Source organism: Anopheles nili, chromosome 2 (assembly GCF_943737925.1).
Source record: "Anopheles nili chromosome 2, idAnoNiliSN_F5_01, whole genome shotgun sequence".
Lineage (NCBI taxonomy): Eukaryota > Metazoa > Arthropoda > Insecta > Diptera > Culicidae > Anopheles > Anopheles nili.
In genome coordinates, this window is record NC_071291.1 from 15,828,586 (window position 1) to 16,050,724 (window position 222,139).

The window sequence follows — 222,139 nt, forward strand, 5'->3', positions numbered from 1 at the left end:
CCGGATGCACATTATCCTGCATACCTTCAGGCGCACTCGTACGCACCACATTTGTATCCTTCGCTGGCTCACCCGAACAACGGCATCCTGAATTACTTCGGTGTGCAGCAGCGGCCTCCAACAAGTCTGCTTGACTCGTACGTGCCTAGTGGGCTCCAGCTAGCCAAGACGCCACTCTACACCACGAAACTATTGCCCCACGGGTACGCACCGGCACCCCATCACCATCTTCACCAGCGACCGGCGCCAGTGTCCTCGGCAGCGCCCTTCTTCCAGCCAGCTTACCCCGTAACACCACTCCACACAACCGTCCTCCAGCCGGCAGCCCTACACGGTCCATCCGTGGCAGCGACGGCGCCAGGATACAACACGATCGCTTATTCCGTGCCGCTGGCTTTCACCAAAACATCCGCCCAGTACAAGCGATCGCCGGCGTTGTTCAGCGTAGCCGGATTCCCGCGGCCACTCGGTCCCATGGCCACAACCAAGCTGCAACCGGCGAAGCAGTTCCCGTGAGCCCGGCTCTTCAATAGTCGTTAATTTATTTAGCTGATACGCAATAAACCGTTGTGAGATTTGTTGAACAGCGTGCGTTACCGATTCGGCATGACGGGAAAGAAACTCGCTGGTGCGAACGCGAAACATAACGACATTGTGCAAACGTTTATCGGGGCCCGAAAAAAGAAAACCCAACTGCCACCCGGCGATGACGCGAATTGGACGTCGTAAAAGTACGCTCCACACGGGCGCCAGAGGGCGCGCGCTTTAACGGCAACGGTGTCTCGTGATCGTACGATATGCCCGCCATGCTCGAAGCCGCGTGCCGTGTGTAATTACTTTACGATAGCAACAAACCCAATGGGTCCTTGGTGCAATCTCGAGGCTCGATTTCACGTGCACGCGGTGTTTGGCGCTTTTTTGTCCACCGGCCAACATTTGCGCGTTTTGCGAAGAATAATCTCGTACCGTGGATCACCGCCATTCTTATGTAATGCGGCGCAATATCGCACGATGTAACGATGGGCGCGCGCCTGCCCCGGTCCGCGGCGATCAGAAGAACGATGACGAACGGATGGCACCGACGGGACGGGAACCGGGACCAGAGCTAATCTCGCCGATACATCTCATTGCTCGACCGCGACCGCCTAGGTTTTTCCTCCATTTCGCACACTTTTCCCCGGGATCAGGGCCGGCCGGTCGCGTTTATTACGACTTCGCCACAAAACCGTTTAATTGACCATTCGCGAGAGATGGGTGCATAATAGAAGGAAGGAGAGAAGTAGAGAAGAAAGAACAAAAAAACGCGCATCATCGTGAAGAAGCCACCCGTGGGAAGTGGCAACCTGCCGCGGATGCGTGGTGGCACGCCCGGCATCTATTCAATCATAAACCCGCCGAGGTATGCCCCCTTGAAAGAAATGGTGCCCTCTTCTCACAGTGGCCCGAAAGATACAAGATAAGCGCAAACCGACGACACCGACGGAGGTTGGGACAGAAATTGGTACGAATAATTTCGTTTTCGCTTTGCATTCCCACCCAAGACGTCCGTTGCGCGCCATGGTAACGGTTGGCGGAAGACGTGATGATGATAAAAAAACACGCACACACACACATTCACGAATACCCACAATCTCTGTCGAGAGGTACAGTGAGATCGGGTGTATCATAAAAATGCTTCGGAAGAGGGCGCAAACGAAAGAAATGGCATGCAAATGTACATTCAACCGGGGGAAGATACTCCCAGCGATAATTAATGGCTTGATTGTGGTGCTTTTTGCTATAATTCGGCAGAGAGAAGCAAAAAAGAGTGATACATAAAACTATGTAATCCCAAATTGAACACAGGTCGGCTTGGGTTGTGAATGTATCATCGGAACGTCGCCCAGACGTGTCCAAAAAGATGCGCGTTATTTTCGCTACAGCAAACTAGCATCCGTTTAGCCGATCAGCGATCGATCTAGATGCAAGCGGGTGCAGATGAGCTCGGTAGGCATTTTGAAATTTTCCCATACCCTGGCCGAATGAACGATGACTTAACGCTGACCCTAACGCAACGCGATGGCATATGGAAAAAGGAAAAACGTGCCCAGCTGGGCGCCGAAAATCAATTTGCTGACATAAACATTCACCATTTTCACATCGAACGCGCACCCTGTATTTAACAACCCTTGCGAGAAACAACCCCACGGTTTCCCAATGGCCGAAATCGGTTTGCGCAGCTTCGATCGCGATGATCGCGCGGGAAAAAGTGAGAAATGCCGCCAGTGGGAGGAGAGAAAACCCAACAACGAATGCCCATCTTCATCCCTTGTGGGTCTGGGGGTGACTTAAGGCCCGCGCCTTAAGCGCGTTGTGCGAGGTGTTAGTAAACATAACCTACAAAACAAGTGGCGAGCCGCGGAAAATGGCCCCCATCCTCCCTGGTTGGGGTGGCCAGCGCGGTTAAGAGAGGTGATTTGGGGGTAGTTTTTTTTATTACCTCCTCGATTGCGGTTTCGGTAGGGTATAGGCGCACCCTTGAACCACTTTGGGGGCCATCGCGTGCGTGAGCGAGTGCGAGCACCTTTAGCACCCGGGGGCAATCAAATTTTGCGGACGAAACAAACAAGCCGCAACAGCAACGAAAGAAAAAAAAAGCAGCCAGAGCCTGCGTTTGATATTTTATTCTGTCAATAATGAATTATTCAACGATGCACCAAGCGATGTGATCGGTTTTGTGCGACGCATAGATGGCGACATAACGACCTATGCCCGGCTGAGGTGGGCTGCCATTAGTGCTCCCAGACCGCGCATAATTACCAACCCAAGATGGCGGGGTTGAAACGTTTTTTTTCTCTTCCAATTCGATTCTTTTATTCGCAATCCAAATCAGCACGATTTGGAATGTGCGTGCCGATGGATAAAGTAGTTCGATTTGCTCAACGCGGACTCGTGACATCGTGCTCGAACACACGTTTTAATTTAAAATCGGTCACATCCGGCCGTTAGACGAGAACGACGCCATCTCGTCGGGTGGCCAGCGTGCAAACGAAGAGCGAACGCAAGCGGATGAGCATAAAATATGGACGCGAACCGGCTAGGTGATATGCCACGGTTAATTCCAACCCCGCGTGAAGGACATTGGGCATGAAATTTGCACTTTTCACCCGCGGGCAAAGTAGGCGCTTTTTTTTCGTCACCATGACTTGCAGCTCCATCTTGACGTCTTCATGCGACGCTCAAAGGCTAACGGGAACGAAATGGAAAATTACTTAAACAAGTGGGCCAATTTATGCAATCCAAGGGAGAGTACCGGCTGGCTGGCATGAATCTGTCACTTGACGGATCACCGATTACGATGAAAAAGAAAAAATAAAACCGAAACAGGAATCTAACCATTGTTCGTGGCAAATTGGGTTTGACCTCCTTTTCACATCCCGTTTGGCAATGGACTGCTCGAATGCTCGTATCATTCGATTGCGTGCGTGCTCGTGGGTGACTTTCCGAAACAAACCAATATGAGAAGCGAAAAAAAAACAACCATTGATCGTTCCAATCCACTGGAACCCGGCTCGGGAAAGCGGTAGATTATATCATAAATCCGAACAACAACAAAAAAAAGCCCAAAAGACCAAAGGCGCGGATGCGGCGATCGAATGTGGGCCACAGCACGAAAGCATTCACCCGGCTTGTCCGGTTCGATCAACCCGAACTGAACGAAACTCATCCACCTATCAACCGCTGATTGACCACTGATTGTTTTGCCTTTTTTCAACCCACTGCAGGAGGAGGCTCGGGTCCCACCAGAAGCCGTCTTAATTAACCGAGTTGCAGGTTCCCAAAAATGAGAGAAAAAAAACCCTTTAGAGCTTCCTGCAGCTCGATGCAACCCGATGCAGGCGCCATTAAATCGCCCGCTAGGGGTTGTAAAACGATTTTCCGCTGACGAGGAGTTCGAGGAGTTTTCTCGTGTCGTATGAATGCATTTTTTCCCCTTTCGTCACTCTCTCGAATGTGAATGCACCACCGAGAACTGGCGGATGAATGTTTTATTGAGTTGCATTCGAGCGCCGGACGGGGCACGGAGTGGAACAATTTGGGTCAACACCGAACCAGTAGCATACAAATTAAAGGTTATAAAGTTAACAAAGCCCAGCAAAGCACGTATCGTAACGGAGCTTGCATCGTACCAGCCATAATGCCTCGATAACGCGGAGCACTCCATTGCTCAAGGGTCTCCATTTCCTGCCCGGGAAAGTGCGCTCGGAGTGGCCCTTTCAACCGCTTCGTTTTCAACGAAAACAGCTGAATAAAGATGACGCTTGTTGGGCCCAGGTTGGGGTGTTTAAGTGAACGCCTTAACTCACGGGCCACGAACGAAACGAGCCTGCCGCTAAAAAGCCTGCCTGTCGTCGTTGGCTGAAATTGACGAGTCGGTGGATGGAAATTGCTATTTAAATTGTAAACAATCTCCTCTTCTCGCTAAGGAGCACCAGGACGAGCGCACCCGCGGAAACATGGAAAAGGCCACCACGGGCGGGTGGAAAATTGACAGCTACCGGTGGGCTGAGAGGTGGGTTTTTTTTTCTTTTGGCTTTTCACTTTCACCACCAGTCGGAGTGGTATTTATGTTTGCTCGTGCGCCGTTTCAAAAACCATCCCGGCGCATTCTTCCACCTGGAGGCTGATGCATCGATACCCGGTACGTTACGATTCGGCGCAGTATTGGCTGCAGGCTGCTGCAAGCTCGTGGCTGTAACCCGTCCAAAATGGCGGGATGATCGGTTGGGAGATTCGCAGCGGGGCGACGATGATGACCACTTGGCCGTTTGGCTTGTTCGCTGAATAAATTATTGCTCGCCAATGGGGTGCCACGATACGTGATTGCATTTGCTTCACCAGCTGGCGTTTACTTTCACTGTGAGCGCGCGCGTACCCGCGTTCGATCTGCTATTAGGCGAATTAGAACTAACAGCAACCCGGAGTTACGCAATGGAAGATCCAACGCTCGGTCGCTCAGATTGAGCCGTTGATTGAGCTGATCTTTTGAGTTGAAACCGGGGAGGGGTTTGTCGAAATCTTTGAGCCATTTTTCATACAAAAGTACCGTTCTGACACCGGTGGGTCGGGGATTTTCCCGTACACTCTACCCGCACTGGAGGTTTCAACTAATCTCGCATTTAGCACGCTTTTGCAGGTCCTCGGGCCAAGCTAATCGGCGATGATCACCATCAAGCGATAACCGTTGAACCGGTGTGGTATAAAAAGCTTTTCTTTTTCATCGGCGACCTCGAGAACCCGCTTCGTTGGGGGCACTTCAATTAAAGACCCAATAGCGCTCAACTACCGGGGCCAATCATCGCCCCGTAGCCTCGGTCTCGTCCGTGATGACGTAAGGGACGTGCGGTCTGAACGCCGACGGCAGCCACAAAACGCGCGAGAGTCATCGACGGTGACTTACTAATCTGGAAAATGGCGTACATAAAAATCTCCTATTTCTCGCCGAACCGCATCGCGATCGCCTCGACGGCAAATGGGGAGGGTACTTGGTTGATCGAGCACCCTCTCCAGGGTGGTTTGAAGGGTGGCAGAAACTGTTTTCATAACAGCATAACCTGCCGGTGCCGCTGGAAAACCGCTTAAAGCCAGCGACCTCACCGTGTGGCCATCGAGAAGGGTTGGGCACTTATCTTTAGTTAACGCAATTTCACACTAAACTCATCAATTTCTGCGGGAAGTTGTTGAAGTCGAGGACCGAGAGCTGGAGGAAGGAAAAAGCACTTCCACTTCCGGTGCACCTGAGCACCCTCTGAAAGGGGTTGATTAATTTACACCCCAAAAAAGTTCACCCACCGGCTGGTGACGTGCAGAGAAAATGCAAAAAAAAAATGGGAACAAATTTCCCAATCCGTGCGAAACTGGAAAGTGCAGGAAATTGAGCGCCTTGGGAGAGAACCTTCAGGGTTGGTGGATGCGTGATGTTTTCGCGCCCATGTGGGTTGCGCGCGCACGTTTGATTATTCTACGGCAGCGTTGTACAACGGCGAGTGGGCCACAAACTACAACCCAGCGAAAAAAAAAACATGACACGTCCCAAGCAAACATGGCCCCTTTCGGGGTGGAGTTTGGGTGTTTTGGGTCGTGATACGAAAACATATCTCTCCCGATGGCATAACAGCGAGGTGTTAATCCGGTCGGATCGGGATAATTACGGGGCAGGTGGTCGGCTACCGGTTCCGAGGCTGCAGCGAGGAGTCTTATCGCGATGTTATTAATGTCGTCACCGGCCTGTTTTGGGCAGGAAGTGTACGAAAACATACTTTTCCTTCGTTCGCTTACATACACCCATCGTCTCCAGCGTGCGGTGGGGTTTTTTTTTTGACTTGCGAGTTTCTTTTCTCGCCGGCTTTTTCGCTGGCTAGCGAAATGCATCATGGTGGAGGGATTTTCTGGCGTAATTTCCCATCGGACAGGCGGGCAGTTTTAAGGGCTGCGTACTCCATACAATTGCGCTCAATTCGTTCAGCCCGTTGACAGCTGACATCCGCATGCAAACGGAAGCCAAATTCGTCGGGAAATGCACGAAAAGCCGCCCCTAAATTGCGTTAAAAGCCGCTCGGCAAGGTGTCAGAAAGAATGCAGTTTCCTTCTGTTGCGGAAGCACGTCGCTTGGGCGGGAAAACAGAAATTTGCGAAAAGAAAAACAGGAAAAACGGAGGAGCAACAAAAAAAAAAGAAGCGAACACTAAATAAACACGTGCGTACATAAATAATTTCCACCCCACGGGCCGTGCGTGCCATCGCATCGTTTGATAAGTTGAATTAATGCGAATTCCTTGACGCCCGAAGTGCGCTTGTAACCGATGCCGACCAAACCGTGTTAAGAGCGCGCGTCGAAGTGGCCAAAACACACAAAAAAAAATATATCGCATGGAAACAGGTAGTGTTCGCAGTTGACTGGCGGAATCCATCGCTGGCAGCGCTATCAATAATTAAGACACCAACGTTATTAGATGTTATTATTAGCATAAATTTGAGCTTCGCTTGGGCGATTTGTTAGCCTCTTTTGGCCAGGTGCTTTATTGCGATCTTACGATCGCGCCGTACGCGGGATATACGCGTGCGGAAACGTGAACCCGCTCCCTGCGGGGTTTGGCAGTTTGAATTGATTTGAATGGCCGATCTCGTCGAGTGGCCCTCGGGAAGCGTCCGTGTGGCGTCGATGCGGGCGGTAGCTCCTTTCTAGCCCGCCGGTGATGAACCCGACCGTCGTGAAAGTTGGCACCCGGGACGCAGCCTTGCAGCACCTGTTGAGTGGCTGCGTGCGCGATTGCGTAACTTCCGTTCGCGTGGAGGCTTCCGTTTCGCACCGAGACGTGGCTTATTACTGTTTTCTTCGTACTGCGCTTGGGTACTTTTTTTCTGGCTTCTCTCCACCCAACCACTTTTTGGGGGTTTCGCTTTTCCATCGCCTCCTGCCTCCTCACGCAAAACCGCAAGCGTAACGCGACCTCTCGGCAATAGGTCACGCAAATGGCGCAAAAATGGCTACGGACGATTATTGCCCGCTTCGGTAGGGCCATCGTAGTAGGCTTGGGGAGAAGCATGAAAGCAAAAAAAAAAAAAAGAAATATAGAGCCCTCACAGAAATCGAAAACGTACGCTACGGTACGATGCAGTTCGACAACCGAATTAGGGCAACACGTGAAGAAAGCAGTGAAGGCGTTTGGGCACACACAGAAGAAGGAAAAAAGACAAGCTCAAAGCTCGCGTACTGTTGTTTCTGTGCACGTGAAGTGGCACTTAACCGTCAAATGTCCCACGAAATCGGAATCGAATCGTGCACACGCACGCGAGAAATCATCCCGGCACGCAGCCTGCGTGATTCCGGCGTTACGTGAGCGCGACCAGTGTGATGAATTTCGCACGAAGCCCAACGGTAGTCATCGCTCGGTCTTTAGCAACCGTGATGGAGCATCGTCAAAAAAAAAGTGAACTTCTTCCACGTGATGATTAAAGGTCATCAAAGGATTATCCTCGGATGTGCAACAGTCGCCTTGTTTGCGAGGGATATTATTAATGCAGAGTGTATTCCACTTTTGGCTTCTGTTTTGTGTTGTCTGTCAGCAAAACCAACCAACGATGATGTTAACAATATTCGTTTACTCATCTGCAAGCCAACAAAAAATGGCTAACATTGAAAATGTTATTCTGCACCACCGAAAAGACAACAACTTCAACGTCCAGCGCCTAAGTAGCAACTTAGTTTCGAGTAACAGTAGGAGCTTCAACGGAAACAAAATAGTCCACTACTCGTCACTCGATAGTCGTGCTTGTCTTACGCCACATTTGCCATTGACATTGCGTAGAAGGGAAGTTAGCACAAGGGAAAAACGAAAACGGTGTACTTCCCAAAGCTCTGCAGTACACCTTCTGGGAGGTGCATTTAGACGTAGAACAATTCTCAACCGGTAGCTTACGTAAACCGGCCGGGGTGAGCTATTCTGTGCTGATGTTTACCATATCCGGCAGGTTCAGCGTACCACAGAAGGCAATACGCAGAGTCGATGGCGCCGACACCACTCGGTCACTATGCGTTCTTGTTGGGTAAACTAACGGACGCACTCCGGACATGCCGTTCCGGGTGCAGTCGGGGGAAAACATCCAAACAGCCGTACGTGCCGGTTCGATGTAGCCCGGCACCGGAAAATGTCCCCAGCCCGTGGGTTCAGTATTTAAGTTTAAAGTGCGTCCATTGCCATTCCAAAACCCGTGCAGAGTGCGAGCTGGAAGAGTGTGTTGTGCCGGTTACTGAATTTAAGCAGAGGACGTGCTACGCCTAAGGTCGTCCATGATGAAGACCTGGCCGATCCTCCTGACGGCGGTTGTGTTGAGTGTGGTTTGGGGATGCATCACTGTGAACGCCCAGTTTGCTCTAAGGGGATCGCATGTGCTCAGTCTCGAAGATTACGATTCAGATGAGATGGTGCCTGTGATACGACGAGCTCGACTTCCAGATTCCGGTACCATGAAACGAAGCTACCCATCGTATGCTCCTAGCTCACCCTTGGCTTCTCCAGAGCATGTGCCCATTTCGGACGAATTAGTGAAACATTTGAGGTCCCTTTTGGGGATGGATTCACAGAAAAAGGCGACAACACAACGGTTGAAGCGATTGAATGTACCCGAACCAACGAAAAGGCACTTCACCACAGTGACAGCACGAACAACTCCCATGGTGACAACCAGAGCTCCTGACAACTCGCGAGAGATTGCGAAGAAGTGGTTCCCGGTGTTGCTGCAGGAAGCAATCGATAATGTGCTACGCAAGAATACTTCAGGCGACGAACTTGATGAGCTTGTGGATCAAATTGCAGCCGGTAGTGGAACCTACCGTTATCGAGCAAATCCAGAAGACCGACCAACGGTGACTCGCTCACTTCGAAACTCGTACGATCATGTCAGCACGATGGAGAATGGCGCTTTACGACAGGAACATCAAGAGTCCAAAGGAGGTTCCGTGTTGCTACCGAGTCTCACTCAATGGAACGCCCTGAATGAGTGTAAATCGGCCGTTCCGTACGTGGTGAACATCTTCAACAACACCAAGATAGGTTACATCGTGATGAAGGTGTCCAACGAGACGGAGATCCAGGTGGAGTCAGAAAATCAGAATGACGTAACGGGTCGTGTGAGTGTGACGACTATGAACGATGCTGGTCGAAAAACACGCAAGATTCCGACAACTTTGGTGGAAGGAAACGATCTAAAGTCTCACCAGAAGTACTCGTCCCCAAGAAGTCAGTCATTCCCAACAAGGGCTTCCTTCACCAGGAAACCGCCAAAGCTACCGTACTTCTTCAAAACGACTCCCTCCGTGCCGCAGACGATGGAACCGCCTTTTTTCAACGTGCTCAACACACCCGACAAGGAACCGATCAAGTATCGCGTCCTCCTCCGAAACTCGGACACTCTGCCAGAGAAGGTGAATGTGCGTCTGCCGCTTCCGGCACAACTGCCTAAACCCAATCAGCACCCTGTGCACGTTTTTGCGGCAGATCGTCGTGCGGTTGGATCTAAGAGAAAGCCCGTGTTTTACTCTGAAGAGCACCGAGCTAATGTACGAGGTCGTGATCCGTACGAAGAATTACTGGACGTCTCGTCGATGGAGTATGCCCCTGTATCACGATCATCCAGACCTCGACATCCCAATATTGGACGGATGGTGCGCAAGTACGAGTACGAAAGTCTCGAAGAAGATCTTCCCTCCGAGGAGTCCGACTTCACGTTTGGTGACACCAGTAGTGTTACTTTACGGACGGCGAAAATCTTGGCCAGCGGCAAACACAACCCCTTAGATTCTGGTGAGCGGCAGAAAAAGACTACGCTAGAGCCTTACACCGAAACTCGTCGGTACAACCTTCAACGGACGTTTGAATCTGCTGAACCGGATATGGCTTCTTCGGAGCAAAGTACCAGCTCTGTTCCGTTTAGCTTTAGCAGCACTACCACTCACGAGGGCTTGCTCGATAGCAGCGCAATGTTTCACCAGGCAACGACGAACGTGTTTGTGCGGACGAGAAAAGACGGCAAAGGACATCGCGAAGGGTGTTCGCGGAGGCAACAGAAGGAAGGCAGGACTCCCGGACCAATGAAAGTGACCTTCGATACCAGCGACGGTGCGTTGAACGACCTGTTTGAGCAGGAAGTGAGCAAGGCGAAGCGAACTTACAAAAAGACCACACAGAAATGGGAAACGAGCAATAGCTCCGATGACAAAAGCTCAAGCTCGTAAAGCTCGCAGGATATCCGGCGATCCTTGAGCGTTGTGTAAATATTGTTTTGCCATACACCAATATGTAGGATAATGTAGGTTTAATAATTTATTATTGTTTGAATTGTTATTTAATAAAAAAACGAGTTTAAAAAAAATGAAGGAGGAAAATTGTGGGTCAAGGAATGGTTTTATTCCTATAGACCCTTCTATGTTTCAAATATATCATGAAAGAGCGTTCATTTAAATATTTAGAGCGCATACAGCAAATAATTTGATGCCTGATAAAGTAATGCTCCCCTGGGACATTAATCTTGCGACAGTAAGTAAACTCCCTAATGTAAACGATGCGTTATATTGACGATTGTTGGAGAAAACAAAAGACCTCTTAACAGCAAACGTCCCTGCAGTGTCTGCATTCCATCAAGGAGGCATTACGGTTCAACATCGGCATCGTGTGTTGTAACATTGCACGTGGAAAGCCCGATGTCGCAACGTGTTGAAACGAATTCATTAATCTTACTTACCACTCGCTGATTACGGGCCGTCGATTCAAAACGATCGAGCAGCACCCTCGCATGGTTAGTGCATCCAAAAAGGACGATCATTCGCCGTGGAGTCGGAGGTTGCGCGACATTTTCCCGCTTGATGTGGGAGGCGACACCACCCTGTGACTAATGTCCGCCGAGGTGACGAACCGAAACGAAACGTACCGCGTCCGGGGATCTTCTGATCCCCGCTCAGAGACCCCTTAGAGGAGGGAGCAATCGTTTCATCTCACCCACCGGGTGGGTCGGGAAAAACGGCGAATGGTTTTCCCCTTCCGAGTCCCGGACCGCGAGCGAATCGAAACGAAACCGAACCCAAAGCGACAGCCTTACGACCCGAGCCACACCGGCGAAAGGCCTTAGCAACCCTTTCCACGTGGCTTCTCTGGGAAGGCTATGCGCGGGTCTCGCTTCTTTGGTGGCGTCGAACGCGCGAGAGCTATGAAAAACGTGCCAAACGGGGCGCAATTCGTTTAGACGCAAGCGAGCGTTCGAGGCGTAAGTGCGTGCGCATCGTTTGCTCCGGGCTTCAGCTGAACTGATCGCGCGCAATTTCGCGAAACCAACTGTTGGGTGTCGAATCGATTTTTTTTTCGTTACGTTTCCGTGCATATAAATATTTTTTTTTGTTTTCGTTCGAATTTTCTAAGAAAAACTCCGCGAGTGCGTTCCGCCTTCCGTGTGGCGCGTGTGCGTGAAATCCTTCCGCGTGGGTGGTGGTTCGTTTGGTGCGTTTTTTTAAAGCTTTCGGAGGCTCGTGGTTTTCCTGCCAGCCCATAGAACCGAAGTGGTTAGCAGTGAGATGAAGTGTTTTTTACGCTAGACACTAAGCGGTGTGATCTGTTGCGCATTGTGCTGGTAATAGAACGAGACTTAAGCTTCTGTGATTAATTCTCGTGGACGCTACAGACAGTTGGAGTTGTTTGGCGTATTGACCCCTGCTGAAAGGACGTTGGCTGGCTTGATTTTTTTAACACAAACGTGACACGAAATCCGTACAGCATGAGGTGGCAAATCGTGGTAGGTAAAACCGTGCGTGTTTATTTTCACTCTGCTTCACTCATCTAAAAGGGGTCTATAAAGTATCGAATTCATTGTCTAAGCCTAGCCAATGTATGCATTGCAGGAAGCCCTAGAACGTGTCTCATTTTTCGAGGCTAATTTTTTATTGATTGCCCTTCTAAATAAGCCCATTTTAATGGATCCTGCAATTAGCGCTAAGCATCGTTTGATACACTGGCGTTCGATAAATTGATGGTTTTGTTTTTCACTATTATTTTCATAAACACCCATGGATCGATGTTTCATTACTTTTGTGGTTTTGAATTCGTTTCGATCGTTTTTCATTTCCGTACGCGTAGATTCATCGCCTTGAGCTTTCAGCTCTCCCCTGGCGGAAGGTTTCTTTAATGTTGGGCATCACTCGGCACCCTTTAGTTTTGAGTGGTTTTCTCTCCATCAAGCGGCGAAGATGCGCCTGAAGGCAGCCAGCTTTGAGAACGAAGAACAAATTTCATTTCCCAAGCTGCGCTGCTGCACAAGCATTAATCCATGCATGCGAGGCGAATGGACGAATAAAGCCTTGCGGGGTGACAAGATGGGTAATAACGGCGTGAGAAAAGGAAGGTTCACATTTCCAAGTGGCGCAATTCACTGCGCATCTTCAGTGAATTTAAACGAGAAGTGACCATTTTCATTCCCTTTTCGGTGCGGCTAACGGACGGCTTCGAAGGTCTTAATTTAAAATTGGCAAATCTTCGCTACCGCTGCAAATATTCTGTGCTAATGAACGCCATGAGAAGCCCAGCTGTAGGAATGTAAATTTTCTGCAAGCTCATCTTTTAAAGATTTACCAACAGTTCAGGGTTGTTTACGAACTGGTGAACTGGTGTTTTAGATTTTATTTTTGGGAGGAGCCGTCAGACATAAAGAAACGAATAAAAGCTTAGTTTTATGTTCATTGCTAATTATCCTGTCATTTTGAGATGAGCTTGCGCGTAGATAGAGCCTTCACTCGGCAACATTGATAGCAAACGAAGGTTGCATAAAGCTTGACCCGCACCAAAAGCACAATTACATCGCAAAGACATCACGCCAACGGCTCTTATAAAATGGCCCCCGGGGCGCGATTAATCGATCGCCAGTATCGATCGTTTACATTTAAATAAAACGCACCTCAAAAAGGATTGAGTAACGCCACGTGAAAGCTTCACTTGAAGAGTGATTCTTTCTCGCGGCTGACGCGCCCATTGTCCGAGCTCATTTCAGATGCTTTTCTTCGTCGCCGCACACAACGTTCGACGAGCCACGTTTCTTTGTCCGCGACCGATCATGCTTCTGTGCGGAGAAGCCCCCAAATCTCAAGCCGGTTCATAACCGCCATCGTATGGCTACTACACCGCTCCGCTTTGCACGCTTTCCTTTAACGATATTTGGCCGATAAAATGGCGCTTCCCTCAGCGTCAGGTGGCGTATGCATAACGGAACCTCCGGCGGCTGTTTTTTTTTCATTTCATCCCCCTCTTCGACATGGGCACTCTCTCTCTCTCTCTCTTCGGCGAAGCAACATTGTGCGGTCGGTGGCTTGCGTAATTGCAATCAACCCGTGCAACAATACCGATCCTATCTGCCCCCTAGTGGCTGGGGAAAAACCGTGGTGCCATCTTCGGGCTCGTCTTGGCGTTGGTTCCGTGCCGGGTCTCAAATCGATCGATTACCGGTTTCGTGTGGCCAGAGCGAGGATGTAACGCCGGCAAACCATCTGGCACACTTCCTGGACACCGATTGCCATCGACGGTTGCAAATGACCGTCGCCGAGTGAGGTGACGCTAATGATTGTTGATTTGCCGATGATACCGATGGGCGGTTGGGGTGCCATTAAAGCGAGGATGCATGGTAGATGGGATCTAGGTTTTGCATAGACATTAGCCGAAAGAAAGTCCTGCTTGATCGTAGTGGGACGGCCTGGATCGTGCAGTGGATGGAAGTGATTTATGATTATATTTGCTTGTAGCTTTTGCAACCAAACGGGGGCTTATTACATGCATATATTACGCCTGTTAAATTCGTACGCTTGCAGCACTGCTGGGAGATGGCTTTTTTATTTTATTTCCCTCTGCCTCCGGAGACAGAGGCTCTAACAATGGCAAAAGAAATGCTTCTGGTTGACGAATCATTTTTCGTTTTTTTGGAGGGGATTTTATGCATACATTTCTCCAATGAGCCTCATTTGCCTGCCATTTGCCTCATCTCCTGGGAGAGGCCATGACCGCAGGGCACCCGTGGTGCATTTTTCCCGCCCATTACCACCCAATGATGCGCAACCACCGTCGCAGGGTTGAGCCACCCTCCTCGGGGGATGCTCCAAAACGCTACGCAACTCCGCAACCATTTATAGACCCGCGTGGTGACGCACCCACACACCTGAATGAGAAGCACACGAAACGAAACCTTGCCGGTCTGGAAAATGACAGCTTTTCCGAGGTGCGTCGCTGGGATGTGGCTTTGCAGACATTTTCGCCTACTTCGATGCGCGCGTGTGTGTGTGTGCGTGCTCGGATGATTATTTATTTGTTTCAGCATGTTTTTTTTTCTCCTTTCCTATTAATTTTCCTCCATTGCCCAAAGCAACACGCGGGTGCGGGTGCGAGTGCGGCTCGTTTCTGCAGATCGGTAGTAGCGAGGGTGCACAACGAGAGGATCGCTTCGAGCATGAAGCAAACAATTACACTGTAACGCCGTAAGCCGCGAATCCGTCTTGCGCGAGTCTGTTCACGCCACGCGGGCACGTTGCTGCGTAATTTCGCGGGTCAGTCAGTCACTCGTTCAGTGGAGGCGCATCGAATTGTTTTTTTTTCTCTTTTGGTTACCGACGGAGGGAAAAGAGATAAAAATGCGCCCAACCCCATGCGGCTCCTTTTTCGCGCCAGCGTGCGTGTGCGTTACGAGTTCGGTGCACACCTACGCAGCAGCATCTTCAGTCTGCGGCCAGCAAGTAGAGCTAATTAGAGGCTCAATTATATTTCTTAATCCAACCCCCGCTCCTTTCATCTCACCGGCCTCCTCCGACCGCGTGTCCGAGGTGGCGCTGAGAGGATGGGTGGAAAATTTCGATCGAATAAAATCGACGATTTTTTCCTCGAGCAAGCACGTACGTTTCAGGAAAGCTATCGCGAGGAAGCGAACAAAAAAACCCTTTTCGAGGTGTTGTAATTGTGCGCCAAGGCGGTGGTGTAGAAACATCACATGAATAAACCGAATTGTGAATTTGAGATCAAAGTTCAACGTATCAACCGTAACAAATTAGATCGTAAAGTTCCAAAGCCAAAGGTAAAAAAAATCAACGACTCAAAGATGGCAAGCGTTCACATATTGTTGGATAAATTAATTAACTGAAAACGTGTTCGACCATCTGCTCGGGACGGGGTTTTCGCGGAGAAGCGATAAACCACCAACCAAGGAGTCAATTAAACCGCCGGCAACCCTTTCACAGCTTTTGATGTCTAACGAGGGCTCGGTTCCATACCTCATCTGGCTGTACCTCATTAGAGCATCAGGTGTCTCCTGCTCCACTTGCTCGCCTTACACTGGCTTTCTTCGGGCCGTCGAGTACAAGTTGCGGTTGGCACCCGTCGTTGGCCTTGTCCCTAATTTTGGCTACCTTACCGCGAGACCTTCGCCTGCCGTCGGATTTGGCATCGAAATTGAAGTTCTAAGCAGACGGTGCGATCAGCTTGCGCGATTATTACACCTGCCAACAGCGGGTGGAGAGAAAAATAAGACGAGAAAAAAAAAGGAATCAGGTAACGTGCCGAAACCGCACGCGCATATCATCACCGTTTGCAAAAGCTGCCGAGAAATTGGCGGGTCTCGGTGAGTGCCAAACGACGGTCGTAAGGTCCTCGATTGCCATATTGGACGCGGTGCAAAAAAACCAGTTGCGATTGTGCAACACCAACCGGAGCGATGATCGACCTGTGGAGCAATTGAGCTGACTCCTCCAACAGGCAAAACCCAGCACAGGTGAAGCAGATGCTCCCAGGATTTCAGGTCGGGAATGGAACAACTTTCATCTTTAAGATCGATAAGATCGTGCCGCTTCGAAGCCAACCCGTGGCTCGTAAAAATGCAATTTAGAAATGTCCCTAACCACCCAAACGGCCTGCGGTGCGGCGTTTGTGGAAAACCGGCTTTTCCCGAGGCCAAACGGCCGAGATCCAGCGTGGTGTACATCACGCGATCGCGACCGCTTCCTGCTTGGCAACTTTTTCTACGACTTTTCGGTCACCCCTTTGGGTTGGCCGATTCCGTTTCGTTTCGTCGTGACCTAACCGTCGGTGAAGTTTTCACGCCTCCTGATGCCGAGCGTTTCTCGTGTGTAAATTCTCGCGCGCACGTTCCGAGCGGGTTGCCATTTCTCCTACGCCACGGACACTCGATTCCGGGGTCGGGTGCGTCAATTCGGACAGGCTTACACAACCTCGGAACGCGAGCTTGGTGCTGCTGATAGAATGCAACATTGCGAACGTTTGGGGGAAGCCCAAGAGAGCCGAAGAAAAAAAGGCTGGAAAAGCGTCAGCATATCACCCGGCAGTGGGTCGGATTCGGAGCCCAAGAAAAAGAGCTCAAATTTCTTCGTTCCAGCCACTGCAGTAGTTGGGATGAAAGTTGTTCTTCGCTAAAGCGAACCCAGCGGCCAGCTGGGCGTGGTGTGGTCTGCTAGGCCACCGTCAGTTTGTGGGCTCATTGAACGGCTTCGATTAAATAATCAGTTATCGGTATCACATCCAACGTGGGAAGGTCTCGGAGAAATACGCCGCCCCGTTAGAGCTGATTTACATAATGCGTGGTCAGCCTGGCGGTGGGAGGTTGGCTCTGGGGTAGAGACAACATCGTCGTAAAAGATTTCGCATAATCGCACTCTCCATTTCGCTCGAAATGGGTTCAACGAGAGCGCAGCGATGCGAAAGGAGTCGGCGATTTCGGCGAATTCGAAAATTGCTCTAGTTTGCAGGGTTGTTTTTTTGAAATTCGCCATGCGTTGCGCACCGACCGAATGCTGATCACGCACGTGCCCACCGAAAGTGCACCTTTTCCTGCAATTCGCGAGTCGAAAATCACGTGTTTGCGGTGTCTGGGCGCCATTATCGGTAATGCACGTCAACGCGGCGGTGGAGATCGTTTTTTTATTGTTTCGTTCGCGCTTTAACGACGTGGTTTAACACGCAGGAAGCGATCGAGTAGTTCGAAATCGATTTCCCCGACGATCAGCGTGGGGTTAATTTTTCCACCGCTAGTTTATCGCACAACTGCTAATCGCTGGTTGGAACATGACACAGGTGCATGATAGAAAATGGTTGGGAAAGTGAGACTAACTATTCAAATGAGTCCTGCTATCGGAATTTCGAAATGTGTTGTTTCTAGTTGGACAGACAAACGAATGAAAACATGGCAACTAAGTACTTATCAAGTGTGTATTCATCTTTTGGTTGTTTTATATTGGCTACGGTTTAAAATAACAAATAAATTTTGCAATGCATAACAGAGAAGATAATTACCGAAAATCCCGCGGTTGTACGATGCACGGTACATTTGAATCATTTTCACCATTTTCACCATGATACGCTGGTTGCATACTTTTAGGGGTAGTCATTAACCCTTATGCTCGTTCAGGCTACAAATGCATTTGAGCATTGCACATTTTTTATGATTTGTGTGCAATGTGCAGGAACTAAACAAACTTAATTATAGTTTGCCATAGTGGCGTGTGGTTTCGTTTTCAAATTGTAAATTTTAAATGAATGTTTCCAAAATTTTCCAAACGAATTTTATTTCAACACTATCGTCTTCTTATTTTCTTCCTTCTTCCGCAGTTGCTTCTAGTGTCGGTGGCACTGGCTGCCGGTGAGAAGAAACTCGAGAAACGGCCCACTAAGAAAGCTTACTCGCTGAAACCTACCAAATCGCCCAAATCAATCATCGAAGAATTCACCGCTCTACCGCCGGCCGACGTTGATTTCATTAAGGAGCTCGACCGCCAGTTCCGCGAGCATGGCAACAAAATTCGCATCAAAGTCGAGCGCAGCAACGCGACGGACGGCAAAAACATCAAGCGCACAATCGAGGGTGATCTGGGGTAAGTATCTACGACAGAGAATGGCCTCTCTCTGGCTGACAACAGCTCATTAATGGCGACGTACAATTCGTTTCTTTTTAGATACGGTCATTACAGCAATCAGCCCGATTCGGGGTATCATTTTTCCAAGCCGAAATATATGATCTACCCATACTCGCAACACGACATCCCGCCAGTCCGATCGACCCACAGCACGGTTCAAGAGACGGTGACCGACATCGAGATAACGCCTTCGCACAGTTACGAGCTTAAACCGATCGAGGAGGTGTATCAGGTCTACCCGACCCAGCAGTACGCACAAGAACAGCAACAGCAGCAGTACTACTATCACCACAGCAGTCCTGCTCAGGGTCACCAGCAAACGAGGCAGTTGTTCCACCAACAAGAGGATACACCTGTGATTGTGTTGAAGATTCCCGGACCATCCAAATATGCGGCCCATTTGCAGGCGCTGTTGCAGCAGTACCTCGAGATACGTGCCGCCCAACTATACAAGGAGCTGGAGGAGCATGAATATCAACAACAGCAACAGCTGCAGCTACAGCATCAGCAGCAACATCAGCAGCACTATGTGCAGGAACAAGACGTCCACCATCACCATCATCTGCAGCAGCAGCAACAACAGCAGCAACAGGAGCAGCAGGAACATGAGCAACATCACGGGCATCATACGAAGACGAAGTACAGCCAACCAGATCCTGTCTATCCTACCGAGATCGCTTATGTCCCGATGATCCGTACTAGCCAGAACACGTACGTTCCGTTGCCGGAGCAGTACTACGATACACCGAAGCCTGCATCACCACGACCGACTAAACACCGCAAGACGACGGTGACACCGACTCACGTGGCGTACCACAGCACAGTGCAACCAGAGCCAGCCTACCACTATCAGACGTACCATCCGGAGCATCAGCAACATGTTCAGGAGCCAGGTCACGCTCAGATCCAGTACCAGTACGTGTCCCAGCCAGCTCCAGCCCATGAGGAAGAGCACGAGCCGCAGTACGTCTACGAGAAGCCGGTAGTCAACTTCGTCACACCAGTGCCCGAAGAAGCTCATCATTCGCACCCGGATCCGTATCAGCAGCAACAGCAACATCACCACCAGCCTCCGAAGAAGTATCCGAACTTTGCCGAATACCATCACCATCATCGACCACAGCAGCAGCAGGAAGAAGAGTACCTGCCTGAGCCTAAGCTGGTTGAGAATTATCCAAGCCACAAGCATACGCGCGTGATCTACAAGAGCCCATCGTTGAAGGCGGAATTGCAGCAGGAAGTTGCTGAAGAGGAGCAACACGAGCAGCACTATCACCACCAGCAGCAGGAGGTGGTTCACGTTCCCCAGCAGCACCATGCACACCATCACCAGCAACAGCAGCAGCACCAGCAGCAGTACATCCTTCAAGAGGTGTATCCTTCGCAGGCGTCTTATTTCGAGGACAAGTCGTTCGTCGAGTCGGCAGGTGCACAGGTGACAACAGACCGTAGCGAGACGGTAACGCCTCACTACAACACTGAGCCTGTGGTGGCGATCACGCAGAAGCCCAAACGCCTCTACAACTACCACGCGCACTCATCTTCTGGCCATCACGGATCAGGTGGATCTCGAGGATCTCGCATGGCAGCTGGTGGAGGTCGAACAAGGACCGGAGCTTCTGGTGCGAAGGGTTCAAGCAAGCGGGACGCTGCGTCACCCTACACCGAGGAAGAGTTCCGTAAGGTGAACAAGATGGTGCAGCGTATGAAAAAGAAGAGCCGCACAACGCCGTCGGACGATCCTGGTGTGACCGTCAGAAGCTCCACTAGTCCGAGTCCACGAATGAGCGCGTAGGTGTCATCGTCCTTTAGCCTTTTAGCCTGTTATCGCTTTAGCCGATTAGTGTACTTTAGTGAATCCTGCTGAGATCGTTGCATACATTTCACCATGGCAAGACCCTTACGATCGTCAATCGGAATGATGTCTTGAGAACGTGCAGGATCAATGCGAAGGAGGTTGACATCGTTGGGTACCTGTTCACTGTTGCTGTGGCGCTTTTGACAGTGCCTTATCTGGTTTTGTATTTAAATTATTAGCAGTTACCAGTGTCCTCCGTAGACAGAGCGTTCCTTCCTAGTAAGCCCCAGTCACGGCTGGTGCACATTTGATGTAGTAGCGCTGGAGAAGTCGTCGAGGAAAAAATTGTTTATTAATGCATCAAGATGGAAGCGAAAGAAAGAGATTACGGAACAGACGACGTGAGCAGAGCAGCGTAAATGTAAACGAACCACTTACCAGTTATTGAATAAATTTGTAGATAATCGACCTATGACATGATGAGTCGTTTTTCCTGTGTTTTCCTTCACATTCGCAGATGCAGTGAACTGCATCGACTGCAAATGGTGCACAATTGAGTTGAATTATTGAATGCGCTTTAATTCCTCATTTCTCGCGGCGAAGGGACGCCACTGGTGATCGTTACAAATCGCTTCTTTTTTTTCAAACAGTAGCCACCTCCGGGTGAGTTTCACTTCACAACTAATTCCTCCAAAATGGCAGCGCTGGTCCAATGGCGCGGCACGCACGCACGAGCCAATCCACCTGGGCGGGACATGACGTGTGGCGTTCCGTTTTAAAAATATTGAAAATTCTTTCTCGAACCGTAAAGCACCACCGCAAAGTCCTGCCATTTTCCACGTGAAAGTGAAACAGCATAGCATGCGGCCGAGGGAGACGCGCCGGAAACCGCCACCGTTCAGTAACCTCCGTTGGTGAATGAAAACGAAGCGCATACCACGAACGGCAAACAGCCACCAGGCTTCGAGCTCGTTCCTGCGGTTGGAAATTGTTTGTGCGAGCTGAACATTATGCTTCGCCGTAGCATGCTGATTAGCTCATTGCGCGAGCGAACATGATTTAATTATTTATATTGTTCCGATAACCGGTCGGTGAGGGTTTTTTTTCTTTGTTTCAAAAGGGTGGCTTTATCAGGTGTGATGGTTTGATCGTTTGAAAATAATTGACGCAAATTAGAAAAGCTGTTTTCGAGCGTAGAGCAGCGGTTGAGTAAGTTGGTAGGTTGGTTATTTGAAACAACTATCTCAATTTATGCTTAGGTAGACGATGCAATTTCCTCGACATTCGTACTAATACGTACCGATCGTGTATTAATCAAACGAACCGATCGTTGTATGATTATCTTATTTGCTTCTATTATTTTGCTTTTCTTATAAGCGCACTAGAAGGAGCAAAGAGTTGTCATGACAGCAGAATTAAAAAAACAAATGCAAAAAAAAGGAAACGCGCTAACTGACTTCCATCTCACTGTGGGATCATCGCCTGAGCCACGAATGGAGTGGACTAAGTGGACTAAGCTTGCACGAACGCACACACGCAAGGACGCGTGCACGCAAATGGCGCCCAAATGATGCACTTTCTTCATCAAACCGGGCAGCTCCGAGAATAGGCTACCGTTTAACAGCCCGTTGGGCTCGAATCGAAACTCCAAGGAGCCCAGCTGCCGTGATGTGTGCGCGGCGCATAAAAGTAAAATTAGATGCTCTTTTTTTTGTTTGCTTCTCCTCGCAATCTGAAAATCGAACACCGAAAGCGCACTTTCGGGCTCATTCCGGACCGGAGGATCTTGCACCCTTTTTGTAGTGCAGCCGCAAGGGGATTGGCCTGTTCGAGCGATTGATTTTCGTATCGAACGGAACGGCAGCGGCGGCAAATTGCATGATCGTTTGGGGGTTTGCGCTAATCAAGAGATTGGCGGTTGGATTGATGACCATGCCCTGGTGCTAGGAAAGCGGAGTACCTCCTGACGGGCAATTGCGTAATTTATGAGCTGTAACTAAGCAAGCAAATTGGGCGGAAAAGGTTTAACAGAAAGCCAAGCGATCGGTGGTTGGGTTTCTGTTTAGTTGCTTGTGATAAAGAGCTGGCTAATCAATCTGTAGTACTTTTAGTACATCAAACTAGCTCAAACTGCTTCATTAGTACTTCACACTCGGTACTTTTGACAAATTGCACTAGACCACTGTAATTGATTGTTATCGATAAATGCCCGGAAAATTCATCCATCAACTTGTGATGACAAAATATTTTATCCTTTCAACGACCCCCTTCATCAAAACGTGGCTGGACACAAATCAGCAAGCATAAAATTGACTCCCTCGCTAGCAGCATCGCTCAAAATGAATCCTTCAAGCGTGGTGAGGATTCCGCCGCCTACTAACGCCAAAGGACAACCCAACCGCGGAGCTTCCAGGCGTCACAGAAACAATTCAACAACCTCAAAACACACGCCATCTACGACCAGCCGGTAGCATTGCCCTATTGCATGGGCGATAAATCCCTGCCCTTGCTCTCATGTCTGCATTCGCATGCACCGAGACTGTTAATCCTGACAGACTGAGGAACCCCAGGCGAGAGAGCGAGAGCGTACGATAAGAAAAAAAAAGAGATCCAATCCGCGGCTCTTCACATGAAAGGAAAATCTTCAGTTCGCAAAGCGCGCGGCGGAAAAATAAACACCTCCACACCGGGGCGAAGGAAAACCCCTCGTTCCTTTCCCGGAGCTAGGAAGGTGGAAAATGCACCGAGGGAGGGAAGGAGGGCGGCTGCTAACAAACGGTCGAGATGCCAAAGACTTTTCTTCTCGCGCTCAGTGTGGCGTTAAGGCTTTGCGCCGGTGTAAGGGGCGATTTCTTTTTCGCCTATTTTTCCACGCAAATTGGGTGCTCGCGTGTGCGCGCGACAGAGCACGAAAACCAGCGTAATCGCGAGAGATAGCGAGAGAGCGAGAAGGAGAGACGGCCACTGGCCCCGTGCGGATTTTGAACGGATCCTCCAGGGTGGGATGTACCGACCGGGTTTTTGGAGAGTTTATATAAAACGCACTCGGCCACGGTTGGCGCACAGTCAGTTCACTATCCGTAGTAACCGTGGCGCGCTACGATGAGGACCCATGCACGTGCGCTGCTGTTGATAAGCCTTGCCGTAAGTTTTCAGAGTGTGCTTGTGTGTGTGTCTGTGCGAATGAAAGACAGGATTGCTGGACATGGTTTAAGGACACGGTGGGATTTTATGATCTTATGAGATGAGTATCTTATGGTGCAAAGGAAAAGTTAACTCAAAAGTGACTTAAACGAGAGCAGCAGACATTAGTGAGAAGAAGAATCAGAGACGATTTTGTAAAAGTTGAAAAGTTCTTACTACTTCGAAAAGTTATCGTGCAGTTTTGTGATATGTTTATACACCACTAAGTTATTATATGTCCTTTTCTTTCCTTTTTCAATCACTGGTGTTGCTGGTGTACGAAATCCTCAAATGTGGTGATGGTCGTGTGGAACATAACCCCGAAATGTTCTACTAAAGGTGCTATTTTGTGCGGCCAGCGGTGAAGGTGGAAAGCACAAGAAGAAAAACCGACGACACGAGGAGGACCGATCAGAACAGGTTTACTATGTCGACCAAATAGCATCTGCTTCTGCAATTTCACCCTGGACATCGAATCGCATCATCGCCAAAACCACTGGTAAGCTGGGGGAAGAGGACACACCACGCGACCTTTCGCTGACGTTGAGTTCCAATTCCATTCATCCATTCCCGTCCCAACCGCAGAAAATGGTAAGGAGTCCCAGTACGTGATCAACGTCGCGCCAGAGGACGAAGTCATCATCCACGATGAGGCCGCCACCGATCGAGTGTCCGATCGCGGACCGACGGATGAGCAGAGCCCGCAGGATTTCGTTCACGAGGCGTTGCGGATGCGCCAGCAGTACATGCAGAGTGGTCCCAAGGGCACGACGGCGATGCCAGGGACTTCATTCGTCGAGTACACCACAGTCAAGTACGATCGGTTTGGCCCGAGTCAATCACCAGCCAGTCGAGATTTGGCAGAGCCGCACGTCATCTACCACACCAAACCTGTTCCCACAAAGCCATCATCGACACCTGCACCACCGGTTCCAACTGCACCTCCTGCACCGACCTATCGGCCGAAACACATCAAGCCAAAAACCACCAAACCGATGTTAGTCCACACTGTAACGCCGTACGTAGCGATCGATCTGGAGCAACCGGATCCGAGACCTACGGTTGGGTATCGGCCTAAGGAGATGAAGCAGGTCCCTTTGAAGAATGAGCCCGTATCGAAAACGGCGCATCTGCCTGCTGTCAATAAGGTCGTGCCAGTCAAACAGCAGGATACGGCGTCCTCGAACGTGTTCGTGCAGGCCGTGCGACCGGATGAACCTCAGACCTACGGAAGCAGCTATAACACGCATCACGACTCGGGAAGCAGTTACCAGGAGTTCCACAAGTTCTCACCAACGGGTGATTCTGAGGGCAGTAGTTCCATTTTGACCGTACACAAGGTACGACCGTCGAGTGTACCACACCATCCGTCACAGCATAGTTCTAAGCGGCCACGTGATGGCGAACAGCGCGAAACATACGTCCATAGTACGTCTTCAAAACCGAGCCGAACTCCCAGTCCCGTTGAGCTTGGTCGGTATCGGCCCACAAAGGGGTTCGAGGTGGAGGAAGACTACACACCCAAGTACCATCAGCAACATCAGCAAGAGAAGAAACACTTTGCGCCGGAGCTGCCAAATCCGCATGTCAAGTACGAGAAAGAGGTTGAGGAGAACTTCCTGAAGCAGCACCAGCAACAACAACAACAGCACCAGAAGCAGGTGCATCACCACCAACAACTAGAGCAGGAACATCAACACTATCATCACCATGGTTACGAGACGTCACGACCGGCGAAGAAGGAGAAACCACAGACTACCGAAGGGCCGCAGTATTATCCCGTGAAGACCTTCCATCCTATTGAGACGATCACGCAGGTCCAGATGGAACCGGAACCAATTCCGGCAGAAGAAGCATACCGTTACAAGCCCGTAAAGTCTCATCATGTCGATACGTTCAAGCCATCTGTGGTAAGCTTTGACCGGGAGCCGATTCCAGCGGTACAACACAAGGAAACGTACGTGTACCATCCACCTAAGTCTCACCATGTGGACCCACCGAAGAAGCACGTGGAAAGTAGTGGTGTTAGTAGTGTGTCGTACCACGGAATCAGCCATCAGGAGGAGCCTTCAAATAAACACGTGGTAGAGGTGTCACCGGATTTCTTAAAGCTCGCCACCGCACGACCAGCGAAGCACAAGTTTGCAGATCTTCCAAAACCTTCACCAGCACCGTCTTACTCGAAGGTGACGAGCTATCCGACGTTACAATCCTCAACACCACAGCGTGACAAGGTTACGTACGATCCGTACAAGTACCGGCCGAGTCCTACTCCTGAGGTATCCAGTGCCGGACAAGGATTCCAGAAAATCTCCTCCTCGCCGGCAAGCTACCCCAAGTACATCCCGGCGAAAATCCCCAGCGAGGTGCCATCGGAGGTAGGAGTATCGTACAGCTACAAACCGAGCCACGTAGCTGCCTCGGAATCCTTCCCTAGCTACATCCCGTCGTCCACTCCGGAGTCCTTTGGGGCGAGTGTGTCTCAGGACTTTCCCAAAATGTTCTCCGCCTCTCCAACACCGTACACGAAGTACAGCGGCGTAAGTCCGTCGTCGACTCCCGACACGCTGTACGAGTTCCCGCACATGAAGGAAACGCCGAAGTCGTTCTCCAAGTTCCAGGAGCCAAAGGCGTATGAAACGATCCATCCGTCGGAGCAGCCGTTCAAGACACTAAGTACTACGATCTTCATGAAGCCATCGACGTCGGAGACCAGCTACGCATCGCTTCCTGCGACTTCGGGTAAACCCATCCAGAATCTTACAACGTCGATCGCCGGGTTTAAGGCCTCGCCTAGTGACGCCACCAAGACGGAGTACTACACCGATCCCGAGGTCACGACGTACTACGTGCTGTCAAACGGCACCGAAATCAAGCTGGGTGACGATCCGTCTAAGATACCACAAGAGTTCCGCATCACCTCGGACGACTCGGCTTTCCTGAGCAGCAACTACTCCACCAAGCTGGCGGAGGATTTCGCGATGAAGTACAACTGGGACAGCCTGCACACGGTGGCGGACGGTGAGTTCTACATGGGATCGGCTACTGACGCCACGCTGAAGGCTCTTGGTGGCGCTAAAAGCGGCAGTAGTACTGCGGGAAAATACCACGAACCGATTGAGTACATCGTGCGTGACAAGAAGAAGCAGAAACCGCTCATCTTCTCCAAGGTGAAGCCCATCAAGACGGTCACGATCTACAAGTCTACTCACCGCTCGTCGGACGATATGGAGGGTGGATTCGAGCCGATGATCGGTGTGCAGCCGCAGATGGATAAGAAGAGCGAGCTGCCTGGAGGAGATGACGAGTTCTACTACACCAACGAGGCGTTGCCTGATCCGGAGGATGACCCAACAAAGGCTACGAAGAAGAATGCCGTGTTCATGCCGGGTCATGGGATGGGAGGACGTATGCCAGGTCAGGGCATGATGCTGAAGCTGCCCCAAGGAGCTGTTCCGGTGCGTGAACCTCACGGACAACAACCACAGGACATGGACATGAGTGCGGAACCATCGAAAAAGCATCAGTACTTTGTGCTGTACCACATCGAGGACAAGGAGAAGAAACCGGTGAGACCACACGTCCAGCAGGCGCCTCCACCACCTCCGAGTCCGCCAAAACAAGAGATCCACTACCACTACAACGAGAAGGAGTCGGAAGAACCCGAAGTGACACACGAGCACTACAACTACCACCACGAAGAGACGATTGAGGACTCGGATGATGACATCCAGCATCATTACGTCAACCCGAATTACGGCAAGTTCAACTACCGGCCTAACCTAGCGCACCCGTCATTCCAGCGGCCATTGCGTGATAGTATGGCTGCGGGTAGCGAGGCCACTCTGAAGGTGGTAGATCCTGATGTAAAGCACGCGAGACCACTCGAGATCACCAAGCAGGAGTACATGCGTCACGTGCAGAACGCTGTGATGCGGTACATGCGTCAGCTGCAGGAAGAGGGCCGTCTACCGGTGATCGCATCGAGAGATTCCGATGACACGCACAAGGCGTTTGAGGAGATCGACCTGTCGGCATTGCTCAACGGAGGGCCTAAGCAGAAGTTCCAGCTGAACACGCCGGTACGTACGAACGTGCCAACGAGTCCGAGCCACTACAAACCGATGAAGTCGGTCCCGAGTTCGTCGACGTACAAGCCGACAGGTTCGCCGCAGACCGTGAAGCTGGGCAAGAACACGTACACGGCCGGTAAGCCGTTGAAGGTGGCCATCGAGAGCATGCAGGACACTCTGAGTAGCAACGTGGATCTCACGGTGAAAGGTAACAAGCAGCCAATCAAGCCTGACCTCTCTGCGATCGATGTGGGGCAGTCGTACTTACACGGACCGACTTTCGACCATACGGGTCCAGCCACGAAAGGTAGTCACGGGTATGACAGTTCCAGTGTGACACCAGCCAAGGCGAAGTTGCACTTTAATCAACAATCGCACCATGACATCAACACGATGTTGAACGCCAAAGAAGGCAGCTCGCATGGGCTGCGGACGGCTTTGAAAGGATCGTATCTAGACCACGCGTCCAACAACTTCGGTTCGATCAAGGGTGGATCGGCAAACGTTGGAGCATCGATTAGCTTCGGTAATGGTGGGTTGCCGAAAGGAATGGCTCACAACAGCGAGGACGATAACAAGATCGCTCCCGAGGCGCTGGACGCACCGATCCAGATCATCAATGGCATTCCCATCACGAATCCGTACAACATTGACATCAACACGTTGAGGTAAGGACTCGAGCTGACGTTGGACTAGAAATAGGGGTTTGTAGGTAAATTTTTTTCCTCAAAACGCTACTTTTCACAGGTATATGCTGGGAGGTCTAGCACAGGCTCAAGCTGAACAGCAGCAGCAGCAACCACATCCACCAAAAGAACCGGCCTTGAAGCTGAAGGGTTCGAACTGGATGTCGCTTCCAACGATGGCCAGTTCGACGCAGGTGTTCTCCTCGCATATACCCACCTTCCAGCATCCTCCCTCGGAGGTGAACAACTACAAGTACAACTCTAACTTCGATGCGAGCAACTTCAAGATCAAGTTCCCTAAGAACCTCAAGCTCAAGACCTCGCCAACGAGTGCCGGAGATGCCGTAGCCAGTGGATCGATGAGCTACGCCTCCTGGGGAGAACCGCCAAGGACGCCTAACCAAGGTAACGCTAACCACTACAACCATGGCAACGGGAACAACAACCTCAACCATGGAAATGGCAACCAAAATGTCCAAGTAGCTGGCAACCGTCCGTCACTGACAGTTCAGAACCATCACCATCATCAGCAACAAATGCAACAGCAGGTTCAACAGCAGGTGCAGCAGCAGATGCAACAACAGGTGCAGCAACAGATCCAGCAGCAACTACAGCAACAACAGCAGCATCAGTTCTTGCGACCGACGCGAGAATTCAACCCGGAGCTGTTCCTCAATCCTAACGGGCAGCTGTTCCAGGGGTTGCTGAAGCAGAGCCCGATTATGAGCAAGAAGGCGGCGACAAGCGATTGGAAACCGACAACGGTGAAACCAACCACGGGACCGTCGAAGGCGATGAAGATCGACACAAGCCTGCGGCCACCGCCACCGGTTGTGAAGGGTTAATGAGCTTCTAGCAGATCTTCCAGCAACACGGGAACAAATCCAGAAAAACAAACACACATAGGTGAGGCGGTAAGTTAGAGTTCACCGCTCAACGAGCAACAGCCAAAGTCTGGTCGGTGGAGCGTTTTAGTCGTGAAATACGATGAAATGAAAGTATTTAAAGACAGGATTCCTTCAAGACTTTTAGAAAACGGGCGCTCTGCAGCAGCTGTCGCTTTCACTGTGCGCAGTTTTATAAAACCCCATCAAACGTCATTGTTTTTAGGTAGTGATATTATTTATTGCAAAATCTAATTTATATTCCTTTCCTTCCGGTTTTGCGTCAGCGCAAACTAGTGAAGGGTTTTGGGCGTTTTCGATCATTCCGAATGTCCTCACAAGCAACGCAGAAATACACTTTAGCGACCATCGGAACTGCCCTCCCCCAAAACATACTGTAATCGATAATAATTTTTAGTCAGTAGATAAATAAACAATACACTCCATACGATAAAGGTGAACAAATTGTGTGTCGTATTTTCGGTTTCGTTCCGTTGGGAGAAATTTGCAATACCTTCATCGAGCGACTTTTGACAGGTGGATCGTTTTCCTCGTGTTTTCCATCGATAGCAAAGGCGGTGATCATGAAAGCATGTAATGTTATGCTGTTAATCCGCTCTTTTCCAACTCAACTCGCTCGAAAGTCGGTGCGAGAGGAACATGAATATGAATATCTCCGCCGACGGTTCGCTCCGGTCTACAGACCACCGGGCTAAAGATCGCTGTGAACTTGACCGTTCGTCACCAGAAAACAGATGCTACAAGTTTGCTCGCTTGTTTGAAAGCGAGAGCACCCAAGGAAGCGGTCAGTAACGATGCTCACAGGGCCGCGGCGTGCACAATTAACGCCTCGAGTGTGCTTCATGGCATGGAAAATTCACGGTTAGCATGCGGAAAAAGTGATCACCCTTGCTCGACGGATGGCTTAGAGATTGCGTTTTGGGGTGGAGATACGAATGGAAATCCCTTCGCAATGCTGGTTTTATGCGAGGAAGCGAGCATTCAAAGTGAGCCACTGTACACTGGACGTCTTTAGCCCGTATTTGGTTAGCCCCGTGTAGGAATCATAGAAAATCGTGTGCAGTCTGTTGAGGCGTTCGTCCGCACGTGTTACTGGAGAGTCTGTTGCTTTTTTTGCTTATTAATTCGCAACAACACATTGTCTGCAGTGTGATCGTTTACTACGCTTTCTTCCTCTGGTGGAATCATTGTGGTTGGTTGGCACGAAGTGGCGAATTGATCGCTGGTTTATCTTCAATCGAACGGCAGTACCAAAGTGCATCAGTTTTTTTTAGCGTACATTGTAGTGGTTGTTGTTTTTCTCTATACACCCCCATACATTTATGGTGAGTGTTGTTTTTCTTCTGTTTCGCTTTCATGTATATTACAAGTTAATCATCTGCATCGTTGCATCGTTGTGCTAGTTCCGCTTCGACATAACTGACCATTTGCACTAATTAAATAGCCATAATTGGTTTCTCTGGGAACTTCACGTTCTCTCATGGGTAAAACATTTATGGTTCTGCTTGCTTGATATTCATGAAAGAAAATCTAGATAATAGCAAACATAAGCAACAGCAATGAACAAGTTGTACAATAATGCATCATGCATTTGTGCATTTCTGATGGAAAGTAGAGCTTCATTTAAATCTATGAAGTATGCAACCGGTGCAACACAACGTGCGTTTTAGTACATCACGCGAAAGCTCTATCTGCGATGAGGAACTTTTAGACCAAGCTAAATTTTCCTTGCTCTCTCTCTCTCTTTCTCTCTCTCACTTTGACCACATTTCCCGCAACACGCAAAGCGTCAGCCATAAACAAACGCTTCATCTTTCCCGCGCTCGTGAGCTGGTTTGCGAGCAAACTGCGAGGAGAAATGCATAAAGAGTGCACCAGAAAACACGAAATGAAAGTAACCCCACGCTGCATCAACCCCACCGAGGAGGGCAATCGCGCTAAGATACGCTAAAAACGCGTTTCCTGCGCGGCTACGTTATGTAATACGGCGAAAGAGGAAAAAAAATGCAAACCTTCCCCATCGCACCGGGACACCAGAGCTTAATTTTCAATCAACAAGTTTACAGACCACATTATGAAAGGTGGACAGGCGAGAACAGAGGGGTGCACGAACGCCCGAGTTGGTCGGGTTTTCCGTTTTAAGATTGGAAACGACCGGTGCCCGTTGGGTTGCAGCCCATAAGCGCACGCGCTCCATCCAGCGGTCCATCCAAAATTGGCAGATTTAGGCGGACCGGATGCGTCGGATAAAAGCCTCGAAACACGCGACACCGATTTCAGCCACCCAGCATCCTGCTCCCGATGGGGCTGGCCGATTGGCCCCAATTGATAGGTTACAACGGTGAATGCTTTCCATTTCGCGATTTGGATTCATGTTTCAGTTTCCCGCTCGTGTCGCGTTGTGTGTTGGACCGTTTGCCCTCGGGGAGGCGAGTGCGAACTTCTGTTTACGAGGGGGATGAAATTTTAATGCCCCCAGGATGCAGTGAACCTTTTTCAAAACAAAACAAAGCAAAAAACCTGACCCGCAACGCTTTATGTAAGCTAAGCGACGGTTGTGACGGCTATATTTTCAGCTAGCTCCGTTTTTTGCATCGATTATTGAGTTGCGAACGTTTGTGTTTGCTGTTAGAAAAAAAGGAAAACGACGAAATGGTAATTTTCCCATTCAAATTCCATTCCACGTGTGCATGCATCGCTCGAGGCGTATACGCACGCGCGATCCATGTGCAAGCAGCGAGCTGTTCCGCCGCATGGTGCTTCAGAAATTGGTTCCAGCGCGCGGGCGTGATGCTTTCCTTCCTCATAGTCCGCCGCGACTGAAGCCACTTCAACGCGACCAACATAATTGATGTCAATTCCTTTCGCTGCGCGCACTTCATTGAGATGCCTTCGCGGGTTCCACGCGCTGTCAGTGTGGATCTTTTCCCTGTCAATCTCGAATCTCCGCTGCACCTTGCTGACCTCCTGCGGAACGAACCACTCGATGCAAACCGGCGGTGCCAACGCAAGTGCAATCCTGATGCATGCGTCCACTTCCTGGAAAAGGCTCCGTTCGGACCTTTTTAGTAAGCGATAGACGCGCGCGAAATTGTGCTGCAGTTAGCTCCAGACGTCAGTTGATCGCGCATGCACTCAATACGCAACAAACTTGCGCGCTCGATCGAGAGATGTCAAATGCACGAATGGTGGCGTTTGGTGGACGAAACGATCGCTTCGGTGAAGCCTACACAACACCGGTAAACCTTCGCCCGAGTAACACACGCTTGGGCGCTTATTGAACTTGACATTTCGTTGCGTAACGCCACCCGCCATGATTCCACGTGGTAACACGTGGCCGGCGTCGTTGAACGGGTGGATAGATTTTTGAACGCGCGTGAGTTTTTTTCTTTCCACACCCAGGACCGTCCAGCCAACGGTTACGTTTCACTTCACAAGTCGGACCAATTCCGCGCCATCTTTGCACCCTTTCCGCGTGTGGTGGTGGCGCTGGCGATCGTTTAGCTTCCGACTTCCGGCTGAAGGATCGATAAATGCCGTTTTCCGCAAGGCGGGCGACGAATGCAATGTTTTGCGAAGCACGGCGGCATCGTGGCCCGGTTGCCATGGTTACCGCATTTGACGTTTGCGCGGGTCGGCATTTCGCTAATGAATCGCACCGGCATGTGCATGCGAAATGACAGCATGTGTTTTTTTTTCTTTTCAGCGGGGGTTAACTTTTAATTGGATGCGATACATTACACAACATCGCGATAAGCGCCGGCGTGTTAGCCCATGGGCGATGGTTTATCGGGAACGAAGTTTGGTTATGTTCTTGAGCTAATAAGGAACCCAACGTGGTGTTTATGGGGGGTGAATAAAATGTTTCAAAATATGCAGCACACATTCGTTAGCCCTCAGCACGCTCTAAGGCCATCGAAGCATGCGTGTTTGAGCTTCAACGTTTTGATGGCACATTTTTGAATCGTAAATTATGGAAACCCAAACAGAATCCCACTCGTGCGTTGGTGACTCATGAATTGAGCGTTTGTTCTTTCCTTCGAGCACGTGGCATGGCTCACGCGAGACAGGTATTAACCGTCCGTTGCGTGTGGAGAGCCATCGCTCCGGTTGGAAGGAGAAATGCAAAGCCCGAAACAATAAAATTGCGGTGCATAATTGATGGAATGAATTTCAATTTGACTGCAAAACACTGGAAAACAACAGCACGGGTTTGTGGCTGGGAGTCCCTTCGATAATTAAAAAAAAATGCTAGGAAAGGGCGCATTTTTCGCATACCTTTCGCTATGAACTTGAGGGCATTTTCATTTTTCACTTTTGGCCGGTTTCGATGGATTGCCTCAACTGCACGTGGGGATTGGGGAGGATTTAATCGTAGACGTTATAATTCACGATGGTTAGCTGAGAGTTATTGACTTCTAGTTCCCTTCTAGTTGGTAGATACACCAACACCGCATTCAAGCTCGTTTTGAAACGCCAGCTAACGATGGTCTAACCGGCGTTGGTCAACGGCACTTTCCGTCGGCAGCGTTTGCTCCGGTGATTATCCGATTTATCGCGTTTTGCTCGGAACTGCGCCGGGGCCTGAAATCGTCTCAAATGCTCACGAGCCCTCATAATAAAGCCTCGTGGGCGGTTCAACATTTATGCAACGAAGCCGGCGACCATAAAATTATAAAACCAAAGCTCTGGCTGTGAGCGCTCTGGAAAACGGCTCAACCTCTAGCGAAGTTGCAAATTGTGTGCTCCACACGAGCCTCGAGCGTTGGTTCGTGTTGGATTAGGAGATGTTTGTTACGGAAAGCAACCCTAAGCTCATAATATTAATGGATTTGACATCCCCCTGCACGACGAGCAGGTGTAAGTGCGCCGTTTTCCTTCGCGCGATCAATGCATCCGTAATGGATATTGTGCAGCATAGCATAGCCCATGTTGGCCAATAAAAAGTGGATGGATCATGCACCATCCTAGAGCAGGTGGCGCTGCATAACCGGGGCACTTTGCGCGGGCTATCAATTTCATCTCGAACGGTCGAACGGTCCTTTATTCTGTCAATACAGCAGGTCCATTGACACGTCCGATGTTGGCCCGATTAGAGCCTGGGTTGCCGCTAAGCGTCGTGTTTGATCGCTGGTTCATTTGTGCTTGCACTTCGGCATGCCCTGCGATCAAACAAATGAAAAAAGGTCCCTTCAACAGACCTCCAAAGCCACGGAGTTCTTCGGTTACGCAAATGAAGGTGTACGGTGGTGGCGTATGGGTTTTAGGAGCACTCGTTCCCTCTTTCACCTTTTGCCACGGCAAAATAAAATCCCCAGTGTTCTGCTGATGCTGTTGGCGGCTCTATTTATGGGTTTATTACCGAGCCGCTTCGGAATCTCCCATCGCCATTAGCAGCCCATGTGCAGCCCTAATTCGAGCCGACACATCACCCGATCGGGACCCATTACGTGATGCTTTTGTCTGGTGCGAGCATCGGTTCCCTTTCCCACCCTCCTCCACGTGGGACTCCCTTCCGCTCACAACCCCCGGACCCCAGCGCTCCCCATTAGAAGCTGGGAATGGGCCCTCGGGGGAAAATTGCGAATTGGGAAAAGTCGGCGTACCGAAGCCCCCGTTTCACACGTGTCATGATCGTCGCTGAAGAGAAAGAAAGAAGGAGCCGCGAAAAAAAAACGCGCACGAGCGCTTATTTCCATCGCTCGCAAATTGGCACATCGATTATGATATACCGCGGCCGGGATGGGGACGAAGAACACGTGGCGGCAATATTGTTAGCGGAATGTTGCATGGGCGCGCGCGGGTCGCTGGCACAACCGTATCAATTATATTGGTCCGTTGAGCCGTACCTGAGCGTGTTATGCACCATTTCGAATCATAATTGCGCTGCCTCTCGGATGCAGACTGGCCGAAATAATGCAGCAGCAGACATGTGTGTGTGTTTGTGCGCATCATGATCGGCGTAATTAAATAAAACATATCTCCTGAGCGATATCCCGGGGCGTTTCCGGTAAATTATCAACTTATCTTACTCGTCATGAAACCGCACACGAACCGCATTAAACGATCAATTTTGCGGACCCTCACACATTGAAGCGCTTGGCTGGCCAGGCTTGGCGGAAGGAAGAAGCCGATGGAAGATGGACCCGGTCAGGTTGCAGAAGCAGGAACTAGTCTGGGCCAGTTCCCATTCAGCAGCAATTCCTGACCGGTTTTGGGTTCAATTTGCTTACCACGCGCATGACACAGTCCGCCATGCGACGACGTTGGAACACTTTATATCGCGCCAGGACATTTCCTGTTGCGAGATGAAGCCGGAATGACGCCACTTTGCATTTACTGCACCATGCGCGCGCGCGTGTGTTTATTGCCAGCTGTACCCTGGCCCTGAACGGACCGTTACGTTGACGATTGCGCCAGCGCAGATGTTATGTTGCTACTCCCACTGGGCTGAGCTTTCCACACGCCCTTCCAAAGGAAGTGCGTGCTCATCGAGGTAACGGCCGAAATCACCACGCACCAATGCACGATGTTGTGGACGAGCCCAAGCCCGATGGGAAGATCACCCTTCGAGATCACTGAAGCTGTACTTGCCCGGCCCTTAGGTCGTGGAAAAACCTGTTGCAGCGAAGAAAGTGGCGCACAAATGCCACCAGCAGGTTATCAATCGATGCGACGGCCCGGTCTGATGACCTCTCCTCTTGTGGCTGCGACGGAAAGAGTGGATGGAACGGTGAGATGGTCCATTGACCGTGGCGTAAGGGTTTATCACCAGTCAACGGACCGCAGGGTGGCCCACGAAAAAGGCACCCCCCCAATCAGGTGAAATGGCTTTCGCCAGGCGGGAAAAGCCTTACCCCATGATCATGTGAAATCAATTTTCTGATCAAATCACCCATCCAACGGCTCGCTACCGTCACCAGTGGCGGGTTGTAATCGATAAACCGGCAAGCGGCACGATGAACGTCACGAAAGGTGGCTTTGCGTAAGCACGGGTCTTTGGGTCTTTCTGACCCGAAAATATGCCATCAAAATGCGATGGAAAAAGGTGGACAAAACCCGTCAAAACACAACGCATGCCGATGGCGTCGTTGTGTCACATTTGTAAGGGCTACCGAAAAGTGGTCCAATAATGAACACAAAAAAGGGAAAAGTGATACATCTAAAATGTGATCTCATTACGCGGGAACACGAGCACGGTTTGCCGGTTTGTACGACAATTAGACTCATTTGGTTTGTTTTGCGATGTAATGCGATCACAGGCAAGGGCGTTCATTTTTCCCTTCGTTTTTCCCACATTGGGTAACTCGGGTGCGCTTTCGGGTGCGAACATAATAAGCTCGTGAGGAACTAGGATATGTTAACTTCAAATTTACTCAAAATCTCTCCCGAAGTAGCGAAATGGATTGAAAAAATGAGCTTTTGTAATTCACTCTCAATGCTCAAAAACGATCTGCATTAACGGTTTTCCCGATTTTGTTCTGTAGCGTTCCCAAGCCCTTGTTTTTTTTCTGCCAGCGATCATTAGCCATTCGTCGGAGGGCACCCTCGTGTTCGTCATATGAGCCCAGTGTGGCCGCTGTGGTACGGGAGGGCCGCCGGTTTCCAGAGTGGCTCATTTCCATCGCGTTCACTTTCGCTTTCGCCCCGTTCGGAGCGGTTTTTCCATCACCACTCGGGAGGCGCGATCGTTAGGAGGGGCAACCTACTATAAATCCCCTTAACGGTAGCCACCAAAGACATCACAAGCCATCGCAACTCGTTCGTGAGCAGACGTTAGCGTTGCCAGCGCAGAGTGATCCTTCCCGCCGTCGTACTCGTCCTGTGTTTGCAAGCCTATTTGGCGTAGGTTATCCGTTGGTCCGAAAGAGTGTTCTGTTTTTGGTTGTGCTGATCGATACATCGTAGTTTGAAAAATGTTCAAGGCAATTGTGAGTAGTGAGCACGCGAGAGTTCTGAGGCGATTGTGCTGAAGCACTGAGTACGGCAATGTGAGTGAGTCGAGCATTAATGACGGTGTATCCTGGGTATTCGCAGATCTTCGCGACGCTGTTCGTTGGCGTGTGCTACGCTGGGTTGATCCATCACCACCAGGATGATGATGATGTGTCGGAGACGGAGCATCATCACAACATCGAGCACAAACATGCGACTTCGCACCAGAGCTTCAAGTTCCATCACTTCCACGCCGTTCCGGTGTACGTGAAGAAGGAGGATCAGCAGTTCCTGAAGCATCCGGTCGAAATTTCGGGTCTTAAGCATAACCTCAAGGTGAGAGAGGGAGGACAAAACGGCGTAGCTGATCATGTGTCGTATTTCGTTGGCTTTGGAATATGACTTTGTATGTTACTAGCAGTAATCTAATGGCCTTTCAACCCTGTTTTTACAGATTGTTCATCCAGAAACCGAACAGCATCACGGTCACGGACTCACTCTGGAGAACCACAGCGAGTTTGAGAGCAAAATCCACGGAGGACACGGATACGATCTGGGCCATGCCGGTTCGGAGCATATTGGCCAGGAGCACTACGGTGGACACGAGTACGAGGCGCATCAGTTCGGTCATGAACTGGACGAGCACGAGGAATAGAAAGGTGCATTGTGACCGATTGAATAGGCCGCTTGGGGCCTGCCCGTGACTACTCCTAATGTTACGCGGTCGTTACGCATCGCATGTGTAAAATGTGATATAGTCATTTAATGTTTAATCATCCCCATCCGTTCCATAATGGCTCAAGATCATAAGTATTAATCCATATTTCGTCATTCATTCGGTATTCGTTGTTTGTACACGTTGTTGCAAAAAAATTTTCACAGAACAATATTCGTTTCGGAATTTTACGGTAAATCAGACGCTAAACACACGGTTCGTCCATTTGTTTCTGTTACTAGTACGAATCGATTTGTGTTTGGTGTTGATTATTGCCAATTTTTTATGATACAATCCAAATGTAGTTTTCAGTTTAACGCATTAAGGCGTAGTTTTCAATTTAATTTAATTTCCAAGCAATTCCTGGCGTAAAGCAGACAGATAACGACTGAAGAATGTGAAAGATTACACCATCAGTAATAAAATTATATAAAAATATCAAACGAGATGTTAAAGAAATCATGTGAAAGAAACAGTAGTAAGCGATACTTTTAGCTGGCATTTTAAAGCAGTTTAATTTTCAAACAATACGATTAGATGAGTGAATGGACTAATGGATTAATAAATTTATTTGAATGACGCTCATGTCATCGATTACACCCTTTAACGAGCTAAAGTCAGCTTCTACACATCAACTGCCAACTGTATGCTCAGATATCTTTATCCTGCTTTTTCTTTTGCGCTAGGCGCTCTTCCAGCTGATCCAATCGGTCGGTCATGGCTTTGAGGGAATCCTTGATACCAGTTTGGATTTCACTGTAGCGCTGCATCGCGATCACAAGACTTTCTTCAAGCAGTTCATTGGCCTGCTTTTGCTCTCCTGCTGTCGTAGTCATGTTTTTTAACTGGTCGCTAACGTCGGGCAAGTTTCGGAAGTACTCCGCACCTAGCGTCGGTTCCAGGGCTTTGATTTTTTGTAGAGTCTCGAACGTACCTGCCAGATCATTCGCTATCGTGTTGATGTACATTTCCTTGGCTTTTATGTCCTGCTTCTCCTCGAGATATGCTGGATCCAGATAAGCTTCTAGCTCGTCTTTTCGCTTGAACGTCTCCAGGATTGCACCGCGAGCTGCTCCGTCGGCTAGATGACCGGTGCTTGCTGACGGCAGAAACGACGAAGCCGACAGTATCGCATCTGTTAGGTTTTCCGACTGACTTTCATCCGTTGGCAGAGGCCCTAACAATTGGTTTAAGTTTTCAATGCGTTTTTCAATCACACCCAATGCATCCATGTTAGGGATGGTACAATAAATCTAGCGAGAAGAAAAATTGTATACCGTTAGCATGAGAAAACAAGAATGATGTCATCGTAAAACTGGCTTAAAATCCGCAATTGAACTTAGATAACAATACAGCATCATAATAAGAAACTTACATGAAAAACTATGAATAATACTGTAACGACTACACCACTTAAACTAAATTTTTACTGGGAATCAATAAAATTGCGTGGAGTTAAGATATTGTTATTCATGGACTGATAATGTAAACAAACTTTCTTGATCAGTGGTTGTCAAAGTGCTCGATAGGAACTGCTCGAAAACTGCAAGAAACGAAAAAAAAACCTAATAACAACAAATAGTACACTGCTGAACTTGTATTTGAAATGTAAATACTACACTTTGAAAGTAAATACTACATTCAAACGTTCTGGTTTCAAAAGTTTCTTTCGAAAACAGCTGAAGGTTGTAAAACTGAATAAATAATTCAAAAATTCGGTACATGCGAGAATATGCAGAACACCTGAGTCTTGTAAAATAAACATAAACTTGTGACTACATGTGTCAAAATGGAAATAAAAATGGCGATCGGAACTGACGAGCCCACCTCGATGTCTATTGGTGATATGATACAATTTATAGTTTATACGGGTCAAAAGCTTTGCTACACAAAATACCATTGCACAGATAATAGGATAGAACATAGTACAAAACTTATTTCATAATCACAGGGGGCTTGTAATAACTCTGAATAATGATTGGTTCTGCTGATGTAGAAAGCAAAAACATGCAAAATTTGTGTTGCTCTCATTTCCGTGTAGACGTTTGCTCCATTAAGCCGTAGCCGAATGGTGTATAGGATCGTTCGGTAAGTGGTAAACACGCGTAATCTGTCAAAAATATGTCATTACGATTTTAACTGTCACGGGCGTCGGATGTTGTTTGTTTTCGCTCGCGCTATTAGGAGTTTTCCAGTGACCGTTTTCCTCACCGACGGGAAAAACGGACTCCTCCGTGATTAGTGCAACGAGATGCATCCATTGTCGATACTAAATTGAATAGAACGAGTGTAAGGGAAGCAGAAACCACGCACTAACAGATTCCGCACCGTTCTGTAGCGTTCCGCAGGAATCGAGGCACGAACGGTTGTGTTGTGTTTTTGTGAAGTGTCGCATTTGTGTTGTGTGCGTGCAATTGTGAACTATGCGTGGAGCAGCTGAGTGCGCCCTGTAAATCCCAGCACTAAAGTCCCAACAACAGCATAAGTGAACGGACAACGGAAGCTGCTGGGCGACAGTCGAAGAAAAAATAAACGCAAAAGATGTTTGCGATTGTTGCCGTCTTGCCGTACTCGCTGGTGCCTCGGTACGACGTGCCATATGCCGTGCGCGTGTGTTCGTGAAACCGACCCGACGACACGGGAATCCGGCGCCGCAGTGTGCGTGTGTACGAAATTTTTGCGCGTGAATGCACCACACGCAGCTTTTCGGGTATTACGCGCTTTTGCTCGCGAAAAACGGCCCTAATCGTGCGACGATGCAAGCAAGCATGCAATCTGGTGCAAGCACAACGACAAACGTGTCAGCTCGGTTCGGTGAAGCAAAGTTCGCCACGCGTTAACCAATCCGCCCACGTACGCGAGGCTCGGACGGTCGCGTAGATAATCCCGCCTGCGGGTGACAGATATTGTTCGCGCCCGTGTGTGTCCTGTTCCATTGTTCCAATCGTGGGCTCCACCGCCTTTTGTGGGTCAACGTCATCTCGGATCGCCCAACCTCGGACCGCGCGCGCTCGTCGAAGAGCAACAGCAGCAACAGCATCAGCGCAGCAGCAGCAGCAGCAGCAGCAGCAGCTGAAAGGTGTGCGTCCGCGTGAGAGCAAGAGCGAGCGAGAGGCAGCGGTGCCGAGCGAAAACGTCAATCTCGCGCGCGCACCGGTAGTGCGAGAGAGAAGGCGCGCGAGTGTGCATGCTTTGGAGCTAGAGCGATGTGCAGCAGTGTTGTATGGAGCGATCGGAAGCAGCAACAGCAACAACAGCAGGCCGAAGAGAGCGAAGATTTCACAAAGTGTGCCGTGCGCTCGGCGGGTGTCATCTGTCCCGTTGTCGACGTCGCCGTCGCCGTCGCCGTCGTTGTTCCGCAATCTCGTTCTTCTGCGTAAGATAAGCAGTATCGCTTCGACCCGTGCGAGTGTGCAAAAATTCGCAAAAAAAAAGAAAAACAACTGCCACCCATCGAGGTCGAGGGTGGAGAAGAGTGCATGCTCTCGTGGAGCGTTTGCGTGTGCGCGCGCGTGTGTATTTGTGTGTGTGCGCGAGTGTATGTGAGCAAATGATGGCCAGAACGGCAGGTTCGCCGTGCGAAATGGTGCAGCCATATTAAAAATAAACCCGCGTCATCGCGCCCGTGGGTTTGTTGTGTGTAATTTGTGCGTGTACGTGCGCGAGTTTCGTGTTTCCGTTCGCGTGTGTTTGTGCGTGTTTTGTGTGCAGCCCGCGTGGTGAGCCATTTCGCCCCGTGGGTGGTGGGTTGAGCAGGCGAGAAAAGGGTTCTTGCGGTGTGGTGTGGTGCGGTGTGGTGGTATTAGTACCCCCTCCCCCTCCAAGCCCCCCCACAGGTCCGTTTCCGGTTGCACATTCCGGTTGGGTTTCGGGTGGTGACGTCGTATGCAACGCCACCGCTGCATCAGTGCGTAGGGTTTTCCCGACCGCACCCCCGGCTCGGTCCTCCACCACCCTTCGCCCTTGGTCCGCCCTTCCCGGCGGAGGTTGGTTGCGGAGAGGAATGTGCAGCAAATTCGCGCCACGCAGCCGCCCAGTCCGACCATGGGAAAGTCCAAGTTTCCCGGCAAACCGTCGCGTTTGGTGAACAAAAAGCGCGTCTCGGTCCTGTCGCCAGCCGGACTCACGTTGAGCGATGAGGACAATCAGGAGAACGGGCAAGGACAGCAGCAGCAGCAGCAGCAGCAACAACAGCAACAGCAAGTACTCAGCGCATCAGCTGCTGCGGCCGCTTCGGTGCCACCTTCCTCACCATCGTCGTCCGCCTCCGCGGTGGCCCTTCGAGCGAGTGAAAAAGGCTCCTTTGCCCAACGCAAAGAGCAGCTCGCATCGACGGGCACGAAGGCACCGAAGGGATCACCGGCCAATGGGTGCTCCACCGCATCCACCGGCACATTGCCTGCCGTCTCGCTAGACAGCACGAATGGAGCTGCAAGACGGAACGGAGGCGATCGAAGCGCTGATAAACACGAAGCAGCAGTATCAAAGGTTTGTTAGCTCATTTTAGCTTTTTCTCTTCATCCTCTCGCTTAACCTAACCGCCCTGTTTCAATAATCGCTTGTCATACAAAATAAGAAACACGAGAAAAAAATATGACTGTCACTGATGCTGATGAGGGAAGAGAGACGGAAAAAATCTAACAACTCACAACTCCTCCCCCGAAACTGCTCGACTCTCGTTGTGATGTTCTCATCATCATCTCAACCGCAGATCGGAAGAAGCATTTAGGTGATTATTTACCTCCACGGGTCCGCCCAAACCCCTCCCCCACACCCGAAACCCTCCACCGATCGGAGGCGCCGAGTGCGGTGTAATCAAATACCCATTTCGGTCAATTATTAGGCCTCAAATTATCTCAAATTCAATTTTACTGCGTCGGCCTTTTTTTCGGCTGCTGCTTCTCCTGACCTGCTGGGAATCCGCGCACCAGAGGCGAATGAATGGGCGAATGGAGGCAATCAGCTGCTGGAATTTTTCCCTCGCCGAGAAGCCGGTGGCGATCGCTGCTCGAATTTTCGTTTCCCGTCCGCGGTCTCGGGCTCACCGGAAGTGGAACACAACCACGCAGGAAGGAAAACGGAACAGATAATAACACACTTCTGCCACTTTCCGGGTTCCGTCCTCACCGTCGCTGCCGGCGTCGTTTTGCACCGCGTCCGTTCTTGTTGTGATCGGTCTGCGATCGAAGGCAGCCAAGGGAGACTGTGTGCGTGCGTGTGTGTGTGTGCATCTCATTTCTCCTCCCCCTGCGGCGAGAAAGGTCGAGTTAAATTGGTACATGCCTCCTTTACCTTTTGCCCTTCACGCAAACGTTACGTTTTTGGGCTCGTTTTTCTTCCTCCCTCCTCGGTTGATGCCGCCGTCTCGGACGGACGAAGACGTCGCTTTCCTGCGCGCCTCGCACCATCATTCCCTACCTGTAAAAGGCCCTATTTGGCAGTGCCGTCGATGCAGCGCCGTTTGCAACACATGCCGCGTTGCTGCTTTGCCGCATTAAGGGCGCACCAAAGCGTTTAGCAGCGCGCGTGTGTGTGCGATCTCCCTGTCGGTGGAAGTCGGCGGGAAGCCCAGCCAGCCGTTGCTGCTTCCAGACACCCCACGGAAGCGAACCCGGAAAACCGGCTTCGAAGGCATGTCCACCAAGGGCAAGAAGAGGTTGAGAGACGAGAAGAGCCCAATCCAAAGGAGGGAAGAAAAAAAACACCGCCGTAAACGAAGGGCGGCGTGTGTGTGTGTCGTTGTGCGGCGTGATCACTAAAGGAAGGAAGGAAAACACCAAGAAAGGCACGGAGCAACGGTTGATGGAAAATGCATCCCATAAGCAACAGCAGGAGAGAGAGAGAGAGCGCCCATATGCTGCAGCGTGGTTTCGATTGCACGCGCCGCGGAGTTGCAGCGCGGAGCAGAGGGGGTCGTTTAGTAAAAGAGGGCTGCATTTTTTAAAAACGGTCCACGATCGAACCCCGAACAGCTGAGACACGGATCGAGGGGAATAAAAAAAAAAGAAATTCCCCCAGACCGCGGAGGATTAATACAGTTTCGTTAAGCGTCCGTCGAGAGCGCACACACAAACACTCACACACTCAATAGTTGACCCCCCTCTCGTGCTTCGGCGCTTCGGTATGAAAGGGTTTTTCTCGCGGCAGTAGTTTTCCCTACGTTCGAAAGAAGGAAAGAGGGTTCATTGCGAAACATCGATTGCATCGCAGCCGCACAATGTATAGCATTTCCCCGGTCCTGGGACCGTAATGGGCGCACATAATCGATATTATATTCAATCGCACTTACTACTTCAAGCGGCGGTACAGCATAATTGCGGCTCGCGGCACTAAGGACCGCGTCAAGAGGGCCCAGGCTAAGTGATAAAACGCCAACAGCAGCAGCGTGCTTGCCTGGTGTGAAAGGGAGTCGTGCTACGGTCATTAAACTAATTTTATCAAGAACAACCACCCCACCGGCCACCGGTGGTGTCTTCGTCGACTTCACACACGTCGCGTCGGCATCGGTGGAATGAAGTGTCACGCTTTCTTCACGTTGCCTTTCCTTGAATAGCTCACGAGAAGGACGGTATGAAGGCGACAGGACGGAAGGTCCGGCTTTTCCGAGGGGACCAGAGTCCTGGTGGTGGGCCCTGTTGTTGCTGCTGATGTAAATGTAATCCATTATTAAGTACACCGGTCCGTTGCTCAAGAAGTGGAAAACCTCCTCCTCCTCCTCCTCTGGTATTCATTGGCCTCTTCCGCTGGTGTGGCCCATCGGCATTATACTTCTGCTTTGTCTCCTTGTTTGTTCTCTCGCGCTCTCTCTCTCTCTCTCCCCGTTATCGGTACGTCTGTTTGTGCAGAACACACCGTACGGCCCTCGTGCTCCTGTGGTAGCTTCTTGTGCGAGGATCGCAAAAAGGACGATGACAGCGCCGAAACACCGGCAAGTCCCTAGGGGGGAAAGGTGGGTTCTCGGTACACGCGGGAGGGAGGGCCAAATAAAAATTGGTTCCAGGTGCAAACGTAACCAAAACGTCCCCATTGCCGCCATCACCACCGTCTTCGTTCTCGACGTCGTCATTGTCGTTTATGTTTTTAGTCCCTTAGTGAGTTTTCCCGCCCCGTCGCGCTCGATGGGTGGGGGGGGAGGAGGGTGCGTGATGGAAAGACCCGGGGGAGAACTGGTTACCGCGTGTCTTTCTCCCAGCCCCTTCGCCAGTGTGTCACCTCCAACGGCTTGCAACGCCACGGACGAACGAACGAACGAACTAAAAGCCATTTATTAATCGATGCCGATGCGGTCCTTTCGCAGGACGATGGTGTGTGTGTGCCCCCTTAATTTGTGCGTGCTCGTACGCGCCTGTGTGTGTGTGTGTGTGTGCTGAGGTGTGAGCGTACGCAAATCATCACATCAGCCGTGCCAGAGGAATTTGGGTGGGAAAAATTGGGCCGGCTAAGAAACGGAAACAAAACCGTGCGCTTTTTATGTATTTTTCAACGTCTCGCTTTCTCTCACGGAATCGCACCACCAGAGGAATCTCGCCAAAAAGAAGGGTGTCCCCGGACGGAGAAATGATGAATTGACTTTTGGTTGGTGTTGTTCTCGCGCGACGACCCATTCAAGGAGGCGAAATCCGTTTGTAAAAGCTGTCAAAAGAAAAAGGGACACGCAAGCTAAAAAAGGGCGATAAATAGCAACCCGGTAGGGAGGTGACGGGGTGGTGCGGTGGGGGGTAGTGCGTGTGCTGGCGAGGAAAATGGTGTTTCGGGGAAGGAAAAAAATCGTCAATAAATTAACAATATCAATTAGATAGAACGGCAAAACGTGGGACCGATAAATAAATTATCCGCATCACGACGATATGTGAAACATGTGCGTGCCCCCAGTGGTGTGCTGGTGGGCGTGTATGTGTGTGTGTGTGTGTGTATGGAAGTCAGTGAAATCAATTCCTCACTAAGAATTTGAAAGTGGGAGGGGGTGGCGACTTGCTTAGGGGTGAAAATTTCGCTCACCCCAAACAACAAAAACACACAAAGCAAAACGCGCGAGCTCTCACTCATTCACATACACACACACACGCACACCGCAATGACCAGGTGCGAGTTCGTTGTGGCCGTCGCCCCGGGCATCCTTCCGCCCTTCTCAACCCCCCTCCCGCCGGTCCAGTACCTTTACATCGTCGCGTTTTCTGCATCGTCGCCCAACTCTCGGTGGTGCGCGTTTTGGATCAATTTTTACATCCCTTGGCTCACGAGAGAGAGAGAGAATGAGAGAGCGAGTGAAAACTGTGGGCCCGGGAGGGGTGGTGTGGAGCTCGGCAACCCAAACAAGCGAAGAACCACACGGGAATGCCGGTAGGCAAAACAATGAGAAGGGCAACCCTAAAGGGGGTGGTGGGTGGGTTTCGATTCCCTTCATTGGTATGACGCAGAGAGTGAGAGAAAGAGGGAGAGAGAAGTCACTCACGCACTCACAACAACTCGGGTTGATTCTCTCAGCAACGATCCGGTGGATGATATCATCATCATTACGATTGCCGTCATCATCATCATCATCGCGCCCATCTCTCCCACGCCCACCCACATACACACACACAGCCACAGATCCCTTGTTGGGCGGTGTGTAAATACGAGCATACCTTTCCTCGCGATGTAACATTGGGGTTGCTGCTGCTGCTGCTGCTGCCTGTTTCAGTGTAGTCGTGTAACAAGGTACAGGGAAACCTCCCCCCGGCGTTGCCCTTTTCTTCCCCTTTCCCTCCTCCTCCTCCCGCCTCCCCCTCCCCCGCAGGACTCCTTCACGCTTCACCGACGCTGACGTCTCACGGTAAACTCCCTGAAAAGAAAGCCCAAAGAAAGAGCGTGCAAATACCGCCGATGGGGGTGAGAGCGAATGCGAGAGCGAGAGGCCTTCTCGCATGGGCCGGTGCGCGATTAAGCGAGAGAAGAAAGCCAAAATGTCTGCGAGTGCGCAGTGGCCAGCGCGCGTGGTTGTTGCTTTTATTTCACAACAACACTACACCACCACCCCCTTCAGTTGGGGTGCGTTTTCCCTTCGAGCCGCCGCCCTCTTCCCCACCAAACCGTGGCTTCTTGAGCATGTGTTTTTCGCTGTTGCGAACGCCAACGCCGTCCTGGGAGAGAGAGAGAGAGAGTGAGCGCGCGAGAAAGTACTACACACGCGGTTAGCAAAAACGAAAAGAAAAAACAAAAACAAGCAACTAGCGTAGGTTGCTGGGAGAATGGGGAGGGCAAAAAAAAAATAGAAAAACAGAACGCGATTAAATCAGCACAAGAGAGCACATGATAAGAGCAGCAGCAGGAGGTCGTTCCTGTGCAAGGATGAGTTTTCGCACGGCACATTCCGGAGAGGATTCCGAATGCAATCCTCCTCGAATCGTGCAGTGGGTGGATGAGATTGGTTTTCCCATTTTTTGTTGTTGCTATTCTTTCGGTTGTTCTAATGAAGAGCGAGAGAGCGAGAGAGACCACCAGAGGGATTATTGCAGGCGATAAAAATTACCATCCTGTGAACTCCTGCTGCGGTGGTCGCGTGCAAAAACGCTGGAGCTGAAGCACACCCCATAAAGAAGAAAGCTTAATAAGGATGAAGGAAATTAAATTCTACTGCTCCAGGGTTACGGGACGGTGCACGGGAGGCGGCCTCCAGGACGAGAATCCTGCCAACACAAGGGCGTGTATTGGGTTGTGGGATTCAATTTTTGGTGGTCCCCCCCCCCCCCCCCCGCTCTCCTGCGTTTCCTGTGAGTGTAAGCTGCGGTGGTGAACTCTCGCGGTAATTCTTACCTCGCTGGGGTGGGTCACACACCAATAAAGATGATATCCTTTTTCCGACCTGCGCCCGGATCGGGTTCCAGCTCTCGAGCGCGCCAAACGAAACCGCAGGAATGTCGCTGCCTTGTTTTTTTGCCTCTCTCTCTCTCTCTCTCTCTCGCTCTACACGCCTTTGTGTTTTCGGTGGGTTTTTTGGCTTTTCCACCCTTCGGGTGCTTTCTTTTGTTTCTTCACCAGGGCCCACCCTTGATCTGGCTTGCTCTGTGTATGTGTGTGTTTGTCCTCGTTGCGAGTAACCTTTTGACCGAACCGCGGACGAACGCGAATACCAAGGTGAAAGAGCTCCTGTCAGAGAGTGAGAGCGATGATGCAGAGCAGCCCAGCCTTTGATGATGGATTGCGGGCGGGGGGAAGGAGCCGCGGGCGGAAAAAGGGTGTAGATGGGAGAAATTTGATATGAAAATTTGGGTTTTCTGTTGGGTTTTCGATGCGGGTAGCACCGCGCAAGGTGGTCGACGAGGAAAATGAAACCGTCGAAGATGAAGACACTCAAAAAAGGGGGCGGAAAGGAAGAGCAAGGAGGGAAGGAAGAAACAAAAAACAGGCGTAACCGATCAGGCCACCTAAACGGAGGGAAATGAATATTTTATTGTCGTTTAATCGCGGCCGGCGGCGGTGTCGGCGACGACGGCGTGTTTGGATCGCAGAAGCAATAGAATGGATTTGTTTGGACCTTGTGAGATATACGGCCACGATGGACGAGCGTTTGTCGCTTCTTTTATCTGTCCTTAACTTCCCACACCCAACCACGCCAACCCCCACCCACCAAAATGATAAATGGGATGCGCGCGTGTGCTGCGTGGAAGGGCTCAGCCGCGGAAGGGCCGATAACGATAAAAATAGCGTCGTAAAGTCTGCGGCTCGCGCTCGAATGACGCCTCACTCTACGCGTTCGCTCTTTCTCTCTCTCACTTTCTTGGTTGTGAACCGTGTCGCTTGGTATTGGATTTTAATTCGAATCGTAATTGGGTGGTGGTGAGAAAAAAAAGGGAAGGAAAAAAATAAAAACACGCATAGCATCACCTGGTACTCCCGGGGGGGTTTTAGGGGGTGGGTTTGGAAAATCGACCAACCGACCGCCCTAGTGAGCTAGTGTATCGAATCCCCCCTGGGAACCGGTCGCTTCCGGTCGCGGCGCAGCATGATGGCGCCGAGAAGCTCATCCCATGAAATGGGGGAAAAAATTGGAAGAAGAACATTTCAACGTCAGCCCTTGGGCGCGGCGGTAGGGGTGTGAGGATGATGAGCTCGCTCTCGAAGAGGGGGGGGGGGGTGGGCCCTCGAGAATGTTGCCCTTTTCGATGTCGTTGTCGTCGTCGTCCTCATGCTTTGGATTGTGTGTGTGTTTTGTGCCTTCCCTAGTTTTGCCCTTTTTCCCTCCCCCCAAACTTGAGCGAATCACACACACCTTGCGTGAACTCGCCGTTCAGCAGCGCCGTGAGAGCCGCCCGGTGTGTGTGATTGTGTGATTGTGTGCGGGAGAAGCGTCCATTTTCCACGGTCCTCGGGTTGTTGAAGCGCCGTGTCGATAAAATCCGCAACCCAAGCGCGCGCGCCTAAGAGAGCCTGAAACCGGGGAGAGTTAATTTACGCACATACAACCACCCACCCACACACACACACACACACACGCGCGCGCGCGACGCCCATCGCAAGAGAAAGAGAAAACCCAGCAACAACGCGGCGGGCTGTTGCGCTCCGTCACCACTGAACCCGAGCCATGTGATGTGAGTGATGAAAAATCCAACCACCCAGAACCGCCCGGCAAGCTACTAGATTTCGCTTTTCGCCATCCACCACCTACCATCGTTGGTAGGAAAGAAAAATCGAGCATTATTCACACGCCACTCCGGCTCCGGGGGAATTTTTTGGATGCGCAATAAACGCCCGCAGCAGCAGGCAGCGCAAAGGGAGAGGTTGCGTATTGATTACCTTTCCGGTTTGGGCGGTGGGTGGGCGAAGGTCGCAGGGAGTGTTTGTAATGGCGGGGATTTTCTTTTAAAGCCCCCCGGGAAAACGCTAGCGAGAGAGAGCGAGAGAGAGAGAGAGAGAGAGAGAAAGACAACGCATATTCAATTCGCCGCCGTTTGGCGCGGGAAAGCTGCTGTTTGTTTGTTTGCCAGCCTCACTTTGTTTGGCGGCTGTGTTGTTCGATGAAGTGTAAATAATCATTTCGATTTCTCGTGCGCACCAACAGGACGTCCTGTTCTAACTCTTTTATTTCGCGCTTCGCAACATCGCTAACAGCATGATGAGCTCGCCGCGCGTTTTGATGTGCGTTTGAGTGCGGGTATTTTTCCGCGCGCACCGCGGGATACATCGAAAGCCGCGAAAAGCAATGAAATGAAAAGTCAGGGAAAACGGATGATAACCAAACAAAAAAATCAAAAATCCCTCCCGTTCATCCCTTAACGCGTTGACCGCTGGCCGAGAGGACAAACGATGAGCTCGATGATATAGCGCCGGGATTGGATTGATTTTTCCGGCACATCACCACCGAGAATCCTTGGCAGCGGAAAATTGCTCGCTTTTGTGACGCGTTTGCGATAACACACAAACTCCACGCGGAGGGGGTTCGTTTTTCGTGGCGCTTTTCCGCCCGATTCGGTCGCACGACACGTGCCATCTCCGGTGCCGGTGCTATTAAATTGTTGCACAAAAACGGCTCAATTCACGGAGGACTGTATCTGATGCAGCACGGGCCCGCTAAATCGGGTGCATTTAGCGAAAACAAATACCTGGACAGGGGAATCGCGACATGGCGAATGAATCACGCACGGGAATAAAAACTATTCCCCGTTGCCAATGACATTAGCGAAGGCAAACAAACTTCCGTTCCGTCCGTTGTCTGTCGTTCTCGAGGGTAGGTTATTTTTCGCAGCAATTTTGAACCGAACAGGTTCCGGGGAGTGAGCAAAAAAAAAAGACCCGACACGAAAGCGGTCGCGAATGCAGTACAGGCACACGTGAACAAGGACATGACTTTGACGTGACGTTTGTGCGATTGAGTGGTTGGGTGAAAAGTGGACAAAAAACCAGCTCCCCAAATCCGGCCCACCCTCAGGTGTGCAACGTTTGCGATGGAAATTCGTTTCTTTGCCGGCTTTTGTTCTTGCCGATCCGTCGCAGTGGAATGTGGCTTCATTAGTCGCCGTGATGTGTAGCGCTTTGTAACAAAGGCACGGGTGAGCTAAAGAATCGCCTAGACATTGACATCCATCCCTTCCGGCAAGTGGGATTCGATCGAAAAACAATTCAATCCACCCGAGAACCGTCGCCGAACACCTTGTCACACGCTGCAGAAGCGGCAGCGGATCGATCCTTGCAGTGGACGTACACCGCTGCAACAAGGACACACGCTCGGTTTCGAGGGACGTCCACCAAAACTCTCTCTCTCTCTCTCTTGCCCTGTTGCCGATGCCCGGCAGGGATGGGCCGAAACGATGAGGGCACGGGCACATTTTTGGCTTTGTGGTTGATTGCATGCAAATGCCAAATTGAAAACCGTACGGTCCGGGCTTCATCACTCCGAAACATCGGTCCTGCAGTTTCCCCATTTCGGTCCGTTCGGCTTCGTTCGAGTTGCAAAAATGCATCCAAACCCGGGAATGGCATTCGGCGAATAATTGCTAATTGCTTTGTGGAAGCGAAACGGCAGTGGCAACGAAAAGCCGGGAGTGGCCAATCCGACACAAGCATGTCTCTCGCTTTTTGTACGGCGAACTTTCTCGCATATTGATTGCATGATCAAATTTCGTTTCTAATGAATGAAACGACCGGTACGAGGGTGTGGGCAACGAGAGATGAAACAAAAGGGAAGACCGGGCGGCAGAAAAAAAAATAATGGAAAGTCGGGAAAACCCAACCAGGAGCGTGTTACAGCTTTTCCAGTGCCCTGAAGCGACTAAACCATGCCCAAGACTGGTACCGGAGACGGATTCGTGATCGAAATGCGATTTCCCGTTGTACGTTAGCGTTTGTGCCTGTTGTTTTTCCCGCGCCGAGCATGTTTATTAATAAAAATGAATGTTTGCCTATCCCAGGCCCCTACTCATACTCCTGGCCTTTTATCAGGATATGCCGCAATGGTTTCATTTTCCAGCCCCACACCGGGTAGATGGGGGTTTTCCACGGCAGGTGGATCTCGTCGGTTGATTGTAAAATCGATAGACATCGCTCGGGTTGCGGTTTTTATTCCCTCCCTGTTAGGTTACGTTCACGCCCGCCCACTCCCGGTGTCGTTCCCGGCGTTTCCCAGGTTTTGTGGTTATCGAATTAGAAGACGACATTATTATAATCCATTCGTCGTCGCCGTTGTCGCGCTTGTGCGCCAGGTGGAGCCCGAGCCCGACAGGGGAATGTCACCTCGCTCTGCATCCCTAATTGCTTTTCGGAGCAAATTGAAAGAATAACATTTTTACGAGACACGAGAGCACAGTTTGCAATTTGCCCAACGGCCCTGGGCCGTGGCGTAATCGGTTGTGCCAACGATGGTGGTGGCAGCGACGGCGTACAAACGCCGGGAAGGATCTAATTGCATTTACTACATTGGGTTGGTAACAATGGTGCTGGAAATTGTGTGTGTTGGATCATTTCTCCGGCTGTGTTTCTTGGGCAAAAATCTCGCCCTCCTGCCGGTGGGCGAAAATGTTGTCACCCTTCTTCTGCGGGTTTTTGGGCATTTTTTCTCCATCGACTTACATCCTTCTTGTCGATTTTCCACCACACCGTGTGTGCGAGTGAGCAAGCACGTTTTGTGTCGAGAAGAAAGGCGAACCGAGTGAATCGAATCCTTCCGCGGCGCCTGGGCGTATGGTGGGGGTGGAAATGCGCACGGAAAGCGAATTCGTGGGACGCAATTCAATTATTCTCATAAACCGGCTCGCCACCGCCGGTAGGCGAAATAATGGCCACCTCCCACTACCGGGAGCGAGTGGAGGGAAACGATTTAATCAAATGCTACATTTCCTTGCCGGTTTCCGACCGCAGGATCCGGCTCCGGCGGTTTCGGTCCTTTTCGGTCCTTTGGAGTTGCGGCCAGGGACCGGGTTTATCGTAGTAATTGCATGTCGAATCGACATGAACGATGGAGATTCACATTGAGGCGCATCATCGACCGAGAGTACGAGTGATGAACATTTTTGGCGAAGGCATGAAGGGGTGTTTCCGGCGTTCGAAGAGAGCACCCACCAAGCGCCTTTCCAGTGCGTTGTAAGTGAACCAAAACGATCCTTTTCCGGCGCGAACCGAACCGATGAGCATGAAAATTAGCCATTCGAAAGTTGCGACCAAAAACAACCACCCCCCCAACCGGGGGTGGTGATGATTTAGCGCGCAGCCCCCGCGCACTGTAAAAAGCGAAGCCCTATCTCGGGCACGTTGATCTGATCATGTTTTGGTCGATGTCGTCGCTCTCCGGATGGTGCGAATTATTTCGCTCCTTCAACACCACCCCCTTAAAACCCAGGCTCACGCAGTTTGACAATTTTCACCACGCCACGGCATGGCATGAAAGCGTAATGAAAGAGTGGCGACTCCCCAAACCACGCGCCGGGAAAGTTCCTCCATTCGTTTGTTGGCCCGTTGGTGTGGCATCTGCTGGTGGCGCAGGACTATTTCAGACCTAGCCTTCCTGGGTGGCCTGGGTTTGGGTTGTTTGTGTGGCGATGTCCTAGCAAAAACGATAATGTTCTGCCACCGCGAAAGAGGGGAGAGAGTCCTTCGAACTTCGGAATGCTATCGCTCTCGCACTCCCTCACTCTCTCTCTCTCGCTCGCTCGCTCTTTCTCTCTGTGCCAACTGCATCCTGTGCGCAGTGGGTTCCCCACACCAGCCGTGCATAATGTTTGCCATCGCGATTATTTATTCGCAAAACGGGATTTCGATCAACACTTCGGGCTGCTGGGAGGACTGGCGCCGAGGCGGGAATTTTGCTTTCTCTCCCGCTCGTTGTGGCGTCGTCGTCGACGGGGCTTATCGGGCTGGGAAAACATATTTTCCGGTTGTGCGCGCGTGAATCGAACTAATTGAACGCGCACTCTATCGGATCGAATGTGCACTTCGGGCCTCGTAGTGTCCTTTCAGCGTGCGAGCGACCGTTTCTCGTGCGGGTAATAAATTAGGAAAAAATTTCCTTCCACGGTTCGCCAGCTTTACTACTTCATTGTTGGTTTAGTCGCACGGGATTGTGTGTGTGTGTGTTTTTTTTTTTCATCCTCATCCTACTCGCCATCCCCAAGTGCCATTGACAAAGTTTTCCCGTACATCTCAGCGCCACTCGACGGGCATCGGTTCGATCGATCCGCTTGGATTTTGCGAACGCAACCAGAAGGGCCACACGACGCACACAAAGGCGGCACCGAAGGGTCCTCTTTTTCGACCCCCCGTCGGTTCACGCTCGACCGCACGAAGGCGACAATAAATGATGTGAATATTTAGATGGTCGCAGCGGAACGATGTAATTGATTTTCCCCGCTAGCAATAATAACAATTACCGGCTCGTGAAGTAGCAGCCAGCCGGAAGCCAGAAAGTAAATCTCCCTCTTCACCACGACCCTGAGAGGGGGGAGGTTGAGTTGCAAAAAGGATATTGTCTCGCTTGATGGACGGTTCGAGAAGCGGTGTGCAGTAAGAGGATAATTTGTTTCGCGGCTCGGACTTGTGCTCTCGTTCCCGCTCGATCGGAAACCGGAACTAACCGTAACAATGGAAAACAGCGAATAAATAGCTTCCCCCTTCGCTGCCCGCGCCAGCTCGCGACGCGTCCTTTCAGAGGTCGCGTTTTTGTTCAATTGTCGAGTGGCAATTTTTCATTGCCCCTTCTTTTGGCTGCTTGACGTGCGGGCAAGCGCACAAATCGATGCTTCATTAACTTTTGCCATTCCACAAATGCAACGCTTGCCGCTGTTCACGTACAAATCGGTCTTCTCTTCAGCATGAGAATGGTTTCGTTCGGTCAAACGACCAAACCGGGTGCGCTTTGATTTCCAATTTGCCAATTTCTCGAATGCATCCGCGCGCGAGAGTGGCTGTGCGCGTCTGCGAGGAAGCCATTTCTCGGCCCTTTGGCGCGCGCGGTCGACGAATATCGAATTTGCGTTGCCTAAGTTCATCAAACGTGTCCTGTTTTCCTGAGCGCTCGGATTCTGGCACCAGAACCGCAAGTGCGTTTGATTCCGATTTTGGGCTTGGTTTGCGTTAAAAGCAAACCACGTCACGCGAGCCTGTGCCGTCGCGAGCTTTCCATGCGAGCCTTGTCCGTGTCATCACCGTGGGGTGCGATTTTCCACGGATCAATCGTGTGGTGCGCATCGATTTTCCACCCCTCCCAAGGGGGGGTGGGGGTTTCTCCACCCTGGCGTTCATCGTTTTCCACCGGCAAAGTCCGACAGCTGTGACGGTGCAATGCGAGCAACACTACGTGGTATGTGTGGCACGGGAAAAAAGCTCTCATCACTTCCGCTCCCGGTGGGGGTTTAGCTCTTTTGCTCTCCGTTTCGAGCTGTGAAAAGCTCTCACCGTCGCGTTGGGGGTGGGAAATGCACATAACACCGAATGATCGATTCCTCTCTGGCTACTAGTGAGTGCTTAAAAGGTGATGTGCCTTTGACGCGTGGAAACGCTGCCCCAACGAGCCGACGGGTGGAAAGATGATACCCCGTAGGAAAAATGAAAAACCAACCCCTTTGTGTGGTTTTGCGCTAGAACCACCGCGAAGGAAGGTAATTATTGCCTTCGGTTTCAGGCGCGCATCCGCTTTTTCCGGCCATTCCGTCGGTGATGGTGGCGGCTTTTCATTGTCTCTCGCTCTCTCACTCTCTCGCTCGTTGCGCTCGTTGTTCGTCCATCGAGCACCGGTTGGAAAATGCTGCACGCATCGGGCATCAATCAGGCGTTCACAGACTGCTGGAGCACAGCATCCGAGAGGTGCGCTCGATCGGGGAAAAAGGCCGATTGGCGCCATTGTGCCCAGTGGTCTCTAATTGGATGATGCTCGAACGAGGGGCAAAAACACAAAAAACCCCCCTCCCAACCGGCGAGGAGATGATCTTGTTAACGGGTGGTGTGTCGGCCTTTTTACTCGTCCGTTTCTTTCGCAAAACACCACCGGGAGTCGATTTAATTTGCTGTGTTGATTTCAACTTTTGCTTCAATCGCACGAAGTTTCGGATTGTTAGGGGGCTGTTTTTCTATAACCCGGTGTGGCACCGCGCGGTTTTGTGCTTTTTCTCTCCCCTGCTCGAACTCTCGAGCCACGCAATGCGCTGGAAAAGCGTACCAGTTTGAGCGGAAAATTGGGCTCCATTTCGATAATCCCCGAGCGGCGCCTGTGACAGGGGGATGATTTTTGGTGGTAGTTAAATTACAACACCAACACCGCCCGCTGGTCGGGCGAATAATTTACACCGATTCGCTAAGCGAACAGAGCGCCTGCTCATGATGCGCGCAATTCACTCGCTAATGCTCCCGGACGCTTTTGGCCCGAAACACCGAATGTGCAATAGGTTAAGTAAACAGAACGTAAAAATAAATCCCATCGCACGCGCGCGATTACCTCGCGGTTTTTTTCTTCTTCTTTCGCCTCGCTTCGTTTGCGGCGTCTGCCCGAATTTTCATGCGCCTGGTTTTATGCTGGTGTGTGTGTTTTTTTTCTTCTCGCTCTCATGCTGAAAAGTGCCGAAAATTTCTATTTACCTGCGGCGCAACAAGCGCGCAAATAAATGAGATCATCGTGCAGCACACGGCACGGCGTCCTCCGTCGTCCGTTTGTTGCGGTTACGTTTATTTTCATTTTTGAATCTCACCGAACGCGCGAACGTTGGTCATTTTATTTGATGTTTTGTTGGCAACGTTTGGGCAATGACTGCTTTCTTTGCCTCTCGCCATCGTTTTTGGGGGAGTTTTTATCCGTGCGTTTATTTGCTTCTTCCCCAGGTCTTTTCTCTCTTCGTCCTGTTCGAGCGTTTTACCGGGTTTTTTTTTGCCTCCAAATGTGTCTGGCTTCATCTTTTTTCCGGCACAAACACGCGCGCGGGGTCATTTCGCTGGCGCTTAAAATCTGCTCAAACCCAAAACCGAAATCCAAACCCCGCGTCGTCGTCCACACGCGTAATCGCGCTCCTGCAATTACCGCCACTGCGTCGTTGTCGTTTCGATTTTTCTCCCCACTCGTCTGACCCCAACCAACGTGTGTGTGTGTGTGTGTGGGTGGGTTGTTTGGGAAAAGAAAAATCGGAATCGCAACGCCACGCCGTCCGCCAGACGACCGACACTTAATCCATTCCTTTCCGATTGCTTAGGGGCGTGTTTGGGTGTTTGTAGCCTTTTTTTCGTCGTTTTTCTTCACTCTCCAGGGAGAATGCGTCTTATGGTCGGTATCGAAATTGTGTCGGCTTACCGTGGTGGAGGGTGAAAATCGTGTATCGATTCGTTTTTCGCTTTGTTTTGCGCGACGGTGAGCTGGGAGAAAAATCAACCCTTCACCGGCCAGCGAAAAGGGCGAAAACCCGATCGATCGATCCCTCCGCCTGTGTGTTGGTTCATCGATCGCGAGCTCGATTGCACGATTTTGACGCTTTGGTTAAGGTTTGCCTCGATATGCACACGAATATGTGTGTGCGCCATCTCGAGACAATCTCATGTATGGTTATAATTTATTAGATGTGCCGCCGATTATCACCTCCCTGCCGCACACACACACATACCCACACACACAAACAGTCCCATCGGAAGATTGAGCACATCCGCTCGGAACGGCTCCAGAGCCACCGTGGTGTGTAGCGCATTCCGTGCCTTTTCCATGTCGTAGCGAAACGGGTTTTAGGGGATGGAAAGCGAGAAGAAAACTACACAACACACAACCCAACCACCCCATGCGAGCGCGAGATCAAGCTCTTCTGTGTTCGCTCGACGTTTCGCGGGCTCCATCGACGGCACACCACATCACCTTGGGCTTGGAAACGAACCAATTTCCAATTCTCCACCAACCACACCAGGCTCTCCCATTCGGCCACCGGGGGAGCAGGAGGAGCAAATCCCGTTTCGAATTCCGATCGCCGCCGCCGCCCGTGAGTTGAATGGCTTTTCCGCACATGCACAACTCGGGGCTCTCGCGTTGCACCCTTGCAGCTTCCAAGCGGTGGCTTCTCGTGTCGTTCATCGCCGCCCTTTTTCACTGAACTCCCCATGCCGGGAGGCGGTAGATTGTGCACTAAACTCCCGTTCGTTTTGCTCCCTTTTTTGCTGGCCAACGCCACGAACGCGGACGCCCGCGCGCCAGATGGAGCTGGCTGGCGAACGAGGGCAAACTCCCACGCGCTCGCTCACGGGCGCACACACACAGATGGAAGTGATCCCGTGTGACTGGATCGGACCGCCGGCTGGTTGTGTTCACCCTTTTTTGCTTTTATGGGCATACCGAGCAACAACGACCGCGACCGTCGTGCTGATTATCGTAAAGTTCACGTGATTTATACCGATGTTAAATAGGGCTATCTGATGACGATTTACTGCGTTTCTATTGAGACGCGCTTGAGTTCTTCGAGCTGTGTATGTGTGTGTGTGTGTGTATGTGCACACCGTGTCGCTCCCGAGTTGCTCTAGAATGTGGTGAATTTATTGTGCCTTTTAACACGCAAACGTGCCCTTTCTTGTGTGTGGTGCGAGTTTCCTCGCGCTTCGTTTCATTTTACGCCAGCTGTGACCTTGCCTGGGTTCGGGAGTTTTTCCTTTCACACACGCACGTAACCACACACACACACGGGTGCTGTCCGTGCGATTGTTTATCCATCGATCACGGGCAGGAATCGACCCCACCGGAAGCCATCGAGCGACAGCTGACAGCCGAATTATAATCCGTTTTGGAACGGCAAATAACACCGCACCGGGGCTAGCGAGGGCTTTTTTTCGGGGGGGGGGTTTTTTTCCCCGAGATTGACGCGTGTGAGCGGAATATTAAAGCGGGATCAGCTTTCAAGGATCGAAGCTAACTTTCTAGCTTCCTTCCTTCCCGTTTCCCTTGTCGATTTATTTTATTTTATTTGATTCCCTTTTTTGTTTCGCTAAGATGACATTATGCTCCCCGGGAAATCCCCGATTATATGCGTGATTGAGCTGCGAAGGGATGATCCCCAAATTTGTATGGCGGCGCGGTGCGGGGTCACTTGAGGAAGGGAAGAAAAGAAAAACAAATCTCTCTCCGCAAACCGTGCCTTACCCTCGCACCGGTTCATGGCTCATCGATGGTGAGGAAAAACGAGCTGCGTCGAGTTAGCGCGGAGTGGGATTAGCGCACGGAGTAGCTTTGTCGTTTTTGTTAGGGCGGAAAATTGGGTCCAAAATGAGCTCCTCGGCGCCGGGGTGGTGGAAATCCAAATGGAGGTGTGTTTTCTTCGCCGCTCGTCTACGCACAAGTAGCACTTTTTCGCCTCGAGAGGGCGTTAAGGATGCTGAACAAGAGGCTAGATAGAGCTCGGTATTTCTCAACAACTAACGGCATGAAGCTCAGCTCAATCGATTGGGGTCTGGTTTCGTTTTTTCTTCGCCGAAGCGAGAATCGGAGAGAGTGTGAAAGAGAGACAGAGAGAAAGGCAAAAAATAAACTAATGCAAATTGGGCAAGACAAGGCCAGTAAATTGCGAATCGAAATTTTGACATGTTTTGACGCGTCGTAATCACCCCAGCGTTCGCCGCCCAGGGGTTCTTCGTGCCCTTTTCTTCGAAGGGATTTGGTGAACAAAGGAAAAAAAGGTCACGCCGACACCGATTCCGGGCAGAGCATTGGCCGCCGCCTCGTTTATTCGCTTTTGGCGCCATCTTAGCCCATTAGCCCGCGGGTAATCGGGCTGATTCTATCCGGTCCCGGGTCTTGCCTGTCCGTGGCCGTGTATGTGTGTGTGGTCCGCGTGAAGATGGTAGATGCTAATAGACAACGAAAACGGATGGCAATTTCTTGCAAGAATGGCGTAAAATAATTGCCCTTTTCCGGTGGTGTCCCTTTTTGGTTGCAATTAGAGAATGGCGGTGGGCGCACAAAAGGGCGCACCGGTGAACGGTGCCATTCACACACACACAGACACATACACACACAAAACTGCCTCGCCCAACAATCGCAGCCTCCACGGTTTCGGCGAAACCGGCAGTAAAACCGCCTTCCTAGTGCTCTTCCCGTGGCCGGTGGCGCCATCGTGTTGATCGGATTAATTTGATTTAGAGCTCTCGTTGGGTGATGAAGGGGGTTGCGGGCGACGATGGGCGAGAGGCGAGAGGGTTTTCCACGCTAGCAGAAGACAATCGGCCGCGCTGGCGGTGTTTGCAAATTAATTAAAGCTTTTAGCCTCCGGTACCGCTAAAAGCCCTCTTCGCTTCGACTCATCGACGACCCTTGCCTCTAAAGGACGCTGACCGGCTGGAAGGCAAGGGAACCGCCCATCCCTAGCGGGTTGGGTGGGGCCCGATACCCGGTCTGTTCCTGCCCTCCCCCCATCTGGAGCCAAACGTACGGTTCAATGACATCTTTATGTAATTTTGCCCGCCCTTATCTATGCGGCGTCATCTCTCTTTTCCACCTGTCAGGGCGATGACGGAGGGCAGCAGGATTTGAACCGAATCCTAGCGAAACGGGCGCGGAGGTGGAGGGGGAGGGTGAACTTGGGAGGAGAGGGGATGCTGGAAAAGGTTTCTAGCAATTTCACAATCGAAACGGAACGATGACGGGACGTGGGTTGGCTCGAACGAGAGCGAGATTTCCTTTCAACCGACCGAGAAATGTCATCGCGCTTCGAACGCAAGAGCGATCGTTTTTCGCCGCTTTGGGATCCGTGTTTTTCTTCTGCTTCTTCTTACTTCGCTTGCTCGCTCGCGTCGGAAGGTTGCGAAATTTCATTAACATGCTCCGTGTGCTGTGCATAATTAACGAATTTAGCTACGAAACGCACGCAACTGGGCGGCCTGGCCTGGCTGGTGGCGTGAAACTCGCGTTCGGAAAAGCCTGCTTTGGTCCACCGGGGGGGGTGTCGTTGCCGTGGTTGCGGCTATAGCTGTGGCGTGGACGTGGCAAGAGATAGAAAATTAAGGCAACAGCAGCGTACTTCGACTCAGTGAAAAAAAAAGGGCACAAAATCGAGCGCTGGCGGCCTTTTCTCCTTGCCATTTGCGCGAGCGCTCGTTCGTCCTTTTGCGAAACGAACACTAATGCCATTAACGGGTGACGATGGAGTGGAACCTCCCACCCACCTGGCCTAAGCTGTGTCTTCACCCACACACATACACACACACACACACACACCGTTTCGGCGCATGATCGATGTTTGAGCAGCGAGCGAGCAGATGCTGGCAGGCTGGCAGCGATAAGGTGCATCCGCGTCAGACGTTAACAGACGTTAAATGACAACTTAACACACTCGATTATTCACTATCGAGCACCGCAACCATTATTCGGCAGCTTCCAACCGTGTCCGGAAGGGGGACCACATCTTCCCGGACACCTTCCGTCGGTGGCGAGTAATTAAACACCCCTGAACAGTGTAGTACTGTACAGTGCTCGCGAGGGGAAAGCAATTTGCGTGAAATGATTCGAGGTTTTGGTGCGAGTTTTCGGATGCCACATCACCCACCCCCCCCCAGAAACACACAGACACACACCCACGCACACACATTTTGGCTGGGGTTTCTTCGATGGGGGTGAGTGGGTGGTGGGTGGGATTAATTCAGCTTCACTCGCACACAACCCCCCCCACCCGACGGATCATCATTAAAGATTTGTTTGCGTAGAATATCGTAGCGCGCGCGTACACAACAGAAGCGTCTTCGTCGTCGTCGTCGTCGTCGTCTCTGCTGGTCCTTGGAAGCAGTGTCCTTCACGCGACTTCATCGACTCTTCTCCCTGTGCTACCGTTGCCTTTCTGTGTTGCGGATTAAATTAATGAGAATTTGCCGAACCACTGCACACGCTGTGCCACCGCACGGTGGTTCGTTCGCCATTTTCTCCCTCAGTGGAGAGACACTCGAGAGGCGACTTGACTTGCACTGGCTGCTGCTGGTGGCCGCAAAACTTTGGCAATGTTTGGCAGCGACGTAGCGAGGATTCTTCGCCCGACCCCCGGGCGCCAAATTGGGGTATTGATCTATTTTCCTGCGAGCATTGACTTTGCCTCGTCTGCTCGCGCGCCTCGCTCGCGTTCGTATGGTTTATTTATCGTCCCGGTAGCCTTGGAAGGGGAGCGCTGGTTTTACTCGGCCGTGGGCACTACTACCATTTGCCATTTGCCCGCCAAAAAGGACCCGAACCGGTAGCGTTTCGTCCTCTGCGCCAGCGGTGGGAGATACACACCATCCCGTGCGAAGAAAGTTTTTCGTTTTCCGGGCTTTGGGCGGGTTCTCGGGCGTGTCACATTCTCGCCGTGATAAAACTCGTGTCCCTTCTCGGTTTTATGGCAAAAAGGTTCTTGCATAAATTATTGCCTCCCACCACTCTCTCTCTCTCTCCCTCTCCCACCCCATGAGCCACACTCACACTCACTCTCGCCCGCTCTCGACAGTCGGGTTAATCCGGCCTCGAAAGGGAGTTAATTAAAAAGTGACACCGACCGCGGAAGGGAACACAACCGGTGCAGTGGTGGCGGGGCAGGACGAGAAGGTTTGTCCTATAGAACGCGGCCCCAAGATGGTAGAGGCAAATTTATTTAGCAAAATAGCAAATCTCTCCCTTACCGCCGTGGGGGCTTTTCTCGGGATCAAACGGGTTTTGTGGTGCGTTTCCCTTTTATGCTGCCGTTATCGTAAGTGATGGCGTGATTTCGAAGGAAAACAGGGCTATTAACCCCCTAGGGGTCGCTCCCGACCCTTTGGGGTTCTTCCTTCACTCCGCTACCGGATGCATCCGGAAAGCGATGGCCGACTTCCTTTCGGGAGCAGAAATCGGTACAGGAGTTTTGTGCAGGACGTCCTCAAAGCGGGAAGCAAAGTGGCCGTACTACGGCTTGAAAGTTTATAATTTCATAAAGAAAATCCAACCCTGCACTCAAGTTTTTTAAGGGTGTATGTGTGTGTGGTGGGTTTGCTTTTTAAAATTCAATCATGATTATTATTTGCTGTACTTTGGTGCATTCGTGACCGCAGCGAGCCATTCCGCCATGTTTCCGGGTGCGTTCGCAAGGAAAACCAACCCCCCCACCGAAGTAAGTATGCGCGTGTGTGGTTTGACCGAAGAAAGTTAGCCGGTACTTACCCCTCCGGACGGGAAAGTGGTCGAGTTTGTTAAGGGGTGCATAATTAAAGCCTATTTCAGCAGCTCCGTGGGAGCGAAGGACCCCCTGGTTGGTTGGTGGGAGGTCGGAAAGAAATTAAACGGTACCTGAAAATTACGGGTGTCGTGATCGCAAGGCCGACCGCTCTGTGCCGGGCTTAATTGAGGTCTTTTATTTACTCAAACATTTACCCTGCGCCACATTTTCCGCCTCGCACCGGAAACGGTTCCGCGGTGGAGGGAAAAACGGATGCAGTTTGGGCTTTTCCTGCCCGGTGCTACTTGCCTGCTTCCGTGCTTGATTTTCCCGTCAAGGACTCGACTGACTAATGGCCCTTGAGGTGCATGATTTTCCTCCCCACAGGCGCTCGCGGCAATACCATTTCGGCTTATCGAAACGTGGTTTGATTCAGTGAGTGGAAAATGCAACCAGAAACTGCGGCCAACCGGTGATGAATGATTTCTTTTTTTTTTTGTTGTTATTGCGTTTCCCCTTCGCTATTTTTCGCTCATACAACGTGAGTGCAATTTTTCATTCCGTATTCGAGATGGGAAGGGCAAAATGCAACCCGACCGTTCGAGTCCGTCCGTTCCCAGCTCGGGTCACAGGATGCCCTTTTATTACCCTGTCGATTGTCGACCCGGAAGCGAGAAAGAGTGAGAGAGAGAGCGCCTGTTAGGTCGTTGGTCCTGTCTGCCTAGTTGCATGCCGCCTGCCGGCAAGAAAGGCTGCAAAGTTTAACGATTCGGAAACGCAAAAGTGTCCTTCCATCGGTCGCATGTTGTGTCCTTCCACCACCGGTGTTTTTGTTGCCAGCACACACACACACGCGGCGGAAGTCCATCTCGCCACACGATAGCGCGGTTTGGCGATAAAACCCTACGGGCGGTCATAATTGGGCAGCGCGCCTCCATTGACCCTGATGCCTTTCACGATCACCGAGCACACCCAACCGGTCAGCGTTCGCGCGGACACAAAAAGGACACGACACGTTCGCCGGAAGTCCTTGCGGAGTGAAAAATGCCTCAGCACACACGCGTCACGCTTCATTAGAGCGCACTTCGCATCGATTGTGCTGCCACGTGGACTATCGATGACGGTTTTGTTCACGTTGCCGTCCAGCAGCCTAGCGCGTGCGATCGTTTCGAACTTTCGCGGAAAAGTTTACATGTGCGGTTCGTGTGGAGTTTGCGGTTAGCTAATAAACGGTTACCGTCCGTGTGTGTGCGCGCGCGCACGCGGTCAAACAATTTCTCGACCATTTGCAGTGGCGCCCTACCGCAGCGGCATGAGACGGTTACGATTGACTCACCCGTACGGTCTTGATGCGGTTCTGTGCCCACGCCGTCCGCACCAGAAGGTGCTAATCCATGGTTAAATATGTTGCGTTATTTAACTCACAATGGCGCAGATAAACGGCCCGACAGGAAATAAAGAACGAAGGGAGCGAAAGAGAGGGAAAGAAGACGAAAAAGAAAAAAAAAGACCAGGCATCCGGTAATAAAACATTTACGCCTGCAAAACGCACCAACCACATTTCCTTCCTTCTATTCATCAATTACCACCAGCTTCTGGCTCCGGTTTTACCGGTGTGTGTGCGCGGGGGTGCGAAGGTTGTGGCCGCGGACGGGTTGTGGCCATAAAACAAAAGCTAAACTCCCCGTCAATTTTCCACCGGTCGTTTCGCTAATTTAACAGAAACACTCTCGTGTCCCGGCGCGTAGGGTCAGTTCGTTCATTTTCTTCTCTCGTTTTCTTTTAATTTACGACACCGTGTGTATGTGTGTGTGTATGTGCACGGGTGGTCCTGGGGAGGTGAACCGAGATGTGTTCGAGTAAAACCCCTCCAAGAAAACGCCGGCCGGTGTTGTTGACTGTAATAGTAGCAGTAGTTGGATCGCGGGGATCCGTGCGGAACGATGGAAGGGCATTTTAAAAAGGTAGATGAAATCGTTGAAAACAAAAAAAAATATGTGGAAAACCTTCAAAGCGCAACCACCGCCCTCTCCCCACCACCATCCCGTGCGTATGAATGCGGAACAACGGTGGACCGTTTTTCAGGTGTTTGGGTTTTGTCTGGCAATTTTGTATCGCCATTTATATGAGTGAAGTTGGCTTTTTTTTTCTCTCCTCTGTATCGCTTCCTGCGTCCGTGCGGGCGAGCGTTGTTTTAACGCTACCGAAAGGTTTTGTCCCTTCCGTCCGCACCTCCACCAGTTGCACCCCCCTTGATACGGCTCTCCCCTCTGCGAGGGAAATTTCATTTCCCCGTGCTCGGGGATGCTGCCCTTTTTTTTCGGGAATTTCATTCCGCTTCTCGACCGTTTGATCTTTTGAGCAGGCATTTTAGGTGGATGGTTTTTTTCCCCCGGTGGAATCTTGCTGTTTTCGCTCCCCATCTCGCTCTGTCGCTCTCCATTTCATCCGTTTTAACGGTGCGTATACATTTCACCCACTAAAAGTCAACCGTGCGAGGAGAGCGTTTGCTGTGTGTGTCGTACGCGGGTTAAAGAACGAAGTTAAAAAAAAAATCAGAAAAGAAAGTAGCAGGAAAACAAGCCCCGTATAACAACACACCGTCACCGTCAAGTTGTCGGTGAGGCGAAAAAAAAAAACCGCGCCCCGGTTGCAGTCGTTCTGGAATTATTCCCGGTTATTTCTGTCCTCCCTCGCACGGCTTCCAGGCTGACTGTGCGCTGCAACGGCTCCTTTTCCCTCCTACCATAGTGTCGGGGCTTCTGCAGCAATAATGAAAAATCCCGTGCTTCTGTGGCGCGCAAAGCGGAAGAGGAATTCGCTCGTCTTTGATTGTTTGTCTTGCTCGGGACGCCGCGAGCCGGAACCGAAACGAATGATGGCTGCTAAAAGGGTGGCATTGCGGTCGCATTGTGGGGGCCGCGGAGTTGCTGCTTGATTTTTACCTTTTTTAATCACCCGAATGTGCGGCCTGCCTCCCACCCCATCGAGGCAGACGGAGGAATGGTCGTATGAGTGGTAGAGCTGCCGTGGAAAAACCGTGCGGCTGGTGAAAAGCGCGTGTGTGTTGGGCCAATCTCCGCTCGAACCGTGGAAATGCTCATGTCGAAGCCGTATCGGTGGCTGGAAAAGAGGGGGCGAGGGGGGGGCTGGCACAAGGGAAGAGGGACACAAACGCAAGAGCGTACGAAACAATATCATCCGGAAAGCGCGCGCGTGTGTGTGTGTGTGTATTCTGCAAGTGGAAAGCCGCCACATTCTTCTTTGTGTCTGAGGCTTTTGGGTTGGGAAACGAACGGTGGGGACAGTGGGGGGGGGGGATGCAACAAGAAGGGCAAGAAGCAGTCAGCAGTCTAGGACCCTCTCTTGCCCTTCACCCGAGATGAGTGCTGTCACTTCAGATCTCTGGAGAGTCGTTTCAGCGCTTCTCAGGTGCACGTCGTTGAGGTTTGTAATTAAAATTGTCCGCATTCACCGCACTCACACCCCCGCCCATTGGGTGGGGGTGGGGGGGGGATGGTTGGTGTGGGGATGAGCTCATAAAATAGCATGAGACAAGCAAAATCCATTCACGCGCGAGGATGGTCGTAAAAAGATGAATAAAAACAAATAAATAACAACCGTTCCGCAGGACGGCGGCACCGAATGGTTGGTTGCAAATTTTGGCAAACGTCTTACGAGCGTCGAAGCGCAACCATTACATTGCCTAATGATGCTTCTTCGTTCCGGGACGGTGTAAATCGAGAGCAAGATTATCCCGGATTACATTTCATCTTCTCACCGGGCGCTTCCGGTGGGGGCCCAGATCCTAGCGCAGGCGCCCTTTTCTTACGCCCGCAAGCCGAGCAGAAGAAAGGTTTTTCCAACCCAACCCACCGCCGAGTGACGTTGACGTGTTGCGGTGTTACAGCCCTCCCTTCCACGCCCCAACGGGCGTGGGTTGGTGTCCTCTTTGGCCCCGTGAATCCCCCGATCGATGATTATGTAAATTTTACCTGCCAACCGCGTTTTGCGCCTTTTTGTGCCCACGCGCAACTAATTGACACCTGAAACGCGGCGCTTTTTCCGAACCGCGTATACGGACGGTTGCGGTTGGAGTTCATCCTTCCCCCCCCCCCCCCCTGGGGCGTGGAAAGCGAACGGAAACCGCGCGCGTTTCAGTAAAAAGAGGATGTCTTCCGTGCACAGTTTGCTTCCTGCGCTGGGATTGTGGTTTTCTTGCTTTCCCCGACTCGAGGGAAAATCGGGTGATGCGCGCTGTTGAGTGCTTTTCCACGAACGCGCGCTGGGTTTTTCCCGCTCCGAGCGAGAACGGGTGCGCAACATCGGTGAGTGAGAGGGAAGAAAATTAAAAAATCTCGTCCATTACTCACTCTCCCGGTGGCAGCACCACCCACAGCCACCATCCAACCCACGACCCACCCACAAGCATCCTGGCTCCGCTCAGGCTGCGCTAATAAATAAACCAACAATTCGTCCATTTAACCGAGCTTGATTCCCTCCCGGGAATGGAACCGCGTACACACGGGAAGGAGGTGCGTTTCGCTTGGCGTGTATTTATGTATCTTTCTTTCTCTCCCCCCCCCCCCCCCTTCGGGCGAAAGGATTGGTCGTAAGGATAACAGCACTCTCCCCGGTCGGCGTTCCGGCTGGGTGAGTTTCCTTTCCGTTTCAATTACTTTTCCGGGTACTTTTCGGGTGCGCATTTCCCGGGCTTTTTTTTCTCGCTCTCTCGACGTTGCTTTTTTTTCTTCTTCGTCCCCTCAGCGAGGATGAACCGAGTGGGCAATTTGTTTTGGGGCATTTTTTTTTCCTACGCCCGGATGAATCCCGGATTGGGCTAGTTTGTCAAAAAGACCGTTTCGAAAAACAAGACAGCGAGTGAAGCAAACCAAAAAAAAAAGACACACAAAACACTGATTCCGCAGCCCGGAGGCAATCGGATTTGAGGTTCTTCTGCCGGCTAAGAAAGCACACGCAAAGAAACGCCCATCCTCGTACGAAGGTAAGGGCTGTGTTTATTTCTCTGGTTTGCGTTTTTTTTCCCTTCACGCTACGCAATGTCCAATCCCGAGGTAAGACACCGTAAGCTTACCTCATCGTTTCGTCATCCAAAAACCGGCACGGCAGCATGATCCTTTCGCACGGTACGGGTGCCATAAAAAAAAAGGATTTCTCATGATCCTCGCGCAGGACCGGTTCGACACGTCTCCATCGCCCAAAATGATTCCCGAAAGTGGTGTCCGTGGGAAATCGGACGTCTCGTTGGACCGGTAATTCATAACAAACGACGCCCGTTGGTGTCCCGGGTGGGGGAGCTTAAGCGGCCACTGGCCTTCCATTCCGACACGAATTCTCCTTCTTCAGAAGGGTCCCGCAATCCTTGCGCCAAACACACACACACACACAATGACTTACCAAAGAGTTATCGACTTCGAGATGTCCGGAACGCGGCCAGTGAAAGCACTCCAACCGTGAGTTGGAAGCTAGCACAATTGCGCTGCATTAAGTCTGTTGTCCGCCCTCTCTCTCTCTCTCACTCTCTCTCTCTCTCGTGACCCCGCAGCACGGGTACGTGCTTCCGGCGCCACAGGAAGTATGTCCGGCAGTACTGGACCAACTTGTTTCGCTTGGCCCTTCTTTTTTATGACTTCTTCGGCTTTGAACCGCGCGATGCAACCGATGCCGCCGCCGCCGCCGCCGCTGCTGCTGGCAAAGGTCCTTACAGTCAATTTCTTCACCGGCTCGACCGGAACGGGAGTGTTCGGCAAATGGATTTTCCACCTCGTGCGGTTTTGACCGGGGCACGAGGAAGCGAAGGATTTGTACTTTTGTGTCCTTTTTTGCTCCTCGTGAGGTTGGAGGTTTTATCCATTATTTCGATCGTACACTTCTCCGTCCGGTGGTGGTGGTGGCTTTTGTGAAGAAGAAAAGGGTTAGCAGTGGTTACGGAGGCGGCCCGGTGTCGGGGGAAATAGTATTCAGAAAGTCCTGCCGCCGGCCGAGATTGTTCTGCAATTTTGACCGCGCCACAAAGGTCGGTCGATTTGAGTTCGGTTGCTCCGGTCGGCGTTTCTTCATTGCGGGCGAAGTGTTTTGCAGACATGGCGCGAGTGGGGGGGAAGGAGTGTGGGAGGGAACGAGGGAAAAACGGATCAACATTTTGCAATATGTTTGTGTGTTGTGTGTAGAGGCGTTAAATTTCCACCACACTGAATATGGATGGAGTGAGGTGCGCTTTTCCACTCTCAACCTCGAGTGTTGCCATTTTGGAAAATCCTAATCCCGCAACGCATTTCACCTTTCTGCTGTCTCTCTCTTTCTCTCTCTCTCTCTCTCTCTCTCTCTCAGATCGTAATCCGATTCATACAGCACAACTTCATGATCTTCTTTCTGCTTGTTTTCTTTCTCTTAACAGGTAAGGAACACATACAGAGTCACACAGGTCCTCGGTTTCGTCCTTGGTCTGGCGAAAGACGAACAATAAACACACAGCGACAGACTGTGGCCTTTTCCCACCACCCCAACGGGTGGTGGCCGTGTTTCTGCGAGGTGTGAGTATAATCCATATTTCAAGGGTTTTCTCCCGCCCCTCCCTTCGAGCCACCCGTATTCCCGGGAATGTCGATGACCAACACCGAACGGTCGAGGGAAACTTCAAAAACGTGTTTGTCACGGCTACCTGCAGCATCCGACACACAGCCAGCCGTCAATGAGGGGGAAAACGGCTGCCAACATCACTAACGCACACACGCACCCTTCGAAAAAAAAGGGTCAACAAACGGGGCGCCAGGACATTCGGTCCCGGCAACTCGGCAAAACCCGACCACAAAATGGAGCGAAAAGTGACGACATTCTTTCCGGGAGTCCCTTTTTCTTTTGCTCTCTCGTCCCGGGCCATCCCGTTCCGCCGCATAATGGGCATATTTTTTGGTCACTCTATGATGCGGGCCCCCGTCATGATGGGCTGTATCCTTTTTCCCCGTTGGTGATTTTTTCTCAATCACACTCCACCTCCGCCAGCGGAAAAAAGGACGCGCGGCTTTGAGACAGGATCATCGCCAAAAACCCCATCGTGACCGAAGGGGGCTGGGCTGGGTTTTTCACTAGTGTTGTGTATCGCCTTCCGCTCGATGTATGTTTGAAGCCAAGATTTTTCCTTCATTTCCATCTCGTTGCGGGCGATCGATTCCGTCAGGAGGGCTGGCTGGTGGAAGAGCCCCCCCCCCGTCCTTCTCCCACCTCCTTTAGAGACAATTTGTTGCCGAGAACTCTTTCTTCATCCTTGCGTGTGCTTGCTCGGGCTTGCGCATGAAAGTCACGTACGCCGCCGGCATTTGGAGTGCTTTTGGGCTGCTTAATCAAAGCGCAAAAGTGTCGGGTCCCCTTTCATCCTCCCCCACCCTTCTCCCCTGCGACGTTAGACAGTCCGGTCACGCAATATCATCACGAAAATTGACAGTCTTTAGGGTAATGGGACTTTGGGCCCGATGGTGGTACAAATAATACGTAGTTTGGTTGTAAATAAGGCTCCGACAGAATCGGAAGCCTTCGGCTTCGGCAGCCCTTTCGAATTTTCGCATCATTAAGCGGTTTAAATGGCGCTCATGCCTCCGTGACACCGCTACCTTCCACCGGCCGGCCGGGGGTCTCTTCTTCCCGGGTGCCCGGTCGCTTCCTATTAGTCGAAATTATTCAATTATCACTCACAAAGCCACATCCTGGCTACGTGTAAAACGTTTAATGAACCTCCGCCAAAAAAGCCCCGGCTGTCGGGAATGGAAATCCATCATCCTATTTCATCCTGTTTCCCCCTGCTTCTTTCCCTCTCCCCGTTCCGGCGTCCTTCTCCCCCCCCCTCCCCCTGGCCAATCGTGTGTCGTTCGTACGTTGGCTTTTCGCCGGGAAGAAACACTCAACGCGAGCTATCGTGCTGAAGGGTATATAATCCCTACCCCGTACCCCGTTTTGTTCGTACCCCGTTTTTATTTTAATTTGTTTTTTTTTTTCTGTGCCCTTCCTTACTTTCGAAAAGCGAAATGAGTCCCATTTGTTGCCGTGCCGACAGTGGCCCTTGCTTTCGGGTCCTTGTTGACGGAGCCGGGTAGGGTAATGAGCTGGCAGATTGTCGGCGCGCATGGATTCTAACCCTCCTCCACAGTCATCGACGCGCTACCACACCCAGGGACTCTGGGTTGTTGAAAATAATTTTCGCATGACATGGAGCGAATCTATGGGGAGAGAGGGGGAGTATAGAGGCTATAGGGGGGGGGGGGGAGAAAGCGAGAAAGTTGTGCGCTTTGTTTCGAGGCAAGCACTTTCCTCTCGAGGATTCATAAGCTTTCAATTATCTTGCCTTCGTTTTCGATTGCCTTGTTAGCGCCGGATTACGGGCCTGGGGATATAAATCCATCTGTGCGTCGACGGATCCTTAATGCGAGCGAAACGGGAAAATGGAGTCAGCGAAACATAAAAAAAAAATAAGCGAAAGTGAAAGAAAACACAACACCACTCCCTCGTGGTGTGGAAAATTCAGTTTCATTTCACGGCGGATCGTCGATCGGCGTCGAGTGTTGGTTGAGTGTTTTCAAAACATTTTCCCTCGACTCCATCACAGAGAGAGAGAGAGAGAGAGAGAGTCCTTGCGCGCTCTGTTGTTCGCTTCACCTCGCCGCAGACTCGTAGTCTCGGTAAATCTAATTTGGCAAAATCTGGTCTCCAGCACGTTTGAAATCCATAATAAATGTGGCAAATAAATAATGCAATCACGATGTTGCCACCATCTTGCTATGAATCGATTATGTTGCAAAGCGGAAGATGAGGAAAACGGGAAAAGGAAACGAAGGTGGTGGTGCGCCGAAAAAGGTGGACCCGTTCCGTTTCGCAGCCGCAAAATTATGCATGCAAACGCAAATAAGCATATCGTCCTGTGGGTCGTCCTTTCTTCGAGCCGAGCGACGTTTCGTCGGTAAAACGGGCTTCGTCCGAGGAATTTCCAACGTGGGAAGGAAACATCGCTGTCGGGGCGGGGGGGGGGTCGCCCGTCAACCCGCACACCACCCGTCGGATGGTTTCAGTGTAATTTATGTCACCGGAAATAAATGATTCCATTCCACCGGCACACCACCGGGCTACGGGCCAGCGGAAGAGACCAGCATCATCGTGGGGGTCTCTCGATCGGCGAGTAAAAGACCACTTATTCGATTCTAACGACTGCTACGTGGCCGAGATGATGGGTTTAATGTGGATGTTTTAAATGAAATCTGCATGAAATTACTGCCTCCTTGGGTCGGCCATCCCCGGCGACCTCGCGCTCGGTTGCGATTTTCATCGAACAAATAGGAAAGAAAAACGGATCGAAGCCACAGCGAGCGCACACAACCGGAACGAATTTGGATCGATTTTCCCGGAAAGATGCTTTCTTCCTTCTTCTTCTTCTTTGTGTGTGTGTGTGTGTTTTCGCCGCCGGCCGGTGAGCTGTGATTGTGCACAGCTCATGTCCCGGAAGAGGACACCACACCGAGTGTCGCGTGGAGAGAAAATAAAACTTCATGAAATTATTCATCAGCTCTATCGCCCATCATCTGGCCCGGCTCGTCGTTTCGCTCTAGCTTGCCCTTTTCTCCTTTTCGACTCCGCAAACGACACGAAAGAGTCCCCGTAATTCAAACACTGTCGATCAAAATTCAGCCCGTTTTGCCGAGCGGCGGGAACGTGACCGGGCGCATAATAATAATTTACAACGCAACCGTGCCGCGCCTTTTTTTTACCTTCGCTTTGCTTGATGATGCTTCCTTTTTGCCATCGCAACGGCTGGTGCGTTCCTTGCGCCCTTGCCCTCGAAAGGTGGAAAATGAAGGCACTGCGCGACATCCTGCTGCGTTCTATTCTTTGCGAATAAATTTTCTACGATCACCCCACCAGGGGGGGGGGGGCTAAGAGTGGGTGGGTTGGGAAACGCATTAAACTTAGCCATTAGCAGCAAACTTGATAGGGTCGTCCCTTTTGCCCAGCTGCTTTCGGTGGCGCTGTTTTGTGTCCCAACGCGTAAATCAGTTGCCGCGAATCCCCAGAGTCGAAGTGGAGTGTTTATGCAAAGTTGACAGACGCTCCTTTTCGCCGGGCTTGAATGTCTTTTTTTATCCTTCTCTCGTTCGGTCTCTCGCTCTCTCTCGCTTCGGGTGCGTATTGAACTTCGTTTGTGAGGCGTTTTTCGCTGGTTGCTCATCTGATCTGGCTTTTCTTCCGTTTGCGGAATGAGCCTCAGTTTTGGTGCAACAATTTTGCCCTTTTCACCGGCCAGGGAAGGGGGGAGGAAATCGATGGTTGCTAGGATGAGATCCTGCCTGAGACGGGGGCCATTGAGCAGGTGTGATGCTCGTTCACCGCTAATGGGGTGCTTTCGAGTGCGCGCGCGTTCCACTCGTCAGAGTACTTTTGCTCGGAAAAACAAAAAAAAAAGAAAAGGATGGCATCGCACTCGGGAGTTTTATGCTCATTATTTGCATATCATCGAACAGAAGTAATTAATATTCCATTTTATGGGATGCTTCCCTACTTTTTACGGATGTTTTATGTTTGTTTTATATCCGAGGAGCCCATCAGCACGACGAGGAGGCTCTCGAGGGCGCCGTGATTGTGCGCCTGTTGTGTGCCGGATTTTCGCATCCTTTGCGGTGACTTAATTTTTGCTTCTTCTCTCTTTTGTTTTTGTTGGGCCGGCTTTGAAGTGCCTTTCAAAGCCGGAACAAAAACACTCGCTCGGTGCGGTGTGCAACCTTGCGCGACCGGCGAGGGAGTCAATCCGTCGAGGACTAACCTCAAGATTAACCCCCTGCCGGGGGGACAATGGACCGGAAGGGAATGGTGGTGAGTCATCGCTCGGTAAACTTTTGCACGGTTTTACGCGTCAGCGTTAATATGTCGGGTATGTCGGGGTGAGGAGTCTGATGCGTATGCGAATTTACACGCATCCGTACACACATCGCGCTACCGTGTGCTTAAGACGATGACGATGACGACAACGACGACGACGACGACGCAGCAATGGGTGACAGCAAAGACGGGAAGCACATAAAAATATAATCTTAATCTTAAACCCACCCTTATTGAACACAGGCAGCTTCCGCCAGCGAGAAAACCTTGGACCTACACGCACCGAAGGCCGTACGCAAAGATACTTTTACGAGCATCGGCCTCTTGCGTTTTGCTCACACCCGGCGACACCGGGACTGCTCTGTGATGGCTTTGTGCTGTCTCACACCCCATTCCCCTTCGCGCACGACACACACACACACACATACGGGGAGAGCTAAGAGAAGGGATTTCATTTTACTCCGTTTGCCCGCCGGTTATGGCTGAACGATCGAAGAAGTGGCTGGCGAATGGACTACTTCCCCGTGCAAGAGATATTCTCCTCGTTGACTCGTTCTCATTCCCTGGCCCCCTGGTAGAAGAGGCCGTTCCGGTGCCGAACCAGATGTAGAGAGCCCCTCCGATGGCCGCTCGACACCGTCACCATTCACCCGATTCACCGGCCTTTCTTTATGCGGTCCCGTGTGTGTGTGTGTATTTGTGCGCGCATCCTTGAACTGTCTGTCGCCGGTTCCGCTTCCGAACCACTGTTGGTCCCTCATATTTCGGGGCCATTCCTGTCCCTGTCCCCGTGTGATTGTGATGAAAAAAGAGGGCTACCACGAGAGGGGAGAAGAAGCCACATCGGCCCTTCATGTGGCAGATTTATCCTTCGGTAACGAGCGCGCGCCGCACGGGGGCGCTATTTCGGAGCCATCCTTCCATCCCTTTTCGGAACCGCGACCTTATCCCCCAAAATGGTGGATGCGAAACATCGAAATAAACCGTACCGCAAGACACCGTTCGCTTTTAATGTGCCGCCCTAATGCGTGTGTATGTGCCTCTGGTTTTAATTCCGTTGTGTGTGCTATCCTTCTCCCTCGGGCGGTATTTACGCGCAGTATTCATTTCCGTGCCTTCCCGCTCTATTATTAGTCATGCGTAATTTTCGTCACCCCATTTTCCGGACGTGTGACGAGTGGAAAGCCACTTCTCCACCGCACGCTCATCGGAATGGAAATGGAAAATGGAAATCGAAGGTCATTCCATTGTGTGCGCGCGGTTTGGGTCCCCATCTGTGGCATCGTGGTGGTAATATGGGAATTATCGGTGGTCGGCACCAACAGGACAGCTCACAAAAAACACAGGAAGGGGCCCACTCCTGCACGGGGCTAACTATTATAGGAATAATATTTTAATCCCTAACCCCCCCCCCCCTGCTTCCGGACAGAGGCGTCGTATTATTCTCAAGACGACTTGTGGGCTGTTTGCTTTCGAAAACTTTTGTCCAACTCACCTCAAGCGAGAGAGAGAGGGATTATTGTGTGTATATTTTCGGGGGCACACGGGCATGGGCAAGGGATGACATCCATTTTGTTCGGAGTCGTCCTGTCATTGCGTGTGTGTGTGTGCGCTTCGTCGTCGAGCTGGAAAAACACCTCACACCCAGGCCGGAATCCCGGGCAAAATAAAACACTCCAACAAACTGGCTTTGGAATCCGATTGAATCTTCCTTTTTTCGTTCTTTCCTTCCTTGCATTGTCTCGTACACCACCGTAGCTGGGGATGATTGGCGTGGAAAGGAAGGAAGCACACTTCCTGCGCACATTTGCACGCACCGAAAAGGGTTGTTGGGAGGCTCGTAAACAAAAAAAAATCGTCCCTGTTTTTCGCCCGCTTGTACAAACGCTCATGATTGACGTGCACGCAATGGGTGCCGAAAGAATCGGATCCCCGTTTCGCTGAATAAATAAAGGAACATAATCTAAAAAGGGCGGCGGGAAAACTCACCCCGGCCTTCTCCCCCCGGTCCGCGCGGCCGGATGCTAATTTGTTTTTCAAATTTCGTGCTTTTTTTACCGTCCTTTAATCGAATCATCATATCGCTGTTCCGGCGGGAACGGTGGCGCATAAAAAATGGATCAAATTTATTATTAATAAAATCGCGTTCGATAACTTCGTGCAAAGTTTGTTTTGTGCGGAAAACCGGCAGGGAGGGAAAGGAGGTGGTGGGTGGCCGCTCAACGTTACCCCCGGTACGGTTGCAAGTGCAAACCGGCCATTTCCACCGGGGCATTGCTTCCGGGTGGGAGGGCTTTTCTCTAACCAATTGCAGGAAAAAAGTCGCCGTCCGTTGTTGGTCGTTTTTCACACATTTTCCTCGCGATTCAAGCGGCTGGTGAAAAGGAAGAAACAAAACGTAGGAAAAAAACGCACACACACACTCGCCCGATAAAGTTGTTAGTGGTAACCACTTTCCAAAGCCGTCAACATCAGCCGTGGCCGTGAAGAGACGGAAGGTTCGAAATGTTTTGTTCCTTCCTTTAACCGTGGTATGTGCGAGCGTGTGTGTGTGTGTGGAGTTCCGATGGCGCCCGAGTGAGACGTTAGAATTGCTGTTGATCGATCCTTTCCCGGTTCGATGGCAGTCCTCGGGCTCGGGCCTGCCTTCCGTGCACTAGGGAAGATTCACTTCAGCGAATCTTGACGCCGGCCAGGCGAACGACGACGCCGTACGGTATAAATCCATTTCCCAAAAAACGCAACCCCCAAAACCGGCTACATTGCTGGCGGGGCCGTCCTAGGGAGATGGGGTAGATTGATGGGGTGTAGCGGCGGGCATCAAAACGCGATAAAAAAGCACTCATCCGCCGTGAAGAACACAGCGAATTGAGTGGATTGGCTTCGACGTCTGGCGAGGGATTCATCGCACAACCCTCTTTTCTTTCGAAGGTCCTTTCGGTGAAGGGATGAAAAACCGATTTCGGATCGAAATCAATTCCAGGTGCAATCCTCCCGCACTGCCCGAGAATCCTTTCTTGCGGCGGAGGTTTTGTTTTGGCTGTCGCGCTTTTATCCATTGTCGTTTGGAAAATCGCGCAAAAACGTGAAATGCGTTGACGTTGACGCACGGAACTGGGCCACTCCCAGGAAGAAGGTTACCGGTCTAGGTTCCGGTCGGAAAAACTACTTCAAACGCAAGATCAACGGAACGCGGAAACAAGCAGAGCTCTCACCCTTTACGCGGAAGTGTCAATTTTTGTGAGTGTATCATCGCCGACTACATCGGACCTGATCGCTCTTATACGCGGCTCGTGTCGATGGGAATGGGTCGGGAAAATCCGCCACCTGGCAACGGAAAGAGCCGCGTGTAAGGACGTCCCGGACACCCGAGATGGGGTTAAAAGCTATAGCCCCGCAATCCTACCGCGACGGCGATATGATACGGCTCTACATTTAATACACACCTCCCGGAACGCGTTCCACCTCTCGAATGGATTGGATTTGAGCGGGCTTCGAAACGGGCCATCAAAACTCATCATTCGCTGTCGGTGCGATTGGCGGAAACGTGCGGGTTCGCGCACCGTTGTTTGCCAAACCGTCCACCGGGGGTGGGCTTGCGGAACCGATAAAGGGAATATTTGAGGAGCAATCACGTGAAAAAGTTTTCTCCCCTTTTCTGGAGAGCGAGCGAGAAACATCAACACACACACACAGACACAAAAAAGCGCCACCTCGGAAAAAAGGGATCCGGACAAACATTCCCCCATCGGATTTTCCCCGGAGGCTGCGCGGCCAGGCTTCGCCCAAAAGGCCTTGCTTCCTGTTCAATTGAACCTCGGCCGGGTCGCACTGGTGTGGGTGGGTTTTTTGTTCTCTTTCTCGGATTTCGGCGCTCGGATACCGGTCTAAAATTGGGTTTCCATAAAATTTTCCCGGCAGTTGAAGAAGGAAGCGAGCAAAAAAGCCAACCAGCGCAATGGAAATGAAAAAAGAACCGAACCGGGGCTCGATTTATTCCAGACGATGATTCTCTGATTTCGATTCCTGGCGCGCCTGGCGTTAGGGTGGGGAGTTTGGAGCGTTGGGAATATTTACCAAATTTCTCCCGAAGGAAAAACCACCCGGGCAGAAGGGAGAAGGAAAAGGGGAGAGAGAGAGAGAGAGAGAGAGAGAAAGAGAGAACAAAAAACGGACGGAAGAAAATTCAAACAGTTGTGTGTCGGTCAAGCGCGCGGTCGGAAGCGGTCGGGAAAGCGGAAATGTTCCAGCAAAGTGACCGAAACGAGAGGGTCGGCCAGCAATTCACAATTTTCTTTTGGGTTTATTGATCAAATAGAAGGTTAGATGAAATTAAATCAGAACCATCTGCTGGGTACTCGTATTTTTTTCTACTTTTGCTACATCATCTCTCTCTCTCTTTTTCCCGTGATGGACTCTCGTGATAGCTTTCCCGCTGTGTGTAGCCATTTGAACGAGCGCTACTTGAGCCACCCTGCCACTGTTATCCACCCGAAATGGGCTACGGTGGGGCCTGGTGGGTTGGGGGATTTTCCTCCCACCCTCCGGTTGTTGTTGTTGCTATTTTTGCCCGCCCTCTACCACGATGAAGCTATTCAGCCGGCGCCTGATGATGCCAGCCAGCGATAGTCGATTGATGTCGATATTGACAGAACTTGACAGCGAGGGCTGCGAAGGACATCGCATTTTTTTTTTCGCTTCCTCTTTGCGCCACCAATAAGCTTCGGAATTCAATTTGGTCGATTTACATTTCCCGGCACGGCCCGGGTCGGTTGCAAACATCAAAATGGAAAAATATCATATCCATCAGCAATCGAACGATGTGCTGGCGGTTTCCGGGAAAGATTTTCCCCGTTCCCGTTCCGGGTTTTGGCGCGGCTTGCAGAAGCAGCCAGGGATGGAGATGCTAAATAAGACCTTAATTTAGTTTGGCTTCTGGTTTGAACGTGTTCATCTTTTTTTTTCTCTCCTCTCTCTCTCTCTATTGCCAGTACCTTCTTGCGTTATTTTTCACCCAAAGTAAGGAATGCTGCTTGCCATTCCGTAAATTTCGTCCTTTCGTCCTTCGACCGGGTCCTAGTAACTTTCCCAGTATCCAGTAACCGGTGCATTCCCGGTACGCAAATACTCCTGCTGCATTCTGAATGGGAAATGTCGAAAGGAATCTACGTAAAGCGGCTACCGTGGGGGTGAACCGCTGCTATTGGTACTTTGAATATTGAAGAAGGCACTCAAAGCTAACAAAAGTGAAGAAGGTATGTTTGGTTTGTATTTCGCAACCCACCGATCGGACTCCTCGCGATTGAACTCTCTCGTGATCAAACGAAGCACGAGGCTAATGCAGCTACTTTACCATCCCCGACCGGCATCGATAAGGCAGCGTAATTTCTCCGATTGCCATTTCTTGGGATATGCTACTCGTTTCGTTGAATCGATTTCAAAGCGGTTGAGCTTTTCTCCGGCGGTGCTGAAATGCTGAAACCCCACAGCAGCGCGAGGTTTGTGTTTATACAGCACTTGAAATTTGCTGCGCCACATAACGATAATTACGCACTTTCGCGGGGTTGGACGGCGGTCTCTCCACGTAAGCTGATGATTTAAATGCAATTAAACGGCGGCTCGAGCGCGCACCGGTGGCAAAATGATGCCGAAAATCCGACACTCGCCGACGGTTGCATTATCGCAGGATTATCACGTTGCATTAATGTTTTACTTCAGGCACATTCACACGTGGTGTGGTGGCGGTGGGGGCCTCCCTATCCGCTGCAAAATGCCCCAAAACCGCACTGTTGCGGGTTGGATCCGAAGCACCGGTTTTCCCCCCGTGCGCCCGGTGCGCGTAAAAGCACAATCGAAAATCACACAATCCCCCGGGCGCGCATTATTTATGTCATCGCAGCAGGCGTGAGGTTGCGCGCGTTCACAACACACCATCCATTCCACCGAACGGCGGGGGCCATTTTGTGCCGGTGTCCTTGTTTTTAACACGCGCACTCTTTCCCCCGTGCGTGCGGGTCCGGAATAATTGAAAGCGCACCCCCTCCCCCGCGAAAAAGGGGTGCGTGCTCGCACGATCTGAAATCGCCTTTCAAAACAGAAAGTCACCAACCGCCACCGGACCGATCTGTCGCAGAGGTGTGAAGTGATTGTAATCCACGAAATGTGTATGTGCTGCCCTGTTGCGGTTCTCAGTGGACGTACACACACACACACACACACACACACGCACACAATTCCAAAGCTCGATGAGGCACGGTTTTGCTGATAATGATTTGGGTTGTTTCTTTTTTCTTTATATGACGACCTCTCTTTGTGCCAGCTAACCCCCAGGGAGGGAGCTTAAATGCCCCGGAATGGTCGGGTGTGAACGTGAATAAGGGATGATAACCACCACCACCACCACCACCACCTCCCATCCGAGCGAAGGTGTCATGGATGGGGGAAAAGTTAAATAAACAGCATCATTATTGAAGGCTTTTGTCATCGGGTGAATCCACCGTCCACCGTCTGCTGCGTCGTCTCGCTAGCCGTGCTTCGTTGCTATGGTTGCTAATTTTCTCCCTCCGTTTGCGTGTGTTGCGCTCACCGGCCCGTGGAAAACCTGTGGCCCAAGCGTACGCTCGCACACACTCGCAGGGGACTTGAACGAAATGTCAAATTGGCATCGGGCATCATCATCGTACGGGGGGTTGCATTAACCCCCGTTTAAGGGTGGCAAAGGGCCACTTGGTGAGGGAAGAGGGTTAAAGATCGATCTCGGAATGTGCGATGGTGTTGAGGGGCAATGGATAAGCGGAAGGGTAAGTGATGGTTGCGCAATCAAAACACATGCACACACACACACGCATACATTCGTGCTGCACGGCGCCATGTTTATTTTGTACTGACGAATGTGTGCCAATTACGTCGGGGCGGTGTGTTTTGCCTTTTCGCGCTGGCTTTCGGTTGCGGCGGGTAATTTCAAATGAAAATTTTCGGGTTTTCCACGCCTCACTCGAAGCCGCGTGTGAGTGTGGAAGGTAATCGGGGAAGGTAATTTAGCGCGCTTGATAAGTGTGAGTGATTGGTGCTCCATCGAGCCGAATCGATGTTCAGCTGTCTTCCTTCGCGTTATTCGATCAGTCTGTCTGTGGATGCTGCGTTGTAGAAGTTCTAGAAACTTTTCCCACCACCTTCACCACCAGCGAAGGTTGAATCCCCGGCCCACAGTACAGACACACCAGCATCATCATTCGATGTAAAGTAATAGTGCCCCCCTGCTTCTGCCCTGCGTTTAACAGCTTCTTCCTGCTCACCACACGTAGAGTATGAAGTGTTTTTGCATAAATTGTACCTCGCGCAATTAGCCCATTTGCCCTCTCTCGTGTCGGTGGGGCAGCGAGAGGGTGGGTTGGGGTTGAAGTTTTTCGTGCCGCGATAATTGCGGGCTACACAATTGAATCAAATCCTTCCATCTCGTTCTCTGTATCGCTCCTCACCCGACGATACCAGTGCTCTTCTTTCTGCTTCACGAGACAACCACGTCAGTGAACCGGCTCGAGATCAATCCACCAGCTTCGTTTTCCATCTCGCCGGGCAAAAAGTCGATACCGCCCTGGCCGCTAGTTGCCCTGTTTGATTGGCTTGCTCGTGGTTTGGCTTGCTGGTGTTTGTGGGCCGGCTTTCCCAGCGCGTTGTTTGTTTGTTTGTTCGCTTATTAGCTCGTTATTTGCTCGTTTAGCAATCGCGTAGATTCGCGCTGATCGTTAAAATCGCCGGCTTGGCTTTTCCACTTTTGTGCTTCTCTTCGTTTGCATTCGTGCTCGTTTCCGTGGCACTTTTCCCGGTCTCTTGGGGTCGGGCTAAGGTTGTGGTTTTTCCTTCCGTCGCTTTGGCTGAGATTAAGATGCATTAAATTGCATCGCGCGGTCGTTGTCGGACGGCAACGAGCTCACAAGAGAGGCCTTTTTCCTGCTTTCAACGCCGATTAAGTGCGCCCTTTGGGCTCACCCGATTCTTACAACGTACGGCCGCAAGGAAAAAGGAGAGCATACAAGGAGTTTACCGCCTGGCTAACGTAAGGTGAGCACGAGACGGCCTTAGCTGGTAGCATTATACGTGTCGGGTGCCTCTGCGTCATAAAAGCGTCAATATTTATGGTTTCTTCGGCCCTTCGTACGCCCGCAGGCGGCACATTTCACGTTCTCGGGTCCCTTGGGGGTGGAGTATCATCGCCATCGTTATTTACGGCCCGGGCCCGGTTTGCAAGGCACACAAGACGAAAAGGATTCCTTCACGGATAACGGCAATTAGCGGTGCGTATACGAGCTGCTAAGAATGCGCGGAATGACGCCCACCCAACCAACCAACCCCTCCGGGCAGAGCGGTACATTTTCCTGCGTTTCTTTTTTTTTATGGCGCTCGTATTTGTGTATCGTGTTTAATGGATTTATGGTACCGGTTTTGCGCGCCCCCTCGGTAACTTCTCTTTCGCCAAACCTTGCACCTCTAATGTGCGCCTTGTCTTCGCCGATCGGTTTTTATGTCGGCTCATCCCCCCTGCAATGGTTTTAGTGGGTGGAGGGTGCAAAACATGGTGGGGCCACATTAATGGTTAAAATGTTTCGCCCCATTTCGAACGCGATCGTACGTGAAAACCCTTGCGATGCCGACGCCACCTTGAGCCGTACTTACGCGGGTTATTATTTGCGCCGGCTAATCTGTCATTAGTTGGCTTACTTGCCTTGGATCATCGTGCGCCTTCACTCGATGAGCCAAATTCACACAACAACCTCCTCGGCGTCCTTGCTAATGTGAAGTGATGCACGGACGATGGTTTTTTCATGGTTTAGCTGCCCGCCCAGCCTACCGTCGATTCGCATGAGTTTGCAATTTTCACTGCAACAGGCAGGGTTCGATTCGATACGTGTCAGAGAGCGGTTCGTTTTTTTTATTGGATCCTCTCACTCTCTCTCTCTCGATGTGTGTTTTGCTTTATATCTGACCGCCGGCTATGGAGTGGAAGCGGAATTAAGTGCGGATTAACAGGAAACGAATTTGGTACGGTTGTTGAAGGCACATTAATTCAAGCAATTGGGTGAATAACGTGAATTTAGAAGGGTTCATTTTATCTGCCCCATGGTGGTGGAATTTATCTCTGAGAGCATGTACGCGATGGCGCGCAGTACGTGAGCAAGATTGATCGGGGTGGGGTGTGTGCCTTCTTTTTTGTTCCTCCGTTGGTTAAGGGCAATTTTCGAGCGGATGAAAATATTGGCCGCAATCCAATCGCTCGGAAAATCGGCGCATTTTTTCTGCTGCCAAAACCACATGGCTGTGGTGTGGAGGCGATTGCGCGCGATCCTTTCGATGCATTTAAACGAGCTGGTTTATCGCATTTTTCGAGCAAAGAATTAATAAATCACAAATGTTCTGTTTTGTCGGTTGTCGGTCGTTTATAAATAGTTTCCGTCACGGGTGGGTTTTCCCATAAAAGGCTACCCCCTTCTAACCGGAATTGGCGTCGCACGAAATTGATTTCGAATAGTTTCCTCGCAAATGATGATGAAGCACTAATGCCTCGGGTTTGATTTGAGCGATTAAATCCCCCAGCTTCACACTGGTGCACAGTGCGCGAATGCGTGTGTATGTGAGTTTGTTGAAATTAGCGAGATTATTGTCGCAGATAAATAGGCACATCATTCGCTCAAATTTGCCACTGCACGTCGCTGTCATCACGTCCGCCCAGAGCGGCATGGTTTCGCAAGGCACTCGCTGGTGGGGCCTTTATGGTGTTTTCGTGCTCGTAATAATGCGCAGATTTATGAGGAACGAGCTAATTACTAATAGCGGCAGTGGCACCCGGCTAACGTTTGCATCATCAACCGTCGAACGGAAGAGATATTCAAGCTGTCGGTGTCGATTTGAGTGTTCGTGTGCGGTTGGTAACGATTGGCTGAGAACGAACTAAAATTATTATCTTAATTCGCCCCAAAACCATCCCCCTGTACCGGTGTGATGCGGGGGGGGGGATGGGAGTACGTTCACCTTCCACCCTTGCACCTGTGTCCGTACCCTGTCGCGAGCCCATTTGGTTTCGTTTTATTTGCGAAAACTGAAGTGTGTGCTCAAGCAAAAGCGCACACGGGCAAGTGCCGTTCGCGGCCGTTTTACGATTATTGCACGCCACTTAATGGACAAAGTTTCAAAACGACTTTCGAGCGCGATACTGGCGCGATTTCCTCCGCCCAGAACCGTACCGGATGTTTGCAGTGGGTCGGGTTTTTTTGTATCTCCCGATTTCGAACCCATTTAAATGAACCTCACCCAGGGTTAGAGAGGTGTGGTTGGTATGCATGCATCCGTTGCGATTGCCGCGGGTGAAACAAAAAGGGGGGGGGGGGGGGGAGAGTGCGCAAAAGGGGGTTTGAAATGAAGCACCATTTTACACGCTAGTAAAAAACAAAAGCAAAGCACCTATTTTGCCCGAGAATGCCCAATGACGGCATGATGATGTTTTGACGCAACGAACAAGATGGCTGAGTTAAAGCCCTAACTGCGATTGTATCGTTTGTATTGAGCGAAATGATCTAGTTCAGCGATCGCGGTGGCCGTATGTCGTGTAAACTGGGAGTTTGGATGGTCATATTTTTATTTCCCCCATATTAAATGGCCAGTGATGATTATTATTGTTGTAGTACCGTTTTTATGATCGATGCCGACGTGAGCGGGATGATCCAACGCTACCGTCACCACCGGCGCGCTTGTATCGGACAAGCAATAAAAACCATCATAACTATTACTTACATTTCCCGTTCCCAGCCGTTTTCTCGTGCGAAACATCTTCTCGTCACGTACGCTGCAATCGCTCCATCATTCCTATCATACCCGTCATCATCATCAACACCCGGGGGTCTGATGATTTTCCAGCAGGACGATAGTATCGCTCGTAAATTTATCTACCTTCGAGCGGAGCCGGAAAAGCGGGATCGGCAGGACGGGGGACCGCGGCACCAGGTGGCGGTGTTCCGGGATTAGCAGAAGCTGCCCTTCCACAAATCAAGATACTGATGATGATTTAATGCCGATAACGTCATCGCTCGAACGTGAAACGTAATTGCGACGGTTTCGTTGGAACGAGAAGCTAGGCTCGTGTTGCCATTTTGCTGTTCTTTTTTTCTTCTTCTTCTCGTTATCCTTCCCTCACTCTATCACCAAGCCTCACTCTCTCTCGCTATCTCTCTTTCTCACGATGTTTGCGCGTTGTTATACAAAACGGCATTCACAAAACCGCAAAGCGAAACGAGGACACTTCGTTCGTTGCGTGATTTTATCCGATTTGGCTCCGTTGTTGGGTTGTTGCTATTTTTTTTCTCTCCTCTCTCTCTCCCCGAGAAACCAACACTGCGGAAGGGGAAGATGGGAAAGTGTGGCGGATGAACGTGAAATCGGCACTATCCAGTAGGTATTTATTTGTGCCTCTCACGTACATACACACACACACATGCCGAGCAAACCACAAGCAACTTTTAATCGACGATGTTGTCGATGGTGACAAAACAGCAGGCAGCCCCACTATTGAAATCGATCGATCCACCGATCCGGGGGCTTCTTGATGCTGAACGAAAAAGTGCGCACCGTTCAAGGATACACCGTGGCCCGAAGGACACGTGCATACGTAATCGGTCTCTCTTTTTCGCCCCCCCAAAAAAAAAACCTGTTCGATTGTCACAATCCTTCCAATGCGACGAACACCGCGGGCGAGAACATGTGACCAATGCCATTTGGGTTCTGTTTTCCGCGCTGTGTCACACGAACGAAAACCCATCCACACACACGCGCGCGCAAGATCCGCGGTCTCGCCTCACCACCCACACCACCTGGTTGCGCGATGGAGGGATGATAATAATTGACGCACGGTTTCTTGGTTGACATTTATGGACGTTGCTGACGTGTGTCTGAGTGTGTGTGTGTGTGTAAGTGAGCTGTGGAGGTGAAAAAAAATTAACAACATCGCCTTCCCCTTGTGAGGTGGGGATCTTTTGTTTCGCATGAGAAAAATAAATTATGCGCTTAAACACACCGTCGCGCTACTGAACGATCCATCCTCTCAAACAGCCTTCTTGCCTCCGGACGCGCTACTGGTTCAAGGACAACCCCCGGTTCGCGAGACCGAGTTCTTGGCGTTAAGCGTCAGCGTCACCAGCATCACCTCTACCCTCCACGATTCAACCACCAAAACAACCCAAACCGGTGGCCCATTGTGTGCGCGAATCGAGTGTCCGGAAGCGCCATTCACAGGGTGAGAAGCCGGTTACATTATTGGCCATCTAATACTCCCAAACCAAACAACCCCCGTTGCCGCCGATGGGGTGATTATGATGACACACGGAGTAAGCCGTGAAAACCGACTCCGGGTGTCTGATGGTGTGGCATGATTTGCTTGGGTGTAGGTTTTAGCGTCGTTACCCGAAACAAGCCAGATCGACAGATACAGATCGGTTGAGGCCAAAGTGAACACCGGGCCGCCGCGACCAGTGAAGGGTATTTTGGATTCGACCACTCGGCGGTGGGTTGGATCGCTTAAGTCTCAGCTCAAGGGAACCGGTGCGCATCCGTCAAAGCGGATTAGCAGTGAATTCCCGAAACGTTTAGCAGATACGGATCTCGGCGCGGCCGAGAAGAATGGCGGGCAGATGCTGTTAAAATGATTGACTCATTTGGTCGGGCAAATGAACACGGCCGCCAGGACGACGGGGCAGCTCACTATCACTGCCATCGACGGGGCTTACACGATCGACCTTTTTATTCCGGCGTTGCTGTCACCGTTGATTAATCCACAGCTCGATGTGCGGTTCGTTCCCCCTTTTTTTTCTTCTGTGACCGTTTGAAAATTTCGTTCAACTATCAGCATGATCACACACCGTTGGGCATATGGCGTCCGAGATCCCTATCTCTCGGCCAACACACACACACACACGAGCACTAATCGAGAATTAGCGCGATTTTTATGACGCGAGGGGTTTTTTTTTCTTTCTTTTTTTGTTGTAACTTTATCTCGCCCATTGAAGTTTATTTTATCTTCTTTAAACATCAAAGTGGCCTTTTAGCGATAAATGATGTTTTTTTGCTTCTTCTTCTTTGTCGCTTCCCTCCTGTTAGTGGTGCGTGTGTTCTGCTTCGCTCTGGAAAGCTGTAATTTGCATGCGATTATGGCGTGCGTTTATCCGCGCTTGAGTAATGTCATTCGATAACATTGTCCTGGGGGAGATTTTTTTTTATTTATTCAGACAGCATTCTTCTCTGTCGGAAAACTGCTGAATCCTTTGAATTATTCCCGTGCGTTGCTTTGATCTTGTATTGGCAGAATTTCACAATTTGCATGCATTCCACGAAATCAGGCAAATGCTGTGCAAAGTTGGGAAACTCTCATAAACTCCCGAAACCCGCATATGTTTGTTACGCTTGCTTCGTACGTGTGGCTGCAGCATTTCACCAAACAGTGGAAGGGATCGTACCCGTTCCCAAACGGTGTTCAATAAAAAGCTGCGCCCCGCAGACTTTTATCGTCTCTCTGCTGTAATCGTTTTGCTAACCTTGAGGTAAGCGATAGTTTTACTGCGAAAATGAAGCCTTTAAACGCCTCAAAATGAAACTGATCCCAAGGAAGGCGGTGTTCGTATCATCGATGGAATTAGGCTACGGTCGAGGACCCCCCGTATCGATGGCTCGAACAAGTGGTTGGTGCAGTAAAATATATTGGATGCCATAAAATGGTTGTCTTCAGAGTGAAATAAAATTAACCCATCACTTGCAAGGATGGTGTGCAACTACGTACGTCGTGTACACTTTTCCTTTTGCTTGTGCTGTGTTTGTGGCTTTGTGACGGCAGTTTTAATCCGTTACGAACGAGCATGTTTGTGTTAAACTTTAAGTTTTTGACTCTGGTTTTAACTGTGGCTTTAGCTCTTTAAAATGGAGACGATGAAAATGTTTAGGTCCATAAAAATAATTGCGTACATTTCTGCCGCCTACCGTCTGGCTTCTGACTCCGAGAGAATGAGGGAAAGTGGATGAGAAAATTCTTCTGTTAATTTTTAGAATATCCAAATAAAACCCCTTTGCACATCCCCATGCCATGTGGGCTGTCGTTGGCAGACAGGATATGAACGAGACTGGACCTTCCACCCGTCGCTTTCATTTCTCTCTCCCCCCCCCCCCCTCCCTTACTGACGGTTGAGTGACATTTGCTACAATCCAGAGGACCGCTACGCCCCCGCTCACAAGTGCGCAATTTTAATGCCATTTCTTGGCTAAACAGAGACTGAGAATGTTGTCCCATGGGGGTGAAACGGTCGGGATTGAAACGTGAGGGTTATTCCGTCCCCTCGCCCAGGCTCGTCTCCTTCAATCAGTGAATCTTACGCCATCCTCCCTCCCTGCCAAAACCCATTCCTTCCCGAGGCCGGTCCATAGCCTCTCCTCGCTCGATGGTTCGCATCCGTCAGAATAATGCGCAATATGCACATCATGTTCTCGAACCGCCCACTCAATCGTCGAACCGCGAAGGCCGACGCCACCGGAGGGATGTGCGCCAAACGACGGCGGTGTGCTCATCACTCAATTCAAGTCATCCGTCACCTGGTGGTACAGATGCTCTAATCATCCACTAACTGCAGCTGTCAAGTGGTTCGCTGTTTTTTTTTCCGCCGCTTGGCGCGCTCGCTCGTTTCAGCCTTCTCGTCAGCGCCTTTCAATTGGAAACCCCTTCTCCGTTCTTAGGTCGCTATAGGAAAACGACGGTTACATTGATAAGTTCCTAGAGTTGCTGTGCGATGACAACCGCACCAGCACCGTGCGTCTAGTGACGTTTCTTCCATTTACGACGTGACGAAATGATTAATTTGCATACGGGGTTTGGATGTCGCTTGAAAGTGGTCATCATAAATCAAAAAGCCCTTTTGCGCCTTCGAGCCACAGCTTTCGATCAACGAAAACGGGTTCCGATACCACCGGGGAAGGCGATAGGCCGGAGAGATAGTTTAAAAAGAGTCGTGTTCTTCTAAACCGATGAATCTTTGATCGGGTTTATTGTTACCAGATTGTTTATTGCTTCATATGGCGTCGTCTCCCGGGCCGTTTTACTGTCGGGTTTTACTGCCACCTTTTGCCACGGTACGGAGAGATTAATATCCGTGTGCTGCTCGGTAGCTGTGATGGGAATTAAAATTAATAATTTGAAGTTCATTCTCATTCCTGCAGTTGATTTATGGAACGCGCGGGAGAACCTATAAGAGAGAAGCAATAAAAGAAGAGACCCTACCGAAGCAGCAATTGACGATCGTTCGCGTCGTTTGTGATGCGTATATTGATTTAATTGATATTGACAAATACCAGCGCGCGCATCCCGCGTATGCAAATGTGCGCACGGAATTGATCGTCTTGAAAATCGGCTCGACTGTTTGCGATATCTCGCGAAACTCGCCCGCAAACGGCGAGCAACGGAGACGGAGCAATAAAGACGCTCCAAGCGAGGCTCGGATTATGATCGTAAGACACTGATTCGCTTTGGCACCTTTTTGTATTACGATACGCGCGGTGATCAGACGCAGAAGCGCGTCAGGGTGAGATGTTCCGAAAGGGGTGGCAACACCGGTTTGGGGTGGAACGCACGAGTTGTTTGTGTGTGTGCGTATTGGGACGCGTGAAAAGCAAAACCAAACGCCACAGCAATGATCTGAAACAAATGAACGGCACGCAAACGAACGACGCCGTCAAGGTTGCACGATTAGTTTGTTTCGTTGGAGAGAAGCAGAAAAAAAATCTTACCCCCAATGCGAGGAGTTGGTGGGGTGGGAGGAGCACTTGGGGAGAAGGGATGAAGTCTCACAAACGCGCACGCACACACCGCCAGCGCTTAGGGGATGGTTTGCTTTGCGTATGCACGGCTTATGAACACGATATTCTACCGCTAATGAGCAAAAACACCAAGGTGGAATATATAATAGCGAACAACAAAGCATAACGAAGCGGGACATCAGCCATTTAGCTGCAGATCAGATTCACCCGGGGGTGTGTAGGGGGCTTTTTGGGGGGGTGGGTGCGTGCGGTGGCTCGTCGTTCCTCAATTGTGTTGCATGTAATTAGATATATTACGGACGCGCGGGCCATTTTAAGGCGCCCACAAACACACATTTAATGGAGCCCAATTATTAAAGTAATCCGGGGCTCGTATTATGTTGCGGCATCTCGAATTTCGAGGCCTTTTTTCCCACCAGGCGGTCCGCCTGGACAGCGTGTGTGCGGTTTTGGGGGTCTCTCTCTCTCTCGGTTGCTCATGCGTCAAAAGCCCCAAGCTGCAATTTGCATATTTCTGTATGCATATCGCACAAAAACACATACACACGAATGTCCAGAGATAGAGCTGGGCGCGTATGAGTAGTGTGGGGTGGTTTGAAAAATGTCGTGGATGACATGAAAAGCAAAAAAAAAAGAAAAACAATGAAAAAAGCGATATCCACACGCAATGGAGGCGCGCGCGCGCGCGATCGACACTACGCAAACGATCGCGCGTTGGAGCGTCGTCAAGAAGCTGTGAAGCTGGTTTGTTGGGTCGATTGGAGCGCCTTTTTATTTTCGCCTTCTTTCCATCGCTTCGCACCTCCAACCGAAACCCCTCTTCCGAACCGCGCGGTGATTAACCTTGAGATGGAACGATTATTATTAATTCAAAATGGCGACCCATGGCGGACATCGATGAAAGGGGAGAGTGAGAGAGAGATCAAGTAAAAATTGAAACAGACAGACGACGCACACGGGAGAACGACAGAAACGTGGCATATGTAAACGATCGGTGAATTATAGGAAGCAACTGAATGGCAAAATCCGTCGTTTGGACGCTTGGACGCTTGGGCGAATGGGCCGGCGAGACGACGATGATCATACCTTTTCGCCCGGATGTTGCGGGTTGGTGGAGCATCGGAGAGGGTCAAATGACACGCCATTATCTCCCCCAAGACGGCTCGCTTGTGGCGTCGAAGGCGAAACCAAGTCGTCCGGGGTGGGTGTGACGAAGAAGTTGGAAGTCGGAGGCAGATAAGCAGAGCCCCAGGAACGCCACCCTAAAAGCCACCCCTCGACTAAGGGAGGGGGCGATCGCATTGGGGGAGATGTGACGAGATGAGCCCGAGCGCGTTGTTCGAAGGTTTCCGGTGAAGGTCGCCCGTTCGCTTCCCATGTCCGGCAAGGATGGGGTAGCCTCTTTTGCCTTTTTTTTGTGCCTTCTCCACGACAATCGCGCAGGAAATAATATCCTTAATCAATAAACCCCTGCGCTCGATTCATTCGCAATGATTAATGTGGTTCCACTTGGCATCGATTTAATAGGATCATGCGCGCCGAATGATGATGGGGTGGGCCCTCTTGAAAGGGTTGTTCGCACACAAAAACCGACACTTAACTCCGGTTTCTTTTCAAAGCACCCCCTGCTGCCTGCTGCCTTTGGTCGATCAATTGTCGACGCACTCGCTTTTCGGCTCGGCTGCTGCTGAGATGGACGAGTTTGTAATGATCCTCGCCACTTATTTCGTGGTTTTTCTGTCATTTGTCGGCCATTCGCCCTCGGGGCTACTGCGAATGAGGGGGTGAAAAATAAAGTGAGAGAGAGAGAGAAAGGAGAGCGAGAGAGAGAGCGAGAGAGCAGAAGAAAAACGCGCCATGCGTGCGGTAATTCCCCTCAGTGTGTGCGTGATGGTTTTGTTCGAAGGTGAGAAAAGATTTCGTTGATCCTTCGTGGAGCCAGGGGGTAAAATAAAAACCCAAAAGCGGCTCGCCAACAATGTGATCAATGCTGCGCCGTTTCCGGCCCTCGGGGTTGAAGTGTGTAGGATATTAGGGCATGAGTTTATTAAATGAGCTGTTTGCTTCTGTTGATGACTTGCACGAATCCATTTTTCATCAGCTCAATGGTTAATCGCTCATTTCCTTCGGCATCAATCATTTGCTGCGCGCCGGGCCGCCGCCAGCTGGTGGCCGCCACCGTGCTCTCCGACGGGTTTGCAATTATTAACGATCCGGTAGGATTTCGAATCGTCTTTGGAAAATTAAGCGCTTCTCCAGATTGTGCCCCTCCATCAATTGGTTATGATCGTTTATTCCCCGCCGCCATTGCCGGGCACACAATAGAACTCCGCCCGGTTTGTGTGATGTGTGAAGGAAGCGCGCGTTTTTTTTTGTTATCTCCATTCATGTGCATATAAACCCTAAAAAATCCACTTCAAAAAGAGACTGATTGAGAAAAGGCAGCGGTTAACGACGTTTAATCGCTCGTTCGCTTTGGGCTGCTCATTTTATAGCTTACGTTTAGTACATATATATATATCCCATTTTTTTGATGTGCAATCACAACAAAGCTCACTTCCTGTGGGTAGCAACAACTCCTCTTACTATTTTACACCCGTTTGTGTGCGGAACGGAACGTGCGCAACCATGCCACACACCCGCTGCTCGCTTGCCGTGTCTTTCGTCTTTTCCACATCCCTTAAACGTGCCCACGGGTCCCAGAAAAATGACATAAAGTAAGAGGCCAAAACTCGTAAAAGCGAAGATTTGTGCGTCGTAAAAATGCACCTTGTTGCTTTGGGCTCGGATTATTATCGATGCCATTTTATTGCCGTTCGATTTATGTGCGCACACACATACAAAAAAGAGCATGCTTTAAGGATGGAACATGGAGCCGGTGAACAGAGGAAGCCTTTTTCATAAACCATTAATCATGCGCAACTATGTTCGCGTTTGAATATTATTCAGCAAAGTTTTTTGGTTATGCCATTTTGCAGCGAAGCATTGATTGTTTTCCCGGTTTAAATGACGCTCTCTGCGTCTGACGTTTCGCCGCCTCCTTCGCAGCGTCGACACATGAAGCTATGAAAATGCAGACCCCGGAACCAAAAGGGACGAAAAATACGAAAACCAATAAAGGCGCTGTGAACAGCCGGAGAAAAGTGAAGGAATATCATAAAACAATCGAAAGCGCAAGTAAGGAAGCGTGAATGCGGCTCAAATGGAAGCTTATTTGTTGTAGCTTCCTTATTTAAAGTCTTCCTTTTCCCCGTTCATTGTGGTCCGAGGGTTTTTTTTGTTGTTGCCAGGAAAAAACATTTTCAACCGTCCCTTGGGCTGTTTTTTTATTACGCGCCAGGTATGTTTATTCATGCCACCACCGGGCTGCTCCGAAGCTGCTAATGATTTGCACGTTTTATGGAGCGTTTTATGACGATATATACGATGCGGTCGTTCTACGCGCCTCACCAGCAGCTCGAAGTGTGGCTTGCGGGACTTATTTGGGGCGAGTAAATAATGTACAAGTCAAACTAAATACGCGCAGATGTTTGGCGAAGCCTAAGCTAAACGGCCGTCAAACTCCTCTTCGTTACGATAAAAAGTCATCTCCGGAAAATTTTTGGACGGGATTTTTCCGCGCTACCACCACACCGGTTGTTCTAAATTCGAAGTAATTTATGAAACGAGCTCGACAAACATGCTGCATTAATAAGCTCCGGTACGGACGGCCACGGTTGTTCAATTATCCACTGTGCGCTGTATTCACCGGGACGCTAAGCAGCATTTAACATGGTTCCAGTTGGCCCGAAATATTCCCCGCAACGTGTCGCCCGCCTTAAACATCCGCGAGGGGAGTTCTAGTAAACCTCTTATCGCCGTTTACGCACAGGAGTAGCGTTCACGTTGAATGTAAACAAAACACCGGCAGTTTGAGATTGGGGGAGAAAAATATGCTCTACTCTCGAGTCCTGCGCGCTACCGGAAAATGTTCCTTATTGACGGCATCCCGTACCACCGGAGGGATGACTATACGCATTCTCTAGCACGTTCCCTATTTTCCACGCCCTTATGCTCGATAGAGAGAGAGAGAGAGAGAGAGAGAGTGTGTGTGTTTTTGCTAGATTTTTCCCACCCCCACGTTCGAACGTCGAAGCCAACAAGATTGAGGTTCGTTTTTTCCTAAGCAACCACCGGTTAGTAGCGCTTGTCTCTGGTGTGGACAGTTTTACCGAGCCATACCTCCACTCGTCACTGGAAGCTGTAATGGCAGCATAGTGCCAAAACCGCACTACCCACAAGGGAGCACACACACACACGCCGTCACAACTACGTAATCACGAGTAAAAACCCCCGGAAAACTCCGACCAAAATGCGGACGAGAGAAGATCCCAACCCAAAAGGGGATGCCAATTTGCATCCAAATTTCACAAACATACAATTTTCGTATTACCTACTCTTTGAACTTGTTCCCTTCATTACGGGGGTCCACCGTTTGAAGCGAACTGCTGTTCGGGGGTTGGGGGCTCTTTCCAGTCATTAACCAAGCTTTTCAAGGGGCTGCTTTTTCTTCGCATGCCCGAATCAGAAACCTGCCTCTTATTTAGTTAGCGGTAATTGACGCGGTAAGCGAAGCGCTTGAGAAGAAGCAAAAACATAATCCTCGAAGATTTCCCTTTATTGAACGCCTTCAGAGGTTCTTGTGCTCTTGCGGGTAAATCGAAGCAAAAATCACTGAAACCAACCCCTCCCGGTGGATGGCGGGTCAGCTCTCATTTCTTCGTACCAGAGGCGGTGCCAATTGCCAATCAGCGCACGGTAGCGGCATTAGTGGCTTATTTTATGCGCTCGCCAGCGCCAACATACGCAGCACGGGGTTTCGTTTCGCATTTGACCCACATTCGTCCCCCATCATCTTCTCGATGTCGCCGCTCGCCGGGCAGAAACTCGACGCGATCGATTCGGTTGCGCGCTCATACGCAGCACGCCAATACCGCACACGGTGCTACGCGAACCGGCCACGTGTGTACGCGTCGTTATTTGAGCCACGTGTTGCGTAAACGCTGCACCTTGACTCTGGCCGGTTTGCGGGGTCGATCCAACTGCACTCGGTATTCGTTCGCCCTCTCGTGCGTTCGTGGGTGTAATTTTAATTGTTTTTGGTATCTGCAAAACCACTTGGCTTGGTTTGCCATAATCATTATCTTTTTCGCGCGCTCTCGAGCGCACCTTTCTCTGCGCGTATGCCACCCGGGCGTTGTGTGAAGACATTAAACCAACAGGCAGTAATTAGCACTCCGGCCGCAATGCATTTTCCGCCATATTGTGTGTAGGTGTTAATTATGGTAATTGCCTCCAACTGTGCCGGAATGGCGCGTGTGTGTGTGTGTGGGGGGGGGGGGGCTCGCCAGATTGAAAGCGAAAGGAATTCATCCGTCGGTCGTATTCGTCACCACGACGGTAGACGGAGGAAAATAAACGTCACATTTGACGGTTGGAATCTCCCGGGTTTTGACCATTTACCAATTTGACAGTGAAAATGTGTCATCGGTTGGTGCGCCGCGGGTCAGATTTCGCAGCCAGCGCATCTCTCGCACTCTCTCTCTCTCTCTGGGGGTGAAACCGTGGGCAATCCTAAAACATGATGGCGTCTTTGACGACAGTGGCCTGTCGACGGTGGCGTTTTCTCGTGTCCGATTTATTATGGGGCGGACTTATCACGATGGCGGCTGATGCCATCACAACCGCCCAGGGTTAACCATTCGGCACTCCCAAAACACACACACACGGGCGTACATCAACCGTGCTCGCTAAGTGGGGCTCGTTTTTCTTTTGTCGAAAACGCTCACCTTTCTCTTGAACCCGCAGCGCAACCGTGAAAGTTGGCAGTCAAACATCCGCCCGACGTTGGGATGGATGCTCGGAAAGGGTTAGCTAAATTTCCCAAGCTCGCGCACACCTAGACATACACATACACTTACACAAGAGCCGCCATTCGATCGATCCACGTTGAACCATGAACCACACACCGAAGCCGTCGTGTCGGTTCTGATCGTGAAATGAGTGTTTTCACACGATTCGTTGGCGGTGGTTTTCTTTTCAATTTTCGTTTTAACCCCCCCCCCCCCTCCCCACCCTCCCCCGGCACCACCCTACATCCGTCCATTCGAGAGCGTTCGAGATGGGCCAGTTTTTGGGGTTGGTGGCCGTTAAGGGTCGTGATCAAAGCTCCGGTTTGTCTACAACACGCCGCGCAGCATCTTCTTCTCGCTGCCCTCAATCGAGCCCTCGGGCAGAGGTGGTGGTGGTGGGGAGGGGGGGGGGGGGGTAGGTGGAAAGGGGTTGAAAAAAAAGCGCCGCGGGACATTAATGTCGAATCCGGCCGCGTGCTACAGCTAATGCGGCTAATCTGTAAAGCACCGCTCGAATTGCTCTCGCTCGCAACCTGCAAGGTGGATGCTAATGTGGGGCTTGTGGGGCTTGTGGGGCGTCGTCTCTCTTGGCCAGCATCTCCCCCTCCCCCCTTGATAACCACCCCACCTTGGGGGGGTTGATGATGCCGCGCTTGATTCACGTTTGGGGTGGAGAAAAAATGGGGCCAGCCAAAGGGAAGAAAACAAAATAACCCTGATACTATAAACAACGCGTCCCTCTACCAACACACACACACGGCCGCTTTCGGAGCCCTTTCGAGGCCCTATCGCGCCTGCTATCATCGCCACCGATCGATCGGTCGTGTGTAGGCATGCTGGCGATGAATTTCGCATCCGCTTTGCTGTCGTGTGGTGGCAGTGGTGCGTGCCGCAGGAATAGCTGTTGCGCGTCCTTGACGAACTGAACTCTGCGGTTGGCTAATAATGGCGTCGATGGGGCGCCGCCGGCCAAGAACGGCATGTGGAATGTCGGAGCACAAGCGAGAAAGCGAGACAGCACGCGTGTGTGCTTGTGTGTGCTGGGTTGCCCTCGAAACCACCAGGCCCGTTGGGTTGGGAGGTGAGCAAGTAGCGAGAATACTAATTTTCATCGTGGGTGACACGCGAACGTTTCGCGTTCGCACACACACACACCCTCCCTCCCACAACCCAGACGTCTGACCAGTTTGTGGCGATGGCCAGACACTGGCTGCTTTGCATAAGTGTTACCAAACGGAGCGATTTCGGAGCTTATTTTTTGCTTCAATCTCGCATTATCGCGCTTTATCGTGGCCCGGTCAGGATACACGCAGAGGTGGCGGCCCGCCGCCTGCGTGTGTGACAAATAGAGTGAAACCATTATTGAACGTGGCACGATCAATCATATCGTGTGGTGGAAAGGTGGGAGAAAAAAAAACCGCGCAATAATCCAGAGTTGGAGCACAGAGGTGTGATGAACCTTCGGGATTGACCTATCGTCACCACAAACTGCCGACTGCCGGTTTGCGTCCGTCTGGTGGACAATTTGTTCAAATTCTAATGCAAATTAATTCCACGCCACCTCGGTCTCCGTCAAACACACACACGCACGCACGCGGGAATGATTAATATCGGCATTAATAATCGTGTGTAAACCCATTCGTTTATCGATGCGAAGCGTCACCTCGGTTGAGCGGGTCGAAGGATTAAAAAGACGCCGGGAGCGGGGGGGGGGACATTAAGCAAAATTATAAAACAACCTCCGATCGGCTTCACAAGATGTAAATGCAATTTTAATGACTTGATAATATTCTATTTTCCCCCGTGAGCGTGACGCGGGGAATGTGAAATCAATAAAACGTTCTAACTTTTAATTTTTCATTTCTTCTCTTCTTGTTTTTTGTTCTCGTTCTAGGTGAGTTTGCCGCACTCGCATATTCCATTGACGGCTTTGCCGAAGGTCGCAGAGGGTCAGAAGCCTATTCTTTCCATGAGCATGCCGAATCGCAGACCGTATCCGGCCCGAAGGGATACAATTTCAGTAATTAACTGTGCATGATTGTGAAAAACTGCCCGCGGTGGTGACGCTGGTTTTCTAGCATTATTCCGTGCCGTATATATGAATACATTTCCCCAGGCGCAACATTTCTTTTTGCCTCGCGCACAATGCGTAATAGACCGGGGAAGCGAGCGCACATTCGCAAAAATGTAAAAAAAAAAAATTGCCGAAAAAGAAACAGGTTTCCAATTTATGGTTCGTAACAACTTTATGAAAGTTCAACAATAACGAAAAAGCCACCCCACAAAACGCTGCTGCCCGCCGCGGATTGCGGAGTCTGTCGAGTGCAAAGGAAGCAGGACGAGCCGAATAAAAAAAAGAACCGTAGCGAAACTCCAACATATTCTTCGCCATTTGCCCGGATGCGGATGCAGTATGAAGAGCCAAAGCAACAAAAAAAATCGGCCGTCTCTCCCTTGGGGAGAGAAGGGGCAAATGTTTTGTAAATGAGAAAGCAAAATCCAGAATAATATTCTCCGGCACGACCAGGCCAAATGGCAACCGTTTGGCACCAGTGTGGGGTCGGGACGAATAAAGCGCTGCTGTCGTTTCCGCAACGTACACTGCCACCTCGGTTTCAGCTGTTTTTTTTGCATTCTCGCTCTCTCTCTCTCTCTCTCTCTCTGGAGGGTTGGGAGGTTTTGCTAATGCCACCGGCGGATGCTGATGAAGTTTTGAATTCCAATTTCGCATTTGTGACGAGAGATATGAGGTTCAATTTCGGTTGTCAAACGGTTTGGGAATCGTCAGCGGGCACGCGTACCATTTGTCGCCCTCTTTTTGGGTCCGCGTGTGTGTGTGGGTGTGTGTTTGCCTCAGGCAGCAATCTCGCGGAAATAGAAGCAAAGAAAAAAGCGAATGGTCTCCACATTTCGGACGTTCCAACATCCGGAAGTTTTGACGCGACCACGTCCAATGATCCCTTTGCCAGGCGGCGCCTAATAAAAGCCTACCGTCGCAGGAACGGATTTGCCTTTTTACCATTTTATTTTCTTCTTTCCGCTTCGCTCGGTGCGCGCAATCGTTTTTCGAGCAAATTTTCATCTCGTTTCGATCGCAACAAAGCGCGCGATTCGTGGGGCAACCCCGAAAAGGGCATCGAGTGCATTTCCAATGCAGCGCGCGCCTGCAGTCAGTCCGTTAGGAAATGGAACGTGGATAGTAAAGAGAGAGAAAAACAGCCTCAACCCGTCGACTCTCCTCTCCATTATCTGTCACTAGCGTCGCGTCGGTGGCTCACCCCCACTCACAGAGTCCACCAAAAGGGGGGTGGGTTTTGAACGTTCGTTTCGAAACTGACACTTTTCGAAAGGAGGAAATCATACTTCGACAGCAGCGGGGGGGGCCACACCAGCTCGAGCTCGATTAGGTGTTGGCACGCAGACGATCGAACCCCACGGTCTCGCTAGTGTGCTAGTGGATGCTGCTTTTCCGTCTATTTCACAACCCAGCAGAGCTGAAGCTTGGCGGCCTTTTACGCCCTACCCTCGGTGTCGATATCGCCCGTCGATTGGGCCACGCTAGTAAGCTAGCATTTTACACCCTTTTACTTGCCCCACCAGCTCGCGGAGGAGAGTGGATTGGGTGGGGCGGGGTGGTGCGATGCATCAAAAACCCCCTTCGTGTGCGCCAGGACGGGTGAAGTTATCGAATCGCGCGGATCTCGTGCGATTGAATCGAATCAAGGCACTCCCGCGGGTGTCTATCTCGTGTGGTTGCGAGTGCTTTGAGTGCGAGTGAGCCGGAAAATGGGAAGCTTATAAAGTTTTCCCCGGTCTTTGGTCGCTTGCTTGTGCGCTCGGTGAAGCCACGTGGAGTGGTTGTTCGCAACTTTCTTCGCAAGCAAAAATTGCACAGCGCCGCGCGCACGGAGGATGCTGGCTAATAAAGATATGGCTAGATAGTGGTCCCTTTCCGAGTGGTGTGGAAATTGAGTTTATTATTCAATTATATTTGCTTGCCAATAATCCGCCCGGAGTGTGCGCTCGGATATTGGGTTCCGATCGATCCGCTCAAGTGCCCGGACATTGCCGTAACGCGCAGTTAATCATTTATTTGACCGCTGAAAGCATCCACACACACACACACACACACACACACACACGCACGTTATGCTCCACACTCTCAAGAGGTGGAAGCTGTCCAAGCCGAGCGAATTAATTGATCTTCAACGGAGAGTAACGAGTTCCGACGTGTGTTACTCCATCTGCTCCCTTACGCGGTCCTCAAGGGATGCTGCCGCTGCCGTAGTCCATAGATGACTCATTCATTACGCATGTGTGTTCAACAAATGGGAAAACAGTAGTCCCCTCCCCCCCCCTCTCCCCCCCGCCTTCTTCCTCTATCCCCTTTCCACCCATGACCACTTTGCCACTTGGCCAAATGAGTGCACCGTCACCCCGACTTGGTTGGTTCGGTGGAAAGTGGAACACGGATGGGGTGCTGGTGATCCAGGGGGGTGAGCGGAGGTCCTAGGGAGGTCGGGTGAGGAACATGTGTGCGGCAAATGTGTGTTTCCATCGAGCAAAACGCGAACCCACCGGGGGTGTCGGGGTGGCCTCAAAGAGGCTTTGCTCACTCACTCACCGGTCGAGCGCAGACCAATTCGCACACGGGTGTGTGACAAGTGTGTTTAGGCTTAGAGCGAAGACCTGTCAAACGCCATCAACCTCCCCTCTCCCCATCCCCCCACCCGTGCTGGGCCTGGGCCGCCCTTCCCTTCGGGTGTGAGAGGTTTTGACGTTTACCGTGGCGGATTTGTTGGTTGCTTTTTCTGCGTTCTCTGGTTCGTTGGAGGCTGTTGGGGTTTAGTTGGGGTCGCAGATGGGGGAAGGGGGGATGGGGAAAGGACGGTCACGGTGGGCCGACTGTGTATGTGTGTGTGTGTGCACACCTAGTGTGCCGCAAGATGCAGCAGAGTGGGCAAATGGTAACAGTTATTGACGATCGGCGATTATTACTTGCCGCGTCGTTGGTCGCTTTGCTCCGCTTTTGTGCGAGCTCGCGAGCTCCCCAACACCCCCTGCGGCGTATAAGCTGTGTGTATGTGTGTGTGTGCCTGGTGAAGGGATGTGGCCAGAGGGGGGGGGGGGGGGGGATTGCGCTTAGAAGTTCATTGACCGCTGCCAATGTCTTATGCTGTCCGGTGGAAAGCGAAAAGCCAGCGACAGAAAAGGCGACACGTTTGTGTCTCACTCTCGGTCGCTCGGTGACGGTGGGAATGGATTTTAACACACCCAGCATCCATCATGATCACGGCGAAGGGGATGATGTTTGTCGGTGGAAAAGGCACAGCAGTAGCATTAATGCTCACCGACCGCTCACCGAATGCTCACCAAAGAACCAACCGGCGGGAAGGCCAACAAACGAGGCGACGTAAATTCTTGTCAACACCAGAGCGATTGTGTGTGTGTGTGTATGGCGCTGTTTGCGGATTCCACGTCAAACCTGTGGCAGGTTTCGAAAAGCTGCAACTCTTCCTTGCGCCACGCTAGACCTTCCGTAGGGAAACTCCAATACAATGTTTGTTTGACCACCGTGTTTAAAACCGCGTGTGTCAATAGCTTCTCTAAGCAGCGACAACAGCGAACGATGATTAGTTCCATGTTGCGCTTCCTTTGCTAGGGCGATACCGTCGCGCGTTCCACGCCCTTGTTTGGTCGTAAAAAAAGACATCGCAAACTTGTTTCGTTTTTTTTCTGGCATGCTTTGTTGAGCCAATCTCGCGCGCCGTAAAGCCCGCATTTTTCGTAAGCGCAAATTCGCGCTTGGGACTTAGCAAACGTTTTCATGGACAGCTTTGGGTGGAGAGGTTCGTCATCGCTCCGACTCACCGCTCTAATGCCTTTTCGGTCTAGGTTGGAATTGAGAAGCTCAGAAACGCGCCAAAAAACATAATAAAAATGGCGCGGTGACGAGAAGAGCGTTTCCGCGCGTCCCAGAAACGTATATCTCATGATCACGAATCCGATCGTTGACCTCAGAGGGGGCTCTGTGTGTGTGTGGGCTACCTTTAGAGCTGCTCGTTATGATGCATGAGCGCAAACTGGATCTATCTAACGTTTTGTTACCATTTTGCGTTTCGCCTCTCAGGGGTGGCATTCACCACGCGGGTAGGGTGGTATTATTTGCGCGTTTATGTTGTGTTTTTTATGCTGTGCTTTTCCCACGTTCACACGACCAACGGACAACGGTGGGGAGAACATGTAACGCAAAACCGCCACCCTTCACCGGCACATAATGGCGTCTCTCGCACGGAAAAGCGCACCCCCGGAAAATGCGGCAAACGGAAGCTTAACGATATATTATTTGCAACTAATCTTCTGGTGTGCTGTTGGCAGACGTTGTACCAAACGACCAGAGATAAGCCGGCATCCAGTGGCGTCGGAGAGCTCACAACAACGTCACCCCAGACGCGCAACAAATAAAACAGATCGAAAGATCAAAAACCCGCAGAAAAGCATCGGGCACCGGAGCTCGGGCAAAGCTTCTCATCTTCGCGAAAAATGACGCTTTTTGCTTAGTTTTCCTCGGGCTTGGGCGAGACCGGGTGGGACAAAGCACAACAAAAGGGCGGCGTCGGAGGCGGCGGCATTAGCGTTTGTGATATAAAGTTTTAATGCTGCCGCGGCAATCCCGTCGAGCAATTCCGTTGGGGAAAAGCGAGCGAAAGGACGGTGGAGCTTTTTGCTCCCCGAACCCGAGGTAAAGTTCGTAAACCTTCCGAACAATGCTCGTTGTCGAAGGTTAGGGCAAAGGAATTTCCCCAGTGTGCTACCGCCGGAAAGGCGGTTAGTGCTTTTTCTCGTTTGGGTTTTTCTCTCCCTTGCATCTCTCGCTGCGTATCACCCGGGGCAGCAATGCGATGTGTTATGGCCGTGCAGCAGAGCAGACTCCAAACAAGGCAGCTAATTGTCACCGAGATGATGTAATGCACCGATGGAAGTGCCTTCCCATTGCGCTCGAGTAGGTGATGGCAAGCGAATTAAAAATAGCAAAACAGCCACCAGCGAGATGCATATTGTGCGATGGTGGGTGCCCTTCATATGCAATGGCGAGAAATGGCAGAACAGCGACCGTTTGTTTGTTCAGCACGCGTTTGCTTGGGATCGTTAATCAACGCTGATTGGATGCGATGACGCGTAAAATGTAATAGCTCTCCATACGCACACTAGCGCGCTTCCGAAAGAGGTCGGGGACGGTCGTAAATTACCGCTTCCGATAGAACGCAGTCTGACAGCCTGCATGTGATGCATTTTTTCGATAGTGCATCTTGCAACAGTCACACTAGGGCCCTTTGCTACCGACAGCATCTGATTCGGTGAGCGTTAATTGATATTTTTCCAAACCATTATTGCCGTCAATTCCGTTGAACACGCTGTTTCAAAGCACGTGGCTTTAGTTGTCAGCTCAGACCTCTGATAGGTTTAGGCGACTTTCGAACCATCCGTCTGCCCGATCTAAAAAGAACGTTTACCCTAACAAAATTGATTGATCCGCTTTCGTCACTTCGCTTTCCAGTCGAAACTCGAATAAATCTAACCTCACGAAGCAACTTTTTCTTTATCGGATTATTTTTCTTTTCCATGGCTTAAGTAGAACTGTGCGGTAAAAGGCTAGCCACGTATTTAAAACGCATTAGCATATAGCGGCTCCGCTGCTTCGGTGGAGGATTTAGATAAAAAAAAAAGAAACGAATGGAAACAAGTTTAATTGAAACCCCGTCCAACAGCTACAGGTATAATTAGCGAGCAAATCGTGAGGAGATCATATCGCCGGTAAAAGCTGCAGCGATTTGTTTTCCTTTTTCTCTTTCTCGCCCACTGACTGCGGTGGAAGGCGGCGCTTCCACGATGCCGGTGGGAAAAGTCGTGATTGTGAGGATTTGCAAGCGCTTGTGCTGACGTGATAGCTCGCTTCATAAATTGTGATGAGTGCATGATTTGCTGCTCCCACGAGAGCGGGCGATTATTAACCCGCCAGCCAGCCAGCCAGCGCTTCGTTTGGTTCTGTGTAAGCTCATTTGTTGAGAACCAGAACCGAGAATAGAACAGCACACATAATAAGCTACGGCTGGCGGAACAGATTGTATCTAAAACAAACACTAATGCTGGGAAAGCGACGCCCGAGCTCGGAAGCAAAAGCGGGGAAAGCAACAGATCGGCAACGGCGGAAGAAACGCGTCGACGGTACAAAAGAATCCACTTTACAAGCGGACGGTTCAAACGACCGTCAAACTATCGCTTCAGGACGAGACAGCATTTACATAGCACCCCCACATGGAGGGAAAAACATCAAACAAATAAAAAAAAAACAACGAACCGTGTACCGATATGCAAATCGCATGCATTAAGCAACTAGCGCGTTAGCTTCTCGACAAGCGGGGAATTAAATTTATAATTTCATCACACAAGAAAACATTCTGTTTTGTTTTCGTTTTGGTCGCCTCCCAAACCCTCCTCGATTTAAACCCATTCCACAGTTTAAAAGGCGAGAGAAAAGATGCTATCAATCCCACACTCAGATCCCGCCCGTGCGTGTGGCTATCGACCAAATCGGGGCCTGAGAATGGGACATTTTTGTTTCCAAATGTTCCCAAATGTCTTTAAGATAACATTGATTGATCGTTGTTTATCTCTATCTCTCTACCGGCCGAACAACGACCCGTGCCTAACCGGGCCGGACCAGTTTCCAGCATTAACGATTCGGCGTCACCCTTTCATCCCCGAGACATTTCTGTTACGAGGACCGGTTTGTTGCGCTCGCCTTCCCCAAAAAAGTTTCCAAAAGATAATAGAACAAAACACCGGAAATGTCATACTCTCGAAACTATGCTCGAGAGTCCGTGGGCGGTTGCGCCGCCCGAGACCCGGCGAAGGGTTTGCGAGGGCCGTGCACGGAAATGGACACGGATGCTGCTCCGTATGTTACGTGGATTACATTTTTTTCTTCCTTCACTGCTTGCTTCTTCCCTCTGCCTTTGTTGAAAAAGTAATTGCAAACGAGAAAGTTGTGCTTGTTGTAAGGTAAGCTGCACCCGGAACGACGCACTCTTCGGGCAGACAACAAAGAACAGGAAGGCAGGCTCTCTCGCAGGTGCCGAGGCGAGGGAACCGAAAGTTGCTAAAACTAACTGAAAAACTTCCAGAAAAGTGAGCACCACACCGAAAAGCAGCTGGGAAAACAATCTCGCCCGGTCCCCACGGGGTGGACCGGCGGCGAAAAACAATCGACTGATGGGACGTACGGGACGAACCACATTTATCTGCTATTAGTCCGTAAGGTGGCAATGGGTGGCCGATTTCCACATTTTCGCACTCTTTTTTTTCCGGTGCTCTCGGTAGCGCTTCTCCCCAACTATCAGGAGGAGTGACTCGTGGTGACTGCAAATAAATGGCCACCACCCATCGGCCGGAGAAACACCCAAAGCGGTGGATCCTGAGACACCCAAATCCGGGTGCCGGAGATCGTTCCGGGTGGTACCGCTGGGTTACAAAAAATTAAATTAAATCCCTCGAAATGCAATACCATTACGGGGTGAGCCCTGCGTTTCGGGACCCGGTCTCGACATTTTCCGGCCACACTACCGGCACGCCGGCAGCTCGGCGCTATGTGGCACGTCGTTATGTATTATGCTGCTCGTTTCTAGTTCGTTGACAGTTTTGTCCGTAGTTACGACGCCCTCGCCGTGGTCGCTACCGGGCTCCAGTGTCTCGTCATGGAGCGCTGAAAATTCAGCTCGCAACCGAGCGAGTGTCCTTCGACTCGCCAAACGACCCACCCTCCTGGTGGTGGAGTGAGTGTACAAATACGGGGTTGTGTGCTCGTCCATTGTAGGGGTGATTTGGGTAGGGTTTGGGTGGCGTGAGTGAGAGAAAAAACCCTCCGGTGGGAGTAAAGTGAATTTCAAAAGTGCAACTTTTGCATGAAATGAAACCGTGGTGTGTCCCACCTGGCGGAAAAGGCTAGCCAGTGCCGGCGAAAACACGTTCCTTCTGCTGGCTGTGGCTCGCTGCAATCGCCTCGGTTGGCAAATGTTTGGTCCATTTTTTTCATCCTTTCCTTTCGGTTCCGCACGTACGTAGACGGGCGTAACGTTTGCTGCCGTGGCGTACGAATCCTTGAACGCCAGGCGGCTGTGGCTGGCTTGTGCCGAGGGATATATATATATATTTTTTGAATAAAACCCTTAACTGCTTGGCAGCGAAATCGGCACGCTAGATGCAATCAACTTGCAATTTTTCATCCACAACCATTCCGTTCACCATCTCTCTCGCTCTCTCTCTCTCTCAAGCTCTGGATCGTGTGTGGCATAAAGGAAAATTAAATAAAAGCATCGATGTGAAAGCATAAAACTATTTCTCATCGGTCTGCGCGCGAGCGAGTGTGAGATTAGGACGCTATATGCTGCTTTCGCAAATCCACCCGGCAAATGTCAAGCTCGCTGTCCTGGGCGCAGGTATACGGGAGGGTTTCCATTTAATGCTGCGCTCGATGTTTTCACATTCCTTATCCGTTTAAGCCCGCAATGCTCTCGACCCTCTCGATGTATGGAGAATTTTCTATCGGAAGCACAGGGTGACCGAAAAGTCGCGCCACGTGCTGCTCTCGAGAGTGGCAACAGAATGCTCGAGATCCGGGCAGTGTTTGGGGGTGAATTGATTGCATCAATGCTTCGCGCAAAAGTTTCCACATTTTTATCTAGCCCACCCCTTGCTCACCCCCGGTAAGGGGTGGAATAAAAAAAAACCCCAGCGTAAAATATGCAAACCCGCACAACCCGCTTGGAGATGTAGATAAAAAGTTTGTCTACGGCATGTGGAGACCTACGGCTAACCCTCGCATGTGTGCGATCATCTTTTAACACTCAGCCAAGGCTCCCATTTCGATCACATAAATTATTCGCCAGACGCGCGCGCGCGCGTGAGCGCTTAAGCTATCGCAGCTTATCTTCGAAGTTCGCGCTCCGAACTAAACTGTTCACTTAAGAGTTAATGAAGCGTATATGTTTCTGTGTCGCGTCTTGGCGCTTTGGTGCTTCGCGTCCTCGTTTCCGTTGTATAGCTTCGCGTTTTTTCGCTCCACCCCAGGCGTCCTTGATGGTGTTCGCCGTCCGATGGCCGCGCGTTCCTCGAGGCTTTGGTCACAACTGCGAAAAATGCCTCCAATCGCTGCGCAACCATTCGACCGTCCGACCGGTCCGGTGAATCGGCGAAATTAATCGAACATTATCGTGCTCTTTGTTTTAAATGCCAATCAACTGCTCCGCACAGCAGTAGTCACTGGTCCTGGGCGCGTGTGTACTTGCGCAAGATTGCCTCACTGGCGTGGCGTGGTGTGGTGGTTGCTTTCGCGTCGGGTGACTTTTCCACGATCCCTTACGCCCTTTTCGTATTCCCGAGCTTCCAGTGAAACAAACCACCCTCTGCCCAGGTTCGGACCGTGAAGCATTATTTTATGAGCTCTCAGCTCGAACCCCCACCCCCAGCAGACAGCTATCTCCGGCAGTGGCTACTCTCCGAACCACGTTTGATCTTTTTGCGCCATCCCGGCGAGGGTTGCCATGGTAACGCCGGAAAGCTGCCAGGCTCAATTTATGCGCCCCAGCTTCTCGTAGCCTGCTTTTATCCCTTCGCAAGTAATGTTGCAATTGCAGCCGTTCGAATAGTTCCACCAACTATCTTTATCGACGGCAACCACCCGTCCGTGTTTTCTCCAAGGGCAGCGTGGCGTCGCCTTGCCAAGGATTTTCCCCATGCCGTGTTACCATACCAACCCCGACCCACGCTCGTCGAAGTAGCTCGTTAGCGAACCCATGATGGAATATGAGCTTTCGATATCCATCCCCGGCTCTCTTCGTCGAGGATGACTTTTTTGCTCATGTCTCTCATCACCGGATGCTCGCCCGAAGCAACGAAGGTTGGCAATTTTAATAAATTTTATGCACACCACTTGACCGACGTCGCTGACGATGCCCGGGTGTATCCACTTTTCCAATAACTTTCTCGAGTGTGCAGAGCTCCCACAGCAAAGCAAATCCCCCGAGTGGGGGGAAACCGTGCACCCACCCGCGCCATCCTTTCCACCCACGCCAGGCATCTCAAGGATTTCGCGCACTCATCCCTTCTTTTTTCCGTCTCGAAAATTAGTCCGCATCCGTCTCGTCTAGTCTCCTCGTTTCTAGTGTTTGCGAAAAACCCTCTCGTCGCTACTAGGGCTGGTGGGTTCATTGGATTTTGCCCCTTCGAGAAACCTGCGAGCGTCTACTTTCGGGCGTCTAATTTTCATCATAATTGCCAAACGGATCCCTTTACGACGGTGGTAGTGCTGTGGTGGGTGGTTGTGGTGGTTGCAAATGTACACACACTCGAGCTCATCGATTTTCCCTCAAACACTGGCTGGAGCCTTGAATCGAAGCTCCAGCATTCGACCAACGTCGACGTTTCCAGGTGGGAAGAACCGTGCGGGCAAAAATCAATTTGCAAAAGCAATCCTTTATGCTGCTCTCGGTGAGGTCACATGCGCGGGTGACCCAGGGGTCGGCGGGGGGTTAAATTGTCAAGGAGTGGAAAATATATGACGACCCCACCCGTTGCCGGTGCGGTCGGTGTCCTTTTCGGTTTTTGGCTTGGGTTTTTGTTTTGGGATTTTATGTATCTTTTGCCCTCCTTCACACGATCCTGCCCTTCAATTAACCCCTAACGGTCGAACGGTAGGGGGGGTGAAGTGAAATGTCCGGACGGTGGAACAAGGATACACAACAACAACGGCAACAAAAAATGCTCCCATCTCGTCGCCCCCTTTTGCCCTCTCGCGCTGGCCATTCGCTCTTAATGGCCCTTAAAATGCGGTCCCCCTCCCGCTCTCTCTCGGTCTGTACCGCGCCATCGTCCCTCGAACGGGCGCATAGAACCGTGACGTGAAAAGTGCCGATTTTTTGTGTAAAATAATTCATTTCCCTACAACATAACCACATTCTTGGTTGTGGGCGCACCCGTCGCTAAGTGTGTGCGAACTCGCCGGCATAATAGGGCCACCGGAGGGGATGCTGGAAAATGCTGAAACAGAAGCAAAACGAGCGATAAAGGTCAACCAAAATGTCACACTAACGCTCGCGTGGACGAACCCACGACAACATCGACGTCAGATGCGGGACATGCGATGATGGCCACCAACGGCAGCGCACAGAATCCTCGCCACGGGAAGGGTTGCGTGTGCTAAGCTCATAAATGTGGTGCGGAAAAGCGCTTTCCCAGCTGGCTCGTGAATGAAAGTTTTTTTTCCCTCCATCCATCCGCTCCCAATCACCCACTGGGTTGCCGGGGTGAGAATTTTCTAGACATTCTCGAAACTTCGAGCGCGAGACAAACGAAAAAAAAAAATCCGTTCACCTTCAGGAGTTATTGGACACAAATGATTCGGCAGGTTGTTTCTCCCACACACAAACACACGTGTGTCATTTTCATGTTTGTTTTTTGTTCGTCCCAACCCCCGGCCGTCCCGTTTCCACGGAGGTGGAAAACTCGAGCAAGAGAATATGAATTTTCAACCCCTCACTCTAGATGCCGACATTTTCCATCCTTGTAACGGTTTGCCTCGTACCGTCGTTTTGGGGCCGGAGTCCGTGACCGAGAAGAAGGAGCATGAGGAGAACGTCTATTTACTTCACATGGCGCACAGACACACCTAAGCCGCGCTCCCTCCAGCCGCGTCGTGGAAACTCTCGAGACGCTGAAGCATCATAGGGATGTGTCCACTTGGTTGCGGGTTGAGTGTGCGGTTGAATATGCGCAAAATTGCTTGTTTAACAAATTATTTAACCACTCGCGAAAGCGCTACCATATGGAAGGGATGCCGGTCGGTGTACGAGTCAAAGGTACCGAGGCCAAGGGCAGAAAGCGGTCGCGCGGCGGTTGCTTCGGACAGACTAATTAGGGCGTAATGCTCACGGTCCCGGTCGTCGTCGTCGTCGTCGTCATCATCGCCGTTGTGCGTCGTGGTCGTGGAGAGTTGCCAAATAAGCGATTTCATTTAATTATGTACAACTTAATAAGTTTATTAATTTGGCCCGGTATTATTCGCTCAAACATGCTGGGTAACGCAATTTTTCAACCAAAGAACAGGCAATTATCGATCGACGGCGCGTGTTGGCCTAACAATGCGTAAGGGTTTGATCATTACTCATCGTTTCTAGATTATCCCCTTTTGTGCCTGTTCCCACTCTCCTCATGGGCCGGGAACGATGCTACTCCAACAGCTGGCCCGGGGCGGAACCTTAATTTCCGAACACTCACATCCGGTTACAACAATCGCCGGCTAAAGGGGTTCTTGAGTAGCCCAGCTTCCAGAAGGTTGGTTGCACTTCTCCGCATCGTCATCGTCGCCGTCGTTGTCGGACGGTTCGAGAACAAAGCGCGGCGGTAACGCCAGCGAGTTAATTCTCGAAAGCCAAACATCGTAAAATAAGAGCTAAATGCAGCTGCGGAAAAACGCTGATGATGCTTCATTAAGCACGATTCTTCTGTTTACCCACAGCCTGCCGGTGGCTGCTGTGTTTCTGTTGCAAGCGCTCGCGTTTTCCTCGATCTCACGCCGGGAAGCATGAGAGCATGAGACAGCGAAGCGAAGAGCTTTATTGTCCAATTTATCCAAACAGCCCTCGTCCGGCAGGGTGAGCTTTAGCTTGGGCCACTCTCGAACGAAGGACCTTAAACGACCGAAAATAATCCTTCGTTTGGCTTCGCTACTCCCGCTTTCGCTGCCTTACCACGGCCAATTTGTTATCTCCGCCCGGTGAGTGCACGCGGCGACACTAACACCACCGCACACTAAAGAAGGTGAAAATTGCTCCCCTATTGTTTCCGTCGAGCGTAATCTAGCTGCCCCATTACGCCCGACCACGGGGACGCGCCGGTGTAACGATGAAAAACGATCGCTTGGGGTGGCGCAGCGCGCGAACTCTCCTCTCGATGATGCGGTGCCTTATCGGGCGTGGCAGAAGAAACCTGTACCACCCACCGTCGACCCTCTAGGGAGTAAGTCCGCTACCCACAAAAACCGAATGGTGTGGAGATTTTTCAGAAAACTTTTCCCCCAAACCACACGCTCTCGGAGGAGAGTCCGGTGCGGCTCTAACGCCGCGTAACGACGACCCCACGAGAAAGATTGCGTCATTTGGCGTAATCGTGTGCGCGCGCGTTCCTCCAGGGAGATTTTTCCAGGTTGGTGTGTTGCTGCTGCTGCTTTACTGCTACTGCTACTGCTGTTGGGCTGCCTACCAGCGGACCAGCGACCACCAAAACCCCAACAGTGGTTAAAGGTTTGCCGAGGCGAATAAACCGATTTATCGGTGTCGTTTCGGGGCTCCGGTGCGAGAAAATGAACGAGCGTAATTGAGAGGATGAGTTTTATTCATGAAACCAGCAGCACCACACACATACACACACACACCCGCTGGCGGTCGCGTGAAAATGAAAAAGAAAATGAACAAAAAAATGTTGCTGCATTCCCACAAACCACCTCCCGTTTTCCAATTGGAAACGGGAAAACAAAGCGAAAGAGCAACATCATAAAAGCGATCAATTCGCCACGCTCACGCTTCGCTCGATCTGGTGTGAGGGAAAAACATCTTTTTTTTTTTGGTTCTTCTTTCTTCGCACATCGCACCGATCGGCGGCTGATGCTGCTGCGTTTCGGACTAGCACCAGCGCAAAGAGCCCGAGGGATGTTCCGCGGGAAGGACGCGCGAGACACATTCATCGGTGAAATATTTTCATCATTTTTCATCGCCATTGTTGGTGTGCGCTGCTGTTTTGTTTCGGATTTTCTCTGCGAAATTATTTAAATGCCAACCAAACGGTGCAACAATAGAACGGAGCAAAAAAAACCGTCGTGGAACGTTAAAAATCTGCACAAAGAAAATCCCACCCCCAGCCAGCGGCACTGGTAGATGATATTGTATCGGAAAGTCGATTTTTTTTGTGGCCATTCGCTGAGTCCTTCCAGCAGAGCAGAGATGCAAAATTTATATGCTCGTCGCATTTTGGATGCTGTTTCGAAATTCACCCCAAGCTGACCTTGCGGGGCTGTCTGTTTTTTTTACCTATAATAGTTTTTTGTGCACTCTTTTCGATAGCAGAAAATATTATTTGCGCGCGTTGCTGACACCGACCTGAGTTATCCGTATTCATAAACCATCGTCACGTGTCCCCCCGACTGCGTTTGTGTGGCCACCACAAAATCCCTCACGTGCGTGTAGTTTCGTAGTTCTGCATCGTTCCAAACCAACTAACCGGTCGGCTCGACGGCCAAACCCCTACCAGGAGGGTAATCCGTGCCACCCACACTAATCCTTCGGGGTCGGGGTCCGGAAAACGAATCCGACAGGCGGCCGGGTTCCCTCACACACCGGATCGAATCGTTTAATCCGCTCGGAGTGGTTCCGTTTATGCTTCGTTTTTGTCCTTCTGCCCTCGCGTTCCGGCGGCCACACGTTTTAAGCGGCGTACAAACCACACCGGTGCGGTTTGGAACGGCTTAAAAAGTGTGGTGTGCCTAGGCGGCGCTTGCTTATATAATAATTGCGCGTGGGGGTGGAGAAAAAAAGCCCACCCTCTCGGTATGCCGCCGTCGACCGCAAAGCTCAAAAATCCTTGCAGCTACACTCTCGCAAGGATTTTCCGCCCCATTGGGTTGCCCGGTGGGGTGGAAGGTGGTCTCGAGAAAGTGCTCTGCCCTTCGTGACCGGTCACCTAAGCTGCGTACGGGCGAAGGATTTCAACCCCCAGCTCTTGAGGTGGTGCCAAATTTTCGCCCAAAACCCCTCCCCCGATTGGTGTTGCTTCTCGAGATGAAGCGCAGCAACTTTTGTTACAAATATTATGCCGCCTTATCCTCCGAGCGGTTCACCCGGCTACCTGAACGTTAGTTGGCATGGAAAATTCCACATTTCCACCGTCTGCGGGTGGCTCCGCTTGGGGCGCTTCGGGGGGGGCTCGGGCTTTTTCCTTCGTAATTTAGCTGCATACATAACGACGGTGACATAATCCCGTGACCATGTACTGTCGTGTGTGCGTTTAAGCTACGCGCTTTTGCCAAGGCGTTTGGGTCGATTGCTTGCAAATCGACTCGGGGGTGCATTTGGGTGGACTAGAGGGTTGCTAGTGCCCCAGACAGCGGTGTCCTGCATACAAACGGCCGATAAACATCGCCGATGACATGATATTAACATGTCGTTAAGTAGCACCAACGGTGAGCCCTCGTTTCGAACTCCCACCCTTCATTCCATCCGACCCAGTCGCATTTTTTATGATTCCACCACCCCCCATGGGGGTGGAACGGGAACGGGTCGTTAAAGCTGCAAAATTACGACGTCCCACCGTTACTCATCCATATACATGTTTTTTTTTTCGCACTTTCACATTTGCGTACGTGATTAGACTAAGGCCTTCTTGGGGAGAAAGGTGCTCGAGTAGGAGCTAGACTGGTGGAGCCTCCACAAATGGGGTGCGATTTGTATTCGACAATAGCCAATTGGCGAAGGAAACAAATCATAACATCCCGTTTTCCCGTTTTGTTTCCCCCCCGGGGGAGCTTCCGGGCCAGAGCTGCAGAAAGTCAATCGGATTAACTCTTATCGTTCGTATTCATCAATGAAATGCACAGTCGTGTGTGTCATTCGATTTTCATTAGGTGCTGTCTCTTTTTGGCTCTCTCTCTCTCGCTTCCTCTTTGGTGGTTGGTTTTCCTTTTCCGCTGTTTCGCAGCGGCCTGCCGTTTCGATTTCCATAACGAGTGTTTGACGTGTTTACGATCGCTCGCATTTCAAGCCGATTTATATATGCCTTCGGTTTCAGTTTTCTTGTGGCCTTTTTTCCGGCCCCCAGCCCGGTGACTATAAACATATTATAGCGCCATCGTTAACACGTAGCCACCGGAATGAGCGAGCCCTGGGCTGTTTATTTATTCCAGTTTTTTTTGTTGTTGTTTGAAAAATTCATCGCCGTCTGCGCTTGCGACCGGGTTAAAGATTTACTGTCCCATCGATAATTTTCCTTCCTGGCAGCGGGCGATGATAGCAGCCGTTTTGTCATCAATAAATGGCCCACCCTCGCCGCGATGGGACCCTAATCAGATAGAAAGATACAAACGCTTTGTTTGGAGAATGGACGCCATTGGGGAAAAAAAGCACTCGCGATGGATTTAAAGTGACGGTTTTTCGTTCGCTACGCTGCCTATTCCTCGGGGGAAGGACGACTTTTCGATCAACTTTGAGTAAGGTTCAATAGAAGTAGTTTATGCGATACACAACATGGTAGTTAGGAAAAGTTTTCCCCATTTAGTTTTCAATCTTTTCACCTCGATCCCCCCACCCGGCGAATGGAACTGTGGTGGGATTTATTTTTCCACAGTTTCCAGCTGACGCGCCGGAAAACGTTTTGTGGCGTAGTTCTCGAAACTCCCCGCTCGGAAAAGTCTCGCCCTCGCGCGCACCGGGAAACGGAAAACAGGAACTTCCGTTTTGTTTCCCCTGCGTTCGCTAAATAATTGGAGTTTCGGGCTTTCCGGTGGGTGGCCTTGGGTGGAGTCCATTTGTGGGGATGCATAAAAAGAGTTTTATTTTTTCCTCCCGCCAGCGCTGGGGAAGCAAATATTCGGCTTCCGGTTTTTCCGGGGGTCGCAAACGGTGTCACATGGCATGTTGGCGTGGCTCTCGGCCTTTCGGCCATGGATCGTTGCATGTGGGTGTGTGTGTGGGGTGTTTTATTTGTCCTATCTGCCCGGAGTCTGCCATTTGTTTGACTTTTCCATTCCGGTGCGGAGGAACCGTTTCACTTTGTATTCGTGTACCGTAGCATTTTCCGTGCTGATACCCTCGGATACTTCGGGCGGAAAACTGCTAAAAAGGACGATATGTAAATGTGCGCTTTTTTTTTTTGCGCTCCAGCCTATCTTAAAACCGTACCAAAACAACCCTCTGCCTCAATGTTTTCGCGTCCGTTTCGCAGTGTAGCAACACACCAAACGCCAAAAAGGAAAAAGATTGCAAAAGGGTCAATAAAAAGTCACATCAAACGGCACGTGTCGTAAATAAATAAAACACGTTCATCTGTAATGCATACGGCATTTTGCTTCCTTTCAATAGTTTCGGCCCGTAAACTAGTTCCGCTATCACCATTATTGGTGCCATCTTCCGGCGGTGGACCCATCGCTAATTCCGGTATTCTATCGAGTTAGGCGCCGTGCTCCAGCGCACACGAGGGATGTCCTTTTTTATTATTTGCTTAACGGCAACACACGCATCCCTGCACTTCCTTCCCGGACAATCGTGACTGATTATGTTAAACTCTGTTTCCGGGCGGAGAAAGCATATAAATAACGTTTTATGCCACTGTAACGGGATGCGGAAGCAGAAATCGATATCAATTGTGCCGGAGATGGCACATCCCTGGAACCAAAAAAAAAAGGATGTTTTTTTCTCCTCTTTTCTTCCTCCGTGTTGCCATTTATTTGTCCCCGACAACTGTTACTACAGTCCCCGGCTGAAGAGGCTAAGCGCTCAACGCAATTAGGCTTCACTTATTTGTCCGTCATGTTAAGGTCCTTATTAACTCAAGCCGCCGGGACGGTTCGTGTGAAACACATTAGACGTTTTTCCCCCTTTTTAAATCACATTAACGGTCCTTTATGCCGGTAGCCGCCTCGGGGCTAATGCGTGTTATAATGCTTCAAAAATAGATGTTAAGCTAATGTAATGTGCGTCCTTTCGCGTGCGTCATCACATCCCTCATCGGGGTGCAGCCACCCGGAACAGCGCGACAAAACGGTCACCCATCGTGGTCACGGGGAAAATGGATTCGAACCGGATTGGCTGAATTGATGAGGAAATGCATTTTCCTACCCTTCGAGCCCAAGCTCGAGAGGGCTGGCTGAGAACAAACAACAAAACAAAAAAAGGTTTCACCCCGCTGAGCCTCGGCCATTGAAATTCGTACGTGCGTGTGTGTGTGTGTGTGTGTGCGTTCCCTCGGGCAGGAAGCTGGTTCGCGTTAAAATAAATCAATATTTCAATTTTGATACTTTTCTCGGTGCCACCGCACACGTATTCATACCCCTCAGGAGGCATGGCTGAACGCCAGCGTTGCGGAGCCTCTCGAACCTCTTTTCCCCGGGCCTTTTCCTTCCCTCGCCAACTCGCAAATCCTTTTACGATCCGTTTGACGCACGGGGAGGTGGCCAATATGGTTTCACCGTCGGGTTGCGATGCGTATAAAATTGCCGCTTTGTCCCGCAAAAACCCAAACGGCACGTGGACGGATCGAACGGGCCAGCACTTACTTCACGCTCGTCATCATCATTCATAACCGCAACCGCAGTGTTTGAACGCACAAATGGACCCGGGGAGAGTGGGCAGAGAGAGAGGGAGAGAGAGTGAGAGCGAGGGTGGGGTTAATTGGAGGAGTATCAGTCATCCGAAACGATGACTTCCATCTCGCCTGGGAGAGGGAGAGAACCGGCTTTGCTGTTTGCTTTGGGACGTGAATAATTTCCACTAATAAACTGATTTCATGTTTGCCTGCCCGCCCGCCCTCCCGCCGTGGTCTCATCCACTTTCCCACCCCCCCCCCCTCTCCCGGTGTTGTGGTCTTTATTGATCACACGCACGCGCGCGTGTGTGTGTGTTTTTGCAATACCAATCACATACCCATCGGTCACCACCCATCAGTCGGAAAGCTTTGAATGGCGTATGTTTGAACTGCGAGCGTGTGGAACGCGTCACTTTCCACTTCCACAACACGGGATCGGTGGTGAAAAATGTGCTCGAATATATTTCCCAACCAAGGCTCAACCCGCGGTCTGCCGTTGCCCCAAAGGCGACATGGCGTGTGGCCACACAATCGTACATATTTCATAATTTTTCGGCGTGGGGTGTGGCGGTGCTTTCGGTTTGGATTAAAATTAATAGCTCCGAAATGTGATGGCTTTTCGGTGGGGTTTTTTTTTTACCGGGACCGGGTGACACCCGATCAAAACCCCGAGGCGGACACTTTTGATGATCGGAATTGATACGGGACATCGAAAGAACGCCCGGAAAGATCGGTTCCATCCGGTCCGGCGTGTCCACCCGAGAAGCGCGTGGTTAAGCACCACCTAATGGAGTTGGCCCGTAATCCTGTTAGGTCGCGTTGTTGTCCCTCATCAACTTGTGGTAATAAATTGAGCGGTAAAAATGTCGCTCCTTTTTTTCCTCTCTCTGTCTCTCTTCTTTGCCCTTCTGTCCCGCCCGTCCGGGGGATGATAAATGAACGAATGGGCGATGTCGAACGGCGGAGGGGCAACATTTCAATTCCGCTCCCAAGCCGCACACTCGACTGCGGTCTGAAGAAACACAGCCCACGGTGGTAAACGAGCCCGTCACGCTTCGCGTGAAGCGTCCAGCTCATTAAGGGCCCAGGGCAGGGTAAAATAACACCTTGTGCTACATCCCGCGAATGCACCACGTGGACCAGTGTGTGTGTGTGTGTTTGTGCATGCAATTGTGAACGCTCAATTTATCCATCGTCCCTTTGCGTCATGGGAGCACATAAGCCAAGCGATGACTGCAAATATCCGGTTCGAGCGTTCGCGCAGAGGCGTGTTGAAAAGGCAAAAACCAAACAACCAAGAATCGTTAAATTCTTTGCCACGGGTTTTTCATTGCATTTTCGCGTTTCGCGCCTTCGCCGTTTCTTCGCCATTGCCATTTTGTTCCTTTTCGCCGCTCCGATCATCAGCAACAACTCTCGAATGGCATATTTTCTACATTCCCCCATGGGGCGCCCTTCCATCAACGCTTACGCAATGCTTCGCTCCTGTTGGCCACGAAGGTCCTGCTTGGAAGGCTCACAGGCGAGCGATTTTTATTGCTGCCAACTCGCAAAACGGAAAAGAACACATTGTTGTCGAATGTGCGCGCACCATGAAAGGTGTTGGTGAGGCCCTTTCTCTTCTTGCGACGTGACCGTCCTCGGGCATGTCCTCACACAGGAGTGCATCGGAAAGTGCAGCAATTGCATCACGAGCCCACTGACCCTTGAGAGAGAGAGAGAGAGAGAGCTAGCGAGCGAGGATTTCGCGCCCTTAACTTAGCTGCACATTATGATGGGACGTGTCGAAGGGCACCCACCTGCCTCCCCCCTCCCTCCCCCATTCGAAGGAGACCCTGACAAGACCTTCTTGGCGTGGTGTGCCTCCTGGGAAGGAGAACATGACGGGCGTTGTCGTCGTCGTGTTCGGGTTGCGTGATTATTTCGTACCGACTTTCCGCCACCACCATTGCACACGACTGCTGGGGATACAGAGAGAGAGTGAGAGAGTGAGAGAGAGAGCGAGAGAAAGGGCGGGAAATGAAAACTATTAAACCGGAATCCTGGCGACCCGGAGTTGGTCGTATGTGTGCGCGGCTGATTATAGCGATTATTATGCATTCTTACCGTTTATGGCGTCGTTGCGCGCACGGGAGGGCGTTCGTGCGTGGTTTTCCATTCGGTGCCGGTGCCGGGGGGAGGATAAAAGTTTATTTTTAAGGCACAACCGAAAACGGGTTCGGGCTTGGCCGAATGTGACAAAATGGATTCCTGACGGCTTGCTCATTTTTTCTTTGCTTCTCCTTTTTTTTTTGCTGGTTTGCATCCGCTCGATCGGCCAAGAGAACAAGTTGTCATCGAACGTGTCCAGCAATCGACGAGTGGGCAGACGATAAGGCAAGCATAAAACAAGGCACAAGCGTGCGGTAAAAAATGGCCGTGCTTAACATAAATCGTCGCACGGCGGCGTCATCGAGTGGGTGCGTGTGTGTGTGTGTGTGTGGCTGTGTGTATGTATGCAACCCAGCGCATGCAAACGGTGCACCGTCTCGATGCCGGTGGATGGGTTTTTTTTGTCGTGACATTTATGCATTTTTGTTTTACTGCACTAGCGTGTTTGGGAGGGTCGCATGTGCACACCGAGTGTCCATTGTGTGCAGGTGTCCTTCTGATGGGCTGTGGCGTCCACTTTCTCTCGGTGCCCACGATGAAGCCCGCCAAAAACTTTGGGAAGCGCGAGCGCGCGTGCGTACGTGTTCTGATCGGTAGAAGAACACAGCAAAGAAAAGTGCCCACGTCGAAGGGGACAAACTGGACAAAAAAGGGACCGAACAGGGAACAAGTTTTACAGAACGATTGCGTTCCTGGCCGTCTCTTTTTTTGGTGTGTGTGTTTTTTATTCCCCCGAGCTCACCGCGTGATGCGTTTTTCGAACATTCAAAAAGTAACGCAAAAGGGGAATAAAAACCGTTGGTGTACACCCGTTGGCAAAAAGTTTTCGCATCTCTTCGCCAGTGCGTGGCGGCAAGCAGTTGTTGGATGGAATGGGAATGTGCCCCCGAGACGACGAGATGCTGCTGCTCCTCCTGAACCGATCCAAAGCACGTCAAACGAGTCTTTACATTTGCGGGACTATCAAGATCCAATTTGAAAGGCGGGAAACGAATTCGACATCCCAAACCCCGCGCATCGTGTCGAAATTAAGATGCCATCGTTTGTGCTTCCCCTTTGCGTGGAAATGCAATTTTTATTCCAAACATATTGCCTCGATTCATCACGGCGCGTTGGAGTGCTCTTAATCATTTGTCTCCCTTTCGTTCGGTCGTTGGTTTTTTTTGTTGTGTTTTTGTGTTTTTTCATCCCCCCAACCGACCGCGAGTGAGGTAGCACTCTAAAAACCGGCTGTTAGTGTGCCAGAACTTTGGCTGCTTGGTAAAGGATACTCCACAAATAGCACCACATCCATCGAAAGCAGCGCACTCATGCTCGGTTATTGTGGCGTCGTTGAAAAGTTGCCTGCCCTTTTCTTCTTTTGCAATATTATTTGGACAGCTTTTAAAATTGCGTGTCACCAGCAGCGGTTGCTGCTTGCCCATGGAACAACGCTCGCGGTGCTGCAGCGCTGCAGGAAACGGTGTAGGGTTGCACTTTTCGATCTCCGCCCCTTCCTTCATCACGCTCGAGTTGCAAGTGCATCGGCGTTTGTGATGCACCGGAGGGCGAACGAAGAGAAACAAAAAAAGCGCGCCCAAATCGACGTAAACGAACGAGTATAAAAGCTCAAACCGAAAAAGAGACGATTGCGGTTGGTTATTTTTTGTGGATTTTTATTTTACGCAACGTTTTTCCTTTTTTTTGCTTTTGCTTTTGCTCAACCACGAACTCTCGGAAAGGTCAACCCCACACACAGACGATGCTTGGTGCGTGTGCAGATTGTTCTCTGTAATTGAAAAACCTGCACACCCGACTTCCTTACGCGTGTTGGTACGCCCCACGGTTCCCATCACCATCCGTCGAGGTGTACCGGTGGATGGTTACGCGCAAATAAAGAGAGAAATAAATCCTGCAATTATGCTACCTCACGTGGTTTTTAGTTTGTGTGTGGCCAGCCACTGCAACCACCACGACCATCCAGCAAAGCCCAAGGTGTATGCACCAGGACCAGGTCCTCTCGATGCGCCTGCATTACGTACACGCACGTACGTCCATCGTTTCCCACCATCGATCGGGGCGGAGGCGATGTGTGAAAGAGGAAAAACCCGTTTTCGGACGCGATCAAAAGTGCATCCCAGGCATGGATGTGGGTATAGGTGCGCTGTGCACCAGCAGAGGCCATACCATCATTATGTACCATAAAAAGACCCAGGCAAGAAGCACACGAGGTCCGATCGATCAATCCACCGGTGGGTTTGCATTGCGAAATGCACACCGGGTGCGTGCGTGTTGGGAACTGGCCGTGTAGCCACATTGCCCGATTGAGTGGAATCGACCGGAGCCGTCCAATCGATTCGGTTTGCAAAAACATCATAAATTTTAACAACCACTCCCGGGAACCACGGGAATGACGATACCAATGGGGGCCACCGTGCGATCGCAAATGAGCAAAAGTATTTAATCGCATTATCACCGAGGTTCCGGGGTTGCGTGTCCCGGACTGGGATAATCGAATCGAATGGTTTTACGGTGGGGGGTTTTTTTTTCATCCAGTGGAATTTTACTGCATGCCATTTAGCTCCGGCAACTTCTTTCTTCCACCTTTCCGTGCGCTTCCGGCATGCATTGGACGAGAGATTGACGTAAAATCAATCCCCAAAATTAAAGGTGAAATGACTCGTAGCCTGGAGCGGGGAGATGCAATGGGATTGTCGATAAAATGGCGCACCAGCCGGGGAGAGAGCAGTAAAACCATAAAGTTTCCGGTTGGTTTGCCGGTTGCACCAGGACTCCCATTAATCCGCGTATGTGTACCATTTCTCATGTTTCAACTCCACCATCGCGCGGGATTAATGAAATATCCGTTATTGACAGCCCCGTGTGCTGTAATTGCATTTCGAACCGAACGATGGAAAGACCATTTTCCACCGCAACCAGCGCTCGGTGTGGTTGCTCCCGTACAAGCGAACATTAATTTTTGCAAAGTTGGAAGAAATTACACCCGCCTGCGAAAGCCCCCCTACTCAGAGCGCTGGCCCCCGTTAACGCTCGAGCGATGAAGCGCCAATTATTTGCTCGAAACCAATACGTGCACGCGGCCCTGAAAAACCGGAATTGCATAACTCCGCTTGCAAGGCGCAGGAAAATGCTCTCCCTCGCTGAAGAAAACGAAGCAAAACGAGCGCGCGCGCCCGCGCGAAGAACAACTGAATCATTATCCAATCAACTCTCGCTGCACCGCTGCAGATTGTGCTGTTGTGTGTTCGTGCGGTGGCATAAGCTGCACCAGGAGTGCATTCTCCAAGGAGGGCTCCGAGACTGGCGAGCGCATATCGAAACGCAAGAAAATGTCGAATGTCGCTCGAAGAATTCACGGGGCAACACCGCTGCTGCTGCTGCTGCTGCTTGCTTAAAGGCAAAGCGAGCGAATGAAAATGAGCCGTGTTCGAAATGTGCCCAGGAAGAGTTAATGCGAGACACCGCCGACATGATGCGATCGTCTTCATTGCCGTCTTTCCTGCACACCGGAGGTACTTTCACACACACACACACGCCCGGGCTGTGATCCGATACGCTTCGTCTGGTTTCCTTCGTGCCCGGGGTGTTGTTTGGTCGCTTGCTGCCTGCCTGCGTTTTCCTTCTCCATTTTCGAACGCCCATTCTGGCGGGCGCATTTTCTCGCGTGTGGGCAAGTATGCGTATGTAAATAGTGTACGTTTTGCACGTCTCCTCAAACTCGCCCGATCGTTTGTTTGTTTGTTCCTTTTTTTTTCTTTCTTCGACCCCCTGCCCTTTTGTCGATCCTTTCTGTTCTATGTGCGCGCTCTCTCTCGCTCTTTCTCGCTGGCGTCGAGGCAAATTATGTGCACCAGTTATGATTGGCGGCGTAAGGAAGAAAATTGGCGTGTTTCTACCGCTGCTGCAGCCGGCTTCAAGCGCTGTCACAGGAGCCTTCGCGCTACGATGGTGCGCTCGTTCGCCTTTCGCGAAAAAAGGGCATTGATAAAAGAAAATCGATCCCCCACCTGACAGGGAGATGGGAGAGCGCGCGAAGCCACGGCAAAAGGCGCACGCTCTGCAATTTCTTGTCGACAGAACGCTTCGGAATTTATCCGCGAGTTGGTCTTTCTGTGAAGTTATTTAGCCAGGCATGATTGATGCTGTTAATTAGGACGTGCTATGGTTTACCCTACCTATATACCCGTAGGTCCTGAGCGCTCCCATCGTCGGACGGAATGGAGAGCTAATAGTGTGCGCGCGCGTTCGTCTCATGAAACGCAAGTCTCTGCAAAGGGTGTCTTGGGTTTCATTCCTACGCGCACAGCGACGCGAGCCGGTGTTGTCTTCATTCGCCCATCCGGTAGAATCGCTTTCTTAAAGGGGTTGCCATCAAACAAATCATCTCAACTCATGTGCGCATTTCACGTCAACTGTCGCGCGGCTACGGTTTCTTCCCATTTTCTCGTTCCACCTCGCGCTGTAGGCTTTTCGCGGCTCTTTGCGGGCTCTTCAGCGTGTGAACCCGGGCGAGTTTCTTCGCCTCGGCACGTACGCCGCCGGTGCGCCGGGTTCTTCGACATAATTTCTTCATTTTAATTTCGCATTCAACCCACGCCGAAACGTTTAGTTGTAATAAAGAATAAAACCAACGACCGGAGGATGGTGTTCGCCTTCTCGCTGCCAGACAAATCATGCCACCCCGGCTTCGGGTGGCTTCCCATTTGCATTTGGTTGCTTCGAATGGGCATCAGCGTGTGCGCCACCACCCCGTGCTCGCGAGAATCGGTGGAAAATTAAATGCTAATTAGTATGCAATTATTAGCATACGGTTGAGGTGTTTGGTTGCGGTGGTTGGAATTATTCCGCTCCGCTCGCATCGCACGTTTTGTACGAGAAATTACCGCAAAAACCGGGCCGTCCGGCTGTCAGCGGCAGGGAATAAAAATTGCATAACTTTGCTTGCCACCGACGCCCTTCCACCAACCAACCCCTGCGTGGCGTGCAAATTTATTGTCTCTCGAATAATTTAAAGCTCTACCTCAGCGTGTACCGACCCATCGGGGTAAGGTTGTGCAAAGCTGACGACAAAAAAAGAAGAATAACGAAACGATCAAGAGTAAAAGTGGCCGATAAAAGCCACCACCCCACCCAAGGGTGTGCGTGTGTGTGTGTGTTGTTGTTGTTAATTTTTGCAAGGAATAAAATCATTATCAATAATTTAACGCATTTATCGGAGCCGTCTGTCGCGCATAAATTATGCTCAGACCGGCCCAGGGATGGTCGTCCTGATGGTGCTGATGAAGTTGAATTATCGACCCGCACGACATGAAAATGACAGCAGTCTCCCTTCTTTCCGGGGTTGGTGTTGGCGTTTCATCAATAATGTCACCCGACGCTCATCCCTCATGTGACGATTATTTTGCAATATCAGTATTCACCGTGTGTCGTCCTGTGCGTTCATCGTGCAAGGCTCATGACGCTTCCGGTCGAGGACGAAAACGGGCCATTATGAGCCATTGCTGCTGCCAATGCTCGTGATTGTGAACAAAAATCCGAACATGCGAAATAGCGGTAGTTCTTTGTAATTCCACCGATAAGACGATAAAAGGCCGGCTGCCACACACGCATGTCAGGTGGTTCGCATTCTTTGTGCCCTCGCGCACACGCTACTCGTGCACGTTTTTTCCCCTTTTCCCGGGGTCCATTTTCACGCTTGCATCCCCACGCAAAAGGGGGTTGCATCGTCACGTAATGCGCCACAGGGATGAACCACACGCGCGTCATGCAAATGAGAGGGTGCAAAATTGCAACGGCGCAAAATAAAAAAAAAAACTTACAAACTTTTCCAGTTGTCAACCGATCCCGTTCCGTCGCCACAAACTCCATGCCGCTGCGTTCCGTTGTGCGTCCTTGTTGTTGACAGCCCTTTTGCTGTTTGTCGTTTGTTTGGGGTAACCTTTCGCGTGTTACCACGGTGAAACATTCGTTTTAATTTTGTTGTTTTTTTTTGTTTTTTCTTTACATTTGCTGCTACCACTCCGTGACGCACCTTGCGTGTGGTGCTGTGGCGTGGTATTTTCCACCGCATTTTCCAGCACATTTTTTGCGCAATGAAGGGTTGCTTGCGCGAGAAGTCGAAGAGGGCGCATGATGGAAAGGTGTGCACCCTTCTTTGCGAGCGTCCACTCCCCGGGGGTGTACTGTCCCATTTAATCTGCCCTGGGTTATTAATTAAAACGGGCGCAATTGTGAGGCGGCTCAAAAACGAAAAGTAACGAATTCGAACGGAAATGCACCCGTGCGTGGGGAGGAAATGCACTTGCCGTTGTGTGTATGTGTGCGTTGTGTGCACCTCGAGAAGCGTTTGATGGTTGCCGATCATTTAGGAGCAACTTATTTACCTCACCCCAAACCATCGCCATCGCTCGTAATGACTACTTTACGTGTAATGTTGGTTCGTTTATAATTCTTGTGCTTTTTTTTTGTGTTCTCCAACGTCCCCCACCGCAATGAACTTCAACCTGCATAATGCGTGTGCAGTCATGTAGAGTTGTTTTTGCTCCATTCTCTCGGTTGCGCCTCTCTCTCTCTCTATCGAGATTATCGCCCTTCCACCTCCGTTTCTGAAGGAAACGTAACCCCATCATTAAATGGGTGACCTCTCGCCCAAGTGTACCATTACCGCTTTGCTCACGCTACCCTGACGCAGTCGGTTTATCAAAATGCACCCATTGTGTCTGCGTGTGCGTGTGAGTGGAGTTTGAGTTGCATTTTAAATGCGTTCTCCTTCAACAAGAATCCGCGCAAATAACGGGAGCTCGACGAGGTGTGCCAATGGTAATGCTCGTATGATGTATTTTCGTCGGCCGTTTCCTAACGACAATCTAATGGTGCTTTGGCAAACAAAACTACGCATTTAAATCGCACTGCCAAAGGACACTATGTAGCAGTGGTGGGTTGTTGGCTCCCGGCAAACGAATCATTTTACGCTCGCGAAGGGGAAGCAGACGCGATTGCAAAGGGAAACCCCCGAAGTGGTGCCACATCACCACCACCACCACAACACCATCGTTTTGGGAAACAACTGGTCCCTGCAGGTGGGGCGATAATCGAGCCTGGAAAAACTTTTGCACCCTTACCCACGAGGGGCTTAACCGACATTAAGCAGCATAAACATATACTTACCGGGTTTGATGCGCGCCCCTTTCTCCTTTTGCTACCGGTTGCCACCCCGCTGTTTAGCTTGTGTGTGTGTGTGTGTGTGGTATTATTGCTCATACCAGCACGTCGTTTTAGCATTTAAGCACCGGAACATGCACATAAATGCACCCCTTCGAGCGTAGGGAGAGGGTGCATCGCTCAAGTGAATCGATATTTTTGCACCTCGACGATGATGCTAATGATGGTGTTGCCCTCCCCCCCAGGTCTCGAAGGTCCCGACACAACCGAAAAGGGGGAAAAGCCACTCGATTGCAACCCGACGTCCTGAAACCTGCTCTAGGTGTTGCTGGTTTTCAGTGGCGAAGCGGGGTTTGCCCTTTGATGTGTGTGCTTTTTCATTCGACTTGCGCGTTGAATGCGCGCGATCGATCATATCGCGTAAGAGGAACGAAAACGCCCATTGCCCCCATTAGTTCCTCCAACTCGTTTGACATTCCAATGCCGGCGTCGAGGCACGGTGAAAAAGAGGCTGCGAAGAGAGATCACTTTCGGACAAGCAAAATGCTCGGTAGCCAGTATTCGGGGTATTGTTGTTCTTTTGTATGTGAAAATTGCTCGATAAACGAAACGTAATAGCGCGCGCTTCACAGGCGACGAGTCGTCGATGTCTGAACGAGCCGTCAGCTCTTAATTAAGTCGCCTTTAAATTGGTGCTTCCACAGCCGCCACCCAGCCAAGCGTTAAACAAAGTTGCGCAGTTGAATGTAAAAATTGGTGAATAATTCCCCCATTTACCGGGGGCATGTGCTGTGCGATTTAAACACTGATCGTGATCACCCACCGCATGGAGGGGGTCAGTGTTGGAGGGAGTTTTTTTTTTCTTCTGCTTTAAGAAAGAATGCACTCAAGCGAGAAACCACGAGACACGAAGCGAAAGGCGAAGAAACAGGTACGCGCCAGCGAAACGGAGCCAATCGCACTTGCATTCAGCACAACCCGGATCCCACCGCAATTGTGCGATCGAAAGGGCAAGGAACAAGAACAAAGGCCGGGGACCCGTGAGCAAGGATTTTGGTCTGAAACTTCTTCTTCTGCTGCTGCTGCTGCTGCTGCTGCTCCTGTGGCCTTCCGTGCCGTCCATGCACCGCATATAAACGGTCACGTTTCTCTCTTTCTCTTCGTGTTCTTACCCAGTCCCGTCGCCAGTCCTGGTGACCTCCAGCCTTTCCAGCCTCGAGTGACGGGAGCTGATCAAAATGAAAAGGGCGCGCAAAGTTTGCTTCCCCACAGGAGGGAGAGTGTGGCGGTGTGCTATACACCACCAGCTTTTGTTTTCCTGAAGGTGCCTTTCGTATGCCCCCTTCTGCCCCGTCCACCCGTCAATCCCGTCAATCAAGCCCACCCCGCGTTTTCCCAGCGGGCGACCCTTCGGCGGTCTGAGGAGCGTTAAAAATAAAATAACATCGTTATCGTCCTTACGCTCTCCCGGCGGCGGCGGCTCTCCACGGTCGATATGATGGATGACGTAAGGAACTCTGGCAAAGGAAATTTTTCGCCGCAATCCCTCGACACCGACCGGGCCAGGCAGGACACGGCGACCGTCGAGGATTCTGTTTTTTGTTCGTTTTTTTTTTCTTCTGCGTAATAGAGAACCGGTGGTTGTGGTGCAAGGTTAAACTGGCGGGTATGATTATTTTATTACCCACCGCGTCTTGAGCACCACGGCAAGCGTTTCGCGCTTTTGTCTTGTTAACAACGGCTTCGCGCGCTCAATTTATCATCTTGTCACCCTGACGAATCAACGCGCGACGGGGGCGATGAAGGGAAAATGTGTGAAATAATGTGCGTTAAAAGTACGCTTTTCTTTTATTTCTATTATACCGTCGAGACACCCCACCCACACGCACACACACACCCACACACACACACGTCCTCCTCCCGCTGGGGGCTTTTCTCGTCAGGCTTACCGGCTTCCTTCGGGGTGTGCTGCAACACGAGCATTTTATTATGCTGCGGCACAGTAGCGGCTGGCAAACCCCCGTCGATCGCATTTGCTGCTGCTGCCACCGCGTGCATTAACAATCCCGTTCCCGGCGGCTCAGATTCCCAGATGCAGGATGATGTTCCGCCGAGCGGCTGTTCCCAGCCGCTTAATGCGCTTTTTGCTTCTTCACACTGCCACCGCTGGAATCTTGTTCTTTGCCGCTGCCGGCGTCTTGTGGTCTTGCCGTGTGTTTCTTTTCTTTTCCCGGTTCCCGTGGCCGCCGTGCGTGAGCGATATTTAATCGGCATAAAGAATGCAGAACAAGTTTTTCGCTCACATCCACATCCACGACCTCGGGTGTATGTGCGTGCGCGCGCTCCCAGCTCCCTTTTCCCACATATCGCACAAGATGCACTGGAAGTGCAACAAGCCACGGAAAGCGCACCGAGCTCGAGCTAGCGATCGATACCGCGCGAAAAGCAAATGTTTGCGTACGTCGTAAACGTACAACCGCGGTGGAGCGATTGTGGCTGGCAAGAAGCTGGTGGGGGGTAGCTTATAGTTTCGCATTTTCCCGCGAGGAATTTCCCGCAGGGTGTTGTGGGTGATGGGGATAAAAATGGTAAGAGCACACAAATGCTGTTAAAGCGAAATGCGATAAAGAACACGTGCCGTTCTCGCGTGTCCTGTGCGGAAGATGGTTGCCGTGTGTACGAAAAGTGAACCGACCAAGCCAACCGACTGGTAGCGTCTTCTCGGTGAAGTGTGACGCCTCGGTCTACGCAGATATGCTTCGCAAATGTTAGTCTAAATTGAGCGATCGTCTCTCTCTCGTTCTCGCTCTAGCTCTCGTTAGCCCTTTTGTCAACACAGCGGTCCGGATAAAGCTCCATAGCATGGGCCACGGAAAGAAAAGGCGACACGGAATGGAGTAAGGAATATTGTGAACACATTTTCCAACCGGAAGTGCAAACCAGCTTCCTCTTCCAGCCCAGCGGTCGGCTGAGCGTTGCCGAGAAGAAGGATTATACGGTCGCCGGTTCGAGAAGACGGTTGTAATCTTTTCAAAAAGTTTACATTCGAAATATTCTTACGCGTGGTGGAGTTGTTTGCCAAACACATTCCCTCCGCTACACAAACTCCGGGCTGATCGGTATTTGCATTTTATGTGCTAAACCCGTTGAATAATGTCCTGTTCGTCCTTTCCCGGGTTTGATGGATACGTCGTACGGGGGAAGGGGACCAAGACGATACCCCCAGCTCTCTCTCTCTCTCTCTCTATGGTTATTACCCTTCTGTGCGGCTCTGTGTGCTTGATGCAAAGATGGTTATTTCATAAATTGACGTGTCGTTTGTGATTTCCGCTCATTTCCAGGATGGCGCCAGCGAAAGTGAACCCGTAAGCGAGGGCGATGATGCCCACAACGACGAGAATGATGACGACGAGGAGGAAGACGAAGACGAAGAAGAGGAAGATGACGATGAGGATGATGAAGAGGAGGAAGACGATGACGACGAGGAAGAGGAGGAGGACGACGAAGAGGACGATAGTGAGGAGCAAGAGCTGCAGCACGGTGTAGCGGGTGAAAAGGAAGACTCGACCACAACGACCGACGATTCCACAACACCGTCAGCAACGGCGGCAGCAACAGCAACACCAGCAACGTCGGCGTCCTCCACCGTATCATCGATGGCGGCAACCACAGCCAACCACACGGGCACCATTAGTGGCGCGAGTGAGGTTAGGTCACTCGCCGGAAATGGCCAGCAACATTCGCCACAGTACCAGGCGATGCAAACGAATGGTGGACGAAGCGAGAAGCCGCTCGCTGGTACCGGAAATGGCTTCGAAATGAAGCCATCCACGCTATCGTCGGCGTTGGCGCGACGATGTCCTCCGGGAGTGGCATCCGGTCGTGTCAGTCGGCAGCAGTCGCCGTCCTGCGAGTCAAGCATGTCGTCCTCGGGAGGCAGTTCCCCCGGTAGCGATAGCAGCGCGTCCAGTAATCCTGGCTACAGCAGCACGGTGACAACCCGCACGCAGAAGGCCGAAGCTGCGGCAGAGCAATCTGCAACCGGTGGTGACGGTTCCGGAAGCTTCGACTCCACGGGCAACGGGACGACACTAATGGGCTTGAAACCGGCACAGGCAGGAGGCGCAGGACCGGTCTTTGCTGGCGTGGTGACACCGGTAAAGAAGAAAAGTGTCACGTTTCACACCACGCTCGAGTCGACGGACGAGAACATCGTGAAGAAGGTGTACAACCCGGATTCGGTTCCGCTGCCGTCGATTATCAAGAAGGAGTGCCTCGCCCGACCGATCCGGCTGAAGAAGAGCTTCAACCGGAAGATGAAGAAACGGCTCCAGCGGGCTGTGGCGGCGGCTGCGGCCGCGGCCGCAGCAAGTGCGGCTGCTTCGGCCGCTGCCAGTACTGGTGGTGTTGGCAAATCGATCGAATGCCTCGTGCGACCGTCCCGGTTGACGGAAATCGTGCTCAAATCGAGCGGCAAATGTTCGACCGGTGATACCACGCGAGACAGCAGGATCGGTGGTTCGGTCGGTGGGCTCGGGTTTGGCATCAAAGCGATGGCCGACCGGGCGCACGCTGCTTCCGGTTCCGGTTCCGGGGTGTCCTTCGGGACGCCGGACGAACCGAGCAGCAACCCGGTGGCGGCCGTCATTACGGAGGGTGAGATGCTGCGGAACCTCGAGAGCGGCGGCACGCAGTTTGGTGACAAGCGGTTCATTCTCCCCAAGCGGAGCGTCCATTCTAGTCGTGTAATCAAACCGAACAAACGGTTCCTGGACGAGTTTGAGCTGGAGATTAAGAAGAAAAACAAGAACCTCGCTGCGGCGGCTGCCGTGGCCGCTGCGGCTGCTGCCGCCGGTACGAACTCTATAGCCGATGCGGGTGTTTCATCGGTTTCGAGCATTTCACCCACGGCGGGACTGCTGGGTCACAGCAATGGCTTGCTCGAAACGAAAGGCTCTACGACGGAAGGCGTCGAGAATGATGGCGCCACCGGTGAGGAAACGAAACGAAAGAAGGACAAGAAGAAAGCCGGGGACGAAACGACGGCGACGTCTGATAAGTCAAGTCATAGTATAGGTAAGTAACCGTGCGGATTCCGAAATGAAGCTGTAAGATTCCGCCATTCAAATGTAAATTTGCATTTCAAAAACGTTTTCTAAACAATGCCCCCAAACCGGCGTCTTGTTTCGCTTCACAGCTCAACACACCAGCGACCAGCGGTCGGAGGGACTCCTAGCAGGAGACCGGTCACTTATGATGCCCATCAGTATTAACCCATTCGCTAAGACATCACTCTCGGACGGGCTGGGCCCGAAAGGTCCGGGTTCGAAGCTCGTCAAACCATCACAACTCTCGCCGGCGACTGCAACTTCCCCGCTCGGTGCCGGGAGCACCACGACGAATCTCTCAGCGGCCGCGTCGATCTTCGGAAAAAGCATCCTCCGGCAACCGCGACTTCAGTTCGCCACGTCCCTACTCAACAGCGGGATCGGTGGCTCAACCGGCTTGAACGGTGCATCCTCATCAAGCAGTATTACTTCGAGCAATTCCAACTCCCAGCTAGCAGCATCCTGCGCACCGGCAGCGATGGTGGCCGGTTCTGCTGGAAATTCGTCATCGTCGAGCAACGGAGCGGTCTCGGAAGGACTTTTCACGATGCACTTGAAGGCGAAGGCGAAGCTCGACTCATCGAAACTCTTTTCCGCGGCACTAAGCGCCGGCGGAAGTCCTTCAGCATCGGTACAGACCGGTGTCGGTAACTCTACGGGCACCCCTGGTGGGACACTCGGGTCGGCGTGCTGCATTTGTGGCATTCCGGTCAACTCGCGCTACTACGCCCAACCAACCAAGAAGTACGGTGTTAGTTGCTGTGACGTGTGCCGGAAGTTTATCTCGAAAATGGTGAAAAAACTGGCCGCGGGAAGCTCGTCCAACCCGAATCAACCGGGCGCTGGTGCCGAAGTCACGATGCTCAAGTGCAAAAACGAAGGAAAATGTCTAATCTCACCACCATCGCAGATGGCACGCCAGGAGATCGTCAAAACGCGCCACATTTTCAAAGAGCGCTGTCACGCGTGCTGGTTGCGCAAGTGTTTGGGCAGTTTCCAGCTGCAACCGGTGCTGAAGATTCGCCTGGGACAAACACTCCCACTGACGATGCGCACCTTCGAGCCGCTCGTTGGGGGACCGTGTGGAAACAACGGTTCACTGAAGAGGGATCTTTCGTCGGAGGGAAATCTCTTCACTACCAGCATGGCAGAGCACGGTCCTGCAAATGGTGCCAGCCGTATCCTGTGGAACAGTGGAGATAAAAAGCCAGGATCGCTAACGGATGGCTTTAACAAATCGACCAACCCATTCCTAGCGCTGCACACGAATCCGCTGTCGCAGAACAACAACACCTTTGGCAGTGTGCCGCAGCTGAAGCTGACTCTTGGTGGCAGCGAACGGCCCATCATTATGGCGTCCAGCCCCACCAGCAGTTCATCCGGAGCGAGCTCCTCTGGCGGAAAGAGTCCGTTGGCTGGAAGTGATGATCTGTTTTCGGTCACTCCGGAACCTCGCAAAGAGAGCTACGCTACGAAGAGTGAAGATATCGGTCCTGCGATAGTCGTCCCTACAGGAGCCGCTAAAAAGGACCTGAAAGAGGAGCTAGACATCAGTCCCATCAAACCTCCGCGCACAAGGAGTAAATCGGAAGCGGCAGCAACTGGCACGAATCTCCAACAGACGGAAGGAACTGCTGCAACTACGGCCAATGCCGACAGCGCAGCGACAACCGTGCACGGATCTTCTCAATCGGTTGCGTCCGGAACAGCAACGACAGCGAATGCCGGCACAAATCAGGTGGCTCCGGACAAACGGCAACGAATCGACCTCAAGGGACCCCGGGTGAAGCACGTCTGCCGTAGTGCCTCGATCGTGCTCGGTCAACCACTGGCAACCTTCCCGGATGATGGTTCGATGGGTTCACCGAGTGGCGGAGCGTTGGAAAATATCGAAACTCCGCCAAGCGACAGTGCGGCCGAACCGTCCGAGGATCTTCCGCTGATGGATAGTGAGAGACGCGCGTCGAAATCGAACGCGAAATCCGACTGCAGTGACTGTATCGATCCAGCAGTGGCCCTGTCACCTCCTGCAACACCGGACGATGACACTACCGATGTCCGCGAATCATCGCCTTCCTTCGACCCAGATACTAGCGGGTCGACAGAAAAGGAACTCGTTATCGACGAGGACCACATACCGGAAGGGGGCGAGCTGAAGGAAGAGAAGCTCGCATGTACAATGAAATCAAGCGATTCAAAAGCCCGCCTGTTCGAAACCGACACACGCTCTTTGGAACCACCCGCTAGCGCTGTTAAGGACGAACCTGCGAAGGTGTCACTTGCAACGGTGAAGAAACTGGAGGAAATTGTGGAAAAGCCCACGACACGGAAGACCGCCAGCTCTTTCCGTCCACAGGCGGCAAAGCAGTTCGGATCCGGTGGTATGGGCAAAGGACCCTCCAACATCAGCGGCCGGAAGCAGCAGCAGTCGCAGGTTTCCTCCTCGCTAGTGTCACTCGCTAATCGAAACTTAGCGACGTCAGTCACGGCGGGCGCTGCCGGAACGATGGGAATTGGGTCGAATGTCCGCGCGCTAAGCGATGTCGCTATGATTTCGATCGATTTTTGGGAAAACTACGACCCCGCCGAGGTTAGTCGCACTGGCTTTGGGTTGATCCTTTCGGAAACGATGCCGGTTCGGGCGCTCTGCTTCCTGTGTGGAAGTGCGGGTCTCGAGAGTATGCTGTTTTGTGTTTGCTGTTGCGAACCGTACCACCAGTATTGCGTGAAGGACGAGTACAATCTACGGTCGGGTACGGGCAGCGGACTGGACGATACCGGAAATTTGAGTCTGCTGGACGTCACTATCGGTGCTTCACCTCAGCAGCAACATCAGCAGCTGCTGGTGGGTCGCTTCAACTGGATGTGTCCCCGATGCACGGTTTGTTACAGCTGCAACATGGCCACGGGCGCCAAGGTTAAGTGTCAGAAGTGTGCCAAGCACTACCATACGACTTGTCTGGGAACGAGCAAACGGTTACACGGTGCCGATCGGCCACTGATTTGCGCAGCTTGCTTGCGTTGTAAGAGCTGTGGTACGACGAACGTTACAAAGTTTATCGGTAACCTGCCCATGTGTACACCGTGTTTCCGGTTGCGCCAGAAGGGTAACTACTGCCCGCTGTGCCAGAAGTGTTACGAGGACAATGATTTCGACCTGAAGATGATGGAATGTGGCGATTGTCATCGGTGGGTACACGCACGCTGCGAAGGCCTGACGGATGAGCAGTACAACATGCTTAGCGTGTTACCAGAAAACATCGAATTCATCTGCAAGAAGTGTAGCAAGCACGGTGACAGCACTGCAAATTTGTGGCGTGACGCGGTAGCGGCCGAGTTTAAGGCGGGACTGCTGAGCGTAGTTAAGCTGCTGAGCAAGAGTCGACAGGCATGCGCTTTGCTGAAGCTTAGTCCCCGGAAGAAATCACTGAATTGCACGTGTGGTGCTATTTCCAGCACGATAACGAACGCGAAGAACATCTCTTTCTTCTCCGGGGCTCTCACAGGAGGATCCGGAATGAATCGTGACGGAGATGCCACGAACACGCCTAGTTACGGATTGTCGAAAAAGCCTAAACTGGACGAAGATTCGATCTACGACTTCAGCAGCGAAAACAGCTGTGGCAGCAGCAGCGGCACTAGCAACGCAGGTGCTGGTTATGCCGTTGTGCCGGTAGCACCGAGTAACGGCAGTAACTTCAGCAAATGCTTCTGCTCTGTGCGGTTACCATCGAGCAAGGGCACACCCGGCAACTGTGGAGACATCAGTCTGGTCGACATCAAGCAGAAGATCAACGCAAACGAGTACTACTCGCTGCAAGACTTCCATTACGACATGAACACTTTGCTGCTAGCGGTCGGTTCCGAGGATCTTACGGTGGCGTATAAAGAGTTCCTAAGCGAAACGTTCCCGTGGTTCCAGAACGAAACCAAGGCCTGCACCGACGCACTTGAGGAGGCCATGTGCGGTGAAGTCGAGCAGTCGATCGGTCACGACCGGTATCACATGTCCACGGGAGTGGCTGGTGGTTTGGGAGGTCGAAGTGGAGCTCACACTGCAACAGGTAGCCCATCTCACCATTCCATGGCCACCCTAGGATCTGCACTTGACCAGAAGGTGCCCCAAGTCGATATCCCTCTCGACGAGTTGACGGATTACTTCTACGCGACTGACGAAGAACCGCAGGACACACGCAACTGCATGCTGTGTAAGCAGCAAGGAGAAGGCATGCCTCTGCACGAGTCTCGTCTGCTCTACTGCGGTCAGAACAACTGGGTACACACGAACTGCGCCCTCTGGTCGGCGGAGGTGTTCGAAGAGATTGACGGGTCGCTACAGAACGTGCACTCGGCTGCATCGCGTGGTCGGCTCATTAAGTGTTGCCACTGTGGCGTAAAGGGTGCAACCGTTGGGTGTAACGTGAAAAACTGCGGTGAACATTACCACTTTCCCTGCGCAAGACGAATCGGGTGTGTGTTCATGCTAGACAAGACCGTGTACTGTGCAGCTCACGCGGGCGAGGCCAAGAAAAAGCGTTGTCCAGAGGAGCGCAATTTCGAGATCGCACGTTCGGTGTACGTGGAGCTGGACCGGAGGAAGAAGCGGTACGTAGAACCAGGTCGCGTGCAGTTTATGATTGGTTCACTGAACGTGCGCCGATTGGGTCATGTGGTGCCGACGTTTAGTGACCACGCGGACGTGCTCGTTCCGGCCGACTTCGAGTGCACCCGGCTCTACTGGTCCGCCAAGGAACCATGGAAGATCGTGTCTTATCGCATCAAAACGTCGATCCAGAGCACCAGCTACAGTCACGGAACCGATCTGGGCAAAAATTTTACCGTTGACCACTCGTCGAACAACGGCTCCGTCCAGTGGGGTCTCTCGCAGATCGCTCGTTGGCACACCAGTTTGCAGTATTGCGAAGGTGACGAAAACGTGATGGAGAACCCGCTAGATGACGAATCCCTACACCAGCACCTGATGTCCACGTTATCGGCTACAGCCACGACGATGACGACAACCACTGCTGCGGCTCAGCTATCCGCATCCTGCTCGTCGCAGAGAGAACGTGTAGGTCCGAAACAACAGCAGCCTCTGCAGCACCACCAGCAACTTCCGGCGCTGTGTGAAACGAACCCCGTTTGCAATACCGGTGACGATACGAACGATGAAGAACCTCAGAACACGAACGATCTCTTGCCACCGGAAATCAAGGACGCCATATTCGAGGATCTTCCGCACGACATTCTGGATGGTATCTCCATGTTGGACATCCTGCCGAAGCTGATGACGTACGAAGATTTGCTGGCGTTGGATCTGAAGAACGATGCGAGCTTCTCCATTGATCTGCTGAAGGATACGGGCATAGTGCAAGCGCAAGGCAACGTAGGCGGATCTTCTTCGTCCACTACCGGACCGACAAGCATTGGAAGCGTTATTAAACCGGACGAACAACACACCGGGATGGATGTAGATGACATGGAGACTTGTATGCAGGATGCTATTGGCGTGACGGTTAGCTCGGAATTAAGTAACGACGGTTGGGCAAAGACGGCCGGCACTGCCGGAATAGAGGATGCACTTCTGTCTGGTCTAACGAAGCCTCTGGCACCGAATGCCGCTACGATCGTGCAGCATCGCGAGCTGAAGCGAAGCAAGTCCGACATTCTCGGAGTAATCGCTGCTGCCGGGCAGCAGCAACCTCGTGGCCAGCGGTCGGGCAGCTTCTCCTGGAGTACGAAGCAGTTTGAGTCAACTGCAGCCGTCGTGGCGAAGCGTCGCAAGATCGGGAAAAACAACATCAAACTCTCGGACGTGCTTGGACGGATCAAAGAGGACTCCATCGGAGGTAGTACGGCAGTCACAACAGCAACAACGACAGTGACAACGATGGCAACTACGACCGCGACGACGACCGTGGTTGTGCAGGAACGCCACAAGTCCTTGCAAGGTGACGAGCTCACCTGGGCGTCGATGAAGAAATCGACCGCTAGGGTGGACGAATCTTCCGAAAATGGTGGCAGTGTGTTTGAGAAGCTGAAAATCTCGCAGCTGGATGGCGTAGATGACATCTGTCTCGATGGTACGGTGGGTGAAATGAAGATCTACTCCTCCCGCTCCATGATCGAGGCACCGGTGAAGTGCGATCGTTGTCAAGCGACGTACCGCAATCAGGAATCCTACCAACGTCACCTCAGTTCCTGTGAGGTGCTGTCCACTAGCGAATCGGAGTCGGAAACCCGCTCCCCACGACTACTCAGTCCCGAACAGCAACAACAGCAGCAGCAACAACAACAACAACAACAGCAACAACAAATTATTACTGGACAGATCGCCGGCACTGCTGGTAACACTTTCATCCTTCCACAAGCCACGTCGCAACCGCAAACGATAACCACCGATATCTACGGAAACACGACGGGCTACCTTACCGGTCCGACGCAGGCCACCGGTCATCCGCAGACTATTTCCGTGTTGCAAACCGGACAAACGATCAACCTGAACGGCAACCAAGCGATCCTCTCAAACCTTCCAACGTCGATGCCGATCACGATCAATCAGCTATCGTCTGGTGGCATTCCCATTCAGACATCGGCCACGGGAGCTCAGCAAATTCCACTGCAGGGAACGCTTCAGGCCGGTTCCGTAGGGCTGCAAAACTTGGGAGGAAACATGATCATTTCCACTCCCACGGGTCAAGGACAGATCTTTGCGACGACGAATCAATTTTCGAATGCCGCTTTCCAACCACAGGCTCAGCAGCAACAGCAACCGCAGCAGCAGCACGTGTTGCAGGACAACAGCGGGCAGCAGTACGTGCAGAATAAGCAGCGCTTTATTCAACCCGCACCTACCGCGTCATCGATCACGCTGCCTCACAGTCTCGGTTCCGGCACGGCCCCATTAACAACGACCACACTCAGCACAGCCCAGGCGCTTGGAGGTGTGTTTTCGCACCAACAACCGCAGATCATCTCGATTGGTCCGAACGGACAGCCACAGCTGATGACGATTGCAACGCCCCAACAGCAGCAGACGATCCTGCAAGGTGGTGGTACCCAGACGATGGCAATACCACAGACTGCGAAGAAAATCGTCTATACAACAGCTTCGCCCAAGAAGCATCAGGTTGTCACGAAGCTTACACATCAACCGCAACAGCAAACTCAACAAGGTGGTCTCAAGTCGAAGCGAACGATCACAACAAACGGCATCTCGAAGCCAGGCATGCAGATCAAAACGAAACAACCGCATCAACATGCCGAGCAAACGATGACGATCCATCCAACAACGACCATGATAGGAGGCCAACCAGCCACACAAATGCAGGCAACGCTGACTACACCCCAGCCACAACAGCAGCAGCAGCAGATACAGCTGATCAACACGTCGTATCCACTGATACGATCGGCAACAGCACCGACGGCACCGCAGCAGGCACCCGGGAATATCATCTTCCAAACGCAATCACCCGCTAACCAGCCGATTCTGGTCCAGCAGGTCGGTGGTAACCAGATCTCGTACCTCACAGATCAGGGTGCCCTGGCCACGACTCACAGTCCGCTGCAGTACCAGCTGGCACCGGCGAATGTACTCACGCAAAACGGATTTGCCATGGCAACGACTGGAGCGGACGCTGGAACACTAGCAGCTGCTACGACCAACAACATTCTCATCCCGAACGGTGCCGGAGGATACTCGCTCATTCCGGCCGGAGCGTTACAGATCGCCACCCAACCCCAGGTGATCGGTACGATCGTGCAACCGCAGGCGGCTACCATCCAGTGTGGCATGATGGCCACGGAACAGATGGTGTTGGGTGCTACGGCGGCCAGTGCTGCCACCGCTCAACCGACGCTCGAGATGATGGTCACGGATCCGGCATCGGGTTGCATGTACCTTACCAGCCCATCGATGTACTACGGTCTGGAGACTATCGTGCAGAACACGGTCATGTCCTCGCAGCAGTTCGTGTCTGCGACAGCGATGCAGGGCGTTTTGAGCCAGAACTCCAGCTTCTCCGCCACCACGACGCAAGTGTTTGCGGCCAGCAAAATCGAGCCAATCGTTGAAATGCCCACCGGATATGTGGTGCTGAACAACGACGGAAGCGGACAACCGATGCAGATCGGCAACTCGGCGGCAAACGGCACGAATGTCGTCTCGCAAACGTCCACACCGGTTCAGATCCAAACGCCAACAAGTATCGGAACCGCCGGCGGCCAGAGCGTATTCCAGCAGGCCCAACTTCAGCCAACCGCAGTTGTTTCCTCCTCGACAGGAACTCCACTCCCAAGCACAATTTCGACGGCACATCAATCGATCGCTTCGCTGCAACAGCAGCAGCCACAACAGCAACAACTCTGGAAGATCGCGACATCTTCCCCGTCCACGATCAGCATCCAACCGAGCACAAGCGGAACGTCGACGAGCTCATCGAACACCGCCACGTCGATTGTAACGCCGTTGAAACCGTCGATGAAAACCATCATCCCGAAGGCGCAACCCCAGCTGGTGAACAAAGTGATGCCCAACACGGCCATGAAGGTCCTCAACACCGGCACGGACCAGTTGACGAACAACGCCGGTGTGATGTCGGCTGGCCAACACCTAAAATCATCTACCGTCAGTATGCAATCGATGGTGTCCTCGTCGGTCTACACGACGGCCACGGCCATTACGACGTCCACGAAGGTTTCAAACGTGATCAAACCGATCACCAAAACGACAAACTACAGCAAGCCGAAGATTGTGGCAAAACCCGTGAAGCAGAAGGTACCATCCTCGCTGCTTTCACCTCCATCGTCTACACCACCACCGACGTCGAACTATTTGCTATCGCAGCCGCAGTCGCAACCGTTGATGATTTCAACTGGACCGCTAACAGCACAACCGATACAGCAGCAACAGCCACAACTGCAGCTTCAGAACAGCATCACGCTAGTTCCGGCCAGCGGTACCAATGTACCGATCAATCAGCCCGCACAGCTGGTACCGATCAAACCAAGTGTTAATGCGGGCAGCATACAAACGATCGCCGGCAACCAGCTTACCGTGAGTGCGATCAAGCAACCACCGATCGTGGTGGAGAAGCTCGCCCAGCCATCTCAGCAACTGCAGGCACCGGTGACATCTGTCGCTTCCGGCGCGACAACTCTAAACAATGGCATCGGTCTCAGCAACGGCCAAATGATGATCCTTCAGGCGAACAGTGCACCTCTCAAGAAGCCGGTTCAGATGACGGCACAGACGGCGTTGAAAAAGCCGAAACCAATCGGCTCGCTCGGACACAACCAACCACAACTGATCAGCTACACCACGTCGCAAGGACAGCAACAATTGCAACTTCCGCAGCAACAACAACAGATTGTGACACAGCCACAAAACCAGCAGCAAGCGTACCCACCGCTGCTGAACGTTGCATCATCACAACAGCAGTTGACGGGTCTTTCTCAGCCACAGCAACAACTGCTGCCATCGCAACCGATTGGCATGCCGCAAGGAAAGGGTTCGTTGACGAAAAAACCATCGAACACGGGACAAATCTCACTGTCGCTGGCGAACGGTGGTACACCCAACTGTAGTATCAGTGGAGGACCAGCACCTGTGTCGATGCCGGCATCCACAATCACGATCACACCGTCCCAACCGGCCAGCATAACGCTCCCGACAGCTCCGTACCCGATGCCACTGTACTCTAACATTCCCACCAACGTGGTGAATCCGATACAGCAGCAATCCAACCCGAGCACGATATCGACGACTGGTGTTAACAACTCATCCACGGTTCAGAACCGCCCAACTAACCGCGTGCTCCCGATGCAGGCATCCGTACTGCAGCAGAAGAACACCGAGGAGTCACAGACACCAACTCCACCACCGTTAAAGATGCTCCAGCAGCAGTGTTCGGAAAAGCTGGACGAGTTCTCGATCATACCAAGCCACCAGGTGGCTTCCCCGTTCGGAGTATCCACACCGAGCTCATCACCGAACGACGTAGACAGGATGATGAAGATGCCGCCTAGTGAGAAACTTCTCTCGCCAGACAAGGGCACCGATCGTCTCGAGATCGAGATCAAGCCCATCGAAATAACACCCCTCACGTCGGCCATGATGACGCCGACCACAACGAATGGAAGCTGCACACCATCGCCACTTCCGGCGCCGACACTACCGCATGCATCCCCACCGGCGCAGTCTCCGATGATGATGGAGGTTGATCACCATCAGCTCCAGCCAGCTCAGCAGCAGATGACGGCTCCGAGCTACCAGTTCAGCTTGAGCTTCGACGGCAACGGAACACTCATCCCGCTCGGAAGCGGTCCGCTCGATGTGCAGCAGAACTCGTCGATGGCGGCGATGGCAGCACAGATCGAGATCAAGCCCATCCTTCCGTCGGCGACCGGTGAGAATGGTGAGATGCGGTCACTGTCCCGCGACAGCATCGAGTCGGCCGAACGGGATGCGGAAACCCAGCGTATCGATGAGCTGAAGCATTCGCTCGAGGCGGAAACGCAGGAAATGTTGGCCGAGGGACACGAGATGACGATGTGTGGGGACAGCGCAACGGGAAGTAGTGGAGCCGCCTCGCCCAGCCTGAACGATGGTGAATCGGATTCGCCGGAAATAAAGGATAAAATTTCCGAAATCCTCGATAATCTCGAGCAGCAGACAAATCAGGATGCGGATATGGACGGTACCGGTGAGATGAGGATTGACGCGTACGAGGAGCTGCACCAAGCGGCTAAGGACATCGTCACGGAACAACAGCACAATCATCATCACCAGCATCATCGTGTGCTCGAAACCGTAAGCGACTGTGCGGCCGAAACCGAGCGGCTTGTGGCGGAATTGCGTGAGGAGTTCCACTCCGCAGCGTCATCTCCGTCGCTCGGAACCACTGCGTCCACGATTCCGATGATGGTGCAGGCTCAGGATTCACAAAGTCTCGCCAACCAGCGATCGCTCCTGGCGATGTCGGACTCCATGTTCGACGCGAAAAAGCAAGAGGAAATCCCACGGAACATCTGTTTCGCGGACACCAATCGATCGAACTACTCCAGCACCTCGAATGGGCTGGACATTGACAACGCCCTGCTGCAGGATGGCGATACGGAGAGTGTCCTCTTTGGCAAGATTCGCCAACCCGAACCATCGCCACTGTCACAGCCTTCACCTTCATCGCACCATCTCCACCAGCACCTGCAGCTGGACGAAGAGCTGCAGCAGTTCACCGCGCAACCAGTACCACTTTCACTCCCGAAAGCTCCACCGGTACCGCGCTCTACCAGCCCGAAGCTGCTGTACGAAATCCAATCGCAGGACGGATTCACGTACAAGTCCACCTCGATCACGGAGATCTGGGACAAGCTGTTCGAGGCGGTACAGATCGCACGTCGTGCCCACGGTCTCAACGCACTGCCCGAGGGTCAGCTGAAGGAGATGGCCGGTGTGCAGATGCTCGGACTGAAGACGAACGCCATCCGGTATCTGCTCGAGCAGCTGCCGGGTGTTGAGAAGTGCACGCAGTACAGCCCACTGTACCACAAGAAGCAACCCGGTTCGGGTGGTCCCGGTGCCGGAGGAATGGCCGGTGGCAACGGAATCGGTGCGAATGGTGGACCCTTTTGTTCGCTCGGTGCGTCCGGATATCCGGACTACTTCGAGGATCTGCAGGAGAACGCGTACGGTACGGCACGTTGCGAACCGTACAGTTCGCGCTCCGAGTACGACATGTTCAGTTGGTTGGCGTCGCGGCATCGCAAACAACCGATGCCGATCGTTGCTCAAAACATCGACGACACGATCATTCCACGGTGAGTTTGCTAGAAAACGATCGCGAAAGATTTTCCCAGATCTAATATATGCGTTCCATATTTTTTGTTGCTTTCCAGCCGAGGCAGTGGCAGCAACCTTCCCATGGCAATGCGTTACCGTACGCTGAAGGAATCGTCCAAGGAATCAGTCGGCGTGTATCGATCACACATTCACGGCCGTGGATTGTTCTGCAACCGCGACATCGAAGCAGGTATTGTACTCGTTTTCCTTCAACTATCTCCTGGACAGCTCCTTAAGGACAACACATTAATGTACATCTCTTTTTGATCCTTTTCCTACAGGTGAAATGGTTATCGAGTACGCTGGTGAGCTGATCCGCTCGACACTGACGGACAAGCGCGAACGGTACTACGACAGCCGCGGTATCGGTTGCTACATGTTCAAGATTGATGAGAACTTTGTCGTCGACGCGACGATGCGTGGTAACGCGGCCCGATTCATCAATCACTCGTGTGAGGTAAGTGGAATGATCCTTGGTCAAGGATTCACCAGTCGGTTTGGCGAGATCAGTGCGTAATCGATGTTCTTTTCGTTCTTTTTTTCCGCAGCCCAACTGCTACTCAAAGGTCGTCGATATTCTTGGCCACAAGCACATCATCATCTTCGCCCTGCGGCGTATCGTCCAAGGCGAAGAGCTGACCTACGACTACAAGTTCCCGTTCGAGGACGTAAAAATTCCGTGCTCGTGCGGCTCGAAGAAATGCCGCAAGTACCTCAACTAACACCCAGCGATAGCGCCCAGTGCACGTGTGCATCCTGCAGCCCCAATGGTGTGCCAGCCAGCCAGCCAGAGTGTGTGAGGCGAATGAATCCCAGTTTCAACGTTAAAATCAAATCATACGAAAAAAAAGCTCAGAAAGGCCTGAGCCTTCGCGAGTTTTCCGCTACAACTAAACTAAGAGCGTGTAAAGCTGTACATAAAAGTGTGTTTAGGCAATGGATGAAGTCCGATCCGTGCGTAGAACCATGTTCCATATCTCGTTTCCAGTTATTATTAGCCATAACAGGGAGGGCGGAAAAGTACGCGATATAGATGTAAATGAATGTGTAAATGTACGCGTTGTGTGCCAGATAAAAGCAACGATAGACGTGGTATCATCGGTAGATGATAGACAGGCAAATTGTATTTGTAACGTATCCTCGAGAAGATCCATTTGTAATGTATCCCGAGAGGGCGTGACGTGGAACGTAACACTTTACGGTAGCGGCAGCTGCGTTACCTCAAGAGATTAGGTGTAAATACTTTTACTTCGTTACTGTGTTAGTTCTAGTGGTTAACCATGCCTAACCTAGTAATCGCTCGTTCTAACCATACTGTACCATATGCAGCATGTATGCACGGCTCGTTGTGTCTTTGTGTGTGTGTGTACGTGTGACTTTGTGTGCAAACTAGCGTTAAGTAATTTATATCTGGAAGGTAGCGTAAGGAAATGTTTTAAACGTTTTGCGGGAGCAATATTTGCTTCCACTTCTAGCGTCACCACATTCGTGCATACTAAAGAAACGGAAAAGCCACCGTGTATGCTAGATTTACTGTGTGCTCTATCTCTCTTATCTATGCGAAGGCGCGTTCTATTACGCGAATCGGAGGCGAACGGGAAGGTGGCATCGTTTCACCGATTTCTTAGATGACTACTAAGCCCCTCCGCACGTTACCCTCTTCCACGATAAGCTCTTTTATGTCTTTGACAGTCTTTTAAACTTGGCACCACCGGTGGATGGCCGTTGCAAATTTTAAACAACCACGACCGCCCGGAACTAAGTGTATCGGTGTCTATCCACGGTTCTAAAAACCCGTGTGTTACTCCATAGTGAATGCTCAAAACATTAGTCAAGAAGTAACTCTTACATAGCATGGACAGTAGTAACCATTTGCTTGCATTAAGAGACACGTTTCACGGTTATCGATATTTGTGTACAAACAAAAATACAACCGAGCAAAACAAGTAGCGGTAATAGTTGTAATGTTCATTATCCTTGGGAACGTAAGCGAGTGAAAGTATCGAATGACAATAGGCAGCCAACCCGAACAGACACCCGCTGAACATAGATGCACAATTTAGCTAAAACTGACGTTCGAAACATAGACGGCTCTCCCACGGTGGTAGCAAACGATGTCACATTTTAACTGCGAACAATCCATCACAGAGAGTTTACATTACAATTTTAAGCGGCACCCTCATCGTTCTGTGGATGCCCGACCAGAACCAGCAACTCTTTTATCGGAAGCATAAAACTAGATCATCACACGAAGCTACTGCTGTTATAGCAGAACCATGGCACGTGGTGGAGCGTCCGATCAGCTGGATTAAATGTCCCCATGGGTTGTACTCTACCACCGTGTCGTGTGCGCACCACGCATCCTTAAACTGATCTTGCCATTTCGTTGTGAAACAAATGAACCTAGTAAGCTATATTCGTAAGAAACCCCGTCAGGGTGCGATGAAAAGGCGAGAGTAAAGTAAAAACCAACGCATGATCTAAAAAGTTTCTGTAGTGACAGAAACGACCAGAGTCAAAGTTACGGTGCATGTGTAACGAATCGCAATCAGTTGCAGTTACCGGCAATAGAGATGACATTAATATCGCGTGTTAATGTTACTAACGTTATCCCCTGTTATTTTCGCACGGCCCGGAGAGAGAGTGAGTGATGATTGGCACAACGGATCGTAGGACTGGCAGGGTTATAGGTTTATCAGGACGCTTAACGCCCAAAACTAACGCCAATTCATCGGCAGTTCCCAGTAAAACCTGGAGTTCGTTTCATCGAGGTACCATCTCAAACGGCTCTTGAACACCCCGGCACAAGTTTTAAAAAGCTACGGTTTCGAAGCCAATATCGAAGCAAAACGCGCGCGCGCGCGCAGAAACACCATGCAACGGCATTTTAGGAGGATCGTCCTCATGATGTTGAGTTTGAACTTTTAGCGAAAGTCGATCAGAGGGTTCCTAGCGCAACCGGTGAACGAACGAACACGGAGGAAAAGGATCAAAAAACATACACAGCAGATCAGATCGAAAGGGGAGGAATAGTGGGAATAATAAGGGCAAATAATAAGCAACAGGCAACAATGGTGAAAGTGAAAACAAATGTGATACTAACGGGAAAAGAAACTAATGAGGAAAGTAAATTAATTTAATCTTAGTATAGGCTCAGATAGAAAACGCGCGATCGCAAAGGGGGACAATGCAGACAAGCCCGATAGGCCTCCGGTGAGGGAGTAATCGTAGGGACAACGAAAGGATCGATCTGCTTTATGCGGAGAATCAATGAGAGAAAGGATGTAGAGGGCATAGAAAGCAAAGTGGCACCGAATGGCAGCGATCGCTAATAAAAAGAAACGCGTGAAAACACAGTTTACAGTTGATCGGTTGCGTGGGGCCATTTTCGCGACTTTTCTCTGTCTCTCTCTCTCTCTTGCTCACAGTCAGCTTTCCAGTGTTTTCCGAGGGCACAGTCCCCTCGGAAGTACTCAGTGATTAGGATCTTCATATTTTGTTTCGATTTCTGAATTATGTTCCATGCGCGACATCACACGCAGCTCAGTTTCGCTCTGAGGCGCTCCTTTTTCCTATGTTCTGCTACGTTCAAAACTCCATAGATTAGACGACAAAAGGGCGAAGGACCCTTCGGTCTCCCGCGCGGGAAAAACAAACAAACACAAAAAGCGATCGACGAGAAATAGCAAATAATAGTCCCAGGGGCATGTGTACCGTGTAAGTTTAAGTTTGAATAATCTTTTCTTTCAAAGTATTATTATACGTTGGGATAAATAAAATATATGAAATGAATTACCGAAATACTGTGTTTAAATCATGCGAGACGGCTTTCGCCGGTTCGGCAAAATGATGACAAAAAAGCAAAATCAACGTCGTTAACGTGTCCCCTTTTTCGTTCGATCCGGCTCGAATCGGCAAAACGCGTCTCAAAATCGAGATTTGTAACAGGAGCGCAAACCCTTCAAAACGTGCCCGGCGAGGCCCGGAGAAAGAGATGGCACGAGCGAAAAATTTCGAACCGGCACATGCAGCCTCCACGATGTCATGCGCTCCTGTTACTTTTGGTGGATTTTTCGATCGCAAATCGATCGATGGAGTGCGTTTAGTGGGTTCTCTGCGTGACGTCATTTTCAGTTTTTTTATTTTTAATTATTTATTTTTTAAAATTCAGCTGGAGTGCGTTTAGTGGGTTCTCTCTGTGACGTCATTTTCATTTTTATATTTTTAACATAATATTTTAAAAAATCCAAAATTGGAGTGCGTTTAGTGGGTTCTTTCTGTGACGTCATTATGTTTTTTATTTCTTTCAACGTGATATTTTAAATGTAAAAAAATATACAAACCTGGAGTGCGTTTAGTGGATTCTTTCGATTTTCAATTTCTTTCAATGTAATATTTTAAATAAAAATTAAACAAAATTGGAGTGCGTTTAGTGGGTTCGTTTTAAAACGTCAATTTATTTTTTCAGTTTTTTATATTTTTTATAAATGTAAAATACTACAATTGGAGTGCGTTTAGTGGGTTCTGTCTGTGACATCATTTTAATTTTTTAACAACTTTTAAAGTGTGGTCAATCTTTTACATTGCAAAAAAAGGGCAAAAATTGCATTTTTTTTTCTCTGCCAATTGGATGTATTTTTGTGCAGCAAAGTTTTTTGAAACGGCCTATGTAATATTCCTCGCAAAATTACAATGCATAGAAGGCAGCCCTTTGTTGACGTTTATGTTGTCAAAGAAGATGTATGTACGTTCGTGTCTATGCGTGAGAGCGCAACTGTTTTGGACGGTATCGTTATTTGCGAGAATTTACATCATTTTTGAATAGAAATATAGTTTTTTTCGTTCGTTTTTCCCATCGCAGCTGGAGAGATAAAATTAAACAAAAATCTGTGGCATGCCGCTTCTTCGATTGGTGTCGAAATCACGCTCTACGGCACCATAAAAGGACACCCCTTTTGCCTTAGAAACCGGGTCACGGAAATTCGCAAACGTTTCTTGGACGAACCAGTATGGCTAAAGTTAAAGACTCACTTAGGGTAAGTGCAAAGCGCACGTGAGTACAAAGTCCAATCATCATGCTCGCATCATCTGCTAAACCTCCCCGTTGCTGATTGTAGATAATCGAACAGGCCCTGAACACCTTCCGTGCCGAGGAGATGTTCTTGTCTTTCAACGGTGGCAAAGACTGTACGGTGCTGTTAGACCTCATTCACAATTCAAACCTGAAGGATGCGAAACGAATAAAATGCATCTACGTCCGTCCCCGGAAGCCGTTCGACGAGATCGAAGAGTTTGTGGAGCTGTGTAGGGATCATTACGGCATCACGATATCGACCATCGATGGCGGTATCAAGGCGGCCCTTGAGCTCATCTGCAAGCAGGACCAGCAGATTAAAGCCTGCATCATGGGCTCCCGGCGGTCCGATCCGTACTGTGAGCGATTGGCGTCCTTTCAGGTAGCCCACCAGTTGTTCGATTCAAGCCAATGATTGCGTCATCCCAGCTTCGTTCTTGTCTCTGCCTTACAGCAAACAGACCCAGGATGGCCAGAATTGATGCGCATCAATCCGCTGCTCGAGTGGACGTGCGAAGACATTTGGAGTTACATCCGTGACAATAACGTACCGTACTGTTCGCTGTACGACCGAGGGTAACTATATCTCTAACCGACACCAGTTAAATCGAACTAAGCGCATTTCTTATATCTATTCCTTCGAATTTTAGCTACACCTCGATAGGTGATCAATCAAACACGATTCCAAACCCCCACCTTAAGGTTGAAATGGCCAACGGTGACGTGACTTACCTGCCGGCGTTTAACCTCCGAGATGCGGATAAGTACGAAAGGGCTGGGCGGCTTTAGCAGTGTTCCTGGTGCCTTCTACCGCTCCGTTCCTTGCGCATTAGCATCGCGGGAGATTCCGGTAACACTTCGTAAGACGTTCCTCGTGATGGTGATGCTGATGCTACCGTACCTTTCGGATGACTGGCGGTCGGGTGGTTGCCTAGCAACGATACTTTAATTTAACTTGCGTCCCGCCAACGCACGTGCACGCACGCTGACATCGGCACGAACGCTGCTGGCGTGGGTTCGTGTTTTCGTTTTAAAAACTAGCACAAGTTACTTTATTTTTGTCGAAGAACTGTTTTTTTTTCTGAATTTCACTTGTACGTCTGATGAACTTATGCGAGGAAGGAAAGAAAAGAAATGGGTCAGGATGAGGGAGAAATGAAGAATAACCTACTTTCTTTGTACATTGTTGGAGAGGAACGCCAACGGCCCTTTCATGCACTTGTTGGCGTAGTGACCTTTGATACCACATCGGAAGCACCTGTAAATCAACAGAGGAAGCACCCGTTAGTAATAGCAGAAAGGGGAGAAATAATAACTGTGTCTGGTGGTTGCGCACGTACGTGATTTCCTCCAACGGTCGCGGTGGTGGTTTTTGAGGCATAAAGGTTGCTGCTCCTCCCTCCTCTCCTCCGGCATTATTCGCTCCTTCCTGATGAATCCGGTGCTTGTAGTAACCGAGAGCACGATACTTGGCGTCCTCCATGCGTTGTGTCGCTTCCCGTTGCTGGAAAAAGGTCACACGATAAGTTGATACGGTTTACCCTGTGGCAGCACCTCGACTACTCACCTCTTGAGGCATTTTAGGACAATAGGATGCCTTGTGGCCCACTTCTCCACAGTAGTGGCAGGTAGTGGGACGTTTTGGCGTTTGATCCTTAATCTCTGGAGGAGGTGGTAGCTCGAACCGTGGATGCATGTACTTGCATTCCGGTCCGTCAGGGCAGAATCCGGCCAGATAGTTGTTACACAGCACTCGCCGGACGTGCCGGTGCCGGCAGTTGGGACCGTGTCTGCAAAATCCGCGATCGTACCATGGACAATCCTTGATTTTGCTCTCCGGATCGATGTGCAGAAAGGGACATTCCTTGTTGTGGCAGGCATTGAATCGCGAGTAGAAATAGCACTCCGGCATCTTGGTCATGTCGTACTCGTGCAGGAACTCGCATTGGTCGCCTTTTTTACACAAACCGCGCAGCCAATGTTTACACACGATCGTTCGATCACCGCGGATGTGTCGAAACGGGCACGCATTGCCTTTTTTACATTCCGTCCCGTCGGAGGCGTTGAAAAATAAGCACACAGCCGAGGTGGATTCTGTCGAAAGCACACAAGCAATGAGCATTATTTCCACAAGATCTAACCAGTAAGCGGTGCTGACTCTTATTTTTCATCATACTTACTATCCATGCCGGGGAAAGGCAGCGGAAGGGCTCCATACTGTTCGTTTAGATCTTTCTCTATCTTAAATGTCCAAGTATCGACGTTCGCTATGAGTAGATCCATCGCTTAATGCGGTGCAGGCTACTGCCGATGCCGGTTCTCAAACTTTGAGCTGCCCGCCGAATTCGACCACTGTATCACAGATTGCACGAACTGATATCGATGGAAAAGACCATTTAAAGCCACCGCACTGATTTGTCTACGAATTTGAGCAAAGAAACCGGTAACTTTACATTGTTTACCGACACGAGAATCTTCTGCACGCACCCTTGTTTACCCTTTGCTTCTTCTTATTCTGAGAGTTTTTACTGCGAACGGACTGGAAGAAATCCGGCTTTTTTGGCACTTTCCGGCCTTTTACCTTATTCAATGTGAATCGAAGTTCTCTATTGCTCATTGACCGGCAAATTCACTCTCGAAACTATCGATGGCTCGAAACTATCTATGCTAGCTTGTGAGTTGACAGTTTAGTGTGCAGTTCCTTCGCTTCAAGCTTGTTCTCTCTAGTGCGTTGATAATATCCTTCTGTTAGACCTATTAAGCTATCACACAAATTGCCTTGATCTGTTCTTGGGTCGTTTATCGCTTATCTTTGTTTATGCGTTAGTATTAAATCCAATTCCATGCCTAAAACCACTAAAAATGCCGAATAGATACCCGACCGAAACAACCATGCACACACGAACTCTTTCTGACACTTTTGACGTTACTGTCATACTTCGACTCTTCGAACGTGTGACAAATCCGAAACCCTACAACAGCAAAATATATTTTAAACGAAAACCTTTCAAATATCCCTCTCAAATCAATGCAGGCAAAGGTATACAAATAAATAAATACTCCATTTTTAGAATAATTTAACATTCAAGAAAGCTATTGAAGAGAAAAAAAGATCAGACGATGATCATTAAAATCTGATCTAGAGATCGCGTAGAGTAAGTGTACTGTGGTAAAACGCTTCATTTCGGCTCTTGACACGCTTCATCAAAAACTGTGGTAAAATTGTTGAGCTGTTGCCTTTCCAGCACGAATCAAAACCAACAAATTGTATGACTTTCATTTTGTACATCGAGTTTGCTGTTGAACATCACCCAATCCCCTGTCAAAGACTACAATTTAAAATACATTGTCTTTAGATTACATAAAGACATGCAAACAAGCGATCTTTGTAAGCAGTTTCCCATCGAGTTACAAAGCGTTTCACGGTTGGCGCGTATTTTGAGGTCAACGTGCATAATTAATACTTTTCAAGCTCTTCGTTCCCACGATCTACTTTCTCCGCCTCACTACCATTGACCGGTTTTGGGCTGTGGAATAAATTTCATTCAATCACGATTATTGAGCTCAATGTATTTTTGAATTTCAAAGCATACAGTTTCTCAGTAATAGCTAACCACTAAGTAATTGATTGTTTTTTAGGGTCCATTACACTATTTCGAACAGTATCAGATAAATCAATGCAAACAGTACACCAGCCGTGGTTAAAAGTCGTAATTTAAAACATACAATTTATTCAATGAAAAGGTTGTGTTCCCGCGTGTTTCGTTATGTTGTTCTTGTTTTTTGTTCGTCCTCTTTCGTCTTGTTCTACTTAATATTTTTATACAAGAGTATTTCGAAGGGATTTTAATATGAGCTAAGCCTTAAACTAAACAACGATGCCTAATGCTCCTCACTGTCCGTGTCACTTTTGTCTGCGAAAGAGAAGAAACAACAATTGCCAAGGTTAGTTGAGAACGTCCTGGAAAAATCCTTTCGCGTTGTGCGAGAGAAGCACGAGGCGGCTTACCTTTTTTACCGGTATAAGCGTGACGTTTTAGCCGATCGTATAGATCGTCCTTCGTACCGTACAACGATGCATTAGATCGAGCCAACGAATTAAGCTTTCCGTTGGCACCTTGAACTCCGATGAATTGATCTGCGAGTGGTGAAAGGAATCGAGCCCCTTAGTAATTCGCCTCATCACAATGCCTCACATTTGAAACTCAACTTACCATCTTTAAGATACGTCTCATTGTAGAAGTTGGGCATCTCCCAACCGTCCTCCTCGTCGTCATAATAATGCGCGTAAGTGCTGTGGTGCGACGGAGCAATACTCTCGGCATATGGCGTGTGAGCTCCGTAGTAGAAGTTAACCTGCGATCCCGTCTGATCCGCAGCTGGTGAGATGATCTTCTTCGGGTCCCGTTTGCGGTTGGCTCTGCGAAGGACGATAGGACACATGGTTAGTACACGTCGCACAGGATCACCTGACGGGATCTACTTACCGGGCGCATATCATCCAGATGAGCAGCACGATGAGTATGATGAAGATAACGGTGGCTGCTACGCCACCGGCGATGTACGCGAACTCAGACCGCTCCGTACACTTCGTACCAGTAAACGATCCCTTGCATCTACAGGACGGCATACCCTTGGCATCCTTGACGCAGTGACCAGAGTTCTCGCAGAAACCATTGCACATGTCTGGAAGGAAACAAGGAAAACATACAACAGATGCATTAAACTCAACCGCACCAAAGCAAAGAGGATCATGAACTAGGATGCTTACCCGAACACTCCATTCCCGTGCCATTGAAGCCTGGCTTGCACTCGCACTTGAAATCGGACGTCTCTGGGATCAGTATGCAGAACGCATTAGGGTCGCAACGTGGCGAACCATCCTGCACGTCTTCGCACGGGTTGATGCACTCATTTTTGTTATTCTACATCAGAAAGAAACATAATATGTAAAGGAACTTCTAACCTACGTTGAAAGGTATTTCAAACTTACCGCTGCCGTGCTTCGAGTGGTGTGGTTTGGTGGACACGGAATGCACGAAGTTTGCTGGAACTCAGCTTGATAGAAGCCCTTGCGGCATTCGACACACACGTTCAACGTGCCATTGAGGTAGGTACCAGGTGAACAGACCGGCAACGAGCACTCCTCGACGCTGGACGAGCCCAGCTTAGCCGTCGTACGGCCATTCTGACACGCAAGACACGACGAATGAACGCCCTGTTTGCGGTAAGTGCCACGTGGACACGGCTCACATTTGCCTTCCAGGCCAAGCTGCATACCGGAATTACACTCGTCCCGACACTCGCTACGGCTTGTCGCCTCAGCCGTTCGCGTCGTCTGTCCTAAGCCGCAGTTCTCGCAGGAGAACGATCCTTCGTTGGGCTGGTAGTAACCAAAACCGCACGGTTGGCAAAGCCCGGTAACCGAGTCCAGGTATTTACCGGCAGCACATCGTTCTATAAGAGTGTCGAAGAATCCCACATTAGAGCGCACGTTGGCACGAGTCAACGAGAAACACTTACCTTTGCATTCGACGGCTGATCTAGCGCCAACGAGTGCCGTCACACCCGCACGACCGGCAATATTCGGGCAGCTCTTGCACTGCAACTGACCGATCTCGGGCTGGTACGATCCTTCTGGACAAGGCAGACACGCCTTGCTGGTCGAGTTGTAGAATGTTCCTACAGCGCATGGTACGCAGTCCGGTTCGACCACGACCTGTCCCGGTGGGCAAGCGTACTCCGTGATGAGGTTTAGCGACGCCGCATCTCCAAACGTGTTCGGCAGGATGTCCTGCACCGCGAACTGGTTGTCCTCCAGGATGAGCTTCTCCAGCAGGCTCAGTGTGCTGACTCGCTGTCCGTTTGAGTTGCTGACGATCTCACTGTTGCAGAAAGAGACAGAGAAAAGTGTTTTTTTTTATGGTGAGACGGCTATTCATAGTCTTCAACACCCTGACGTTGGTACCTCTTGATTGGGATGGTTGCATTGACGGCGTATGCGCTCTCGGGATTTGGAGAAACCTGCAACACGGCTGCCTGACGCTTCACGATGTTCGGATGCCGGTTCTTGTTGCACTGGACATCAATCTCGACGTTACGACATTCGCGCGAGCCCTCCATCGAGTACGAGCACAGGTTCCAGTCGCGATTGAGTGCATTGATCGCCATCTTGATGCGTTGTCGCAGCACTCCCTGGCCAGCCTCGTTACACAACACGTCCGATGGGAACTGCATCTGGATGCGAACCAGCCGTTGGGCTGGTTTCGTTGGCGAGCAAGACGGATAGACGAGTGGCACGTTCGGTTGGGCAGTTGGCCTCCAGAAGCCCTCAGTACCGCAGGTGTAGAACCTCGGAACAACCTGCGAGAACTTCATGCCAGAGTTGCACGCGATCTCGCACACTTTGAACTGCCCTCCTGCGCCCCAATCCTTACAGCTTTGTGACCCACCGAGAGGATCAGCCAGTGCTGGACAAAAATCGGCCACGATCGTCACCGTAAAGCTGCAAGCGGCAGTGTTGCCAGCGGCATCGTACGCCAGGTACATGACCTCGTAGATACCCCACAGTAGCGTTTCGCCTGATCGGTGGCCGTTCCTTTCGACGATCTTCGAGATACCGATGTTGTCCGTGAATCGTGGTTCTTCCCAGTTCACCACTGTCGAGCCGTTCTTCGCCTCAATCCACAGGTCCGATGGGCAGTACTCGATCTGGGGCGGTTCACGATCCACCTGGAGTTGTTGGCAGTTCGGACCAGCATATCCAGGGCGGCATTTCCGTTGACCACAAGTTGACGGGACCGATCGTTGCACTCCACCGAGCGTCTGCTCGTATCCGGCCCAATTTAACACGAGGTTTTTGTACAAAACCGGTTCACTGCGGCAATCGCGCACCTGCTTCTGGATCTCGTTCGTTACGTCTAGCGCGCGGCTCCAGATCTGCACCTTTGTCAGCTTACCCTGGAAGCCGAGGTCACTGTACGCTTCCTTTCGGTTGCCGTCCATCAGCGGAGCACCCAGCACTGGCCAACAGCTAGAGAAAGGACACGTGAAAGAAAGAACGCAAACCCATCAATATTTCGGCTCTAAAACTCGATCACAAGAGGGAGCTATTCGAACGTTTTACTTACTACTTGGGCAGGGCTTGGTTCAAGCCGTACTCCGCCTTGCTGGCGATGAAGCCTTCAGTGATAAGCATGAGCTGTCCCGTTTTTCCGTTCCACACTACGGCGATGTGGTGCCACTGTCCATCGTTGATGGTGCTGTACTCCTTGAATGGCAGGAACACGTCCTGCAGATCCTCGAAGAACGACACCTGAACGCCGCTCGAGTGGGCCTGCAACATTGTCCTGCGTTTCGTGATCACGTTCGGTGCGCTGTGGAAGAAAAGGCAGAGAATGAGAATTCAGCTTCTGTCGCGAATTTTGAACCCCGTACACCAAGAGGTGCTACGTACTTTGCGGAATATAGCGTGATGAAGATACCCGTGTCATCTTTCTGCGCAAACTGTACCCACATGGCCACCGTAAGGCTGTCAGAGGCGGTCGTGTAGAATGGAACCACCTGCGAGGCGGACGAGTGATAGGGATCGCTGAAGTACAGATCGTAGTCGATTTGTACCGCTGTGGAAGATCACGAATTATTAGAGACATACGAACAGAGCTAAAGGTACAGTACAGGATTCGTCGACAACACTTACACTTGCGACAATCATCTCCAGTCAGGTTGAACGGACACTGGCAGTAGAAGTCGTTGTTCAGATCCACGCAAACGGCACCCGGTGGGCAGGAGTTATCCTTACAGTCCACCTGATCATGTTCGCAGTTCCGTCCAGTGTATCCCGGTGGGCAAACGCATTGATACCCAGCACCCCGATCAACACAAGTCGCTCCGTTCTGGCACGTACCAGCCTCACAAGCGTCGAACTCGTACTGACATCCAACACCCGTGAAATCCATCGAGCACGAGCAGTTCAATCCAGATCCGTAATCCTTGCATTGACCCGAATGCATACATGGCTGACCGATACACCGATCCGGTGCCGTCTCACACTTTTTGCCATCCGTTCCGCTCGGGCACACGCAGAAGAAGTCCTCAAACAGATCGATGCACTGAGCATCATTCTTGCACGGTCGTTCAGCATCACATGCCGTCACCTGAGCATCGCATCGTTCACCCGTCCAACCAGGTGGACATTCACACTCAAAGCCACCGACTCGGTCAAGACAAGTGCCACCATTCTGGCAAGGTGCGTACTCGCAATCATCAATGTCGGTGTCACACAGCCGACCCTCGAAGCCCTGCCGGCAGACACATTCGAATGCATTCTCTCGATCCGTACACTTCTCCGTACCGATTGGACTGCATGGATCGCTTAGGCACTCGTTTCGGTCCGTCTCACACTGCACACCCACGTATCCAGGTCGGCATTGGCACGCGAATCCATCCAATCGATCCACGCAACTGCCACCATTCTGACAAGGCGCGCTTGCGCAATCATCCACCGCGTGTTGGCAGTTCTTGCCGGTGTAACCATCAGCGCACGTGCACTGGTAATCGTTGACGAGATCCGTACAAACGCCGCCATTTTCGCAGGGTGCACCATCGCACTCGTCCATGTTGACATCACAAGCCGACCCGGTCCAGCCTGGGTTGCACACGCACTCGTGGTAGAAGTACCGATCCACACACATACCGTGATTGCAGGGTTCCGAAAGGCACAGGTTCACCTTATCCTGGCAGCGTTTTCCCGCGAATCCGGCTGGACATGTGCAGCTGAAATCGTTCACCAAATCCGTGCAATTCGCTCCCAAAAGACACGGCTTTTCAGCACAATCGTCCGTGTTAACCGAGCACAGGTGGCCCTCCCAACCGGGTGTGCATTCGCACCGGAAGCGACCCTGTTGTAGCGCCACACACGTGGCTCCGTTACCGCATGGGTTTTCACCAGCCGAGCATGGGTCGATCGTGATGTCACAGTTGTCACCGGTGTACCCGCTGCGGCACATGCACGTGTAGTTGCCGAAACCCGGTTCGTCCTTGCACATGGCTCTGGCCGGGCATGGATCCGCATCGCAATCACTCTTCGCTTCCTGGCAGTTAATACCGGTGTAGCCACGTGCGCATCGGCATTCGTATCCTTGAGGTAGATCGCGACAGGTTCCACCGTTGTAACACGGCTGCGAGGCACATTCGTCGATGTCCAGTTCACACCGTGATCCAGAGAAACCGGCCGGACAGAAACAGTGGATATCGTGACCGAGTGGCACGCACAATCCACCATGTTGGCAGCTGTTCTCGTTACACGTGATCGGTTTGCAATCGTCGGCCGTTACCGAACCAACCGTGTCCGTACGTCGTCCTGAAGGACACTCGGTACATCCGGTGGCGCCCTCACCCTTCTGGTAATAGTGTTTGGGGCAAGGCGAACATGGTGCTAGGCCTGTGTGTGAGTACGATCCAGCAGGACACTTGCGTCGACAATCGGATTCACTCTGAGCAGCCGGTTGATACGTGAAGGTACCACTTGGGCAGGCCTGACAATCGCGGAATCCACCGAGTGGTGGAACTGCCGAGAAGGAGTTTCTTGGGCACTCGAGACACGGCACAAGACCGGTAGGTGAGTAGGTACCATAACCGCAGATGGGCACACAATCTTGGACGGCCTTAGAGCCATCCTCACGCGTGTACGTCCCAACTGGGCACTTGAGACACGAACCCTGTCGTTCACGATGCTGGTAGAAACCCTTCGAGCAAGGTGAACAAGCCTTCTGACCCTCACCGGCATATGTACCAGCTGGACAGTGCAGACACCGCGGTACATCACTCGTGTCCATGTTCAACACCTCACCGACACCACACGTGAATCCACGCGAGATGGAGCTCTTAAGGGCACGCAGTGGTGGACACTCGTTACCGATCGATCGTACGTTGGACAACGGTTCGATGGCGGCACTTGCGTACGGCACACTCAGGTCGAAGATGAGATTCAGCGTAGAACCGCACAGGTCGTACAGTTGCGGTTGCTTCACAGCTGGGTCGATCAACAGGATGAAGTCCATCTGCACGACGTTCTCTTCAAGCAAACGCGGCACCGATCGCAAGATCGTTACGTTCATGTTGACGTACACGGCCGAACAACGTTGTGACAGCACGCTGCTCAGGCTGCTGAAGTGCTGTGCTGTTTGTTCCTGATACTGCGGCAAACATTGCTCCGATACGACGCCATTCGCGCGGTAGGTCGTAGTCGCGACCACCTGGTAATCGGCACGCTGTGTGTTCTCCGACACGCAATCCGGTACGACCGAAGATGGCTTCCAGAAACGGCCCTTCTTGCACGTGAACACCTTCTTCTTGTCCGCATCCGTGAACCGGAAACCAGCGTTACACGTGGCCTCGCACTCGACTCCTCCCGACTCTTGAGTGGTACAGCGGATATCCCCATTGCCAGGTGCTTGTAGGTCCCAATCGACGCATTGGGTCGGTTGAACGGACACCTGGAAGTGGCAGGTTGCACGGTTGTTGAACCGATCCGTCGCAACGACGGTCACGTTGCGGAAACCTCCGAGTGGGATTGAGGCCGCTTCTGGTACGTATTCAATGCGCACGTCCCCAGACGCGTCCGAGGCCTTCACGCGCCGGACAGTGTCGTTAAAGTTGACGTAGTAATTCTGCTGCTTCTCACCCAGCTCGATCACGAAGCTCTGCGGGCAGTCGAGCAGTGGTGGCGTGATGTCCGGCACAGTTATGTTGATCTCGCAGATAGCCACGTTACCGTCGTAATCGTACGCGATGTACTTCACAACCGTGTTCTCGAGCACGTTTGCTGTCGGTTTGAAGTGTGGTGGTTTTACCTCGAGTCGCGCAATCGAACCAGAGTTGTCCAAGGCCGTCGGTTCGGTGAAGTTGAGCGGCAGGACCTCGCCATTAGGACCACGTTTCACCAGGATCGGTTGCTGCGGGCAGTTCTGGAAGATCGGTGGCTCGTTGTCGACGCACGGTGAGTAACCGTAGTCGTAACCAAGCAGCGGATCAGCGGCAGGTTCTTCGCAACCCATCAGCTCAAACTTCAGACACGGGTTGTCCATGTAGCTCACAATGCCAAGGATCACAAAGCGTGCCTGCACGTACTTTGGTAGCGTGATCATGGCCAGCTCACCGTAGTTGCCCGGATCGCGCTTCGTGAGGTTGAAATTCGGGAAGTACACGACGTAGTCCTCCTTCTCAGACTGCTTGTAGAAGAACCGGATCTCGGTGGGGCGGCCTACGATGTCGTTTGTGACGACACCCTTCACAAGCAGCGCCTTCACGCGGTGTACCTTGCCAAGATCGACGCTCACGTACGTGAACGTCTCCTGCTTGCCGCACCAACCTGTGACCGAGTTCAGGCGCACGTTTCGTGCCTCGTAGTTCGCCCGTTCAGATGTTGCGTTGATTGCACTGTCCGGGATCAGTCCCGACGAGATGCCGATCGGTTTGATCGTCTTACACTCTGGCTGCTTCACGCACGTGATCGGTCGCGGGTTGATTAGGATGTAGCCGGCCCTTGAGCATCCGAACAGTACTTCCGAGTTTTGTTCGTAGCTGTTCGCCACCTGGAAGCCATCGTTTGGTCGACCAGGATCCACACACACCGGACCCTCGCACCGAAGATCACCAAAGTCCCACACGCCGTTCGCCTGACAACGAACCACATTATCGTTCATGGTGGTCTGACCCGCCAGCTTGAATGTGTTCTGGCAGCCGAAGAAGAACGAGCTCATATAGCGCGTGTCAGCGTACTGACCGTACTCTGCTCCGGCCGTTGGCATTGGAACGCCACAATCGGCCCGCGAACAGGTTGGCAACACACCCGAGAGCCAGTAGTCCGGATAGCCCGGTTGTGGATCGAACACACACTGCCGGAAGGTTGATATCGCCGTCCGGCCGATCTGCTTCCCAGCTGTTCCACACTCAAGCGTCACGTTCTCGCTGAACGGCACCAGGATATCGTTCTGATCCCCGCGTTTTACGAACAGGCCCTCCTTCTCGTCATCCGGTAGTGAGACACACTTGGCACCTGTCGAGGAAGAGGTCAATCGCATTAGTCTCATGTGGAATCTGTCAGTTGGGCCAATTACTTACTCAAGCACTTTGGCATGGAGGCGTTCCAGTTTCCATTCGACATACAAGACAACGATGAACTACCCGACAGCACGTAGCCGAAGTTGCAATGGAACCGTACGACGTCTCCAAAATGATGCTGCAGCTCACTGCTCAAAAGCTTGCCATTCTCCGGATCGGACAATGCGGGACACATCTTGCGCACGCACGTCTTGTTGCGCTGGTACACATCACCATCCTGCTCACCAGTCTCATGTCGTTCGATGAAGAATCTACCGTAGAGAAGGAAGCAAGACATTACAGTCACTGAAGTCATTACAACCATTATAACTTGCTTCCCAAACTTACCCTTCAGTGCCATTCTGGCGGAACAACTCGTAACCAAAGTTACAAGCGCACTTGTACGATCCCGGCGAGTTGACGCACTTCTGGTTGCACCCTCCATTATCCTTAGCGCACTCGTTTACGTCCAAACAGTCGAGCCGCGTGCAACCCATGATCTCGAGCTTGATACACGGTGCCACAACGAAATCCTGGATCTTGAACTTGATATACCGCGCCTCGATCGGCATCGGGAGGTTCAGAATCGAAAGGGTCGGCTCCAGAATGCGGAACTCAACCGCCGTTCCGTCCGGGTTGGCGTAGTCCTTGAACACGTCCGTCATGTCGTCCGAGTACTCGAGCCGAATCGCGGACGTGAAGGCCAACGCCCCGTCCATCCGCTGCACGGACATGGTCCGGAAGCCGCGCACGATGGTCGGTGCTTTCAGGTCGATGATCACCCAGTTCGAGCCACGTTCCTTTCCGCTGCCACACCAGCCCACGGAGTTGAGACGAATCATCTGAGAACAAGGGCGCGCGAAAGAGAGAGAGAGAGAGAGAGAGAAAGAGTAGATCGTATCTTGTTAACGAGTGTCAATTGGGTAGCCAACGCAGTAGAACAATCAGTCCCGTGCGAATTCCGGTTTCTTTCGCGTGTCCCACGCACGCAGGTGCCACAGTGGAGTAGTAGGAGGAGGTCATTAACAGAGCAAAGTGAAAGGAATGCTAGAAGCTTGACAAGCAAGTGGCACGCTGCGATGGAAATGTCAAGCAACTCGCTGGCGAACGACAAATCTAACCAACCCGTGGGTCTTGGTCTAAACCTGCAGCAGTACTTACGCCTTTGTCGTAGCCATTTGCTGTTGATGACACCGTTACGCTGTCGTCGGATATACCACCGTTTGAGAGGCCTAGATCGACCACGGGGCGGCATTCCATGGACGAGGTGTAACCCGTTTTACACTTGCAATGGAACGACCCGGCCGCGTTCATGCACTCGGTCGACGATGCGTCACACTGTGACGTTTGACATTCATCAATATCTGCAAGCAGAAGAACATGCTTTAGAGTCCGCCTGATAGCTGAGGTGAGGCTGCTGGCTGCTCTCGGTCATGACCTACCTTCACAGACCGGAACATTAGAGAAGTCTTGCTGCTCGCTGCACTTGACAGTGTGCGAGCCAATCAAACGGTAGCCCTTGTAGCACTGGACGCGTGCTTCATCCCCGAAGAAGTACTCGCGCGTCTTGTCCACGACGTACCCATTCTGGATGTCCGGAATCCTGCGTGATGGAAAAGGCTGCGTTAACGAGGCGAAAGTGGAAACATCGGTCGTGACCTACTTGTAACACTGCTTGCGTGAACAACTCGGCACAGCACTGCTCCACTGGCCGTTGGACATGCAGATCAGGATGGGTCGACCTGTGCGCACATAACCCGGGATGCATTCGTAGCTGATGATCGTACCGTAGCTGCGTCCACCTCCGTTCAACACGGTGACATTCGCGTGTGCCACTTCTGGCAGTGGTGGGCATTGTGACGCCATACAAGCCGGTTGTCGCTCCCAGGTTCCGTCAGCCAGACAGGAGATGGTCTCCGTGGCCAGGCCGGACCCGAACGCGAACCCAGCATAACACTGGTAGGTCGCAACGCCGCGATATGTCACATTGGTCGTCTTGAACGAGAAACCGTTGTCGATCTGTGGCACTGGACCACAGTACACCTCTGTTTTCGGACGCATGGGGAAACGGTCAGCGTTAATAACCATGAAAGAAGATCGTGGGATCGGGATCAGACTCCCGGGACTTACCTTGACAGTCGGGGATGTAGCTGGCACTCCAGTTGCCGCCATTCTGGCAGACGGTCGTGATGCGGTTCTTGCCCGTAGCGAACTCTTGCCCAACTGGACACGTGAAGTTGATGACGGTTCCAAACGCGGTGTCTCGACTGCTCGAGATCGCTCCCATGCCCGGCTTCAGCTCGGGACAGTCAGCCGAAAACTCTGCGGACCAACTACAGAAGAACGCGCGCGATTAGGTCACATTCTCCTTATCATGTTTGACTATTCGTGCTGTTGGTACTTACCCCTTGGCGTTGTACAGTGCGTCAGTGATGAACTTGAGCAGCATCTTGCCTGAGGAGGCCGTGAGCGTGATCTTAGGTGCATTGCTGTCCGTGAAACCATTGCCAGCGTGTAGGCGTACTCCAGAAGTCGAGGGTCCGTCGAACACCTGCACCAGGTCGGACCGATGCACGTCAAAGTCAACGAAGCGCATCGATAGAGGCTTACCGGATGGGTTGTGGATGACGAAGTAACATTCCTGGTTGTTCGGGTACGGTGCGAGTCCGTGCGCCGGTGAAGAGACTGTGCCATTGGCCGCATTCACGGCCGCCGTACAACCCTCCACATACCGAATGTTAAAGCCACGAGCTGGCTGCGCTAGAGCCGTACTGAAGTACAAGTACAGCTTGTTGCCAGTGGAGATGATAACGCGACTCGATCGATCCTGGAGTGTTCCTGTCAGTTTCGCGATCGGCCTGTCATGTGCACTGTCACCGTCTCGCACCAGCAAAAAGTCACTGTCAGCGTTGAGGTCAAGATCCTGCACGTCAAGCGACACGGTGTATCCTTTTCGCGCGCTGATCACGTACAAACACTCGATCCCACCCGGGTACGCTTGCGGGAAACCCGGACTCTTGAGGTACTGTTCCTGTTTGCTCGCTTGCAACGCACCACCGCACGTTTGCGGTTCCGTCTTCCATGTCGCACGGAAACCCTTCTTCTCGACGCTTCCATCCGAGGTAAACTTCACGATCATGAAGTTGGACGCGGTGATGAACGTCCGAGCCGGTACATCACCCTTGCCCGAGAGCGTCGCCAGTGAGACGGCCGTGTCCTCGGTGCGACTGCCAACCAGAATCTGCACCGTGTCGAAGTTCTTCTCCGTGTCGAACTCCTGGAACTGCAGGATGATGTTGCTACCCTGCGGACCCTCGAGCGTCCACTTGCACGATCGCAGCGAGGTGTACTTCTGCGGGAAGTTCGGTGACTCGATCACGTCCCCACCCGAGGCCATATAGATGTTGCAGCTGGCACTGCAGTCCAGCTCGTCACTGCCATCACCGCAGTCATCGTTGCCATCACACCGGTACGCCTGGTTAACGCAGGCTCCGTTCGAACAGTGGAACGACTGCTGTGGGCAGGCTCGAGCCTTACACATGAATGGCAACAACGTCTCGCAGGATCGCAATTCCCAGCTCTGCTCGACAGCGCCGAGGTTGGCCGCGACACATTCGCCCGCTTGCGGATTTGGTTCGTTGATTGCCCAGAAGCCGGAGTACTGCGAAAACAGATCACCGGACGTCGACTCAAGCGTGTTCGTCCTCAAGTCGTCAAGGGACGCGAATCCAAGCCAGTACTTGACGTTATTTCGCGTCCTGTACTCGCTGCCTGTCGCAATCTGGTACGTGGCGTTGTTCTCGTCGTACGAGTCCACCGTCACCAGCTCGGAACCGTACCTTAGGATGGTAAAGGACGATGTTGATGTGTGGGTATATATATATGTGTGTGTGTGTTTGTTTGGAAAGCCTTTCATCCCGCAAAATGGCACCTACCTTTTGCATAGTATGGCCGACTTTTCCCACGAGTGTTTCACGTTGAAGTACTTGTAGCAGTGCAGCCCTCGTAGTTTCCAGCCTATTCGCGATCGAATAAGAACGACAAACGTACGAGCGTGCGAGGGGAGAAAAAACAACAAGCGTAAATAAAACTCACCAAACGTCACACGCACCCGCTTGCTGGGGTTGGAAAATCGAGGCCTACTTACCATTTGGACATGTAAGCACATCCTGTTTTTGGATCCGAGAAGTAGACAAAAAAAACCACACGCCACGCACACCGATGACGGTTTCCACCGGAAGACGACCGTGTAAGGAGTGGAAAACAGTGAGTAAAAGACAACAAAAAAACACAGAGGAAATGCAAATGCACATGAGAACCGTGACGGGATGCGTATCGCACGGAAGCTCGCGCTTACCTCAGTGGCTATTCCCGTTACGGCGACTATCAGCAGCAGGGTCCAGCATTTAGGGAGCGTGTACATGTTGGTAGCTTCTGACTGCCGAAAGGAAGAGAAACAAAACAACGAAACATGCGGGCGGGGTGAGCGTTTTTGTTGCTTATTAGCTTTAGGTTAGTTTTACGACACTACGGGGCGTTGGCACAGGGGTGGTTGGGCTGGGTGGATGGGTGGGTGGGTGGGTACCGAGACACGCAGAACCACCCACCCCGGGAGGGTGCGACAATAATTTATTCCGTGCGAGTCGCGAAAAGCTAACGGGTATCAGCATACACACAAGCACAATCACACGCTTTCGACACACACACACACACACATGACGCCTGATGCGCCTGAGGGGCCATCGAACCGCCCCAAGACGGTGCCCGAACTCGCGTTCAACCCCCACCCCCTTGAATTAGGGGTTCGTTTGCTTTACGCCTCGTAACACACGCGATCGTCGATCGTCGGTGGAATTTGCGCGAGCTGACGCGGCTCACCTGCCCGAATTCCGATCGCAAGCCAAGCCGATTTTGGCCACCGAAACAGTGTCACTGTATTCGGGGTCAGTGAACCATGATGACGCACCCGCCTGGGGTCTTCGATAGCGTGCAGAACAGACTTGGCACGCGAAATGGCCACTCCTGGACGATTCGAAGGCGAATCCATGCTGCCCAGTAATAATCGTGTCACGCGACCAGCGGCCATCGTGGTTCTCTAACGAGTCGCGATTCCTCCGCACCCATGGGGCTCTTTTTGGGTCAGTCGCATTTTCGTGCGATTGTTTAACGCGGAAATTGCGCATACCGACCGAGGGCTGTTATCGGGCAGTGTGGAAGACGACCACGGAAGGCTTTCACCTCCGCATCGGTCACAGGACACGACCGACTCGTGACAATACCTCCTCCGAGGTTCGTCGATTTTCGTGTGCCTTTGTTTTTCTGGGTTAATTGAGACGCCCGCGAGCTAACGCGCGGACGGCCACAAATCAAAACCCAACGGCCCTCGAAGCAACCGGAGAGGAGAAACAAAAATTCACCGGTGTTTCGAAACGCACTAAAGCAGGGACGCCATAGATCACCATAAAGGCAGTTTGAAAAAAAAACGGCACGCTCTCTTACTTAACCTCGCACCATCGGTTGTGTGTGAAAATGGAACCCCGGCCCCATAATTTGCTCATCAGTGACCGATCGGTGTGCTGGCACCGGTGCTAATTCTTCGCTCCCTGCGCATGAGTGCTGCCGTCGAGCACGCTTTACGCCGTGGCCGATGATGGAGGAGATGTTAATAAAAAAAAACACACACACACACACGCATACACATCTCCACACTGACTGGCCTCGCCGATGGGAAGGCACGTTGGTAAATCATGGCGCACGTTGCCACAAAGCTCGCTCGCATATCATCGAGCTTCACAACGGCCGTTTTCGCCGTTCCGCCGGTGCACATTCGGCCAGATTATGTTGGTCAGTCGTCGGCCCCGCCGAGACCTTGATCGGGGGTTCCGCGCTTCCCTTTTGAGTTCTTTTTTTTTGTTTGGTTTTTCTTCCGGCCCCGGCTAGATGCGGCCCGTGTCGGCCGGGGGCTTTCTTTCGCGCGGCCCACTCCACATCGGATGCGATGTAATGCGATCAATAAAAGCAAATTGGATCACCGTGGTGGTGGCGTTGGTGCAGGCGGCCCGCGGCTTTCCATCCGACGGCTTCCGATGGTGCGGCCGACCCCCATTTGAAGCACACTTTCCTTCCGCGAAACCACCGTGGGGGCTCGCTGGTCTTCGAGGCCACCGGTGGCTCGATTTGTTTACACACGCGCCTGAATTGCGTGCCTCAATGTCCGATCTGATCGACGGGGGGGGGGGAGTCTTTCAAGGGTGTCCAGGGTGGGCAGAGGGGTGGCACTATTAGCGCCACATCCACCACAACCGTCTCCGTGGCCATTTCCCACCGGCACCTCGATTGCGGTTGATAAAGCCACGAGCGAGTGAGCCTTCGCGATGCAGAAGGTCTCTAGGAGGGCTATTCAAGCAGATTGCATCCCATCGCGTTGAGTAGGAGCCGGTTAGTAAGTGAGGCATGAAATATTAAGCCTTTGCGATGCTGACAAATGGCATTCCAGCCCTCTGTCAATGAGCAGAAGGCTTGCGATCGCCGGAGCCTGCACTAACTTGACCTACATCCTTTCTGTGGGCAGTAGCACGTGTGAACGGCGGTGCATAATTTCCTCTCCAGGGCATACATTACGGAAGAATGCTGATTGATAACGCCGCCACCGCCGCCGATTGACAACGAGTCGTGATTGGTTGCTAGAACCCTTCAAGGAACAGCGGAAGTTGTCCCAAGTCCCGAGTCCGGAGCGTCTACATCTCATTAACCGGTGGCAACTCAAGCGGTCTTCATTTTCGCGCCCGTGCGCATTTTCCGTTTTCCCGTTTATCGGCCGTAGATCAAGGGGAGGGGTTTCTAGTGACGTGGACAAACCCCCTTTCCATCCCTTCCCCCTCGCGATCTGTCGGAAAACCGGTCCGATCGTAAAACGATCGTCGAACGGGCTCAGTCGAGTCAGCGTGCCGTTTCCTAGCGTGATCCATTTTTCCCGACCAACGGTTCTGTCAGCTGGTTCACCGACTGCGGAACGGTGTGTTACTCAACAGCGAAAAACCAGACCCATCCCACACACACACACACACGATCTGTTTCTGGTTCCTGTTGGTCGCTCCCGGGACCATGCATTATTGCATTCGATCTAGCGCCGATGCGCTTTGCGATCGAGCTGCAATTGCGGGAAAACTGGAATGCACCCCTGTTGCTGGACTTCTGGAAGCGTTCCGTGAAGTGAAGCGAAGTGAGGGCGGGTTTATTAGAGCCTTTTTGTTTGCTATCGCCTTCTGCTTGTTAGTCTTCCGCTTTTCGTGGCCCTGTTTTAACGGACCATCCCACCCCGACACGGTGCCTCGCTTTCGACGATCCGTTCTTAAGCATGCGTCTTGGCTGTTCTTTCGAGCGTGTCGTGGAGAGGTGCGTCACTCATACACACGCGCACACATCCCCGGATGCAACCGCGTCAGCCCACGGATGCGCTTCCAACTGCCACTGGCCGTGGGTCTAAGCCGAAAACCTGTTGCTTGAAAATCAAGCTTCAGCGTGCCCCGAAACGCCACGGTGGCGGATTAAACGCAACAAAACGCGTTAACCTTGATTCTCCGACCACCAAAGAACGATCGCACGCACACACACACAAACACAGGAACATGGCCACATCAAGAACAAGAACGCGGGCAGGTTCGAAAAGTGTCCCACCGAGCGCAAGAATGCGCCCCTGCATTAGTGGGCATTCTCTCCTTCGTGCACACACTCTCATAGTCAGAGTCGTGTGGGTCCCTGCTGGGGGCTGAAAGGAAAAAAAAGGGTGCGCCAAGACATTTACGATCAGCGTGAGCCGTGGTGTCCTTGGAAAAACGCGCGTTCACCGTGTGATGCTGCTGGGCTTCATTCGAGCCACTTGGAACCGATCGATCGCGTGGTTGGCAATGGTTTTTCTAAATTTTAGGTTGCATTCGACGCGATCAAGAAGCCCGAACCCAGCCACTGAAGGGCCCCAACGAGAGTTCTTTGTGCCTGGGTTGTGCTTCAAGATGAGCATCTTTTTCCCACCCCACGAATGACATCAGTGCCGCTGGTGGGAGTCACACAAACAGACGGGGCTGACTAACGAAATTAAACCGCCAAGCGCGAATGAAGCGGTTCTTCAGCAGTTGGCGTGAATCAACGACGACGCAGCACGATTGTCTGTTTGATTTTCACCCGTCCCAAAAGCCGGCGCTTTCTACCGACATTCCTACGCGCGCAGGTCACCCTAACGCAACGCGTCAATCTTGTTACCGGCGATGAGGTCTATCGTACCCCGAATCGGAACTACCTGCTGTCCACCTCGAGCGGTGTCAGGCCAACGCAAAGAGGCAAAGAGGACTTCGAAAGGGTCACACACTCTCTCGATCGCTCTCTTACACTCTTTCTCTTGAGCAAACCTTCATGGAGCGGACAATTCGTAGGATCGGACGTGCCGGAAAAGGGCTCCGATGATTTATGGAGGTGTCCCCGTGGGGAGGGCTTTTTGCTTTTCAGCTCACGCACCGTTTCCGGGCGCGAAAGGTGTGGAATGCTAATGGTTGGTTTGCCCGGTATCCGGTGGTCCCAAAAACTGCAATTTGCCACGCGGGTCGGCGTTGATCGGGCACCTAGACGGATCAAATCCCCTTTCAATGAAACCGCTTTCCACGACAACGACGACGACGATGACGATGACGACCGGACCGTGCACCCTGCCGGTGTGAAATCGAAAGGAAAATCGACCGCCGTGGTGGATCGATAACGAGCTCACCTGGGGGTGGGGTGGCTGTTGAAAAATTCATCACAATAGGCGGCACAATCACAATACGGAACCGAAATTCCGCCCCCTCGGTGTACAGCGCAATCCCACCCCCAACGATAGACAACGAGTTCAAGTGGAAAAACGCTTTCGACCAGCACCGCGTGTCACCACACCGTGAGAAGGGGGCTTTTTTGGGGGCTGCAATCGAAAGCCTGCTTAATTCAGCAAACGCTGGCGATGGCGATGAATCATAATCTGTCGCTAAATGCTTGCGGGGCGCGTTTCATTACGATCGGTACCGCCTTTGCGCCGTGGCAAATCGAGCGTCAAAACGGACCGAAATGCGGGGTTCGTCGCTTGCCGCCGCTTTGCGTTCGTTGAAGTCTCCGGCCAATGGAAATGATCCGCGAGGTTGTGAGAAGCCTACTTCGATGCAACGGTGCAATGGCGTGTGTTTTTTCGATGTGAGAAATTATATCACCCCCCTCCGTTCTCTTACCACCTCTTTCCAGCCCTTAAACCCCTTCAGTGTGGACCCCTTCATTTCGATGGAGCTTTCAACATTGCCATAATGGAGCCGCGTCCATCCGGGGTGTGCCATTTATGCGACGCCAATTTTGGCCTCTGGCGCGTCCTCGATTCCCAGATTCCTTGCAAGGGCTTCGACAGTCCCAAATACGATGCCCGTTTTTGGGGGAGGGGTGTCACCGATCGGTTGCATTCCTGGCGGCCCACGTACATTCGCCAACTCGCGGGTGGCCAATTTCACCCGCACACCAAGCAGAACCCAAAGAAGAGGGAATAAAGGACGTGCCAGAGGTCGAAATTTCTCCGCCAGCAAGCTCGGCGGCTTAACATTCTTGCCCAAGCGGCCCGTTTTCTGTGGCCTCGTGGTCCAGTTCCCTTTTAAATCCCATTAGGCTCGCGGGCGGCTCATTCCGCTACCAACCGGCATCGATTCGATCGATCGCGGGGGCTTTGTGCTTGCCCGCCTGTAAGGGAAACGGGCGAGCGAATCTAATCCCCACCGGTCCACTTGCACTCTCCGTTTGGGCGTGTGTTTTGGGGCGCACGTTTTACGTTCCCGTTCCCGTACGTACAAAAAAAAAGCAAACACCCAACAATACCCGAGCCTTCTCGTACGATCGAAGGGCCGTTGAAGCTCGGGCCTGCCAGTGTTGGGAGTTTTGTTAATTTTCATTTCCGTTCCGTTTGCGACGGTGCGAAAAGCAAACCCCAGACACCAGTCGGTACGCCAAGCTTTCCTTGCGCGATATTCGCGGTGCCATTCGTGACGGCACACTCGATTCGCACTTCACTTTCGGTTTAGCCTGTCGGTTTCGTTGGGCATCGATCATCGAGCCAACGGATCCCCATCGATCGCCCTCTGCCCTCCTCACACCGTACCGGCAGGACGGGCTCATCGACACCGAAAACTTTCCAATCTCCCTCTCAGCCGGGTCCACGGTTGCGATGATGGCGACAACAACAACAACGGCCACCGCTCCTGCTCTCGCACCGGCGGCTCCATCGAAGTGCGCAAAAAGGCGCACCCCTGTCCGTCGACCCTTTCGCAATCTACCTCACCCACGAGCCGCTAGCGGGCCTCGGAAAGGCGCACTGGTGAAGAGTCATCGTCACCGTCACCTGCAGCCACCGGTCAGCGGGTTTTGTGGTCGGTGGAAAGGTGGATTGATCACTGACCGTGCGTCATGCGCGGGTCGGATCGTCATAAGGGGTGCTGGGACTGGTTTCTCACACCCGGCCCGAGCGGGAGAGGTAAAGGGGTATCGCCTGAAGGGCGCAATGGCTGCGATCGAACGTGGCGGCGCATTCCAAAGCGCGCCTGGGACGAGATTTTCGAGCCCACCGTTTTCACAAGCCACCCGGCGATGCGGGGAGAAAAGCCACACCGGTGACTAAGAGCGTCAGAGGGGGGGAGGGGGGCAACTTTCCGTGTGTGTATGCCGTCACACGATCGTTGTGTGGCGTTGCGTCGTTGGATGCTGTCGGCGCGTGACAGAGTCGTAATCTTTCACAGCCTCTTCGCCTCGCATCACCCAAACCCAGGCCCGAGGAAATGACGTTCGAGGAAGGTGGCGAAAGGAAGAGATGGCCCTTTGGCCATTCACCATCAGGCACAGGTGGTCGCAGGTGGGGGAATTTTTTTTTTTGTTTTTGCTCGTCTCGTGTTGCTTCGCTGGTGACAAATGCATCGGTGACGGTGTGCATCGAAAGCTGATTGATGTGTTTAATTAAACATAAAAAAGGGCTTCGAATGGTTGTTGATTTTTCTCTCACTTTCCCGTACCCGCAAGCCACCTGGGTGCGTCGAGAGGTCGTCATTGAGTGGCTCTCGCCGTCGGTGAGCTGATGAAATTTCACCATTTTGGTGTGATTTATCTCCCTCCCCGTAACTCGTCTTGGCACCTTGCCACCTTGCCACCAGGGGAAACGGGCGGGAGTGCATTTGGCTTGCAATTACACACATTTTCGGTGGCTCGAAATGGGCTGCATCATTCGAGCAGGAAAAAATAAATAAAAAACCAAACACACACACACACACGCCCTCGGTGCGCATTTCGCAACTCGCGACAAGTGGCGCGCTCTCAGCTTCGCCGATTAGCCAACTCATCAAATATTTTTCCCAAAAAATGGGTCAAGCAACTTATCCCGCGGTTCCACGCATTTCACAAACTGTAAATTCCTTTCTACCGCCAGCCATCGCGCCCGATCGCGCAGCCCCTTTTGCGTGCGAGCAAGGGAGCGCAACGGAGGGATGGCTGCCCTGCGGGAAGAAGCGAGAGCACCGACCCAACCCCGGGAGAGTGAGTAAGCTCACGAAACATGGTGGGCTTTTTTTTCTTGTCTTCCTTTACTCTCCACGGGCTTTTTTTCTTCTTCTTTTACGCCTCTTTTCGTGGCAGCCCACACGCACGCACACTACCGCCGGTGCGCGATCTTTCTTGCACGATCGGTGATCTTAGGCGGCGATCGTGTGCAAGCGAGAGCGCGTTATTGTGGCTGCCCCGTTAGCGTGAGCGAGACACTCAAGACGTCTCTCACCAACACTGATCGAAAAAAAGCTCTCGCCATGGCATCCAAGAAGCCCATGACGGACGGAGCGCTGGTTGTGGGCTCTCTGTTGGGCTCGAAAGCCCACAGCCGCCGTTGATGCTGTGACGCCGTGCGTTGGTAGTGGTGTGCCGCGATCTCACCCCCAGCCAGCCTCCGAAACCCACCCCTATACCCTTCGGTCGACGCTGAGAAATGTGAAATGAATACCTTAGAAATTGTCTACGTCCCCAGTTTTTTTTGCCTTCTTTTTCTCTCCTCTCTCTCTCTCTCCTCCTCCCCTGCTCCACGCCTCCTCGCGCCTCGTCGTTCTCCTGTTGTTGTTTGCCTTCTTCGCGGCGCACGGTGCTGGGTTCCTTCGCGATTTCACATCCACATTCACTACTGGTTTCGCTCCCGGGATCCTCCCCCTTTTGGGGAGCGGTAAGGAGCGGTCAATGGGCACCCCCGCCCGCACTCGTGGCACGGGTAAGGTGTGTGGGTGCAGGGTTGGCGGTTGGGTGAGAAGCGAGAATGGGTGTGGAGAAGATTTTCACTGGATTCGGTTTCTTCGGGCGAATATTTCGCCTTCCCCGGGTTAGCAAAACGGGGCCACGGGCACAACACACACGCACGCACGCACACACACACACACACGCACTCGGACACACTGGGACGTGGATCACACTGCAGGGCTAACAGTAAAGTCGCGATCGACCACGGGACACCTCCCGCAACCAACGCCCGAACGGCACGCCAACGATAAGTTCTCACTACCGAAAAATCGCGCACGAATCGCGTTCACCTTTAAGCCACATTCACCACCCCCTTGCAAGGGGTTTTCCACCAACGGGAAAGCGCAGAGAGCAGATTGGCCACGGGAGCCCAATCCAGGCCAAACGGGAGTTTTTTATTCGTTTCTTTTTTTTTCTTTTTTGGACGCGCTGCTCACCTTGCTGTGGAGCTGCCTCGAAGAGACCAGCCGCGGACTCGGACTGCACGGAGCACGGACACCTTGCTGGCTCCACTGTTGGCTGCGTATTGACGGCCGTCGACGTAGGCCGCCGAAGAAATTCTTCTCGCGATCCACTAGCGCACCCCTAAACGCGCGCGCGGTGGTATTGGTGCGAACGAACCACCCGTTCGCCAGCCAACGGTCCCCGGGGTTTGGGCCACGGGAAAGTAGGAAATGAGAAACCACCACGGAGAGACCGTTCCGTGGCGTTCGCCCGTCCCGGCCCGGCCTCTTGCGTCGCGGCACCGTGCGGCATCTTAAAAGCACCCTTCGCACGTCCCGACCCACCCTTACACTGCGCGCTCTCGGGGGGAAAAACCACCACCCGTGGGGACCAGAGCGAGATGGCGCACCGAGCAGGGAAAAGAAAACGAACGCTTGTGCACCTTGCCCGGGCTGGCGTGTATCCCGGGACAGGTACACCGAACCCATAACCACGCACACGAACGGAATGGTGTGGTGTTGGTTTATCGGTCGGTTTCTTTCACACTCGTCCTTTTGGGTTAGGATCGCCATTTGGTAGGGACGAGCGTCGAAAAGGACGAGAAAGTGTGGTCCAGGATCAACAGCAAACGCATCCTTGCCATCGCGAAAAGGACCGCGCGCGATTTCAACCGACCGACCGACCGACCGACCATGGGGTTCGTCGCTTGCCGTGAAGCGTTGAAGTCTTTGGTATTCTACACCGCAGCTGGAGAGCGACCGCGTATTGGCATGAGCATATTTGTCACCCGGCGTTGTGCCGCACCATCGAGCCGTGTTTTCACCCGCTCTAAATACCATCTCGAGTGGGTGGGTAGGTGATCGGGCGGGTCCTGGTCCCGGTGTAATGGCCACCTGATTCCAACAGCGCTACCCCGAATGAATGCAAATGAACGAACCAGTTCGAATGTTGGCCGCGTGTCACCGAACCGTCTTCGTCGAGGGTGATAATTGTCATCAGGGACGTTCTAGAACGAAATCGATCGATCGAAAAGGGAAAGAGCGAGAGATCGAGAGAGACAGACCGTAAAAATTTCCCTCTAAATTGCGTTCGATTGTGTAAAATATTTGGAACCACGAGCCTGCGCTCGATCGATCGTTGGGCCACACATACCGTAACCGAAAGGGAGCCAAGCCTAGGCCCTCTAGACGTGCACGCTCGCATACCGGACGTTGCGTCCGAATAGGGGTGTCGCATTGGGCGCAAGCGAAAGAAGATGAAGAAAAAAAATACTTTCCAAATCACCGTCTGTCCTAATCAAATCCGGGCCAAGAACGACCAAAGACGGCGAGCCGAGCCGAGGCCCGGTGACAGACCGTTTCTAGCCAAAGGAAGGGACGCACCAATTGAGCGTAAAAATCACCGTTAAACATTACCTAATCGGACGGGGCCAGAAACGGGAGGTTCAAATTAACACATCCGCGCTGGAGGCCAGCGAGCGAGTAAGGTAACTATGTGCGAACGAAAAAACAAAATGAAGGCTCACCCTTCGCACGGCCACGAGGCTGCAGCTCCCGAGCAACTGCCCAGTTGCATCAAATCGACGGAACCGCCCGGGAATCGTTCCGGGGGTGAGATTTTGGGAGCCACCCGGGCCGGATGCATTCGTTTGTTTTCGACGCCAAGAGGCATAAAGCCAGATCACGGTGCACGCTGGAGCGATAGCGAGCGGCCACTGGGCTACTTCTTGTGCTTGTTGCTCGTAAAATCGCACCCCGTGTTGTTTGGCTCTCAGCCCCCTGTGTGTTCAACAAACCGGTAAAACAGACCGGTGGATCATGAAGCGATTAAACTTGCGGCCAAATAAAAACGTTACATTTACGCTCACCGAAACATGACGCAAATCAGAGGTCCACGTGGTTTTCGAACCACAGATGAGGACCCGAGTAGTTTTATCAACACGAAAAACGGGCCACCTGTTGAAGACAGAAATAATCGGAAGTGAGAAGAACATTCCCGCTGGTGATCATCTTGCCTGAATCATGGTGAGGTAATGCACGGAACTGACGCATAGCAAGCATGATCGCAGACAGGGATGAAATCATCGTGTGAAAGAAAGCAGCAACGCCTGTCGAGCATGATTTACTCAACTGCATGAAAGCTTCCTCACCAAAACGCCAAGTGTGCTTTCGAAGCTTTCGAAGATCAACTGACATCGCGCACCCCTAAAAAGAACACAAACATAATATAAAGCTTTCCACCCTCATTCGAACCAGAGAGCTTTCGGATGTGCGTTGGGCTTAATTCTCTCACGATCAAAAGCTCGAGAGAGAGAGAGAGCGAACATAAAAAATACAATTCTCTCCCCGTGCACGTCGATGACAGAAAGTATGAATGACTGACTCGGAAGTGAAGGATGTTAGTTGGAGCTTTTGCACGGTCAAGCCACAGATGAAGCTTTCCATTAACGCACCCTTCAAGCCTTGTTCCAGAGGAGATGAAACGTTCCGCCGATGCACCGTGCACCGATGCAGCGCAGGCTCGTCAACCTTTATGAAACCATCCATATCGCTTAGCCACCATTAGCCGCTCAATTAACCCTTGCACAACCCTCGCGAGGATTTATTATGCGTTCCGTTTGAGGTCACCCGCGGAATTGTCACCACCCGAGCGCGACCAGCACGTGAGAACGGATCAATTGATTATGCATTAATATTTATAGAAATAACGGAGCTCATTGCTCCCTCGGTTCCTATCACCCGCTTCCCTTTTGTTTTTTGCACGATGTCCGTTGGCAGGGCGAACTTTTATTCATCAGCCTCCTAATCCCATCTCCGTGAGTGAGTAACAAATTTCAAACGGACGGGGGAAAATATATGAGCCCCGGAACGGCGCAGCTGACGGTTACGCTGCATATCCGATCGTGATATCGAATGCGCCCATTAGTCAGGCGAAATGCACATAGAAGAACGGTGTTGCTACTTGAGTTCCCGAGTATTCGCCTCCGTGGATGAATTTCCCAAGGCACCACCCAGGACGGAAGCGTTTTCTGGTTGAACGACGCGTCGTACGAGGGATTCCCCTGAGTCACGCGTGCGTACGAAGGTCGTCGGGTTTTGAGATGACTTGCGGTTGCGACCGGATTTCAGACGCATTCTGGCACCTTGTTAGAACTGCATTCTAAGCATCGACTGCTCTGACCAAACCCGACAATTGACATTGCCGGGCATCTTTCACGCTCAGAGCTTCTGTGCCATTTAACAAGCGACGAACCCGATCGATCGATCGAAGAACAACTAACCCACATGCACAAACGCACGCACACCGACGGTCTGGATGGCAATGGACCGGAGCCTGAACTCGAGCGCGGTTAATGCCCCATGTTGGCGCGTTTTACGCACGTTGTCCTCTCTAGCCAGCCAACGAGACTCAGCCATAGAAACTAACCGTGCCGCATCTTAGCCGGGGTACGTGGGTGCAAATTCGCCCGTCCGGTCACTCTAACGGAAGAAGGAAGATCTGCCGGGTCCGGACTGGGTGGGAAATGGGTGCCACTTCCGGGTTGTGGTCCGGCCTCGACCCCAGACTAATTGACCAGACCTCCCCCACGAGCAACCACACGGAAAAGGGCAGTATTAATTTCGTCTAATCGCCGGCCAGTGCAGGTCCTCGGTGAACAGAGGTGTGGTGGGGGGAGGAAAGGGCACGCGAGAGTGCCCTGGGCGGTAGTGCATCAGCAGTGCAGGGTGCAACGGTATAGCTTGGTGGCTACTTCTGGTTGACGGTGATCGACATTCGACTGTCCCCACTCCATCGTGAGGACCGTTCGATTCACAACCAGACAAGTTGACACTGGACGATGGTGCGTGTGCGTGCGTGAGACTTGTACACACACACACGCACGCACCCGACATGAGTAGCCTGAGTAGTCGATCTACACGCAGGCAGTGGCCTCAAGCCACCCCCAGAAGCCTCAACCCAGCATCCACACCAGGGTGCATCTTGACGTTGGTGCGTTGATAAATGCATTGCTGCAGCACGCAGCCACTCGATGCGCACGAATGCGACCCGCGCGCGTGCCTGTCCCAACCCCCGTGGCTTCACTTCCCGCCCGTATCAACAGGTTTTGCAACCCGCTTGGCTACTACCACCTCCACTGGCAGTCATCTAGTACTGGCCGGGGCTCAGTACGTTTCCTTCTTTGTCACTCGCACGAGCCATCTCGTTCGCACCTGCTGGCCATCCCCGAGGTCGGGTTCCAGCAGGTTCTCCGGCTGGCCATCCGACGACGAAGGCGATGGGCTTTTTGGGGGGCCGGTGTTGGTGAGTGGTGTGCGCGAGCGCGAGGCGGTTACTTAACGCAACCAGCGCAAACTGCAAGTGCACTACAAAGAAGCCCGCGTGAACCGCGGGCCAACAGTCTACTAGCGCGCGTTCGTCACGACGGACGAGCAAACGGGTTCTCGTGGATTCTTCCTTGCGGTGTGGTGTATCCTTGCGCGGGATCACTCGAAGCCCCCTATCGGTCTCTCAGCGAGGCTCGCCAGCTCGTTTATGGCAGAGTTGTCTTTCTTCGAGCAAGGATAGAGCAACGAACCCCATCCAAGTGTGCTGTGTGCTGTGTGTTTGGGTGCGAGGGTAACTGTTTGGAGGGAGGGACGATAAACACTAATCTAGTTGGCTGAATTGAGTGACCTCTTTGAGGTTAGGTTTCGTCGGTGAATTTTGTTCATACTGTGGACTGTGAAGTGAGGAATTAAAACGCCAAAAAAAAAACCATGCGTGACATCGCGAGCCTCTTCGGGGGCCAGTACCAGACGATATTTGGGGGTGGTCCAAGCTGTACGACGGGAGGCAGCCTCGGAGGCAGCAATGGAGACTGCAGCGGAGCGGGACCACAACGCCGACGTTCGGAAAGCCTCGGTCCATTCCGGCGAAGGCTGCGCAGTGAATTCTCACTGCTCGATTACTTCTTCCACCAACCGAAACATGGCCGGCACACGCGCTACCCGAACCGTAAGTAACCCTCCCCGTGTCGATCTGGGTGGCACATATCCTTGCTGGCCGCAGAAAACCCGAGAACCGGGCCAACGGCCCAAAGTCGGCACCCCCATGTGCAGGGATATGCGCAGTGCTACGCGAATAGCGCATGCGCAGAACGCACGGTGGTACCGCAGACGAAATATACCGCATTCTCGCGTGTGCGCGCGCGCGCGCCCAAGCTCGAGCTCGAGCGAAAGGGACACCGATCCACCGAGCTCACCGAAAGGGGTGTTGGTGCGCTAGCAAACGGAAAAATAAGCAGGTTTTTTGCGACGCTGCGATGTTGAAATCCGTGCGCTCGCATCGAAGGGCAACAAGTGTAAACCCATCACACCCGATCACCCGATCTATGGCGTGTCCAAATTTTAGCCAACCACGACCACGGCGACGGCGACGACGACGACGACGACGGCCTAAGCGCTGGGAAAAAGGAAAGAAAAACCTGTACCGTCCGTTGGCGCAACCACGCGCACGGTAGCGCAATCGTACTCGCGTACTCGCGCACCCAGAACGCCGGATCTCGCTCGGATCTAGAACGGCGAGGGGGGGGGGCGATGGTGGTGACCGTAGGGGGGTTTCATCCCCTGCCTTGCGAGCTTTTCCGTCCGGATGCTGCGAGATGTTTCCACGCGTGGAAAAGCTCCCTCGTCGTCGTCGTCGTCGTCGTCGTCGTTGCGTACGAAGACGCCGTTGTTCTACCCGGTGAGGCTGCAATTATTTCCGCATTCGACGCAAACAAACGACGTACCACCCCCTCCCCTTTGGGCGAGTGCATTCTTTGGTACCCTCTGTCCCCCCTCCTCCCACCCCCTTTTTCGCCTGTTGTGCCACCGGCACCGGGGTGTACATTGCGCCGCGCGATAGCACTAATTGCCGGGGACGCGTACCGGACCGGGCGCGATGGATGGAATATTGAATTAAATGCACGACCGGCCCTACGGGAGCGAGTTAGCCACCCTTCGCTGGGGCGCTACATTCTCGTCTCGTCTCGTTTGCGACGCGCGTCGTCACGTTGCGAAGAAACGGCTTAGTGACCGGCGTACGGCTTGTGGCCGTTTCGAGTCACGCCCGCAAGGACGAGCCGTTCCTTGACGGCGTACGCTTAAGCCTTTCGCTTACAGGGCGCTTTGATAGACGTGGATTGGATTGGTGATTGATTTTGGGACCCAACCACCCACAACACCCGGGAAATGATCGCCCCAGCCACGATGGATTACGGCGCTTATGTAATGCTAATTGTCCGGGAGCGGTTAGTACCGGCGTGTGCACTGAGACCTGAGACTTGTAATTTGATGGCATAATAAAAGAAAAATGCTGCTGCACTGGGGTGGGTTATCGCGATGGCGAAGGGCTATTCAAAATCCGATAATCGGTGTTTTTCCCCCGCGGGACCCAACAGAAGCCAAAGGGCTGCTCGTGTGTATTACCTTTCACTTGGCCCTTTTTTTTGTCGTTAGAAAAGCGCCAACTAATCCAACTAAGGGGGCGAATAAAAAGATTAATAGTTTGCCGGTAAGTGACGCACAATTACGGCGAAGTTTCTGGACCTGATCTGGCCCTGTTAAAGGGCGGAATGGCGATTCCGTTTATGGCTCCATTAGAGGCTACCGCTTGTGACGTACGCTCGTTTCTGGTGTAATTTGTCGTGCTTTGCCCTTTCGGCAATCGACTAATCGTGTGATAAGCTCCCAACGCTACCTGCAAGGATGTGACGCGATCCTTCACCTGCGTCAATGCTCCCGAACGCGTTCGTCTAACGGTAGCGCACTCCTCGCGCGCCTAACGACTTTAGGAACCCTGAAGGGTTTTTTCCGTTCTGCTGCACCGGCCGCAACGGGGCGTAATCGATCCGTCACACCAACCCCATTAGCATATCCTGCCGCCGGCATCGTAGCATTGCGTGCACGGGAGACCAACGAACTGATTCACTAATTATCGCACGCTCGACTGCCACCAAACCGGCCAGAGTCAGACTCGCCACCAGGCACCTCCATCGTCAATGTCGCGGATTTCGCGTCCCGGCTTCGCGAAAGTTCTCCACGCGACTTAATTGCCGTCCCCGAAAGGGTGGCTTTTGTGTTGTGCAACTGCAAAGCGGACGATATTGCGCAACGGGGTCTCAGAGATGACCCATCCGGCTAGACAAATGACGTCCAAAGGGCTCCATTGCGACAGATGCTAATTGACTGCGCGGTTTCCCACGGCTCCCTGGAGGTGCAAAATTCGCCCGCGGGATTTCTCGGTGACGCATTTCACGACTCATCGCAATCCGAGTGGAGCGATTCCTTCTGCGAAAAACGTTGATCACACCGCAAGAACGCAACCACCCCGAACGCCATCATGGTCGCTCGTCCTGGCCAGGGTCAAGGAGTACCTGTTTTGCTTTGCCCGTACTGTCGTCGGACGATCGTTGTCATTGTCAGCACGGCCTGTTCACGGTCAGAAACTCTCCGGGCTCGTCCCCGAACGTGCCATTAGTGCCGTCCGTTTAACGGGGCCGGTTTTAACCTTTTGTACGTTTGCCTGCTTGATGCGGCCATTTTTTGTTGTTGTTGTCGTCGTCCCTTTGATTCATTGTCACCTCACTGATGGCTGCGTATTGATAATGTGCATGTACGTGATAAGTGATCAGTCTAAAGTCTAAGAAGCTTAAGAAGCTCAAGAAGTAGCGTATTTGCGAACATTCTCTCCTGCACACCGGCTCCGTTCGAGGTCTCGCCTCACTGGCCGCAGTAACAGCAGCATAAAAAAAATAGAGACATAAACGCCCGTCTAACGGATGCATCGAGCTCGAAGGGCCGCTCGCCAAACAATACCGACGGGTTGGAAAAGTGCACTTTCAATTATGATTTCCACATGGCTGCCACCGATAGTAGCCCCCTTGCGGTGGAGACGCACTTCAGCTCAAGTGCAGAAAGCAAGCTGCCCTTGCAACACTCCCGTGAGAGAGAGAGAGAGAGAGAGACCGTGTGTGTGTGTGTCTATGTCGCACTGAGGTCTCAGCTCAAGCTGGTGCATCTACACGACCGAGGTGGCCAATGGGGCGTAGCAAAACGGTGCTCCAGTCCGGTTTCGAGCCTTCTCCGGCACAAGCACCACGCGCCGATAAGCGTAGATTTTCCGATCCGCTAGGTGGAATGGGAGAGCAGCGAAAAAAAAAACGCGACCTAACGCCCTCAAGGTCGAATGCGTTATGTTTATGCAAACGTTGCACCGAGGTGTAATGCTCCTTTCCGATCGATTCGATATTGTGTTGGGTTTTGTTGCTTTATTATTTTTTTTGCCTTCTCCGTTGTTGAGCTTTTATAAAGTGGAAGTTGTTTTTCTTGCGTTAGGAAACGTCGCTCGATCGAGGATGTTGGAATCGGGCGATCATTGCGACTAACGGGCGTTGGGTAATATCGATGAATCGAAACCGCAGGCGTAGATCCAACTCAGGAAGCGTATTTGCGTGCTTTTTTTCCCACTGATATCCTTGCTCACATCCAACTCTAACCTAAACTTCCTGCAGCTGGTTGTTGTTGGGCGACGAAACGGCTTTACTTGCCAATGATTGAATTGTTTAAAATTGCACAATCAATCAAGTGCCCCCGTTTGTTCAACACCGAGTCCCATCTCAAGGCTTACCCGTGCTGCTGCAGGCGTAAAATCAAATCAATCAACCGGTCGGTCGGTAAGGAAAGTGAAATGCACCGGCAACTGCTATAATCGGTTCCTCGCGCCCGATGATCGTGCCTCCCGTCATTATGTGACGGACGACCGGCGGTATGCAAATGCGGCGTGTCCGGGAGGTGTCGAGTGAAATAAAATGGCATCCCTCGGGTTGGTGCGAAAAACCTGTACCGGCGGTCGATGTAAGGTCGAACGATTTGAATACCGATAACGACGCTCTCGTAGCCGCGTGTCACGGGATCGAGCCGTTCGCATGCAAATCGATCACCAGGGGGTGGTTTGTGTTTTGGTCCTGAACGCGGCAAACCAAGGCGTCGATTATAAATCACGCTCCGTGTCATTATTTTATGAATCCTGTGCGTGCGTGTGTGCCGAGATGGTAATTTTGCTGATGAATGCCCTCGGTATGGTTCGGTTCACGTGTTTACCGATCCCGATGGGTTTTGATCGATGCGCGACCGGACTCCAGTTGGGTGTGGCCACGTTGCACCGAAACGTCTGAAGGGCATGACATTTAGGATTTCCAATTAGCTGGTTGACTGGCGCACACAAAGCGATGGCTACTGATGGCCTGGATCAACTGCCATCGGAGTTTCACGTCGAGGAATGCACCGAATGGTCGGCGTTTTGCGATTGAACTGACTGAACGGAAAGTGCGAACGAATCTGGGTTACGGTTTGTGAACGGTTGCCTTGAACTTTTGCAGCGTTTTCAGAAACCCCCAAATGGAGCCGATTTCGAATTTCGCGGCTAAGGTATCTTCACGTGGGGCTACGACCTCGCAAGTGCCGGAACGTTTTGTTTCTAGCCGTTAAACATGCGTGTTATTTTTTCTATCAATCTCCCTGGTTTAGTACGTTTGTGTCGATTTCATCGATTGTCCTGCGGAGAACGCGATCTAGTGCGAGTGAATTACGCATTTATGCGCGATCGATCGATCGCACGCTACGATCAATGATACGCCTGAGCACGCCCAATTTTCGAATGCGTGTTTGCACAAAAAAAAAGACCACCGTAATCCATGCCTCGTGACTTCTTAATCGACCACCGTGTGTGCGAATGCTTGGCATTCCAGCAAATCATCCTTCCGGGAGGATAATCGTCACGATTAAACCTAACGGGTGGTTTGTTTACAGTCCCTAGCAGTCCCCTACTTGTAGCGCGCCGCTCGTTAAGGAGCCTCGTGCTGAACAGACTGACGTTGGGGCTGATAATCCGTTCATTAGAGAGTGCAAAACATGCCATTAACATCGCGCCCTTCGTCCCTCGGCTTGTGCGCAGCGTTTGAACTTTAGCCCGCTCGCAGCGCTAGAATTGAACAGGCTAGAACTGTGGCTTCTATCTGTGGCTGCAACCGAGGGTGTGTCGGACACTCGGACAAATTGCAGGTTAATAGCGCGTTCCGCAAATTAGCCAAATGCGACCGGTGGCTCGGAAAGCTACGCAATAAATCGTGCCGTCCATTAATGGCAGATAAATCAAAAGCAAGTGTCGGGCGGGTCGTCCGCTAATTTCCCGGAAGTGCACGTGCTCATCCGTGCAATGGCACCGTTGCCCAGCACGTTTGATGTACGGTGTACGTTAATAATCGCCCGCCTTGCCGAAGGATAGCTCCTGCAACGGTGACGTGAGCTCAATGGTGGGTGATCATAATGAATCTATTGGAGCCTTAATTTGTGCTGATTTGTAGATCGAGTCACGTTTCGTTGCTAGTCACATTTCCTGTACATACGGTACATGGGGTTTTTTTGTTGGTTTCTCCACTGATGAGCAAATGACGTCAGGTTCCAGGATCTCGAAGTGATTAACTTCCCATTGCCCTTTTTTACACCGTCAGGATGCGGATGTGGTTGATTCATTAGAATTCCTTTCTTTTTCCATCTTTCACAGGAACGTTCATGCTTATGGCCGCCGGCTTCATGTTCATCATCTGCGGCGCACTTGTGCACATCCTCGATCCGTATTTGCTGATATTCAAGTGGGTAAGTACGCGTTCACCTGACCACAACAAGCAGGTCACAGGTTCGCTCGAGAAACCACTGTGAGGGGAATGTGCAATCAGATAAATCCTTTTGCCATTGAAAAAAAAAAATAATCCCTGCATCAGTTTATTAGCCGCTTCATCAGTATGCTCGCCCTGTGGTCGGTTGTACGCAATGGCACACTCGATCAATTACGTTCATGATTGCGTTTACATAAGTTTAATAGTGTGACTGTTTTTTTGTGTGTGCAACGAAAGCCCCCAACTGGATAAGCCAAATGTGGAGCTTTCTTGCGTGCGCTCCCCCAGGACGCCCTGGGATCTGGGAGTTAACATTCAACGCTCGTACTCGCTTGCGATCGTACCAATCGTCCGTGAAACCACTGCGTTGGTGGCCACTTTCGGAGCTGCCCTTGAAAAAGCGAAGCAAAAAAAACAAGCCACGTTCCATTGCACCGCAAGAGCCCGCTCGAGGGAAGGCGCCAAGAGCACCGGAGCCCGGGGCGGGTAACGAACCTGCAGTGAATGCACTTTTGCCCACCGGTTAGCCGTGCATGCGCCCGCGCAACTAGAACTGGTGTAGTGCAGAGCGGTGTGCTTGCGTTTACCATTTTGCCGCCGGCCATTATTTCTGGTTCGCTTTATTCGTGTGTCTTCCAATGGCTCCGTTACTGCGGCATTCGAGGCGGCCAGGAACTCAATCCCTTGCCAGCTGCGAGTATGCTTACCGGTTTTTTATCCCTTTTTTTCTTCCATCCCTTGCCTGCTCGTGATTGCCAACTCTCGTCGTCCGTCCGCAACGCAGAAACTAATTTTCCAGGAAGGGTCGGAAATATTCAACCTCTGGCGCACGCCACCAGTCGATTTGTACATCAAAATCTATCTCTTTAACGTGACGAACGCGGAAGACTTCCTGGCGGGACGCGCCGACAAGATGCAGATCGAGGAAGTTGGTCCGTACGTGTACAGGTGAGTTTGGGGCGAAATGATCGTCTCAATCACCTCGATTGCTCATGGTTTCACTATCCACGCTAGGGAGCTGATGTCGCACGATAATATCACGTTCAACGAGAATGGAACGCTCTCGACGAGACCACATCATCCGCTCATTTTCCAGAAGGGCCTGTCCGGGAACCTGCGTGAGGACGACGTGTTCATGATGCCGAACATCGCACTGCTGGTAAGTGGGACCTATAGCGCGCGAAGATCCTGCAAGACATACCCAGAACTCACTCATCTTGTTGCCGCTTCCACAGAGTATAGCAAACGTGGCTGCATCAAAGCCGTACTTCCTGCAATGGCCAATTAACCTGCTGATACGGCAAACGAATGTACAACCGCTGGAGCGCCAAACAGCTCGAGAGTTCATGTACGGTTATCCGACTACGCTGACCACGCTTGGTTACACGTTTCTGCCCAATTGGATTTCGTTCGATAAAGTCGGGCTCATCGACAGGGTAAGTTGTGGCCGCTTTAACGTCCACGGTATCATGCTGATGATACGCTTGCTTCTCTAGATGTACGATTTCGATGATGACTTCGAGACGTTCTACACCGGCGAAACGTCGGCGAGTATGTCTGGGCTGTACGATACCTACCTCGGATCGCCAGATTTGGCCCAATGGAACGGCACCCACTGCAGCAACATTCGGAACGCGTCGGACGGCACCAAATTCAAGAGCTTCGTCGAACCGGACGATCAGCTGCTGTTCTTCCGCAAGAGCATGTGCCGGGCGCAGATCCTGGTAAGGACATTCCACCATTCACCACCGACATAGTTGGCTCACAGTTTTGTCACGTTCTTTTGCAGATCCAAAATGGCACCGATCACGAGGTGAACGGTTTGAAGGCGACGAAGTTCGTGTTCGAGGAGAACGCGCTCGATAATGGCGAATTCGATCCGCGCAACAAATGCTACTGCCGGAAGGGTAATAACGACTGTGCAGGAGTTGACCTTCACCTGGAAGGTGGAGGAGGTTCTCAACCAACAACGGCACCTCATCTCGTTCCTTTTTTATTTCCCCTCGTAAAGGCAAATGTCTGCCGCGTGGTCTGATCGATGTGACCAGCTGCTACTACGGATTCCCGATCGCTCTCAGCTATCCACACTTCCTGGATGCCGATCCAAAGGTGCTAGAGTACGTGAATGGATCCAGACCGGACTCGAAGATACACAGGAGTCACTTCATGATCAACCCCGTGAGTAAATGCCCGTGACCAACTGGACAACTCCTCCAATCGAAAGTCCGAACTTATTCGCCTCTTCTCGTAGGTCTCTGGACTTCCGTTGCAGCTGTCGGTCAAGTTTCAGATCAACATGGTGCTGGAGGATCTGAGTGGCATGTCGCACTGCGAGAAGTTCTCCAACCTCGTCGTACCTGCACTCTGGTTCGAAATCGTAAGTTCACAGCGCCACGACGTCGAACGTGGTTCGTGGTTCACGTCACGCGTCCTATTCCAAGACCACACCAAAATCATCTGAGCTTGCTAGCGATGTAAGGACGCGTACCATACCTAACCACCACCCGGTCTACGCGGCCGTCTCAAACGGAGCACGCACACATTGCGAGATCACACTCACAGTAGGCCATCCATCTTGATCGCGCACGAACTGCATGTCGCTTTAATCGAATATCCCCGTCGGAGGATATTTTCATTTCTCATAGCTTACCTCTCCCGTAGCATTTGCGGGGATCTTCATCACCCATCACCGACGACTCTTGTCAGCGAACCGCCGTATCGTAACGAATGGGGTGCAATCCCGCCGGGTCCGCCTCGCAGTAGTTTCATAAAATTCGTTTCGTTTTTTCTTGTTTTTCCCTCCATTTTCCGCACTTTTCATCAACCGCACACGACGACGCCCCAGACGATGCCGGGCCTGCCAAAGACGCTGCTGTCGCGCTTCATCTTCTATCTGAAGATCCTACCCTTCGGTGACCAGGTGGTGAAGCACAGTCTGCTTGCATTTGGGGGCATTTTGCTGCTCGTTGCCATCACGAAGGTGTCCCTTACGCTCTCGTCCGCGTACTCGTCGGCGTATCGCATCTCCAACGAGCTGCGGGAAAGCTTATGGTAGCAGCAACCCGGTACGAGTTGCCCCAACCGTTGAGGAAGTGCAATGCATGCGAACACATACATACACCACTACAACAGCAACCACCACCACCAGGCCAAAAGTGAGATGCTTTCCCGGGACAAGCATTGAAACTAGAGTAGGAGATTTCAGCTAATTGTTTAAGTTTTATATCTAATTTAAGGTAATTGTTAATAATAATCTGGAGAGAAAATTCCATTCGCAGTTCTTGTGTAGTTACTACAGCTGACGGCTAGGTGGCGCTCGAACACAAGCTTTCACTACTCGCCGCAAGGAAGCGTACATCTCCTTCTCTATGAACATGACCATCGATCAACTGGCAACGTTTGATCCTTAAATCATTTCTTTCTGGCGTTTATTTGTTATAAACGATCTTAACATACCCTTTCTCAAACTTCGGCAGCATTAAGTAATGTAATTAGTTTCTTTAAAATCGTTTTAATTCATATAAACTCGAACACTTCTCTCTTACTATTGGGAGGGGAAGGAAAATAAAACTTATGTATAGCAAGTATTCTCGCAATGCTTCCAATCGTATCATCCATGCGCTTTCTAGAATATCCTATGACCGATGATTGTACGAAATCAAGCTCGATGCTTGATGTGTGAACTGACGGTGCAGTTCAGGGCGATGATGTAATAATAACTTAGCTGCTGTAAACACTACTAGTTCGCTCCGTGATGCAGAGCGTCGTCAAAACACAATGTAACATTCCAATGAAACTAAAAAGAGGCAAGTGAGACGCGAGCTTCTCGGAAAATCGTTCGCCGACTTACCCACAAGTGTGAAGTTCCAGCACTGTGCTTTGCATGTATTTATTTTCTTCCCTTGTCGGGTGCATCCCGATCCAGATCGTCTTCCATGTGCTTCTTGTAGCCTCTCGGTGGCTTGATCTAGAGGGCCAAGGAAGAGACACACGATTCAGTTACGATCCAAAGAGGGACTACATTCCCAAAGCAGTACATACCGATACTTTGGTAAACGAGCGATCAATGCCATGTCGATTTCTAGCAACGATGAAGTAGGCACCCTCATCTGCTACGACCGCTTCCTTGATCGAAAATCGAATGTAGTCGTTGTGGACTTCCTTGATCGTTCGAGGAGAGTTGGTCAAATCCTTCGTGCCCTTCATCCATTGAACTGTCGGAGAGCAGGAACACAGGCACATGCATTAATTCAATCATCAAACTACCTCCTGTCGTCCTGAACACGACGATCGACACTTACTCTTGGGTTTCGGTTCGCCGATGATTTTGAAAGCCATCGAAAGTGAATCGCCTTGTCTGATCTTAATCTCCGGTTGCGGCCGGGACATGAAGATCGGTGGCTTCGCGCCCTTGATCGCGTTCGGGTTGATGATGTCCACGTTCGAGGACGATTCAGCCTTGCCGAACGCATTCGTAGCACGGCACACGTACCGACCAGATGCGTCCATCGTGGCAGCGGTGATGCACAGCGCGAAGATGCCCGTTCCATCACTGTAGGTGCGAACCTTCGGTGGCTTGCCAGTGACCGGGTAACGGTCACGGAACCACTGCACCTCACAGTTGCCCTGGACCTCCACAACCAGACAGATGTTGCCACCGGATGGGATGGAGTAGTCCGCAAGACCCTGGTAGAAGTGCGGTAGGTTCGGGTTGCGATGGTACACACTGTGTGTGCGCTCCATCAACACCTTCTCCTTGCTGACGAACTGGACGTTGTGGCTGATGGCATCGCTGCAGCCACCGCTCTCCGCCTCGCACGTGTACGTGCCCGAATCGTCCTCGCTGGGGCTCGTCACGATCAGCTTGCAGGTACCGTCGGCATGATCGTACTGCTCGTACTTATCGCCCGGGATAATGTACTCGCCATCCTTGATCCAGGCAATGTTCGGTCGCGGCGTACCACGGACGCGACACTCGAGGACAATCTCGTCCGAGTGGAGCGAGTAGGTTTCTAGTGGGATTGGGAAGGAGCGAAATTGGCACACGCAAATGCATTAGCAACTGACACCGTCGTTGGTCGCTGGCCCGCGCTGGACGCCTCTGTTCTTGCCGCAGTCATGTATAGAACACGGAGCACACAAACACATACAACACGTACGCAAACACACTACGGACTTCGAAAGGATCGAAGTGTTACACCGAAACATCCTACAGACAGGTGTTACAGGTCCATCGAAACGGGCCCAAATGATAACACGAAACTAGAGACTACAGACACATACACACGTACTATTTTACGACACAAACATACATCGATGGGGTGGATAATGAGCGCCTGGTTATGCCAAAGCGCTTGCTTACGACTAGAATGACTAGAAACACCACCCTTCACTGGACGCTTAGTAGCGCCTGGTCAACGAGTGGCGTTCGGGTCGCATGTGCTTCATCGACGAAAGCCGTATATGGTCTAGCACGAGAATGCAGCAGTTGGTGACATCTTCACCACAGTCGTTCCGAACCACACATTTGTACATGCCCGCTTCGTGATTCGTGATGTCGTAGATCTCCAGTATACTCATGCCTTGGTGGCGCGAAATTCGATACTTCGCACCGTTACTGATCTTCGCGTAGTTGTGTATCCACTCGATCTCGCAGTTCACACCCCAGAACGAGCACACGAGGATCAGGTTGGAGCCACGTTTAACCATCCGATCGCGAAGGACTGTCTGCACGATCGGTTGATACATCTGCAAGGACGAGAGGCTCTCATAGCGCATGGACGTAGCAAACGTGTCCATCCGGTAGTGATACGGGAAGGTTTGCGATCGTCGGCCTGATGATCGCTCAAGTTCTGCGGAATGGACTTCGGTCTTGTGTTCTGTTTGGACCTGGCTGCGTTCAGACGAGCGCAGGGTTTTCGACTCATCCCGAGACAAAGATGATTCACTGGTAGTGTTGGACGCTTTTAAAGTTAAAAAAAACCAAACGATTCATATGTAACTAGACATATCCGAATATTGTACAAAAGAAACATGTTTTGTATTAGTATAATGTGTCTTACCTTGAGCAACCCCTCTACCAAGCGTATGCCTGCTGCTTCCGCCATCGTCCTGCGCATCACGGCCCACGGCAGGACTGGTCCGCTTGCGAGTCCATTCGCGTCCAAGCCTCTCAGCGCGTTCTTCAGACAACGTGCTTTGTTGTTCCAGGACGATCGGTGACTTACGCAGGTCCTTCGAAGTTCTATCGTGCTGAGTTGCAGCTCCACTCATCAGGCGCTCGTGATAGTAGCTACGTCTTTGTCTGCTGATGCTCACGTCTGTTGTGGTTGACTCTCCGAAATGACTCGAATGAGCGAGTCCTTGAGACGATGCATAGTGGTACGGACTGTGATAAGTACTTGTCGAACGCGCCGAACGGCGAAGCTCTTGTGATGATCCAAACTTGTTGTCACGGGTATAGCCTCGCTGCTCAGCGTGATATTGCCGACGATAGTACTCTTTAGCTTTGGTATGATCGCTACACGATGATCGTACAGATGTTCTTTGATGGGCGTATGGGCTGACACTTGTGTTAGTAGCACACGATTTGTCAGTGTAGTGATTTGTACTAGCCTGCTGGTACTCTGGGGATATGAATCATTCAAAGCTTATTAAAATAACGGCACGCATTATTCAATCCCAACCCAGCATTTGTACAGGGATTGACAGAATAATTGCTCACTAATTATCTTCGGTACGCAGGAAACCAACAGCTTCCCACAATTATCACTTTGAAAAGTATCTGTGGAAGGCGTTCTTAGCTTGAAAGTGTGCATGGTCTATCGAGACCATCTAGTAGTGACAATTGACAAATTGACAAGAAATCAAATTAAGTTGCTTATAGCAAATGGGGTAAGTAACACGAATTAATTGACAAACAGTTTAGGCGGCTCCGGGGGCTGCCGCATCACTGTTTGACGGTTCTGTTCTACCGTCGCCATGCTCATTACCTAAGATGTTGCTTGCAAAGATTGGGGGAACGAATTTGGTGTACGGATTTTCATAAACAGTAACCACCGACTTCGATTCAATGGTACCGGCGTAATTTTTCGCCTCAATCTTGTACGTGCCGGCGTCTTCCGTCGTTACGTTTACTATCTCGAGCGTAACCTTGCCATCGCGGCGCGTTTTTTGGCGGTATTTGCGACCCTGTACGAGCGGTATCTCGTCCTTGTACCACATGAACAGTGGGAACTTTCCATCGACGTAACTGGTAAACTTGAGATTCGAGCCTTCCGGCACCGTCTTATCCTGCAGCTGCGTAATGAACCGCAGCTTGTATCGATAGTCGTATTCCTTGTCATGCTGGCTGCGTGACTCCGACCACTTGATCAGCGCCTCGTCCTCCGGATTGTAGTCGCAATCCTTGGGACGCAGATGGCGACTAAGGATAGGTTTCTCCGATTTCTTATGCAGCTCATCCTCAAACACCTTCAGCACGTCTTCGTCGCTATTTTTATAGTTCAACCAGTACGACATGTCCGTTTTATCGACACTGTTCTTTGCTCGCAACACGTACCGCCCGCTGTCCTCCTTGGAAGGTTGGAAAATTCTCAACTGATGACGCCCGTCCGGAAATTTGCGGAAGTACAGCCTTCCACCGGTGTTATGGCGCATGAACACGCCCTGCACAATCCACACCGTCTCCGGTTCGGGATCTCCTCGAACACAACACTCCAGCACCAGCTCATCCTGGATGGGGTCGTATTTTTCTGCAAGGAAAAAATCACGTACATCCAAAACCTTCCAACATTACGCTTACTCCGTTGCTGTTAATGAATGTCACGATTCCACTGTCGCGTACCATGGCAATTGATTGCGCAGATCCTTACGCCCTTCTTGAGTGGCTTCTCATATGCGTACCTTGCATGGGGCGGGTAAAGACCGGAGCCTCACCCTTGATTTCCGTCTTCTCCACCACCGACACGGTGCAAGACTGCTCGATCTCTCCGTATGTCGCGCACTTCGCCACGCAGGTGTAAATGCCTGCATCCCGGTACTTGCACTTTTCAATCTCAACCACGCACGTTCCACAACGCATGGTGGTGTGCGTAAGGCGCAATCCATTTCCCAATACGCGTCCATCGCGTTTCCAGTAAGACGTTACCTCCTCCGGACACTTGACATACGCTATCAGACGCAGCGTCTTCCCCGGTTCCACTCGAACGTTGGCCATATGCGAGACGAAGTCGAACTTCTTGCGTCGTTCAAACTCCTCCAGCGCAACCTGCGTGCGAGATTTTCTTCGTTTGTACATGATCTCAGTTTCCGGTGCGGTTTCCTTCGGCTTTTCCGCTTCCGGTTCTGGAGCCACCACCTGAACAGAACGCTCTACTGGAGGGGCCAAAGCCTCGGCTTCTGCCTTAGTTTCCTCCTCGGGTAGCTCCTTGACGTCCGGTAGCTTGGGAGCACGCTTCACTTTCGGTTCCTTTGGACCTTCACTTCCCTCTTCTTCCTCCTCTTCCTCACCGTCCTCTTCCTCTTCACCTTCGGCCGTTTCATCCTCGCCAAAGACGGGAACCGGTTCGGTCGGTATGTACGACTCAGCCTTGAACCAGCCTGGACGTTTTTTGGCCAACCACTCAAAATATTGCTCCTTGCTGCAGAAGTCGAGATTGTGCTTGCAGGTGGCCTCACCGACGCTGTTCGATGCTATCAGGATATACTCGCCATTATCCGTGTACGACGGATCGTAGAATACGAGCGACGCGATCGTGTGTTCAGCCGTTTCGTCAAAGTGCTGCGAGATGCGCATATGACTATCGGGATAGACACCAAGCTTGATGATGCCTTTGTACCAGGTTAGCGTTGGAGATGGATTCGCTCGGATCACATACTCAACAGTCAGGATGTTGCTGTACGAATCGTAGTTTTCTAACATCAACACATTGATAGAGAGTGGGAAAAGGTGAAGGAAAATGACATTATAGCAAAACCCATGGGAAACACGTATGTGTTCGATGAAATGTTTGAACCGGAAATGGAAACATCTCTTATCCCTTGCCCAACTAAGAGTGCGTGATCCACAGTGATAAGTAATCACGCTTATTGCGTTCTGCTTTGTAAGGGCTTCTTACAGCTCTCAGACAAATCTGAAAGAGAATCTGAAGAAGCACTGTACTTGACAAGCATGGCTCGGATCTAATGAATGTCTATAGTCTAACGAGCGGCATGGCAACCTACCTCTAACCATCCGTACGAACGTTGGCGCAAAGGTCTGTACGGTTGTCACAGGTTCGACAACCGTCAATTTGCAAACGGTCTCGATTTCCTCCATCTCATTCTTCGCCTTGCACTTGTACTCGCCCGCATCCTTGACGGTCACGTCGTTCACCCATAGACAACCGTACGCCGCGCGATGCATGTCATTCATATCGACGATATGGTCGTCGTACTCGACCGGCTGCCCATCCTTAAACCATTCCAGTGTCGGTTCGAACCCGATAGCGCAGCACATCAGCTTCAGGCGATGTCCCGCAACAATAGCACGGTTTGTCAGGTGTACGGACCACTGCAGCTTGTCTCGCTGGTGTAGTATCTTCTTGTGGTAGTACCGCGCCATATCTCCACCAATTGGTGGCGGTGATGGGGACTTTTCCGGCGCCAAGCGCCTATGCTTCGCATGGCCTCCCACTTCCGGGGCTGGAGCTGCTGCATCTCCGGCCTCGGTGGAAGCCGTTGGCTCTTCTTCGGCAGCACTAGCTGCAGCTGGAACTTCGGGGACCGGTTCTTGAGGTTCTGGCGGTTGAGGTTGAGCTGCTTCAGCTTCGCTTGTCGCTGTGTCCGGAGGAGGAATCTCCTCAGCACCTGGTGTCGGTGCGGTTGCTGTCTCCGAAACCGGAGCAGACGATGGCACTTCAGAAGCAGGTGGCTCTACTGCCTGCCCTTCACCGGCAGCCACCACGGATTCCTGTTTGTCCGCTAGTGAAACATCATCTTAATGTATTAGTAAAATAATACAATACATCGAATTAGAATTCACCGCCAACCGACTATCACGGACAGAGACACAAACACAGCTTTAGTGATAGGTTCGATTGAGCTGATGCGAGAGAAGAAAAGACGGAACGAAATTGCACAGCGAAAATACACTAGACACGGTTACACAATGACACACACACACACACAGGGCGTGCCTCCTGCGTTGGGCGGCCCAGGACACCTTCGCTCCCACATGACTAGCAACAGAACTACATCCTGGCGCGAGCACTGGAACCGCGATCATAAACACAGAAGAAGTACACAGGAGAGTCTACTAGCATCGTTACCTTTGATGGAGATGAACGTAGGAGGCGTAGGTTTGATTTCGGTGTTTTCGTACACCGTTAGCGTGGTGCTGGTGGACGTTTCACCGTTCTTGTTCTTGATCATGCAGCAGTATTCGCCCGCATCGACCTTGTCGATGTCCTTGATCTCGAGGCTGAGCAGACCCTCGCTCACCTTGAAGGTGTGCTTGCTGCTCTTCTCGACCGGGTCGCCATTCTTGAGCCAGCGAACCGTAATGCCCGGACCGGAGATGGTACAGGTGAGCTTCACCGTCGAGCCCTTCGGTGCCGCCCGGGACTTCAGATGGGAGATGACCAGCGGCGGTCGCATCATCTGGCGCTGCCGCTGCCACTCCAAGTCGCGCTCCCGTTCCGTCATCTCTTGGGTCGACTCGCGGCGGGAGGCTTCGCGGGATTTTTCTTTGGCTGGTTTCGCTTCCGCCTCGGCCTGCTGCTGCTGCTGCTGCTCGATACTATCGATGCTCTTCCACACCGACGGATCGAACTCTTCTTTCACCGGGATCAGCTCTACGTCTGAGTCATATTCGGGCTCGGGCGGTGGCTTTATCGGTTCCGGCTCGGGCGTCGGGTCCTTCGGTGGAGGGGGGGTCGGGGCACGAGGAGGTTCGGGTTCGGGTTCTTCCTCCTCTTCTTCCTCCTCTTCCTCCTCCTCCTCCACCACAGGCTCTGGTTCCGGTTCTGGCTCTGGCGGGGGCGGCGGCGGTGTCGGTTCCTTCACTGACTTACCTGCCTCTTCTTCTTCTTCCTTGATACGGGCCAGCTCCGCGGCAGCTTCCGCCTCCGTCTTGGCGTGTTCCTCGGCCGGTTTCGGCGGCTCGGGGACAGCCATCTCCTCCTCGACGACGACCACCTTGACGGTGGAGATGTCACCACAGCTGGCCGGATCCAGCGAGCACGAGTCGGTGAAGAACAGCGAGATGTACTCGTCCACGTTCGTCACACCACCCGAGATGTCCATCACGAGTGCCTTGTCGATGATGGCCTTCTGCGAGGCAACCTGCACGTCCGGTTTCTCACCTATTTCGAACGGGGACTTCTCACGGTGCAAGCTGCGGAAGTCACGCGGCGAATCACCTCTGCCGGGTATCTTGAGCAGATCCAGCATTGTCGGTTCCGCCGGAGTCACTTCCACCTGCACCGGCTCCTCCGACTGGTTCTTTTTCGACCGTGACCTTCGCTCCCGTCTGCCCGTCATGGTTTTACGTGGATCTTCCTTTTTTTTGTTGTTACGATACTATATACCGATGGAACCGCCGGTTCCCTCTAAGATTACACTTTACCACCAGTATGTAGCGCCAAGCGCTCAACATACACTTCCACTCACCCACAACGCACCCAACAGCGACGTCTTGGCCGCTTTTAATCTATCGCAACCACACTTATGCCAAAAACCAAACCAACCACTGCGACCGGACGAATCTAGCAAGTATGAGAGTGAAAGTGAGCAGATATTAGAGGATTCTAAACCACTAGGCCTGTCTGGCAAGTTATACCCAACCTCGAGCTACAGCGAGACCGTGACGACACGCACGACACAGGCGAAAGCTGTCGGAGAAGTGAAGCGCACTTTACAAGATGCAGGGCAGTTCAATTTTCCTCTACGGATAATTGCTCGCTCGGATCGAACAGATCGAACCGTACCGACGCCAGAATGTGCGCACGAGGCCTGAAATCGTGGTACGCGTGAATCCGCACCCGCGGCAACTATGTCACATCCGATCAATCGAGCCGATCGAGGAAATTTGGGACGATTCAAAACGAGCATTCGAACCGAGCTGCGTCGATCACGAGAAAGTTCGCTATTTAGTGACACAATTCATCACCTGCGCCGGCAGCGACATAGTTTTCGTAGCGGTGGCTGTTCTACTAATTGTATTTATAGCCCCATTAACAGAACGGCGGCTGATCAACCCATTTAGAGTGGGTCGCTATATTTAGAAGGTCAACGCTCATTAAGTCAATGACAATGCGCACGCGATACCGCATGCGTCCATGCGTGGAGGACCGCTCAGGACCTTCAGGAGCATCAGCCGAGCATAGGCATTGTAACGACTAGACGGCGTACCATGTTTACCGGGCGGGATGGCTTGAAATGGGCTTAAATAACATTTCGTTTCTCGCTGCAGCAATATCGATGAATGGTCATGTCTTTTTTTTATCACTCGAGTCGCACAGTCCGCTTTTTCCTTTGTTCAGGATATTGTTAATTTCATGTTACGAAGAAAAAATTGCACCATCGGTCTGCCGAAGCTTGTTCTTCTTCTTGCTTTATACGATTGAACGACCACAACGAAGATATTTTTGGGCACGCGTTTCGAAAACATATGCTGCCAACTCAAGCTTTACATCATCGAAATGCACACTGCAAATTGCGTTGAAATTGTGCAACGCTAAATTCATATTAATGCCATTTATTGCAAATAAAATTGATTGAAGTATACTTGAATGCGTTGGTGATCATTTCACTAAGTACTGATCTTAAGCTGGTCTCAAGCTCAACTTAATATTAAAAAAATTAAAAAATACAAATAATCAAATAATTAAACCGAAGATAACCAGTAAGCATATCCTGATTGTTTCTGAAGCCAATGATTTGTTCAAACGGTCTCACACAGCGAAAAAGGATATCGACTTCATTGTCTTCTACCAGTACTATATGCGTTTCGATGTCTACATCGCTATGTCAAAGAACTTAAGCAGGTTTTCGTTTCGAAAGCGTTACCAGTTATTCCTGTTGCTTGACATATGTGTGCGCTAACAGACATGTTTTTACGAGGACACACTCGTAGTTTAACATGAGCCATTAACCACAAATCTGCGCAATTGACAAGCGAATCAAAGAACGTATAATAACTTTCACTGGTTGATGCCCGCAAATAAACTTCACTTTGCTTTCGTCGATACTTTCAAGGATTGGGTAAAGTTTAAGGTACATACTACAACGTTGGTTATCAAATATGTCCTTCTAGAATGTCGACATTTATTGATGCGTTCCAACAAATGACAAGAGAATGGAATCTTTCTCATGCACTGTGATCGGCTTTGTTACGATCGACGTTGCGCTTCGAGAATCGATAAATTTAGTATCCATCGCGCGAGACAATCGGCGCTTGAAAGCTGACTAGAGTGAGTGCCATCATTGAACAAATCATCAGTGGTAAAAATAGAAGCCAAGCTAACTTACCCGTTTTGTGTGGTATGCTGAATGACGAACAGATGACATCATCGCTGGTATCGTACACCTCAACGGTGCATTTGTTAAACGATTGTCCGTAGTTGTTGAAAACATGACAGGCAAAAACACCCGTATCCTCGTATTCGGCGTGATCCACTTGCAGTGTGATGAGTCCGTTTTTCTGTCTCATTTGATAGCGTCCAGTTTGAACGATATCAGCTCCATCTTTCGTCCATCGTACATCAATTTCCGAATCCAGCACAACGCATAGTAACTTGAAGCCATGATCGCGCTCAATAAACACGTTCTTGAGGTATACCGCGAACGAAGGGCCTCGTTTCGAAGGAAGTGCTCCCAAACTGCATCTAGAAGAGCTACGTGGTGGATCGTCTCGAATTCCGAGTGGACTTCTAGTGGCATGGCGCTTGATAGTATCAGCTCGGTGCTGTCTGGCGTCAGAGCTTGCTCGCTGACTTGGTTTCGAAGCAGTTCTGCTAGAGGGCTCAGCTGACTCAGTCAGCCCTTGGCGTGCAGCAAGGACCTTTATATGAGACGGCTCGGATTTGCGTTGCTCGTTAGTGGTGCTAGTTATCTTGTAGTGTGTTATCAACTGTTTCACTGCATGGATCGCATCTTGCGTGCTAGTTCGCGTGTATTTTTCCTTACTACCTATAACTATAAACTGTTCCTCACTCAAACAAAACTCGATGGTATCAAAGATCTTTAAAAGCTGCAGCTGATACCGCAACAACCAATCGGAAATCGACACACTGATGCTAAGCTTACGCAATATATCAGAAAATTTCTCTAGAGACTCTGCTAACAAACGAAGGTACTCAATTGAATCTAGCTGGAGCGGATTGATTGTCAATTTTTCGATCACCATTTCGAAGCCTGTGAACAAACTCTCGTCTTTTTCCTCTAACAACGGTACACAATGTTGAGTTCTGACCTGCAACATTACATTCTTCAACATACTCAGATTCTTTCGAATTGTATCCAACAGCTCTCGTTGCAGTTCTATGTTGTTATGCAGATCAAGGAAGTGTTTCAAAACCCTATCCAAACAGAGAATGTGTCGTTTTATCTCATCTAGAATCAAAACTTCTCGCTCATTACGCACTCTCGAGATGTGCTGTTGAGAAAGCGATGAAACTATGCGATACAATTGCCTCAAACCGTGCTTAAGTTCTGGAGTAATGCTTTCTTCATTCCAGCTAGAACCTGATGGCATATTTAAAACCACATCATGAACGGGAATGACAAGCAACTGCAACACGTTTACACAAGAAGCGTACGATGGCTTCTTGATGATTGCCCCAACAGACGGATGTAATAGGGACAGTGCTTTACAAATTTGGGCATAATATGATGATACGGTTTTGGATGACAAATCTACACGGTTGCCAAAATTCAACTGAATGTACTCGAGATCTTTCTGCAGGAGTTGAAGTTCAACAGTTATTTTGTTGAACACATGCTCCGTTTCGCTTTGAGCGGTTCTTCTATGTGTGATATTCTGAACAATCTCAGTCAAAATATTCATGATGGATTTGAATATCGTATAAACACCTAACCACTCGTTTTTCTCCAAAAGTTTACTCTTCTTCTGCACCTGTGCAAGAGATTCAGACAGTTGCAACAAGTTGTCTTCCAATACATTCCAAGTACCAGAATCCGAAGAATACATATCTGTCGAGGACAACGTGCTGATAAAAATGTCAATTGAATTATGTAAAAGCTTTACAACTGGCACATCAGTCATGCAAATTTCGAGGTCTTCTTGACTTAGAAGGTTTAATTTTACATTTCCTATGGCACTGATCATGTTTCTACTAGCATTGTTGGTCAAAAACATTCGCTTGATTTCTAAAAGCATTGCTTGGAAATTATTCAAAAGATTACAGAATTGGTCATACGCCTTGCTGTGAATAACAATCGATGATTTTTGAAGAAATTCTTGGGATGGTTCGATGCGTCCCTCATTTTGGACCTTCTTCGTCTCGATTTCATACTCAAGATTCTTTATCTTCCTAGCTTCTGCCGTTGTTTTCTTTTCCTTGATCACTTTTTCTGTTTGCTTCTTTCTATTCTCTTCCTCAGCTTTCTTCTTAGCTTCTTTCTCTGCCTTCTTCTTCTTCATTTCTTCTTCAGCCTTCAGTTTGGCCTCTTCTTCTTCCTTCTTCTTTTTGTCTTCTTCCTCCTCCTTCTTCTTCTTCACTTCTACCTCAGCCTTCAGTTTGGCCTCTTCCTCTTCCTTCTTCTTTTTGGCTTCTCCCTCTTCCTTCTTTTTCTTCTTGGCTTCTTGTTCTTCTTTCAATTTCATGGCATCTTCCTCAGCCTTCTTCTTAGCCTCTTCCACAGCCTTCTTCTTCTTCACTTCTTCCTCAGCCTTCAGTTTGGCCTCTTCCTCTTCCTTCTTCTTTTTGGCATCTTCCTCAGATTTCTTTTTCTTCTTGGCTTCTTGTTCTTCTTTCATTTTCTTAGCCTCTTCCTCAGCCTTCTTCTTAGCTTCTTCCTCAGCCTTCTTCTTAGCTTCTTCCTCAGCCTTTTTCTTCTTCACTTCTTCCTCAGCCTTCAGTTTGGCCTCTTCTTCTTCCTTCTTCTTTTTAGCATCTTCTTCAGCCTTCATTTTCTTCTTGGCTTCTTGTTCTTCTTTTAATTTCTTAGCCTCTTCCTCAGCTTTCTTCTTAGCTTCTTCCTCAGCCTTCTTCTTCTTAATTTCTTCCTCTGCCTTTTTCTTCTTCACTTCTTCCTCAGCCTTCAGTTTGGCCTCTTCCTCTTCCTTCTTCTTTTTAGCATCTTCTTCAGCTTTCTCCTTAGCTTTTTCCTCAGCCTTCTTCTTTTTCACTTCTTCTTCAGCCTTCTTCTTCTTCACTTCTTCCTCAGCCTTCAGTTTGGCCTCTTCCTCTTCCTTCTTCTTTTTGGCATCTTCCTCTGCCTGCTTTTTCTTCTTGGCTTCTTGTTCTTCTTTCAATTTCTTGGCCTCTTCCTCAGCTTTCTTCTTAGCTTCTTCCTCAGCCTTCTTCTTCTTCACTTCTTCCTCTATCTTCTTCTTCTTCACTTCTTCCTCAGCCTTCAGTTTGGCCTCTTCCTCTTCCTTCTTCTTTTTGGCTTCTTCCTCAGCCTTCTTTTTCTTCTTGGCTTCTTGTTCTTCTTTCAATTTCTTGGCCTCTTCCTCAGCCTTTTTCTTGGCTTCTTCCTCAGCCTTCTTCTTAGCTTCTTCTTCAGCCTTCTTCTTCTTCTTCTTCACTTCTTCCTCAGCCTTCAGTTTGGCCTCTTCTTCTTCCTTCTTCTTTTTGGCTTCTTCCTCTGCCTGCTTTTTCTTGTTGGCTTCTTGTTCTTCTTTTAATTTCTTGGCCTCTTCCTCAGCTTTCTTCTTAGCTTCTTCCTCAGCCTTCTTCTTTTTCACTTCTTCTTCAGCCTTCTTCTTCTTCACTTCTTCCTCAGCCTTCAGTTTGGCCTCTTCCTCTTCCTTCTTCTTTTTGGCATCTTCCTCTGCCTGCTTTTTCTTTTTGGCTTCTTGTTCTTCTTTTAATTTCTTGGCCTCTTCCTCAGCTTTCTTCTTAGCTTCTTCCTCAGCCTTCTTCTTTTTCACTTCTTCTTCAGCCTTCTTCTTCTTCACTTCTTCCTCAGCTTTCAGTTTGGCCTCTTCCTCTTCCTTCTTCTTTTTGGCATCTTCCTCTACCTGCTTTTTCTTCTTGGCTTCTTGATCTTCTTTTAATTTCTTGGCCTCTTCCTCAGCTTTCTTCTTAGCTTCTTCCTCAGCCTTCTTCTTCTTCACTTCTTCCTCTATCTTCTTCTTCTTCACTTCTTCCTCAGCTTTCAGTTTGGCCTCTTCCTCTTCCTTCTTCTTTTTGGCATCTTCCTCTACCTGCTTTTTCTTCTTGGCTTCTTGTTCTTCTTTTAATTTCTTGGCCTCTTCCTCAGCTTTCTTCTTAGCTTCTTCCTCAGCCTTCTTCTTCTTCACTTCTTCCTCTATCTTCTTCTTCTTCACTTCTTCCTCAGCCTTCAGTTTGGCCTCTTCCTCTTCCTTCCTCTTTTTGGCATCTTCTTCAGCCTTCTTCTTCTTGTGGGCTTCTTGTTCTTCTTTCAATTTCTTGGCCTCTTCATCAGCTTTCTTCTTAGCTTCTTCCTCAGCCTTCTTCTTAGCTTCTTCTTCAGCCTTCTTCTTCTTCACTTCTTCCTCAGCCTTCAGTTTGGCCTCTTCTTTTTCCTTCTTCTTTTTGGCATCTTCCTCTGTCTGCTTTTTCTTGTTGGCTTCTTGTTCTTCTTTTAATTTCTTGGCCTCTTCCTCAGCTTTCTTCTTAGCTTCTTCCTCAGCCTTCTTCTTCTTCACTTCTTCCTCTATCTTCTTCTTCTTCACTTCTTCCTCAGCCTTCAGTTTGGCCTCTTCCTCTTCCTTCCTCTTTTTGGCATCTTCTTCAGCCTTCTTCTTCTTGTGGGCTTCTTGTTCTTCTTTCAATTTCTTGGCCTCTTCATCAGCTTTCTTCTTAGCTTCTTCCTCAGCCTTCTTCTTAGCTTCTTCTTCAGCCTTCTTCTTCTTCACTTCTTCCTCAGCCTTCAGTTTGGCCTCTTCCTCTTCCTTCTTCTTTTTGGCATCTTCCTCTACCTGCTTTTTCTTCTTGGCTTCTTGTTCTTCTTTTAATTTCTTGGCCTCTTCCTCAGCTTTCTTCTTAGCTTCTTCCTCAGCCTTCTTCTTCTTCACTTCTTCTTCAACCTTCAGTTTGGCCTCTTCCTCTTCCTTCTTTTTCTTGGCTTCTTCCTCTGCCTTCTTTTTCTTCTTGGCTTCTTGTTCTTCTTTTAATTTCTTGGCCTCTTCCTCAGCTTTTTTCTTAGCTTCTTCCTCAGCCTTCAGTTTGGCCTCTTCCTCTTCCTTCTTCTTTTTGGCATCTTCTTCAGCCTTCTTCTTCTTATGGGCTTCTTGTTCTTCTTTCAATTTCTTGGCCTCTTCATCAGCTTTCTTCTTAGCTTCTTCCTCAGCTTTCTTCGTAGCTTCTTCCTCTGCCTTCTTCTTCTTGATCACTTCTTCCTCAGCCTTCAGTTTGGCCTCTTCCTCTTCCTTCTTCGTTTTGGCATCTTCCTCAGCCTTCTTCTTCTTGGCTTCTTGTTCTTCTTTCAATTTCTTAGCCTCTTCCTCTGCCTTCTTCTTCTTCACTTCTTCCTCAGCCTTCAGTTTAGCCTCTTCCTCTTCTTTCATCTTTTTAGCATCTTCCTCTACCTGCTTTTTCTTCTTGGCTTCTTGTTCTTCTTTCAATTGTTTAGCCTCTTCCTCAGCTTTTTTCTTAGCTTCTTCCTCAGCCTTCTTTTTCTTCTTGGCTTCTTGTTCTTCTTTTAATTTCTTAGCCTCTTCCTCAGATTTCTTCTTAGCTTCTTCCTCAGTCTTCTGCTGCTTCACTTCTTCCTCAGCCTTCTTCTTCTCTTCTTTTTCTTTAGCCTGCAGGTTGGCCTCTTCTTCTTCCTTCTTCTTTTTGGCTTCTTCTTCTTCCTTCTTCTTCTTGGCTTCTTCTTCCTTGTTCTTCATTTTGGCTTCTTGTTTTTCTTTCAATTTCATAGCTTCTTCCTTGGCATTCTTCTTACTTTCTTCTTCAGCATTTGTCTTACCCTCTTCTACTGCTTTTATCTCATTAGCTTCTTCTTCAGTCTTCAGTTTGGCATCGTTCAAATGTATTTGCTTGGCTTTTTGCTTTTCTTCCATTTTGCTTGTCTCTTCATTTACTTGTTCGTTAGCTTCTATGCCAGCTTTATCGATTGTCTTGTCGTTTGGCTTAAATTCTTTGACATCCTCAACATCATTCTTTAGTTCGTTGCGTGTAATATCTATTGCCTTCAAATTTGTAAGCTCTTGATCAGCTTTCGTTTGTTTGACAACTTCTTCTGATGCTAGGGACTCACAGACTTTGCCCATTACTTTAATTTTAGCCTCATGTACTGAATTTTGCTGCATTCTATTGGTCTTTGCTAACTGAATACACTCGCGGATGTCATGTTGTACATGCGTCACCGTTTCGAGCAGCTTGCTATGAGCGGTGCTTTCCTTTGCCTGCTCCAAAGAATGTTGGGTCTGCGCCTTCTCGAATGACTCGCACATTTGCAACAAGCAATCCTCCACAACAACCGTTGGCTCTACTTGAGCCGATTGAAGATCGATGTTCTTCAAAGTTTCGGTCACCTTGGCGATCGGTGATGCGATGGCATTCACCAGCTCGATGCTCTCCATTTTCAATGATAGACCCACAAGCTCATTGATCGTACTTTCCAATGCATACAATGGTTTGGAAACTTCCTGCACTACAATCTCCGTCTTGATAAGTTGTTGGACATCAGACAAGGATTGCTTCAGCGTCTCTAGAGCCCCTTGTTGTGTCTGTGATGCCTTTTCTCTGGTATCCTTCTCCAATTGGATACACTCGCGGATGTCATGTTGTACATGCGTCACCGTTTCGAGCAGCTTGCTATGAGCGGTGCTTTCCTTTGCCTGCTCCATAGAATGCTCGATCTGCGCCTTCTCGAATGACTCGCACATTTGCAACAAGCAATCCTCCACAACAACCGTTGGCTCTACTTGAGCCGATTGAAGATCGATGTTCTTCAAAGTTTCGGTCACCTTGGCGATCGGTGATGCGATGGCATTCACCAGCTCGATGCTCTCCATTTTCAATGATTGACCCACAAGCTCATTGATCGTACTTTCCAATGCATACAATGGTTTGGAAACTTCCTGCACTACAATCTCCGTCTTGATAAGTTGTTGGACATCAGACAAGGATTGCTTCAGCGACTCTAGAGCCCCTTGTTGTGCCTGTGATGCCTTTTCTCTGGTATCCTTCTCCAATTGGATACACTCGCGGATGTCATGTTGTACATGCGTCACCGTTTCGAGCAGCTTGCTATGAGCGGTGCTTTCCTTTGCCTGCTCCATAGAATGCTCGAACTGCGCCTTCTCGAAAGACTCGCACATTTGCAACAAACAATCCTCCACAACAACCGTTGGCTCTACTTGAGCCGATTGAAGATCGATGTTCTTCAAAGTTTCGGTCACCTTGGCGATCGGTGATGCGATGGCATTCACCAGCTCGATGCTCTCCATTTTCAATGATTGACCCACAAGCTCATTGATCGTACTTTCCAATGCATATAATGGTTTGGAAACTTCCTGCACTACAATCTCCGTCTTGATAAGTTGTTGGACATCAGACAAGGATTGCTTCAGCGACTCTAGAGCCCCTTGTTGTGCCTGTGATGCCTTTTCTCTGGTATCCTTCTCCAATTGGATACACTCGCGGATGTCATGTTGTACATGCGTCACCGTTTCGAGCAGCTTGCTATGAGCGGTGCTTTCCTTTGCCTGCTCCATAGAATGTTGGGTCTGCGCCTTCTCGAAAGACTCGCACATTTGCAACAAGCAATCCTCCACAACAATCGTTGGCTCTACTTGAGCCGATTGAAGATCGATGTTTTTCAAAGTTTCGGTCACCTTGGCGATCGTTGATGCGATGGCATTCACCAGCTCGATGCTCTCCATTTTCAATGATTGACCCACAAGCTCATTGATCGTACTTTCCAATGCATACAATGGTTTGGAAACTTCCTGCACTACAATCTCCGTCTTGATAAGTTGTTGGACATCAGACAAGGATTGCTTCAGCGACTCTAGAGCCCCTTGTTGTGCCTGTGATGCCTTTTCTCTGGTATCCTTCTCCAATTGGATACACTCGCGGATGTCATGTTGTACATGCGTCACCGTTTCGAGCAGCTTGCTATGAGCGGTGCTTTCCTTTGCCTGCTCCATAGAATGCTCGATCTGCGCCTTCTCGAATGACTCGCACATTTGCAACAAGCAATCCTCCACAACAACCGTTGGCTCTACTTGAGCCGATTGAAGATCGATGTTCTTCAAAGTTTCGGTCACCTTGGCGATCGGTGATGCGATGGCATTCACCAGCTCGATGCTCTCCATTTTCAATGATTGACCCACAAGCTCATTGATCGTACTTTCCAATGCATACAATGGTTTGGAAACTTCCTGCACTACAATCTCCGTCTTGATAAGTTGTTGGACATCAGACAAGGATTGCTTCAGCGTCTCTAGAGCCCCTTGTTGTGCCTGTGATGCCTTTTCTCTGGTATCCTTCTCCAATTGGATACACTCGCGGATGTCATGTTGTACATGCGTCACCGTTTCGAGCAGCTTGCTATGAGCGGTGCTTTCCTTTGCCTGCTCCATAGAATGCTCGATCTGCGCCTTCTCGAATGACTCGCACATTTGCAACAAGCAATCCTCCACAACAACCGTTGGCTCTACTTGAGCCGATTGAAGATCGATGTTCTTCAAAGTTTCGGTCACCTTGGCGATCGGTGATGCGATGGCATTCACCAGCTCGATGCTCTCCATTTTCAATGATTGACCCACAAGCTCATTGATCGTACTTTCCAATGCATACAATGGTTTGGAAACTTCCTGCACTACAATCTCCGTCTTGATAAGTTGTTGGACATCAGACAAGGATTGCTTCAGCGACTCTAGAGCCCCATGTTGTGCCTGTGATGCCTTTTCTCTGGTATCCTTCTCCAATTGGATACACTCGCGGATGTCATGTTGTACATGCGTCACCGTTTCGAGCAGCTTGCTATGAGCGGTGCTTTCCTTTGCCTGCTCCATAGAATGCTCGATCTGCGCCTTCTCGAAAGACTCGCACATTTGCAACAAACAATCCTCCACAACAACCGTTGGCTCTACTTGAGCCGATTGAAGATCGATGTTCTTCAAAGTTTCGGTCACCTTGGCGATCGGTGATGCGATAGCATTCACCAGCTCGATGCTCTCCATTTTCAATGATTGACCCACAAGCTCATTGATCGTACTTTCCAATGCATACAATGGTTTGGAAACTTCCTGCACTACAATCTCCGTCTTGATAAGTTGTTGGACATCAGACAAGGATTGCTTCAGCGACTCTAGAGCCCCTTGTTGTGCCTGTGATGCCTTTTCTCTGGTATCCTTCTCCAATTGGATACACTCGCGGATGTCATGTTGTACATGCGTCACCGTTTCGAGCAGCTTGCTATGAGCGGTGCTTTCCTTTGCCTGCTCCATAGAATGCTCGATCTGCGCCTTCTCGAAAGACTCGCACATTTGCAACAAACAATCCTCCACAACAACCGTTGGCTCTACTTGAGCCGATTGAAGATCGATGTTCTTCAAAGTTTCGGTCACCTTGGCGATCGGTGATGCGATAGCATTCACCAGCTCGATGCTCTCCATTTTCAATGATTGACCCACAAGCTCATTGATCGTACTTTCCAATGCATACAATGGTTTGGAAACTTCCTGCACTACAATCTCCGTCTTGATAAGTTGTTGGACATCAGACAAGGATTGCTTCAGCGACTCTAGAGCCCCTTGTTGTGCCTGTGATGCCTTTTCTCTGGTATCCTTCTCCAATTGGATACACTCGCGGATGTCATGTTGTACATGCGTCATCGTTTCGAGCAGCTTGCTATGAGCGGTGCTTTCCTTTGCCTGCTCCATAGAATGCTCGATCTGCGCCTTCTCGAAAGACTCGCACATTTGCAACAAACAATCCTCCACAACAACCGTTGGCTCTACTTGAGCCGATTGAAGATCGATGTTCTTCAAAGTTTCGGTCACCTTGGCGATCGGTGATGCGATGGCATTCACCAGCTCGATGCTCTCCATTTTCAATGATTGACCCACAAGCTCATTGATCGTACTTTCCAATGCATACAATGGTTTGGAAACTTCCTGCACTACAATCTCCGTCTTGATAAGTTGTTGGACATCAGACAAGGATTGCTTCAGCGACTCTAGAGCCCCTTGTTGTGCCTGTGATGCCTTTTCTCTGGTATCCTTCTCCAATTGGATACACTCGCGGATGTCATGTTGTACATGCGTCACCGTTTCGAGCAGCTTGCTATGAGCGGTGCTTTCCTTTGCCTGCTCCAAAGAATGTTGGGTCTGCGCCTTCTCGAAAGACTCGCACATTTGCAACAAGCAATCCTCCACAACAATCGTTGGCTCTACTTGAGCCGATTGAAGATCGATGTTCTTCAAAGTTTCGGTCACCTTGGCGATCGGTGATGCGATGGCATTCACCAGCTCGATGCTCTCCATTTTCAATGATTGACCCACAAGCTCATTGATCGTACTTTCCAATGCATACAATGGTTTGGAAACTTCCTGCACTACAATCTCCGTCTTGATAAGTTGTTGGACATCAGACAAGGATTGCTTCAGCGACTCTAGAGCCCCTTGTTGTGCCTGTGATGCCTTTTCTCTGGTATCCTTCTCCAATTGGATACACTCGCGGATGTCATGTTGTACATGCGTCACCGTTTCGAGCAGCTTGCTATGAGCGGTGCTTTCCTTTGCCTGCTCCATAGAATGCTCGATCTGCGCCTTCTCGAATGACTCGCACATTTGCAACAAGCAATCCTCCACAACAACCGTTGGCTCTACTTGAGCCGATTGAAGATCGATGTTCTTCAAAGTTTCGGTCACCTTGGCGATCGGTGATGCGATGGCATTCACCAGCTCGATGCTCTCCATTTTCAATGATTGACCCACAAGCTCATTGATCGTACTTTCCAATGCATACAATGGTTTGGAAACTTCCTGCACTACAATCTCCGTCTTGATAAGTTGTTGGACATCAGACAAGGATTGTTTCAGCGACTCTAGAGCCCCTTGTTGTGCCTGTGATGCCTTTTCTCTGGTATCCTTCTCCAATTGGATACACTCGCGGATGTCATGTTGTACATGCGTCACCGTTTCGAGCAGCTTGCTATGAGCGGTGCTTTCCTTTGCCTGCTCCATAGAATGCTCGATCTGCGCCTTCTCGAAAGACTCGCACATTTGCAACAAACAATCCTCCACAACAACCGTTGGCTCTACTTGAGCCGATTGAAGATCGATGTTCTTCAAAGTTTCGGTCACCTTGGCGATCGGTGATGCGATGGCATTCACCAGCTCGATGCTCTCCATTTTCAATGATTGACCCACAAGCTCATTGATCGTACTTTCCAATGCATATAATGGTTTGGAAACTTCCTGCACTACAATCTCCGTCTTGATAAGTTGTTGGACATCAGACAAGGATTGCTTCAGCGACTCTAGAGCCCCTTGTTGTGCCTGTGATGCCTTTTCTCTGGTATCCTTCTCCAATTGGATACACTCGCGGATGTCATGTTGTACATGCGTCACCGTTTCGAGCAGCTTGCTATGAGCGGTGCTTTCCTTTGCCTGCTCCAAAGAATGTTGGGTCTGCGCCTTCTCGAATGACTCGCACATTTGCAACAAGCAATCCTCCACAACAACCGTTGGCTCTACTTGAGCCGATTGAAGATCGATGTTCTTCAAAGTTTCGGTCACCTTGGCGATCGGTGATGCGATGGCATTCACCAGCTCGATGCTCTCCATTTTCAATGATTGACCCACAAGCTCATTGATCGTACTTTCCAATGCATACAATGGTTTGGAAACTTCCTGCACTACAATCTCCGTCTTGATAAGTTGTTGGACATCAGACAAGGATTGCTTCAGCGACTCTAGAGCCCCTTGTTGTGCCTGTGATGCCTTTTCTCTGGTATCCTTCTCCAATTGGATACACTCGCGGATGTCATGTTGTACATGCGTCACCGTTTCGAGCAGCTTGCTATGAGCGGTGCTTTCCTTTGCCTGCTCCATAGAATGCTCGATCTGCGCCTTCTCGAAAGACTCGCACATTTGCAACAAACAATCCTCCACAACAACCGTTGGCTCTACTTGAGCCGATTGAAGATCGATGTTCTTCAAAGTTTCGGTCACCTTGGCGATCGGTGATGCGATGGCATTCACCAGCTCGATGCTCTCCATTTTCAATGATTGACCCACAAGCTCATTGATCGTACTTTCCAATGCATACAATGGTTTGGAAACTTCCTGCACTACAATCTCCGTCTTGATAAGTTGTTGGACATCAGACAAGGATTGCTTCAGCGACTCTAGAGCCCCTTGTTGTGCCTGTGATGCCTTTTCTCTGGTATCCTTCTCCAATTGGATACACTCGCGGATGTCATGTTGTACATGCGTCACCGTTTCGAGCAGCTTGCTATGAGCGGTGCTTTCCTTTGCCTGCTCCATAGAATGCTCGATCTGCGCCTTCTCGAAAGACTCGCACATTTGCAACAAACAATCCTCCACAACAACCGTTGGCTCTACTTGAGCCGATTGAAGATCGATGTTCTTCAAAGTTTCGGTCACTTTAGCGATCGGTGATGCGATGGCATTCACCAACTCAATCGTCTCTATTTTTAACGGGTGGTCTATGAGCTCATTGATTGAGCTTTCGAGCATATACAAAGATGGTCCAATATCCACCACATTAGCATTCGCTTCAATCATGCAACGTACATCTGCCAAAGATTTTTTGAATGGCTCGATGGAAAATGTATTTTCGTGTGTGTTATTGCTAATTTCGCTTTTATAGATTCGGCTTTCTATGAAATCGGTTAATAATATAGACATGTTCCGGCTCAAATGAGCTATCGCAGTATCGTTGTTGTCAGCATAGCTTTTAGCGGCTGTATGCAAATGTTGGAAAGAGTCCACAAGTTTTTTCTCGTCACATAAATCAGTTATTTGTTGATCTTCTAAAACCTCACAAGACTGGCGCATATGCATTGCAAGTGCCAGAAAAGCATCAAAATATTGTTCGTTCTTCAAAAAAATTGTTTGGTCGTGAGTTTTTAAAGAAGACGTTATACATTCCTCAAGCTCGGAAAAACATTTCACTAGATTTCGTTGAGCATTATTGTTATCATATCCTTCAGTGCAACTGTTGTCCAAAATGTCTTTCATCCGACCTGCATCACTTTGAATCGAATAGAGTGCTATTTCATATACAGCCTTGCAACGTTCGTCAGTTGATGTCACAGATGTTTCTTTTTCAATTAGGAAAAAGATCATTTTCCTTGCATATTGCAAAATGTCTTGACGAATTTTTTCATACTTGCTATTTGAGCGCATGTAACTGAAATGTTGCAAATTGTCATGCACATTCAAGAATGCAACCGTAAGACACGACAGCATATCCAGTTGCGTTTTTTCCTGCAATGATAGTTGTATCTTTGTAAGATGATTCATAAGTAATTGTATTAGCACAATTTCCATTCTTGCACATTCCTCATCGTCAATAGAATCTGCTGTATGAATACAGAATAGCCGATTGAGACAATCTTCCAAACGTAAAAACACATCTGTGCTCTGATCGAACTCCTTACTAGTTTGTTGAATTTCTTCCTTCAGATGTACTATGAGTTCATAGAACTCTTCAATCTGTTGCTCTAGGGCATGACTACTGCTATACTCTTTTTCTGGCACATGGCGCAATTGGTCTGACAGTTTCGACAGGGCTGTTTTCATTTCCTCCAAAGGTACAAACATTTCGTTGAGACAATTGATCACCTCCGCATACGATTCGTTTTCCTGTACTAGCTCTACTAAGCTATTTAGTTCGGATACTGCTGGTTTCATCTCTTCTGCAACAATCTTCTCATGTCGTTGTTCAGTACACTGCACCTTAAGTACCTCGGTTTTGTTTTTCAACTCCAATAGCACCTCCGTTAAGCCAAATCTCGCAATTTCCGACCTTACATTGCAATTTTCTGATTGAGAAACAATTGTGAGTATGGTAGCTAGGGATTTTTCGAACTCCAGCACCGTTATTTGAAGGTTCTTTATCTGCAACCCACCGAAAGGCTCTTCGGACTTCAAAATGAAATCGATATCTTCGAAAATGGAGCGATTGGTGACAATACTTTGCAAATCCTGCATAGCTGCTATAGAATCCGCCTCCTGTAATATACGCTGCGATTGGATGCTTTCCAATGCTGATTCCACGCTTGTTTGAACTTCTAGGAGGGCCATGTAAATCTTTTGCTGGGTAACGAAGTCCACCTCGGGCTGTTGATTGGCTAGGCTCCGCAGATCGCCAAGACAGCTCAAAATTTGTTTACCACAGCCTTCCACAATGCACACACTCGTTCTGTAGACAAACGTTCTACTGTAACCTCCAATCTGGACACACTTTTCTACAACACTCAGCCCACGTGCGAGATGTTCCAACGGTTGCAGCATGTTTTCCAGCACCAAAGAACCAGCCAAATTTTTGTGAAGATGTTGAACGGGATACAGGATGTCAGTCAAAATTTTTTCACTTCTCTCCATGAAATTTGACGTAATTGCAAGATCCGTTTGGCTTCTCACTTCCTCGCGAATGGAAGCAAGATGAACGATGACAGTTTCTACCAGTGATAACAGTCGCTCAGCGGTATTCTCACCGGCTGCAGCATCCACAGTTTTGGCCGGGCTCGTAAGGACGGGTAAGCTGTCCCTACTTAAAATACTCATCATAACATCTCGCTCCAAATCAGAGTGTTCTGAAGAAGTCATGCTGCGGAATTCGTCCTGATCATTGCTACTTTGACGATGCGTTCGTACTTTCGATGAAGCAATACCGCTCTCAAACGTGAATGTATTTTCATCGTGCATTTCATCAATGTCGAAATCCGTCCGGCGATCATCCTCGAATAGATTGTTGTCTTCCACAACGGGAACATCTATAACAAGAGCTTCCATAACCAGTTGCCCGGATGTAGACGTTTCCTTTACAAAGCGCAACGATGGCAAACTAGTGACGTTTTCATTCTCGTTGATGTTTTGATGCAACTGATCCGCAAACATTTGAACAATTTGCAACGCTTCATCGTTGGTTAGCTCAGGCGTTTCGTACAGAGAAACTGAAACTTCTTTACCGTCGAAAGTAAATGATATCTCGCCTCGGCCATTGCTTGCCGCGCTTTCGTAAGATGCGGCTGTATCGAAAATCTGCGACGTTCGTTCCTCGTGTATTGTGGACAGAGAAGCGTCCTTGACGAGCGCTGCTGCCCCTTCGGGAGGCAAAGGTCCTTCGTCGGCGATGCCGTCGTAGCCGTGGAGGGATGCAGTGCTGCTAACTGAGCCCATACAATTTACCGCCTCACAGGTATACGTTCCCAAACAACACTTTCCATCCTGTCCAGTGATGATGCGATGAATGTCGCCTGGCTTCAACTCGGTACCATCCTTGTACCATTTCAACACTGGCTGTGGAACACCAATCACTTTGCACTCTAGATTTACCGTTCCATCGCGTAGCATTACTGCCTTCAAATTTTCCAGGAATTTCGGCTTGCGATAGTGCTTGGGTATGATCAGTTTCACAAAGCAAGATGTTCCTGCTTGTCCAAATTCGTTCGAAGCAACACATTTCCACTCACCCTGGTCATCTAACTGCGTCACTATTACGTCCATGTGGTACGTGTATGTACTTTCGTCTGAGGAAAGCTTATAGTTGTCTGAATTTTCCACTACTAGATCGTCCTTGTACCAGTTGACCGTAGGCTTAGACACTGAATTTATCACTACCGATAGTCGCAAAGGTTCGGCAATGTTCACATCTCGACTTATTAGTCCCGTCTTGAAAACTGGCGCTTGGTTCACCTGCAGCAAATTCAGCCATTCTTCTTCATTTAGCTGCGCCTTGATATCGTTAACCGAGAGGAACGTAGTGCTGGATGCTTCGCCAAGGCTATTTCTGGCAACACAACAGTACGATCCGAGAGAGTTCACACCCGTCAAATGATATACATCTCCCGGTTTAAGCTCTCTACCATCCTTATACCAGCGAAGAATAGGTGTAGGAAAGCCGATCACTTTACACTCGAATGACACTAATCCTTCGTCTGTCAGAACTGCTTTCAACCCCTCCATGAACCGTGGTGCTCGATAGTTCCTAGGGACTGTAAGAAAATTAATAATACATTATATAACAGCATGATGAGAACAAATATTTTGTCCATAAAATAATAGTCCTCATTACCGTCCAGCTCTACTATATTCGATGTAATGCCAATCAGACCGTCCTTGCACGTAATAACACACTTCCATTCGCCTGCATCGCACAATTCGGCTGCGGTGATATCAACAAGGAAACAACCCAATCCATCCTCGAACATGGAATACTTTTCGTTGGCTTCGATAAGCCCGCTTTGATTATACCACCGCACATTCACCGGAACTGCAGAAGGATTGACTAAAGACAAACATGCAGAGTTGTTGAGTTAAGTGCTATGTTACGAATTACATAAACAAAAGGTGTTCATACTTTTGCAACGCAGCTCCAGACGATCTCCTATTTTACCCTTTATTCTTTCAAGTTCTTCGATGAAAACCGGTGAAATTCTGTGTTTGAAAATATGACAATTCATTAGTTTAACTGTAAAACTACCCTTGTTAGCATCATTACGCAGCAACGTACTTATCGATCGTCTTTTCCTTAGATGTGGCGTCCTGCTCCTGTACTCGCACTTTCGAGCTAGAGCTACTTTTCCCGACACAATTGGTGGCAACACAGGTATACACTCCAAGCGATGTGAGATCCCCACCGTTTAGCGTTAATCCAAACATGTCACCCGCTTTGATTTCATTCGAATCCTTGAACCATCGCAGCTCCGGTGTCGGATACCCGATCACTTTGCACTCCAGCGAGATCGTGCCTTGGCTAGTGAGAATGGCTCGTAGCTCATCTACAAATTCGGGGGCTTTGTAGGTTTCTGGCACTAAGTAGCGACACGGTGAGAAAGAATCGTCAGCTCTGGGAGTTGTTTGAATACTACGTACAATGAAAAGCACAACTTTCTTACCTCTCACTGTAAGCTGTCCACTGCACATGCATTTTCCAAGCAGATTCTCAACCTGACAAGACCATTTGGCATTATCCTCGGGCAGAATGGTGGCAATCTCGATAGAGTGCAGCTGGCCCTTACTCGAACAAACGAGTCGTTCTGATTCAACGAGCGGAACGTCATCTTTGTACCACGTGACCTTATAGCGAGAAGAGCGGAATGGACAGTACTTTGTTAGCAAAAATCCCAAATGGAACAAAATCTAGATGCATACCTTCGCATCCTTGGTGTTTGAAATATGCACTGATAGTTTGGCTTTTGTACCGACTAACACCGTATAGTCACTAAGTTTCCTTAGGAAAAATGGTGTTCCAAAATGTGGCGTTTCGTCCACTAAAACGATTGAAGATGAAAAATGATTGGATAGCCAGCTGGGTAGAATTAATTTTAAGTCTTACCTTGGAATGTCTCCTCGCGCATCATCTCCACGTAAACGGGGCTGAAAAAAATATACATGCACCACATTCAAAATTACTTACTAACGTAAATGGTGAGACATGTGTTCAATTTATTATGTAATGCTTTAACGAAACATTACCTCATTACTATAGCGTCATGCTGAGAGAATTTCAGTTAAAATGTGAAGGAAAAACATACCCTTCTTAAAACGCAACTCTACCAATTCTCACGTACAGGCCCACCCTCGCGCGATTGGTATTTTGTAGCAAATTGTGCCATTCCATCATCATGTAGTGAGTAGTTTGAACGGAAGAGAAAATTGTAATGGTTTCCTGCAGCTGTGCTGCCACAGTGCCGTCTTGCTGATCCTCGGCTTTGGCTCATCACACCGTACACGGCCGCCAACAACTCTGCTTATTACGTCCTAAACCAGCTCGCCCGCGTGCGGACAGACAATATTGCGACACAGATGTGCTTTCGCTAGCGTTCCATTTTATTTGTTCCTTAGCCGTTATCCATACCAACGCGTAAGCTCGCACCGCCATGACGGGCTGCACGATAATGCTATATTTATAATCGGTCGCCGATGACGCGGTACCAGCCACTGTGAACTTGATCAGCCAGCTAAGTGTCAAAAATATTCCTCGTCATGTTCATATCGGCGACGAAATAGAGCGTATTAAGTAATGCGCATTCGTGGGCGTTCGATGCCAACCCTTCATTAACCTTGCTCGCACTGACACGAAGAAATATGTCCATCACGGGTACGCGGATGAGCCCAAAATAACTGCAACATAATTATGCTAGTACTCATGCGCGGAAGACGCTAATGGAGGGTTGTATTTGACGAGTGCACCTATTACAGACGCACATCGAGTGTCTCAACGCATTATATCGCAGCAACCGATGCTCTAGCTTGCATTCGTTGCAGGTGCCGTTCTCGAGCTCACTGAGGGCACTTAAAATATAACATTAATTAGCACATGGCATACAGCATAGCATTATGACTTTTAGCCATGCCTACTAAACGAGCGCTTGCATTCAATTTTAAAAATTCAGCAGCACAGGATCTACTCTCCCGATCGTACCGCCAAAGACGTAGAAATCATTTAATATCTTTCATTGATGCCTTGATTGTCTCATCTTATAACAGTGTGGCATCTACGAAGGTCACACTGTTTATATTGTGTCTGAATGCGACCACTGCAACAAGGGATCGTCTTCTCATAGAATTCACAGCACCGAAGCCAGGACGATCAGTGTGCTATTTATACTTGTTCGTGATGATACCTCATTGTCATTGCTGGTCAGTGTGTAGACATCAAACAAATGGCAGATCAGGCCAATGGCTTGTGAACGTACAAACACCCACCCTCCTAAGGCACAATGCATTGCGCCTAACAACTAATAGTTTTCTTCTCATTGACTATCAGATTCATAGGGATTGCTTACCTTTTTTGCCTACGTGGACCAATAGATATTTCAGTTCCATTTCCCTTGTACACCTGTGCGCCTGCTTCACCCTTGCAGCAGTTACTCCCCATCGTTGCGGCACTTTGCAAATTCCGTATATCTGTGGCTCTCTCGTCGAGTGTTGGGGCGTCTTAGCAGATCTTGAGGGACAGTTTTTCACACGATAGTATCGCTTTTCCGCACACTGTAGTAATGACTTTTCAAAGGTATGGGTGGGTCACTTGAAGTGAGCAATGCCTACCACTTCTTGCACTTCTTTGATTGATCAATATTCTTACGATATTTGAACAAAATAAAATTCCTTCTTCCCGTAGTAGACACTTGTACCATGTGGCTCCTCAATAGCGATTTTCACACCACCACCCTGTTTGGACGTGCTTCTTCGACCACACTTCACATTACGAAATCGGAAAAAAACAGATCCGTAAACTCGGCTTTGACGCGCCTGGAAATCTAACAATACCCGTTTTCGGATGTGTAGCGCAATTGCAGGACGATGTTCTCACTTTTTCTTAAACTATAACTTAACGGTTCGTTTCGGTGGCTTACACTATAAATCGCGAGCTACATATTAGCAGAACGTTTCGGAATAGAAAAATGGAAGATTTCCACTGATTTTAGGGGTTGATTTGATCGTCGAACTGTGTGTGCGGAACGCGGCGCTTAACTAGTACAGACAGCGTAGTGTCTTGTCTGGGCACGGCCGTCACTTTGGCCTGGTGCGAAGTCGTTTTCATGAACTTTTCCCTAGCAAACTATTTTTAGACGCTTCTAGACCAGATCCGACAATAACGTATACTTTAAAAATAGTGCCTAGATAGGAGTAGGGATAGAACGCCAGAACGTACGCATGTAAACCAATGAAACCATCCACGGATCATCAATTTAACTTCGCTAGGGTCAATTGAAATTACATATCCAGTTAAAATAGAACATTTGCTCAAAATCAAAAGGTAACAAAGTAAATAAATAGGGGGAAATTAGTGCAACACAATTACAAACCTTTTCGTAATTGTGACATATTCAAGACGCATTTTCGTTACAGCTGTTTGCAAGACTTCAAAAATACTCAATAGCTATTGATTATCTGCTTCGTAGGAGTCGGTAATGTGCTCTAATTTCCACGAAGCGTGAAAAGGCAGAAGATGGGAGGACACTTGGGTGTGTAGCATAGCTTAGCATAGCGATCTATGTTTGTATCTATTCCTGGGTTAACACGTGCACGGGTGACAAACTCGCCGTCACCATGACCATCCCCAATGGGCCGATCAGGTTTTCTACGCTCTCGACTTGACCCTTCGGGACACGGTCTTGTCATTGGAAGTGAAACTATTTACGCGGCTTCGAAATAGAAATGCAACCACGTAACCTTACCTACGCCGGACGACGTTTTTTTTTACCACCGCCCACCGGTATGCATGCAACCACGCCACGACTTGAACTTCAGAGTCACACCGTTCTGAGGGCAACGCTTCTCGTAGTTGTGCGCTCTTTTTTGTTTATGTTTGGAAGTAGCATTGGCCTTGTAACAAATAGCAAATTTTCTTTCACTTGTATTTGAAATTAAACAAGACGCATGAATTTAGAGTGAGTGCTTGAAAATAGTTAAATTATGTTATTTTCTTATATGTAACAGTTGTTGCATATGCAAGTGTGGTGTTTCATTAGTTTAATGTACTTGATTTGTTTCGTTTGTTAAAAAGGCAATAAAATAAACTCTAAATCACAATGAGAGGGTACCGGGTTGATGTTGCTAGTTTGAGTATCTTACAGTACAATTCCTTAACCGATTGATTACACTGTCAAAGGTTTCCTCCAAGCCCTCGTACACTGGAATGCCGTGCCGTTTGGCCAGATCAATTAAGTAAGCCCGCCCACGGTTGTAGTCTTTGATGGCTGAAGAAGATAGCTGCAACAAAACATTTACCAGATGACACATTTAGTGGGGGCATACATTTTCTTCTTTTTTGACACCGACCAGCCAGTACTTACTGTTGGTTTGTGCCCATTGGGTGATGAATCGTTCGAGGAAAGCATCTGCACGCACAGCACAACGTTGTATCCGAGACCGATGTAGTGCGCGGCCATTGTCATGGGTGCTAAAGATCGTGTTTCATTCGTAATCGCAAAGATGACGATGCGGCAGGCGTCGATCATGGCGGCATCGTAACGCAAGGATCGCTGCGGATCAAACTGCTGCTGGCCGTTACCGTCGCAAAGGTTCTCCGGCTTACGGCAGCAAAACCCCTCGTGGAGGGCCGACACGTAGTAGCTTAGTTGGTGGCGTTTAAGCGCCGGAAAGGCACACCTTTGCCGCCAACTGGTTTTCATCCAGCAACTTCCGCCGAGATAGACGTCGCGCGCCTCGATCCGTCCGAGCAGCGGTTCATCGTCGTCGAAGAGATCACCGTCGAAAGTAAATGCACGTGGTTCATCAATCGTGACCGTGAATGCGTGAGAATGCTTCAATGCATTGCCCGACTCGGTATCGACGGAGGAAGAGCGACAGATGTCACTACCGCTGCTGCTGTTGCTGAGTGGACCAACCAAACGGGTATCACCTGTTCCATTCTCAACAACCGTTGATTCTTCGCCCGTCGGCAACACAAAAGTCCGCGGACTTCGGAGCGGGCCGTTTTCGAACGGCGAATGTTCGGGGTTCGTCTGATTCCAGGCTGATGGAGTAAAACAATCGAACAAGTTGAGTAACATTATGAATTAATAATTCGATTAGAAACATCCCGCATGCATACCTTGCAAATCCGTCAAGTAGACAGGAGGCTGCTGCAGATTTGTGCCCTTTATCGGCGATGTGCAGTTATGCTCGTAGAAATCGAGCATCAATATCGAGACACATGCGTCTACAATGCAAAACTCTTCAAAACTAATAAGTACATGCTCGGCGTCGTTCCGTCTGATGAGTTCCGTTTGGACGGCTAATCCAGTAACCTCCTCGTAACACAGCAGAATGTTTTGAATGTTGCCCAGTGAGCTCACGTTTTCTGGATAGCCTAAACTACACAGTGCTCGCTGGCATTGTTCCAGGCTGATACGGGTAGCATCTACCGTATCTGCTGTAAATCGCTCAAACGTTCGTCGCAATGAACTAATGGAAAAATACGAGGCCAACGTGGCCATGTGGAAAATATTGTTAATTAATTGTTTAAGCTCCACAGGCGCCTTTTGGCTTTACTTACATTAACCGAGAAGCAAGATTCACTGGAGGTTGGGGGTAGCAATTGCCGAGAAGAACTTCCTTCACCTGCTCCAAGGCTGTGGAAATGCTATCCAGGACCGGCAGCCCACGGCGAAGGACCAGTTGCCTTAGCATAAACTGATTGCTCATGAGATCCATATACTCGCTGGAACAGTGAAAGCACGTTGCAATATATTAAAGAGACAAAACGACTTGCGCGCGCGACTTCGTTGCTTACTCTTCCGATAAGGTTTCATTGAGAATTTTCTGTCTGCTGGAGTACGGCAATAGCACAAGTAATAAATATTTCGAGTTCTGCCCTGCGATATGTGCCACCTCGATCGCTCCCGCAGTCGAGCGGGTCTGCGAGTCGAGAACAAAAAACAATACCTTCGCCTTTTCCTTGGCGCGGTGTTCGAGCTCGATTAGGTCCGGTGTCCAGTGAGAAACTTGCTAACGGTAGAGCGACAGTAGAAAGAAAACATTATGCTGCCATTCTGTTCTACTACGACCCTAGTGTGCCGAGATGAAAAGCTCACTTACTGGATTATAAAATGAAATTCCCAGCTTATCGAGTGTCGGTATGGCGACATCCGCCCGCCAGGTCGTAGGGTTACAGGAGCCACCGAGGAAAACTTCCGGCCCGGCGGACGGTTCCGCATTGGTGGTGGAAGAATTTGCCAAAACGCTGCCAAGCTCCTCGCCATTACGCGCCCGTACGGCGTGAAACGATGACTGTCGGCTGAAAATGAGTCCAGGGTCCAGCATGTGATGACGATGATTGAGAAAAAAAAACACATTAGTAACAGCAATCCAACGCGCGTTATGGAGCGAAAAAGGAGACCAACTACCCAAAACATTTCGTACAAGATGCTATCGCAGTAAATTCACCGAATGTTAACCGTTCCACCAACGGTCGGTCTTGTTTCTGCTGGCAGTTTTCAGGCACGCTCGGGGAAGGGTTTTGCTGTGATGCCATGGAAAAGGACGGTTGCGATATGGTTGGTTGGGCTGCTTGAAGTTTACTAGAAATCGTCCTCACGGCAGGCGATCGTGTGACATTTTTCATCGTAAACACTATATCACGAACTGAGGCGCGGAAAGGAACAAAAAAAAAGATTTTTTTCGCAATTAGCTTACATTCAGAAAATACTGATTTGTAATTTTTTTCCCGCTTCAATATAAATCGAGACATTACGTTAGTGATGAAAGAATGCCGAGTAAGATCCGAAACACCGCATGACCGCAATGCAAGATATTGAAGACGGAATACACTTGCACGATCAGTTGTATCAACGGACATAAATAGAAGATGATTGGGCGGCGCAGAACGCGAATGGCGCAAAGAACATTATTATGCAGACCGCGAAACGGAAAACCTTCTGTTTGGTTGTTGAATATGAGCGGCAAAACTGGCACATGTCGCTGTGCCTTGAAATGTAAGCTAACGGCTGCTTTTTGAAACCCCTGCGTGACAACACATTTACCTTGTTTCCGTGAGAGCGACTGTTGCAGATCGGCGAAGTACTCTTCGATGCAGGAATTTTCATCACACTCCATGTGCGCTTTCCAGCATCTGTATGTGTCTCTGGAAAAGCCAAAACCGAAAATCCTCGATTAATGTCGATTTCAAAGTAGAGAAAAAATGCGCGCAATGAAGAATGGAAAAAGAACTCTCACTCATTACGTTTGAAACGGTTTCTCACGCTGCGATCGCATTAATTTAAAATTATATCAAAAGATGCATGCGATGAATCTCAAACATTCACGAGTTGAACGTTCTTATCACCAGATTAACCGCAATAAATTGCTCCCACGCTCTTAACAATCGTACATGAGCACAGACCGCAAATAGTGGTAAACTAAGCTGATATTCCTTACCTCATGAACATGTAGCACCCGTCGTGGTAGTTTGTTTTGATATCTAACGTGCTGGGGCGCATCATGACCGCAGAGATAGCTGGAAGAGCAAGAAAAAGCACACACAAAAAATGCTGATGTAGTCAAAATACGCAGTTCGATACAGCATGCAATAAATCATCAGCCCATCCGTCACCGATTCCGAGCACCTCGCTCATTTCATTTTCCTGTTTCGGCGACTTCGCTAACTGCCCGGAAGTGAATCATTGGAGGTCGCGTAAACATCGCCCGCATGGCGTGGGCGAACTAGAGGCCAACGGGGCTGCAGGTGGGCCGTAGGGCGTTGCTTTTTAATAATGCAATAATTATTCATGATCCGCTGTCTGGTTAGCTTAGCTCCCTCCAACGGAAAAAAACGCCAACGGGGGGAAATTATTCATTCAAAAATTAAACTTCTTCAGAGACCCCGCGCGAATTAACTGATTCATAGGTTTCCCATTGGGGCCACTGCTCCGTGATGGGTTAATCGATTCGCAACATTTCTGTAGTTAAGCCGGAACAATCGCTCCACCGAGTCATCCCGTCACGAGTGATCACCACCGCCACGGGGCTTCGTCAGCAAAGCGCCCGCGTCATCGTTCGGCATTAGATCATTGCGAGATTACGGACTCCGGAGTCTAGCGCGAACCGCACGGCGTGGCCGTTGTGCGTATTATCTTTGTGTTTCATTTTGCGCGCCACTTTGACAGCGATTAACGCGAAAGGAACTGGGCCTGGTATCGGACGGAGCAGAAGGCCATGCCTTTCATCTCCACGAAGCAAGTCAAGTTAGGCACGATTCATTTGTTCCTTTCTTTTCTTGCTAACTATGCGCGCCCCCGTGGTGCTACGGTTCTCGGTGGGGAGCGTAATTTTGCGAGCAGCATGAAACATATGGTCAAACGGTGCCCGGTACGGCGATACATACTTCTGAAGCAGCTGTGCATCACCCTTTAACCTTGCTCGGTTTGGTGGAAGGTTAACGGCAGTAGCGCCTGCCGCAGTATTGGCGGGGAAAAATCGATATGCTCCACCACGAAATGGTCCGCAGCCGCTGGACACAGGTTCCGCGAGTTGCAACGGCACCTTTCGAACCGTGCGTCGTCACGGTTCAAGGATGAGGCAAAGCACACACGTGAATGGTCGTAGAAAGCGAGCTAGATGCTCCACGTCTGGTTAATTTTCCCACAAACACTCAGCATCGTTGGAGTCGTTTTAGAATCGCGGAACACGGGGGCGATTGAACCGAAAAATCGAACCGAGAAAGCACCAGCACGGTACACACACTTCCAGTTAGGAACATTGATCCACCGTTTCTGCGCTTATGTCTTCGGAACCGTACAAAGTCCCTATGCTAAGTCGATGAATGAAGCTATCCATCCAGCGCACAGCATGCCTTTGCTTGATGTCGAAACTGTTGTATTTTTAGAACTGACGTCATACGCAGTAAGATAAGCTTGCGTTTCGTCGTACCCACCGTCGAAAACGGTCGGGTTGTGCTTGTCAGCTTTGCCTGTTTGCCTGTGCCTCCCGGAACAGCCAATATCAACCCTTCAGAATAAATTATCCATTTACAATTATCCAAAAACACTTACGACACTCGAGCAGCGTTTGCAAATCAACAGACAAAACAAACTTTCCACACCAACAAACCGTTTACTTTCCATCATTGACAGCCCGTCTTCAAAGGAGAATGTCAAAAGTATCGTTTATACTACTGTATCGGCAGTGAAGAAAAATCCGCGCGCCACAAGCGCTGGGGACTAAACCAGTTAACTATAGGATTGTGGTGAAGATTCCAGCTGCTCTATTTAACAAACATTATCTCCAAAGCTTGAATATTGAAGGGACGACAACATTTCAAGCTATTCAAATGAATCGATGATCTCTCTATGTTTCTTCTCAAATAATCATGTGGGCGATTCGTTGCAACGGATTGAAACGAAATGATTGCTTAAAAGCATTTTAATACTTACGAGCAAACTACCAACTGTAACAAGCTTCAGGCTTACACTGCATCTCCAATGCATCTTTATTTTAGCTAAATGGGATTTGCTCAATTTGATACGATCAGTATTTAAATTCACTTTTTCCAAACATAACCGATTCTTACATTTAAGATGCCGAGTTGCGGATATTTCAACCGTCATA

At 50.7% G+C, this 222,139-nt stretch overlaps 15 protein-coding genes across 15 annotated transcripts in view; 7 read left to right on the plus strand and 8 right to left on the minus strand.

Annotated features, from left to right (window-relative positions):
• Positions 1–516, plus strand: part of LOC128730578 (uncharacterized) — a 5,694-nt gene extending 5,178 nt beyond the window's left edge. Inside the window, exon 3 of the mRNA XM_053823654.1 lies at positions 1–516. This exon is cut by the window's left edge and continues 484 nt beyond it. Coding sequence (XP_053679629.1) covers positions 1–516 — 516 coding nt within the window.
• Positions 517–12,303: 11,787 nt separating this feature from the next.
• LOC128720198 (transcription factor SPT20 homolog) lies at positions 12,304–20,273 on the plus strand. Its single transcript, XM_053813851.1, has 3 exons — positions 12,304–12,321; positions 18,174–18,436; positions 18,518–20,273. The coding sequence occupies exons 1-3, from the start codon at positions 12,304–12,306 to the stop codon at positions 20,271–20,273; spliced, it is 2,037 nt and encodes a 678-aa protein (XP_053669826.1).
• A 3,036-nt stretch (positions 20,274–23,309) lies between these two features.
• Positions 23,310–29,063, plus strand: LOC128720197 (uncharacterized). The gene is made up of 4 exons (XM_053813850.1): positions 23,310–23,420; positions 23,799–23,958; positions 24,045–28,200; positions 28,280–29,063. The coding sequence occupies exons 1-4, from the start codon at positions 23,379–23,381 to the stop codon at positions 29,061–29,063; spliced, it is 5,142 nt and encodes a 1,713-aa protein (XP_053669825.1). The 5' UTR covers positions 23,310–23,378.
• A 7,849-nt stretch (positions 29,064–36,912) lies between these two features.
• Positions 36,913–38,193, plus strand: LOC128731045 (histidine-rich glycoprotein). The gene is made up of 3 exons (XM_053824139.1): positions 36,913–37,054; positions 37,161–37,394; positions 37,513–38,193. The coding sequence occupies exons 1-3, from the start codon at positions 37,040–37,042 to the stop codon at positions 37,711–37,713; spliced, it is 450 nt and encodes a 149-aa protein (XP_053680114.1). The 5' UTR covers positions 36,913–37,039; the 3' UTR covers positions 37,714–38,193.
• Positions 38,085–39,254, minus strand: LOC128731044 (uncharacterized). Its single transcript, XM_053824138.1, has 2 exons — positions 39,149–39,254; positions 38,085–39,026 (listed from the first exon to the last, which is right to left on the minus strand). The coding sequence occupies exon 2, from the start codon at positions 39,003–39,005 to the stop codon at positions 38,424–38,426; it is 582 nt and encodes a 193-aa protein (XP_053680113.1). The 5' UTR covers positions 39,006–39,026; positions 39,149–39,254; the 3' UTR covers positions 38,085–38,423.
• Positions 39,255–41,817: 2,563 nt separating this feature from the next.
• LOC128720959 (histone-lysine N-methyltransferase trithorax) lies at positions 41,818–142,821 on the plus strand. Its single transcript, XM_053814661.1, has 6 exons — positions 41,818–42,261; positions 128,494–130,228; positions 130,350–142,077; positions 142,156–142,289; positions 142,381–142,556; positions 142,648–142,821. The coding sequence occupies exons 1-6, from the start codon at positions 41,818–41,820 to the stop codon at positions 142,819–142,821; spliced, it is 14,391 nt and encodes a 4,796-aa protein (XP_053670636.1).
• Positions 142,822–146,975: 4,154 nt separating this feature from the next.
• On the plus strand, positions 146,976–148,032 carry LOC128720961 (FAD synthase-like). The gene is made up of 4 exons (XM_053814663.1): positions 146,976–147,135; positions 147,217–147,555; positions 147,628–147,749; positions 147,824–148,032. Exons 1-4 carry the CDS (start codon positions 147,109–147,111, stop codon positions 147,960–147,962), a joined length of 627 nt encoding a protein of 208 aa, XP_053670638.1. The 5' UTR covers positions 146,976–147,108; the 3' UTR covers positions 147,963–148,032.
• A 220-nt stretch (positions 148,033–148,252) lies between these two features.
• Positions 148,253–149,491, minus strand: LOC128720960 (cleavage and polyadenylation specificity factor subunit 4). Its single transcript, XM_053814662.1, has 4 exons — positions 149,354–149,491; positions 148,741–149,267; positions 148,514–148,677; positions 148,253–148,431 (listed from the first exon to the last, which is right to left on the minus strand). Exons 1-4 carry the CDS (start codon positions 149,454–149,456, stop codon positions 148,341–148,343), a joined length of 885 nt encoding a protein of 294 aa, XP_053670637.1. The 5' UTR covers positions 149,457–149,491; the 3' UTR covers positions 148,253–148,340.
• Positions 149,492–150,930: 1,439 nt separating this feature from the next.
• On the minus strand, positions 150,931–172,104 carry LOC128721414 (uncharacterized). Its single transcript, XM_053815165.1, has 22 exons — positions 171,310–172,104; positions 163,633–163,713; positions 163,423–163,444; positions 163,211–163,292; positions 161,681–163,114; positions 161,406–161,608; positions 160,939–161,320; positions 160,718–160,878; positions 160,437–160,639; positions 159,624–160,117; positions 159,297–159,547; positions 154,873–159,231; positions 154,630–154,795; positions 154,304–154,549; positions 153,142–154,206; positions 152,697–153,058; positions 152,167–152,630; positions 151,945–152,098; positions 151,661–151,859; positions 151,388–151,593; positions 151,183–151,311; positions 150,931–151,087 (listed from the first exon to the last, which is right to left on the minus strand). The coding sequence occupies exons 2-22, from the start codon at positions 163,696–163,698 to the stop codon at positions 151,056–151,058; spliced, it is 10,680 nt and encodes a 3,559-aa protein (XP_053671140.1). The 5' UTR covers positions 163,699–163,713; positions 171,310–172,104; the 3' UTR covers positions 150,931–151,055.
• A 4,690-nt stretch (positions 172,105–176,794) lies between these two features.
• Positions 176,795–186,199, plus strand: LOC128730943 (scavenger receptor class B member 1). Its single transcript, XM_053824035.1, has 10 exons — positions 176,795–177,032; positions 182,622–182,713; positions 183,518–183,681; positions 183,748–183,892; positions 183,969–184,169; positions 184,230–184,457; positions 184,523–184,640; positions 184,745–184,911; positions 184,985–185,110; positions 185,579–186,199. Exons 1-10 carry the CDS (start codon positions 176,795–176,797, stop codon positions 185,786–185,788), a joined length of 1,689 nt encoding a protein of 562 aa, XP_053680010.1. The 3' UTR covers positions 185,789–186,199.
• Positions 186,200–186,233: 34 nt separating this feature from the next.
• LOC128732058 (muscle M-line assembly protein unc-89-like) lies at positions 186,234–194,256 on the minus strand. Its single transcript, XM_053825220.1, has 8 exons — positions 193,044–194,256; positions 191,959–192,711; positions 190,639–191,649; positions 189,726–190,487; positions 187,035–187,745; positions 186,775–186,947; positions 186,584–186,700; positions 186,234–186,529 (listed from the first exon to the last, which is right to left on the minus strand). Exons 1-7 carry the CDS (start codon positions 194,254–194,256, stop codon positions 186,623–186,625), a joined length of 4,701 nt encoding a protein of 1,566 aa, XP_053681195.1. The 3' UTR covers positions 186,234–186,529; positions 186,584–186,622.
• On the minus strand, positions 187,663–197,436 carry LOC128732059 (uncharacterized). The gene is made up of 3 exons (XM_053825221.1): positions 196,246–197,436; positions 188,796–189,359; positions 187,663–188,696 (listed from the first exon to the last, which is right to left on the minus strand). The coding sequence occupies exons 1-3, from the start codon at positions 197,210–197,212 to the stop codon at positions 188,134–188,136; spliced, it is 2,094 nt and encodes a 697-aa protein (XP_053681196.1). The 5' UTR covers positions 197,213–197,436; the 3' UTR covers positions 187,663–188,133.
• A 17-nt stretch (positions 197,437–197,453) lies between these two features.
• Positions 197,454–208,111, minus strand: LOC128730588 (golgin subfamily A member 4-like). Its single transcript, XM_053823665.1, has 2 exons — positions 197,535–208,111; positions 197,454–197,460 (listed from the first exon to the last, which is right to left on the minus strand). The coding sequence occupies exons 1-2, from the start codon at positions 208,109–208,111 to the stop codon at positions 197,454–197,456; spliced, it is 10,584 nt and encodes a 3,527-aa protein (XP_053679640.1).
• Positions 208,112–209,249: 1,138 nt separating this feature from the next.
• Positions 209,250–213,444, minus strand: LOC128730598 (hemicentin-1-like). The gene is made up of 6 exons (XM_053823676.1): positions 213,420–213,444; positions 213,236–213,354; positions 212,980–213,160; positions 212,595–212,895; positions 210,737–211,871; positions 209,250–209,267 (listed from the first exon to the last, which is right to left on the minus strand). The coding sequence occupies exons 1-6, from the start codon at positions 213,442–213,444 to the stop codon at positions 209,250–209,252; spliced, it is 1,779 nt and encodes a 592-aa protein (XP_053679651.1).
• Positions 213,445–216,553: 3,109 nt separating this feature from the next.
• LOC128730935 (uncharacterized) lies at positions 216,554–221,635 on the minus strand (the record flags this gene model as incomplete). Its single annotated transcript, XM_053824027.1, has 10 exons — positions 216,554–216,802; positions 216,886–217,568; positions 217,647–217,999; positions 218,091–218,255; positions 218,328–218,542; positions 218,633–218,831; positions 218,941–219,178; positions 219,577–219,677; positions 219,971–220,049; positions 221,584–221,635. Coding segments are annotated over 10 exons (2,241 nt in total), but the record flags the coding sequence as incomplete, so codon positions are not given.
• Between the last annotated feature and the right edge of the window lie 504 nt (positions 221,636–222,139).

Coding starts and splice junctions, on each gene's coding strand:
- LOC128720960 (XM_053814662.1), bottom strand. CDS start 149,456: ATGGATCTACTCATAGCGAACGTCGATACTTGGACATTTAAGATAGAG. Junction 149,268..149,353: donor GCCTTTCCCCGGCATGGATA/GTAAGTATGATG, acceptor TGCTTTCGACAG/AATCCACCTCGGCTGTGTGC. Junction 148,678..148,740: donor GTCCTAAAATGCCTCAAGAG/GTGAGTAGTCGA, acceptor ACCTTTTTCCAG/CAACGGGAAGCGACACAACG.
- LOC128732058 (XM_053825220.1), bottom strand. CDS start 194,256: ATGACGGGCAGACGGGAGCGAAGGTCACGGTCGAAAAAGAACCAGTCG. Junction 187,746..189,725: donor CTTTGCAAGCAACATCTTAG/GTAATGAGCATG, acceptor CAATCCCACTAG/AAACCTACTCGCTCCACTCG. Junction 186,948..187,034: donor CGGCGAACCGAAACCCAAGA/GTAAGTGTCGAT, acceptor GCTCTCCGACAG/TTCAATGGATGAAGGGCACG.
- LOC128720959 (XM_053814661.1), top strand. CDS start 41,818: ATGGGAAAGTCCAAGTTTCCCGGCAAACCGTCGCGTTTGGTGAACAAA. Junction 130,229..130,349: donor TAAGTCAAGTCATAGTATAG/GTAAGTAACCGT, acceptor TTCGCTTCACAG/CTCAACACACCAGCGACCAG. Junction 142,078..142,155: donor GACGACACGATCATTCCACG/GTGAGTTTGCTA, acceptor GTTGCTTTCCAG/CCGAGGCAGTGGCAGCAACC.
- LOC128720961 (XM_053814663.1), top strand. CDS start 147,109: ATGGCTAAAGTTAAAGACTCACTTAGG. Junction 147,136..147,216: donor AAGTTAAAGACTCACTTAGG/GTAAGTGCAAAG, acceptor TGCTGATTGTAG/ATAATCGAACAGGCCCTGAA. Junction 147,750..147,823: donor TGTTCGCTGTACGACCGAGG/GTAACTATATCT, acceptor TTCGAATTTTAG/CTACACCTCGATAGGTGATC.
- LOC128720197 (XM_053813850.1), top strand. CDS start 23,379: ATGAGGACCCATGCACGTGCGCTGCTGTTGATAAGCCTTGCC. Junction 23,421..23,798: donor TGCTGTTGATAAGCCTTGCC/GTAAGTTTTCAG, acceptor GTTCTACTAAAG/GTGCTATTTTGTGCGGCCAG. Junction 23,959..24,044: donor CATCATCGCCAAAACCACTG/GTAAGCTGGGGG, acceptor TCCCAACCGCAG/AAAATGGTAAGGAGTCCCAG.
- LOC128730943 (XM_053824035.1), top strand. CDS start 176,795: ATGCGTGACATCGCGAGCCTCTTCGGGGGCCAGTACCAGACGATATTT. Junction 177,033..182,621: donor GCACACGCGCTACCCGAACC/GTAAGTAACCCT, acceptor CATCTTTCACAG/GAACGTTCATGCTTATGGCC. Junction 183,893..183,968: donor TGCCGAACATCGCACTGCTG/GTAAGTGGGACC, acceptor CCGCTTCCACAG/AGTATAGCAAACGTGGCTGC.
- LOC128721414 (XM_053815165.1), bottom strand. CDS start 163,698: ATGTACACGCTCCCTAAATGCTGGACCCTGCTGCTGATAGTCGCCGTA. Junction 163,293..163,422: donor TGTGCTTACATGTCCAAATG/GTAAGTAGGCCT, acceptor GATCGCGAATAG/GCTGGAAACTACGAGGGCTG. Junction 163,115..163,210: donor TCGGCCATACTATGCAAAAG/GTAGGTGCCATT, acceptor TACCATCCTAAG/GTACGGTTCCGAGCTGGTGA.
- LOC128730588 (XM_053823665.1), bottom strand. CDS start 208,111: ATGGAGAGCATCGAGCTGGTGAATGCCATCGCATCACCGATCGCCAAG.
- LOC128731044 (XM_053824138.1), bottom strand. CDS start 39,005: ATGGATGCATTGGGTGTGATTGAAAAACGCATTGAAAACTTAAACCAA.
- LOC128720198 (XM_053813851.1), top strand. Junction 18,437..18,517: donor ACAATCGAGGGTGATCTGGG/GTAAGTATCTAC, acceptor GTTTCTTTTTAG/ATACGGTCATTACAGCAATC.
- LOC128731045 (XM_053824139.1), top strand. Junction 37,395..37,512: donor GTCTTAAGCATAACCTCAAG/GTGAGAGAGGGA, acceptor CTGTTTTTACAG/ATTGTTCATCCAGAAACCGA.
- LOC128732059 (XM_053825221.1), bottom strand. CDS start 197,212: ATGTTGAAGAATGTAATGTTGCAGGTCAGAACTCAACATTGTGTACCG. Junction 189,360..196,245: donor CAGCATACCACACAAAACGG/GTAAGTTAGCTT, acceptor TCATATCCCCAG/AGTACCAGCAGGCTAGTACA. Junction 188,697..188,795: donor TGGTAGAGGGGTTGCTCAAG/GTAAGACACATT, acceptor TAACTTTAAAAG/CGTCCAACACTACCAGTGAA.
- LOC128730598 (XM_053823676.1), bottom strand. CDS start 213,444: ATGATGCGCGAGGAGACATTCCAAG. Junction 213,161..213,235: donor CAAACACCAAGGATGCGAAG/GTATGCATCTAG, acceptor TCTCGCTATAAG/GTCACGTGGTACAAAGATGA. Junction 211,872..212,594: donor AAGGAAAAGACGATCGATAA/GTACGTTGCTGC, acceptor TTGTGTTGCCAG/AAATAGCCTTGGCGAAGCAT.